This window comes from Panthera uncia, chromosome F1, assembly GCF_023721935.1.
Source record: "Panthera uncia isolate 11264 chromosome F1, Puncia_PCG_1.0, whole genome shotgun sequence".
Lineage (NCBI taxonomy): Eukaryota > Metazoa > Chordata > Mammalia > Carnivora > Felidae > Panthera > Panthera uncia.
Genome location: NC_064813.1, coordinates 36,402,528 through 36,637,420, shown reverse-complemented (window position 1 = coordinate 36,637,420; position 234,893 = coordinate 36,402,528). Strand labels below are relative to the sequence as shown.

At 37.0% G+C, this 234,893-nt stretch overlaps 1 protein-coding gene and 1 non-coding gene across 6 annotated transcripts; both read right to left on the bottom strand.

Annotated features, from left to right (window-relative positions):
- Positions 1–24,882: 24,882 nt before the first annotated feature.
- Positions 24,883–152,962, bottom strand: PTPRC (protein tyrosine phosphatase receptor type C). Of its 5 annotated transcripts, none has more exons than XM_049634314.1 (33): positions 152,853–152,962; positions 152,656–152,771; positions 96,496–96,510; positions 92,637–92,834; positions 89,996–90,130; positions 87,062–87,205; positions 86,247–86,303; positions 84,796–84,822; positions 82,834–83,052; positions 80,698–80,826; positions 79,197–79,337; positions 73,413–73,532; positions 72,862–73,020; positions 70,765–70,976; positions 65,484–65,544; positions 57,008–57,116; positions 56,263–56,297; positions 53,515–53,624; positions 52,977–53,067; positions 52,810–52,886; positions 48,981–49,017; positions 48,787–48,884; positions 47,955–48,080; positions 45,968–46,125; positions 45,612–45,747; positions 43,363–43,512; positions 38,918–39,008; positions 37,532–37,665; positions 36,742–36,876; positions 34,318–34,440; positions 33,917–34,095; positions 32,678–32,813; positions 24,883–31,338 (listed from the first exon to the last, which is right to left on the bottom strand). In XM_049634314.1, exons 2-33 carry the CDS (start codon positions 152,726–152,728, stop codon positions 31,063–31,065), a joined length of 3,891 nt encoding a protein of 1,296 aa, XP_049490271.1. In that variant the 5' UTR covers positions 152,729–152,771; positions 152,853–152,962; the 3' UTR covers positions 24,883–31,062. The 5 variants fall into 5 exon arrangements, with proteins under 5 accessions (XP_049490271.1, XP_049490272.1, XP_049490273.1 ...); XM_049634315.1 differs by having other exon boundaries at positions 72,862–73,017; XM_049634316.1 differs by lacking the exon at positions 87,062–87,205.
- LOC125926064 (U1 spliceosomal RNA) lies at positions 79,526–79,689 on the bottom strand. The gene has a single exon (XR_007458994.1). It is a non-coding gene; the product is annotated as a U1 spliceosomal RNA (small nuclear RNA).
- Positions 152,963–234,893: the final 81,931 nt, after the last annotated feature.

The following is a 234,893-nucleotide window of genomic DNA, read 5'->3' as shown; positions in this document are numbered from 1 at the left end:
TACGTATATGTATATATAATATATATATTATATATACATATACGTATATGTATATGTATATGTATGTACATATACATATACATATATATACACACACACACACTCACACGCACATGTATATACACATTTAGTTCTCACATCAAGCATAAAACTAAGTCTTTTTATTATCAGTATTTTACAAATGGGGAAACTGAGGCCTAGAAAGGCTACATTACTGGCTGAATGTTCCCAAGTGATTGTTACCAGGGGCAAGAGCTGGGATTTAAATCCAGACAGTTTGGGTGCACAGTGTGCTCCCTTCACCTCACCGCCATGTTTGATTTTAAAGGATTGTTGAGAATTCCATTCGCCACCACTGTATCATGGGTGGAGGAGAAGATGCTAGGAGCAAGAACCAGAGCTAAGGGTACCACAAAGCAGTGGAATCACTGATGGGGCCAGGTCTCCAAAGGGAGAGAAATGGATGGGAACAGGATGATGAGTTGACTAGGGATAGGAGAATCTTCTAACCCAAAGAGAGAAGTGGATGAGTGGGTGTGTAAATTAGTGCCTTCTGAAGGGCAGCAGATTAGGCACCGAAGCTGGTTCAGGCATGCTACTCCAGAGTCAGAGCCCTTTATCTCCAGGCTCACGGTTGAAAGAGTGAATGTGGAGGAGGTGTTCCCTTTGTTACTTAAGTCAGTCAGAAGGACTCTGCTCACAGTCTACTGGTAAGAATTGCTCATATGAACTTCAGTTATATGTATGTGGAAGAAGAACACAAAAAAATTTGGAGAGAGCTGATGGTCTCTAACAAACTTGTTAATGTTTTGTAATCCAGAATTAGATTTATTTTTTTTACCAATTTTCCAGCCTCAATTCAGCCAAAGTGGACATCTTTTATTCTCTTATATAAGGCCAGGATTCCACTCTACAGAGGGCCTTGTCACATACTGTAGCTAATTCTTCTGTATTCTTCAGAGTGACATTTAATTCTATCTTCAGGAAAGCTTTCTTGAGCTTCCTTTGCTAGATCAAATCCTAGGACAAGTTCACATAGCATCAGTTACTATTTTTGTTACAGACCAACTTTGTAATTGACCAATTTTTATTCCTCCCTTCTCCCAACTGTAGTTTGAATGAAGGCTCTCTTTTGGTTCATTGTTTTATGTCCCAAGATTTACAGTAACAGGATTTACATTAAATGCTAGTTAGTAGAATGACTGGCTGACCAACTGACTTATTGGCTGAATAAATAAATAGACAATATCTTTAAGAACAATTCTCTGTCACTGGAAGTGTTCAGAGACTGGAAACTCACCTGTTGGGAATACTGAGAAGTGTTGGTATTTTAACTCAATGGATTATTCATTTGTTCATTCCATACATGTACTGGAATCCCATACATATTTCTGATATGTACCAGGGATTATTAGGCACAAGAGCTATCTAGGACTCAGTGAAAATTTCCATGAGTTGATATACACGTCTTGATCTTTGCATACTCTTCCTTTTGACTAGAAAACACCTTTGCTTTACCTTTTTATCTGATAATTCTTAAACATCCTAAGAATCCTGGCTTATTTGTTTATTTTTATTTTTTAAGCTTACCTACTTGCTTTGAGAGAAAGAGGCAGAGACAAAGGGGGACAGAGAGAGAGAGAGAGAGAGAGAGAGAGAGAGAGAGAATCCCAAGCAGTCTCTGCTGTCAGTGCAAGAGCCCAGTGCAGGACTGGAACACACAAACTGTGAAATCATGACCTGATCCAAAACCAAGAGTTAGATGCTTAACTGACTGAGCCACCCAGGTGCCCCAGAATCCGTTCAAATGAGTTTCATTCAGGTAAACTTCCACTGTCCTCAAAGAGTGTGTTAAAGGCATAGATTGCTATACGTCACCTATTATTGTAGCTCTCATGGAGTTTATAGGATGACTCACATGAGGTGTAGCAGAGTACTATTGATCACCCAATCTCCATTCTTTTCCACTCACATACAATAGATTTTTAGCTGCCCCAGAGCCAGAAAGTTATAGATTACATTTACCAGCCCTCTTGCAGCCAGGTGAGACTATGTGGTTACATTCTCATCATTCTCATCAAAGGCATATGAGTAGATGTACGTATGATCCTTTCAGGTCTTTTCCACATACATGATTGTCCACATGGTCTCTCGTCATGAATTCTCCCTTTACATTAACTGAAATATGGCAAAAACTTGGGGCAAACTTCTTGCATCTCTAAGTGTTGAGGGTGTTACTACCAGTCTATGAATAGAAATAAACACTTTCTAATTCATTTCTCTATACTTTGTCTCTTTGTTACAGAAGCTTAGCCTGCACCCTGACAAGTACAAGAGATCATATTTATATAGTTAACCTTTGTATCAGCTTTTTGCACTGGGTCTGTCATATAGCAGGCACTCAATTATTTACTAAATAAATGAATGAGTGAATTGCTATTATCAAAATGAGTGGTATAGTAATTCTGGCTAGGGAATGGCCAGTGAGTTGGTGAATGTCTGAACCAAGAAATAATGATTGGGCTTGTTTATTCCCTAAAGACATATCACCTGGCCATTATATACATAAATATAGATAAATAGATAAATAGATAGGTAGTGATGTATAGACATAACTTGCATAGATCTGTATCTATATTTCCCCCCTAGAGGAAATCAGTTAATTACTTAAGGGCTGAGAGATAAATGGGAATAATTGGAATGAATAGGTCCAAAGTGGGAGCAAGAAACAGAGTTTAGAAAGTCATTGAAGTTTTACTGTTTGGTTATTTTTTTAATATACATAAGCTTGTATTTGGATAAGCTCAATCTGTGAGACTCTTGAGGGTAAACATTGTGGTTTCTTTCTTCTATAGATAATTTGTGTTTTCTTTGCCCCATTTGAGGTTCTTGCCGTAATTTTGGAATCCTGTATTTACCTCCCTAACTTGGCAGCTATACCTTGTATGTTCTTAGACACCCTAGCCTTGAGCCACAATTGGGTATTATCATGTGCACCAAAACAATGCCAATGTCTTTCATTCAATTTTCTTGTATTCATATTTACACTTCATTTTCAACTGGTCTCTATTACTTCCTTCTGAGTCAAGTAATATTTTTACGCATATGCCTGTGTAACCAAGATCTAGTTAATTGTAGTAGAAAGGACCTCCAGAGTTGTCTTACTCTTCAGGCTGCTTTTTATCCTCTAAATACAGTTTATTCATTCTTCAAAATCTATCTTTAGTGGTGGCGTTCTCTCCAATGTTGGTCACTACTACTTCTGTGCAATTACTTGCTTTATCAATCAGTGCACTTGCTCATTTGACAAAAACCTTAGAATGATTATTCAGATCTAGGCAGGGGATCACTGCAAGGTAGTGAATACTAAAATAGAAACATGCACAATTCACTGTAGCTGCTGAGCATGAGGGAAATCCTTACTCTTCCCTGTGAGGTCAGGAAAGGAAGTCTTCCCTGAGGTGGTATTCTTTGAACAGAAGTGAAAGTTGTGAGGTCTCTTGACACCTGGGCTTGGAAATTCCAGAACATGGGTTCTACCACGGGTTATTGGTAGAACCCAGTCGCAAGATAAGTCTTGATTCCAGTGGATAGGAAATGCCCCCACCTCTTGACGTGAGCAGTGGCACGTGCACAGGGAGGGGGTGTGTGGTCGGCATCCATCATAACTATTTACCATGTACCCTGTATCCTACAAATCCCAAAATTGATCTCCCAGTATGTCAGAACTGTGTTTCAATATTCACTCTCTTCCATTTCCCTCTTTATTAACCAAGTTTTTTTTTTATATTGGGCTGCATTATTTTCTGTAAATGTTATGTTTCCCTATTACTTAAATTACTTTAAAATACATGTTGTTTTAACTTTTATTTATTCTCTTAAAATTTCCCCATGTTCCTAATGAGACTTTCAACTTATTTTCCATATTGCTTCTTGATGGCCTTATTTTCCTCCTTTAATCCTTTCTGGCATCTGTCCCTTCCACATTTTAAATGACATTTTTTTTTTCTTCAAGCTCTACTTTATTTTTTTAATTTTTTTTAAAATTTATTTTCAGAGAGAGTGCATATGCAAGAGGGACAGAGAGAGAGAGAGAGAGAGAGAGAGAGAGAGAATCCCAAGCAGGCTCTGCACTGTCGGTGACAGGAGCCTGATGCAGGGACTCAAACTCACAAACCTGTGAGATCATGACCTGAGCTGAAATCAAGAGTCAGATTCTTAACTGACTAAGCCACCCATGTGCCCCTGCAAGCCCTACTTTAAATAAAAGTCTTCCTTGGCTTTTTACAATAATAAACATATTGTAACTTGAAAATATCATAACTCAAAAATACACTTAATACACCTACTTATTGAACATTATAGCTTAGCCTAGGATACCTTAAATGTGTTCAAAACACATTAGCCTATATTTGGGCGAAATCGTCTAATGCAAAGCCTATTTTATAATAAAGTGTTGAATATCTCGTGTAATTTATTGAATAACGTACTGAAAGGGGAAAACAGCATGACTGTATTGGTACAGAACAGTTGTAAGTGTATCAATTGTTTACCTCCCTGATCACATGTCTAACAGAGCTGCGGCTGGCCGTCACTGCCCAGCATGAGAGAGCATCAGATAGCATATTGTGAGCCCTGGGAAAAGATCCAGACTCAAAATTCAACGTGTGATTTGTATTGAATGAGTGTCATTTCCACACCATTGTAAAGTTGAAAAATCATAAGTTGAACGATCATAAATCAGGGGCCAATAGACACTTTACAAATCTCTTTGAGTTACTAGGAAATGTGTTGAAGCTTCATATCCAATTCTTCCTTAGTGGTGATATTTTTTCACATCTGTATTCTTCAATGATTGCTTTCTTTTGCTATTCCTTCAGCTCTTTCTGAGTAATATTTGTGTATGCATACTACATTCCTTCTTTCTGAGTATTTGAAGGCACCATCACTTTTGGGAAGAATATTCTGAGGGCTGCCTGGGTGAGTCAGGTGGTTAAGCGTCCAACTTCGGCTCAGGTCATGAGCTCGAGGTTCATGAGTTTGAGCCCCATGTCAGGCTCTGTGCTGGCAGCTCGGAGCCTGGAGCCTGCTTCTGATTCTGTGTCTCCCTCTCTCTCTGCCCCTCCCCTGCTCATGCTCTGTCTCTCTCTCTGTTTCTCAAAAATAAATAAAAATATTAAAAAAAAAAAAGAAAAATATTCTGGGAGAAGAATCAGAGTATCAGGAAATTTATTTGCCCTCTGGAATGTTCTTCAGTGCAAGCTTTTATGTCTATGTGTATAAAAGGTCACTTAAACTTTTCTTATATTGTCAGCTGACAAACATCAGCAGCTGCTCGTAGCTTATAAATCCCATCTTCTCCATGCTGCTTCTCAGTTGCACAGATGAGACACCTGCACTCCTCCTCTGTCCTCCTAGATGTGTGCTTTCTTTTTTTAATTTTTTAAATGTTTATTTTTGAGATAGGGTGAGAGAGAGAGAGAGAGAGAGAGAGAGAGCATGAGTGGGGCTGGAGGGCAGAGAGAGAGGGAGACACAGAATCCAAAGCAGATTCCAGGCTCCGAGCTGTCAGCGCAGATCCGGACACGGGACTCAAACCCACAAACCGAGCGTGAGATCATGACCCGAACTGAAGTCCAACGCTTAACTGACTGGGCCACCAGGCACCTTAGATATGCACTTTCTGCACACACCCCACTGCAGTCCTTGGTCTCTTTCTCTCTCCTGTCTTCCTCCTCCTCCTCTTTCTCATCTCCCTTCTTTCCCTCAGGCAGAAACATGCTCCAATATCATTTTTCCAAACAGTAAGTCAGTAGTTATATTCCTGAGGACATGCAATACACTCGGTGAAATCTGTGCTTTTCCACTGTTTTCCTGAGTGGTCTATCTTGTTTTTACTTACCCTTGTTTTCTTATATACTGAAGTTCAAATTTCTTTCAGAATCAGTATATCAATACTTTTTAAGAGCTCCAATTACTTCTTCAAATATTGTAGATTACAGCTTGAAAATAATTCTTCTACTCTCATATGTGTTTATGTATTTACATATATATTACATTTACATAGACCATATACACATATTATATATAGTGTAGTATATATATTATATATAGTATCTTATTTAATATATGTGTATGCACACACACACACACACACACATTAAATACATAATGTAAATAAGGGCACCTGGGTGGCTCAGTCGGTTAAGTGTCTGACTCTTCGTTTCAGCTCAGGTCATGAGCTCACAGTTTCGTGAGTTCGAGCTCTGCATTGGGCTCCGCGCTGAGATCATGGAGCCTGCTTGGGATTCTCTCTCTCTTCCTCTCTCTTTGCCCTTCCCCCACTATTTCTGTCTCTCTCAAAATAAATACATATACCTTAAAATTTTTTAAATAAATAAATATATAACATAAAAGAAAGAGGGCACAAAATGCATGAGTTCAACTCCAAGAATCATAAAATAAACACTCAGTACCAACAACCACCTTATGAAATAGAATATCAACAGTACTGTTGAGACCACTGTGTGTTTTCATTGACTGCTTGCTCTTCTCCCCTTTCCAAATATAAGTGTGCCCTGAAGTCTGTATCATTTGTTTGTTTTTATTTAGATACTACATGTCTGTAGACATGAAGAGCTTCACACACATATATATAATCCATAAACTGTTTGTTTTTTACTTTTGTTTCTGGCCTGTACAAAAATTAAATGATTCAGTAAGCACTCTTCTCTAGTTGGTTTTTCTTTTTCTTTTCTTTTTTTTTTTAATTTTTTTTTTAACGTTTATTTATTTTTGAGACAGAGAGAGACAGAGCATGAACGGGGGAGGGTCAGAGAGAGGGAGACACAGAATCTGAAACAGGCTCCAGGCTCTGAGCTGTCAGCACAGAGCCCGATGCGGGGCTCGAACTCACGGACCGCGAGATCGTGACCTGAGCCGAAGTCCGACGCTTAACCGACTGAGCCACCCAGGCGCCCCCCAGTTGGTTTTTCTTTCCTTCTTTTTTAGACCTGCAGCTGCCCTTCACTCGTTTGTATTCATTCTATTATTATGCAAGAGCTTTTCAAGTATCTATAAAATCACTGGGTTATAGAGCACGCACATCTTCCAATTTACGCATTTAAAACTAAGCATTTGCCACAGTGGTTGTAGCAAGGTACATCATAGCAGTGGATGAGAGTCCTCCTTGTTCCTCACCAGTGTTTTGGTCATACCTTTAATTTTTGTTTTCCTTATTACTAATAAGGCTAAATGTTCTCTCATATGTTTAGAAGCCATTTATTTTCCACTCACTGCTATATAAAACCTTCTCAATTTGTTTTTCATTATTTTTTCCCCTTTTCACGGGACTTATAAATATGTGTATGTTTATATATGTGTGCATGTGTGTGTGTGTATTTGCATATTAATTCTGCAATTGTCATATATGTTACAAATCTATACTCCGAGCTTGTGACTTTTCACTCTTAACACAGTATGTTTCAGTGAACAGAAATTCATACTTCTGATTTGTTTTTTTGGTTTTATTTATTTATTTTGAGAGAAAGAGAGAGAGAGAGAGAGCGAGCACACGCATGAGCCCGAGGGGAGAGGGGTGGGTAGAGAGAGAAGAAGAAAGAGGATCCCAAGCAGGTTCCACACTGTCAGCACAAAGCCCAACACAGGGCTCGACCTCACAAACCTTAAGATCATGACTTGGGCTGAAATCGAGAGGCGCTTAACTGACTGAGCCACCCAGGCACCTCTAAAAGTTCATACCTCTAATGCAATGAAAATCTTTCTCTATGTTACCCAAGGAAGTTATGCCCCTATTTGTTTGTCTAAAAGTTTAAATTTCTTCCTTTTGCATTTCAGTCCATATGCTAAATGGAATTAATACTTGTGTATGATATGATATGAGATAGGAATACAATTTCTTCGTCGATGGCTAATTAGTTACCTCATTAGTTTCCCTCATTGATCTGCTTTGCCAGGTCTACCATGAATTATGTCTCCTACATATCCACATATCTGTTCTATTGGTCTAACCTAGTTCACTGCCACACTTTATTAACTGAATGACTCTAGCATGTATGTTTCTATTTGGTGATACAGGTTCTTTTTTGGTCTTTCTGACGATCACCTGTCTCCTTCATCTTTGTGGTCCACCTCCTATTCTACCCCTTTTCCCCAACTTATTCTTCTCTCATCTATTTACCTTTCTCTTCTCTTCTCCTCTCCCCCGTATCCCACCTTTCCCCTTTTCTTCTCTTCCTAGAGTTCATTCTCTTTCCTTTCTGGCCCTCCCTTTTATCCTCCTTGCCTCTTTATTCCCAGATGTCCATTCCATTAATTTATTCTTGAAGTCAGTAAGAATTGGCTCACCACTCAAATAAATTTCAACTGAGTGGGAGATAAAAACACGAGTGAGATTTGAGTTGAGGGAGAAATTACTTCCAAGATGGATAAATCCAAAAGGAAAGGGAAACAGGATCCAGACACAATTCTCATAGTAGAAAGCATTTGAGTTACAGCTTAAAAAGACAGGTCACTTTTGGAGTGTACATCTCCAGAGTCAAAGCCTTCCAAGCATGGGAATGCACTGAAACAAGTTCTATGAACATAAGGGGTACGTGAGAGTATGCAGTGAGTAGACAGTTCGGCTAGTACATAGGATGCAGATAGTAGGGTGTCAAGTCAGCAAAAGAGAGTGACCTTAGTGACCTTCCCTTGTGAGCCATTGGAGAACCACAAAACATAACCATAATGTTATGATCAGAGATGTATTATAAGAGTGTTATTGGACAGCCAAGTGTTAGATAAACCAAAGACGAGAGCAAATGGCATCAAGGAGACCATGAAGTGGTATTGAAATACTCTAGTCAAAGGGTAGTAAGGGCTTCTATGGGGCTTTGGCGGCAAATAACAAAGTGATGGACACCTGCCAGTTCCTTTGCAAAAGGAGAATCAACTAGTTTTGGTGATCATGGGCAGTGAGGGAGAGGAATAAGTCAAAGAAGACACTGAAGCCTTAATTCTGAAACTGGGAAATTTTCAAGTTCATTTCCAAGGCTAAATGGAAATACCCAGTAGTGAATTGAAAATGTAATTTTGGTCCCTCAGAGCAGTAGTTGATATCATACATTTTGGTTTAGAGGCTATATGTGTAAACAAGATACAAATACCACCATGCACAAAGGAAAAAAATAATATATTTCACTACATTAAAAGGAAGAATTTTTGTCCACTGAAATATACCACGTTAAAAGTAACACTATATTGTATAGGACACTAAGGAAAAATTCACCTCCTCATTGAATGTGGTCAAAACTGGTGTCCTCATCCTACAATTAGGAATATGCCAGCAAGACCTATTGTCTCTGGAGAAATCAATGTCCTTCTTCTATGTCCAATGCTCAATGCCAGGCCATGACATTGAAGAAGGAGCATTGGGTTGCTGGTGTCTCTAGGACTAAGTGGGTGGGCATCTGGGGTGGAGGAAACAGTGTGTATAGCATCATCTACTATAGGAGTCATGTAGCATAAAGAGTAAAAGGAATCATTAAATTTGATAATCATGAGATTATCATTAAATTTGGAAAGGCTGGTTTCAGGAGTGGATTTCAGGATAGACGTCAGATTTCAAAGATTTGAAAAGTAGATAACAAACGAAGAAATGTACATAGTTGATTTATGCGGCTATTTTCAGAATTTGGATTTGATCAAGAGGAGGCTACAATGGGCGGAGCTAGAGGGCATGGCAAAATAGACAATCGTTCTTAGAACGGGGGAAAACTTGTTTGTGGTTCAGCAAAAGCAAGGAAGGAAACATCTTTGAAGAAGTAGAGGCTGATGAAGCTGTTGAGGGGCTGTGAGGGCCTGGAACCAAGGACACGGATAAAGGGGCGTCATGTGAAAAAGGACAGAGAAGTAATATCTACTGGAAGAAGGAGGCCAAAGACATTAAGACAGATGGATTCTGTCTTAATTCAGAGGGATCTGTCTTGGATTCAGAGGGATTCTGAGTTAGGAAAAGGCTTGCCAGGGAGACACATGGAATCATCCTGCTCTCAGTGAAGCACAAGGAAGAGTCATCTGCTTCAAGTGGTAAGGAGGTGTGTGGACTTGATCCCGGAGAATCACAAAGGATTGCAAACAATAGCTTTGCAAACTGTGGTAGAGATTTAATCACCGATCTGTGGTGAATCGACAAGAACACATCTATTTCTTTTTTTTTTTTATTACTGCTGTTGATTTGCTGTTATCGTTATATTTTTTCATAATTTCAGAGATTTATATCCTTAATAATACCAACACTGAGTAGTGGACAGAGAGTTCAGTTTTCTGCCTCACTGCTTATAGAATGTGCTAATAGGCAAAAATAGAAATCAAAGCCATCTCTCTCTCTCTCTTTTTTTAAATGTGAAATTACAGAGTCCACGTTTAAAAAACAAGTTTTTCTTTAACTCTAGAAGCAGACCTAAATCTTGAGGGGTATAAAAAAAAAGGTTTCACATGGGAAGCTGGATTTTTAGGCTAATGAATACAACTCTATTTTTGATACTATGCTGTGTGTTTATATAAAATCGAGGAGCATTTTAGGCCAATTAGTGGCTTGCAAACCCTATACTTTTTCCAGCAAGGGCTAAGCTTGTCGAACTTGAGAAGTTAATACAGAAAAGTGTTGGCAGTGAATAATGTGGTTGGCTTGATTCAAGGCAACAAAGCTTTAGCATAAATTAGCTTTTATTTGTTAAAAGAAAAACAAATTCTGTTTGTTTTTGTAATACAGTTTGTTAGTTCTTTTAATTTGGGGGAAAATTTGGGGAATTCCAGTTCTCACAGAAGTGAGAGGCTCAGGCCAGCGTGAGCCAGGCCCCGGCGCACAGGCCCTGTGTAAACACCCACACGCGTCTCCCTCAATACACCTCGGTCAGAGGCAGCAGGGCGGGCCTGTTATGCCTGGACCTCAGCTGAACCGAGAGTGCCAGCCAGGCGATGACTGCTGTGTGATCCACACTAGATTATTCAGACCACCAAAAGGGAGCTTCTGGCACTTTCCCCCTCCCCACCTTTTCGTCTTGACTTTTATGTAGTGGCCATTGAAACCAAGATTTATGGATAGCTATTGCTTCGGTGGAATTTAAAGAGTGAGTCAACCTTCTCTTAGTTTTGGAGATAAGAAACGTGAAGATCAAACACACAGTTCGGTGTAGTCAAAGCAGATTAGTGTAATACTCGACAAAGTCAGTTCCCAAGTGGAAGGCTCTCTGGCATAGACTGGGGCATCAGCAGCCTCCTTTGTTTAGCTGGCCACGTGAAGAGAACAACAGGAAATGAGAGGCTTTTTTAGCTTCAACCCAGAGAAGATGACATACGTGCAAATCAGATGAGTTGCGGCACAGCTAATGGTAAAAACTTCTAAATTCTGAATGCCCGGGATCATTTTGCACTTTGCTTGGCAGCGTAGATCTGGGCCTCGGCTACAATTCCTAGCTGAAGTGAAGTTTGGCGCTCCTGGGGGCAGGCTTGATGGGACTGTTGCTACATTTTACTTATTTTTTTATGAGTTAGTAAAATTTCAAGATATGTGGCGCAAGCGTGTCTTTAGAAGAAGCCTACGATTGGGGCGTCTGGGTGGCTCAGTCGCTTGAGCGTCCGACTTTGGCTCGGGTCATGATCTCATGATTTGTGAGATCGAGCCCCACATCAGGCTCTGTGCTGACAATTCAGATCCTGGAGCCTGCTTTGGATTCCGTGTCTTCTTCTCTCTCTGCCCCTCTCCAACTCCTGCTCTTTCTCTCTCAAGAATAAACATTACAAAAAAAATTTCGAAGAAGTCTGCAACTATACTTAGTTCAGTGCTTTTGCTTAAGGGCCACTAAGCACTCTCACATTTATAATGCACTTGCTGGTCATGGCAACACTGAAGTGCTGTGGCAGAAATTGCTAGTTGTCTCCGATTTCTGGGGTTTTTTCCCCCATGGCAATAGAACTTCTGTATTTGTCAGGGTTCACAAGAGAATCAGAACCAAGGGGTTATAGGTATGGATAAGTACCAGTTTAAATATAGTTATAGGTATAGAAAGATATAGATACAATTATAGATATATGGGTAAGAGAATTGTAGAAATTGGTTCACAAGGTTATGGAAGCAATAAAGTCCCACCGTCTGCTCCCTTCAGGCTGGAGAACTAGAAAGTCAGTGTTATAATTCAGTCTGACTCCAAAGGCTTAGGAGCTAGGAGTTCTGATGTCTGAGGGCAGGAAAAGACAAATATTTTTGTTCCATTTGGGACCTCAAAGGACAGCATGATATCTGCCTACACTGGTGAGAATGGACCTCTTAACTTGGTCAACTGAATCAAATGCTAGTCTCTTCCAGAAACTTCCTCACAGATGACCCCAGAAATAATATTTTACCCACTCATTGGGCATCTCTTAGCTCAGGGAATTTGACACATAAAATTAACAATTCCAATCCCTAATTTTGATATGGACACAGATAAAGACCCCATGTGCTAACCTTTTCTGCAGCTGGGTGTGACCATATAGCTAAGTTCTGACTTGATGGGATAAGAGTGGAGGCAATGAAATGTGGGCATAATTCACGTGTTCTACTTCCTCATTATGCCATGAAAAGGCACACTCTCCTCCCCTTCTCACTTGCACACGAATAGCACCCAGCTTGAGAAACTTTGTTCTAGGTGACTTAGATACATCAGTGAATAATAAACGCAAAAGATTGCTAGAAACGTTAATAACTGTGTGACTTTGGGAACAATTATTTAATCATTCTAAGTTTGTTTCCTCAGTTTAAATTTGAGGTACTCGTTGTTACCGTGAGGGATATAATTCATATGGGAGGGGTTGCATACAAAGTGCCGATCACAGTCAGACTCTTGTTAACAGCAAGCTGAGCCCCTTGTCGTGAGCTGTTCAGTGGGAAGGACTGGATGGGAAAGGTGGAGAGGCTACCGGCGGGTGGGAACAGGTGCCATGGCCGGGGCAGGACGGTTTTCCTCTCTTCTGTGAGACCACTGTGGGGGTTTCCTCAGTGAACAAGACAGGACTCTGTGGTCAGTGCTGGAACTCTTTGTCCTGAATTCACAGTAACAGGAAGAGTGACTCAATATCCAGCCTCAAAGGATGGAGAAGCTGAGTCTGGTTTGGAACTTCCTCCCTCAAGTCAGGATAGGTCTGGAAACCAGAAGGGTGTAGCGGAATGTTAGCATGATTCATACAGAGTAGTGGGCCTCGCTAAAGTAGTGGGGGATGGGAAATAAGGCGAAGGGAGCGAGCGGGTTCTGGCAACAGGGATTTATTAGCCTGGTGGTTTGAGCTAAGTTTTAATAGCCAATGGACCTTAGCTTAAATCCCAGATCTATTACTTAATAACTGTTATTGATACCAGCTTCCACATCTTTAAAATGAAGATAATAACTACCTTTTGAGGACTATTAATAATAACTATTATGTACTGGGTTCTCATTATGAGTCAATCCCTCTTATAAACATTTTTGCACAATTTATCAGGTAATCTTCACAACAACCGTGGGAGGTTAAGATCTCTCGAGATTTCCAGGTTACAGATGAGAAAACGGGCTTGGAGAGTCAAAGAATAGGACCATCACCGAATTCTACTGCCTGGTTGCCTTTCCCATTTAGGATTAAGCATGAAAATAAAGCGCTTAACATACAGCTTAGGTAATTGCCTTGAATAAACGATAATTTTTTTTATCATTGTCCCAATTTCAAACGATGAAACGTGTTGTCCCAATTTCAAAGATGAATAACCCGAAGCTAAGAACAGTTAAGTAACTTTCTCCAAATAGTATACTGGGTTGGTAGAATAAAGCTCAAGCTTTCAGCTGCAAAGACTTAACCTGCCCCCACATTCTGCCTTGCACCTCAAGAGGGTCAAGTTGCCTCGAAAGAAGCCACCTCACCCAGGACTGAGTAGCCATGTTCAAGCAGCTCTCAGAGGTGAAACAGATGCCCGAATTCTTAAGGACACGACCTTACCCTTCTTAGAGAGGATGTTTTTGTTGTTTGATGCATCTCAAACAGCAGCCAAGAGCGGTCTCCATCCCACTGCCCCTGATGCACCCCCCCCCCCCAGATCCAAGCTGCCTGGAGTGCTCCAGTCACATGATCTCTCCTCACTTCTGTTTATGGAGTTTCTCAGCCAAGAGGAAAACCATTAGGTGTCAAATTGCAAGTAGAAAGCATCCAAGAAGCTGCCTATTCCAGCACAAGTTCCTGCCAAAGAACCTTAAATAAACTTGGTGGAGGGAAGATGTCTAAACCTATCCTGTATGCCGTATATTTAGTTCGTGAGATTAATACATAGAACTTGATTTCACTGAATTCATTAATTTGCATTCTAAAAAAGCAGATAAAAACTCTAGGCTTTTTTTTTTTTCTTTCTTTCTGATTCTCTTTGTGGGTTTCTTTTGGGTAAAAAGCTGGTCAATACACTACTTAGGGTAAAAGAAAAATCTATGTAAAGAGTTAAGTAACTCTTTATTTATTTATATTTTTAGTCAAAGATGAGAGGTAAAGTCGAGCAATTTCTCTAAGAATCAATGGCTGTATACAGCAGTAATACAGAGAGAAAAGAAGATTTGAACACATAAGAGGAAAAATCAATATAGTTAAAAAGTAGAATTAAACACTTAAGATGTTTTGTTTGCATTAAAAAAAGAGTCTATTGTTTCTACACAAAGCTGTATGAAGGAATCTGAACAGTTACCCTCTTAAAATATATATATATTTTAAGAGGGTAATATATATTATATATATATATTATATATATATATGTGTGTATATATATATAATATATATATATTAAGGTCAAATTCCCTTATGTTTTATGTGATTTAATGAATTTCATGCTACCTGACTGCTTTCCCTACCCAAAGGTATAATAATGGAAATGACTCTCACTAAGCTGTGGAAGCTAGAGGTAGACACTCCCCTGTCCTCCCGAGCTCCCCATTAGGAAGAAAGGGTGAGCAGGAGCCAGACGAGTGAGTCCTGGTTCCTAAAGCTTAAATGAGGGAGATCTGGCAAGGAAATGGAAGAAAACAGGATATGACATTTTACCTTTAAGCAAAATTTATTTTCTCAGAAGAGAATTCACATGGGAGAGAGAGCAGATTTCCTCTGTACTCGTTTATCTAAATAATCCAGGAATCATTTTTGGAGGAACCTGGGTAGAGTTCAAGATAGACGCTTAGACTTTTTGGAAAACCAGAAAGTAATAAGAGATTATTCAGTAAGGAAGAGTCAGAGACACTAAGAGGAGATGCTCCAAGAAAAGAAGGCAAGAGTTCAAAGTTGCAAGAATCAAGTGCCAAAGAAGTAGAAACTTGGATACCTAAACAGTAAGACGTTAGGGTATATAGTCAAGAGTGAAGCAGTGGACAACTACTTGAGTATAGAGCAGGCAAGGTGTCAGAAGGGCAAAGAAAACCCTAAAATAACGGAGTGGGAAAGTTATAAACACAAAATCAGTGAAAAGTCTAGAATCCAAGCTGTGAAATCAGTTGGTTCAAAGTGCCAGTCATGAATAGTGCATCAAGGAAAACTTAAAGTACTCACAACTGATAAAAAGAATATCCCTCTCGTGAGACAGCAGCATATGAAAAGGAGAAAATGCATTTGTATAAAAAGCAGGTCATTTTGCCTGTGGGCACGAAACCATGGAAAAAGGCGGGATGTTTGCGAAAGAAGAAAAGAAAAACACCTTAAAGAAAATGGTCTCTCTCCCCAGGGCGCGCTCCTACGGGTGGCAATCTTCCTCCTCCCCTGGTCTGAGTGCAGTAGGTACAAATAGTCCTCAGCACAGAGATGAGAGGCCCGAGGCTCTCAAACACAGAGTCTGCATCACTGGGATCTATAAATCGAAAAGGCCACATATATGCAAAAGTGAGTCCAAAATCAATACACTTCCTAAGGACAGACGGATTGATCCTAAGATGCTGGGCCAACCGCAAACACTTGACCCAAGTGATAACCGACCACGTAGCTGAAGAACCACACTTTCTCATAAGGTATTGCTTCCCAAACTTGGCCATCTCATGAGCATAGAGTTAATGGAAGTAGTTAAAAGGCACACCGGAGAAAATAGCAAACTGAAAAAGCCGTAGTTTTTAAATGAGGATTCTTATCCTTGCAGAGGACCAGCCTCCAGATTCTCGCATTTTCAGAACCCTGTGAAAATGATGGAGATCAATATCAAGGTATACTAAGGTGCCCAGCTCTTTTGTTTGGGAAGCTTTGCCTTAGGGGAAAGTTTGAGATCTCCAGAGATAATTACCCTTACAGGCAGATGTCTACACATTAAAAGAAACGGGTAGACACAAACATCAAAGTTAAATAGCAAGCCTTGAAAACTTGTATAGAGCAACTGAGCCCCGTACAGCTTAAAGTGATGTCTCAAGTACAAAATATAGCAAAAGAAGTCACTGTTTCTTTGAATGGAAAGGGAGACCCTCTTCTCCGCCTCTTCTCTTCCTCTTCCTCTTCCTGTTCTGGCTCTTCTTCAGTGCGTGGAACTTACAAAGTATACAAATGCACAGAGGTAGATGAGGAGAAGAACAACCCGGCAGACCAACAAGCAGCAGTTTCATACAATGGAAATGGCATTTGTAAAATGTAATGCCGAGATGGCACATGTTCAGGCTGCTGGTGTGTTTTCTCGTGCCAGAGGCATGTTCTTAAAAATAATAGAATTTGAGTGCTTTTAGGGAGGGTATGTGGTTTTTTTGTGTGTGTGTTTTTGAAGCTGCCACCACTTAATATTTTATCAACCTTTTTCATTCAGCTTTAAAATTTTCTTTTTTCTAACCTTTGAAGATATCTGAGTTTGCACACACCAGCTCTTAAGCAGTTCTGAGAAGATCTTGAAGCCAGCGTTTTTAGAGGAATGACCTCTAAAGATGGTCAGCCCAGCAGAGATAAGTCTGGAACCCAGGGAAAGGAATGTACAAAAATAAGGCGGCAGCTAGGATGAAGACAGAAATGATTTCTAGTAAGGAAATACTGTTATTAAGAGTTATCATAACAGTTTCAATTTTTTTAATAATAAAACAATTTTTTTAATAATAAAATATAAAAATAATAAAATAATAATAAAAATAATAAAATATTATTATTTTAATAATAAAACAGGTTTATACATACGTATTTTTTCTAAAACCTATACTCCTAAAATATATCTGATTTATCATATTTTATTTAATTCTCTTTAATTCTTCTGTTTTAAAAGGTATCCAAAGAGGATGTTGAAGTATCTATACTTACTTGAACTCAATCTACCATCTAATAAATGTCTAATTGTCTTGGCAGAAATGATCCTTGAGTGAGTCTTCCAAGTCGCCCAAAATACACAGTACAAATGGGCTTCGGGGGTATATTTTTATATGTGTTAGATACACGGGTTGTTCCGATTTGGGGAAAAGTAAAATATGAGTCAACCTGGAGCTCCTTATGTTTTTTGACAGAAAGAAGGTAACATGTGGGGTAGCTAAAGGGATATGCTTATAAAGAGTAGAGAGAGGTATGAGGTCTGCACATGGAGGCTCTGGCCTTAAAAGGCACTCACCTCCCAGTGGTTCCCACTGTTAAAGCAGTGAGATAGGATTGGATTTATATAATGGGTAAGTGGAGATATCATACCTGGCCCACGTTGGAATGATTGTATGGAATAAGATCTAGAGAAAAATAATTTTCCACAGAAAAGTACATGATTGATTTATCCCAATAGTACCATTCTCAAGTAAGTGTGAATAAGCTTGATGTTGTAAAATTCCAGCATGCACATGGAAACCTCTAATGCAAACATGTATGAACATAGCATATAGTTTATTGACGTAACACATATATAAGTTGTAGCATTTAGAAGCACCCCTCCCGCCTCCAGCAGAATAAAACCATCGCAATGGTTTTAGCACAACCTGGTGGTCATTCTACATTCTACAATAAGGTGATGAAAAGCATTCAAGTATATCTATGTAAAAACACTTCAGCTTAAGGAAATTACACCAGAAAAAATGCAAATTGCTCCCACAAAATTTACTATTTAGACTAATAAAAAAGTATAAAGTAATTCTATAATTTCTTTGTCTTGTTTTCTGGCCCTAGCACACAAATCCCACTGAATTTATTTATGTTGTATGTGAAGTTCATTAGCCTAAAAAAAAAAAAAAAAAGTTTTCTATTTTATTTCTCATAAAGCAAGGGATAGAATAGCCAGTATGGTTGAGATAAGGATCAGGCTGCCAACGTACAGAAGATTTACTTTCCACAGAGCATTCAGGGACTTATTTCCTCTGACATTTTGTATTATGAAATATTGAGGTCCGAACTGTTTAAGTCTAAGAATTTTGAATCTGCTTTTAAGATGTTTTTTTATAATTTTTGAAAAAATATGTTATTAAGCAAATGTATAAATAAAGCCCAGAATTTCCTCATTGCATTTATTACGAATCCACAACTATACCTCCTTGATGATCTTCACATCTTCTTCAAAGATGGCATGATGTTTAAAGGATTAAATACCAGTTTATTTCCAAATGAGTGAATTCATGTTAAGAATTAGTAGTGAAATATGACTGTTTCAATAATTGAAATATGACTATTTTACTAAAATTAGAGTGGAATATTCTGTATAATGGGCTTGCCCAGTGAAAAAGAATAAAAGTTTCTTTTTTAATACCATAAAGAAATTATACTTTCCCTTGGTTAAAGTCACTTATTTTGGAACTTATTTCTATAAAAGTCAGATATTTCAAACTTATAAATGCTTTATTTATTAAAAATACTTATGAAATAATCACCAATATTTTAAATGCCTATTCAGTAATAAAATCACTTCACCAAGACTCTGTAAAATTCATGAAACATTATGTTATTTGTACTCTATGTTTACTGAAATGGTATTATCTGTGTTTTTGGGTAAAGTGGGATTGTTAAGTATGCATCCAAATGGAAGTTAATCACGTATGTATTTTTGCATATGTGTGATAAAAAAACATGCCAATTGTGACATCTGAGGCATTATATTTTAGTAGTTGCTTCCAAGCAATCCTCATTTCTATTAATTAGTTAATTAATTTATGTATTTATTTATTTATGAGAGGACACATGCAAGAGCATGCACCCACACATGAGTGGATGAGGGGTAGCGGGGGTAGAGAGAGAATCTTAAGCAGACTCCATGCTCAGCACAGAGCTTGACATGGGGCTCAATCCCAAGGACCCTGGAATCATGACCTGAGCCAAAATCAAGAGTCCGTCACTCACTGAACAACCCAGGTGCCTCCTCCCGGCCCATTTATTTTCTTAAAATTTGGTGAGTAGAAGGTGAAATTATTTGTGAGGTAAGAAAAGTAGGCAGAAAGGACCTAGAACCAGATGCTTCCCCGGAGGCATGGAAGGACTAAACTCCTAAAAGAGACAGGCCTCAGAAGGGCAATTCTAAGTGTATTTATCATCTTTCAGTCACTCCTTCAGGTTCCTTTCTGAGTTCCCCTCACTGAACCCTCCCCTTCCTGTCTGAAGGCAGGAAGATGGCCTGAGGCTGCATGCCACAGTGTCTCCTGAGCAGTTAAACTCTGCTCTCTGGATGGGGTTTGTGGCAGACCACAGAGGCCCCCACAAACGTGCTTCCTTCCACTGTATAACCTTTTCTTTAAAATGTCCCTGGAGCCTACCATGTGACAAGTACTTGAAATACAAGGGACAAGCCCACTGAGGCTTGAGCTCTGTTAAGGTGAATCACGATGAAGAAAAGGCCCAGGGGCTGAAGGAGGTGTTGGAAATGATCAGAGGTGGGGAAAAACTAGAGCAGCCAAGAATTCTAGAAGATGGGAGAACACTACTTTTGTTTTACAACTTTTGTTTTAAAACACATTTGTTTTAACACACATTTGTTTTAAAACACTTTTGTTTTAAATGGGGGGTACTTGGTTGAAAACACATGGTGATCAAGTTGAGGATCATCTGTAGTAAATATTTCACTTGAAGTTGATATAAATTTATACTTAAAAAAAGAAGTAATGCAGTGACTGAAATGTAAGGCAACATACAGCTTTTAAAACATGCCTATGGACCATTCCAGTGTTCCTGATACTGCAAGTTTCTACAGAAAGGATACACAGATAGGTTCAGGTATAGTTCCTAGTCTTGAAGAGGTATTTCCTGAGAGAGACACCTGTACAAAAAGTTACAGTGGAATGTGACCTGCACTATGGTAGAGTTATAATCACTGTAGTGTGAGAATCAGATGAAGGGAGCAATAAGTTCTGGCTTGGGTAGTAAGGAGATATTTACAAGTTTAGTGATATTTGGAATCTCTGAACATAAATATTTACCAATCAGTGGAAAGAGCTCAAGTTATCTCACCAAGAAAGAACAAAATTCAGGAGTGGAATAAAGGTAACATAGATGAAAACAAAGCCAATATCTGGAATAGGAAAAAGAATGTGATACATATGCCTAGAGAACTATTCCCATCATAAAGTATAAATATGATTTGATTAAAAATAAAGATTCTGGGAATAAACAAGAATCCTTGTAAATAAAATTATATTTTAGAGGGAATAAGTCAATAAAAGCTAGAATAATAAAGTTGAAGACCGTCAGAGAGGTATCAAAAGGACACTGAGATTAGAAAAATAACACAGTAGGGGCACCTGGGTGGCTCAGTCAGTAGGGCGTTGGACTCTTGATTTCAGCTCAGGTCATGATCCCAGGGCCCTGGGATCAAGCCCCACATCAGGCTCCATGCTGAGTGTGGAGCCTGCTTAAGATTGTCTCTCTCTCTTCCCCTGCCCCTCTTCTCCACTCCTGCTCTCTCTCTCTCTCTCTCTCTCTCTCTCTCTCTCTCAAAGAAAAAAGAAAAATAGCAAAGTAAATGCAAGAAAGTTAGAAAATTTGGAGGTTCTATTTAAGAAGGAAGGTAATCCTCACCCACCCCAACACACAAAAAACAAAAAAGGACCAGAAGAGAGTAGGGAAGAGGAGAGAGAGATCGAGAGTTAGAGAATGGGAAGGAGGAAGGGAAGAAAATAATTTAGGGAAATTGTCCAAGCTGAATGGGCCTGCCAAGTGAGCAAAACCATGAAATGAAACATAAAGCAACAAAATCTTCTCACATCAGATCACCTTGTGAAAATTTAGTTGATGGCGGAGAATGATCCCCAAGATTTTAGGAAAAAAATAAGACAAAAGCAAAATCAGAAATCAGGAATCAGGAATGAAGTGGCCTCAGGAACTTAGTCTCAGAAGCAAAAGTCAATGCTAGAGAAAAAGAGAGGTGCCTTTAAGAAACTGAAAGAATCCAATGGATGTAGAAGGTTGAACAAGATTCCCTGAAGGAAACCAACTATATGGAAAAGAAATTTGAAGATACATTTAAAAAAAACTATGAAAACATTAAAATCTGCATGTAAAGATTGAAAGTATACACTGTGTCTCAGGAAGATGTCATACAGTAGATCAAAGCCAAGATTGGGCTGAATGAGTTTCTGAAATTCAAAGATCAAGAAAGAATCATGAAATTATCCAAGAAGAAGGCACAAGTTAATGCTTAAAAGAAGAACATTTAGGTGGGCACCAACATTCCACTGCATCAAAGACAGAATTCAGTGAAACACAGTCTATAAAATTCTTTGGAATCAAATACCTAATTCCTAAATTTTATACCTCCTGCCCACTGCCCTTCCAGTATAAAGACAACTGTACATATGCTTAAGTACCAGACCAGAAGGAAAGGGCATCATAAAGAATATCTGATAAGACTCGTTTTACAAGAAAATGAAGATAATTTAGAGATGAATCAAATAAGAAATTCAGGAATTTCAAAGTCCTAGCAAGGCTTCTAGCCTCCGGCTCAGTTTAAATGTAAGTCTAATTCAGTACCAGTCAACTTGTATTGTGAAATTAGCAATACAAATAGGATGAATATCAAGAGGTGGAGAGAGACAATGTGGATATGACAATTCTTTGTCTTTAATAGCAGAGAGAGAAATAATGACAAGTAAAGTTAAAACACTTTGAAATTTTTATAAACTCTGCCCATGTTCAATGTAGTCATTTAAATTTAATATATGCTAAATATATGTAAAAAAGAAAATTTAAATATAGGTTAAAATTTACTTTCAACTTATTAAAATCCCATTTTCAATAAGGTCAATTGAATTAAACATAATCCTTTTTTAAAAAATAAAAGGAAAATCTGTGTAGTCAGGTTTTTGTTATCCCAATTTTTTACACATTTTTCTAATCTAAAAAATTCTTATTTATTTTGACCATCTTCTCCCCCTCTTTGCCTCCTTTTGTTCTTCTTTCTTAACATTTATATATATGGGGAAATGACTACAATAATATTCACCAAATTGTAATGATGTTTATATCTGAAAGTACATTTGCGAATTTTAAAATTAAAATGTATTGTTTTTCAAATGGGTAATAAATTCACAGTTTAAAATTCAAAACAGCATGCATGCTAAGATGTACAAGCTCCTACCCACATCAGCACTCCCCACCAGCCCTTACAAGTAAATATATAATATTTCACTGAAAGGTAGGTAGTACCTGAGTTTATTTATCCAGATGACTATAGATGGATGCTTGGGTTGTTTCCAATAATTTCTGATTTCCAAGAAAGAAATATATAATAATTTGTACATGTGACATTTTATAACTTTATAAATATTTTTGAATGGTAAATTACAAGATGTGGGGTTTCTAGGTAAAAGTAGAGATGCATCTGTAAATTTGATAGATATTGCCACATTGCCCGCTATTGGGTTGTTCCTTTGTACTGGTAAAATCATGAGTCCTTATTTCTCACACAACCCTGACAACAGGATACGGACAAGTCTGTATATTGTTCATTATGCACTGGTTATCTCAATGTAGTTTTAATTTGCATTTCTCTTATATGAGTGAGATTGAGCATATGTTTAGGGATTTTTGTAGTTTTTTTTGAACTCTCTAGGATTCTATGATTAATTTTCAATTGGATTTGAATAATTTTTTACACATTATTATTGGTGCTTTTCTGATTGCTTGCTTTTATACAAGAATGTATCAGTTTTACAAAACAATGATTATTCTAAAAAACATAAAGACTCATTGATGAAAAATTTGGTCTGATAAAGTGTAGGGAAACCTAAGAAAGGACAGGGAAAGTGAGTATGGTAAGCATAGGAATATATATTTTAAAATGAATAAGAAGAAAATCAGGTGAGTGGCTTCTATTTTTTTTCTTTTTGTTTTCCTTCTCTCTTTTTTTTTTTTTTCCAGAAAAAGAGTCCATGGAATTTGATGAAAGTAGTAGCCTTGGAGAGGGTCCAAGTGTGGAAAAACACCAAGAAAGAGAGTAGAGGAAATCAATTTTGAACTGAAAATAATCCATACACTGTGGTCCTGAATCAGATTTGGAATCACCCATGTTTGATGATACCAGTAGGAAATTTAAGTGTTTGGTGTCTTTTTTTTTTTTTTTTTTAAATAACAGTAGTTTCAGGCAGGGAAGCTGCAGGAATGGAGGAGAGAACAGAATGGGGGAAACAGGACTTATGCACCCTCAGTTGTCAGTTGGGCAGGAGTGCTTGTGGGCCAAGATGGTTTGCATAAGTATTTGAAGTTAAGGTACAGAAAGGAAAGAATCAGGATGGGAAGAAGGACTAGAGTTCTCCGTGGAGTAACTAGAAATCCCAGACCATACCCAATTCTTACTTCTTTTGTTTTTGTTTTCTCTTGTGGAAATTAATACTAAAACATGTCTTGCACGTGTAATAATTTCAGTGGCTACATAAAATCACCAAACGTAAATCTCAGATGATATTCCCAGAGAGATATCTTATATGTAAATCTCCATAGAATCATGTTAGCTAATGAATAGCCTACAAAGCGTATCATCTTGCAGTGCTACATAAAATAAATCTCTCCCTTTAACATTGTATAAATGTAGGGTTGCTATTATTTCTGAAATTCATATGGGCTCTGAATCGCTACAGGACAGTGAATTGAAACATATTATAAAAATCTGTAGAAATTCAGTGGGTTTTAGTAATATGACTAAACTTGTCATTGATTTGACTGATTTTTGACCTTTTCTAACTTCCTGCAGTTAAATTGTGAATAAATAGTTTGTGACCTCTTGAAAGAACAAATAGAGTTTATTTCCTACTGATTCTCATCAAAGAGAAATTTGACTTCCATGATTTAATGCTACTTTAAACAAAGGGAAAACGGTCAAAGCATGCTTTATTTACAAAAATAACTTGTTTCATTTAAAAAGTCATTTTATAAAACTAAAACAGATTGTGATCCCAGATGAGAAACATTAGTCCATCTTCAGGGAAACCCACATACTTGCACACACACACTGAAAAATCCAGGCCAAAGTTTCCTGCTTTTATATCACTGCTATATATTTACTCACATAACGGACATGACCCTAGATGCTGAAAAAAATGCTTCTTGTATGTTGAACCAAACGTGATTCGCTATGGTGTTCGTGTGTTCTTCAAGAGGGAAGCAGAGTTATTTCGGGTTGCCAGATATTCAAAGATAGTATGGGGATCAAAGTCAAGGTGCAGCGTCTGAGACAAAGATCTCATGGATTATCAAAGACTTGTCACCTAATCAGTGCATCCCTGTGGGAAATGAATAGTGTGGAGGGGGAGGAAAGCATTTGTTTTTTTAAAGATGCTGTCAAAATAATAATTGCTACAGTGTTCTACAGGGTGTTACTTTAAGTAACCTACAGCTCTTTGCTATTGTTTATGAAGGTCCACTCCAAGATGCAACAAATGATGGAAAACTCATTGGCCAAGGCGATTTAAAGTAACTCAAAACAGATAATAGATGACCATTAAGTTTAGTTTTTTATTTCTGTTAATTATGAAAAAAAATCCAAATTTATGGTATTAAATCTTCTGCATATTTACCATCCCTGAAAGCAAACAATTAAATATCAGTGGGAACTCCTTTATAAAAGGATTTACTACCTGTGAATTTCTTATAAATATAATAATTCATTTCTCTCCTTTCTTTTTTATAACTTATAACACATAACAAAATCCATGAAATGTAATTCGTGAGGGATAATACCATCTGAGTTAATGAAATATCTGAATTATTGATTACCAGTAAAAATTCACAGTACACAGTTACCCAAGTATACCACCAGGAAACCCTAGCTTTGAGCCTATGTCAACCAGTGGGACGGACAGGTTCTGTGGGTATCCTGATACTATCCTACTTTTCATTCCAGGTCTTAATAATGGGCAGATTGGTTCCTTTTCTAGTGCCACATTTTGTCCCCCCTTCTTAGGGTATGTATGCAAAAGATTACACAACCATAAGAATTCAAGACAATGCTTATACTTTTTGATGGTTCATCTGCCTCTATAGATCTGATTTGCCTGCTGTATACGAGAATATTAATGAACCCAATAAGTCCTCCTTTCTTGGAAAATTAAATATGTATACCAGAGGTCCCACTTTTATTATGGGAAGAAGGTGTATATGAACCAAGAAAGCACTGGTTTTTCTAGAGGGAAATGCATGTGTGATTTCACATGGAAAATCCATTTCCAGTTACCTGGCATTCTAAGTTTGGGGACAGCTGGGTCAGAAGAACCAAGCTCCCTTGGACTCACTTACCAGAGAGAGTGAATGAGTCATACTCTCCATAAATGTGGTTTGGATTTTATGGTGCCCTGTTAACTTGTTTCAAATACTGATTGATGGGTCCTCTGACAAACACACTGAAATGTGATCCAAACAGTAAGAACTTGTTCTGATTACCAAATCGAAGGACAATGGAACAGTGACATTTGTGATTTATTGTTGTGTTTTATTTCCTGGCACTCACTTTAGCGATGAGGTGATCTTTGTTTATATGTACTATGAGAACAATCCTTTCCCATGGATGTTTAAGAGCGTGTTTATTTTGTATAATAATTTCAATGTTATGAGTTCAGCTAAGCTTACTATGTTGTGAAGTGTTGTTGAGTGTATGTTACACGTGGTTTTGTTTTTGTTTTCATTTTAATCATGGCTAAAGAAAAGACAGAAAATAAATTCAGATTATTTTCTTCACTAATTTTTCAAAACACACAAACCAAGTTGATACTCAGAGCCAGAAGAGCAAAAGGTTATGAACATAGCCTATGGTGCCAGTAAGAGCTGCTTCAAATCCTGGGTCTGTCACTCACTAGATGTGTTACAACAGGCCAGGTACCAAACTTTTCTAAAGTTTAGAAAACTTTTCTAAAGTTTATAGACAGTTTCTTGCCTATAAAATGTAAAATGGAGATACTAAGAGTCTGTGCTCTATAGAATTTTTCTTGGCAAACAAATGAGGGTAAAGCAATTAATAAAATACCAGGCGTGTATTATGCCTCAATAAACATTAGTTATTACAATATTTTTTATTTTTTTGGTTAAAAGTAATGACATAGCATGAATATCCTTTGGGCTAGTAGTGAACCAACCAACCAAACAAAAAAACAAAAAACAAAAACAAAACAAACAAACAAAAAAGCCAATGCATTTGCCAAGAAAATGTAGAGAGGAATGTTAAGAAGTTTACTGAAGAATGATTACAGAAAATGGACCCTTAGCAAAATTAATCTTTTCACCTGAAATTGGAAATGAAAGAGCTGAGTTCTGAATGTGTCTTCTGGAAGAACCTTTCAGATTGTTCCAGTTGTAAAATTTGTATAAGAGAATGAAAGCACAGCCTTTTCTACTTATTTCAACAAATATATGTTTCCTTTGAAGTTGTACATGTGGAAGTCTTCATATCAAGGAATATGTTACAATTAAGCAGGGACAATTACCACCCATTTATTTTGACCTAATATAGTTCAATGAGAACATTTTATAACAAATCTCCAGTGTAAAGTAAAAATTAAGATCAGTCCTAGTTAGTTAAAAGAAATAATAAACTTTATATTTTGTGGTTTTTTAGCAAAATTAGATATGAAAATTTCAAGGGCGCCTGGGTGGCTCAGTCGGTTGAGCGCCGACTTCGGCTCAGGTCATGATCTCGTGGTCCGTGAGTTCGAGCCCCGCATTGGGCCCCTGTGCTGACAGCTCAGAGCCCGGAGCCTGTTTCAGATTCTGTGTCTCCCTCTCTCTGACCCTCCCCCATTCATGCTCTGTCTCTCTCTGTCTCAAAAATAAATAAACGTTAAAAAAAGAAAAAAAAAGATATGAAAATTTCACTGTACATGTATTGGAGTTTTGGGTAGAAGCTTACACTTCTAAAATTACCATTGCAAAGACATTCAGCTAATCACTACACACAGTTTTACAATTTCAAGGGACTATTAAAACGTATATCTCTTGGCTGAAAATATTTATCACTGTAAAACGTTAATAATTTGGGAGCTCAATTTTTTAAAAGATTTTTTTTTGTGTGTTTATTTAATTTAAGAGAAAGAGAGAGAGCACAAGTTGGTAAGAGGCAGAGAGGAAGAGAGAAAATACCAAGCAGGCTCCACGCTGTCAACACAGAGCCTGACACAGGACTCGATATTATGAATGGTGAGATCATGACCTGAGCTGAAATTAAGAGTCGAACACTTAATAGCTGAGCCACCCAGGTGCACCTTGGGAACTGAGTTTTAAGAACAGTAAACGTATCTTTTATTTCCAATGATTCCTGGTACCAGAAATAAAATAAACTTTAAAAGAAACATAACCTAGTCTCTTTTAGCCCAATAAATATAAAACGGGATCCACAGCCCTGTCCCTAAAATGGACCAGATTTTATTAAATTGGAACTTTGCACTCAATTTTTCTAACTAGATCTTGGAATTACTAATGGCAGTACCAAACTTTAGAAAATGAGTCTTTTCTATCTCATGGTAGATTCTCTAGGAACGCAACCGGTAGTCATAGACATGAGTCTATAATTCACACATTATTTTTTTTCAAATAAAAATCATAGACATATAATTCTATGTTCTAATGCAGTGAGCCCTACCTTCTGACTGGTATACATTCTCAAATTTAGTGGGCCTTCTGACCTCCTAGTCTATCTCTCCCTTTACCACAACTTCTCACTTGAAGAAGAAAACAAAAAAGTTTCCAACTCGCTTTTTAAACTAATAGAAACTACCATGGATCTATTTTCTAACTATTTATTTTGTTATCTTCTCAAAAGGATGGACTCAAGTGGAAAATACACATTAAAAATACACAGCATCTACATTTGGAAGATGTCACTTGCAGCTGAAACCTCAGAGGAAAACTTTACCTGTAGACTATTTAAAATTCAGAACTTTTGCTGTTTGTATTTTGAAGCAGCTCACAGATAAATAATCACAGTTAACACCAGTCTACCGCATATTAAAACTGTGAATTTTAACATTATCTAGTAAATGGCAACTGATCACATTTCAGTTGGAGAAACCAAGGTATAAAAGTCTGGGTGATTAATTTTTTTTTTAATTTTTTTTTAACGTTTATTTATTTTTGAGACAGAGAGAGGACAGAGTATGAACGGGGGAGGGTCAGGGAGAGGGAGACACAGAATCGGAAGCAGGCTCCAGGCTCTGAGCTATCAGCACAGAGCCCGACGCGGGGTTCGAACTCACCCACCGCGAGATCATGACCTGAGCTGAAGTCGGCCGCTTAACCGACTGAGCCACCCAGGTGCCCCTCTGGGTGATTGATTAAAGAAGTGAAAGCAAGCTTTATTTCTTTCTGTTGCCCATAATGGATGCTTCTCAACCCCCTTTTCTTATTAATAAGTAAGGAGACAGTAAATAAACTCAGTATAAATTAGAAACTATTGTTTCATTCTAAAATTCACCTCTTCTCATAGTTAACAAGGTACTATCCAATAATGTAAGAATTGATTCCTAATTTCACATGTCCAATAAAAGAATTAGAAAGATGAACATAAGATAAATTGAGTTGAATGGAAAGCAACTGATGATGTATAGTTAAGACACTTAAAATCAGTCAGGAGAGAGAAGATACAGAAAACCGAGCCAACCTAAAGGTAGTGGAATTAATGTAATATGCTGATGCAGAATTCACCAAAAACAGTGTTCTTCATTATTTTTTGAAAAATACCATTTTTCTTAATTTTTTTATAGATCCTAAGCAATTGTTAGACCATGGATCTTTTAAAGCAATTGAGACCTGTGACATTGCTGTACAAATGTTCATTGCATTAAGCTTATATTTTAGTATGTGCTTACATGGTTCATATATGAACATGTAACACAATATGTTACATATAAGAAAATATAATGATTGGATTTTATTATGATTATTGATGTCAATCTCTGGTAAAAGCAGTCTAAGAATTTTTTAAATTTTTATTTACATTCCAGTTAGTTAATATACAGTGTAATATTCGTTTCAGGTGTACAATATAGTGATTCACTTCCATACATCACCCTGTGCTCATCATGACAAGTGCCCTCCTTAATACCCATCACCTATTTAACCCATGCCCACACCCACCTCCCCTCTAGTAACCGTCAGTTTGGTCTCTGTAGCTAAGAGTCTGTTTCTTGCTTTGTCTCTCTCTTTCTCTTTCTCTTTTTTTTTCCCCTCTGCTCATTTGTTTTGCTTCCTAAATTCCACGTATGAGTGAAATCATGGTATTTGTCTTTCTCTGATTGACTTATTTTTCTTAGCATAATACTCTCTAGCTCCACCCAAGTCATTGCAAATGGCAAGATTTCATTCTTTTTTAATGCTGAGTAATGCTCCATTGTGTATATATATCACATATTCTTTATCCATTCATAAATCAATGGACACTTGGGCTCTTTCCATAATTTGGCTATTGTAGTCTAAGCATTTGAGAAATTCAAAGCAAATCACTTCTGTTGTGATGAGCACTGGGTGATGTATGGGATTGTTGAATCACTATATTGTACACCTGAAACTAATACAAGACTATATGTTAACTATACTGGAATTAAAATAAAGTAAAATAGAATGGGTAAAATCAAAGTAAATGTACTTGGGTGAAAGCCAAGGATAAACTTTAGCATGGAAAATATGCATGTGCAATATTACATTTCTCATATCGGGATTGCATTCCATAAAAATAGCTAGATTAGGTTTCAAATGTAAATATTTCACACAAATACATTTGCATAATTCTATTTTTATCCTATGAATATTAATATCTATTGCATTTGTTTAAAGATGTTTATTTAAATTCAACTGCAACACACATAATTTTTGGTCAAAAGTATCAAGCAATGAATTTCACATATTATACAGAGATTACTGCAAAATTATAAACACCATGTGAGTATAACAAGATAGGCTTGCTTGAAAATTTTAAATTAGATTAAATGAGCTTGAAAGATAGGGACTAAATGCCAACATATGGAATGTAAGATTTCCAAATGTTAATATAGTTAACTTTCTTGTAGTAACTACACAAACACACACACACACACACACACACACACACAAACACACTACTTTTATGTCTATTTCTAGAAGTAAAATAGTAAACTATAAGATTTATATGAGTAGAACAAGGAGGACATCTTGAGGTCGTTTCAGAAATGTACATTTTATTCTTAGATCCCACACACAATTTATGATTTAAAAAATAGGTCCTTTAAGCTAAGTTAATATGTTCAACATAAAATGGGTTTTTTCTACAAAAAAAGGCAAGGTTTCTCAAAAGCACTTAAATTCACTTAAAAGCATCCTCTCTCCCTTTCCTGTTGCCATCTCTGTTTCTCTCTGTCTCTGTCTCTGTCTCTGTCTCTCTCTCTCTCTCTCTCTCTCACACACACACACACACACACACACACACAATCTAAGTCTACAAAGACGTTATTTTTTGCTTAATCGTGGGTAAAATTTTAACATATGCAAAAGACTGTACAAAACATTTTAGCAAAACTATCTTAAATATGTTTCTACTGTAGCAAAATAGAAACTTCTCACAAATATTGGTCCAATGCACTTCATTAATCCACTGTTTATCTATTTTGCCATCCTACTCCTAGAAAAATAGAAATCACACAACACAATGAGTCCTGTATACATCTTTTCCTATGCACTTTGAGTTAAACCTGGACTCGCAGGACCATTGGCGGAATGTTCTGGCTCCTCAGGGCTACTTGTGACTTTAGCACCTTCATCTTCTTTATTTCCTTCACTGGCCTTATCAAGGGCATCAGGTGAACTAACACAATTAGCATCCTGTTTTGCTTTGTCCAATTCATTATCAAATTCAATTTTATCTTCTTGATTGTTGCTTTTCTTTATTTGTCCATTCTGGGCAGGATAGGCACTAGCGATGATATCGTATAGGAGTTGGTATTGCTCCTAGTAAAAGAAAGAAGCAAGAAAGATTATGTAATTATTATAAAGGAGGTTTATGTAATTATTTGTATATCAGATGAAAATTAGCAAGAACTATTAATTTACTTGGAAGTCTTGGTCATTCTTACTTGTTCATTCCCCTCACAGGCCACGAGGTGTCTCATTTCCGTGACATGGCCCAAGATGCCACTTTTTGAGGTTAATGCTTCAGGAAGCCTATCCTGATCCCCATAGGTTAAATTAAGTGCCCTCATTTGTGTCCTTCTTATAATCTCTGTCATTTCAACTACTACACTGTTTAATAAATATCTGCCTTTTCCTCATGCTAAATGGTGAGTCTTTTAATGGCAAGAGCACATAACAGGCACTCAGTACACTTTTAAAATCAATATATGCAAGTTTAGTGTCATACATAATTAAAAGCTGCATATATTTGAGTGAGTAGCTAAGTTTATATGGCGACTGGTTATTAATTTCCAGATTGCCCTCTGCCAGCTGCAGAAGATCCATGCTTGATTGATTACCAAACTGCCACACTTATTATCCTCTCTGAATCCACACTTCTTTGCAATGTGACTTTGCAGACCCGTTCGAGAAGAGGCGGGGTCGATCTCCACATTCTTAAAGCTGAGCTGCCCCTGTGACTTGCTTAGATAAGAAAACGCAGAGGACACATTGTGCCAGTACCAAGCCTGAACCTCAAGGGGTCGCGCGCCCTGCCACCCTACCCCTTGGAGATCTACCGCTGTTACGTGAATATGCGTGGGCTTGTCTTTTGGAGACAGAGAGACCTGCATTCTACTCATCCCTGTTGCCAGAGCTAAATGCCAGCGACTGCCAATCTGCTGGTCGTAGAGATCATTTTGGACAAGCCAAGCTTAGTGGACATATCAACAGCAGCAAACCTATGAGTGAGCTTGGTCTAGATTGGCTGAACCTGACGTCATTGGCAGAAAGATTTCATTGTTCCCATATACTATTGAACTATAATAAATGTGTTTTTTTTTTTCTGCCACTAATTTTGGAGTGCTTTGTTACACAGCAATACACATTAATACAGGAGTAAAGATGGGGGAAATTAGGGAATTCATGAGCCCTTGAAGAAATGTCTGACATGAATTGCCATAACAAATTGCTGGCAAGCTCCAGTTAGGTCTCTTATTTATATTAATGATAATTTCATGTGAATTGTCATGTAAAAAAGGAATATAAAAAAGAATAGAACAGTGACTAGAAGACAAGAAAAGGAAAAGAAAGGAGATGATTGGAGAAGAGGGAGAGAGAAGAAAGTGTCAAAATAAAAATGCAAAACACATCAAAAACAGCTATAAGGTCTACTTACAAATGTGGGAACCATTCCTGGTCTAGCTCTGCGCAGAGATTTTACTACTTGAAAAACATCTATCACTTCTTCTGTTTCTGCACTTTCCAAGAGATTTAACAAAGCACAAAACAGTCCTGTTTGCTGAGATCCATCTCTGTAAGAGGGAAAAAAAAGATTTAAAAAGAAAATAATTCTACATTTTATGGAAAAAGTTATATTAGAATAAAAACTGAAAGGGAGAGATAGAATGCATTCTTCACTTCATGTTTATTGTAATTATAGTATTCCAATCTTGTAAGAGCAAAACATTTCTGCTAAATCCATTTTTCGGACAAACTTTTTCAGTTTGAGACTATAATAATCTTATACTTAAAAAAATAATTGTCTTAGGCTTTAAGCATATTTTTTCCTCTGTTTAACACCTTATAGATCACAATGCATTTTTATTTACATCTGAAGTTATTAGGACAACTTTCATAATTCCAATTTGCAGATGAGGACATCGAGATTTAGGAAAAATAAAGACATGACTAGAAATCAATGAAACCAGAAATCCTGGACCCAATATTTTGTACATTATTAGAATGCATGCTTTTCTCCTCTCTTCTGTTTCTCTAATGCTTTTACAAATGTCCACATTTCTGGATCAATCGAAAACTGATGCTTGGTGAAATTTTTCATTAAAAAGAGGACAACTCGATAATTTACCTAACTGTGAGAAGCATGTTACATTATAATAAATATTCAATTTAAAGAATATGTTATTAGCAGGATTTTATTTATTCAAGTCTTTTCAATTAATATACAACTTATAATATGTTTGCTGATGGCAAAGCGTTGATTCTTCTGGATTCTGTTAACACCTAATAGAGTGGATCAGTGCATAGAAGCATAAATAAAATGTAATATCCATCCATCTGTCTGTTCATGCATCCTTCCATTCATTCATTAACTCATGCAGGACATATGACATTCCAGATTCAATGTTAGGCACTGGGACTGAAAGATGATATGACACTGGTAGTAAGAAATTTAGAGACTAAAATGATTACACTATAATCATTTCTATCATATTTCTGTAAGAGCTATGCTGTGGGAGCAAACCTGAGAGAGTGACTGATTCCACAAGAGGCTTTCAGGCTTTCAGTGTGGGCCTGCATTTTATGTATTAGCATAAATAATCTAACGGGAAGTGTGGACCATGAAGTCAAGCATTATGAAGATTTTTTAGAGAATATGCTATCAAATCCCACCCACCCGCAGTGAATGAGGAGAGGCACATTCTTGTGATGCTTAGTTCCTTCAGTGGAATTCTTCTTGGGAAGTTTTTCTTTGAGAATCTGAATCATAGAGATTAATTCTTTGGGTTCTGGAGGAAGCTCATCCACATTCCAGTTATTATACTGGTACTGGTACACAGTCCGAAAATCTTTCCTCTAAAACCAGAAAAGAAGAGAACGTTAACTCACATAAGGTTCAGTCCCTCTAATAACTTGATAGTCACGTTTTCTTCGCAATTACTTTCATTTAACTCATCTTAAAGTTATAATAAAACATAATATACATTTTGCTTTACTTTTATAGAGTAATGTTTATTAGTTCTTCTACCAGACCAATCACCAGATCAAAAATATATACTCCTGAAATTATTTATGTACCTTGGAATGTCTCAGTTCAAATACACGGAGGGTATAAGCTGAAGATTGGTTGGTGTCTTTCATATCAACTTGTATATCTCCATATGTCTGCTTTCCTTCTCCCCAGTACTGAGCACAGACTTCCTAGATAAGAAAGAGCATGATTCAACACCTTCTTCACAAGTGTTCTGTTTGCTTTTTAACACATTGAGATCACCTCTTACTGTCTCCATCTCTCTCCTCTCTCTCTTTCCTCCCATTCTATTAAGTTGAAATTACTAATTGTGTTCTAAAATTAAAAGCTGTACATAAAACTCTACAATCTATCTTAAGTATCTTGGACATCCATTCTACAATACCTGGTGTTTGCTTGTGCAAATCAAGGGAACTGAGAAATACCCAAAGTGGCCAGGACATCACAGGAGTGGCTCTGTCACTGCTAGTGTAGGTCTTTGAGATTTGTATCTCCCTTCCATACCCTTATTATCACCTCTTCAAAATTTATAGATTGAGCTGGTGTTGATCATGACCCCTGCCATAACAAGTCTCACTGTCCCTCCAGTGGTCTTTGAGGAAAGAGATTTCATCCTTTAGTGCTTTGTCGCTGTATCTTGATGACCAACACCATGAGCAGTTTTTTATAAGTTAACTGCAAATCTAAGTAAAGGGTCAGATTGAAGAGTAGGTGGGTCACAAAAGTATGTTCTCTCCCTGCAAATGGCTCTGTACCAACTACAGTCCCACAACTTCTGACAACAATAGGCAGATGCCTAAACTACCATTTCATTTTCCAGTTTTCACAGTTTGATGAAAAATATAATTGCTAGAATACCATGCTGGAATTCCTAACAAGTTATTTAAAAAAAAAAAGTAGGGTGTCTAGGTGGCTCGGTTGGTTGAGCGTCAGATTGTGGCCTGGGTCATAATCTCGTGGTCCATGAGTTTGAGCCCCATGTGGGGCTTGGAGCCCCATGTGGACAGCTTGGAGCCTGTAGCCTGCTTCGGATTCTGTGTCTCCCTCTCTCTCTGCCCCCCCCCCCACTTGCACTCATGTGTGCTCGCTCTCTCTCTGTCTCTCTTTCTCAAAAATAAATTTAAAAAAATAAAAAAATAAATAAAAAGGAAAAGAAAAAAAACCCATAAAATAAAAACAACATTCTATGTCAGGGATAGGGAAACAAAGAGAAGACAGAGAGAAAGAGAAGGCATATAACTGCATACTTATGAGAGTGTTCATTAAATAAGCTTTAACATAGGGGCTCCTGGGTGGCTCAGTTGGTTAAGCGTCCGACTTCAGCTCAGGTCATGATCTCTCGGTTTGTGGGTTCGAGCCCCGCATAGGGCTCTGTACTGACAGCTCGGAGCCTGGAGCCTGCTTTGGATTCTGTGTCTTCCCACCTCTCAGCCCCTCCCATGCTCATGCTCTGTCACTCTCTGTCTTTCAATAATAAATAAATGTAAAAAAAAATTAAATAAGCTTTAACATATGCCATATAATGTGTTAGGTGCTAAAACTAAGTAAAATCTACTAGCAGAGAAATTTAGATAACTCAAGGTATTAAGCGGAAGATCAAATACATGTCATAGGCATTAAGCAGATCAAAATAGACTTTAGGTTCACCTCCAACTATAGAATTTTATAATGCTGAATATTACATGAACATAAAGAAGGCAGGATTTAGATAAATTTTTAAGGAGTTCTATCTAACTAGAAGAAAAGGATCAAAATGGGAATAGAGGGCACATTTAGATATATGAAATGCCAGTAAATTAAGTCTCAGTGATGAAAATGTAGATTGTGTGTTAAGACTCAGTCAGAAAACCTTCTTGTCCAGAATAGAAATTATGGAAAACATAAAAATATGAAGAAAATGGAAAGATATATGAGGGTCTGATTATTGAGGGTCTTCAATATCAAACTGAGGAGTCTGGTTCTCATCTTGAAGAAAATAGGAGGAAAACGTGTCAGTTGCTACTTGTTTGTAGCAAGGAGCGACACAGAGACAGCTGTGCATTAGATGATCCACAGTTGGAGGTGGCTGGGTGGCTCAGTTGGTTAAGTGTCCGACTTTAGCTCAGGTCATAACCTCACGGTCTATGAGTTCAAGCCCCATATGGAGCCACTTCAGATCCTCTGCCCTCCTCCCCCTGCCCCTCCCCCGGCCCCTCTCTCTCTCTCTGTCAAATAAATAAATAAAACACAAAAACAGACAAGCAAAGTTGATCCGCAGATGGTGTGCAGTACTAGACAAGGGCCACATGAGAGATGGTCAGAAACCAGACATGAGTTGCTAGAGGCCAACACTGGGATGGAAGATGGTCAGGAGGAACAAAGGCAACTGTGTGACAGAAGGGTCAAAAACACTTGGGTATATCCAGCGAGTAATCCAAGAATGGCGAATATTTTATGACAGAAAAACAAAAAATATTCTTAAAAGTACAAACCTGGTCTCCATTCTTCAGCCCTGTCAGCATAACAATAACTTTGACTTTTCTTTGGAATATCATCTGCCAAAAGTCACCAATGGTCTCTTTTAGTGGTCCCTGAGCAGCAATCATCACTTCAGGTTTCCAGTAACTCTTTAAAAGAGAGAGAGAGAGAGAGAAAGAGAGAGAGAGAATCTGTTACTCTCGCTCACTGGTGAGAGAGCAGTGGATTCTTAACATAACTATTGGGAAATATTGTCACTTAATTTGATATCCATGCTTTCATATGAAAACATTAAGATTCTTAGGTCCTAGGAACAATGTGGTATCTTTATGTAAAATACTTATTTGGTTTATGACAATACTTAGCTAATAGTATGAAATCAAGTTTAGAACATACACTGTCCTAACAAAACTAACAAGTTTTCCCTTCCAAAAAGTTTTAAAAAGTTAATGTGGTTGAAAAAGAAAATACATAAGCATTTCAAATTTCTTCATCATGTCTCTACCTAATTGATGTATTTTCTCAAACTGTATTATTTTTCAAACTAATATGAAGAGTCATGTTTGTCATAAATTGTAACCAATAAGCATTGTTTTATTTTGTATCAACCCATTAGGTTTGGATACCGTTAAGTCTTTCAGTAAGTTAAAATATAGTATTAAAAATTAACACTTTTTTATCAATCAATATATAGTTATGGCTAAGCTCATAATTCTTTTATAAATTCACTTAATGAATGGCCATAGTAATATAGTAGATTTTTCAAAGGGTTAGATCCTGGGCTTTGGAAATTTAAGTACCTACCATTATAAATGACGCATTGATGTATTTACTTGTTTCCTCTGAGTCACTGTCATCATCAGAAGATTCCTCTGAATCATGCTCACTCTCTTTGCTCATCTCTAGTTCATGTTTAAGTGGCACTCTGTTAAAGTCATCTATGTAAAATAAATTAGTAGTAAGTCTTTCTTTAAAAAATCAAATCTCTGCTTGATTGTCAGGTAGAAATTAGAGAAGTGACAGATTGCATCATGAAAATTTACTAATCTATATGAAATGAGACCCTACATAAAATTCAGTTCTTAGTGATTAACAGATTATAAAAATGCAATCTGAGAAAAAGAAGGTCACCAAAAGTTTCTTGGAAAAACATGGGATAAACCTCTGTGTTAAACAACGGATAGATACCATAATATTCCAATATATCATTCGATCTTTGACACATATACTTTAGTTTCCCATGAAATATCATCATTCTGCTAGATATAAGCCTAAATTCATAAAGAAATTAAAGAAATGCATAGTTTAGGTAAAAACCTAATTTCTTAATTATGTCAATTAACATCAAATTAATAATCTAATAAATATCTCAGATGACTTATTATTTAATCAACAAAATTATTTAGTCCCATAATTTCTCACTTTCTCAATCTCTTTAATATATAATTTCCTAATCAGATGATCTGATTAGCTATATAACCATCAACTCCAGATTTTGAACTAATATTTATAAGGACTTCAGAAATTAACTAGGTCAACCACATATTGATATGATTTATCCAGCTGTCTAGCTTATTAGCTTGGGTTATATTTTCTCCATGCTAATTTTACTTTATGCCAATGAATAAAATTATAGTTTTATCAGACATTACTTACCAATTCTTAAATAACGGAATTCAAGTATGGAAACTGTACATGCATTGATCTGTTAAATTTGATGATTAACAGTTTATAAGGTAGTTTCTACCTACTGTCAATCTCCCAGATAGAAGGAAGGGGTGAAGAGAACACAGAAAGAAAAAAAGAAGTAATTTTTGCTACTGGCAATTACCCTGAAACAAACAACTGAAATCAACTAAAGATGAGAAATAGTAAAGAAGACTAGGCCTTTTTTTCTCCCACCTGCAGAGGATACATCTTTCTGACAACCCATTTCAGAAATAATTGGTAGAATGAAAATACTGAATACAGTCTATCCTCCAAAGTCCAAAATTCTTTGGAATTGGACTTTCAAAGAATTTGTTATAATTCAATATAAACAGACTCTTAGCTATTCTCTACTGTCAATCCAATGTTGAAAATTTGCTTCAACGTAATTTGTGTGTGTGCATCTTACATTAAGCAAGTCCAAAAGAGAGTTTAATTTTATCTAATACCAAAAAAAATAAATAAATAAAATGAACTACATACATGGAATGATGTTAGAATTCCTGTTTTTACTTTTATTTTGTTCTTGATTTCCAATGTGCTGTGTCCTCCAGCTCCTATATGAGGGAAGTCTCTGAGGGTAAAAAATAGAATGGAACACTCCTTTCAAGACGTAAATATTGCTTTTGTTTATTATTGTGACATAAGATGCTCCCTAAAGAAAAGTATTTCATCAAGTTTTGTGAAATTTACATGCATTTCCCATAGTTCACAATTTTTACATTTGCCTCTGAATTGTTCCTTTTAATTGTTCAAGCATTTAATATGTATTTTTTTAATTTTTTAATGTTTTATTTATTTTTTTTGAGAGAGAAACAGAGTGTGAGCAAGGGAGGGGCAGAGTGTGAGGGAGACACAGAATCCGAAGCAGGATCCAGGGTCTGAGCTGTTGGCACAGAGCCCGACACGGGGCTCGAACCCATGAACTGTGAGATCATGACCTGAGCCGAAGTCAGTCGCTTAACCGACTGAGCCACCCAGGCGCCCCAGCATTTAATATTTTTGACATGGAAATTTTGAACTAAATATATACAATTATATAACAAAATATGTTTCCTACTAAAGAGCTGCTGAAAAGCAAAATAGCATGGTTTGTTCTTGTATAAGTTGAAGCACTATGCAGATGTTGATTATTATCCATATTGCAAGAGGTAACGGTAAATTATTTTTAAATGATCATAAATAAACTCTCCAGATACAGCATTCACGGGAGATTTGGCTCATGCTTCAAATAATTGATAATTGATTTGTTTATGCCTTCCCTACTGCTTTTCCTCTCACTCACAGTTGCTAATTAGTCAGCAAGACCTATCATTTCTGCTGGTGAAGCTCTCAAACCCTTTTGTTTTTCTCTCTTTCTACTTAGTACAGTCCACTTTAATTTCTCACTTGAAAATGTCAACAGTTTCTTCACTGGCCTCTTTATCTTCAATCTCATTTGCTCTAATCCTCTTAAAACTTGAAACAGAGTCCACTGAGGCTCCTCAGAGGTCTCCCATCATTGGTAGGAAGTATTCAACCAATCCCTTTACTACTGCACAAAAACCTTAGGGAATGCACTCTTGATTGTCCGTCCCACCTCACCCTTTGATAGGCCCCTTCCACTACAGCCAAACCAACGTCCTCAACTCCCCCTGGGAAGGGGTTGAATTGTCCTGAATCTTAGCAGATTCGCACGTGTGTTTTCTGCTTGGACTGCCCTTTCCCTTGTCACTCTAACTTCTACTTGCCCTTTAGCTATCAGTTTAAGTGTCCTTTCTTCTGAAAGGTCTTTTTGCTTTCAGCCCTTTCTCCCCATTGGTCCTTAAATAAATATTTGTCAAGTGGATGAATAATCTAAACCAAGAGAGCTCATCATGTACAGTTTAGCAGGATTTTATACACATACAAACATATGTGCATGTGGATGTACATGTGAGTGTGTGTGTGTATATATATATATATATATACATATATATACACATATATATATATATATATATATATATTTAAATATGGTTTGCTCTTTCAAACTAAATATGGCACCCTGTTTCAAACCCCATTTATTGCTGTGTAACTGAATGAATGAAAACCTCACCATTGAATACTAGGCCACTTGAACACTTCCATGAACTGCTTGAAAGCTGATGCCTTGGAAAGTATTACAACACTTTTTTTGCTCTTGTCTGAACAGTCACCCAGTGGTCTCTTCCCTCTAGTCAACACCCAGTATTATAGATAAAACTAATGGTTCGCCTTCCTTGAAGACATGGAGGGGTTTTCACACCTCAGCCTGTGCTTGTTTCAGTTGCTACGAGTCTAAGCCTCCCAGGGCATCCATATTCTCTAGAGCTCTACTCCTAAATAATTACCTAAATGATTATTCTAAAATACAACAAACTCAATGTCTTATATCCCATCAACCAATGTCTTCCTCTCTGCCCTCTGGTGCTCATGGTCTGTTGTCAACAAACTGCCATCCATCTTAATGCTTTTCTTTCAATAGTCCCTTCACCTTTTTTCTGGGGAAGGGGCAGGTGCACCAAGTGAAACTTGAGTGCCCCTTGAGAACATCGCCAAAAATGCAGTTCTTTAAAAAAAACAAAACAAACTGAATTCTCCCCTCATACCCCATATACTTCACAGCGTGAAAAGATATGTGCTGTTGGTTTCTACTTGTAAATCATTTCTACTCATTTCTCCTTCCAAATACCCAACTACTTTGATTTTCTTGAAATCACGTTACCTTCCTTTAACCTTTTTTAGACGCTTCAGGTACTGATTACTGGATCACCCCACCTCCTTTAGTTTCAGACTTGTTTAATTTTTCTCCCCAAGTCTGTCATCATTCTTGTTTACTTCTACATTGACAAGCATGATCTAGCCAACACTCTAGTCTCTTCACTTCTTAGCTTCTTTACCTCCTATGACCTTTCCCTCCACTCCTCTGCCATCCACTTTCTCCATTCTACCTTTTTAAGTTTCATTTCAAATATTCATTTAAAAATTACAATTTCAACCATCCCATTATTGAAGATTACCTCTTTTCTTCCCTGTCATTTGTTCTAGTATCTTCAGTTTAGCAACGTGCGAGTCTATCAAAACTTCCCATATACTGTCCTTAACATTTTCTCTATGTGCCCAATGTCCTTCTGTGGCCAGTTTGCTCTTTATCATCCACCACTGTATCATTCATTTGCAAACACCCTCAATTTCTTCACCTGGGACTTTCAAACTGTCACTTTAAGAAATCCTCTGTGGGAGTGGGGGATGGGCTGGGTGGCCCAGTCGGTTGAGCATCCGACTTCAGCTCAGGTCATGACCTCAAAGTTTGTGGGTTCAGGCCCAGCATCAGGTTCTGTGCTGACAGCTCAGACCCTGGAGCCTGCTTCAGATTCTGTGTCTCCTTCTCTCTCTGACCCTCCCCCACTTGCCCTCTGTCTCTCTCAAAAATAAATAATAAACAATTCAAAAAAGAAAAAAGAAATCCTAGATGGGTTTAACTCAACTATCTGCATGCACAGCCCCTGTTTTCAATGTTTCTATAGAAAACAATGAAACAAGATGACTCTCTTTAAATTCATGACCATAAATTTCAACTTTCTACTTTGATATAACTATTTCATATACTTCCCCTTTCTGAAGCATAAGCTCTGCTTTGCCCTTCTTATTCCTGTACCCCTAAAAGTTTAACTGATGATCTCTTGCTTCATACCCTCTTTAGAAAAAGCAGGCAATTGGATGAGAAATGCCTCAACTTCCTATCACCAATTCTACGAACTGACCAACATCTCTACTCTCATCTTCTTTCTACCTTTATGCTTAGATGGAATAATTTCACTGCTCCCATCAGTTATAGTCTCTGGGTTACACTCTCTCACTATGTCTATCTGCAAATCACTTTGACTCTTATGCCCAAAATTGTACAAAGGGAGCAAAATTGTACACAGAGCAAAAACCCAATCATATTTGTTCAGTGAAAGAAGTTCCTCTTTCTTTTAGTGGCTTTACGTAAGAATGTTGAAATGGCATTCATAAGTGTTTCCAAACAGCGTATAGGGGGGCAAGCAGAGTTAGTGTACTGAATACGCTTGATTTATCAGCTGAAAGAGCAAGAAAATAGCAATTAAACATCCTTCCCCTCAAGACTGCTCTGGTAGACTGCTAGTTCTTACACGATAGTACAGGTCTTCTGGTGGATTGTGTTACGTGGAGATTATTATATGCTTCACCTCCACCCCCCACCTCATCCTTACTTTGAGCCAAAACATTAAACAATTCTGCATCCGATTAAAAGCATGTTCCTGGTCTTGTGAAACTCTCCAATTTGACCAGTTTGGCAGTTCACAGACAGTTTCAGTAAACTTGATATCAGTAGTGAAAGAGAAAAGGTACAAAACATTTTGTTTGGACAACTGAGCAATCTGGAGATAACTCCACAAATTCTTGGAATGAGTGAACTACATCCTAGGCTGGCTTTCAGAGTAATTGCCTAATAAATAGGTTAGGACACATGTATTTATCCTTTAGTTTCTGTCTACCAGCTCCAGCCAGTTAAACTTCCTAAGTAGTCATAAACTCCTCTAATTATTTCCTTTACAAACCCAAACCAGATGTAGTTTTAAAAGGTGAGATGCTACATTGCCTTTGGCAGACCAATTTTGTGGGTATTACTATTATTTTGACACTTTATTTTATACCAGCTTAATGAGAAATAGTTAAAAGGGGAGGGCTGGGGACGCATTTCTAGGCTTAAACAAGTCTCCTGCATAACAGCTGTGTGCTTTTAGGTATTTCTCTTAAACTCCCTTTGTCTTAGTTTCCTCATCTGTACTCCATTGGTTACGGTGAGGCCCAAATTCAGGAATCATGCCGAATGCACACCCCCAGAAAATAGCCCTCGTGAAAGTTAACTTTAGTAACTATTATTATTGCTATCACATCATTACCTGGAATTCAGCCTCTAGGGGAGACGGCTCACTGGGGGGATCTCTTTTCTTCATGTTAAGTAGATATGGATGTAATTCAGACAAACTCACTTCTGTTTCCCCAAATTGGTTGTATTCCACCAAGGCCTGGTGGATCAAGATATACTGTGCCTACAATTTCAAAGAAAAATATGGATAATTAATTGCTAACTTCTAGTCTTATGAATCATATTGAAATAAATTATGCATCTCTATAATTGTGCTCAGATTGGGACAATGTTTGTAAAAGAAAACCAATGCCCATAACATTTGAATAGTATGGAATTTGGCTCTCACAATTCTCTGGAATGTGAGCAAATTCCACTTCAGATCATTTTTGCAGAAAAAAAAAATAGCTTGGTAAATAGATTAAACATATACTATGTAGTGCATAACTTTTATTTGATTCCTAAAAATTAGAAAACATTACCTGTTACTTCCTTCAGTGACCATTATTGAGCCAGTGAGTCAAATTACTAATATATAAAACTATAATAAATATCTAAGAGGAAAAAAATCAAATTGATACTCCATACAACACATTATAAAAAAAGCTTTCTAGAATCTTTTAAAATAAAGAAAATTATCAAGAAAAACACAATACTCCAAATCCACATTTAACAACTCCTAACATTTTTATCATATTTGAATCTACTATTTTTAAATAAGTGACAAATTTGTGATAACATTCAAGCCTCTTCAACTACTAATGTTAGTTTCCTGAGTTTGACTATATCCTTTTAGCCCATTTACTTTTTCCACAGGAAATAAGTTTTCCTTTTGTTCCTGGTTGACAATCTATTTTTATTCTTCTATAGTGACACCCATGTATCTGTAAGCATTGTACAAATTTGTGTGCTTTTTAAAAATTGTGTAAATTGGGGCGCCTGGGTGGCTCGGTGGGTTAGGCATCGACTTCAGCTCAGGTCATGATCTCACGGTTCGTGAGTTCAAACCCCGCATCAGGTTCTTTGCTGTTAGTGTAGAGCCCACTTCGGATCCTCTGTCTTTGTCTCTTTCTGCTTCTCCTCTGCTTTTGCTCTCTCTCTCTCTCTCTCTCTTTCTCTCTCTGTCTCTCGAAAATGAATAAACATTTAAAAAAAATAATAAATAAATTAAATAAAATGGTATAAATAATATCTTACATGTTTCATTTGGTGACTTTATTCACTCTTTGTTTTCATCTGAACATGTAACCAGATAGATAGGTACAGACTAAGATTATTTCTTTCACTGTAGCATAGCATGCAATTGTGTGTCCACGTATTGTTTGCCCTTTATCCCATAAAGTGCTTCCTTTTTTTTCCCTTTTGCTGTTCTATCAATACTGAATTTAACATTCTTTTTTTTTTTAAAGTTTATTTACTTATTTTGAGAGAGACAGAGTGTGTGTGTGAGCAGGGGAGGGACAGAGAGAGAAAGGGAGAGAGAATCCCAAGCAGGATCCTAGCTCTGAGCCCAGTGCAGGGCTCAGATTCACAAACCGTGACATGAGCCAAAACCAAAGTTAACCAACTGAGCCACCCGGGTGCCCCCAATGAACATTCTTGCACGTGTTTTAGTTATGCACATTTACAAGTGCTTCCCTTGGGTATAGACATACATGTGGAATTGCTGGGTCAAGTGCGGTATTTTCAATAATAACCATCACTTACAATTACTGGTTACATACTTGTGCCAGAGACTTGCCTATGCATTTTCCTTGGATTACCTTTGTGTCATAGGGTAAATATATCACTGTGTCCATTTTACAGATGACTTAACTGAGGCACAGAAACATTAGAAACTTGTGAAACTGTACATACCATTAAGAATTAACAGCAAGATAGGAACCTTGGAAGTCTACTTCAAAATCTGGGCTATTATTCACTCTACTACTCCGTGTCCCTAGCTCTAATTTTATGAGATGCTATCAAATTAGTTATCAGTGTTTTTGTTTATTTTTTTCCTTTCTAACATGTGTAAATGGTATCTTATTATTAATTGGTGTGCTTGTTTGTTCACATATATTTATAATCATCCTTCTTCTGCAGGACTTTCAGCCACTAACACGAAATGTTCCTAACTATAATTGGTGCTTATCAATTGATTGAGTTTTCATGAAATAAAAAGAAAACTATTTTCACTCAGTTGAGAAGAATTTGGATTTCTTTGAAGATCACCATTCCCGCCACAAAAAGACTTCAGTCAAAAAGCAAAAGGGATAACAGTGATTGAAGGGGAGCACATACCTCCACTTGAACCATCAGGCACCTCTGTCGCCTTAGCTTGACGACATAACCATAAACGTCCACTTTGTTCTCTGCCTCCAGGCCTTCTAGCATGGCGTCAATTCCAATATAAGTGCCTGTGCGTCCAACACCAGCACTGACGAAACAACAAGCAAACAAACAAACAAACAAAGTGAAGGCATGATCATGGCGGGGAAATGAAAAGACAACAGGGGTGAAGCAGAGGAAAGGATAAAAGTCTCTCCTCACAGACTGTTTTCCAAAACAGCAATCGCCAAAGGGAAGGGTGTTCTCTAACAGCCCAAGAGGAAGAGTTGGGACAGCACTGGTGCCGGCCTTGGGAGTTCTCCATGTACCTGCAGTGCACCACAATGGGGCCACTGAAGAAGTTGCTGAAAGCGTTCACTCTCCTTCTCAGCTTGAGGAGCAGGTGAGGATCCTCAGGAACCCCGTGGTCAGGCCAGCTGGTGAACTGAATGTGAGTCACCTCTCTTCCGGTTGCTTTTTCTTTTTTCTAGGGGAGAGATAATTTTTTCTCTGAGATGATTTTCTTGCAAGCAAATTATCTGACATACATAAGTGGGGGCTGGGGGGAATCCAGTATCAAAAACTCCTCGTGCAAAGGTTTTCAGCCATTATTACATGTTTCCTTTCCAATCAATCACCAGGAGTTGAGATGTCATGCAGGGGTGGCATGCACTAACCAGCAAGCAATAACTTACCAGTAAGGTAAGCAAGGTGTGGTAAGTTCGTGGAAACTGCTGGGAACTTTCATGCTGCCATGCCAAAACCAAACAGCAAAAACAAACACACACACCAAAAAATGGGAGTGTGGGTAGGTGGAAAAAGATATGACGTAAAGGCCATTCTCACAGCTCTTTGAAACATTTCCACTTGGTAGGCCAGCAAATTTTCTTCATGTGAAGAAAGTCTGATTAATTGTTCTGTTAATGCTATACTTCTTAGCATTAGAAAGGTCAGCTCAGACTGTAGAGAGACAACTGAGGAAACTCAGCCCCAGACTATAGCTCGTATTTGTCCCAACTTCAAGATAATCACTACAAGATGAGTAATTCATAGTTCTCTGACCTGGTGTGAAGAAGAACCACCTACATTTAGGTAACAGAAGAAACAACAAGACTTGGGTGGTTGTAATTGTCTGATGGGAAATGATTATGTTAATTAAGAATAATGATGAGACTAATCAATGCAACCAGATCTACATATTACCCATAAGTATGGATGGGGTGGGGGTGTCATGCCTAAGTCCATCATGTATTTAACCACAAACTATTGGTGGTGGAACCACTGTTCCATAGCCCTCTGTGGCCCATAGTAGTTAGTAATGCCATGGGAGCCTTAGAAGGCCTTGGAAGAAATATATAATTGAAAGGGGTTGTTTTTGCATCTTTAAACAGCTTTAAGATATATTCACATAGCATAAAATTCATTCATTTAAAGTATAATTTTTTTCATTATATTCCCAGAGTTGTACAATCATCACCACTATCTGATTACAGGACGTTTTCATTACCCACTCCCAAAAGAAACCCTTACTGATTACAGCCATCCCTCTTCCTGCTTCACCTCCCTCAGTTCCAAGCAATCCTAACCAGCTTTCTGACTCCATAAATTCGCCTATTCTGGGGACGCCTGAATGGCTCAGGCGGTTAAGTATCTGACTCTTGATGTCGGTTCATGTCATGATCTCACAATTTGTCCGACATTAAGCTTTGCACTGACAGTGCAGAGACTGCTTGGAACTTTTTCTCTCTCTCTCTCTCTGCCCTCCCCACTCTATCTCTCTCAAAATAAATAAGCTTTTAAAAAATTTGCCTATTCTGGATTTTTCATAAAAACAGTATCCTAGAACACGTGAGGAACTCTGTTTTAACTATTATCTAAAGCCCTACCGACTGTTTTTTTCCAAACTAACATTTTATCTTTACTACATGGTTAGTGCTTTGTATTTCTTACAGTAGTCTTTAATTGTGCCATGTGTATATTCTTTCCATAATGGTAATTAATAGACCCGTAGAGAATAAGGGCCATTCTACCATTCATTCGATAATTCAGTCATTTATTCAACACAGTTAAGGAGCTCTTTTCTTTATATGTCAAGAGTCATAGAATTATAAATACTTTTGATAGGACTTGGACAGACAGATCCTACTTTCACCAGTGATTTAACTTGACCTGCTGGCTTGTGTTCTAACCCAACTCCTCCTCCTGTAGGTTGTTAAAAATAATTTTTCTTAGATATAATTTCTCACATTTAATTCCATAATTGTATTTTTAGACAAACCGTATGAAAATAAAAAATATGTGATGAAACAAACTCACGTTTGTAATGTTCAACTTCTGAATGATATAATCTGGACACCTTTTGTACTCGGTGATCTTTACCACAACATCTCCAAAAGTCCGTGTGCCCTCTTCCATTGACGGCCAGTATTCGGCACACTTGTTCTATATTTTAAAAAACATTAATAATTTTTGTTTTTAATTTAAACAAATGTATGTATTAAGACTCTTTAAAAAACAAAACAAAAATCATCCATCTGAAATTCTCAAAACATTCATGTATTCTCCTTTAAGTACATATACACCTTAAGCTGTGATGCTTGAAATGTATTCCATTTCCCATTAATGGCCCTGATAGATTTCCTTCATACTACGTAGCCAGAGGATGATCTTCCCAGGCTTAGCTGCATATTAAAAGGAGATGTGCTCGGTTGTCAGCAGAAATGATGTGGTTGCATGTGGTTAATTTCAGGCTGGAGGATAGGGAGGCTTTCACGCTTCCTAAAGTCCCATTCCATGAATTACCATGTATCTGCCCAAGGACAGTTTTCTTTCAAGTATTCTCAAGTACTTGTGAAATCATTTCACAGAAATGCACTAAGCTTGTAACAATAGTGCAAAGAAATAGGAGTCAAATGTAAGTCCAGCAATTAAGCAGAAACACTTAAATTTTATTCATATATACATATATTTAGGTATGGACACTATTTTTCTACATGTGTAAAAAGTTCAAATCAAGTGTCATACTGATTAAAATAGAGAACTCTCTGTTTTTGTCATCCAGCACGTGTGTGTGTGTGTGTGTGTGTGTGTTTTGAAATACGATTCAACACTCTTTTCCTAACCCCAACCTTTACCCTATGAATCCTACCCTGTTTCCTTCTTCACATCGAGTGACCATGACAATGACTGTGGCTTTCTGTTCCCAGATCATCCTCCAGAAATCATCAACAGTTTCATCCCTGGGACCTAGGAAGTAAATAAACACAAACTGATAAGAAATATCTTCTTAAAAGCGCTATGAAACAATTTTCAAAAAGAGTGTTAGACTGTCAGATAAATTACCTTGTGCAGCAATGTATTTCCTGGGTTCTTTGAAACCCTGTTCAAAAAACACACAAAGGCATATCATTTACTGAACACTCAATTATTTCTTTATGTGCAAAATCATGAGTTAGAGGAAGTTAATTTAGATCCACCGTCTCTTGGTTGTGGATTTCTCTGGACATTTTCAAATCATAAGAGGGATTTTATTAACTCATGGTCACCCTTTAAACTGTACCAAACATGTTAGCACTTACAAACACCATTCATGACCTTTATGTATCTTTGCTATATATCCGAAACAATTTTGAAAACTGGACTTCATCTTCATCGGGATGATGCAGCAATTTACAAAAGTAATCCAGACATTATCCCCACACATCTACCTTTTAACTAGCGCTGGGATAGACCACCGATTCCCTAGACTCCTTTTCTGCCATTGTAGATAAGAGAAAGAGTGACTTTAATTTCATTACCTACAATGTTTGCTTTTTCCACTCCTATTACCAAGGCAAAGAAGGAGGACAGAGGCAAATAAGATATTGTGCTAGTTTCTTCCAAATTATCTCATATTCCTTAAATTCACCTCAGCAATCAGAGAAGCCCTTCAGAGAGATAACCTTCGCCCATTAGATGAAATATTGTTACATGGGCCAACCTTCTCCCATTAGGTGAAATATTGTTACATGGGCCACAAGAATTCAGGATTAATATTAGTAACTTCTTGAAACTTCTATCTCATGACATGGTATTATTTATACATTAGCTCGTTCAACACTTATTTATTAACGGGCTACAATATGCCAAGTACCTATCTAAAAGCTGAGACACATTTTTCAGGAGCTCCTAGTTCTGCTGGAGACAAATAAGTAAAAGTCGATACCATAATTCCCACATATATTTGAATAGGAAATATAAGGGGTTTTTCTCAGAGATTATCTAAATCCTTATAAAATCTTCTGTCAATTACTTTACTTTGAAAAACAATGTTTGGAAGAAACCCTATATACTAAAATAAAGTTTATCAATGCTAATTGTGAAAGCCTACAGAAGTCACCTGCAGAATCGGTTAAAATAGAGGTCAAAATTATGGCACAGTACTAGTAATTATCTTTAGACAATGACCTCACATTTGTAACTGTTGCTTGTGATTATAAACAACCCTTTGAGGATAATATTAAAAAGGAAATGAAATAAGAAATGGTATAAGAATATCATAAGCACATGTCATTTGTTGCGTGGGATAGAGCTTACAAGGACAACAGCAAGCAAGGATACAAAATTGTCTTGTATCAAACAAAGTCGATGGGAGGCAGGACATTAGTACAGGTTAAAGTGATGTCTTTAGGGACAGAATACTTGAGAAGAAAAGTCCCAGCCCTGCTTCTACTTGTAAAAATGTTTCATAAATGATCTGAATAAAAAAATATTCTTAAATATTTTTTTTTCATTTTACAGAATATGTGTGTAGAGGATCGAATAACATTTTTCAAAACTCATATCTACTCAGAACGTCAGAGTGTGAGTTCATTTGTAAATAAGGTCTTTGTGGAAGATAAGGCTATACCCCTCTGAGGCTGGGCTCTAAATCTAATGACTGGTGTCTTCTTTTTTTTATGTATTTTTTTTACTTATTTTTGAGAGACAGAGAGAGAGAGAGAGAGAGAGAAAGTAGGAGTGGGGAAGGAGCAGGGAGAGAGGGAGACACAGAATCTGAAGCAGGCTCCAGGCTCGAAGCTGTCAGGACAGAGCTTGAGAGGGGGTTTGAACTCACGAACCGTGAGATCATGACCTGAACCGAAGTTGGATGCTTAACCAACTGAGCCACCCAGGAGCCCCAAATGGCTGTTGTCTTTATAAGAGAAAGGAGACACAGTGCTGTAGAATCACACAGGGAAGATCATGTGATCATAGAAGCACATTTGAAGGTGATACAGGCACAAGACTAGGAAGGCCAACGATTGCCAGGAACCACTAGAAGCTAGGAGAGGCAAAGAGCAATTTCCCCCAGACCCTTCAGGGGCAGCATGTCTCTGCTGACACCTTGATTTTGGATTTCTTGTCTCCAGAACTTTGAGAGAATACTTTTATGTTGTTTGAAGCCATCCTGTTTGTAATACTTTGCTATGTCGGCCATAGGAAACTAAGATACCATGTGAATAAATAAATATATAAATAAATAAATAAACAAACAAGCAAATATAATTTGACCATTTTACCTACTCCACTAAAAAATTATATATTCATGTACATCGAAATAAGCAAACCTCAGTTTCAATGTCTTTCTGCAAGAAAAGCTGGTGAATTGCCTTATAGCATAGTATACAATTTGTCTACTATTTGACTGTCAAAAAAACTTTTTTGGCATTCTTCATATATTGCTGGTGGAATGTAAATCGGTATGACCCAGTGGAAGACCATTTGGAAATATCTTTTAAAATTGCAAATGATATTCTCTTTGGCCTAGAAATTCTTCTTTTAGTATTTTATCCTAGATACACTAAAACCCATTGTAAAATAGTAAGTCAAGATTTTTCATTGAACCATTGTTTATAACAGAAGATTCTAAACAGATTTAATGTCCATTAATATAGGCACTTATTGACTAAATCACAATACAGCTATACCATGAATGACTCGTAAAATATAAAAAATGCAGAAATTTTCTATGTCCAGGGTCAGCAAACTACAACTTATGCCTGATTTTGTTAAAAAAAAAAAAAAGTTTGGAACGCATTCACATTGTGTATGGAATTGTGGCCACTAAACTTCAGAGCTAAGTAGTTGTGACAAAAATGGTATGTCCTGGAAAACCCAAAATATTTGTTGCCTGGACTCTTACAGAAAAGATTTGCCAAACCCCGTTCTTGTAATGATATTATTGTAATGTATGGTATTGTAATTATTATAAGGATATATCCATATATATCTTTATTGTATCATTACTATATATATATATATATATATATATACACACAAATCACATAACTTTACAGGTTTATAAAGCATGGCACAGAAAAATGTGAATATTATGTTAACACTTTTGGATAAAGAGAAGATAACAAATGTTAGTGCCTTTGGACTGGATCAATAAGAAACAATATAGAGGTTACCTTGTGTAGTAGGTGGGAGCATTGCACAAATGGTGGATTGGGTGGAAAGAAGCTATTTTTCAGTCTCCCTGTTTTTACACTGCTTATTTTTTTTAACGTGTGATGCATTACTTATTCAGCAATTATATAATAAATAACATTTTAAAATATTTTGGATAAATTAACCATATGCAACATCTATTTTTGGATAAATATGACGAACAAATGATCTGGGACAATGAAGCATATCTCTGCTGAAATGCAATGTTATGTAATTGAAGAACAACAAGTTGGAGTCAGGCTGACCCGGGTTTGAATCCCAGCTCAACTTTTTACTGATTGAATGAGGATAAGGATAACTAATTAACCAGAGTCTCCCAGTCTTCACCTCTACAGTGAGTATGGTGTACGTGGTCGGGGCAAATGTGGGGCTCTTATGAGAAATACATATACAGATCATTTAGTCTAATATCCAGCACAATAGTAGGCACCAGAGTATTTTAATTATTAGTATCACTCTTGGTAGAGAAAAATTTTATAATATACCTAGCATGAATAACAAATAATAAATAACTATTCCTGTAGATATTAATGATTTTGTTGTTTATGTAAGTGACATGAGGAGTTTACTTCAAACTATTTCTAATAATATTTCTAAACTTTTGACATGACAAAGAAAGAACTGAATGGAATGTATAGATACAATGACAAAACAACAAAGACATAAAATAATCTGGCAGTTATGCGTTTTTACTCACGTCAATATAGCTGGCATTTATATAATTTGATCCTGCATCTCCATTTATATCAGAGAGTTCAACACGGTTGTAATCATCTGTTCAAAGAAAAGAAATATAAATAAGTGAAATAATGAATAATAAAGTAGCCTAAACATATAGAAATTCAATTCTCAATGAGTACTTACAAGGAAGGATGTCAACATAACGATTTTTGTTCTGGTTAAAGGGTTTTCGAGCATCCTTGATGGAAAACTTGCTAAATACCCGTGGAATGCTCTGAAAGACATAATCGTCCTTTGGGTCATGGCAGATTCAAGAAAAATAATTTTCCCCTTGCCACTTACCATTTTGAGCAAATGAGACATCCTGGAACGTATTTCTTTTTTGCTGATGAACAAGTTGCATGGAGTAATTGAAATTAACATTATTAGGAATTATGCAAAAAATACTAAAAATGACTGATGGGCTACTTTGAGAATAAAGTTGTGACACAACTTTATAACTAATAATGATAAAATAAAGAATTATTTTGAAATATTTGCCAGTTTCATGACTATGACGATCTCTTCTGGTCTATAAATATCTGCTGATAATATCTGTTTTGACTATGTTGCTAGATTACGTAGAATAAATTATAAAGACAAATCATTATATAATACATTTAAATGGAATTATCCTGATAATAGAGTAAATTTCTCATCACGTATCAAGAAGAGCACACACCTGAAATTCAGCCAGAAACAGTCTTCCTTCATCAGCAATCTTCCTCTTATAAGTTTCCAACAAAATATCTGCATGGATTGGCTCCACACTCATCAGTTGCTTTTCATCATCTTTAAACATATTAAGGATTCATGACTAGGGTTATGTCCATCTTTCACGTGTTCATACAAATTTCATTAAATTTATCGCTTGGATTAATCCTTTGCTTCTTCCCTTCTCACACATACTACCTGGAAAGTCTCAGTCACATACAAAGATTCACCTATGACTTCTAAATGTTGTACTCCAGACCTCTTCTGGGCTTTATTTTAACCTTTCAATCTCCCAGATTTTCCAAAGGGTTATCCCACATGTACATCAAAGTCAAAATGCCCAAAGTAAAAATCATTTTTCCTTTACTCCAGTATTTCAAATCTCAGTAAACAAGATCACCATTCACAAACTAATTTAAGATGGAAACTTCCACAGTTATAGATTTCTCCCTCCCTCTCCATATCCAGTAGGTGACTGGGTACTTTCCATCTCTCTGCCAGTGGTCAGGTGCAGGCAGACCTCCTCATCCATGTAACTACATCTTCCCAAGTCCTCTCCTTGTCTCTAGTTTTTCCCCATACTGATCTGTCTTTTAAACTGCTGCAAATTAGTCTTTCGAAATAAAATAAAAGCATGCAACTTTACTTGTTAAAAAAAAAATCTGACACTCTTATTAGTGTTTCATTGACTAAATGCTAAGGTTTGAACACATAATGTAATATAACAATTACCATACTTATTTATCTATATCATAGTTATTATTTTTTCCTTTCATTATTTCCACGTTTAAGTTATCATGAAATTTTGTAAACAGACAAGTAAGAGAATATGATTAATATCCTTATACTCAAGACTCAGCTAAAAAAAAAAAAAGAGTTTAGAGTGGGAGAGAGCCAAAGCATAAGAGACTGTTAAAAACTGAGAACAAACTGAGGGTTGATCGGGGGTGGGAGGGAGGGGAGGGTGGGTGATGGGTATTGAGGAGGGCACCTTTTGGGATGAGCACTGGGTGTTGTATGGAAACCAATTTGACAATAAACTTCATATATTGAAAAAAAAAAGACTCAGCTTAATTTGCTAATCCCTTTATACTAGGCTATGAACAAGTTGTGTTCATGTGTTAGGCCTCCAGAGTACGAAGCACTTTATATGGTATGCTTGCTTAATAACTTACTAAGGAGTAAGAATACATATTAACCATAAAGAGCTACAATTGTATATGGCTCCTGAAAAGCAAAGTTTCAGAAAATTAAGCGAATATAAACTGCCACTCATGTAAAAAATGTGTTTCTCCTATTCACATCAGTGTTCTCTATCAGATGATGCAAGACGATGTCCATTAAGGTTGCACATTTGTCTTAGTGTCTGCAGAAATTTCCGTCCAAATAGAGCTATCAAATTGGCCGTGTACAGTCACTTCTTTGGGTTGTTGGGAACCTCTGGTATTCATTCGTTCTGAACTCAAGGCCACCTTTGAGGTTTTAGAGGGTTTGGGTAAGTTCTAATGCATGCCAATGGACAATTAGTATGAACTTTGAGATAAAATGCTTCTTTGACCCCCCCTAGTCTGCTCTGACACCTTGAAATCGATTCCCCTTCTCTGCTCAGGTACTTGTTACTCTTGTGCTCTTCATTCTTCCCTCAGGCTTTCAAAACGAATCCTCAGAACATTTCATCTCATTCATCTATGCATTCTTTGACATTTATTGAATTCCATATATTCACATAGATACTCGGGATAGAGCAGTGAAATGAGGGGAAAAAAATCTCACTTTCACATCCCTAGCTTACATTCTAGTCATGGGAGGATAGTTAACAAATAAAATATATAATGCAATATCAAGTAGTGATAGATTTTGCAATGGAAAATAAAGTCAATGAGAGGTTCCAAAGAACCAACACTAAAGCTTTTGTTTACTGATTTGGTATCTGCTCTTGCAGAGGGAAAGCTTTCAGAGATAAGTTAAAACAAGACAGAAGAGTTCTTAAATTTCTCCTGTCTTGACTATGAGGAGACAGATCATTTTATTTATTGTAAACAGTTTCAATCTTTACCTCTATCCCCTTTAATGGATCAAAATCACATTTAAAAAATGAAAGAAATAATGTACAGGTTGAAAAAGAAGGGGAAAAAATGGGATTTCTTTTCCTCTCTTAAGTCAAAATGCATTTTTTGTCATGTCCTTAAATGGGCCTTATGTGGAAACAGCCACCATCCCACCTTTTAACCTTTGCAGAGACTTGAGCACACTTACTATCTCTATCTCTATGTGACTTTTTGTCTACTCTTGGACTCCCTTATTTGTTGGCCTAATGTCTCCCCACAATCTTAGGTGACTCAGATGCCTGCCTTTCCCACTCACAAGCATCTATCTTCTATCTTTCTCTAGAAGCATACACATTCAACCACTATGGCATTTACCAAGTCGTTGTCATATTTGCTGATACTTCTGCCTTCCTCTATTAGATTTTCAACCCTTTAAGAGCAGGGTCTGTGGCTTATCACTACCATATATTCAGCTCTGGCACAATACTTGCCAAATAGTTGGAAATTCATAGTACTTACTAATTGAATAAATAGATAAGTGAATCTAAGTTTCTTCATTGTATCAACAGAGGAAGTCTAGGTTAGATAAAAAATGTTGAATTCTTATTTAAAACGAATAGATTCAAATATGAGGAGGATATTCATCAGTAAAAAATTGGTGTACTTACCCCTTTCAACAAGTTCCTGCTGTTCATCTATATCACTGTGAAAATAAGAAACGTAAGTGTCTGTATTTTTTAAGAAACATAGAATTCAATTGGGATTTGATTTATATTTAATGAATGTATTGAAGGAAGGAGGGAATGGAAGCAGGAAGGATAAAGAAAGAAGAAAGGACAAGAGAAGGGGAGACAGGAGAAGGAAGAGAAGGGAGGGGGAAGGGGATGAGGAAGGAAGGAGCTTAGCAGGGGAAAGAGGAAAGAATGAAGGGGAGGAGAGGAGATGGAGGAGAATGGAGGGAAAGAAAGAAAAAGGAAGGAAGGAAGAAACCAACCAAGGGTTGTCTGCTAAACTCAGGTAAGTGACTAAATTATTTTATTTTAAAATTCTTGTTTTTCATAAAATATGGTTGTTCCTGGCCAAAAGAAATACCTATAGTTCCCTCGATACTTCTTTCTTTTCTTTTTGCCTCTATCATTTCTACATCCCTTTGACCCACTTTTAACTAAAAGAATAAATACCTATTCTCCCCCTTTGTTATTATTAAAAAAAATCTATAACAGTATTACTGTAGAAAATGTTACTCTTTACTACAAACCAACAAGATGTTGTGAAGTTTTTGATCAAAAGTTCATTGATGAACTGGACTTAATGCTGCTTCTCATTCTATACGTAACTGGTTCTAAACTTGCCTCATAGATAGATGTCTTCATCATTATTACTACTATTTTTCATTTTGAAATCAACTCTTACCTGGACCTTCTGTTGCGCAGGTCATAGATTTTGTAGAGAACGAAAAGCAGGGCTAAGAATGTCACAATGATCAGAAATACCAGAAATGCAATCAGTGCTTTAGAATTATCTAGAAATGAAACATAACACATGAAAGGAGATTATTATGTCAAATACATTGCTGGGTTCTTTGAATAATCACATTTAACATACTTTCATTTTTATTATGTCCATGTCTTTTGAGGCTTTCAAACAAATAAATTTTTTAGAATGAGACCAAACACAATAAATTCCTGATATTGTATATTTTGCCCATATTATTCAAAACAAATAAAAACATCTTATATTTTAAGAAAGCAATTAGAATACAGAAGAGAAACTCTCCTTCCACAAAATGCTATTCTTTTATGCAATGCTATCATTTAGACTTAATTCTCTTTCTTTCAGTCACTCCATTTGGAAGGGATTAGAGAGGGAGTCTAGTTATTATAGATCTCAGAGAGAAACTCATTTGGTGTAACTTTATGTGCACAAGTGGATAGCCTCCCACAAAGATCACAAAGGCTTCTGTCCCACACAGATAAACTTTCTTACCATTGAGGTATAAAATCAATTAACCGAAGGACAAATTGTTTCTTTCTACCGTTAGGATTACTTATCCTGATGTAAATGTTCACCAGGGTTTAATGGGAAATCATACCCTCTTCTGGAGAAGGACAGAGAAAAGACAGTGTACTGGAAACATCCGTTGCCCTGGGGGAGTATCTCCTACTTTTCATATACAATGAAAGGGCAGAGAGGAATGCAGTGAAACCAGGGCCTCACTTGGGAGCTAGACTGCTTCAGTTCCAACCCTCGCTGTACCACTTCCTAGGTGGGGCTTTGGCTAGAATCTTCATTATGTTTGTGACTCCATTCCCTAATTCCAAAAATGAGGTTAAATGAATTGATTTACAATAAACACTTGGCACGGTGTCTTGGACATACAAGGACTAATTACTCACTATTCAAAAAGAAAAAAAAGTTTTGAGTCCTACTGTATGCCAAACACTGATTTAGTTACATAAGATATCTCAGAGAACAAAACAAGGATCCGTGTCCTCATGGAAATGACCTACTGACACGACAGACACTTAACAGTGCACATAATAAATAAGCAGATGGTAACGTAGGTTAGAAGATGATAAAGACTGTGAGCAGGTGAGAGAGTTAGCTAAGCAGATATCTGGAGGCTGCCTGTTTGAGGCAAAGGAAGGGTAGGGCAAGAACCCACAGGTAGGAGCATGGCCGGCATGTCCAAGGAATAGCCAGAATGCCAATGTGGCTGGAGTGGAGCCAGTGAAGGGTAGCAACAGGAGCTGCCACGTAAGAGTATGACACGGAGAGGGGAGAGGCAAAGGCCAGATTTGTAGGGCCTGGAAGCCATTTTAATGATACATTAGCTTTTTTGTTACACAGGCAGCACCTGCAGGATTTTGAGCAGAGAAGTGATATACTCTGACTACACATTTTACAGGTTTTTAGGACTACTCGTTGAGAATGCCATAATCCAAGCAAAATATGGCAGTGGTTCATACCAGGTTGGTGGCTCTAGAGTGAGTAGAAATAGTTACATGAAGTTATAATTAATGGCCATCAGGAAGACTGTGGGTGCAGCGGAGAGCAGGAGCTCACTTTTGGATTTGTGAATTTGAAAAATAATTAGACATCCAAGTGGAGATGCCAAATAGGAAGCCTGAACATGCAAATGTGGAACTCTTGTACCATAAATCTTGCAAGAAAGGGTCTGGGGCTGGACATAAATTTGAAAGTTTTCATCATGGAGCTGTTATTTAAAGGTAGAAGATTGAATAATTCACCAGGAAATTAAAATTAGATAGAAAGGAAAGAAATCCCAAGACTAAGTCCTCAGACACTCTAATATTAAAAGTTTGGAGAGGAAAGATAGAACCAGGAAAGGAGACTAACAAGTGAAATAGAAGAAAATCAAGAGCGTGTCCAGGAAGCCAGTTTAAAAGGAAGTCTTTCAAGGAGGAGGGGGTAATCAACTATGACGAATGGTGTTGATAAGTCAAATTCAATGAGGACTGAGAATTGACCTTTTGATGTACTATCAGAGAAGGCATTGTTGGATTTGACAAGAGCGGTTCAGTGGAATAGGCAGACCCAAGAGAAAAATAGGAAAAGAACCAGAGGCAGTCAAAATACAAATCTCTTTCATAGAAGCTTTACTGTTGGGAGGTGGGGGGTGTGGAGATGAAATAAAGGGGTGGCTGAAGAGGAAATAGTGTCAAAAGAAATATTGTGGTTGCTGTTTGTTTTCAACAATTGCATACCGATTAGACTTATCTAGCACAGAAGGGAAATAATGATGCAGGAGAGAGAAAAGAAAGCTGTTGGATGTGGGAATTGGGCGATTCATGGGATCAAGGGATTCAAGAATAATTTCAAGGGTGATCATAATGATTGATTATGAGTTTACATTGTATATGGAGGGATTGGAGGACACCAAAGGGATGTGGAGTGGTGCACCAGTGTTATATATTGCTACTATGGTTTGCTCTGGCTAATGGAGATAGGAAAGGAAATGATGTTCTTACTATTTTAGATGAGGAAATTGAAATTCAGTCATCCTAAATCATGGTTTTTTTTTTTTTTAACTTTTTAACGTTTATTTATTTTTGAGAGACAGAGAAAGAGCACGAGCATGGGAGGGCAGAGAGAGAGAGGGAGACACAGAATCTGAAGCAGGCTCCAGGCTCTGAGCTGTCAGCACAGAGATCGACGGGGGGCTTGAACTCACAAACTGTGAGATCATGACCTAAGCCGAAGCCAGACACCCAACCGACTGAGCCACCCAGGTGCCCCCTAAATCATGTTTTTAAAACAATACAGGAATAATACATTTGAAGCAGTTTGGTAAGACTGAGAAGACTGGGTATGCTGGGTATTTAATCAGCCCTCCTTTCTTTCTTGTGGCAGAGATTGGCTAATGCTGAATCCACCTGTTTTCTTTTCCTTCTGAATCAGCTTTACTTGCTGTTCAGTGTAGCCATGTGACTGAGATAAAGGTAGAAGTGAGATATGTTAGTTCCAGGCCTGGTGCTTAAACCCTCTGGAGAGATGTTACACACTCTCTTCTCCAGGTTGCCGGATGGATGTTGGCAACCATAGCAAAATTAGAAGCTATATATGAAAAATGGAAACCCTATGTCAGCCTAGAGTTTTGAATGAATATGTAGAACCTACCTACACGCACCACCTACACGCACACAAACACCTACCAATTGGTGTAGGGTAAGAAATAAATTTCAATTCTGTTAAGTCACTGGGATTTGGACGTTTATCTGTTAAAGCATCTGTGGTTACATTAATTCATGGGTACCCCTCATTGACCCCATACTTACTGAGAAGTGCTACACTGGGATAGTCTCTAAAGATACAGCAGAATATAAGGCATGAGAAGTTACCAGTTCTAAAGAAATTTTCATTCTTTTGGGGGGAAAAAGTGCTAAACAGGTAAACCAACAAATAAAATAATAATGTATTTTCCTTAGATTTATGAAAGAGTGAGTAGGTGGAAAAAAAGTAAGGGGAACTTATTTTCTACACGTTCAGGAGTGGCCTTGGGCATGAGACTTTCTATAACCTGAAAGATGGAAATGACCCAGCTAAACAGACAGCTGCCAGAGACCATGTGTCTCATGTTCAAAATGTCTATAACTGGAAATTCTTAATAGTAAGAATAAATTAATTTCAAATAGAGACTGGCAGATGTTGGACCTGAGTTTGAATTCTGGCTCCACCACTTCTTTGACTGGAAACAAAAAATAAATTGATTGAATTATCTAAGTTAAAATTTCCTCGTCTATAAAATGGGAACGATTTTATTTTATTTAAAAGGGTTTTGTGAGGATACATGGGTTGTATTGAATATTTTAGAGAAGTTCTTATTGCAATAGACTCCCAAAATGACCCAACGTGTTTTTCTCAAATTCTTTTCACTAAAATTATCAATAAACCTGTGATTACTGGTGTATATATTGATCGACATGATTGTTTCCAGAATTTGTGGATAAAAACCTCATCAGAGGAACAATCATCTAAACTCATCCACCTCAAGGAAATTACTAAAATGAAAGCATGTTACGAGAAAAACAGGACACCTTGAACTGAGATTTTGCAAGAAACTGCCCCAAATGACTATGAGTAAGCGTTTCATTCCATAACAATTAATTAGGGTCCATTCTACAGAAACATTAAGTAACTTCAGACTTGTCTTGATAAACTTATTAATGATAAAACAACCAAGACCTCAGATATATATCATGACCTAAGAACATGTCTCTCTCCCTTCTTTCCAGGAATTCTGCTAATATTAAAGACCTAACAGTGGCATAGATCCATAATGCCAGAAAGAATGGGAGAAGGGAAATTAGAGTTAGAGAGATTTCAGCAAGTTTTGGAAGGTAGAAAACAAAGGAGAGAAAGCCAGCACCAAAATAGCACACTGCATAAGATCCATACCAGTTACCCAGAATGCCTGAGTCTCAAATTTGGAGGCACATAGACAGTGGAAATGAATCATAGGACCAAAAATGGTACAGTTGAATGTCTATTTACAGAGAAACCAAACACCCTTTGAAAAGACACTCCAGGGAGGAGACAGAAGTTTATTCTCTGAGAAAATTGAAAGGAAAAGGTTAAGAGACTCAAGGTAAAATCAGGCTCAGAACAGAGCAGGGATGTGGCCCAGGACTGAGATTAGGAGGGCAAAGCCAGTGTCTGCCTATGAAATGGTTGAACACCTGTCCCTCTGCCCTACTATGGGAAGAACCATTCCCCTACACTGTAACACTACTATAAGAAGTATTACATTGATTAATTTCCAGAGATAATAAATGGCACTGGAGAAAACAAATCATAAATATTACAAGGAATCTCCTCAATCAACAGTCCCTGGAAGGGCTACAGAACTTTTTTTTAATAATTTATTATTTATTTTTTAAATTTACATTCAAGTTAGTTAGCATATAGTGCAACAATGATTTCAGGGGTAGATTCCTTAATGCCCCTTACCCATTTAGCCCATCCCCCCTCCCACAACCCCTGCAGTAACCCTCAGTTTGTTCTCCATATTTATGAGTCTCTTCTGTTTTGTCCCCCTCCCTGTTTTTATATTTTTTTTGTTTCCCTTCCGTTATGTTCATCTGTTTTGTCTCTTAAAGTCCTCATATGAGTGAAGCCATATGATTTTTGTGTTTCTCTGACTGACCAATTTCACTTAGCATAATACCCTCCAGGTCCATCCACGTAGTTGCAAATGGCAAGATTTCATTCTTTTTGATTAGGGCCATAGAACTTCTAATCAACCTTTTCTATGGTCTCCCTGTAACTTTGATCAAACTGCTGATAAGAACCGAACTGTCAAAGAAATCCTCAACAATAAAGGGGGGGTTCCAAAATAATAATTTGACTTACGAGTTCCAAAATGGGACTAACAGGAGCTCCAGAAGGATTACAGGAAAAAAAAAAAAAAAAGTGGAATGAAAAAAAATTTCTCAGAGATAGAAGTCTCCAGGTCACAAAAGCCAACAGTATACAAGAAAAGACTCATGCAAGACAATGAATAAAGAGGAAAGCCTAAAAGTCCCAAAGAGAAAAAAGATATGAGAATACAGAAAAAGAACGAGAAACAGGATGGCATTAGAAAGTAATACTGGATGCAGGAGAACGAAACAGAAATACTTTTTCAATACTAGGTTTTTAAACTCAGAATTCTATGCCAGGTCAACCTATGGATCAAGTGCCAGAGTAGAATTAAAGCATTGCATTTTTATGTGTGCCAGAATTAGAATATTTTCTTCTTACACTAGAGAATATATACCAGTAATTTTTTTTTTAACAAATGAGATTCAGATGTAGCAATTCTGAAACAGGAAACTAATGAAGGAAAATTTTACCACAGTAGCTAAGCTGTATACCTAGGTAGTCCAAATCAGTACAGGAAGAAAGGGCCCCAGGAGCTCTTTCGGGAACATTGTCAACGTGTGGCTAATGAAGTCTTATGCCAGGGAAGCTCAGCAAAACTTTTCTAGGAGGTGCATTCTTGGCAAGTCACAACCCAAGACTTCTCCTGGTGAAGACATTACTATTAAAACCTCATTCTGTCATTTATCTATTACAAAAATGCCATCGTGAGTGAAGTCAATAAAACTTTTTCTGCTTGGTGAGGAAGGGACCATGGGATAACACTCTAGCTCCACGGACATGGAAATCTGATAAAAGCGGAATGTTAGCTGCCTTTCTAGGCAATGTTGCCAATGACGAAAATGATCCCTGGTTGCTCAACTGTACCTGGACAGGAAGATTTATGTGTGAACCACACTGTCCTGGTGCAAGCCCCAGTTTTCGGTCTCCCTGAGTGGAGTAACCCAGGGCACATCTCATTTTTGGGCACAATCCCTGTGGCATGTCTGGAAGCTACTCCCAAGGAACTATTCTAAGAGATACCGATTCCTTTCTTAACAAGGGGCTTCTAAGCAAGGGCAGCCAGCACACCCACACATGTGACCCAATTCTCTCACATCTCACTTGCCTCTGGGAGGGTCAAAGAACAGTTCCAGGGCTGCCATGGGCACTGTGACCACTATCGCTACCCCCCGCTTGCTGGCGCACTGTGTTTTCTGTTCTGTGTCTCCTTGAGTGAAATGGTATCACATCTGGCCTAGTAAAATGTGAGTGAGTGTGAAACGTCCAGTTGAGTCTATGACTCCCAAGAGTAGGTGCTGCAGCTAGAAGTTATCTGCATAGGCAGAAAAAAAAAAAAAAATTCAATGGAGTTGTTTTTATTGTAAGGAATTATAAAAGAAAAGTATTTATATGGAAATAAAATCAAAGCTATCCGGTTGAATTTGGTGGGCATTTAGTATTAGAAGCTTTTATTTAATAAATCAGAGCAAGAAGAATGGAAACTTTACATGGGACCTGGGACAACAGTTTGGAACATGAACTTTTATATCTTTCCTCTTTTCAGAGACTTTGGGAAATAAGGCATTAGTGCTTGCACACCTGCATGTGTGTGTAAGAGAGTAAGACTGAGACATTGCAATGATAGCATCAGAAACTGTCTAGAGTTGGAGTGCCTGGGTGGCTCTGTCAGATAAGCACTTGACTTCAGCTCAGGTCATGATTTCACGGTTCATGGGTTCAAGCCCCGCATTGGGCTCTGTACTGATAGCTCAAGCCTGGAGCCTGCTTCAGATTCTGCGTCTCCCTCTCTCTCTGCCCCTCCCCCACTCTCTCTCTCTCTCTCTCTCTCTCTCTCTCTCTCTCTCTCTTTCAAAAATAAATAAACATTAAAAAAAGTAAAAGAAACTGTCTACAGTTAATAACACAACACAGAAATTTACATCATTTAATTTAATTTACAAACATACAGATGGTGAACAAGCTGAGAAACTTAAAACAGTGTACTGCCTTCTCCCTCCGTAGGATGAAATCCATGGGCAATGTTACTAACTCTAGAAAGAGGAGCAGCTAATATTCTTTACCCCTATAGAGATAACCATAAGAAGAACTGAAAACAGAAATTGTGAAAAGTGGCTGTCTTGGTGAGCAGGACAATGAGTGGGGAGTGGTGACACACAGCTGTTATTGTCATTGTTATAATGACATTTAAGTTTAAGTGATTTTTTTCTATCTGCAACTTTATTTTGATCAAAATATTTAAAATAGCAATGATAAAAAATTAAATCGCCATGTTGTTATTAAGCGATTTTTATCTTAGCTGTAGTTAGGTAAATCCGGACGGATTTGTATCTAATGCCTGCCTCTACCAAGCTCAACTTTGAGGGACAGAATAAGACAAAATAGGTAAGTCTCCAAAACGGTACACAAAACAGTCATGAAAAATGTCATAAGCATACTCATAATTTAAGTCTATACAGATACATCCTCTTACAAATTGTTTTATGAAATCTATCCTTTAATAATGGAATCTCTTAATTGAATTTAAAATACTGTATTTTACAGGGGACGGATTGATGGTTGCCAGAGAGATGAGAGGCGGGGCGGGGGGGGGGGGGAAAATGGGTGAAGAGGAGTGGGAGATACAAGCTGCCAGTTATGGGATGAGTAAGTCACAGGAATAAAAGGCACAGCAGAAAGAATATAGCCAACGATATTGTAATAGTGTTATATGGTCACAGATGGTAAGAACACTTGTGGTGAGCATAGGATAAATTGAAGAGAAGTCAAATGACTCCATTGTACAGCTGAAACTAATGTAGTATTTGTGTCAACTACACTCAAATAAAACATTAAAAATAAAACAATATTGTTTTATTCACCTACACATGTTTTTTTCAGAAAACAAAATATTACCTTGATATAAACATTTAATAATTAAATATAAGCACGAATGTAAAATAATAAAGGTTTGTAATGTTAATATATATTTTAGTATAATATAATAAAGAGCCACAAAATGACTTACAAGATGTTGAATGAAAAACAGATTCTGGAGTTCCATCATGGCGTCCGTTGTTGTAATAGACCTGGATTCCAGTAATAAAACAAAATAGTTTTCTAATGTGAATTTATCTATCATGATGCAACACATACATTATTTCTCATACAATGGTGTCGATTTTAATTTAAAATATACAGGTTAACTTTAATTTAAAAATAGAAACCTCAAGATTATGTCAATGTCTTATTATCAAATAGTTTTTCAAAGAAAATATTTAACAGTGAAAAAGACATAAAGAAATCTTAGCTTATTTGGCAACAACAACACCAACAATAATAATAGTATAATCGGCAAGAGTAAGTGAAACTGAAGGAATAAACTCCAACACATCAAATTCTTCAAAGCTTAAATTTAAAATTCCCTATTGATAGGCTAATATCTATACATTTTATTTAAAAGGGAAACTACCATGTACTGTTTATAAAAGTTACACACAAAATGAACATACAATTTGTAAAAGTAAATAGAAACAATATGACAATCACAGTGTTTATAATAAATTGATATTTAGTTCACAAGGGTTAAAATTATAAGGATTGATACCCCCAAGTGATACAAGGTAAAATCTACAGTATTAACCTAACTAGGAAAACTCCCTGTGTCTCATAATATTGAATACAAATAAAGCCAAAACAATTTAGTTATACAAGGGAAACTGAAAAGAATAAGAGAGCAGTAAGAGGCTTTGGCAAAAAAAAAAAAAAAAAAAAAAATAGGTAAAAACAAATCTGAATAATATCATTAAAAGATAAACATGATACATTTGGACAATATATATCTAAGTTTTTACCCTTTGAAAGATATATAACTTCCTCAGTACTCACAGAATATTTGTAAATATTCATTATATATTTAACTGTAAAAAATACTCCATTAATTCCAAAAAATAGAAATTGTAGGACTTCTGGGTGGTTCAGTTGGTTAAGCGTCTGACTTTGGTCAGGTCATGATCTCGTGGTTTGTGAGTTCGAGCCCGCATCAGGCTCTCTTTTGAGAGCTTAGCATCCTCTGTCCCCCTCTCTCTGTCCCTCCCCTGCTTGCACACATTCTGTTTCTCACTCTCAAAAATAAATAAACGTTTAAAAATAGTAGAAATTATAAAAGCTAATTATCTTTTAAAAGCTAGAAACACTATCTCTTTAAAAAACAGATAAATTAGAAATTCTTTCCAACTGCAATATAAATTCTTGGGAAATAATGATCAGAACATTCTACTCTAAAAATCCACTTGTTAAATTTTATGTCAGTCATTGAAAAATTAATAATAATAGGGGCTCCTGGGTGGCTCAGTCGGTTAAGCATCCGACTTTGGCTCAGGTCATGATCTCACAGTTTGTGGGTTCAAGCCCCGTGTCAGGCTCTGTGCTGACAGCTCAGAGTCTGGAGCCTGCTTCAGATTCTCTGTCTCCCTCTCTCTCTCTGCCTCTCCCCCACTCTCACTTTGTCTCACTCTGTCTCTCAAAAATAAATAAATGTAAAAAAAAATTTTAATAAATAAAAAAAAGAAAAATTAATAATAACACAGGCATGGGATACAGTCAAAATTTTACCAAAGGACAATTCATAGTTTAATTTTTCTTTTTTTGTTGTTTTTTTTAAATAATAAAAAAATAAAGAAATGGACCAAAAATGCTTTCAATCCCAAATTAGCAGAAGAACATAAAAATAAATCTACAAAAAGAAAAGTAATAAATGGAGCAATGATAAAAATTACTTTATTAATCTGTTAACCAGAGATCACAATGATGAATAAAGCTAAAATGATTGATCCCTCGTGATGGCATAAATGGTGTAGTGGAGACAGAAAGAAACATGAAAATGAATTATGGTACATGCAATGAAGAAAACAAGAGACAATCTTTTGAAGGCTGGGGAAAAGAATGAATAACTAAGTAATAATCTACTACTTTGAATTTGAATGTTGTATTTAAAAAAATTTTTTTTAACGTTTATTTATTTTTGAGACAGAGAGAGACAGAGCATGAACGGGGGACGGGCAGAGAGAGAGGGAGACACAGAATCGGAAGCAGGCTCCAGGCTCTGAGCCATCAGCCCAGAGCCCGACGCGGGGCTCGAAGCCACTGACCGCGAGATCGTGACCTGAGCTGAAGTCGGACGCTTAACCTACTGAGCCACCCAGGCGCCCCTGAATGTTGTATTTTAATATGATGTTTACCTATATTTTTCCAGAATAACTTATATTGATGAATGGGAGAAGAAAATTCTAGAAAGAGAGAAGTACATAAGGTAAAGTACCTATGGAGAGCAAATTCTAGGTGCATTTGAGAAACTGAAAATAAATGGAGCTTAATGGGTGCTGGAGAAGTAATGGGAGATGAAGTATAATGTACATGATATGTAATAACAAAATATTTCTTTTATATGGATTATGGGAAAAATATAAATCCACAAAGTGTAAAATGTCTGAAAAGAACAATAATATTGAAAAAAAATGGTTCTGAGAGGATTCCTCTGTGTTAAGAGGATTAAAAAAAATTTTCAGAGAACAAATCATTCCTATACTATTTAAGGTTATAAAAAGGCAAAGAAACAAGAAAATGTGCTATTTATCAGGTTAGCACAACTTTTATAGCAAAGTATACTAAGAATGATTCATGCCCACACCTATACAAATGCCTGTGCCCGTCATCTCTACCCACTTATTGAAGGATTTCATTTATGAATGTCTATTCATAAAGACTTAAAAAATTAAGCCTTTGAATTCAATAATGCTTTCAAAGAATAATACACAGTGACAGAGCAAGACTTTTTTTCTTGGAACGTGACATGGTTTATCATTACAAAACCTATCACTATAATTCACCATATGAACAAATCATATCATGTCATCACAACCATGGCATCATCTAATATAGTACAATAAAAACACAGGAAAAAGTCCAACCTATGTCTGATTAAACAAACAAGAAAGGTTATATATTTATAAATACATATGTTTTTGTATATAAACATATGTATATATAAACATTTCTTTAAGTTATAAAGGATATAAGGTCAATTGTCAACATTATTTTGAATAGTCAACTATTGACTGTTGAAATTTCCATTAAATCAGAAATAAAACTGATAGATCTGACTGAATAAAAATAAAAGGAAAAATTGTGTATGATTTAAAGTGTTATAAATAAAGTTAAAAAGCAAACTACAAGCTGAAAACAAAACTTGCAACTTATATGACAAAGAGTTTAATATCATTAATATCCAAAAACTTCCCCAAATAAAACTGGACAAGGGAGCAGCAACAACAAAAACTGTAGTTATCTTCGACAGTAAATAAAGAAAGCCATTCAAACAAAAAGAGATGTCAATACCATATCTCACCTACTCAACATCAAAGAAAAAGAAGGCCATGCCCAGTGTTGGTGAGATTCTCAAGAGCAATTATTTAATAGACTGTATGGGAAGGGTAATTTGGTAACTTACAGGGAAAAAAATTTATCACAAAAATTCTTAAAATACAAGTAAATTCCTTTTGACCCAATACCTTTATTTCCAGGAATTTATTTAAATAGAAATCATTAAAGACACATTCAAAAATTGTGCTATTTACCAGTAAGTGTGTTAATTGATTGTTGTTTATAACAGATGAAAACTATAGTTAGTAGAATGTTAAAAAGCCATATAATAGAATCTTAGGTGACCGTTAAAAATTGCATTGTAGTGAAATACTTAACATGGAAAAAGTTCATGTTGTAGTGATATATGAAAAATGTAGGTTACTAAACTATGTGTTCAGAATGTTGATAATATATATGATGAATATATATAAATGCACATTACAATATTATGAAAGTTGTGAGATAATGGAAAATACATATTGGTTTCTGCCCTTGGTTCCTGGCACAGAACTCCTGAAACCCTTATAATTTCCCTGGTAATAGGAGTGTTTTTCATTCTAATCAGGTGACTGGGTGGACTCCTGGATGGCTCCTGGATGAGGGCTAGTCATTAGAAAGCCAAAGCTATGATTAGAAGCTTGGAATTTTCACCCCAGCCCCCCATTCTCTTGAGAAGGTAGAAGGGCTGAAAATGAAATTAATGATTGGTCACATCTACATGATGAAGCCTCCTTAAAATACCCCAAAGAAGGTGGCTTGGCGGCTATCAGGTTGGTGAACACATCCATATCATGAAGGTGATGTATCCCAACGTGATGGGGACAGAAGCTCCTGTACTTGGGACCTTCTCAGACATCACCCTATGTATCTCTTCATCTGACTGTTCCTCTGTATCCTTTATCACATATTTCAATAAATTGGTAAACGTAAATAAGTGTTTCCCAGAGTTCTGTGAGACACACTAACAAGCAACTAAGCCTGAGGAGAGGGCCATAGGAACCCCTGATTTATAGCCAAGTCAGACAGAAGTTGAGAGTAACCTAGGGACCAACTACTGGCAGTTAGAGCTGAAGTGGGGTGGAACAGTCTTGTGGGACTGAGTCCTTCACCTGTGGAATCTGCCACTATCTCCAGGTAGATAGTGTCAGATTTGAATTAAATTGCGGGATACCCAGCTGGTGCCACAAAGACTTGCTTGATGTGGAGGAAAACCTCCACACAAATTTGGCGACCAGAAGCATCAGAAGGGTGGCGCTGCACATGAATTGTACAGGAGACTCACAGAAAAGAACACACAAGAGAAGAGGGAACTACGGGTTTTCCCTACAACCAGGGCCAAGACTGAGTTTTTCCATTTCAGAAACACATTCATAAAATATGATCAGTAGACAGTAAGCTTGTAGATGAGTTTTGTTTTTTTTTAATTCTCCATGTTCACTGGTATTTCCTAATATTTATTTCTACTATTTTCTAACCTCAGTGCACCTGTAAAATATTTTGCAATTTAAAAAGTCATGTTAGTAAAGATTAAAAGTCACGGTAAATAAAACATTTTGCAAAGTAATAATCTATTGTGCATAAATTTAAATTAATTTACTGTGTATAAAATGTTGTGCTTCTTGACACAGGCGCAATAATTTTGCTATGAGTAAATTACATTAAAGGTGAAAAATACTCCAACAAAATATTTGCTTGAAACCATTGTTCTTAGAGCTGGGGATAAGAAGTTCGGAGTCAACCATTTAAGACTTTAAAGTATGATTTCATTAGACGAAGAGTTTCTAAAGCTCATGTGAGCATCAATTGGTCTTAGTATTATTGAAGTATGGTGTAATAATCAGTATAATGTACATTAGTACTACAGTTGAGGATAGAAATTATCTTACCTTAAATTCGTATTTTGTTGAATATTGAAGATATAGTACAGGGAAGTGGCAAGTTTTTTGTGACTCATTTTTAACAAAGGCATCTCCAGTTTTGACTTCCATATGGTAGGATCCATTACTGGGGCCTTTAAAGTCCGAAGGAGGATCACACTTCACAAGAATACTATTATCTGATATCCGAGAAGCAAGTAAGCGCCTGACTTTGGTTGGCTCTATCAAAACGAAGGAATATTTGTTACTTTAATCACTTTGTACATGCATATTTAAATCAGTTGGCAATATTTGTGTACATTATAAATTATTATTTTAAAAAATTTTTAATGTTTATTCATTTTTGAGAGACAGAAACAGAGCATGAGCGGGGGGGGGGGGGGGGGCAGAGAGAGAGGGAGACACAGAATCTGAAGCAGGGTCCAGGCTCTGAGCTGTCAGCACAGAGAATAACGTGGGTCTCAAACTCATAAACCGGGAGATCATGAGCTGAGCTGAAGTCGGTCGCCCAACGAACTGAGCCACCCAGGCACCCCCAATATAAATTATTTTCAGCATTAATTTGGAGATTATGGATGAAGAAGCTATAATAGTACATGCATCAAGAAGCTGTACCAAAACATCTAAAAATAAACCCCCCAGTCTTTCAATGAATATTAGCATATGTGTTATACTTGAAGTCATGGGACTTTGTGCCATCCCCTAAGGAGAGTATACACAATTAGAAAATAGAAGGAAAGAGGGGGTAGAGAAGAGGGGAAGAAAGGTGCAGGGGAGAAGAGTGGATGATAGAGGGATTCTGAAGGCCTACATACAGTAGAGTTCTTTGGTTCTTTTTTTTTTTTTTTAAGATTTTATTTTTAAATAATCTCTACATCCAACACGAGGCTTGAACTTGTAACCCTGAGATCAAGAGTTGTATGCTCTACTGTCTGAGCCAGCCAGGCATCCCCAGCTTCTCCGTTCTTGAGGTGCTTACATTATCCTAGTAACTACCTACCTGGCTGCATTCTTTAGGAGGAGCAACAAATTATCTTTGTTTGCTATGACTTCACAGAAATTTAGGAAAATAGCAAAACCATAAAGCTCAAGGATCTGGACTTTTAAAACCAGAATCTAAATTACATTAAATTTCATGAAGAGCATTCTACATCCATCCCTGAATAAGACAATTTTTCTTCATGAACTTGGTGCCAGCTAAGGTCTCTGGAGCTACAGATACTGCCTTACACAGGGGTGTTTCTTCTTTCCTGACTTAATGGAGTTAACATTCACCACGGAGATAGATCTAGCTTTAGGCCTGGAAAATATGGAGACATCATACAGGTAGCAACAGGAAAATACCTTTGAAAGGAAACTTCAAATGGAAAAATGTGCCATAAAATAAAACAAGTAGTTCGATGTAACAAAGAGAAGACAATGCCAGTAAGTTACTGTATTTTATAAGGTAAGCGGGTAAGTAGAGGTTAGCAAGTGAATGCTTTGTGGGTGAGATGTTATTAGGTGTCTCATTGGCAGTTACTAGTTCTAGATAATAAAGAAAACAATAGATAATGCATTTTTATCTATGTTGGTTAGGTACTTAAATTGCCTGAAATCTTAAAATTGTTCCAGTTAATATGGCCTCAAGCTTCATTCTTACAAATCTGTGATGGTCTATGAAGAATACAGAGAACCCAGGGTAACAGTTTAGAACATTATTGTATTTTAAATTATTATAAACCCTAGATGTTAATAAATGTGCCAGGTCAATGTGTTTCCCCAATGAAGCATAAAGAAAGATGGATTGTATACTAAAAAGTTCATACTGGGGTGCCTGGGTGGCTCAGTCGGTTGAACGTCCGACTTCGGCTCAGGTCATAATCTCACAGCTTGTGAGTTCGAGCCCCGCGTGGGGCTCTGTGCTGACAGCTCAGAGCCTGGAGCCTGCTTCGGACTCTGTGTCTCCCTCTCTCTCTGCCCCTAACCCACTAACCCACTCACATTCTGTCTCTGTCTCTCTCAAAAATAAATAAACATTAAAAAAAAAAGAATGGAAAAAGAAAAAAAAGTTCATACCTTGCTTCTTGCCATTCACAGAAAGAAGTATTAAGACTTATAACTTACTATCTTCAAGTGTTCGAAATTCACATGTCACAGCAGGTCCATCACGTTGTACTTTTCCCACGGTGGAAGCCTTTAATGACACACTGTACTGTGTATAAGGTTTCAAATTTTGCAAATTATGTTCGGTCTTCTCTTTACCCAGAACTGTGCAGTTTTCTCCTCAAGAGAAAAAAAAAAAAAAGGAAACATTTAAGTCATTAAAACTCAAGATTGCCACATATTTAACTTGCTGTGTACATTAAATCATTTTGAGCTGACTCTAAACTGAGGGATTAGGCATTTTTTTTTTTTTTGCTTCTTTGTGGGCCTGAATAAGGAGTTCAAACTGTGCAACTCATATAATATTTGGAGGACAATAATAAGGATTATCTTCCTGAGGGTTTCTTTCTCCAGGCTTTAGAGAATAAAGATTGAATTTAGAGTGTAAAGATTGTACCAAATAACAAGGCATCGTATTTCTGTTGTTGCTCACTAGTTCAATCCACATTGCTAGCGCTTCCCACTTCTTGGTTCATCTTTCCTGACATGGAATTAAATCTGACGCAAATTACCTGAAGCATGCAGCAAACAAAAAACATAATTATCAAAATAATCTTCAGGGCTTTCCCAGGTGATCATTGCTTCTGTTGAGTTTGTAGACTTGCATGTAATATTTGGAGGTGCTTTTGGACCTGTTAAAAAATAAGAATGAAATATGAAATATGAAAAATAATACGTGGAAAAACATACTTTGTATTATAATTATGATTATCAACAGTCACATTTTAAATATGAGTTAATTATGAAATTAAAAGAAAGATATCTAGTCTCATTAAATTTGCTTTAGAGGTCGCTTAACATAGGAAATGTCACTCTACAGTGGCACTATGGAGCCCAAGTATTCCACTGACCTAAAATATCTGCGAATATCCTCTTCCTCTCAGATATAGTATTATTGTTCATCTACCTTGGAATTCCTAGATTTCACTGTGCTGAAAATCTGTCACTGGTAGTACTGATAAACTTAACTGTCATTATTTGGAAACTTCCAACTTGAGATGAAGAACGTAATAAATGCTTAAATCAATTTATGAGGTGTAATTTACATTAAGACACACCAATCTGAGGTAAAATTATGACTTCTGACAAGCATATTCATCTACATAACCACCACCACAATCAAGCTCTAGAACATCTCTATCATCCCCCCAAATTTCTTCTGTGTCACTTCCCAGGCAACTCAGCTTCTTTGCCCAACCCCAAGCCCCCTCTGAACTTTTCTCTGTTACTATAGATTCAATTTGTTTCTTTACCCACTTCACATAGAGAAAATCAAATAGTACTTTTGTATGTCTATCATACTGCACTCAATATAGTGTTCTAGAGATTCAATTATGTTGTTGCATGTGTCAGTAGTTAGTCCTTTTACTTCATGAATAGCATTCCATTGTAAGGATCCACCACATTTCATCTATTCGTTTAAGTGTTGATGGGACATTGGGACTGTTTCCAGACTTTCGGCTACTAGGAGTGAATCTGCTGTGAATCTTTGTGTAGGAGTCTTTCTGTAGAGATGTTGTTTTTTTTTCTCTTTGATAAATACTTAGAGTAAAATTTCTGAGTTATTACATTACATTCACAAATAGTATTGTTGGTTATTTTGACGTTAGCCATTTTAGCGGGTGTGTAATGTCATCATCCTCTCATAGTTGTTTGTTTAATTTTTTTTAATGTTTCTTTACTTTTGAGAGAGAGACAGACAGAGTGTGAGCAGGGGAGGGGCAGAGAGAGACAGAGACACAGAATCAGAAGCAAGCTCCCGGCTCCCAGCTGTCAGCTGTCAGCACAAGAGTGTGGAGCCTGCTTAAGTCTCTCTGTCTCTCCTCCACTCCACTTCCCCAGTCACGTGCTCTTTCTCTCTCTCTTTAAAAAAAAAAAAAAAATCCAGTTAGGCTTCTTTGTAGAAATTGACAAGTTGATCCTAAAATTCACATGGAATTCCATGGAAAGTTGAATACTCAAAATAATTTTGAAGAACAAAGTTGAAGGGATCATACTTTCTGATTTCAAAACTTATATCAAGCAGCAGTAACCAACAGTGATCCTAGCATAAAAATAGATATGTAGATCAACAGAATAGAGCTGAGAGGCCAGAAATAAGCTCATTATTATTAATTTTTGACGATGGTGGCAAGACTTTTCAATGGGGAAAAGATGGTCTTTCTAGAAAATGGTGCTAGAACAAGAGAATGACTGCATCAAAAGAATTAAATCAAACTCTGACCTCACATCATATACAAATATTAACTCAAAATGGATCGATAGTGTAAAATTTAGTAGAGAAAATTATCAAATTATTAGAAGAGAACATAGGAATAAATCTTTATGGCTTTGGATTTGGCAATGGTTTTTTTTTATAATTTTTTTTTAACGTTTATTTATTTTTGAGACAGAGAGAGACAGAGCGTGAACAGGGGAGGGGCAGAGAGAGAGGGAGACACAGAATCTGAAACAAGCTCCAGGCTCTGAGCTGTCAGCACAGAGCCCGACGCGGGGCTCGAACCCACGGACCGTGAGATCATGACCTGAGCAGAAGTCGGACACTTAACCGACTGAGCCACCCAGGCGCCCCTCTCACCAGCATCTTAAAAAAATTTTTTTTAACGTTTTATTTATTTTTGAGACAGAGCATTAACGGGGGAGGGGCAGAGAGAGAGAGACAGAGCATGAACGGGGGAGGGGCAGAGAGAGAGGGAGACACAGAGTTAGAAGCAGGCTCCAGGCTCTAAGCCATCAGCCCAGAGCCCGACGCCGGGCTCGAACTCACAGACCACGAGATCTGACCTGAGTTGAAGTCGGATGCTTAACCAACTGAGCCACCCAGGCGCCCCATGGCAATGGGTTTTTAATGTGACACCAAAAGCATAAGCAAAGGAGTAAAAATTGATAAGTTTGACTTCATCAAAATTAAAGTATTATAAATTTCAAAAGTTATCAACAAAGTGAAATGACAATTCACAGAATGGAAAAAGATATTTGCAAATGATATATCTGACAAGACACTTGTGTCTAGAATATATAAAAAAACTCTTCTAACTCAATAAAAATTTTTCTAAGTGGGCAAAGGCTTTGAATAGATAAAAGAACAAATAGCTAAATGAACAAATCAGGAGACTATAGATGCTGGCGAGGGTGTGGAGAAATGGAAACCCTCTTGTGCTGCTGGTGGGAATGCAAACTGGTGCAGCCGCTCTGGAAAACAGTGTGGAGGTTCTTCAAAAAATTAAAAATAGAGCTACCCTATGACCCAGCAATAGTACTGCTAAGAATTTACCCAAGGGATACAGGATTGCTGATGCATAGGGGCACTTTTACCCCAATGTTTATAGCAGCACTCTCAACAATAGCCAAATTATGGAAAGAGCCTAAATGTCCATCAACTGATGAATGGATAAAGAAATTGTGGTTTATATACGCAATGTAATACTACGTGGCCATGAGAAAGAATGAAATGTGGCCTTTTGTAGCAACGTGGATGGAACTGGAGAGTGTGATGCTAAGTGAAATAAGCCATACAGAGAAAGACAGATACCATATGTTTCCACTCTTATGTAGATCCTGAGAAACTTAACAGAAGACTATGGGGGAGGGGAAGGGGAAAAAAAAAAAAAAACAGAGAGGGAGGGAGCCAAACCACAAGAGGCTCTTAAAAACTGAGAATAAACTGAGGGTTGATGGGGGGTGGGAGGGAAGGAAGGGTGGATGATGGGCATGGAGGAGGGCACCTGTTGGGAGGAGCACTGGGTGTTGTATGGAAACCAATTTGACAATCAATTTCATATTAATATAAATAAGTAAACAAACAAACAAACAAATAAAGTGATGCAGCCAGTTTGGAAAACAGATTGGCTGTTCTTCAAAATGCAAAACATAAGGTTGTCATATGATCCCCACATTCTAATCCTAGGTATGAACACAAGAGTAATGAAAACATATGTATACACAAAACTCGTAAATGAATGTTCATAGCAGCATTATTCATAATGGCCAAAAAAGTGGAAAAAACTAATCAACGGATGAACAAACAAAATAAGGTGTATCCATACTATGGACTATTATCAGGCAATAAAAAAATAAACTGAAACATTGATACATTTTGCAACATGGAAGCACCCTGAAAACATTATGCTAAGTGAAAAAAGCCAGTCACTAAAGACAGTATATTATACAATTCCATTTATATGAAATATCCAGAATAGGAAAATCCATTGAAGCAGAAAGTTGATTGGTAACTGCGTAGGTGTGGAAAGCAGGAGAGAAATGAGAACTGCCTGCTAATAGATATGGGGTTTCTTTTTGGTGTGACAAAAATATTCTAAAGTTGATTCTGGTGATGATTGCACAACTCTTAATATGTTAAAAAAAACACTGAATTATATACTTTAAGTGGGTGGGTCATATAGTAGGTGAATTAACAAAGTCCTTTGTCTTGTTTTTAAGAATGTAGCTTCTTGAGGCACCTGGGTGGCTCAGCTGTTTTGAGCGTCCAACTTCGGTTCATGTCATGATCTCATGGTTCGTGGGTTCAAGCCCCGTGTAGACTCTGTGCTGACAGCTCAGAGTCTGGAGCCTGTTTCAGATTCTGTGTCTCCCTGTCTTTCTGCGCCGCCCCCCCGCCACCCCCGCTCATGCCCTGTCTCTGTCTCTCTCTCAAAAATAAATAAACATTAAACAAAAAAAAGAATGTAACTTCTGTTGCAATGGTATTGCAAAAATTCCCCCTTTCCTGAAGTAAATGGTATGTAAAATGGTTTAATTGCTATTTTCTAAGGTTGAAGGATTCTTACATTATTGGGATAAATCTTATTTCATGATTTATGATTATGATTATGATTATTAAAGACCTACTTTTTTAGAGCATTTTTAGGTTCACAGCAAAATTGAGGGGAAGGTAGAGAGATTTCTCATATTCCCCTGCCTTTGCCCATGCATAGTACCCTCATTACCAGCGTCGCCCACCAGGGTTTACAAGTGATGAACCTACACTGACACATCATTATCTGCTAGAGTCTATAGTTCATATTAGGACTCACTCTTTATGTCATGTGTTCTACAGGTTTGAGAAAACGTATCTTATGACATGTAGCCATAATTATGGTACCGTACAGAGTGTTTTTATTGTCTCCCAAATCCTCTGTGCTCTATTTGTTTCACCCTCCCCCACCTCGTCCTGGCAGCCACTGATCGTTTAACTGCTTCCATAGTTTGGCTTTTTCAGAATATCATATAGTTGGAAGCATACAGTATGTAGCTTTTCCAGATTGTCTTCCTTTCACTTAGTAATTAGCATTTAAAGTTCCTTCGTGTCTTTTCATGGCTTGATAGCTCATTTCTTTTTAGTGCTCAATAATATTCCAGTGTCTGGTTCCACCTACTGAAGGGCATCTTGGTTGCCTCCAAGTTTTGGAAAAATTATGAATAAAGGTGCCATAAGCATCCCTGTGCAGGTTTTTGTGTGGACATAAGTACCAAGTAAGTATTTGACATAAGTATTTGAGTAAGTACCAAGGAGCGTGATGGCTAGATTGTAAGGTAAGAGTATGTTTCGTTCTGTTGAAACTACCAAAACATCTTCCAAAGTGGCTGTACTGCCTTGCATTCCTCCTCTCTCTGCTCTTCTTTCTTTGGTGGTTACTCATAAATTGTCATACACATAATTAACATACTTTTCTAGCAGACTCTAGACTGGAATCTCCCTCCTTCCACTGAATAAGAGCGGAATTTTAGGACTTTTCACTTCCTTTCCGCCCCCGCCCCCCATCTCCCAAAAGCTATTATTTTCCAAAATGGATCTTTCTAATTGTCATTAGCTATTATAGTCTTGTTATTATTTATATTGCTTGCATTTTAGTAACACTAATTATCATATCGCCACCAATCCTTAGATGCGCCTCTGTGTTTTCATAGCCATGTGCCCACTTCTATCAAAGGCAGGGTTTGCTAGAGGGGCAGAGGGTGCAGGACGCACCAAGAAAGGAACATGGCTGCAGGAAGAAATGGGAAGTAAGTGAACAAACCATTTCATGTACCTCAGTTTTGTGTCCACCATAAGCTCATGATGGCCTAGAATTTGCAGTTTAAAAAAACAAAACAACCCAACCAACCAAACAAACAAAAAAACTTGTCAAAGGTTTGGATCTTCTATCATCCATTTTTGAAATTCTACTTTAAAAATTGATACATATCCATTTCCTGAAACCCTTTCTCCAAATCTACAACATCATTTTCTTTGATTCTCAAAGAACTGTAAGAACATAAGAAGAAATTTTACATATACATGTAAGTGATATACTCACTTCCAACATCTGTTTCAAAGGTTTCATTTTTGTTCAAAAACTCATTGGCCCCATACGATACTTTTAAATTACAGGAATAATTTTGTTTAGGTGAAAGGGGTTCCAAATAAGTTTCGGTCTTATTAGATGAAGAAAAGTTAGCTGAAAGAAATAAGTATCATGTATCAGTACATGTACGAATACAATAATCATATTTAACTCTCTCTTTAGATTTCATATCTGTAATAAATATCTATTAGATTGAAAACTTTAGCAAATAGGAAATAAGTAAAAGATACTAAAAACTACTATAATAATGCATGATTTTGCCACACTCAATTTTTTTTTTCCAGAGGAAAGCGCAAACTCAGTCCCCCACTACCACAAATTATGCATTCGAGTTACCCACATTTGAGGAAGACGCAGGGGTCAGTGCATCTGGAGTGCAATGGATAAAACTCACCCTGGGAAAACCACCTTCATGATCGTGGTATCTCCCCTGCCAGATAAGTACACCACACTCGATTTTAAAGAAAATATTAAAAAGTCTAACTGAATTTGAGAGTGTCTCTAATTTCACTGATGGAATGAGTTCTCTGTTCAGAAACTAAGAATCCACCTGAGTTAGCCTTTGCCTAAGAGATATTTTAAGTACACCATTACTTTATCATCATTTCATTATAAATCTGTTCTTGCTTTCCTCATACCGTTCGTATCATAGCTATGAAGCTTCTTTACAACACGATGATTGCAATCAGTGTCACACTTCATCCTTTGTGTAGTGTGTGTGTGTGCATGTGTGTGTCTGTTTGCCTTGCCAAATACGGCTTAGCAAATGGCTTTACATCAAGGGAGAGTTTCTACTTTAATAAATTCAAATAAAAAGAAAAAAATTAATTCATTAATTATTAAAAAGAACTGGTATCTCAATTATTGTCCCCCATATGAGCCCAAACCCATATTCCTAGAGGAACTGATTGTGTTTTTCCCACTTTTCTTTCATGTAAATGTTCTTGAGATTGTCCATGAATTTTGTTGATGGAGGGTTGACCACATACATAAACTCTTGAGTCACATGATCTTACGTTTGTTTTTCTTTTTATTCTAACAGTATGTGTGTCTTATTTTTTCTATGGCACCCTTCCCTGACAACCTTTTCAACAATGCCTTGTGTATAACAGTTGCCAAGAAAATTCTTATAAATTAATTGACTTTTGCTATTTCAAAGATTATTTTGGGGGAAAGTATTTGTCTATTTTGTGAATTTGAGTGGTATAGACAATACAATGTTTTGACTCCATAAAACCATAGACCAAAAGGGGGTGAAGGAAGGTAGAGGAAGGGGAACAGTGGGGGGAAGAGGAGAGAGAGAGGGAGAGAAAGAAGGAAGGAAAGCAAGAGGAAGGGAGGGAGGGAGGGAAGGAAGGAAGGAAGGAAGGAAGGAAGGAAGGAAGGAAAGAATAGATAATATCTAGAACAACTTTCTACCATAAAAATATTCCAATCAAAGCTATATTCTTACCACAAGTAAGTACGTGTGTAATCTTTTTTTCCTCACAAGTAAAGTTTTTCTTTTTTTCCAGTCTTAAACAAATAGAAGTATTTGCTTTTGTTGGCTCTGTACAAGTTTTCAAATAGAAACTTTCAGGATCTGTCAAAAAGAAGATATAGAAATAGATGATTAATGATTCATAATGTGTGCCATATGTTCAATTAAAGTCTCTGAAACTATATTCGTGATATAGTCTTTGAGAGCATTTAGTTTTGAAAGTTTTTAAAAACTCCAATAACTCGGGGTTTAACATGCCTCAATTATATAGCTTATTCTTTTTTTAACATCACACATTTTGGAAAGCATTTAATTGGCAGCATTTTATTTAGAATTTATCTTACCTTTAAAAAATGGGACCCAAGCAAATTTCTAGATGAAATTGAATTTTTTTTGCACATTTTAAAACACTCACTTCATTTGTTCTTACTTATATCTTCAACTTTTTAATTTACTCTGTGATTTTTTTTTTATTAAATGACTATTAGAGTATGGGGGTCCTGTCTTGGAGAATACGTTTTTTAAATTGTCATTTTCTGTTTCTAAATGATAATTTATTTCAGTAATATTTGGAGAAAATGAATAAGTTACATGACATTTTTCCAAAAATACCAAAATTTAGCCTACTTTTTAAACTTTTCATTCCAGTTAGTTAACGTACAGTGTAATATTAGTTTCAAGTGTATAATATAGTAGTTCAACACTTCCATACATCACCCTGTGCTCAACACAAGTGAAGTCCTTAATCCCTAACCACCTCTTCAACCCATCTCCCCATCCCCTTCCACTCTGCTAGCCTTTAGTTTGTTCTTTATCGCTAAGAGTCTGTTTCTTGTTCTCTCCCTCTCTCTCTTATTTTTCCCTTTGTTCATTTTGTTTCTCAAATTCCACGTGTGAGTGAAGTCATATGGTATTTAACTATTTCATTTCACTTTATACCCTCTAGCTGTATCCATGCCGTTGCAAATGACATATCTGATGAAGGGTTAGTATCCAAAATATATACAGAACTTATACAAATCAACACCCTACACACAAATAATCCAGTTTAAAAAGGGGCAGAACACTTTAACAGACATTTGTCCAAAGAAAACAGGCAGATGGCCAACAGACACATGAAAAGATGCTCATCATCACTTATCATCAGGGAAATGTGAATCAGAACTACAAGAGCTATCACCTCACACCATCAGAATGGCTAAAATCAACAACCCAAAAAACAACAGGTGTTGGTGGAGAAAAAGGACCCCTCACACACTGTTGGTAGGGATGCAGACACTGTGGAAAACAGTATGACCCTTCCTCAAAAAGTTAACGATAAAACTACCTTATAATCCAGCAATCTCCCGGATGGATATTTCCCCAAACAGTACAAGAACATTAATTCAAAGGGATACGTGCATCCCTGTGTTTAAAGCAGAATTATCTGCAATAGCCAAGATACGGAAGCAAACTTCAACCTATTTAAATGTTAACAAATCAGTGTTCTTGAATTATTATGTGATGTGAAAGAGTAGACAAATGTACACAGTTCCTGAATCCCTTTTCCAAAATGCATTTTGTTATATTCTTTGGTGTAGGGGGCTTGATACCCTTACCCCCTTCCCCTTCTCAGCAATAGGTGAGCCGGCAGAAGTGGCTTGATCACCTTAACATGATTATAACTCTCTTTTTTTGTGTGTGAAAGTAGTTTTGTTCTTTCCACAAACATCAAATCCTTGACTTTGGGGTTTACCCCAATATACTCCAGACACACTTGTATCTAGAAGAATAAATATGTGCACATCTATATCTAATGACTTGAACTAAGTACGGAGGGGGAAGAAAGCTTATGGGTAATCACTTATCCACAGTGGGATAAGTCGTACCTAATCTACTTGAAACACTCTGTAAAAGGAGTCTAGGGAGGGAGTAAGGGGTAAAGAAGGCTTATGAACTCCTAATTTCACTGGGTTAGAAGAACAGAAGGTTCGCCCACTAGCGTCCAGCTGACATCTTTCCCCTCACCCCTGTTCATTTACCAGACAGATTCCTTCACCCGCTAGAATGAAAAACACGTGGAATTGTATTCTTTTGTAAATATACAAATAGAAACCAATTTATACTTACCTGGTGGTACGTCCAATTCTATAATTTTATTTGGAGGATCACAAGAAGTATGACTGATAGTAACATTCTTATTTTCACATGCTGGTAGGTTATGGATCTCATTCATTTCACATATGGCATTTTCACACTTCACATCATCGCTAACATTTAGTTTTGCTATAAATGAATTATTTCCATAGTCATAACGATATTTCACACTGATACCTTTATATTTCTCATCTGAAAGAAAATAAAAATGTGGATTCCCTTTTTAAAAATTTTTCAGAATAAGCTTACATCAAATGCAAACGCTTTAACATAGATTTTCAAAAGTATCAAATATCTAACAAAATGTCCCCAGAAACATAAAAAAAAGAAGAAACACATCAGGTGTGTCCATGATTATTTTTTCAAAATTCCCTTTACATCGACTGCCTATCAAGGACCTCAGCTTTTAAGTTTATACTTGGATGATTAATAGATTAATGTCTTATCTCCGTAACTCGACTATATGTTCTATGACAGCAAAGGCCAGTGTATTTTGAACACCACCATAAACCCAAGTCATTACATAAAACCTGTCATTAGCAGGGGCACACTTGCTTGAATTACTTGTTGAAATGATACACGAATGAAACATCTGATGAATTTCTTCTTGCTTTATCATTTCCCTTACTTCCTAAAATGCAGTTGTTGATTACCTATTTCTCCAAATTTGTGGAACATTAATTCAGGGGCCACAGGCCTCATTATTCCTTTACTTAGGTAGAATTATTGATAACGAACCCTCCTAAGTACCTCCCCTTAGCGCTATGTTGCATTCTCTTCTTTGTTTAAAAAACATTGTTGAATGATAAAAAATATCTTTTCAACAAATACTAATTTGTCCCTTACTTTCAATCCAATGAACATTATTAAGCCCTTATTATGTTTGAGACACTGTCCCAAGCACTAAGAATACAAACCATCGGCTTTTAGAAATGTGGAGCCTAATGTGGAGACCGACATAGACGGGTGGCTGCAGACGAGCAAACCCCTAAAATAAGAATGTGTACAAAGTAATAAGGGAGGAAATTAGGGAGAAATCTAGTCAGAGTGTAAGGATAGGAGAGGCTCTCAGAGGAGGTGGGTGACTCAGTTTGTATTTTGAAATATGAGCAGGACATAGAAAAATAGATAGTGGGAACAGGGGTGCTGGATGAGGATAGAGAGGAATTCTAAGTGGAGAGGAAGAGCAGGAGAGAACACGGACGCATGATGTAAACATTATGTGTTTAAGAAACTGTAAGTAGTTTCATATTAGTTAAGTGAAGAGCGTCAAGAGGCAATAACACAAGAGGAATATGATCATAAAAGACCATATTAATTAAGCAAACATATGAAGGCTGATCTTTACATTATAACGCACGGACAGCTACTGAAGGCAGAGACTTCGGTGGTGAGATTTAGCAATGTGCGGACGGTTAAGCCCTGACCATGAATGACTACTTTCACTGGGAAGAGAGTAGGAACGTGCAAAGAGGGTTGTACAAGCTGTTCTCAAACATCTGCTTTGAGCCAAACCCTGGCAAGACAGAAGGACAGAGAGACAGAGACAAAAACAGATTCTTTTACTTGATAAGCCTTGAAGACATTCTCCACATTTCACATTTATTGTTACAACGCATCCGTAACTCCTGCCACCCCAAAGCAAGTTTGGTATTTTCCACTTCACACACACTCAATCTGAAGTTAAGTGGTTTCACCAAAGTTGTTTAGCTAGTAATTATTAATTCTGGTGCTCAAAACTTATGTCTGAATGTGACATCAAAGTTTCTTGCCTCTGAAGGACACAGGCTCTTAAGATTTGGAGCTAATCATTGAGGGGAAATGGGAGCCAGTGAGTCTAGCTTGTTAGTGGCTCCTGGAGGTTGGAATGAAGAAGCAGATAAGGAAAATGCTATTCTAAAGTGATACATGCTGCCTCCAAATTAACAAACTTACCACATGATTGCTTAGGTGTAGTAGGAACTGTAATAGAAAAAAAAAGAGAGAAAGCAAATTATTAAAATTTCATTTACAACATCTCTGCTATGGTCGTTTGGGGTGAGGAGGTTTACAGTGCTTTCAACTTCATAAATTGGAAAGTCTGTGAGTTAGTTTTAACATACAACACAAGGTTTTGTACAATGTACAACACAGTGCTTGGTATAATGCTTTAATCTCAAAACTTCAAATGTTATAAACTAATGAGCTAGTTCTATAAGACATTTTCATGAGTTTAACCCAATAAACATGAAGATAATAATGATAATAATAATAATAATAATGTTGAGGTTTTTTCCAGCACACATTCGATTATGGCGTGGTGACTTGGCTAACCATTCATGTACCCAAAAACATGTAAAGGTCCTCTTCCCCTCGATTACTCCCAAAATAGATTTATATCTGGGGCGCCTGGGTGGCTCAGTCGGTTGAGCGTCCGACTTCGGGTCAGGTCACGATCTCACGGTCCGTGGCTTCGAGCCCCATGTCGGGCTCTGTGCTGACAGCTCAGAGCCTGGAGCCTGTTTCAGATTCTGTGTCTCCCTCTCTCTCTTCTGCCCCTCCCCTGTTCATGCTCTGTCTCTCTCTGTCTCAAAAATAAATAAACGTTAAAAAAAATAAAAAAAAATAGATTTATATCATTATAACCCCTAGAGAGTTCAGTTGACACTTTCGTTGAAAAAAAAAAATCAGAAAATAGGCAAAGGCGGCTTCACTCTCTAGTTTAACTTGTGTAAGTTCTTTGCACCTATAGTGGATCCAGGGTAGTGAATGGCTCTTTCAACAAATTGAAACATATCGTGGGGGAAGCATATTTGTATTTAACTGAAGAATGGGTGGAAATGTGCCAAGAGATCTTGCCCATCCGGTCTTTGAGTTGGAAGAATTTGGGAGAAGACCATGGGCTTGCCCACTTGCCATGGCCAGCCCACTGGCCGCCACCGCCAATTGCTGGGTCCGTTCAGATCTCTTGCCTTTGCTTGCATGGTCCATGCCACATGACTGGAGCTCTGCACTCAATCTTCTGCCATTCGCCACTTGGAACGGGGAGTCCCATGGATAGGCTTGTTCTTTTTCATGCTAATACCTAAGCCCACTCTTAGAGAAAGAAGTCATAGTATTTTTGATCGTTTTTCTATGCCTTTGCATAAAGCACACAACCCTTGGGGGATGTCATAATGATATGAAAAGATATCACAGTAACATTATGCCCTGATCTCACCAGCTATTGCACAGCTAAAATATGTGTTTTAAGACTAACTGCCATTCCGCAGCCCCCATCATTCGAATACTCAATTGAACTTCTCAAAAAAAACGCCCCCCGAGAGAGCAAATGGAAGACCCTTCTACGAGCACATCCCTGGTACATGGTAGTGGTATGACTGCATGGCTGAGGGTAAGATTGTCACCTGTTTCGGAAGCAGTCATAATGCTTGTTGCGGGTGACGTGGACGTAAGACTCTGATCTGCAAGGAAATGAACAGAGAATAAAAGTTAGTGAGTTTGTCATAATGAAGGGCAAGGGAAAAACTCTTCAGCAACGATACTTTCTTTCTCTCCTAACTGAATCACTGGAATTGACACTTGCTCCTTGTCAAAACAGGAAAGTGAGCCAAAGCCTTATCTACCTACCAATGGCCCTTTAAGATAACCAATAGTTCCAATAATTAGAGCTTGAGATTCAGTAAGTTGAGAGAAACTGTTCATTCGTTGGTGTAATTCTTACCTGATGTGCAATCTTCCTCAAACTACTTTCTCCTTCAATAGCTTCCTTATTTTAATTACTAATAAGGATCCCACTTATTCTTTTTAAATACTCACTGCCTCCCAGGCATTTTACATATTTGGTCCTCACATCCATCCCCTAAAATGAATATTACAATATCTATTTTTACAGAAGGGAAACCATCACACAAAAACTATTAGTAGCTTGTGCTAAAGTCAGCCAGAAAGTTAACCAGACTGGATTGGACCCCAGAGCTATATGACACTAAAGTCTATTTTCTTTCTTCCTTGCCCTGAACTTTCATAATATGAATAACAAAACGAAGCACGCCCAGAAACAAAGCTTACTGGCAAGTTTACTTTGGCTGATTTGATATCGGTACGTGAAACGTCGCTGCAAATAATATTTGGTATGAAATACGTAAAAGAACTGCATTCAGGTCTCAAATTTCCAGTTCATCACCCACAACTCAAAACCCCTAGAGCACCGCGGGCAAACCTGAGGAGTTATCTTTGGTGGTGATGCTGGAGATGAGTGAGGGTAGGGCAGCAGAGCTGCTGAGTGCGGGGCTGAGGGTCGCTACTGGTGTGAAAGCTGTGTCTGCAGGGAAGGTGCTGGGTGGAATCGTCTCTCCTGGAAAACCTGCAATCAGAAAGGCCATCATCACGGTCATCCGTTTTCGCCACAGAAGGGCAACGGCCAGACATTCAGCGTAAACCGAGCATCGAGGCTTAGGCCAAGCAACGATTGAGCACGTAGCTGTCTGTGTTCTGCAAAACTGAATGAAAACCAGCCAGGCCTGCAGAAGTTTCACATTGTGCAACTCAACGCCTAGGCAGCTTTGTAATCAGAGCACCACTTGTAAAATATTTGGCACCTGAGGAGACAGCGGGTTTGCACAAGCCAGGGAGGCCAAGCTTTCCAACCAAGGGATGCCTTAGGTGATGGCGAAAATGCACCCAAGCGACAGAGTGGGGTGCTGGCTTGCGGAGCTCTGGGTGGCAAAGGGTGTGTGAAGGTTGGAAGAAGAGGAAGCACAACGTGCCATGTGCTGGAAACCTTGCCTGGGGGGCACCTCCCTGGGGAGGCCTTTCTGGGTGCAGATGCCTAGCTCTAATTTTCTTACATGAGAGCTGAATGGGCTTCTGCCTTTGCAGCTGCTGAGCTCAGGGTGTTTTCCTTTCCAGGTGGAGGTTACAATTCTACTTTCACTATGTTGATTGCCCTTGCCAGGAAAAAATCAAATTGGTTTAGAACCAAAGAACTTCTGCATCATCCAGACACCATTTCCTTATTTTCCAAGCAAACCTAAGCAAATACGTATAGAATTAGGTGTCGTAGCTGAAGAAACTGCACAGCGTATTTGGTTAGGACTTGTCGTTGCCAAGCTTCAAAGCACCCAAGGCATGCTACATCTTCCTGCAGACATCACACCCAGAATTCCGACACAAGCAATCAGTATGTATTCACTGGATGCCTACTAGAGGACTGGAACTCCGGTAGTTGTCGCGGCAAAAACAAAGGACATGCTAACTAGCCTTTATTTGACCTTGTTTGGTTATTTCCCTGTCATGGTCCCTGGGGTCATCAGTTCAATGATACAAGATTAGTCTTGCATTTGTAAGATTCTCAGGGTTTCGGAAGAATGAAACAGGCATGCACATTCTGGAAACGGTTTCAGGACAAGCATGCAGGCATCGTCCAATTATAAACCGAGCACAGTCCGTAACTTCACATCTACAGCCATTAGCAATGAAAAGGCATCTTCCAAAAATTTGAGTTTAGGTTCTCAGCTCAGTCTTCAAAAGCCACTACCTCCCCTGCATGTAAGTAAACCATAGAGTAGAATGAATAACATAAATATCAGTTCTGCAGTTCTGGATCCCCAGAGAAGGTCTCCAACACAACACAGAGAAGGGTAGGAAGGTTTAATTTTTCTTCTTAAAAAAAAAAAATAGACTCAGAAATGACCTCTGCTGAGCTTTAAAAATCAGTGGGTTTGGGGTGCCTGGGTGGCTCAGTTGGTTAATAGCCCAACTTCAGCTCAGGTTGTGCTCTCGGGGTTCCTGAGTTCAGCCCAACGTCAGGCTCTGTGCTGACAGCTCAGAGCCTGGAGCCTGGATTCTGGTCTCCCTCTCTGTCTCTGCTCCTCCCCCACCTCAAATAAAATTTAAAAACATTAAAATTTTTTTTTTAAAAATCAGCAGGTTTGTCTTTCTCCTTCTTCCACATTCTTTCCTTCTCTTTCACAGGCTTGTTCTCTTTGCCTCCCCTAAGAGTCCCTTGTCCTCATGCTGTTCTAAAGCCCCTGCTTTTTCAATTTTCATCAGGTTAATGAATCCTAATCAGTTTTTAATTAGTGGAATTAGCCACCGTGAGAGGAAGAATTTCTTCATGAGGACACGTAGAGTGGTTTTTGCAACAACCAGCCCCTACAGGCCAGTCCTCTTCAGTTATTTTACAGCTCCTTCTCATCTGTAACTTCTGAATCTGTGGCTTTGCTAAAAGTTCCAGATCGTCTTACTGTAGTTCTCGTGGTAGCTGGAGTGGGCAGAACAAGGCAGGGAAGGGAGGGCAACTCTTTCCCAGGTCACTTTAAGTTTGTGCATTGCCTGTAATGATTTTTGTGCCAACGGAAGACTTTTAATACCTCATAATTATTCTATTTGATATGTTGGACTTCCATATTTGATTCATGTTCCAAGAAAGGCCACTTTAGTGCCTGCTCCACAGGCTTTCCCATTTATATCTTTTTATTTTCAGGCATTGAAGCCATCACATTTTTATATATGTCTGTGTGGATTTTTGTCTTTCAGGATAAAAAAAAAAAAAAAAAGTCAACATGAAGTGACTTAGACCCTGATTTGGAAAGATAAGGGAGGGAGTATTTTGCTTTGTTTTATATACATACAGAGATGCTAAGCTGAATCTTAATGTTTGCATGAGGAAAATGAAGCATCTATTTCCTTTTTCCCATTCTTTTAAAAAAACAAACTGTGGTTGCAACTTCTTAGTGGCTTTCACTGAAAATGGAAGTCATCTACTCTTCAGGATTTTGTTTATTGGTTGGAAGTCTATTGGTAACATTTCATACATACTGTTCTTTATTATTAGCAAAAGTTTTCACTGTGCCGTGGGTCTTGCCCCAATATGAAGAAACGTATAGAGAACACCCTGAGTAACCATTTATTCCGGAACAGGTTTTTCCTTTATTCTGCGAAGTCTCATTCTTTGTTATTTCATCTGTACTGGAAGGACCTTAGGTAGGTGTCCTCATAAACTAAGGATAAACATGAAAGTATGAAATACCAAATTCACCAACTAGCGAGTGCTATACGTTTAACAAGTGGTTGGATTCCCTGACACCGCTCTTAACCACAGGCAGCTGTCAGGCTCTTTCCACAGTTGCACAAATCTAAAAGCCCGGCAAACCTGATGTGTCATTCTTCCCCGGAGCAGGGGTGAGTGCGGGAGGGATAGCAGTGCTGCTAGGTGTCTGCGTGTCAGATCCGGCAGAGGGCGCCTGCGAGTCTGCGTGCGTGGGGAAGGGAGGCGGCTGTGTAACTCCTAGGGTAAGAAAGTGAAATCGTTTCAGTATTTCCCTACTGCAGATGAAACATTTAAATACTAGGACATTATCAGCATCTTTGTTTACCAAACCGTGAAATGACCCAATCTATTAAAATGTGTGTCTGCCTCTATTTAAGTTCGCCTGGCAGGAAGGTGGCACCAGAGTTCTTCATTTACATATTCCCAGAGGCTTCCTGGGGTCCTGTTGAAGTCATAGATGACTCAGGTTTCCAGGTGGCTTTTTTTTTTTTTTTTAACCTCCAAGTCTCTGTGAGCTTTTTGGATTCTCCTTCAACTTTACGAACTGAAAGTTGCGGTGTTTCTTCGTAGGCAGAATCAGTAAAGAATCCCTCAGTATACAATATGCAAATCGTAAAAAAAAAGAAAAATAGAAAAATGGACAAGACATGTAACAGACATCTAATATACGCAATGGCTAAAGAGTGTATGCAAAAGTGCTCATCACTATGAAATTTTTTGATGTTAAAATAAAATATCTTAACTATCATACTGGCAGAGTTTTGAAAGATTAATAATATCTAGTATTGGAAAAGATGTGGGGAAACAGTTGCTCACACACCCACATTCTCTCAGAGAATCACATGTCTAGAGTCTGTAGGATATACCGCCATGGATAAAATGGTATGGTACCTTTAAGGATCAGGATTTGGGAAAATAGTATTTTCAATGTGTATGTGTGTAAATACTTTATATATATACATATATATATGTATATATATAAAGTACATACTTTATGCATATATATATGCATAAAGTATGTACTTTATATATACTTCTATATTGATATTTTGCAACTGCATTAAATATTTTTGTAAAAATAATATCACATAATTAAGTTTAATGTTATGCAAACAGATGCTTACTATAATGATTTTTGAACAATTTTGAAAACGCTTGAAAATATTATACTGTTAGAAGCATGGATTAAGGGATTTTTTTTTACCTATGTATATCGGTAAGCAGGAAAATTGGATTGTATTCCACAATACGAATCAATTGTGAACATAAATTAAATAACACATACGATTTTATCCCAGTAGAGAATTGAAATATCACCGGAGAGCAAAGTTATTTTGTAGGGAGATCAAATGTCTTATTTTATTTGAAAGTGTAAGAAACCTTCCAAGCTAATTTCACCATCAAGTTAGTATTTTACTATTATTCATCCTTATTTCCAATCTTTTCCATTTTAAACATTTTCTCTTCACATTTTGCTTCATAGGGAATATTATATGTGTGTGTGTTTGTGTACGTGAAGCTAAATGTGAAAACTTTAAAATAGAAAACTGTGTGACATCAGTCCGTCAGTAAAAAAGTTTACCCTGGAATGTTCTACCTAACCATTAACACCCTCATCCTCACATTCTTTTTGTTAAAATTTTGGGCAATGAATTCAAATGCCTGCAATGTTTAGCTAGATCCTAGCCATTACTCTGCTAAGGTGGAAGGAGAAAATGGAGGAAAGATTGAATTTACAGTTCTGTAATCAACATAAGGAGGCATTTATCATTTAATTAACTGCTTATTATGGCCAATAAACTTCATCAATATGGTATTCAAAACACGACAATGTACCCCTCCACCAAATTTCTGAGACAGTGTTGAACATACTTGTTTTTCAAACTAAGATTAATGGCACTGTTAAGCAAATAGCTTAGTCTCTAATGTCTATAAACCTGTTTGCCTCAGAAAATGACAACATAGCACATTATTTCAGAAAAGGCATGAACAACCCTCATGATGGTGGATTTATGTGCCAAATACACTGGCAGACCTAGCATCAAATATAGAATGAGCAAACCACAGATTTATTGGGATTCTGAAAAGCATCAGTGGTCTTCACTGGTAAAAAATACCTCCCACATCACTGTTATGAATGTGGTCACATTCCCTTCAATTCCGCCCTAAGGCCCACAACCTTGATTAATTTTTTTAATGCCAATATCCCTGGAGGAAATTCAAACAGCAAAGCTGGATTATTGATCCTCGGTGTGGTTTTTCAAAAATAAATTGTTTATCTCCAGTAATTTCTGGTATTGAGATTGTGGAGTTCAACAAAGAAAAATTCTACTTTGGAATTACAGCCAGGGAGGGCAAGACTGACAAAGTGCTGAAATACCGAGTTCTGACCCGGCTGGCACTGCAGAAAACCCAAGTGAGCAGAACAGTGGCGATGACCCAGCACATGCAGTTCACTGGCTACTGGAGAAACTCCCCTCCCCCTCCCCACCAGCCTTACTTGCTGGGGCTTCCCTCCCTCCCTCCCTGTCCACCGGCTCCTCAACAACTTGCCTTCACTACTTTGGTCAGTCAAAATTGCATGAACACCTGGATGTTCTACACTTTACATGCTTGAATAAAACCACATTTGTAGAAACTGCACACGTATTTTAAAGAAAAACAGTTCTGATAACTTTCAGATTCAAAAAGGAAGACAAGTTCTCCTAAACTCATTTCAGTTAATTAACACCTCTGTGCCGACCTGTCACATTAAGAGTATTAGCATTATCCAAAGAGTTCAGGAAGTCTTCAGTTGAAGGATTGTCTGGACTAAGAGTAGGCGTGGTCTCTGAGGAGTTATATTCTCTTTCAGAGATGCTTGTAAGTGAGAATGCAGTGGTGCGGGCAGGTAAGGGGTCGCTTGGAGCCAGAACACTGGGCTTTTCTGTTGAGTTCAGTCCTATTGTATTCATGGGAGATGGAAAAAGGAAAACAAAATAAATACATGAATCATATCCTGCAACATATACTCATCTGAGTTAACTAACTCCCCAGTCCATTACAGTGTGTATATAAATATATATACATATATGTGTGTAAATGCACACACAACATACAGAGATGATATACGGCGTGTGGTAGTATGTATATTTTACCAAATACATAGATAGATAGATAGATAGATGCATACAGAGGTATATAGACTTAGATATAGTGGCTAAAGATAGAAATGGGGAAATAAAGTTGAAAGCAGCTATTCCCTGCCTACTTCCCTTTGGATTGCTGGTTTCTTAACTGTCCAAAGCAGTTGGGTTCAGAAGGACGTAGCACACACATAAAGAAAATCAATTAACAGAAATTGTAAAAAAAAAAAAGAAAAGAAAAAAAAAAAGAAAAAGACTTATCAATGAGCACTAGAGAAAGATAAAGTTTAAAGGGGATTATTAAAGAGGACTAGTGTTTCTAGGAAAACAAAAAATGCAAAATAAAAGTTCTAGGTACACACTGATTTTTTTTTTTTTTTACAATTTTATTTTTAAGTGGGCTCTGTACCCAACGTGAGTGAGGCTTGAACTTACAACCCCGAGATCAAGAGTTGCAGGCTTTACTGGCTGAGCCAACCAGGCACTCCTGCACTGATTACTTTTTAGCAAATCAGAAAAAAAGCAAAGATTGGACAAAAGACAGGGAAACAAAATTCTCAAACAGATACACAATGCCAAGTCTACAAAACGGTTTCAGCTTTGTGATAATATAAGAAACACAATCTGAGATATCGCAGCGACATTTTCCATGGTTTCAATTTACTTCAGAAGAAAAAATAACAGTGCGACAAGTAGTGCTGAGTTAGGGAACCTGTAGTTGATAGAGGTGTACAACTGATAAAAGCTTCCGCAAGGCACATTAGCACTGTGTATTAAAGGCCTTTAAATTTTTTGTGTTCTCTTACTCAGAAGGTGTATTTCTTTATAGAAGAATGGGGAGAAATACACCGAAATTGTTAAAAAATAATAATAAACCAACACATTGTGATCTCTGGATATTGAGGTTATAAAGATGTGGGGTTTTTTTTTTTCTGGATTTTTCTATGTTTAACATATATTCATTTCTACGAATAGTCAAATGTTATGTTTTTCAGTGTTTAATTAACAACAACGACAACAACGAACGATAGCGCACAAGTACTTTAACAATTCAGTTCAACAAGAGTGAGTAAGAGAAAATGGCCCGAGAGTAAGAGAAAATGGGAGGAGAACGAGAATGGGAGAAACTGGAAAAGATTAGAAGTGATAAGATTTAAGAACTGAAATTGAAAGATTACTGAATGGGGAAGTAAGAAAATGGAAGTAGGAAGGGCACAGAGAAGTCCTAGCTTCATTCATTATTGTTGAAGGTAAAATGAAATCAGTGTTTACCAAATACAAATAAAATACATCCAAGCCTTATTGAACTGCCCCAATGACAAGCACATAAAATAATGTAGAACTCTTCTGTGGTTACTGAAATCCAAAGTAATTTCGGTACATTTGTTACAGTTGTTATTTTCCAAAGAAAATTTCCAATCTCTAGAATTTCATAACCTAATAACACACAAAGCAACGTATTTACTAACAAACCTCTACCCGAGACACACGTCAACATATCTAGCAAAGTGATAGGCAAGTCACCCCTTCCTGTCTTCAGTGTAAAATCCTAAATCCTACTTGACTTATTCTCTCACCTGCTCTTTGTTGAATAAAAGGGACAAGGGTGGAGGCAAAGACAGGAAGAAGACAGATAGGGACAGAGATTGAGAAGATGAAAGGGAGAGGGGGAGGGAGCTTAAAATTATGTGCAATAACATTAATATACTTCCATCATTATAGACGTGAACAATTATTAGTTTGTTGCTTTCAGGTTAACCTATCTTTGGTTTTGGCAGGATTCCAATGATCCCCTGTGCTCTGAGAGAAATGTGATGTTTTCCCTTTATCACCCACTCCCACTTATCTTTTAGATTTGAATTACAAAAAGACTAGAAGGAAAACCACTCCAAATACCTCGCATAATAGTGTTATGCTTTGTTGAAGAGTAGCATTCCTAAAGATTATATATCATCAAGTAAATTCAGTCCAAGGTCTATGAAAAAACGGTATTCAGAAAACTACCCTCCTACCTAGAAGCCTTAATGTTCTTGCACACATCTTAAGCTCACTGCACATCCCCTGGTTCAATAAATAAGACTTTAATTCAGGATGAGAAAAAATGCTCCAATTGCCAATTCTACATTGGCCTTCATCTTCACTTTGGAGATACTACTGGTTTCCACTGATCACATTCTTGTTGATATTTGCAGGAAGCCATTCTCATTGGCATTTGGGGTCACTATTTTGACTTATGTCATCATTTGGATGTGTCATCCATCATTTTATAACAGTGCAAGGATAATGGAAACTCCCTCAATAAGGTGGTAAGTCGTCTGCATTTTAAACATTCACCCCCTATTCTGCCCCATTCCCAATCCCCTCCTGCAACAATAACCAGTTTATATGGTTGGAATGAACTTAATCATTTGTAAAAGGTGGAAATGCTAAAATGGATGAGAGTAGCTGGCATAAACCAATCACAGTTGCTATACCTTAATGACTTTCATGTATTTATAAAGCTTCTCTACCATACTATCCAACCGTAAAATTCCAATATTACATGTTTTAAAAAATAAGAGAATGTGCTTCTTATGCAGATTCAAAAGCATTTTGTTAGTATTCACATGCTTCGTCGTTTCCATAGTTTGGAATGAATTTTCATTTATTTACAAAAATAATTCCTTTAATAACTCAATTTGCAGAACATTTTGAATGTATCTAACTAGAACTGTGCATTAAAATGATTAAGTCAGAATTGTCTTAGTGGCTTTACTTACCTTCTCAATGCATACTTCAACTGTATGATGAATCAGGAAATCAGTAATACATTTTACATAACACTAACATTTAAGTGATATAACTTATTTTTAACCACATGAAATGTACGTTTATCTCTTATTTTTGCATATAATATGTATGAATTTATTTTTAACATCTTCATTGTTTAAATTTAATTGGTCTCAGGATTAGAATACTCATTAAGACTATTAATTCCATTGTGACAATAGAATTTGAACATGATTATTACAAAATATCTTACTACTCTCAAAGCTTTTCTTTTATATATATGTATATACATATATGTATTTGTATATATACATATATAATATGTTTAGAATTCTAATTTCTCAGATAATTCTTTAACCAATTTTTGACTATAAAGTTTTGCGACCTAACTTGAATTATTTGCAATGTTAAAATTTAAAAAGAGATTGGAATCCTGCTATGCAATTTATTGTCAAGTTTAAGAAAAGCTATAACTTATACACAATAATATATTCAAGTAGTTAACAAAATTTATATGTTATAAGCAGGAATATTAAGAACAAGAAAGTGTCAAAAACATTTTCATAATTCAAGAAATAATTCATAATGATAACATTTGTCCTTGTAAAATGATTTTACTAGACAATAATAGAAAACTCTATCAACATTAAATATATAACCTTTGCAACAAAATAATAAAATAAGTAAAATGAAAATATTAATTCTTACCAGGACTTTCTTCTCCTGAAAAAAGGAAAACAAACATCTATTAGAAAACTTCAAATTTCATAATACATATGTAAATATAAGTTAAATTTCCATATATACATCATCTCTGTGTTAGTTAACATTCACAGAGGGGCAATTTTCAGTACCTTTTACCACTGAAACTACATTCCTTCTCTTAAGGTCATGTTTACAATGTCCAAGTGTGTTAAAACTATGGTATTAGTTTTTGACTTCTCAGGTAAAATAAAAAAGTAATAGAATAAAGGAGAGCTATTAGAATTAATCTCAAGCCTATAAAAGACTTTGGACTTTTTCCCCATATGCATTCATTTATTTAGATAATGATTATTTATTGAGTGCCTACTGTGTGCTATATGCCACATACTAGCGATACAATATGACCAAGGTAGAGACATTTCCTGCCCCCAAGGAGCTCAGTTCAGTGTAAGATACAGACCCCCCCCCAAAAAAAGAAAGAAAGAAAGAAAGAAAGAAAGAAAGAAAGAAAGAAAGAAAAAGTCTTACAGCGTAATGACCAATGAGATAGAATGTGCCGTAGCAGCACAGTTTGGATTGGGGCACTTGGGTGGCTTAGTCAGTCAGTTAAGCATTCGACTCCTGATTTCAGCTCAGGTCATGATTCCAGGATCCTGGGATTGAGCCCAACATCGGGGTCTGCACTGAGCATGGAGCCTACTTAAGATTCTCTCTGTCTCTCCCTCTGCCCCTCTCCCCGACTTGCACTCACTGTCTCTCAAATAAATTTTTAAAAATTAAAAAGGAAAAGCTTATAGAGGGATCACCCAATTTAGACTTCCAGGGTTGGTGTCCAACTGGTAGAGAAGGTGACAGAGAGGGTTTCTTGGATACATTTAAGGTGTGACCTAAAGGATTATGGACAGCTAGCTCAGTCCTAGAGGAATAAGAAGTTGAGATTCGTCCTACAGGCTTTAGACAGCCATCAGAAGAAGGTGTTTAAGGGGAGGACTATTGAAGAAGCATTTCAATTTTCGATTGACCTTGTTGTAAAATGGAAAATAGATTATCAGAAGGCAAAGTTGGGGACAGGAACATCAGGAGACTAAAATAAAAGCATATGAGAAAGATGATATTCTACATGAGGAAAATGGTACCAAAAAAAAAAAAAAGCAAGAAAAAAATCTGTGAAACACTTTGGAAGTAGTCATCAAGACTTTGTAAATTGTTAGAAGTAAGAAAGGCAGAGAATGAGTAATACGGAAAGCATTCAGGTTGATAGTTTAACATACTAGGCAATTGTAGTAGGTAGATTGTGGAAGCTTTCACTAAGCTAAAGAAGAAAAGCAGAAGAGACAGGAAAATTTGATATTCTTGAAATTCTATGTAAAAATGTTTAGTAATATTTGGAGGTGGAGGTTGGCAGCTCATGATATCTCTCTGGATTGAGGCTTTGGATCAACATATAGATGGGTATTGTAGCTATGACAGTGAAGGAGGTCCCCCAGTTATACAAAAGGAGTGTTCGGGATAGAATTCTGAAGTTGAGTAAGCATTCAAGGAGAGGGCCTAAGATTAGGTGACCTAATCTTCTATGTAGGAGGGAAAATGAAGTCAACAAGAGTTACCAATAAAGGGTGTTTCAAGAAGAAAATTAATGAAATCAGATAAAATGAGATTTATCACCTGAGCTTGTGGGAATGTTGGAAAAGTCGGTTTTATTGCCATGATGGGAACTAGATTCAGTCTGCAGTGAGTGAGACATGTTTCACTCTTAGTAAATGACCATGAAAAAGATCATAAAATCCTTTCCCAAATTACAGTCAACTGATGTGAAAAAGAATCAAGAATCAGATAAAAGAAAGGGTTGGTTAATATTTAAGACAGCTTCCTGCTTTGAGATTTTATTTTTTGAGGATAAACTGATCTGAAAAACTTGTCTCCCCTCAGAAGGGCCATCAGATGGGTAGGACCCAGTTCCTTCAGTGACATTCTCTGGTTTATTCCTTGATATAAATAGTATTTTTTTATTTTATATTATATTGTATGTATTATATGTAAATATGTAATTATTAAAATATACATTATTAAAACATATACTGCATCAAATATTTTCTTATTTTCTCATTATAGTTCTCTGCTTTTTCTTAATCATTCATACTTAAGTATTGTTTTTAATGTACATGATTTGGATTTTTGTCCCTCCTCTTGTTTAATCAGCTTTCATCTTTCTATCCCATATAAAATCATGTTTTGATTTTTTAATATTATTTTTATTTTCCTGTTAGTAGCTTTCTCTCTTTTCTCATTTATTTTTATTTCCTTCTAAATTAGGTTCTTAGAATTGTGTCAATTTGCAAAAGAAGCAATAGGTAAAATAAAAAACATTACTATAGGAGTGATTAACAGCTCTTGTGTTTTAAGTGAAAGAAGAAATAACTGTCATGATAATTGTTAATAATTTAGCATATTGCCACATTCAAAATATTTGAGTTAGTTCGAGTGTATAAACACATTTCATATAATACACCTCTTTTCTTTATCTAAGAAGTATATAAGTTTTTAAATATCTAAAACTATTTTGGGGGCGCCTGGGTGGCTCAGTTGGTTGCGCGCCTGACTTCGGCTCACGTCATGATCTCGCAGTTTGTGAGGTCGAGCCCTGTGTGGGGCTCTGTGCTGACAGGTCAGAGCCTGGAGCCTGCTTTGGAGTCTGTGTCTCCTTCTCTCTCTCTCTCTCTCTCTCTCTGCCCCTCCCCCACTCACAGTCTGTCTCTCTCTGTCTCTCAAAAATAAATAAACATTAAAAAAAAAATGTAAAACTATTTTGATATGTCCCTTCTCAATATAAACACCTAATTCCTTGGAACTTCAAACAAGTTAACTTGATTTTGTGAAGTTTAAACCTATTTATTGTTTTGCTAACTTGATTTTAGGTGCTGGGTTTGAACATGTAACAGGTATGGTCCTTTGCCCTAGGAAAAATTACAAACTGTAAGATGTATACAGATAGATATCTACATATATATATAGCTCCAATGGTTTGCAAGATAAAGAGAGAGAGAGAGAGAAAGAGAGAGAGAGAGAGAGATCCAGTAGTCTGCAAAGACATTTAAGTCATAGGTGAACTTGATTATGACTAATAATTAAAATTCCTTCCATTGGCGATCAGCAAGAATTACACAATATGAGGAGGAAGCGAAGCAGCTGAAGCTATGTAGCTAAGAGCCTTGCATATAGTAAGTGGTAGATAAGTAATTGTTGAATGGTTTTAAGCATGTGTAAATGCAAGGGAGAAATCAAACAGATCTGATGAAAACACCTTTGGGAGAAGAGCCAAGAGCAAGCCTTATAGGCCACGAAAAGAGATTGAATTTTTTCCTGAGAGTGATGGAAGTCATCAGATCAATAAATATAGAAGAGAAATCAAATAGATTTGATGACAGAAAAAAGAGGAATCTTAATGTTGCCTTTACTAGACCCATCACTAACTCCACAGACCATTATACTCTGTTCTCATTTATTAGTTTGTTACCGCCAAAACATGTAGCATAAATGGTATAGAATATGTTATAAAAAGGAATTGCGATTTGTCACATATTCATTATGGAAATGGAAAGGGAATATTGGGATAATAAGGAACTTTCTTTTTTTAACATAAGAACCATGAATACTAGAGTAAATATGCTAGAAATGTTCCAAACAGTAGACTCTTCATCAGGCCGCATGCATGTTAAATGCCCCAGAGATATTAATTTAATTCTAACTGGTTCAAAAGCAATGAATGTTTTGAAGACGATACGTGGTGTATAGTATTTTAATTCAAGTTTAGAAAATGGTAAATTACCAAAATGGAGAAGACAATTTCTACAGATGTGTCTTTTTAAGAGAATAATTCAGAAATGATACTTTATTGTTATTAATTGCTAATATGTATTGAGTGTTCATGGTGTATGAGGCACTATAGGAAGCCTGTTGCTTGTATTTTCTCTCTTAAGGATCACAACACCCTAAGAAATTAGAAAAGTCAAGTGTCTTGGCTAAGTTCGCAAGGCTGGTATATGCTAGCCCAGACTTGAACCTGAGCCTGTCTGACTCTGCAGACATTGCTGTCAATCCTCAGGCTTCCAGCTTTCCTCATTAATTTATCCTTATAGCTTTTCCTCTACACCTGACCTTTCAACATGAAAATTCTTTTAACCAATGCTTTAGGCTACACAGAGATTGATACTTATTAAAAGCCCATAGGCTAAATAAAAAAACCTCTTAATCAGTATCGGACTACAGAATACATGACTAATAATGTTACAAATGCTAAAATAAACTTGACCCTAAATATAGACATTTGCAGTAAATTATAGTTTTCTGGATAAATGCTCTATGTATGGTATAGACAAATATTGGAGAAAAATCAGAAGTGTGCCGGTTTAATTTACTGAAGAATATTATTTTGACAGGGAAGTCAACCAAACTACAGTAACAGCAAACAAAAGTACTATAACGCACAGACCCCGTGTTTATCTGTGAAGAGACTTCCATAGCTTGGAAACAGAAAAACAACTTATTTCTATATGTGTATCTCCATCTATGTATTTCTGTTCTAATCACGGCCCCATTCAACATTTCCCCAAATCCTTTAATCTTCAATGCAACAAAATTTAACATCCATGGCAAATAACATATATCTAAAAATGGATCACATTTTCCTTTCATGCTTACTTCCCATAAAGTCTTCTTAGATTGAACGTACGTTTTCCATTATACCCCTTTAGCTCAGAATCTGATTCTAAAGTCCTCCACTGAGTGATTTTCAGGCTATTTTGAAATCTTGTAGCTTATTTTAAGGTTTATTTCATTTTCTTTATAGAGTATCACACACACATACACAGTCTTTTATCTCTTTGAAAGAAAATTCCAAGTCCAGCATCACAGTTTAGACTCAATAGAAGACTAAATTTATTCTCATAGTCACAAAATCCCTATAAACAGATTTTCAATCTCTGTAACACTTTCAGTCAACATGATAAATCACATGAAAATTACTTAGGCACTCAATAAATCTTACAGAAGCTCACTAAAATAAAATTTCAAAGATGAAAACCACTTCCAAATTTGAGCTAATGTCCTGAAGAAAATATTCAGGAACTACAGCAGTGCGATTGACATTAATTTCAACAAGCCGTATCTACTAGATTACATAAAATAAAAAATGTTCAATTATTTTTATTTATTTATTAATTTTTTAATGTTTATTTATTTCTGTGTGTGTGAGAGCGAGAGACGTAGAGAAAGAGAGGGCACAGGTGGACGTGCGCTGAGGGAGGGACAGAGAGGGGGACAGAAGATCTGAAGCAGGCACCACGCTGACAGCAGAGATCCTGATGTGGGGCTCAAACCCACGAACAGTGAGATTATTACCTGAGCTGAAGTCGGACACAACTGACTGAACCACCTAGGGGCCCCAATTTTTAAATTTTTTAAAAAATTTTATTTATTTTTGAGAAACAGAGAAAGAGAGAGAGAGCATTGGCAGGGGAAGGGCAGAGAAAGAGGGAGACACAGAAACCAAAGCAGGTTCCAGGCTCTGAGCTGTCAGCACAGAGCCCAATGCAGGCCTGGAACCCACCAACTGTGAGATCATAACCTGAGCAGAAGTCAGACCCTCAACTGACTGAACAACCCAGGTGCCCCTCAATTACTTTTAAAATATCAAAAAACTTAAGTACAAATCTCAAAGTAGGAACATATATAAAGACAACCTACATGAAAGAGCCTAGTTAAAAATCTAATATCTGAAGGACATATCCCCTCCAAAAACCATCTAATGACTTCCATAAATGTAAGCATGCAGTAACAAATACTTCCATGGAGACTATTTCTACATATCAGGATAAATAGGTGAAGCTACTTAAATATTTAGAAGAGACTGCACTATCGAAGATATCTCTATCACATTTTGCAATTCTTCCTAAATTATATGAACAATGACTTCAATTGTCTATTATATTTCCATATGCAGACATTATCAGAACATTACTGAAACACAGGAAGAAGCAACTGTGCTGAAACCTCATGATTAAACAGTCCGACCCTATCAGACTGGTTATATGAAATCTTTAGTTATTTCATGACCTACTCATTCTACTGCAGGTCAAAGACGGATCTGCTTGGCCAATGTGAAGCGAAAGAACTAATGTAGTTATCTCAGCCATTTGGCATAGGCAAACATCCCCATACTCTTTATGCTCTAGTTCACATATAACTTAAAAGCAACCATATACTGTTAGTGGAGTCAGACTTGGAAAAAGCAAATAAACGTCTGCATAAAGTACTTAATAACTAGTGCATAATAAATACCTATTTAATATTAGGAAATTGTATTAATATAAGTACCATTAAAATACATGCAAACATTCTATATGAACAATGCTGGGAGGGTGTGGAAAACAGGTAAAGAAAATAGCAGTGGGGATTAAGAGGGCGTGTGTGACAATAAAGAGAAAGCACTGGTACTTCTAAAAGTATAAACTGCATTGAGCACTTTTGAATTCTATAAACACAGGAGATAAATATAATAAAATAGACCATAGTAATAGACTTAGTATTTCCATATATTATCTTTTGACTTCACTCTTCTGGGATAACATTTTCTGCATTTTTTTTTTTTTTTTTTTTAAAGGGAAGTGCCTGTTTTCATTATTTAGACAAGGGAATATTTAGAAATATTCCAGTAGGTGGCACCATAGCTCCAAAAATCTGTAAATCATGGTACACGCGCTCTTTTCCATGTTAATCCTGTGTGAATTACCAGTGGAATTGACTAAGTACATTAAACAGCTGAACATGCAGATAACAGAGCACTGGATCTTCAAAGCTTCTAACACGTGTATTGTTGCTGAATTTACCTTTCCCAATATGTTTCCTTTACAACTCAAAATGTTTAAGTGATCACAAATCAAAGTTACCTTGAAGTCATGCCCCTAAGTCCCTGTTCAGAAATTTCATCAAAAACCGGGAATCAGTCGAGTGAAAATGACATTTCAAAAGATGTACTTGGGCTTTAAATACCTCCCTTTCCCAACCCCACCGCTGCCCCCACCCCACAAAAAAAAGGAAATGGAATGCCATTTCCAAAGGGATTTAAACATGTCTAATTCAGCAAATCTAAGTACAAGGACAGAAGGGTGAAACAGGATAGATGAAATAAATACGTATTCTCAGCATCTGCCCTAAAAGAACAGTGGCATGTTTTGAAGGCTGAGAATGCATATCTGACCTCTATAAATATAAAGGCCATACAAAAGTGAAATAAGCACACCAAGACAAAAATTAAGGGTCAGCGAAAACAGATATGCCTGGTTTTCCTTGTTTGGTAAGGCGTGATAATAATAAAGCACATAAATAAAAATGAAAGGATTCTACTTTTAGTTACTCTATAAACCTGGTATATGGTTCACAGACAGCAAATCCCACAAATTACATCAAATTAATAAGTTCTATGGAGTAAGCACTCTGAGCAAGGGACAGACAAGGTTTTATCCAGATTTCATAGAAACATGGGAAATAGTCTATCCTCCATTAGCTTATCAGTAAATATAATAATCACAGAGGCAGTTTTACTGAAATGTTATGTATCAGACACCATGTTAACATCTTTGCGTGTTTTTGTATTTACTCATCCAAGCAAAGCCAGTGGATTAGCAATTATTTTTCCTATTTTGTAGAGAATGAAACTAAGACTTGGCATTTAGTAAATTTCTCATAGTCATACACCCAGGAAGTGTTGACTTTGAAGGAGTGTCTGTCTAATCACAATTTTCTTCTGCTTCACTCAGACTTTATGTTAAAACATTGGTTGTATTGTGGAAATGCCTGGAATCTCATGAATGAAACAGCTACTGCTTACCACCAGAAAATAATTTCAGAGATTTCAACTTCTACCGAAACATAGGATGTTAATATCTATTGACATGTAGTTCATTTGATAGATAAGGAAACTAAAACTCGGGAAGCTTAAATGCCTTTCTGATTTCGTGCAATTTAGTAAGACTCGTGATTTCCAAGCTCCACCAATTATCACAGAATTTCAACATACTTTAAATAGAAATGGACCTTCAAGGGGCGCCTGGGTGGCTCTGTCGGTTTGGCATCCGACTTCAGCTCAGGTCATGATCTTGCGGTTTGTGGGTTCCAGCCTGCATTGGGCTCTGTGCTGACAGCTCAGAGTGAGTCGGGAGTCTCCTTCAGATTCTATGCCTCCCTCTCTCTGCCCTCCTTCTCTCTCTCTCTCTCTCAAATAAATAAACATTACTAAAAAAAAAAAAGAAAGAAACGGACATTCAAGAAACAACTAGACCCAAGCCTCTAAGAAGAAAGATAGAAGGCCAAATAAACAGAAGAGAGACTTGGGAGAAACAGAGACAATGCAAGGAGCAGCAGAAACCCTGAAGCGAACAGTCGTTCATATTGTCAGAAATGAGACAACATGGCATCCATGAGCAAAGAACAAGGAGTTATAAAAAGCAACATTTCAAGATCAAGAAAGGAAGCCAATAGTTACTGGATAAAACATTTGAAACGAAAAAGAAAAAAGAAACAGCAGTACAACAGAAAATATCATTTAAATGCCAAAATATCTTGAAGTATTTATGTTTGCTTCTGGAAAGCAGCAATTGAGGACGGGAAGTGGGATGGAGACAAAGGACTGACCTTATGTACTATAAACCTTATAGTACTATCCAGACTTTCAAACTACACATACACACATGCACACACACTTGAATAAAAATACAAATAAAGTTATCAGTATGTAAAATTGAGGATAAAGAGGGCAAATGCATAAGCCCTGGGGTGGAGGAAAATCAGGGAATACATTACTTTAAATATAGCAATCATACCTAGGTGTTTTCTAAAGAACTTGTGTGTGAAACATCACAGATATTCTTGTTTCATTGTGAGCACATACGAGTTTTCAAACACATTCACCTCTAAAACCAGGCATACATTTATATGTCTTTTATATTTGGCTTAAAACATCATATTATCAATTTTAGCCATGCTGATTAAATAAATAACAATATTAATAAATCCAAGATGATCATCTGTAAAAGATTGGTTACTTTGCCTTATTTTTTATCTTAAAATATTTATCTCTATGTCACTGCGGGGCGGGGGGATTTTAGGAATAGCCAGATTATCACTTCCTGTCTAATGATAGTCAACCTGAGATCTTTGATTTAGATTCACAAGTCTTAAAATGTCCCACAGTCAAATTTGTTTCAGAAATATTTTGTGCTACATGTCCCTCAGAGACATTTATTAAGTGTTAACATATTAAGGGCAAAGAGAAATTTATGTAGCTTTGTTTAATCAGAATCTCCCAGAGGTATTTGCCACCGGTCCATTTTTTTCCAAGGACATAATGTACACACTATCATGAAACAAAAGCACTTTGGAACCTCAATGGAACACAGTTTATGATTCTGGTTTGGATTAGTTATATATAACTTCACGTGTATATAAAGAGAAAGAATAAGCAGTGTTATAATCCCGATAAATATAAAATCAGGATTTGTATTTGCACCAGATTAAAAATTCAGATTAAGTTCCGTGAAAAATTCTGAGCTCCACCTCTCCACATGCTGATTCAGTAGGTTTGAGGTATGATTTGGGTTCTAGTAATTTCTCAAAGTTCTGATGGCAATCATGGTGGGGCACATGGCTTAAGAATGATTCATAAAGCTACTTCCCTTATGCACGTATAGTTAACCCTTGAACCACACGGGGTTGAACTACACGGGTCCACTGACACGCAGGTTTTTTACAGTGTGGTACTGTAAATGTATTTTCTTTATAATTTTCTTAAAAGCATTTTCTTTTCTCTAGCTTACTTTATTGTAATAATACAGTATGTACATATAAACATACAAACTATGGGCCAATAGACTGTTTTTGTTACCAGTAAGGCTTCCAGTCGAGAGATGGCTACGAGTAGTTAAGTTTTGGGAGAGTTGAAAGTTGTCCTCTGATTTTCAACTGCAGGGCGGCTGGTACCCCCTTACCCTCCCGTCAGATTTACAGGACATACCTCAGAGATATTGCAGATTCAACTCTAGACTACCACAATAAAGCAAATAGCACCATAAGAGAGTCAAATGAATTTTTTGCTTTTTTTAGTGCATATGTTATGTTTATACTACACTGTAGTCTATTAAGTGTGCAATACCTTGGGTCTAAAAAAATGTACATACTTTAATTTAAAAATACCTTAGTGCTAAAAAATTCTAATCATCTGAGCTTTCAGCAAGTTATAATCACTAATCAAAGTCACCATAACAAATACACTAATAATGAAAAAGTTTGAAATATTGCAAAAACTATCAAAATGTGACAAAGGGCCATGAATTGAGCAAATGCTGTGAGAAAAATGATGCCAACAGACTTGCTGGAAGCAAGATTGTCACAAACCTTCAATTTGTAAAAAAATCCAGTATTTGCAAAGTACAGTAAGACAGTGCAATAAAAGAAGTACACCTGTATTCTCCTGTTAAATGTCTTTTTGTTTCTTATGAAAATGTCTGTTTTATTTCTCTAAATCCAGGCATAAGTATCTAATTTATAAAAAATACCTCAGATAGCAAAAACTTTTTAATTATATTAACAGGGGCACTTGGGTGGCTGAGTCAGTTAAGCATCTGATATCAGCTCAGGTCACGATCTTAGGTCTTGTGGGTTCGAGCCCCACGTCAGGCTTCATGCTGACAGCTCAGAGCCTGGAACCTGCATCAGATTCTGTGTCTCCCTCTCTCTCTCTGCCCCTCCCCCGCTCACACTCATACTCTGTCTCTCTCTATCTCTCTCAAAAATAAACAAACATTAAAAGAAATTAATTATATTAACTCCTTAATGTATGTTTTTGTAGCTTTTGGCTTTCTCTAGGATAGAGTAAGATTGTACGCAAAGATACACAAAGAATCATCAAAGGATGTTGGTACAAGTGGTGAAATTGATTAGTGTCCTTAGTAGTATTGATAATACCATTTAATAATCTACTATTTAATAAGCTACTATGTTGATGACATTCCTCTTTTTGCAGATGAAGTCTCAAAAAATAAATTTGTGCAAGTCTAGAGAACTCAGACCAGAAGAGTTTGATTTCAAATGTACATCTGACACTAAAAGCCTCATGCTTATTCAACCATACTGTGCTCGAAGGGAGAAATATTTATGCTAAATCCAATAATTGTGCGAAAGACCCATCAGAGACCCAAGCATGAGTAAAATATCACGGATGAAGCATTAAAATGGGATTCAGAGTTAAGTCACACATTAAAATGTATTTTTAAAAAGTGCAAATTGCTGAATAATGACCTTAAAAGAGTTAGAAAAAACATTTCTTTAGGGAAAAAAAAGTGAGGGGGGAGGGTGTGGACAGGCATATCACCAAGTAAAACTGGGGTATGGACTTAGCCTTCATTATTTTTACCCACATCTTCAAGAAAGGAAAAATAGAACGTACTTGAAAATGGTTTACGCGTATTACATCTGTGCTTTAAAACAACACAACACAACAAGCTTGTGCAGATCAAACCTATATCTTGTGGAAGTGGGTGCAGGAGTGAATGGGTGGGCGAATGAATGGGGGGTGAATGAGTGGGGGGTGAGTGCATGGAGGGGTGAGGCCCCGCATGGGGAAGAAGTCTGCCAAGAAGAGTGAGCACTGTGTGTTTACTCCAGGTCTGGAGTCAGTGACTTACAACACCACCCACGAACCTCTCTAAATGAACCAGGACTGAACTGTAAATGATAGTAGTGTGTGTGTGTGTGTGTGTGTGTGTGTGAACTAAATACAAGATAATAAGAAATAAACAGAAAATAAATACGAGGCTATGGGGAGTCCGCCTACCAAACTAGACTCTTATCTCACAAACAGAATCCCATGTCCGCTGAAGCTGCACAAAAGCCTTCTCTCCTGAAAGAAAAGGCAATAAAAGCAAAGGCTGATAAATGCACTGCTACCTTCTCATTTCCCCTTAATGAAAACTCTGAACAGAAACCTTTGATTTACTTTCAGAATCATTAAAGGAATCCCAGGCATAACGGGAAAAGCTACACTTTCAAATAGAAAAGGTTTTCAAAATGTTGTTCTCACAAGTGTGCTGTTTGCACAGCTAAAAGCTAACAGCAGTGTCTTGACTGCTCTTGTGGTTTCTTCTCTTCGGTGTACTTCTGTTTTTCTGATTCGAAGTCTTTATAGGAAAGGAAGAGGCACATCTCCTGCGGTTAAGCACACAGCGCTTCCAAATGGTGAAATGGGTTGCCATAGCGCCAGCATAATCAGCCCTATCTCAGGGTTAAACCACAACTTCTCTAGTTGATGTTGAAGCTGTCTGATTATACATTTAACTGCTACCAAAAAAAAAAAAAAAAAAAAACAAACAAAAACCAAACAAACAAAAAACAAAAAACAAAACAAAAAAACCCTGAATTTCAGGTTGATTTGCTTTTGTTTCACTGAAAAGGTATTTCACAGGTAGGCTGATTATTATGATAGTGATGTTTCACTGAGCAAGCACTCCATTTTGAAAAGCATTTGCAAGTGATATTTTAATGAGGAAAAAAAATGGTAGATCCGGTCGTATCTTTCATAACATACAAAGTGACCATCTCTTTGGCCAGCAATTAACGTTGATTAATCAGTCACATAATGAAACTTGAGGAAAACAGATTACAAAAAAAAAAAAAGAGAGAGAGAAGAAGACACAGGTGTTTGTTTATTTGTAAATAGAGTTCACATTCCTTTTACTTCAAGATTATGAGAGGACCGGAGAAAAGGCAAGGATATTTCCCATATCATCACATAGGAGCACAGCTCTCCCACGATGACAGTCTACCTCACATCCCGTGCAGACAAAGGTAAATCAGTCGAGCGACTTCCCTAATGTCGCACTTGAAGCCTTATGAGAGGTGATGCCCAAAAACACAGAAATGGAGAGGAGCATTTTCCTGCCTTGCCGCGTTACCTGGCATACTTCAGCCCTGAGAGGTAAGTGGTAATATCAAGCTGAGTATTTCTACCAATTATCTCACAATCTGACTAAAAACAATTGTTGCATGGTACAGGAAGTATTAAAAAAATATATTAACAGCTCCTGCATTTGCTACTAACTGCATAATGCCACCTCCTAGGAAGAGAGAATTTAGAGCATTCGTTTCACGTCATTCTCTGAACTTTAGAACCTAGTCCTTGACACCTGGGGTCTGTGCTTCCTTTTCCTTTCCACTGTTTGACCCTAGTCCAAGTAGTTCTATTTCACTGACTTTGTGTGTGTGTGTGTGTGTGTGTGTGTGTGAGCTCTATGCCCATTCTGGGGCTCGAACTCACCACCGGAGATCAGTAGTCTCATGCTCCACCAACTGAGCCAGCCAAGTGCCCCTGTCTCCTTGACTTTTACACTCAGTTTCCAAGCTGCAACTTCCTCCCTCCCTTCCCCGTGCATGTTAGAGATTGCCACATCAGTCTACTTTTTAAATGTACTGATATGTTTCCTGTTAAAATATGCTTAATTCCAAAATTTTTACTATCATTGTGGAAAGCCCTTCACACTCCATCTCCAACCTGCCTCTCCAATGATGTTATCGATGTGCTTAAATGAAGTCACTTTTTTCATGTGAAATTTAGTTCAGAGGTAACTTATTGTAACCCAACAAGTTTCAGCACATGGCCCCTCTCTCCCTTTCAGTTTAACATTTCGCCCAGAATACCATTCCTTCTTTTACTGACTCTAAGTCGTAGCCCTTTCAAGACACTGTTCAAATTCCAACTTCATGACCATTGTCCTGGTCTTCTCAGACCACCGAAGTCTCCTAATATTTACAGTAATAACCACGTGTGCCACTCACAGGGATGCATATCATAAATTGACTTATGTGATTAGCTATCTTTCATAGAGCGTTCCAGTTAAGATCATAGACTTTGGAAACCACACACAGAAGTTTGAATCTCTCGGTTGCAGCTCCCTCACTATGTGACCTGGGGAAAAATGACATACTGTCTCTGAGCATCGGTTCCTCATCAGTTAATCTATAATATCTACTCATAGGGTTGTTATAGCTTTTAAATAAGACAAGACAATGTTTGTGAAGTTCCTACTAAGGAAGTAAGCCCTGAGCACTTCCTCACTTAGGAGCCCAACAACTGGTAGCGATCATTGTTATTCATCATCATGATTACCACCTGGAGGCATTTGACTTAACTCGGTTTGGGTTTCTTAAGGGCACTGCTGAAATCAGCATCTCTTGTATCCTACACAATAACTAGTTTATGAAGATGCATAATACATATTCTTGGTTTTAATCTTAATATTGTTTGGGCCTATTGGTCCCATGTTAACAAAACTTTGAGCAATGTAATTTTGAAACTCATTGTAAGATGTGGCATGTGTAATTTCTCATTTCATAAGATGGTATTGCATTTCCTCTTGGCATTTTCATATACTTTCAGATTTTCATATATGTCTATATTTATGTCACACAAGGAAGAGCAAAATGCAAAACTATACCCGGAAAGAGCTGGGCTTTGCACTGTACTCAAACTGAGGTGGGTTTGGATCCTAGCCCAGCCACTTAGGGCCTTGTGTGGGATAAAAGATGTTTGGGAGTTTTATCCTCCTTGTACGTAGAGATAGGATCATTATACTTAGTGGATGTGTAGTTTGATAAGAGGATTCGACGGAGTAATACTTGCAGGGGACTTTACAAAATGGATAGCAGGCACACAGGTGGTGTTAAATAAATGTTCATTACAGTTAACACCAGTCTCTCCCTCTGCCTTCTCCATTGAATGGCCATCAATGGACACTTTTCAAACGACAGTCGGGAATCCAGTGATATCTAAAACTATATTAAGAACGTATCGGGACTGAGCCATCTATTTGTATAAGTGGTACACGAAACTTCATTTTATTTTTAATTATGAGTCAGATAAGAATCTATATGTGCCTACTATCTTGAATTCTAGATTTTTGCATAATGTCTCTATTATTATGCAATTTTTGCTCATCAAGGAAGAAAAGAAAGTGAGTTATATTCCCAGATTATAGTATTTAGTGTGCCCCTTTGCTTGAATATGCTTATTACATTCAATTGCTGTATTTTATCATATTCCTTTTCCACTCTCCCTCATCCTTTGGAAGCTGTCAAAGAAGTTTTATCAAAACCAAGGCTCACTTGGCGATCAAACAGAATGAAATCTTGCCATTTGCAACAACGTGGATGGAACTAGAATGTATTACGCTAAGCGAAATAAGTCAGAGAAAGACAGATATCATATGATTTCACTTATTTGTGGAATTTAAGAAACAAAACAGATGAACATAGGGGAAAGGAAGGGAAAACAAGATACAACAGAGAGGGCAAAATACCATAAGAGACTCTTAAATAAAGAGAACAAACCGAGGGTTACTGGAGGGTGTGAGGTGGGGGGATGGGCTAAATGGGTGATGGACATTAAGAAGCACACTTGTTGGAATGAGCACTGGGTGTTCTATGTGAATGATGAATCGCTAAATTCTACTCCTGAAACCATTATTACACTGTATGTTAACTGACTTGGATTTCAATAATAATAATAAAAAGTCTTTTGAGTCACAATAAAGATCTTGACTTCCAAAAACACATAATTTTCCAATGACCTATCATCTATGATTCTATTTTCATGCCAATAATGGAAATGGCTGTATCCCCCAAGTTCTGAATCCTAGGGTTCCCCTTACAAAGGTGCTCAGGCGGTGTCTGTGCCTTGTAATCTCGGGGGCCAGCTTCCTGCAAGCATCCCCCAAATTACCTCAGAACCCTTTCACGGACTGATAGAGATCTACCATATGTTTCTTACATTTGACAACTATACACAAAAAGTATCTCACAGGTGGATGGAAAAGGATGTGGCCCCTTTTCAGACTCCTACTTAGTTTACGTTTTCTCCTTATTGATGCCCAAAAGTCGAAAGAACACCTTAGGCTTATGGTACGCCTATGTCAAAATAGTCACCATTTAAAATCTGAGGACATGACTCCTCTGGGCTTGGGTCCTCCATAGTGTGTGCGGTGTTAACTTGAGCTTCATACAGCACGTCAATGCTCTGCGTATGAAATTAAAACCGGTTGGACTAGATCAAGTGGTTTAAAAACAACCACAACAATTATAAGTCCCTCAACAACATTTGGAGAATGGGCCTATACTAGCCTAAATCAGATGACTTATTACTGGGTCTGTTTCTTACTCCAACCATTTCTTTTACTTATTTGTATACTTCAGGTGAAATTTTAATCTCATATAGCATCCATAGCCTCAGTTGTGAGGTACAGTCCTTGACTTTGAGGCAGGAATAAGATGCTGGTCATTGGCACAGTTCTGGAATAATGCTTCTAATATTCTCTAGTTCTCCTTGTAAATGGAATCAGCAGTAACAACAGAAATCACCCCACTCATTTCAGATCCAGGAATGTAGCCACTGGTGGATAAAGCTAGACATGAAGGAAGCTGTTTTCCTTTCATAGTATTAAAACCTCCCAAGAAAAAAGGACCCCATATTTTTGAATTGTCAATTCCTTAACATATTTTCATAACTTATATGTAATTTACAGAGATAGAAAAATATGTTTATGCCTGGTCTATGACAAAGATATCTGGTTCTTGATACAATATGTCATTTCATGTCATAAAACAAAGACTAATTTGGATTGAAATAATTTTTATGGGAAATCTTATAAAAAGTTCATAGATTTAGTTTCTTTTTCTCTTTTTCTGTGTGTTATTTTGTCTCTTTATGAGGATCTCTTCCAGTTGATCCTAATGAAGGGGGAGGTGAGGCTAAAATTAAGTAGGTCCTCGTTGTTAGTGGATATTATCAATGACATGTACTTTTTTAAAAGAATAAAAGCTAAATGTTGATAATGAAGTAAAGGTATTTGAGGCACATTTATTGAGAAAGCTTTGGGATTTTTTTGTACTAAAAATACTTTTTTCATAGTCTATTACCTACTTCAACAAAATTATGTTCTCTTGAAATTAAAAAAAAAATTTTAATGTTTATTTAACTTTGAGAGAGAGAGAAAGAGAGACAGACAGAGAGAGAGGAACAGGTGAGGGGCAGAGAAAGAGGGAGACACAGAATCAGAAACAGTCTCCAGGCTCTGAGTTGTCAGCACAGAGCCGGGGCTCAAAGCCACAGACCATGAGATCATGACCTGAGCCGAAGTCTGACGTATAACCGACTGAGCCACCCAGGCACCCCCATTCTCTTGAAAATTTAGGTGTTTGTGACTCACAAAAATTAATTCCATGTCAAAAACTATAATTACTATATTCATAAAGTGAGTAGAACTGAGAGATATTCAGAATTTTCCAAGGATGACTACACAGTTTGTTCAGAGTCATTTTTTCCTTTAAACCCTTGAAATCAGGCCTTCAGATCAAAAATAGGTGAGATTCACATGGTGTATGACCATTCATCACTTGCTTAAAGGGTTGTGCCGACTAATGGTGGCAATGCTCAGTCTCTGTAGGTAGAGTGTGGATTCTCGTGGAGTAGTTTTAGAATATAAGGTATAATAAATTTTTTGGTAAGCAAAATACAGACACTTTGATGCATGCATGGGGAACAAAGTCTAGGAGCATATACATCATTATATTAGCATTAACTATGAAATATTATTAACTATCAACACTATTATCCATGTAACTCACATATTTCTCTGTTTAAATTGTTAATATGCACCGATTGTGTTGGTAATTAGAAAACTAATCCTGATTGTAGGTGTCCAAGAGAAATTTCTTTAAAATTATGTTTAATTGGTTTTGATAAAATGATTGAAAGAAAATAAAAAGAAGGGCACCTGGGTGACCCTTGTCAGTCAAGCGTTCAACTTTTGATTTCAGCTCAGGTCATGATCTCAAGAGCCATGAGACTGAGCCCCACATGGGACTCTGTCCTGGCAGTTCCAGATGGAGCCTGCTTGGGATTCTCTCTCTTCCTCTCTCTCTGTCCCTCCTCTGCTCATGCTCATGCCCTCTCTCTCTCTCTCTCTCTCAAAATATATAAATAAACATTAAAAAAAAAGAAAATAAAAAGAAACAATTTCTTTTAGAAGGTAAGGATCATGTTATTGAGTATCTTTAATTTGTGGATGCTTCAATAATTTGCTGACACATTTGTAATAAGTCAGAACAGTTGCCCTATTGAGTATCAGAGCACAGAGCAACATCCTCTTAAAACGAAGCATATAGGGGCACCCGGGTGGCTCAGTCAAGTAAGCGTTTGACTTCGGCTCAGGTCATGATCTCACGGTTTGTGAGTTCGAGCCCCTCGTCAGGCTCTGTGCTGACAGCTCAGAGCCTGGGGCCTGCTTCGGATTCTGTGTCTTCCTCTCTCTCTGCCTCTCTCCCGCTTGTGCTCTGTCTCTCTCACTCTCAAAAATGAATAAAAATGTAAAACAAAATTTTTAATGAAGCATATAAAATAGCAGGACTGGGAAAATGAGAGAATACTTAAAATCACCTGGAGCTCCACCCTAGTAGCAGAAATAGTGGCAGTAATAATAACAATGACGATGGTGATAATAGCTAATAGGGAGCCCTCACTATGTGCTAATATTACACTGACATGCTTAAACACACTGTCCCTTCGTGAAGCATCATGCCGCTCTCTGCACGTTCCTTGACCAATATTGATCATCTCTCCCACATATGTCCCAACCCTCTCGCTTCAAGATCACTGTTTCTTTAATATATGTCCTGGGAGAGGCAAGGCAGTATATTAAAATTACCATGGACCAGGAGACCATGCACTTTGCCTGTGTGGCCCTCTAGTCCATGGTAATGTGGTAAAAGGTCCTACTTCTTACTACTGCTAGAATTAGTCACGGAGAGTAAGCTTTGCCTTCTTATCTGAAAACTGGGTAGATAATCCCTATCTTGCAGTGGTGTGGTAAAGATTAGAGATATGTAAAGCATCAGATATGTAGTAAGCATTCCCAGTAATAGGCAGAGGTTTTCATTGCAGAAAAACTATAGCAAATTTGGGTTGGAAGTTTCTGTAAGGAAATAGGAATTCACTAATATCTGTGGAAGGGGATCTACGATGTATGCTCAATCGCGTGAATTTCAGAGGGGCGGTGACTGGAATGTCAGTGAGAAAAAACAACTATGCTACTGATACAGCTGAGTAGAAAACATGGGGGCCAGGAGTAACAGATCTCCGAGTCATTGTCATTGAGAAACTCAAATGGTATACTGTTAGTGACAATGCTATAAATTACCCAGTCATAAAAAAATGATAGTTTAATAAAATTCTCTTGAAAATTACTTAAGATTAGCATCTCTGTTGAAGAAAGAACCTCACAATTCATTTCAATTTGGACATCAGGAAAACCCAGATTCAAAGATGTTCTACAAAATATCTGACTAGTAACTCTTCGCAAGTTTTCATGAATAACAGGGAAAGACTAGAAAGTTGTCACAAATCAGAGAAGGCCAAAGAGACAGGAGGAAGAAATCCAAAGTGGAGCTCTAGATTCGCTGAAACAGCATAAAAATGACATTGATGGAAAACTGGGTGAAATCTGAATGATTATTTCTTAGTTTTAACAAATGTTTTGTGAAATTTTTACATTAGAGAAAGTTGAGTAAAAAGTAAATGAGAACTTTCTATTCAAGTTTTCGGTAAATCTGATATTATTCTTAAACTAAAGGTTATTTTTTGTTTCTATAGTTCAGACAAAGATGAAGCAACTTTCGTTTCATTTAAAATAGAATATTTTTGAGATTGGGCATTTTCATTGCACATCTGATAAATGTTTGCAATAGTGACTCCAGTCTTCACACAGTCATAATGTAGATGCCATAAGTAACGATCCTAAAAAGACAATGTTATATATCAAGCCATGTTTAAGGAATCAAAATTTCATGACTGAAAGATATAATAAAGCTGACCTAACCACCTACCGTGAAACTACTTTCTAAAATCCCTACAGAGGGAGTTGGGTGGGGGCATGTGTGAGAGAGATAAAGGGCATTAAGAGGTGCAAACTTCTAGTTATAAAATAAATAAGAGATGAAAAAGTACAGCATAGGGAATATAGTCAGTAATACTGAAGTAAAGCTGTTTGGTGACAGGTGGTGACTATACCTATGGTGGAGAGTACCGAGGAATGTATAGAACTTTCGAATCAGCATATTGTACACCCGAAACTAATGTAACATTGGGTGTTAGTTATCCTCCAATACAAAAAAAAAAAAAAAAAAAAAAAAAAAAAAAAACAAGAAAGAAAAAATCCCTATTCACTAATTTTGAGTTCATTCTTAAACGTCTTTATTGAAAATTCACTCACAACTTTCTGTGGATGTCTGTAGGATTTCATTATCTAAATCCGAAATGGCAATAAACATGAGATGCTGCTCCAGTGCCCGTAAAAAAAAAGGATATGGTCTTTAGGCCAAAGAGGCAATGTCATTTCTACTGTCCAGAAGGAATAAGGAATAGCAGGGGGAAAAGGGTCTTTGGTTTAAGAAGATAAATCCAGATTAGGTTGAAAGTGTTTAAACAAAATTGGTTTCTCAAAAAAAATTTGTTTGCTACCTTATGGTGTACCAAATGAAAACACAGAAGTTTACTGATCTATGAAAGAAGCTTGTTTTTAGGGGTTTTGCGCCCATGTTAATACATGATTTACCCAGAGCACGATTTACCCAGAGCATAAAAATCATTTAATTAAGACAATATGTGGACAGAAGTATATTGTGGGCATCTCATGACTTCAGAATCCTTAAATTTGAGTTTGCCCTTTAAAAAGTACCAGCCAGTAGGGGTGTCTGGCTGGCTCAGTTGGTAGAGCATCCTAATCTTGATGAGTTCAAGCCTCATGTGTGTGAGGCTTTAGAAAGAGAGAAAGAGAGAAAGAGATAAAGGAGAAAGAAAGAAAGAAAGAAAGAAAGAAAGAAAGAAAGGGAAAGAACGAAAGAAAAAATACTAGCAAGTATGTATGTATGTATGTATTTTAAAGTATTCCTGGGGAAATATTTTTTCACTCTGAGAGTATATTATTTGGTAGTCATTCATCATACTTTGTTTATTTTCCCAAAAGATTGCTTGCCTTAATAACAATACTGCAAGAGTGATAAAAATTAACTCTTTCATTTTTGTGAACAAGCTAAGGGTGTGAAAAGGGGTTTTGCCTCCATCATGGAAACAATAAAAAATAATGTCTTTTCATTTATTTAAAACAAACACTTTACTCTTTATTCACTCAATAAATATTTTCAAATCTCTATTACATATAAGATACCATTGTTGAAGCTACTAGACAGATAATCCTTGGCCTCAAACAACTCACAGCCTCACTCACCTCACATTTGGTACACCTAATCCTTGGCCTCAAACAACTCACTTGCTAATAAAAATAGCAAATTATATAGATGCAGTCATAATAACAATTAATGTATACATAGTTCTTATTATGCATCAAACACTATACTAAGTTATCTATAATATCTGTAAATATGTACTATATATATTAGCTTCTTAATCATTGTAATCATATGAGATATGGATAATGGCCATCCTGATTTAAGAGATGAGGAAAGCACAATAAGGCATACCAAATAACTTGTCCAAAATCATTCAGCTTGTGAGTAGCAGAGACAATATGGATCAAAGTCAATTCTTTCAACCACTAGGCTATAACCAACCACACTTGAGATGTTAAGTGCTATGGGAGAGTAAGCATAGTGTGCGATGAAAGCCAAGAGAAAGTGCCCAACCCATTCTTGGGGTAAAAATGGAAGACTCCCTGAAAAAAAAAATGAATGTCTAATTTGAAAAGGAATTAGGCAGGAAGGAAAGATGAATCCTTCAGAGAAAGAGAACAGTGTGGTCCAGAGCTGAAAACCTCATACATTTCAGAGAGTAAAAGTTCTTCTTGGCTAGAAAGCAAGATGCAAGGTAGAAAGGGACTAGAAGTGTTTCTGGAAGGGAAACATGATGCTGCTGCTGAAGGACATCCTATTATATACTAAGAAGTTTGAACATTATCCACAGGCAACAGAAATTACTGTAGAGCAAGGAGTAATCCAACTCATGGTATTCAGGGTAGAGTTTAGACATGCCAGATAAGGATATGGGTTAGGAGGCTGTAAGATGTTTTTAAAATGCTGTTGACATACTTTTGGCCACAATTAACAGAAAAAAAAAAAAAAAGAAGATACTTCAAACAGAATACACACTAAGGAGTTTATTGTTTCACAAAAAGGAATGAATTCAGTGGTTCAATAATGGTTATCAGAGCCTGGGTTTCTTCCATATTTTTCCTCTGACATTCACAGAGTATGGGGCCTAACTGCCCCGAAGATCTCAAAATGACTAGGTGTCACATTTTCATAAAATAACAACCAGAGACAGGAAAGGAACTGTTTTTCCTTTTGTTTCCTTTTAAGACTAAGGAGGGCACTTGGGTGACTCAGGGGGCACCTGGGTGACTCAGTCGGGTTAAGAGTCTGACTCCCGATTTTGGTCCAGCTCATGATCTCACAGTTCATGAGATGGAGTCCTGCACTGGGTTCTGCTTGGGATTCTCTGTCTCCCTCTTTCTCTGCCTCTCTCTCTCTCTCTCTCTCTCTCTCTCAAAAATAAATAAACATTTTTTTTAAAAGCAACTAAGGACAGTTTCCCCCAACCCCCTTTTTGTTTTACTGGTCTAAATTGCATCACTGTCAAAGAGAATATAGTCACCATGATTCATGTTGACCAATCAAGACCTAAGTCGAGGTCACACAGAAATAGCAAAATCTGATTGAACTTCAAGTCACATAGAAAGGCATAAGTAGCTAAGTAATTAAATAAATACAAAATAAGTTTATTTTAAAAAAATGAAGCTTCCATTAGTTAGAAAACACAGAGGTGTGAGGGATAGCAATCTCAGAGGCTACTGTAGGAAGCAAAGTGCTCTGGAGTAAGGCGGTGGCAAAGGAGGTGGACAGAAGTGAATATTTCAAGAGATATGAAGAAATTCAGAGTAAGTCCTAAGTTTCTGGCTTGGGCAATAGTGTAGAAGCTGATAGAATTCACTGGTATAGGAAAAATGAGAATAAAGCAGGTTAATGGAAAAATATTTTGAGTTCAGTTTTGTTAATGTTGTCTTTGAAATACCAATGAGATACCATTGAAAATGCTTAGTACTGAGTTGGACAAATGGGCCTTCAATACAGAAGAGACAGCAAAGGTAAAGATACCCATGTGGAAGTCACCACATAATAGAAGACAAATTAAGCAATGGGAGTGAGTGGTATCACCCAGGAGATACAAATGCCAACATTTAAGGAGCTATCAGAGAGAGAGGAGCCAGAGTACCGAGATGAATAAGAAAACCCAGAAAAGGTGGTTTTAAGTTTTGTGGAAACCAAGGGAGGAAAGAGTTTCAAAAAGAAAGAAATTGTCAATAATTTCCAATGTCTCTGAGAGGTGAAGCAAGTAAACACTCAAGCTTGGCCCATTGGATTTAATGTTTTAGAACCTTGGGAACAGGGACAGTGATACTAGTGTATGCATGTATGTACTTTCAGTGGCATGCTGGGAGAAAAAGCCAGAAAGTAATAGGTTGGTAAGTGAATGGGAAGTGAGAGAGTGTAGACTGTGAGGCTGGAAAAAAAAAGAAAGAAGGAAAGAAAGAAGGAAGGAAAGAGAAAGAAAGAAAGAAAGAAAGAAAGAAAGAAAGAAAGAAAGAAAGAAAAAGAGAAACTTTAAAAGCTCTGTGAAGGAGGGGTGCCAGCTGGCTGGCTCAGTTGGCAGGACACGTGCGACTCTTGATCTCAGGGCCATAAGTTCAAGCCCCATGTTGGGTGAACTTGTACTCATTGCAATTCTCTCAAAATTGTGTTTTGATGGTTCTATTTGTAAATTGTTTTGGAGTCTAAGGAAGTAAAGCTTTAGATCTAACAAATGTAATGTAAAATTAAAACACTTAAAAAAAACTTTAAGGAAATTCCCTGATGTTTTTAGTATGTAATAAATTCATCAGGAAGTTTCTTTACATTTTTTTTTAAGTCTTTGTTTTAATGTTAAGTACTGGATGGGTCCAAAATTATCTTGCATCCTGTTTTCTATGTATTCCTTCAGTGTTGTTTCTTTTTATTGCCAATCTTTCAACTCCAATCTGATCAGGTTTCATATTTAAGAAGCTTTATACCTAGTAGGGTTGTATAACAATAATAAATTATTATAAAAATGTTGTCATGGAGATTTTGTCTTCCACTGTCTTTCCTTTAAAATGCTAAAGAAAATCAACAATAGAAACATTTATATTTAGTATTTAAGGCTGAGTCTGTCATGTGGACTCTAGCTGAGCTATGCCAGGGGTGTATTTCACTCATGACCTAATTTATAAAATGTCTGTATCACTGTCAAAACTTCTGAGATGCATAAAAAAAGTAAATTCAAAGCAGAAGCTAATAATATTACTTCTGAGTTCCTTTAGCATGAAAAAACAGCACTTGTTCTTACAGTTCTGAATTAAGATGCTCATAATAGAAAAATAAAAGGGGAACATATCTTAATTCTTCTTTACTAAGGTCTTTTGAGTGAGGTCAAAGAAATATCCGATTTAAATTTATGCTCTTTTCAAATGTAATTTTCAGGATGATAAGAATGTGAAGAAAGCAGTGAATGATAAGAATGGAGAAGAAGAAAGTATAGTTTGGAAAAAATGACTCTATTGTTCATTGGACTTTTCAGCTCAAAGACTAGCTTATTAGTTCGGTTAAAATACAACTTGAGTTTTAAAAATTCCCCAATTGTATGTCATTGTACAAGATAGGTTTTTCATTTGCTTGGGGCCAAAGGGGACTCTGGAGCCCTGGATTAGAGGCTGGCTCTGTTTCTAACAGAATAGGCAAGTCAAGGATGCACCATATCTTCGGTTTCCATAGGATTCAGCAGTAGGGTGTTTAACAAAAGTTAAAGTTTAAACTTTACAAATGGAGGAGAACATATTTTTTAATGTTTAACCTTTAAATCTAATTACATAATTTCTTTCAAACGCAGTAAGTCAATTTATGTCTCAGACTTTATGATTTGAAAATCTTGATCAAATAACTCCATTACCTTCCCACTTCTACATAAATGAAATCCATAGGTAGTTTCTAAGCCATCAAATTATTTTTTAAAAATTTTTTTTAACGTTTATTTATTTTTGAGACAGAGAGAGACAGAGCATGAATGGGGGAGGGTCAGAGAGAGAGAGGGAGACACAGAATCTGAAACAGCTCCATCTCTGAGCTGTCAGCACAGAGCCCGACACAGGGCTCGAACTCACGGACCACGAGATCATGACCAGAGCCCAAGTCGGACGCTCAACCGACTGAGCCACCCAGGCGCCCCTAGCATGGAATTATTTCTTAGAGAATCAGAGAAGTTAATTTTTTTCCAAGCATATAACAGCTTCTGGTTATGGTTAAAAACAAATGTGATATCATTTTCTCTGTGAGTACACACATACCCACAAGCAATGGGCATCTTCATGAACTAAGAGCAATTCATTTAACAATTCGCTAGATGTATTATTGAAGACTTATGAAAGTGAAGAATGAAGACATGCGAGGCGTCTTAAAAACCTAGTTTTATGAGTCCACAGCCGAGTAGGCAGTAGCAAGCAAGAAAGGCAGAAAAGCATAAAAGGAGGATGTTGGGTGCAGGTGGGTGGGTGTGAGCGCCAGAAAAAGCTGGCAGGCAGCCAATGCGAGCATGACCCGTCAGAGATAAAGAACCTTACATAGGAATCTGGCGGCAGAGGAAACAACGCTAAGAATTAGTCATTTCCAAACATACTCTAAAATCTACCACAATTTGAATTCTGAAAATAAGCATGTTCATTTTGTGTGTGTGTGTGTGTGTGTGGTTACTATGCAAACACTTAGCTATTTCTTTGTAATTTTTGCCCAATGTGATAGTTGTGGGTACTATTTCAACCATGTTATTTGTACAGAAGTCATTCCTTTGAAACTATTCCCATTAGGCTGAACCATATAAAATGGTTTCTTTGTAGGTCACCAGCAATGACCACACATCATCATTTCCACATGTTTCAGACTCTGTCACATGTCACCCAATGAACATTTGAAAATACCTTCTAGCTAAATGTTTCATAGCCTTCCCGTGGTCTTGTTGCCACTCGCATTCTGAATGAATGGCAGGGTTTTGTTAAGTTCTCTTCATCTCCCTTCAGTATAAATCTGTTCACCATAAGGCTCCAATTCTTCCATTAGGAGAAATGGATTCCTCAGTTCTGAAAGGCTAGAACATCTACCTATGCCCTTTGGACCCTGATATCTCTATGACTCCATGTGTATCCAATTTACAGTCTTAGTTTTCTCTGCTCCTCTACTTCTGCTCTTAAACGTATACTTCCCACCTAATCTGGAAGAATCTTTGATTTTTCCTAGAGTACATTTTAGTGCTGCTATGGTGCTCTTTCTTCCCTTTGAGAATCACTTTTCCTGTTACGGAATCTGCCTAATGCCTTCTCACCCATTCTCATCTTAACCTTGATCATTTGTCTTTCCTCCAAACCATGCAATTGGGATTATTATCCTCACTTGGTATTTGCTTACCAAAAGCAAGGGCCCTTTTCTAAGTCCTTAGGTCCCCTTACTTCCTTTTTTCTAAATACTGCCCATTCTTAGTAGTGGTATGGAAGGTGCTTGGCAAAATTGAAGCACTCAGTTTGTATACAAGTTCATACTTCAGATGCCTCAACGACTTCTATTTCTTCAGTGTGTTATGCCCTCCCTTGTCTTCTTTATCTAGCTAATTCCTATATGGTGTTTAAGATCCTAAGTAAAATAAAATAAAATAAAATAAAATAAAATACAAAGTTAGATGACACTGTATTATGGTACCATGTCACTCTATGGATATGTTTATATAAAACTCATCACATTGTGTTTTTACATTTGATTTGGGTACCGGGAATCCTCTTCCCCCAGGTAGTCATATGGCTGCACTCTCTCCATTTCTGTTCTTTGTCCAGTGTCTGCTTCTGTAAGGCCGTGCTGACCATGCCACAATTAATATTTCACTGTTATGAGAGCCCATTTTAATTCTGTTGTCTGTGTCTAGAGTTATCTCCAAGCTAAATCCCTGAGTAATTTTCTAACATTTCTTCCTTTACTCTGCAAGCAAATATAGTACCAGCTCACTCACTCTGTCTTGTGTTTGTTTTTATTACCATATTTTCTCATCCTGTGTACTGCCTAGAATTCTTGTGACACAGCGACTATTTATGCAAATCTTATGATTTAAATTCCATCAATTACTTGAATATTTCTCTGAACATTCCAGTTTTCATTGATATCTTTCTTCTGTATTTCTATGGCATGTTGTGAATTGTTGGTTTGCATACCTGCATGTGTGTGTGTGTGTGTGTGTGTGCGTGTGTGTGTGTTGTCCAACAAATAGAAGAAACATATTTTCAAGGCAGATACTGTGACTTCTCTGTCCTCTTCCCAGTGTCGAGCTCACTGCTTTGCAATTAGTAAGAATTCAATACCACATCTGGAATGACTGAATGAATGGATAAATGCCCCCACCTTCTGTTGTGCATCCATCATTACTGACAGACTCAGTAATGACTGATGACTGACGGAGTCATTACAAGCAAACCAAAATCTTGGCTTTCCAAATTCATTTGGCCGAAGAAGTTGGGATCTTACCTCACCACTAATTGTAAGATAGAACTGTTCCCATCTGAGGCAAGCTTACTGTTGTTCTTTGATCTTTGGGCATTACGAAGCTTGTCTAATAAAATGGCCCTACTATAGATTCAATCACATGCAGTGACCACTAGCTGTAGCAACTAACAGACAACGAGAAATACTCAAAAGCTATTCATAAGCCCATTCTTTTTTGTCTAGTTCTACAACAGAGTCTGGGAAGCTAACATTTTCTTTCTCAATGCTTTGTTCTCACCCTTTATAGCAACGGATGGCCAAATGATGTATTTCTGGCCAATAAGCGTACACAAAGTCTCTGGAAGAAGGTTTTCATCCCTGAATAAAGAGGCAGAAGCTCATTAGGAAAGATATCTTGCCACCTAGTCCTTCTCTTTCTTCTTGCCTGGAATGTAGATGAAAGGTGTGGATGCACAGCAGCCATCAAGAGACACGAGATGGCAAGCATGAGGACAAAAGCCTATACAACAAGATGGTAGAAAAGAAACATGACAAGAGATGGGGTTGCTTAAGTCTTCCTAATACCTTTCTGCCAGCCATGGATTAAATTCTTCTAGATCTCTAGTTGTGTAGCTCCTCTCTGTTTAAACCACTAGTAATTATATTTTATTTTGCTTGTAAAATGAATACAAAGTTGACTGATGCAGTAACCCACAGGATTATGACTGAGTTTTCTTGTAGTCATCCGTTTTTGAGCAACACTGTATTTAACTTTTAAGATAAATAAAAATAAATCTACTATTTTTAAAAGTAGAAATGTTGAGAGTCTACCTTGAAAATAGTATTATGTTAATTGAGATCACTTTTGCTCTTCGAATATATCATGGTGTTAACTTCTGTGTCTGATCTTGCTAAGACTGGATAAAATCTCTCCACTCCCATCTCTGGTACAGACTCTGCATATGTAAAACCTGCTCTTATATCATCTCTCAAACTAAGTTTCTTAGATTAGAATAACTTTTAGTTTTACATTTACTTCAGCATCTAGACATGTTTAGCAAATGCTTTAATTATTTCCTTTTCTTTATAAAATAGAACAGTCCTACTAACAGTTTCGTTAAAAAAAAAATTGGCCCTGAAAAGATCTGCTACATCCAAAGAATCTGTTTTGGGGCCACCATGATCACCAAAAGAGTCTTTTCCCTGTTCCTGACCTCCCTTTCTTACTCAAGCGAAAAAACATACTACTCCAGACACACGTTTGCCTCCTCTTGTCCAAACGTCTGTGAGTAGATGTCCACAACTCTCCCTACATCTTTCAGTGTGAATATTTGAACAGACTGAGGGATAAGGAGCTGCCCTTTGTAGATAAACTAATGGCGATAGAAACACTGCATGTACTGGAGCTTTCTTCCCAGGTCTAGGAAGAGATTCACTCATATGTCTCCATATTCTCATTTTATCCTTCATGTGCCAATCAGAATGCATTTTCCAACACTTCAACACTTTGCCAAATAGGATTCTCAGTCTGTGCCATGGTATTTATTGCCATGCACTACATTGAACATACTTGAACGTTTCTACTGTGTTTATTGATCAGAGGGTAAGGAACCAAGGAAGAGGGACACATGAACCAGGTTCAGAGTTTTCTTATTCTTGGAGACACATAAGTTCTCGGAGAGATGATGAAAATATCATTACAGTCACCCGAGTTACCTTGAGGTGGGAATCTGGGTCAAACTGTCATGAGAGACAGCCACTGCAGAATGTCTCTGCATGTACTTTGGGGACTTGGCTGCTCATTGCATGGCTTACTGTCTTTGCCTCCACCTGGCTCTCACTCTACTCATGACTTATTTGACTACTTGGGCCTATTCTGATGTCAAAACATACCCATCCGAATTATAATAGATAATAGAATGTATTTCCTTATGAAATATATTCAAGGGATTTATTAAACTGCTATGAAAGGCTACAGGAATACTCCAAAATGGTGCCCCTTGTCCTGGCTCTAATTCCATTCAGATTTAAAAGATTCTTTTCCAAATGGGGAGACGTGAATTTTTCATGATAGATCTCCCAGAACATCAGCCTCGAGAGGGTAAAGATCATACTTTTCTTCTAGTTATCATAAACCGCTGTTGATAGGTGAGTATCACAAGGTCAAAAGGAAAGAGCTACTCAACCATCTCATCCAGTGTTAGAAATAGAAGGAACATGAGGAGAGGGGCCAGGGTGGTGGGACGGTAAGTCCTTGACTTGTAATCTGGCAACCCTCAGGGTCAAGTTAGCCTCAGAAGGGAGATTTTGTGTTCTTTTCTGAACAGCCTGTTCCACAGCTTCACATACACAAGCCTGAAATAAACTCCTGAGACAAAGACAGAAAATAGCTCACGGCTTTTCTGAGTTGGAATTTTCTAAACTTTCAAAAAGCATTCACTTAAATATCATTAAAGCCATTCTACTTGATGTTGTCATCGAGTAACATGACTATTAAAAATTCTTCGTTGACAAAGAGAAAAAAGCAGTTGTTTTCTGTAGGGAAATTGTTTCTACAATGAGATAGTTATACGGGTACAAGGAAAGATCATGTGCTCTGAAACCAGTTCTCAGAAATACAGATAGGCACTTGGTTTTTCTACACACATAGCAACTTTAAATCATTTCTTGCCAGCCAAATAATTTTTATTTATTTATTTATTTATTTATTTATTTATTTATTTATTTTCGCTGTCAAAACACTTCATAGCTACAGCAGAATTCATGTCAAACAGCCGCTTTGAAGAAGCATTTTCCCATTTTTATACATTTCCCTTTAAAATGTGGGAAGATGGTCTGTTCCTTATTTCTCACAGAGGCCCACAAGCACTGTCGGAGAGAAACAGAATGAACACCCACACTCGCACTTCAATTTTCCACAGAACAATTTTCTTAAAACATATAAGTTTATCTGGAAGTATGAAAGTTATAGTAGACACTGCCTTAATTAATAGTATTTCCTTCTTCTTCACCCCCATCTAATCTTACTATTTGATATACCACTCTTTAGGTGATCTTAAAGGCATGTGGCGAGGGTTGGGCGGGGGGGGGGGAGGGAGGTTTAGTTCCAAAGCATTGGAAGTGTTTATTGCTGTTATTAACGTTGGAAAGTTATTTTGTTTGTGTTCTCCTATTCTGTTGTAGACATGTAACATGGTGTCATGCAAAAAGGAATAACAATGAAAAGAATGATAGCACAATAAAGCTCATAATAGTTACTGACATATATTTAATACTTTCTATGTGCCGATCATTTATTCTTTAATACCTGTAAAGTAGGTACTCAAAGTACCACCATTTACTGATAGGAAACTGAAGCATAGAGGTTAAACAACTTTCCCAAAGAAATATAATAAGTGGTGGAGCGACAAGTTAACTCCAAGAAGTCTAGTTATTAAAATCCACAATCTTAAAAAAGTAAAAAAATAAAAAATAATATACAAAGACCCACCAGGTCAGTTCTGCGTTTGGAGGAAGGCTACAGGTCTCTGGTGTCCAGGGCTGGGCATTATCTGTTAGACTAAGTAGGCTTCTCTATTGTTTTAATTTTTTTTTTAATTTTTTAAATGTTCTTATTTGTTTTTGAGAGAGAGACAGAGCACAAGCGGGGGAGGGACAGAGAGAGACGGAGGCACAGAAGCTGAAGCAGGCTCCAGGCTCTGAGCTGTCAGCACAGAGCCAGATGCGGGGCTCGAACCCATGAACAGCAAGATCATGAGCTGAGCCGAAGTTAAGCTGGATGCTTAACCGACTGAGCCACCCAGGCGCCCCTATTTTTTAAAAATTTTTAATGTTTTATTTGCTTATGAGAGAGAGAGTGCTGGCAGAGGACAGAGAGAAATGGAGACAGAAGATAAGGAGCGGGGTCCACACTGACAGCAGCAAACCCTATGTGGGGCTCGAACCCAAGAACCCCAAGACCATGACCTGAGCCGAAATCTGACGCTCAATCTACTGAGTTACCCAGGTGCCCCAGACTAAGTAAGCTTCTAAGTGAAGTTTCCATTGACTGATTCCAGAAGGTTGCCAGTACCTCAGATCGTTCCGACCCGGGATTGTTTCCTTCGACTTCCACAAACCTACCTGTGCCCTTTTACACTTCACAAGAAGTTTAAGCTTATTTAATTGGATAGAAGAGCCTTATGGCTAAAAGTGTTCTCAGAATTCTATTTTTTAAAGAAAGATAAAAAGTTAAAGACCATTATTATTCAAATTGTTACCACTCCCAGCTTGGGTTTGCTCCGTTAATGGGCTGAAAAGAATGAAATTCAGCAAGGTGTAGAGGAGAGCAGGTGTACTCAGCAGGGCTCAGGTCTAGGGAATTCAGAATTACATAGAAGAAGTAGTCGTAAATTCCATCCTGCCTGCAGTGCAATTGTGTTGGGAGAATGTCTTCATTCAACAATAGACTGATCACAGACTCAGGAGTCTGTTGCATTTCCTAGGTGCAAAGACCTGGGAAGTAAAACACAGCTGCTTCATTTCTCCTAAGGCAAAGGGGTTCGTGTTCTGGCTAGGACCATGGTAATTCTGCACCCCTCTCTCACATTTGCACAATGGACACAGGGCGTAGTTACAGCAACTGCACAAAGGGAATGTGTAGTCCAGAACGGGAGCCTGCTATATAAAGTACTCAAAGTTAAGGGAGAAACCACAATTTTCATAATTCCTGTGAAAACATCTAGATGAGACAGTTGCAGAGGCAGGTATGTTAAAAGAACACAAATGTAGCTGTCAAATAGCTAAGAATGTCTGTAGTATCTGGAAGGCTGTCCTCAAAAAGGACAGAGTAAAACTGGTCAGTGTGTGGAAAGTTACTGTGGATTTAAAGCCGAAAAAAAAGACAAGAGTATCCGGCATAAAGAGAGAATTAGTTTGGGTTTTTTTCAATCCTCATAATTACTTTTTTCTTTCTTCTCTGTCTCTCCATCCTTTTCCATTTCTCTCATTGCTACCAAATAAACCGCTCCTACGTATGACATCCTAGTTTTAGAATAAATATCGATATTTCTGTTTATACTAACCAAGGCTTATGTTTATATTTTTATATACTTATCTAAACACACGGCTCCCAGAAAATTCCTAATCGAAATGACTCTGGGATTGAGCTGTTTGGGATCAAATCCTGGCTCTGTGTCCTATTAGCTATGTAATCGTAAACAATTTATCTAATTTATCTGTACCTCACATTCTTAATCTGTAAAATGTGGGTAATAAATATATGTACACACAGGATTATTGTAAGATTTAGGTGAGTGATTGAATATATTGCCTTAATCACAACATCTAGCACTTTCCAAATACTGACTATTGTCTGTCTATAATTTTAATTTTTTTTAATGTTCATTTATTTTTGAGACAGAGAAAGAGCACGAGCAGGGGAGGGGCAGAGAGAGAGGGAGACAAAGAATCTGAAACAGGTCCCAAGCTCTGAACTGTCAGCACAAGAGCCTGACGCAGGCCTCGAACCCACCAACCGCGAGATCATGACCTGAGCCAAAGTCGGACGCTTAACCGACTCAGCCACACAGGTACCCCTGTGTGTCTGCAACTTTAATGACTACACTTACTGATATTATTATTAAAATAACCAGTACAGTATGGAGGAAACTTTACTTGAACCTGGTTAGGTTTGACTCTGAGATTGCTAGTGTTTTGTACGATATAAAAAGTTGGCTAACCCGATGGACAGGGTAGCCTCTCCATAGCCATTTTTTGGAATATGTATGTTTGTTGAGTCAAGGTCCCAGGTTCCTGAATTTCTGTGCTCACTCTAGGGTAACACGCATTAAGAATGCAGCTGAATTCCAGAAGTATTCAGAAGAGGTTAACCCGAGGGCAGGAGGTAGGGAGGGACGTCATATAGCATGCCAAATATAGAAAACTGAAATGAAAATGCAGGCTATCTTTTTCTAAGAGGAAATGTGTTAGAATACAAGAAATACATTTGAATACTGAAAATATTATTATATGGAAAAAAGTATATGCAGCTGTGAGGGAAAGAATTTTATCCAATTGGTTTAAGTCACTGGTTCTCAAAGCGTGTTCCGGAGACACAAGGGGGGTCCCCAAGAAGCTTTCAAGGAGCCTTCAGAGTCAAATTATTTTTATAATAATACTAAGATATTATTTGCCTATTTTTTTCTCTTACTAGTAGAAATAGATGCTTTCAGCGGTTATATGGCATATAACATTTCAACAGATAGAGTGTAAAAGCAGATATGGAAATCTGGATACCTTCTACTAAGGCAGACATTAAAGAGATTTGTAAAAAATGTATAACAGTGCCACTATTCTTATTAAATCTTTGTTCTGTAATATGTCATTATCTTTTATAAAAATATGCTATTTATATTAACATGTATTGGCTTTATAATCATTATTAAATTAGCAGTAAATAAATATCTTTACATTTTCAGTTTTAATATTCATTGTGGCAAATATACATATAATCCAAATCAAGAAAATATATTTCTTCACGGCATATAATTATGTTTAAAAGTGGAGCTTATTTTCTTTCTAAGACCATTTAAAGCATACTGAGGTTAAAATGTTTGAGAACCACCAGTATCAGCTATAGGAGATTTAGAAAGCACCAATTTCAAATAATTTGAGTGATTCGCCATTAAACTAGGCTTTTCATTTAAAAAAAGAGGCTTTAGAATATGTTCAAACACTGAGGGTTTGTGGTAAAATGGATTACATACATTGACCTTAATGGCCTCTAAGGTTTCTTTCGATTCAGATTGTACAATGCCCCTCCAAAAGGAATTGAGAAAGGAGCTTACTGAGAACATTGTTCTCATAAGGCTGCTGTGAAAGTTGGTAGATAGGCATGTGGTTAGGGGTGGAAGTTTTGGGGTGAAGCAAAAAAGTGAAGAGTGCAAGATAATGTTCACTTTGAATCGCTGTGCTGCTGGTAGGTTCTTTGAAGAAGATAACGCGGTTCAAAGTCACCCAGAATTTATAACGGGGATCTCCTCCTGGGAGGATGAACACTGATTTCCATGATGGCCCCCCCAAGTATACCTTAAACATTCCAGAAACTAATAGTTAAGTGTTTTTCAGAATGGAAAATAGACAGAAGCACATCCTCCTCTAGATAGGCCACAGCCGACAACCTAGTAACTTCTACTTATGGTCCTGGTTCTAACATTTGCATCAACTCGGAATACATCTATTCCTCTCCTCTTCCATATAAATTGGGATACAAATTTAAACACAGCTGCGTGAAAGATAAGCATGCAAACCATATGAATGCAAGTCACAGAAGAAGCGATGCAAATGATGATATACAGACGAAAAAAATAAGAGAAATCAAATTAAATGCAAAATAGAAATTTTAAGAATTACCAGTTGTACTTATAAAATTAACATATGTTTTCAAATGAGGAAATTAAACTCCAGCAAATGTGTGCAAAAGGAAACTCATACGTTGCCGGGGAGAGCTGAGCAAGAAATTTTTTCTGAAGAGCTGCTTATAAAAATGCACGAAGAGACTTCAAATGTTCCTGGTCTTTGACACAGAAATTCCAGGTCTAGGACCTGATCTTAACCAAATGGTCATATAGCTATAGATAAAGGTTTCTGTATAATCATATGCATTTTCGGGAAAAAACTGCCAAAATAGTCTTCTTTGACTACAAACTAATGAACTAGTTGCACAGAAAAATTAAGTAGAATATCCCTGAGGCCCAATTTGGTTCGGTCGTCAAATATATATTGTCCATTTTTTTCAGATAATCTCCACTTATGGTGGCCTCAGAGGAAGCAAGGGCCCCCTCCATTTCTCCACAATGGAACACCTCCTTCCTCACGGAGAAGGGCACACGTCTTAACCACCTCTTTATATTCTGTGCCCTGGCGTAGAGTGATACATGTGTCGAATACTTGTAGGACAGGTGTCTGTCTTTTCTACAAAATAAGCAAATGATTACGATGGCACAGTACGTATCCAGAGAAAGAAAGAGAACAAGAAAGAGAACAAGGCAGAGGGCAGAATAGGAAGAAGCTGCTACCGTCTTAGAAACTGAGGCCTCGATGTGGATATGACCCTATGCCCAGGGGTCACGGGGCCATCTTAAGCAGCTTCTGAGTTTCTAACCTTCATGAAATATAATGTCACATCTCCAAAAGTGTTTATTTTCCATGAAATAACTTGCTCCTTCATTTTAAGTTCATCATCAAGATTTTTTTAAAATGTTCATTTTGAAACATCTTGTCTGGAAGAAAATTGTTTCTGTCATTTACCACGAAGGCAGATTGCTGCCTGCCAGTGCAGGCATTTGCTACATGCTTCTGTCAGGGACGATTGTGTCATGTACTCAACTTACCAGTCTCCAATGGTTGGACAAAAAGTACTTTTTCTTCTAGAGACTTTTACTCCAAAGGGAAGGGAGAATTGGGTTTCTTTTCTGATTATTATGTGAAACAGCCAGAAAACTGTGCTTGTCTCTCTAAAGTCTTCACAGGAGGCCCTGATTATCATAATTTTCCAGAAACTGGTATAAGTAGAGAAGATAAATTCCATTAAGTCTAGTCGTGTATATATATTTGTGTGTGTGTGTGTGTGTGTGTGTGTCACAGAGAGACAGAGAGATATGTTCCATTTAGTATTCCAAATACTGAAGTGTTAACCACCTTTTTGGGGGTGACAGGGACAGGAAAGGGTGGAAGACACATAGAAAATGTGTTACCTTCATCCGTAAAAGGTCAAGCAAAAAGTTGCATGACATATACCACTTCACACAGAAGAAATTTTTTTTCATATACTAGAGATTCTGTCTCAAAGAAGGAAAATATTTATGTATTGTATTTCTTTCATGAGTACAGCTATCCACATATTGCCTTATTTTATACCCTCCTTATGTAAGAAAGTAACATAGAGGCACCTGGGTGGCTCGGTCTAGCTGTTGATTTCGTCTCAGGTCATGATCTCATGGTTCATGGGATCGAGCCCCATGTCAGGCTCTGTCCTGACAGTGTCCAGTCTGCTTGGGGTTCTCTCTGTCTCAATCTCTCTCTCTCTCTCTCTCCCTTTCTGCCCCTCCCCTGCTCATGTGTGTGCTTATTCCCTCTCTCTCTCAAAATAAATGAACTTTAAAAAAAGAAAGTAACATGATAAAATAATACCCAAATTCAGGAGTTTGCTATTATTCTATCAGAATATCAGTCATCAGTATCAGTCTATCTATTCAAAACAGTCTAAAATATTCCCATGATACCGAGTTATCTCAAAGACTTATAGGGGTCCAACCATTCATTCATTTTTTTATTAATTAATCAAATCTATGTTTAAAGGCTACTGTGCAATGTCAGGCACTGATGATACAGAAGCAAATAAGGAAAAGTTCCTCGTCAGCGGAGATTGCAACATTGTACAGAGAAACTGAAAGGTAAATAAGAAAGGGCTTTCCAGTGAGACAGGGATCTGAAAAATACCCCTGTGGGCATGTGGGATGGCAATCTACGTGACTTCACACCTCTTCTCTGGGAAAGTTAAAAAAAAAAAAAAAACAAACCCAAAAAACAAACAAACAAAACACAACTGTGCTGTTCCACAAAGCTGGTTATGTGGCTACAGCTCAATTTACCACATTCATGGATAACCATAATTAGACTATTTCTGTATAATTATGGAAGAGATGCCACCAATGTATATTTTATGGGGTACAGAGGTAGCCAATGGCAACAAGAAACCTAAAACAATTCACTCAGGATGAGGACTGGGATGTTAAAACACGAGCAACAATTCTGAATGGATAGAGGGCAGCTGAAAAGAGGGAAGTGAAGAAACGCAGTAAAGATACAACACTGACTTGGGCATTTAGCAAAAATGGACTTTCCTCTCAGACTTCTGTTATTTCTATGTGGGTGGAGATTGAAAAAAAAAATAAAGCAAAAATTTTCTCACAATGTTTTGCAACTTCTGCTTCCGGACTCAGAATCCAGAAGTAGCAGCAGGGGTAAAAATGAAAACATTTTTTTTATATTTTTAAGTGAGAATTGATTTTTATCCACAAAACTGACTGTACTTTATTCAGGAATGTTTGAGATTTTAGATGAATATCTATAATGAATCTATTTTGTTTAAAATGAAGTAATAGTTTTTTCGTGACATCCTTTATCTTAGCTTGGGGAAAAGATACAATGGCCACTGTTTGACTCCAATAAAAACAGAAAGTGGTAAAGTTTACAAGAGCTGAATTTCTTTAACGGAAAATAATCTAAAGCACCAGTAATCTGGTGACAGTATTCCGTATCAGAAAAATATTTTTTCCTATTAATCTTTTATCAACTAGTAAAATTGGAAAAATTAAATTTCTGAAATATTAATTATCAACACTGTGATTAGGAAACAAACCCAGCTAATTTCCTCTGCTTTAATAATCAAATATTTGGGGTCTCAGTCTAAATTATGCTTTACTGGAGACAGATAAATCATAATACTTATTCTAGATAATAATGCACATATATACAGTAAGTGTAAAATGATCTTCATTCCCTCATACGATGGTATTAAAGTGTTCAATAAAATGAAGAAAAAGATCTTCCAATTTAAACAAAGTTGATTTTCCCTCTAACTTAATCTCCTTTTCTTCTGCATTTTACTGTTACTTCCGTATAGAAGTCTACCTACTTTAACTATTTCTAGTCACAGGATGTGGCTGCCTCGAGTTTTATCTCCATCTGGCAAAACATAACCAATCTATCTGAGCTCTCAGCTCCCACTTTATAGCACCCAAACTTTCCTTGGGCACCCCCCTCCCCCAGACCACCTCCATGACCTGTGTTTCTCCTAAAACCATAAATCAGTAAACTTCCTTGGGGAATTTGTAGCAATGTATGAAAAGTAACTCTGTGGTGTGCAGAGTGTGGAGTTCATTAGATTAGCTCTCTGGGCTGCTATCAATTGCTAAACACAAATTTCCAGTGTCCCTTTGTAGCTCCTGTGCATGCACTGTCTCTATAGGAGGCTCTCATCCTCTATGGGCAGGTATCTAGATCCACTTGGCCGGGGGGGCGGGGGGGGGGGAGTGTGAATGGAAGAGGGAAGGAAAGGCAAGCAGCAAAATCTTTTAATTGAAAATTGAGGGTAATAAGAGTCAGTCTATTTCTTCTCTGTGCAAAGGATGAAAATATACCTGTGACCGTTTCACTATGAAATACTTAACATTTCTTCTAGAAAACCTTACCAGAAATAACTGTCCTTTACAGTTGAAGTGGTCTTAGAAAGAAACATAAATAGTGGACACCTATGATTTGAAGTGAGTCTCTACTAATCTATGAAACAATGACTAAAGTGTTGCTGTGCCTTTTGGTACAACTGGCAAATACGTAGGTAAATCTTACATGAAAAAATTTGCTAATTACATTGAATAGTCTTAATATCATTTTGTTAAGTCTTCCTAAACCTTTCTAATATTTACTATTTCATTGATACTATAAATATCTTACTTGTGAATATTTCTGATCCTTTAAGTTTCCAAAAATTATATGATGTCCCCTTTGGTTACTATACCAAGTACACAACAAACTTCATGGAATAATGCTTAGCAAGTGCTTTCTAATGAAGCATCTAAGATTTGACCATGTAGTCTGGAATAGCACAATGTTATTGCTGGATAAGTCCCAAAGAAACTATTTCAAGTAAATTAGTGGTTCTAAAGGAAGGTGGCAATTTTGCCTGCAAGGGACATTGATTGCCTGGAGACATTTTGTGGATTGCCTTGACTGTTGGGCAGGGACGGGGGGGAGGTGAGCTACTGTATCTAGTTTGTAAAGGCTAGAGATGCTGAGACACATCCTTCAATACACAAGACAGCTCATTTATCCAAGCCAAAATATCAATCAAGTCGAGGCTGAGAAATTGAACTAAGCAATTCATTTCACTGAAAAGGGAACTGAGGCTTAAATAAGTTAGATAATTTAGCCAACACCACATATCAGAGTGTAAGTCTAGCGAAAAGGATTTAGTGCTAGACTTAGGATTCAAAGTTTGTCCCTGAATATCTACTCTGATATTCATTTCACTATAGCGGGCAAACCTGATAAATGGGAAAAACTTTATGATACATTAGAGGAAGGCTGGACCAAGTTCCTTCATTTTTGGTATAACATGGACAAGTCATTAAATGTTTTAGAGTTTCAGTTTTCCCATTTGTAAAATAGATGAGTTAAACCAGATGATTTCCAGTCTCCCTTTCTCTAAAATTGTATTGTTGTGTAAATAATGAGGGCTTATATTATTGCAATATCCAAATTTCCAAATTCCCTTCCTCTTTCTTTAAAATTTCTTCTCTAGGAATCTGAACTCAAATAAAGGCAGGAAATATTGCTGCCACTTCAATAGAATCCTGTGTCTTGAACAATACTTGACTCTCCGTAAGTAGTGAAGAACATGATAAAATTTAAACTCATTATCTAGGGGCGCCTGGTGACAAAGTCAGTAAAGTGTCCAGCTTCAGCTCAGGTCTGTGGGTTCGACTCCGGCGTTGGGCTCTGTGTTGACAGCTCAGAGCCTGGAGCCTGCTTTGGACTCTGTGTCTCCCTCTCTCTCTGCCCCTACCCCCAACCCCCTCAGACTCTCTCAAAAATAAATAGACGTTAAAAATTTTTTTTAGTGAACTCATTATCTAAAAATAAAAGGCATCTTCATTTTCTACTGTTTTAACGTGAAGACAAGTTCTTCTGGTCCTTTTATATCCTGTGCATGTATTAACTTATTTTGACTATATACCTAGAATACAAAGACCATAAAAATAAAAGAAAATCAGCCATGTGAATAGCAAAGTGTTGTTAATTAATTCATTGAATTGGTTTGACAGATACAACCCATTGATATATTTCCTGAGGTAAAAGTTCCCAAAGTATTTATGGATCTGTAAATTCATTCTTAGCAATTTAAATATCGTAGACAAGAAACATTGATCACTTTTTAAATTTTTCATTCTAATACTCATGTATTTAGAGCCAAAAAAAGACCAAAGTTGCTTGTCATATGTTACATTTTGCAGACTGAAGAGTTCAGTAGATCAATTGCTACGATTGTAAAATAGAACAATAGATAAAAAGAGAAAATGTATACTTGTCCTCTATCACTGAAAACAAAACTAGTATTTGTAATATGTGTGAATAAATTTTGGGCATGCCATATAGCCCCTCACTCCTAATTATTTCAAATCTCCTTTCATTATAACACAAGAGAGTGAAATTTTAGATGTCAGATTGCTTTGTTCTGCTAGCTAGTTTTTCTTTTCAATTGGAAGAAAATAAGGTATCATTTAATTTTTTTTTTCACAAAAAAGAATTTTAATCTTCCCGTGCGCCATCATTATTGTTAACCTTTGGACATTTTAACAACATGTTTATGGATCTTAAATCAATGAACATTATGGAGGAAAACATCTGTGGTTCTAATACTTTAGACTGGCTCTTCATATCATTTTCATACAAATTTTAAAGTGATTTTAAAAACTAGCCATTGAAAATTTTCTAATTCATTGTTAAAACATTAAACATGAAAACTATGTCAATGTTACAGACAAACATGAAGGATGTGTATCTGTTAGAAACGATTATTAGAAAGGCCAATGGAAGGAAATGCTTCCTTACCCATCAAATCCAGATGTTTAGCCCATAAAGTGGAGGCTTAGAGTGAAGGACAAGTTATGGTATCTGATATCCTTCAGAAGTGTCGCCTCAGGGAAAATTCATGGATGAGGAAAGCCAAAATAGATTTTAAAATGAAATATGCTTTACTTTTGTTTTACAGGAATTATAGAAATATATTTTCAATTAAATAAGGAATAGACTAATGGATGAATTAAAATCAAAAGCACATGATTTTTTTCCAGAAACACCATTAGTTACATATTTTTATTTAAAATCTAAAGGTCATAGTTTAGTAAAAAAAAAAAAAAATAGGTCTATGGTAAGCATTTTCTTTCATAAATTGACAAAACATATACCAGAGCAAAGAGTCTACAAAATCATGGCCTTGTGTATGCACTGATTCTTTCTTCTCCTTCATCTATTAGCTCTTTAACAAATACAGACATTTGTAGGATAGCTTACTTACAAACGAGGAATCCACATGGACAGTGGCTTGAACATTTCATATTCCTATACTTTGATTTAGAGATTCATATGCAAACCATTTCTTATTTTTTCAATCAAGGTTTCAACTTGTGTTCCAAGTCTTAAAGTGAGAAAGCAAGAGAAGCTAATTATAATAGTAATCACAGAACTTCTGCACTCCTTTATAGTTTTGCAAACACTTAACGCATGTGACATTTCATTTCATTCTACTTTATGCAGTGATTTCCCACTCATTTGCTAAAGCCACCCTATACTTAGAAACGTAAATATTAAAATTTAGTTTAAGAGAAGGTATTCTATTAAGGACAACACCAAAAAAGACATTTCGGACTCTGAGCATAATACATTCTTTTTTCTTTTGGAAAACTGACTAATTAAGATAGATGAGAAAAATATGTACAATTAGATTGATGTTAACGGAAAATGTCTTTGGTTTTACAGTGCTCTCGAAAAATAAAATGTGACAAAACTGGCACAAATTTTACATTTGACAACTAAAGATATTTTTATTATTTTTGTTTCCTTGTCTTTGAAGTACTCCTTATATTGTATCTGACTTGTTCCACTTCCAGAATTTTGAGGTTCCACTTGTCTTTGATCTCCCCCAAGCCATTCTCAACAGCTCTTTCATCATGCCTCTAGGTGCCCTCAACATAAAACCAACTTCTTTTCTTAGAACAGGGATAATCTTTTATTTCAAAGGCTTTGGTATTTTCTGTTGCAGATCACCCTGAAAATATCTTTAATCCTCCTCTGTTGGGAGCACCTCTCTTCCCTGAACCTGTAGATGGACTGGTGGGTTCCATTTGTTCTAAAGTCACCAGGGGAGACCACAGCTCTTCACACTGAAATGATACTGACTCCTTTTTTTGTTTTGTTTTGTTTTTAGATGGACAGTTATTTCCATCATTCAAACTTTTATCCTTGAAACAGTGGGCAAAACAAAAGTGGTATTTTCTTGCGTAAATGAGGTGACACATCTTAAAATTGATTACTTAAGTTTACTAGGCTTCCCCCCACCCCACTCACTACTTACATACAACTAAATTTTTCTGCTTTACAGTAAATTATGCTTTCTGACTCACTGATGATAGTGCCTACATGTGTGATTATGTTTTGTCCACACACTAAAATATTGTTTGCAAAACACTGATTCGTTTTTTCTCATTCCCTCCCTCTCCCCCATCTCTCTCTCTCTCTCTCTCTCTCTCTCTCTCATTCTTTCCCCATCACTCTCTCTCACACACACTATGAAGCAGATGTGCTTAACTACTGCTTTATATCCCTATGAAAATGAAGCAGGGCAGGAAGAGAAAGCTGCACAACTTTCTCCCGTGATGAGCCTTTTCAATATGATTTCATTTTTGAGATCATAGCAACATCCGACGCGCCCATTTTTCAGCTTAAGCAAAATACTCTAATACAAGAGCAAATATCAATAGTATTTAGATTACTTATTCTTTTGGCTTAGCCACAATTCTGTTCCCCTCTATTCACACTCATGACCAAGGGTTTATCTGAACGTTTATTTAATACACTGACCAATTAGAAACAAAATGTAGAGATATAAGGCTGAATAGGACAGTGCTAGCATCTGTTAGAATGCCAGGCACAGGGAAGGAGCTGATTATTACTTCCCTCTCTTCACTCCTTTCTCAATTTTAGTATTTAAAGTTAGAATAAGAAAAATTAAAAATAGCGATTCCCTTTTAGGATATGATAATCAGTAAATGTTCTAAATATTGGGAAAGAAATTAACAAATTTACTGATGTTAAAGACTAGTATAAGCTAGACTCCATAATGATTTGTATACTTAAGTTAAATGAGATCACATTTATAAAATGTTGAGAACGGTGCCTGGCACATGGTAGCACTAGTTTCTTATTAAGGAACAATTTATCTTATTAACTACCTACACCTGTTAGTATACAAACAAGTTGCTATAAAGCTATATCTCTTTTAAGAAAAACTTCCAAGCCTGAAATTAAAATATTATATATATAATTGTATACATATATATATATATATACATGTATATGTATATAATCTATCAACCTGCGTAAAAAAAAAAAAAAAGGTAATGCCATGCAAGAGATTCAACACAGCATTACCTTTTCAAGGCACTTTCAGTTAAATTTCTAATTTATTATGAAGTCTCGATGTATTTTACATAGTTTTTATTTAAAAAGTTGTTTTAAGTCACAGCTTTCTTTTTTCTAATAGTTAAGCTCCCAAGGAAGATATATCTATCTATACACACACATACATATGAATATATACATGTATACATATACATATATATTTAATTCTTATGAATATTGTGACAAATTATTTTCATACTGTTGCGACAATATTGAAGTCAAATAAGGAAAATTGACATTAGTATGTTCCCAATCACTGTTCAACCAACCTTTCAAGAGACATGATTTTGAACTTTTATGTGAAATTAACTGGATTCTCATTATATGCCAGCAAGCATGGTCAGCCCTTTACAACCATTAGCTCTGTTTCTCAACATCCAAGTCAAAATATTTTTGTTTTCCTTTTCCACTTTGGCTACCCCTTCTCACTTTCTTTTCCTAGGCCCTCCTACTAATTCCACCAAAATATGAAGTGTTCCAGAGCTCGGAATTAGGTCCTCTGTACTCCATCTAAACACTCTTCTTACACTATCACATTCGGTCTCTTCGCTTTAAATTGCATCTGTATACAGTGACCTTCAAAGGTATTACTCCAATCAAGAGCTGATGAGCCCCATACTCTTAACTCCAGTTGAAATCTAGATACCTCTAATTGGATGTCTACTGAGAATTAAAGCATTAATATATATTAATATAGATAAGACAGAACCCTTGATTGCCTACCCCAGCTGGGGTGTTTTTCATCCTAATTGCTCATGAGAAAAAAATGAGTCGTTCTGTATAACTTTATGTTTTCTTCTACCCAGCAACTTCTCTTGATCCTATATACACCTGTCCTTTATTCCCCCTTCCACTGCCAACACTTGGTCCAGATACCATCCCCTTTCTCTTTTCCACCAATCCAAATGACTCCTAACTGGTCTTTAGGCTTTAACTCACTTCTAATCTATTCCCACAGCAGCAAGTGTAGTCCCTTTAATATCGAAATAAGATTAGCTCATTCTCTGCTTAAAACGTCCAAATAGCTTCTTCTGTTTACACTTAAGGTAAAAATCCAAAGTCTTTCTATTTGCAACAAGGTCCCCAAGGAGCTTCCCCTGTGTGTATCTCTCCAACTTCACCACGAACCACTCAGCCTTTATCCACCATAGTGCAAGCACCTGACCTCCTTTCCTTGTCTTGAACCCACCATTTTTTTTTTTGCTTTTTCTGAAGGACCTTTGCACCTGCCAGTTCCTCTTTACATAAATCTTCACATTCTTGTCAGCCAACATTAGTAGCCTAATGACACTACTTCAAAGAGGCCTTCTTTAATCACTGTCTAAAAGGCCATTTTGCTCCCTGATCTGGCCTTCTGTACTATCATACCACACACACTGTTTTATTTCACACACTTATCAATATCTGAAATTTCCTCAATTATTTACTTGGTTTTTGTTACCTCTTTTACTAAGATGTAAGTTTCATGAAATTTGGTACCTTTTCTGTTTCATTTACCACTGTGTCAGCACTTAGAATAGTTCCTACCACATAGTCAGGGTTCTATTTAAAAAATGGCTACATCAGTGAGTAAGTTATCTCGCTTAATAGCTACTGCTATTATTATTATTATTATTATATAGATACAGAAACTGAGGATTTGAAAGGTAATTTCCCTAATGTTTCTAATTGGAAAGGTCAGGATGGAATACAGGCAACATTTCAAAAACTGATTTCTTATGCACACTGAAGGTAGGGCTTGTTTGAATCCAACATTTCTAGCTGGATCTCTTTACGTTATTTTCATCAGCTTCCTGACACTTTTCTTTTGCTTGTCTGCCTCCCACATAGCATCACTCCTTCTCATACTCAATGCTCTGAACTAATATCTTCTGTTTATTTTTTTCTTAGCCATTATATATCTTGAACATACTTAAAGTTTCAATAAGTAAACTCAGGAAAAAATAAAAACGTGGTCACTCAAAAATAGAAAGATTTAGGGCTTATTAGTAAAAATCTTAGTTTAAAAACTAAAACAGGGATTTGGAGACCTAAGTCTAGAATTCAAAGTAGAATACTTGACCTAAATTATTTGACTGACAGCCCACATTTATCATAGTAACCAACATTTTTTCTTTGTTTTCCCTGGAGTTTTAACCGGCTTGTCCATGGAGTAGAAAACTGTAAGGTAGCTCTACCCAATTCATTTCACATACCTCTTGGATAAGTATAAAAAGCTTATCTTGTGTCTACACTTCCTGGAATAAGATGAGAACCTTATGTGTTTTCCATGATCAAAGTGCTTAACAAAGGTCAAGTTACTTCCCTTGCACTTCAAAACCAAAAAAAAATCTAGATACTTTGGTAAATTATTCAATGGCTTTCACTTTATGTAATATCAAAAACAAATTAGGTTGGGGAAAAGCCATTCGTTCCATCATATCACTCACCTCCAGATAGACTCAGTGGTGTACCTTGTAAAGCTCCTTTTCGAGGTGATAGTACCACATTACTTTTGCATTACCAATGTAGCGTCAACATTCATAGTAAATACAAGTCCATTAAAGGTGCCTTTTCCTTTTTATAAAAGACAAAATCTTAGGTGATTGAGATCTTGTTAAACATATGGAGTTTGCTGGGTTCACAACGTTTCACCTTGGTAGCTAAATTAGCTGGATGGGGCTGAAACACATGTTTTACACACATGACCTCTGAGAAACTACCAAGCACCTTTCAGTCTTGGGGTGATTTGCCTGCCATCAAGTACTCATGTCTTCAGTTACCTGGTTATTAGGCTGACCACGAAGAAGGCTGAATAACCCAGGGGAAAAAGAACAGACCTAGAGTCAGACCAACCCAGGATGAAATATCAGCCCTTACTAGCTGATGACCTTGGAAAATTACAATGAAAGCTCACCAAAAAAACTTAAGGGTTTGTTTGTGTGGTGTGTATGTGTGTAGGTTTTAACATGTCTTTCCAAATGAAGCCCTTATTTTCAGTTCAAATCACAAAACAAACAAACCAAAGATAACTGGGACTTTTTGGCTAATTCCTCTTTGCATCTACCACCTTTATTTATTGAGTATCTGATAATAATCTACACAACTCAGGGGCGGCTTCAGAACTTCTATAACTGAAAGCCTACAGAAGCCCAGTTGGAACAGAGGCCTAGATGTTGTCTGGCAAGAACAAAGCTTTTTACTTAGTGTATTATATGTAGATTTAAAAATAATAATTTTTAATCTGTAATTTATGAAAGATTGAGAACTCAAATAATTATCTCTTGCGATGTATATTGTTACTTTGAGGAGAAAGCTTATGGAGAAATTGGAAAATTTTAAACCCCAAGCAGCCACTGCCACAGTAAGATTATAGACTTCCCAAGAATAGGCATAGAATATGGCATTCCCAACTGAAGATACAGGGAAAGCACTCATAAAATATTTGTTCATGAAATGAATTAATGCACAAGTAAACAGATTTCACTAGACTAGAGAAATAAAATATTCAGAAAGTTTTCAGTGTTGATTATTGAGAATTCATGAGATTTTTATTTGCCTATTTATTCATCTCCATGTTTCTCAGCTTGCCTTGATTATCTTAGCTGCATAATGGGATATGCAGCTTTAGACATAGCACATAATCAAAACCGAGATAAAGAACAAGAGAGAAAGAAAAAGTGTAAGCAAGGGTTTTAAGTAACTTCTACTTCCTGAACATTTCATGTAGACACTTTATCATAAATAATTCACTAAAATAACAACAACAAAACGACAGACTTAAAATGGTTTTTATGAGTTGTTAAGCACTTTCTGCATACGGGGTTAGATTCCACTGGCAAACTATCCATTCACTTGACAAGTTCTGAGGACCTACAGGCACTCTCTGGTAAATAAGTAGAAACCCAATGATAATCTACATGAGCTCACCAGCTGCTATGGGAGACAGCCAAATAAAGAAATCTCCAAGAGGATTATTCACAGATCATCGCAGCCAACGATGATCAGGAGCAGAGCAGGAGTGTGCACGAGGGCTGCCCAGAGGAAATGACCATTGAACTCAATCTTGAAGAGCAGTTATAATTTTCCCAGTTAAAAATATATATATATGGAGGGAAGAAGAAACAGCATGGCCAACAGTTTGGACACAAGAAAACATATTTTTGGGAAAATGCAAGTTACAACAGGAGTATACAGTTGACCCCCGAACAGCACAGGTTTGAGCTATGCAGGTCCACTTGTATGCGGATTTTTCTGATAAATACAGAATAGTACTGTAGATGTTTTTCTCTTCTTTATGATTTTCTTAATAACATTTTTTTCTCCAGCTTATTCAAAAGAATACAGTATATAATACATATGACATACAACATATGCATTAATCAACTGTTTATGTTATCAGTAAGTCAACAGTAGGCTATAAGTAGTTAAGTTTTGAGGGAGTCAAAAGTTATACATAGATTTTTGGCTTTGTAAGGAAGGCATCAGTGACCCTAATCCCTATTGTTCAAGGGTCAACTGTAGAGTACATGTCACTAAGTAGTTACAGATAAAGTTGGAAAAATATGCAGGGATTCAATTAAAGCTGTGTACACCATGCTAATAGCCTTTATTTTTCCTAAATGTAGAGACAAAAGTAGAATGATTTGACACTGTATGGTGATCCCACCCACTGATGTACACTGGGGACATTAAACTTATCATCTTGATCCTTCTCTTTAATTTTTGCTGTACCAAGTAGTAAGAAGTTGGCACAAGGTGTATAAGCTACTAAGAATGCCATAGAGGAGCGCCTGGTGGCTCAGTCAGTTAAGCTCTGACTTCAGCTCAGGGCATGATCTCATGGTTCATGGGTCTGAGCCCCACATCAGGCTCTGTGCTGACAGCTCAGAGCCTAGAGCCTGCTTTGGATTCTGTCTCTCCCTCTCTTTCTGCCCCTCCCCTGCTTGCACTCTCTCTCTCTCTCTCTCTCTCAAAAATAAACATTAAAAAGAATACTACACAAATGAACCAGATTTAAAATACAATTCTAAACTGTACAGCAGTCTTGTAAGTATTTCTAATGTTTCCACTGGCTACTTGAGGAGTAACCAAAACTCGTAAAATCTCAAAATGAATCTTGCTGAAAGAGCTCTCAATCACAAAATGATTATTACGATAGAAATAGCAGCACAATATAAATTTGAAAATGTCTAATACTTCCCAATGTAAAATTTGACAAAGGTTAAATAATTGCATTAAATCAATTACATTTTGTACAACATTGAAAGGGAAAAAGAAGGAAAGGAAAGGAAAGGAAGGAGAAAGAAAGAAAGAAAGAAAGAAAGAAAGAGAAAGAGAAAGAAAGAAAAAAGAAAAAAAGAAAGAAAAGCAATGGTATAAACTGAACACAAGTAATGTTGTTTCTGGCTAAAATGGAAGAATTAAGACTTTTTGGGAAATTTAGATCCGTCTTATTTGACAAAAAAAAATAATAATAACACTTAGAAATGTGATAACCATAAAGGAAAATTCCTAGAGGCATAAGTTTATAATCAGTACAATTGGATGTGACTAAAAATTGATTCATGAACTTAACAGTAACTGGAAAAATTGAATGAAAAATAACACTATTTAACACTAGTTCAGTAAAATTCTTTAATGAAAACATTGGTAATGATTTAACCAGACTCTTTAAAAAATACTCAGGGAATTAACTTGGCTTAATAAAGATTTTTTTTCTGTGAAATTTGTTTTCAAGGAAAACTCATAAGTGTAGGTATATTCTAATTAAATTCTTATTTTCTTCAACATCTTTAGGATCACATCATGGGTCAGTGTGTTCTCTATCGAATAGAGAGCCACCAAAGAAAGGATGTACAAAGGTGAGTTTTGCCTTTTACAGGGATTATCCCAGTAGAGGTAGGTATGAGCACACTAGGGACTGAAGAGAGGCAAGATTGCAGGCTATTGTTACAATAAGAAATAATAATAATCTCTAGCAAAGAGTTGGATTTGCAAACTATTTAGGAGGTAGAATCCAGAGTAGCCTGAAAATCCCTAAAACAGGGGATGCAAAGTTAAAAGAACTGAAAGATCTCTAAGGGTTTATAGTTCTGCCACATAGCCTAAACTATATCTCCTCTGAGTCTCTCAAAGGAAGAGATGTGATTTGGAATCAGATGTCAATGATAAAGAACTGAGTGCTGTGATTTTATGGGATCACATGAATAAAACATACAACTTTGCAGGGTATCTCATAGTTTCAAAGCATTTTCACAAATATTATCATTTTTAATGCTTATAACATTTTATAGATGACAAAACTGCATATCAAAGATGGAAAGCCATTTGAATTGAGATCATAAAATTCGTAGAATTAGATTTCTAAAATGCTTCTCAATCCAGATGCCATCTCCAGCTCAGAATGGCACCTGCTTCATTTCCTATGATGCTTAGTATTTCTTTTATCAATAAGCAAATTACTGTTTGTTTGTTTGTTTGTTTGTTTCTTTAAGTGGAGATATTTAAAATACGGTGACCACACTTTATTGCCATGATATAGTACCTTTGCTTTCATCTCTTAACATCATTGTTATTTATAGAGGATTCTCTGTTCTATTTTCATGCCTATAAGGACAATTTATTATTATTATTATTATTATTATTTACAATGCAGAGAGTTTCTTCTTGTATATCAGTGCTCTTTTACACTCACCAGAGTAACTGTTCATTTACTAATACATATGAGTGTGATGCTGAATTGCCCTTAGCTCTTGATTTGTGCTCTGGTATTAACAGATTACCTTTTTGGAGGGCTAATGATATTCCTGTAGTTGTTCATATTTTGGTTGGAAGCAGTTTTTTCTAATATACAAACGGCGATCATTTTCATTTGAATATCATTGCATACAGTTATAATTTTATCACATAGTATATATTAGGAGAAATTGAAGTTTTGGAAAAATAACTTTTTCATTTCAGATATTTGTGTCTCATTTTTAGTAGGAAATAAATGTTTATTTTTTTGTTTTTATTTTTTTAGGAAATAAATGTTTAATCTTTAAACACTGTAGAGCTAAGTACCACAGAAGAATTTCAAGTTCGAGTTGGGTCTTCAGTAAAGAATCTAATAAAAGCATTGATAATCTTGTTCATTACCTTTTCAGAGGTGAATCAATTGAAGATACTATAAATGCACATACAGAGTGCTTATATATTTCCCTAACATTGACTTTATATGTATTTATGCTGCGGTTTTCATTCTTTACCTTTTCTTGTTTTGTTATTATTCCTGAACATTCAATACTCTCTTATAATAGTCATTCCACAGACTCTTGACAGATTGGGTTTGAAGTAGCACATTGACATATAAAAATGAGTGCGTATTAAAAACTTTAGGCAATAATTAGATATTTTCTCATCTAAATATTGGTTATAGCCATGTATACAATATACGTCTATATATTTCAGTATTATGCAGAAATAGATATCACATCATATGGCTAAATGAATCGCTTGCAGTATTCCATTTTTTTCTTCATCCTTTTTTAGAGTATTACGTTTACGTATATAAAAGTTATAGCACTGTCCTTTAGTAATCAGTAAATAGTATGTGGTTGGGTATCTAGTACCAACAAAGCTATTTAAAATAGACTGAAATTAAATTTAAACTGAGATTTAGCTCCATTTCCATTCCAATTTTATCCTGTGTAAATACTCCCATAAATTTATAAGATGACTGAAAAAAAATCAAAGGTCTGTGGGGATAACAAATTCCTTCCTCTGCACCAAAGTGACTTACATTACATGATCTGAACAGAAAACCTTGTCTGTGTTCACACTGTGCTTTCACCAACGAAATTGACCAACCTGACCATAAATCTCGGCTTCGTGCCTATCCAAATTGAGATTTGTTATCACATTATTGAGGAAGAAATGATGCCCAGACTCTCTACAAATTTTCTGTGTGCACACAATGCGATGCCATCTTCCACCTGCCCTTGAAAATAGTCCCCCAGCCCTACCAGTGTCCATGCCTGAATTTGCAAGGACTGGATCTGATTCCATTTGTCTTGTCCCCATTAGATGCGTATGCCCCTGCCCCTGTCTCATTCCTTACTTTTCTTCCTATAGGCATCTGTATCTGAAAAACAAAACTAACCCTCCAAATGAAATGCCACTAGCCAAAAACGTCCAAAGAGTAGGCCAGGGAAAATTTGGGAATAACATTCTTGAACTACAGATTTTTAAGAAGTTAGGATGGTATTTCCAAATAAGAAGGAAAAGAAGGAAATAGCAAAATAATAATCATGAATTAAATTCTTAAGAAGGCAAAGCCTATAAAGATCCAGATCCAAAATCATTTTATTTAATCTTGACGACATTGTCTAACTCTATCTTTCCACTTTGTCGTTGGCTAATTTTTTCATCTCAAGCTTTGTCTCTTCTTCTGTCCTCTCTTTCTGAAATTCTTTGTACTCATCCTCTCTCACCTCCGTCATTATAATCTTCAGTTTTGTCAAAAAACGCCCATTGCTTTGTCAGTGTCTGGTAAATCAGTTACAGATGAGAGTTTCCGCTTTCACACAGGTTACAATAGAAGTAAATGCACTCATTGGTAGATAATAATACTAACACTACCACCAACAACAAATTGAATTAGTATGTGGAAAGTGTCACGGAAAGGTGGTAACAAGTGTCCAGTTTCAGTGGAGATACTTTGTGGTATGAGTGACGGAAGAGAAATAGAACTATCGCGGAGCCTTAGAGGTCCAGAGGAAGTGTAGACGAGCCAAGCGGTGTTGCAACTGGCTACTGCAAGTTCTAGTTTAATGAATCATACAAGAAAAAAAGAAAAAACAATCCCTGCCCAGCTACAGGCCCAGCTCCTAGCTCAGTGGTGGACTCGGTTGTTCTGGCAAGGAGTTGAGCACGTATACCGAAGACAATGAGAAGATACCAGAAGGTGTTTTGTTTTGTTTTGTTTTGTTTTGTTTTGTTTTGTTTTCCCCCTTTTCTTTTTAAGGTGTAGAACAAGGAAAGAAATGAATGAGACTGCAGGTAGATTAGGAAACTATAATAATATTCTAGGTAAAACATGATAAAGGCATAAATTAAGGCAATGTCGATGGAATTGAAGAAGGGGAAAATATTGTAGAGACTGTTAAAAACTAAAATTACAAGACTAGAGGAGGAATTAAATACTTAGGGCAATGAGTCTGGAGATGAGGAATCAGGATCGTCAACACATAGCAGGTCTTTATAAGGAACTCTAATGATAGAAAATAAGAATAAAACTGACCAAAGGTTAAAGCCCATAGAACCCCAATATTTAAAAGCAGACAAATACGAGAACCAGAAGATAGATAGGTAGATATATGTGTGTGTATATTATAAACTCACATATAAAAACTAGAATATATATGTGTGTGTATCTGGATATGTGTATTTATATGAAGAGTGTAGAAAAATCTATATTCCTACACTAGCTAATTGTCACTGGTTGACGTCTATGAAATAGCCCAGAATAGAGAAAAGACTTAGCTCAAGCTAACCACTCTGACCCTCTCTTTAGCTACAGAGAGCAAGAGAGAAAAAGGAAAGACAGATTCCTAAGTCCACCTTACCTTTTCCCTTACAAAATGCCTTTCAAGTTCTGGCAATGATAAGGATCACAGGCAGATTTTTTTAAAGAAAAATATCTATAAAAAGTTCATAAAAGATAAATTGTGGAATATTCAGAACTAACTGATTGCTAATCAAATGTCAATTCATACTTTGTATTGAAAACTTGTGTGATGTTCAAGGCATAGTACATGTTTGTAACACGAAATATTTCTTTAAATGTAGATGGAAAAATGAAGAATTATGACCAGGAAATGACTCTAAAGTGATATGACTCATAACTCACATAACATAACCCATGTACCCTAGCTGGTATGGTATAGAGTGATAGATTTCGCCTGCCATCGCACCTGGTTTAGAGTCAAAGAACATTCATCATTATCTGCATTCTCAAAACCATCATCGTCTCCTAGAATTATTTAGAAATGTTCAACAGAGTTTTGGTTTCCGGCTATCATGGCAAAGAGGCACAGAGTAAAGAGATTGCAAACTTTTGTGTAAAACTCACCCCAGCATGATTGCCATGGCAAAGTTTAACTTTGCCTTTCTGTATTTGTATTTTAGGGATTAAATGACATATCTGAATTGTGCATATATTTGTCCATTAATTGATGTCTGTCTACATTTGGCTCTACTTTTTTATTCCATTAGAGTACACAATATAAATGTGATGCCTAAAAGCCTAATATTTCCTATGATCCCTAAACTCAATTTTAACACAGTAAAATCAAAGATAATGATCAAACTTATTTGTTGCTAATAAAGAAAAATATGTAATTTAAAGCATTAATAACTTCCCAAATCCTACATTGAATCACAAAATGACTCTCAGAACTTTAAAGGATGATAAATGAGATATGCAGACGCAGATGATTATATCTACTTTTTCCAAAAAAAAGTATTGATTCCAGGAAGACTATCAATGCCTTTTAGAAAAATGTTTGCTCTCAATATTTACATAAACAATTGAAGTTAAGCTTGATCCTTCAAAATAAATCTATGTATATCTCTCCATTTATTTAAGTACAAATTGTTTAGCAAAATAGATTCAAAAGTTTCTAGATAATTTTATACTTTCTTATTTTGACCATAAGTTCGAAGATATTTCTCATGGTAAAAATCCTTAATTGACTGAGTTGAAATTTCATAGTGGTTTCCTCTGTGTCCTACAAAATATTTCAGTGTTTCTTTGTGCTCATTTAGAAATGCTTTGCTACCGTTCTTGAATGAGGATTTTTAATGAATATTCATTCCGATTTATGATAATCCACATATTATTACCACCCTGCTAAAATCATTATTCATTACAGTTTGCTTTTGATCATGATAGCTAACTTTACAGGGAAGTTCCCTTGATAGACATTTTCTGTACTAAAACAAAACGCTGTATCCATACAAAAAATTTTAGACCACCTTTGCAGTTAAAAACACAACAGTATCTTCCACTGCTTTCCACTCTCCCTGATTACACAAAATACCAACTGACCACATAACCAGCTCAGGAGGTAGCTACCGCCCTGCCTTTTAGAAGAAGGAAGAATGGTGGAAAGTCGAAAACAGATTTCAATGAATTCCAGTAAGCGAGACTTTTAATTATTTTTCTTTTTTTTAAACTTCTTTGGATTTTCTGCAAAAATGCCACTTTCAATGTCCTTTTCATAGTGAAAAACAACTTTTAGATACTACATCATATGGAGTATATTTAACATAATTCATTAGTTACGTTTAACAATCAACTGAAATGCACTCATGATCCAAACTGAAACTATTCAAGAAATGTCCATTAAATGGATAGCATGTAGCCAAAGATCTCCAGCTTAAATGAGTACTTGAGATCCCCATTACATTTTCCTACAGAAGACAGCATTTGCATGATTCCTATGAGTTTAAGTATTTTTACTGCAACAAGGCTCTAATATTTACCCATCACCCAGGAAGGGCGGTGGCCCCGTAACAATTTCCAAGGCAAATAATCACTAAAACTACTGAGAAGAAACCAAAATCTTGATTTAAAATACATTCTGTGCTAAGAATATGCATAAAATGAAAATTTTATTAAATTCCCAAATGGATTATTTAAACTATCCTATAGATAAGTATTCAATAAAATATTTTAGTAGTAATCAAAATTTGAGGAAGCAGACTCCAGTTCAAAAAGAAAGAGTGGCTTACATGCTACCGAAGCCATATTATGACTCAAAAAAGGCATTTTCTGTTAAAAGGATGAAAATTCACTTATTTTGTCATTAAGATCTCCTCAGATTTTCATAAACTTATGTTTACGCGTTTGAGGGTTAAGTAACAGCATTGCTTTTGTAATATCCTTGAACTGAACACTTTGCAAACAAAGATACAGTCAGACAAGTTTCTTTTAAATTGTGATTTTTTTCCCCCAAACATTTATGCCTTTTTAAACAGAAACAATGTATTCTGTCACATAGCAAGCCAGGTCTCTCTGAGCTCCAATAGCCTTGACCATTTTCTCGTGAGCTTCCTCATTTCCAGTCACCAACACTTAACTTATTTTTATGTCTATTTCAAACCAATATCCCTCCACAAGGAAAAAAAAAATAACTAAGGACATATTAATATACTTGTACTTACCTGTAACAAACACGCCTGTATCCAGAAAGGCAAAGCCAAATGCCAAAAGTTTAAGCCACAAATACATGGTCATATCTGGAAATCAGCTGTATTCCTATGAAACAGCATGCGTCCTTCTGAAAGGCAAAATAATGGTTATCTTTGCAAACGTTTTTCTTTGCGAAACAGAATAAAAAATAAAAGAAATGAGTGCATACTCTCTGCTGTTGTCTTATCAGACAGGGAGCAATTTCCTCCTCTGTTACCCCAAGAACAAACCACTTTGCTAGCTACACAAACTGCTAGGTAGTGATGTCAGATTCGGTTTTACTAACTTCTCCAAAAATACTGTAAAGGATCTTCTTTGCAGGAAGTCAAGAAAGTTGTTCAAAGTCAGTGCAAAAGCATCTTACTTCCTTAATTCAAGTAACTAATTACTTGAATAAGTTTCTAGGCCTTTTAAAAGATTTTTCTCCTTCAAGAAAGATGTTTTTTAAGTATCCAAATAGTACTCCCTTACAATATTCATTACAACTTAAAAGAATAACATCCCCACCCCAAAATAATCAATAATTCTCTTACCTAAGAAGGAATAAAATAGATTCAGGACGGGTATAACAAAATGGGGGTTGGCAAGATGACACAGTGAGTGATTGAATTAGTAGAAAATACCTGTATTTGACTCAAAATGACCAGATGAGTGACCTACCTGGGTTTTTTTGTTTTTTGTGTTTTTTTTGTTTTCTTTTCTTTTTTTTTTTTTTTTTTGCAACCAGGGTCGTTTACCAGGCAGGCATTCAAACTTCACCAATAGGACAGTTTTAGAGGTCAAACCCATTTTCTATGCAAACGCACTCTCTCAGAAAGCTGAACAGGTTTGCCCCAAATCTTTCACAGAGCTCCTCGTGGTGCTAGGAATGGAATCAGAAGGTCACTTCCACAGCAGCAAATCCTGCTTCAAAAAAGGAATGCTGTCCCTGGCTTGAGAGATTCTTGGTGCTGTTGATGAGGGAATCAAGGGCAATGAAATTGAGAACTGGGGGTTTTTTTTTGTTCGTTTTTTTTTTTTAACAGAAGTGAACCTTTTCCCTCCCGCCCCCCTTCAGCAATACTTTCACAATTTTTTTGATTAAAAGACAGCAAATTAACATAGAGCATTTTCCCTGATACTGATGGTGTTTTTAGTAAGTCCATTGATTAGGAAAACGCATACTGGCAAAAAGCTGCTATGAATCCTGTGATACAATTAAACAAACTGGTATCATTATCACAATATCTGGTTCATCTACAAAGACTAGTGCACATGTACACAAGGATTATTATTGGAGCCACACAGGACACCTAAGGGACTTACAGACAAACAGAACTCTTGTGGTAACTTCAATCCTTGGTTAGAAAACACTATTGCAGGCTTCTTGTGTTTAAGTAAATAAAACTTTTTGTATTTACCAACTTACTTGTTTTACTCTTATGTTGACTGCTGGGAACTACAGAGCCAAATTTGCACACCTCCTCTTTGAGCAAATAAAAATAATCCCACATGTGAAATTCTGAGTAATAACATCTCATTATAATCTTATTTTTTTTAAATCTCATTAAAATGAGATTTTTTGGTATGATTTTGCTTTTATTATTAAGTTCATAGCTAACTTTCGGGGGTGTTGCCCTGGCCAGGAATATGCGTAGCACTTTAACTGCATAATCTAATTTGTACAACACTTCAGACAGATAACGTTATTATTCCCCATTTGACCCATAAAGTTCAGAGAGGCTAGGTGATTTGCAGGTTCTCACAGCTAAGAAGTAGACAAAGTAAGTTTTGAACCATCCCCAAATTTCATGTTCTTTTTCTTTCTTGTTTTACTACCCTTCCTTTTTCTCACTTCCTTCCCCAATCTTTTTAACTATGTATTTTTATCATTTTTAACCTCTAAAAAGTAGAACATTGATTTGATAAAAATGATGTTGCCCTCTTTTTGCAAATGTCTTCCTAAATAAAATAGTTGTGACTGTGGGGACTACTCTTCGGTAGGTAAGCCTAATGAAAACTGTGTGCCAGGGGTCACAAACGTAAGTACTCAGCTACAGAGTCTATTTCTTCAAATACATTTGCAATGGAAAACTATCTGGGGGTTAGCTTTAAATATCTTTAAGCCAATACTTGTGTTCTGTTAGCTTGTTATTATGGCCGAATATTTGCCAAAACTAGAGGCCAGGAAGAAAGTGCATGACATTCAAGGGAGTTAAGTATAAGAAATATACTCTATAACAAGCTAAAGATATGAGGGGTTTAGAAGCCTTAAAGAGGTATTTTTAAAAGGGCTTTGAAGATCATGGATTTGAAGAAATAGTAAGAACTTAGGAGATTCAGCTCCGTTTTAGACAAGTGGCCAGAGAGATTCTACCCAAGATATACTGAAATTAATTAACACTACATGAATGGAATTGTATGTGCTTGTTTTAATGTGTTAAAGTTGAGTTTAGTATCTACAGGAAGTATGACTTGGGGTAGCCAAATTTATATTGTATGCTACAAAGTTATAAAGAAATAGAGCCTAGGGGCACCCAGGTGGCTCAGTAGGTTGAGCTTCCGACATCAGCTCAGGTCATGATCTCGCAGTTGACGAGTTCGAGCCCCACATCAGGCTCTGTGCTGACAGCTCAGAGCCTGGAGCCTGCTTCAGATCTGTGTCTCCCTCTCTCTCTGCCTCTCCCCCGCTCATGCTCTGTCTCTCTCTGTCTCAAAAATAAAGATAAACATGAAAAAAAATTTTTTTAAAGAAATAGAGCCTAATGTAGACAGATACCAAAAAATAAATATGTGCTCAATTCAGATGTTTTCAGAATGGAGCAAAGGTGAGCCAGAAGGTTGATATCCTTGAGACACAAACTGTCAGGATGGAGACAAGAAGGAAGACCCTAACAGTTTGCTGGGGGGAAAGATCATAGTTCCCCTGTGACAGCGGACGGTACTAAACTGGATGACCTAGTCAAGAGTTTGGTTAGTAGCTGGCCTTTCCACAGGTCATCTGAAGAAATCCCTGCTTTATCATATATGGGCTTAGCCTCCAGGCCCTAGGCAGGCAGCACCACACTCTCATAGAAATAGGACTATTTGTGGCAAACTGATGTGATCCACTGTCTTGATTCTGAGAGAGAAAGTAGGTAGGCTGCTGATAAATTTACACACACACACACACACACACACACACACACACACATATATAGATATATGGAAGCAACATCAGAACATATATGTAATAAAGAGGGGCACTTGGGTGGCTCAGTCAGTTAAGCATCTAACTCTTGGTTTTGGCTCAGGTCATGATCTCACGGTCTCATGAGTTCAAGCCCTGTGTCGGGCTCTGTGCCAGCAGCACAAAGCTTGTTTGGGATTCTCTGCCTCCTTCCCTCTCTCTCCTTGCGCTGTCTCTGTCTCTGTCTCTTTCAAAATAAATGAATAAAGTTAAAAAAATGTATATGTTGTAAAGAGTATGGTACTTTCTGAGTGGTTGAAATAGGATGTATCCAGAACAATCTCAAAGTTTGATCAGTTAAATTTCAAAATAATCACAGCTGATTCATTTGTAACAGATTTTTAAAGCTGTCATATTAAATAAGTAAATAATATCTTATTTAAATTAATCATCACTTTCCAGATATTTTATCATATAATAATGTTATGTAAGGATAGAAACAGATTACATGAGATTGAGTCCAGAAGCAGACATTATCCATTCATGCATTCAACAAATACATAGTTATTTCCTAACCTATAAGACAGTTATTTTTTGTAATGTGAAGAAAGAATGGTGAACAAGAACAGACACGTTCCCTGCCCTGATGGAATCTACACTCCAGTGAAAGGGACAATAATTAATTAAATAATCACTGTGACAACTTTAGCACACAGGAAGTACTTGATGTTATGATTTAAGTATATAACAGCGTATTTGGTCTAGTAGTGAGGTGAGGTTTGCCTGAAAGAAAAATCAATGAAGGTATACCTGAAAAAATAATGGAAGTTAAGTGGGCGTATGGAGAAAAAAAAAGAGCATTCTGGGCAGAAAGAATCATGTATTTAAAGGATAGTGTGTTCAAGAAACAGAAAAAGGCGTGTGTGGCTGGCATAAACAGAAGCTGAAGCCTGGAATGTTGCAATATGTTAAAGTATCAAATCCACACATTGCACACCTTAAATTTACACAATGTCGTGTAACAATTACATCTCAATTTAAATAAAAAGAAATAGACATGAAAAAGAAAGAAAACAACAACGACAACGACGACGACAACAACAAAACATGAATTGTCAGAGGGAGATGATACCAAACTCTGCTAGGCTTTGTGGTTCTAAGAGATTTAACTTTATCTTAAGAGATATGGAGAGCTATTGAAACTTTTTAAGCATTATTCTTGAATCTTCTTGCCAATGATATCCAATTTGCCAGATCTTATACCATCACTCATTTCTCATCTAATGCGATTTTTCATCAGCATTAAATATGGTTAGCCTCTCCTCCAATCCTTATATTTTGCCAGTTTCAAAACACCATTACCCACTGTTCTTTCTTGACCTTCATTGTCTTATCCTCAGCAGCTGCCATGTTGAGTTCTATTCCTCTATCTGATTTCTAAGTATTGTGATACATTAAAGTTCAGCCCTGGGTCCACTTCTCTCTTTCCGAGTGAACTCTTTCATGCTGATGACTTACAAAACACATACCTCCAGTCAGATCTACAGTTCAGATCTCGGGATTCACATTTGGTAGTGCATTCTTGACAGGTACATTAGATTACCTCACAACCAACTCAGTGGAATGTGAAAGTTTTCTTTAAACCTGCCCTAACTCTCAATCCGTATCTGCAAATGCATCAACAAACATCATATAACTTACGATGGAAGCCTTAGTGTTATTTTTTATTTCTCCTGTTCTGTCATAACTGCATTCAATTTATTACCAGGCCCCTTTTATTCTGTCTCCGCCACCTTTTTTAAAAATTTATTTATATATTTTGAGGGGGCAGGGGGTAGGGGCAGAGAGAGACAGAGAGGGAGAGACAGAATCCCAAGCAGGCTCCATGCTCGATGAGGGGCTCGAAATCATGAACGTGAAGTCATGACTTGAGCTGCAATCAAGAGTCAGACACTTAACCCACTGAGCCACCCAGGCACCCCTCTATCCCCACCATCTTAACTGTGCTGCATTTCCAATCACTTAAGACTAAGCCATCATCACTGCTCACACAGCCTTTTAACTGATCTTCAAGCTTCTATCTTATTTTCCTTCAGTATGTACTCCATGGAGCAACAGATCTGAACTTTTCTAAGTACAAATAAAGTTGTGAGAGATCCTTAAAACCTCAGTGGTTTTTTCCACTTTGCACATTGAATAAAATCCAACTTTGGCTCACATTTCTCAACTCGTTTAATGCCACTTTCCACCTTGTTCACTATATATGCCAGCCACCCTGGTCTTTTTGTTCTTTGAAATGCCAAATTCTTTGCCGTTTCAGGGCCCGTGCCCTTCATTCTGCCAAGAATGCCCTTCCCCCTCCACTCCCACCATGCACTCTTCACGTAGCTTTCTTTAAGGAACAGCTTAAATGTCCCTTTCTCAGTCAAGTTTCCTTGACCATCCATTGTCAAAGAAGCCCTTCTATGTTTTCTGTTTCAAAATCATGTTTTTTTTTCCTCCAAATCTAGGGATATGTTTATTTATTCATAACCACCTTCCCCCTAGAACATTAACTTATGTTCTAGATGGTAAACCATGAGGTCTAAGCGATGCTTAGTACAGTGGTTGCCATAAATGATATTTGTTGAATGAATGAATGGAAAGACATACATATGAAACCATGGTGTGGCCAACATATTGGGAGTTGGCAAGAGTAGAGCCAGCAATAAGCTTGGGAAGATTTGCTATAGTACGGACAAAGAGTGATAGCAGTAGAAATGTTTACCAGTTAAATAAGTGACCAAATTAGTTAACAGCAGCAGTTATAAAATTTGATACATACTGTTATCAATTAACAAAATGTTCTAAGAGCACAAAGGAGGGAATACTTTTACATCTTTATGATATATACATATCATATATATATAAATGTATATGTTCTTATATATATATAAGTTCTTGCAAGTATTGAATCTCTCTTATATGGAGCTAACCATACTACCTCAGTGTTATTTTGAGAATGAAATTAATTAATGTGGCAAATATCCAATTAATAATGTGAGCACACTGAGTTAGAATTAAAAACATATATAATAGAATATACATTGTATTACTCCTTCCAGCCCCAACCAAAAAAAAAGGAGTAACGAAGGGACAGAGAGGAGCTCCCCTCGAACCCTACTGTACCATTTCCCTTCTGCAAATCACATGGGCAAAGCCCTGTGAAGTGAACATGAAGTTAAGAAGTGAAGAAGTTAAGCTGAACATGAGGTGGAAAGGTTTGATTTGCTGGAGCAAACTTTTTTTTTTGCACTCAAAAAATAACTACGAAGTTATGACACCTGCCCTATATATTGTTAAGACATGGAAAAAGGAAATTCTCTATTCAGTTTTCTTTAATGGACTTAAAGGCACTGTCAATTGCAAGATGCATCCTGATTTCAGCGATGTTAAAATATGTTTTATAAGATATGTATCTTCAAATCAATGAGACGTAGCACTATAGCTGACCAGTGGCAAGGAAAACATACGATTATTATATGTTTATATCTCAGTGAGTTCAGACTGTTTAATAAACTGATAATATATGCAAAGAACTATAGGCAATGAATTCTGATACCAGTTTCCAAATCTGCCTCACTAAGAAAGTCTTGTAGCTTTTAACAAACTAAGAGACTATTTCATTCTGGCCTTATCTTCCACGGATTCCATGTCATTCTTGTTCCAAAAGCTCTAAGCTGAGGTGTGTATGTTTCACGTCAGGCCCCACATTACTGATAACAAACCATGTTTAACATTTGTTGATTCCTTTGAAGGCTACAGGAAGCTGAATTCTCTCTTTGGATTTCTTTCGACACTGCCTCCTGGCAACGAATGACTTTCTGGACTGTGATAGTTGCATAGCTAGATGCATGTACAGGATATGTAGCAAATACAGCACTGTAGATGTATTAGCTTCCAAATTTATGTTAAACTATAATATTGGAAAATACAATGGCATATGATAGAAGTCATGACTCCATTTATAATCTATTGTGTATGCTTTAACTATAACATGTTCACTCTAAATCATTTATTGCATGCTTGTTTAATTAGTTAACTTAGTTTCACAACTGCACCCACATAGTATTATTACTTCTTCAACAAGATAGAAAATAAAAAACAAAATATGATGCACGCTTTGCTATAATCTCAACTGTCACGGAGGCCTCCCCCACACCCTGTCTACCCAGATGCTCGGATGTGTGTGCACCTGCGTGCAGTTTTCTGTCACTTGAACAACTCTCAAATTTTTCACCAATTTAGTGTGGAAGCAGTGATTGGTGGTTGCTGCTTTCTTGGTAGCTCTGATTACTTCAAAGTAATGTTAAATGGTTGTCTGTGTTTTACATATTTTTTTCATAAAACATTTCTAAAGGCCCATCTTTGAATCACACAGTGGTCTGGACAGCACAGTGAAATAGCAGCATAATATCAAAAAATAACCAGTGGGCAATGCTGTAAACTAAATAAAGTTGCAAAGTATGCAGTTTTAAGTTAAAATTTTTGAATCCAGCTTGCACTTAGTCCAAAAGGACAATGGAAAAAAAAAAACTTTTTACAAAAAAGCTAACAGCAGATCTCAAAATTTCAAAGAACATAGGTGTGCAGATGTTCCCAGATTGTAATACAGAGTCACAAAGTAAAGAGTGTTAGATGAGCTATGGATTGGACTCTGGTAAATTAAATAAAACTAAATTAAATAAAACAAGGGCCAAACACAGGAGAGTATGTATAAATTTGATGTCATGTGTTCTTAGAACTTCAATCTGTTGCAATTCTTAACAGTCAAGTTCTTGGCATCTTAAAGCCACTGCGCATTGTGTTGGTCAATCACTGCAACACATCGAAAAGACTCATTCTCTACTCTGACTTGTCCCGAGTCTTTAACACATAAGCCCTGGTTGTGCTGGTTTCAGTGAGAGGCAATCTTGAGTTTCTCTTTAGGTTGACAACATGGAATACAGCACGCTATTTCGGGGTGAAAAGTCCTGTATTATTAAAAATCAATTTGGAGAACATAAATTTCTCATTGTGTTTGCTTACGTAAGGCCCACTTGGGGGCCTGGTCATCTGGCCCCTCTCCCGAAAGCCCCTGTGTGCAGAATTATAGTCCTTTTATGCTTGCTGCCACACCAAGATCAAGTGCTTCATGACAAATACTGTGTGGGTTACATTGTCCATGAGGAACAAGGCCAATGCCATGGACGTCTAAGTTCTACATATTCTTTTACAAACCAATGAATGGAGAGTTGCAATTGCTGCAAAACCCGGCCTAACTAAGCATCATAGCTGCTGCTTCTGAGAATAAAAAGGTGAGAAAACCTGCTGCCTGGGCCACTGAGTTGGGCAAAAGTGCGTCTTAGGGTGGTTTCTGAGAAGTTGAACTCCTTTGGAGAGTGAGAAGAGACGTGTGGTGTATAACTTTGTGAGTCACGTGTGTAGGAGACCCACACTCAGCTTTCCCTATGGTCTAGTCTTCTGTGCTTTTTATCTCCTACTCTGACTTTTGTATGTTTTACTCTGTCTACTGTACTTAAAACAAGAGTGTCCCAAGATGTCATGAGAGCATCCAGGAAAATAATTAGAACTCTAGCAGTGTAGCTAGGATTCAAGGGAACTTACAGGCTTAGAAAATGGACCCAGTGGACACACTGGGGCAGGGATTCATTTAGTAATCGTTTTCCCCCAAATATGACTTTATTCTAGTGTTGTCTACCTCAATCTGCGTCACCACCAGCGATCCCATTGTGAAAATAGAAACCTCGGGACTACTCTCAAAACTTAGTTCCTCCAATCCATCACCAGCTTCTCTCCATATTTCTTTCTAACTGTATCACAAATCGAGCAGCTTCTCTCCCTCTACACCACCACCACCACCTTAGTCCAAATTATTAATATCGCTTGAATAAATAGCTAAAATGGCCTTCTAACACTTTGGCCTATATCTGCCCCCAAATGATTTCTCACTCGCCAATCCATTTTCCACCCTTTACTCAGAGAGGTCTCAGTCGGTTGACCTCAGCTCAGCTCATAATCTCACAGTTCAGGAGATTGAGCCCTGCGTCAGGCTCTGTGCTGACAGCGTGGAATCTGCTTGAGATTCTCTCTCTCCCTCTCTCTGCCCCTCCCCCACCCCTCAAAATAAATAAAACTTTTTAAAAAATTAAAAATAAATTTAAAAAATAATAAAACTCTCCTATGTAGCAATATTCTTCCAACCCTATAGATAGGATCTATCATCCTTGTCCATAAGAAGTCTTTCTTTACTTCTGTGATTAGACTAGATAACCTCCCATTCTTCTCCTAGTATTGTTTTCTCATCTTCTTCATGGGACTTGCCATATTGTTTAAGTGATTATTTCGTATCTGTCTTTCTGTTCCACCAAAGCATTTGTTTCATGAGGACTGCTATTCTAGCCCATGGGCAGAGGTGGACTATAATTAATTATTAAATGCATAAATAACTACAGCATCCTTCTTAATGTATTTGGGAAGTCCAAGGTTTACAGAACCACTTTTTGCAACCCTGCCATAGTCCTTCCCTTTCTGGTATAAAATTGACAGAGGTTTAGACCTAGATTGAGTTACAGAAAATGAAGAAGTGGGATGATTTTTGGACACCTGAATTAAGGTTACAAAATTATGTCTTATGTCTGCTATACTTGCTTAGTTGGGTGCCTTTATTCCTCCCGTTTACAAAGACAAATCCATTTTCTGTGCTGTATACAAAAGGAAACAGAATGAACATATCTTTCGAAGATTTAGCTCTGTTTTAATGTAAGTCTCTTTCACTCTAATGAGCTCTCTGTTCATCAGGGCTAATGCTACCTGCTGGAATAAATAGCCCCTCATGTCTATAGAGGCTCCAATACAGAAGGAGCTTATTTCTCAGTTGCAAAACAGACCAAGCTGCTGTTCTGAGGTTGTCCGTTGACCTTCTCCACACAGTGATTCAGGGACCAGATCCTTTCCACTTGGAGACTTCAAGGTTCCCTGGCCTTGCTATTGTGTGTGTTTACTGGCAGGAGGGGAAAGAAAGCCTCGATAAATTACATACAATTCTTAAAAACCTTGGCCTGGAAGTGACACACAATACTTTGCCACCCACGCTGTGGACAATAACTTGTCATATTGTCAGATCCAGATACAAGGGAAGGGGAGTAATGGGAAAATATAGTCTCCGGTTGGGCATCTACTAGCCAGCATACTATGGAAGGGGGGAATAAATATAAGTTTCAGGGGATGGCTAGACATTTCTCCCAAAAATACCCTGACTTTGGATAAGACAAAAATTTCCAAGGAAACTTAGTAGAAACGAGAGAGTGCCAAAACATTCTACTATGTGTAGAGACAATGCATATAAAGTGCATATAAAAATAAGTGAAAATTATCCATGCCTCCTAGGAGTTCAGGTCAGGGAGAAAAATGACAAATGCACAAATATAACATGATATGATATGATATGATGATATGATATGATATGATAGGATAGGATAGGATATAAATGTAGGTGATGTATGTATGAACAAATATATGTTCATGTATGTGTGTATTTGTGTGTGTGTTCAATTTTTTTGATGAATATAAGATGGTTCAAATCTTCAGGATACACTTAGGTCTTAAGAATCATTTTAGTTTAGGGGCACCTGGGTGGCTCAGTCGGTTAGACATCCGACTGCAGGTCAGGTCATGATCTCATGGCGGGTGAGTTAGAGCTCCGCGTCAGGTTCTGTGCTGACAGCTCAGAGCCTGCAGCCTGCTTTGGATTCTGTGTTTCCCTCTCTCTCTGCCCCTCCCTAGCTCGTGCTCTCTGAAAAATAAATAAACATTTCAAAAATTAAAAAAAAATAATTATTTTAGTTTAGTTTTAGTTTTAGTTTAGTTAGTGGGTGGCCTGTCGGTCAAGTGGCCAACTCTTGATTTCAGCTCAGGTCATGATCTCACAGTTGGTGAGTTTGAGCCCTATGTTGGGTTCTGTGCTCACCGAGCAGAGCCTGCTTGAGATCCTCTGTCTCCCTCTTTCTGACCCTCTCCTGCTTTCTCACTCTCAAAAATAAATAAATGTTAAAAAAAAAAACTTTAAAGAATTATTTTAGTTTTCTTTCAGATGATTGTCAAACATTGAAATTTTTTGGTACTGAAGGAGTATTATCTTTAAAAATTTACTTGTTTTGGGGTGCCTGGCTGGCTCAGTCAGCTAAGCGTCCGACTTTGGCTCAGGTCATGATCTCATAGTCTGTGAGTTTGAGCCCTGCGTCAGGCTCTGTGCTGACAGCTTGGAGCCTGCTTCAGATTCGGTGTCTCCCTCTCTCTCTGCCCCTCCCCTGCTCATGCTCTGTCTACCTCTGTCTCAAAAATAAATAAAAACATTAAAAAAAAAATTTTTTAAGTTACTTGTTTTACAGGAGAAGCATAGTATTTGTGATACCTTATTACTTGTCAAGTAGTCCTGACACTTTAGTTTTTATGGATTGCTGATAAATTTAATATGTAAAGTAACAAATTTTCATGGTAAAAAAAAATTAAATAAGCACTCTAACAAGGATACCATAGTGGGTAGTGAACGAAAGTAAAAGGGAAAAATACCATGTTCCTGTACAATTCTATAGGACAAGATTATTATTTAAAGTACCAAAGAGGAAGTTTCAGCTTTAATTAGTTATGTTTTCTCAGATACTGCTGCTACTAACCACAGCATCCTTCTTGGCTGTAGGAGGGGTGGCAGGGTAGAAGTTGTATATTCAGCTTTACTATGTACCAAACACTATACTAAACACTAATGTGAATTTGCCCTCTTCAACACAGCACCTGTATGAAGGAGTAGTATTGTGTCATCATTTTTTCAGGTGAGTCAACAGGCCAGGATTAGTGAAGAAACTTTCCCTAGTTCATTTATGAGAGACAGAACTTAAATTTGAATCCAAGTTCTGAGTTTAAGAATCTGAACCCGACCCCCCTCCCCAAAATTCCGCATTAAGGAACTTTCACTTACAAACAAGTGTAAAGCTAAGTAACTCAAATGGAAACAGAAATAACACAGAATCAGGTAACATGTTAACATCAAACATTTTAATCAAACATTACCAGTCCTTTAGAAGTAATCAACAGCCCTATCAGCAGCTCAGCAGCCCAAAAATTGAAAGCAATTTTTTAGGGGCTTAATTCTTAAGCTCGACTCTCCGCCTTTTAAATTTTATAATTCAAGGCCCTCTTTTTCTTCCACACTTTCTCCCAGGATTATTGTATTGACTCCGATGAACTGAAAAACCATAGATTTCCACGGATTCATATACGCATTCATATTTTCTATGCTCAGCCTAAACCTTACCTCTCTGCCTCTGTTTCCTATTGCATAAAATGTCAGGGCACTTTGGTGTTCCACGGACAACTGTGTCGAATCTGAACTCTTGACTTCGCAGCTCACCACACCTGCTCTGCCCCAGCGTACTCCCCTCCCTTGATGTAGGGTACGGACACCTACCCAGTTACTCTCAAGTCAGATACCTGTAAGTCACCTTGCATCCCCGTTTTCTCATCCTTCTTCTCTATGTAGAGCTACCGAGCCCATCCAGAAACACGTTTTTTCAGTTCTGTGTCCAAGATGGCAACCATGGTATTTTCTTCTTCCTGCTTCTGCTAGTGCCATGTCTATAGGACATGACTTCTCTCCTAGAGGACTGGTACAGCATCCTAACTGGTCTGTTATCTTCCTCTCTTCCTCTCTGCCAGGCGAGAGGACTGGTACAGCCCTAGAGGACTGGTACAGCATCCTAACCAGTCTGTTATCTTCCTCTCTTCCTCTCCGCCAGGCCATTCTCCACACTGCAGCTAGGGAATCCCTTACAATGTAAATAAGTCTGCACTGTGTCCTTGCTTAAAGTCTGTTAATGGATCTCTCTGCAATTCAAATAAAATCCAAACCCCTTATCAGAACCCACAGGGCCCTGTAAATGGCAGCCGAAGCCTGGTTCTCACACTTGACCCTACAGAATTTTGCTCTGTGGTTCTCCCATGTTTGTTTTGGTTCCACTTGGGTCGTTACATATGCTGTTTACTTGAATAATGCTCTTTTCTTCCCACCTCCTAGCATGTCCTTCTCATTTTTATATCATGGCTTAACTATGAGAAAGGTTTTCCCTGACCAGGTTCTAAAGAAGATGACCGATTTTCATTCACTCCTTCATCTCAACCTCTTAATCTTTCCCTTTGTAACATTTTTTTCAATAATTGTGATATTTTATTTGTGCATTTATTTACTAGCCTTCCATCTGTCCATTCCACTTAAATATAAGCTCCATGAGAGAAAGGGGTCTGCTTGTTTTGCCCACCATTGAGTCACTGGTGTCAGAAACAGTGCCTGTCTTCTAGAAGGTGCCCAGTACATGTCTGTTAGTAAAGGAGAGAGTGATGGCATAAATGAACAATAGGTTAATACATGAATACGTGAAAAATGTGTGTTTCTTTTTCCCAGATGAGGAAACTTTAACATACAAATAACTTTGTTAGAGATACAGTTTACACTTTCAAGTCAGTTTTCCTTCCTAAAAATTTAAACGCTGCCACTAAGTTTTGAGACCTTATAAGAAGTTATTTTGTTTCTGCATTTAGTGGCACCTTTTTTCTTAGCCCAGTGTTTTCAATATAGAATAGTATAAAGATAGCATTAGAATGTGAACTAAATGCAATGTCAAGCAACTAACACAATGTCTTATACGTGGAAGGCGTTCAAGAAATGTTAGCTCCTTGGAGAACACACTTGTGATCTAGACGTTGATCCAGGAACCAGAAGACCTTCCTTCTATTCTTGGGTTTCCCACTTACTTGCTCCCTGACCACTTAACCCTTCTTTATCTTATTTCTCTATTTATGGGAAACTATTCACCTCTTCCTACTATAAAATTATCCCTCAGACTTTAGCGTCCTCAGCTAATGATTGGACAATCCATTATTGTCTCAATTGGAAAAGTTTAGGAGAGTTTCTGAGTGAACCTTAATGTTGGCAAAAGGGACAAAATTAAAATGTTAACTTTTTCCAAATAAGATTCTAGTCAATTTTCCAAAATATTCCAACCCATAATTTGTAACCATCTTTAAACATGAGTTCCAAAAATCTACAAGTCCACCCTTTCCAGCCTCTTCCTTAACAATTTAATAACTGAATACAAGCTCTTTAGAATCACTAACCTGAGGGAATCTGCCCCCCAGGTCTTCGGATGACACCTGTGATTTGGTTTCATATATAATCAGTTGCCTCAGATGGACTGTTAGGGGTTTTTTGACCTTTGTTCCTAATTGCTTCATTATGTTTTGGGGAACCGGTCAAAGGAAGCTATGCGCCCACCTTGTAGTCAGCAGACTGGCCAAGAATCATAGATTTCATTGTTCAGTCTGAACACATGAAAGTATTTGTTAATACGTAATAAAATCATATTTCATTGTGATTTGGCACAAACTAGAAAATCCAGGGGATTGCTATTTAATAATCAATAACTTCTTTATTAAAAAAGAATCGGTTATCCTACTTTGGAAACATCTGGATATATTATGGATATATTCTATGGTAAGATCAGAAACAAAATGTTTTAAAGTCTATTAAAATGAGGTCAGAACACTGAGAGAGCCATTAAAATTCTAAAATCTTCAGTTCGACATTTGATCTTCATTTCCAAATTAAAAGTAAAAACAAGATAAAACTAGCTTTTTTGTTTCAAGGTAAAGAAATTTCATCAAGGCAAAAGGATTTCATCACTTTAATAACCGAACAGTAATTACAAAACATTCACTTACTTGGGAAAAAAAATAATTCAACAAATGCCCTCTGCCGTCCCAAATGTTCTTCTTTGGAAAGAGATTATAGGTCAAGTGTGAGAGGTTAAAGATGGACACACATTCTTTGATATTACTTGAAAAATAGAAAAGGCTTTAAGAAAATGGCAGCTTCCATTTCCTGTCTCTTGAAACTGACTCTCAAAGCCTTAAGATTAGCATAGCCATATATAGAAGTCATTTAAAGTAGAAGTCAGGAAATTTTTTTGTTAAGGGTCAGATTATAAATTTTTTAGGTTTTAAGGGATATATGGTTGCAGACAGTAGACAATATTTAAACATATATATGTCTGGCTGTATCCCAATAAAACTTTATTTTTGGACACAAAATGCTCCATACCTCATGGTGCATTATTCTTCTTTAGATTTTTTTAGCATTAAATAATTTTTAAATCTTATCTCATGACTGTACAACAATAGGCTGCAGATTGGGTTTGGCTGAGTGAGATCTTGAGAGAAAAAGAGATTTTCAGCCAGTCTTCTATTCTAGCCCTCAGACATTTGAGTGATCCCAGCTGAGGCCCCAGATAGCAGAGCGAGATAAGTCAGCTGCACTATACTCTATCCAAATTCTTGGTCCCCAGAATCATGAGATACGACAATAATAAATTGTTTTAAACCCTAATTTTTGGAATAGTTTGTTAAGCAATAATAGACAACTAGAATAACTCTTATCACAAACACGATAATTAAAAGCTACATTTAACTTGTTTTTTTTTTTTTTTTTGACAACTGTGTCTATTTCACTAGTCTTATCCCTTACAAACGCCCTCCCCCATGGGCTACATGAATCAACTATCTTGACTGTATTGATCAAAATATTTGGTTTTCTTGGTACCACAAATACAACTCCATTATCAAAATGAACGAAGTTTCCATTTAAAAGATGGACACTGAGTGGTTAAGAGTTACACTAAAATCAAATAGGAGGTGACTTTTCGGATTTTGCCTTTAGCAATTAGGCAACAAATGAAGCTTCCAACTTCCCAAATCTTAGTTTAAAGGAACAAAGTATTTCCTTCATTACTCTATAATTGACCTATTGTTTTTGCCACCCAGCTTTCAAGCTTCCTCCTGCTGGTGACTCTGTTGAGTTTGTCCTCTCCACTGTCAGCCCCTGTGGCCCCAGAGAAGCAGCCTTCATAGGGAGAGCACATGGCTTGGCCCTAACTCCGTCAGAGTAGAACACTCTTCTGGCCAGAGAAGGTGGCTCCACAATGAGCATATAATCCAACCAGGCACATTTAACTGGTATTTCTGGGAAAGAACTTTCACTTTTTTTTGTTTGTTTGTTTGTTTGTCTGCTGGACTGGACTGAAAATTGAAAAAACAAAACAAAACAAAACAAAAAAGTTGGAGTTTGGACATTCTCTTGCTACCATACCATTTCTAAAGCTAAAGCCAAAACAGCAAAAATGCAACTACGGGTGTGAGAACTAAGAGATGTGTGGGAAAATGTGATATTTTCCTATGTTCAATCTAGTGGTTTCTAATCTAGTGATATCCCTAAGTGTTTTACCTTATGTTAGCCAATAATTTACCTCTTTGCCTAAATTAGATTAAGTCAAATTTTGTGACAGTTGCAACAAAAAGTGCTCTGGGTAACCACATGGGGCAAGGCTTTCTTACAGTGGAGTGTTCATTTATTTACTCTTTAACAAATACCTCTGGAATTATATCTAGTACATTCTAGGCATTGGTAATAGGACACAAGAACACAAAAATAAGTAGGAACAAAGTTTATACCCACCAGCAGCTTACTATCCAGTAAGGAAGCAGATTTATAAACAAATAATTAAAATGCAGTGTGATAAAAGTATAATAACATTGTGGCATAAAGGAGGAAGTGATCAACTATGCTTGAATGGTCAGTAGAAGGTGCACAGAGGAGATTGTTGAGCTGGGGTGGGGGGTTGGGGGAAGAGTAGGTACAAATGCACTGCACAGAGGTTTTCAACAAAACACTTTAATTTCACAGAATCATGGTGTACAAACTTGGGTATTTGGACGGACAGGTCATTCTTGGACCAGGAAAGGCCTTGGATATGATACTAGCAGTTCAGATTTCAGCCTGTGGGTAATGAAGAACCAGCCAAACAGCCAAAGTAGGGAAGGAATATAATAAAAATGTATTCCTAAATCTTTTTGTCAATAGCATAGGGTAGATTTGACTGAACGGAGGGACAATAATCATGACACCATGATGAAGAGCAGAACCAAAGAAACAGCCATAGGGCTGATGGTAGAAACCAGAAGTAAAATATATTAAAGATGTCTCATCAATGCATTTGACATTGTCAATTTCAGTGAAATTGAGAACTCTTGAGTATTCACCAGTATTTATACTAGTCAGACTGGTCAGGTAAGGTAGGGTAAATGTGGGTAAAAGTAAAGATCTCACTATTTTCAGGATGCCTGGGAGGCTCAGTTGGTTAAGCATCCAACTCTGGATTTCCACTCAGGTCATAATATCATGGTTCATGGGATCAAGTCCTACACTGAGCCCCAAATCAGGCTCCACATTGACAACAAGGAGCCTGCTTGGGATTCTCTCTCTCCCTCTCCCTCTCTCTCTCTCTCTCTCTCTGCTCCACCCCACTTGTCTCTCAAAATAAATAAAAATAAACTTAAAAAAGAAAGATCCCCCTATTCTCACTCAATCCCAACTTCTCCTGTTTTGTATAGTTTAAACACTTCCTTTTTTTTTGTCTTCACTGCTACGAACTCATTTTCATTTTCTTTCAAAAATGAATGTACAAGTTGGTAACATCCTTTTTTTTAAATGTCATGGCCCTTTTAATAAACTTTTGGTTGATTCTTTCTCCCTTTCCTTTCTTTCTTTCTTTCTTTCTTTCTTTCTTTCTTTCTTTCTTTCTTCTCTTTTCCTCAAGCACTCAACATGTGTCTAGTGACATAAAATCCCAAGATGGAGAGTTTATTTGTGAAGAATGTTACAGGGAAGCAAATGTGACTAAGGAAAGACTTCTCAAAGCCTCAGAACATTTAGAGCTAGGTCCCCCTACGACACTGTGTCCACGTGGTCACCCACTAACACATGGTGTAGGAAGTGGCATCTTGGTCTATAAGATGTAAAACAGCTAATGGAGGGCTCAAATGCTTCTCTCCACAAACTCCTCTGTTGCTTCTGATGTGGGCGGAAATGAGCTCAGCCTAAAATGCTCCACTGGTTTCACTCCTCCTAGCTGGGTGCTGCAGCTGCAAAGTGTGTGCGGTGAAGCTTGTGAGCGAACCCCTGAGAGCTGCAGATCCATGACTTGTGGCCCTAAGTTACAGACATAGAAAACCAGAGGCGTGGTGACTTTAACAATGGGAAGGCGGGCTTTTGTCTCACTACAGAATGCCTTCCTCACCCACAACTCAAAGCTCCTTGGAGCAGCACCTCCAGGGTGCTGAGAGCGCTTCCTTTGTGATGAGCTAAACAGCCTCTACTTTACAGCAGAACGAGGGTAAGACAGGACGGCATGTTCACAGGAAGTCAGTGGTTCCCTTTTTAACCATACCTGCTCACGGTTTAGTCTTCAGTAACTGCCTTCTAAAACTTCTCTGTGTTGTACGGGCAAGAGGAGCTGTACTCTTTGCCCTGCCTTCCTGGGGGACTTCTTTTCAATAGCTGATTAGAGGGGAAGTTGTGGGGCAGGAGGCAACCACCTGAGTGTCACCACACAGGTTTTCGCAAGGGTGAAACAGGGCTCCAGGCTCACAGCTGCAGGAGCTGAGTTCCATGCCCAGGTTAGAGTCCCCTGTGGGGGCGGTAGAGGAGAGCAGCATGAGTGTTCTTCCTTTCTTGTGACAGCAGATCAACACTCCCGTGTCTATTACGTGCACAGTAGGGACGGCAGCTCCTCCTCATCAGGAGAGAGGTCCTTTCCTCCCACATAGAGAACTAACATTTACATCCTAACTCAACACAGGATCCTTCCTTTAAGTAATGTCTGATTGGAGAATAGGTGGAAAATGTCTGCTGTGCCTAGAAATGTACAAGTGAGCAGAGACCCCTTTCCTTGTTACCATGTTGTTGACTGTCTCTGCAATGGACTGAAGAGAAAATAAAAGGATGGGGGTGAATAGGACCACATCAATGACCCAATTGACTTTGTCTCCTCAAGTGTATTATGAAGGAAAGTATCCATTTTGGTCCCAGTCTGCTGACGAATAACTGCTGAAAGAAACCCGTTCTATTAAATTTATCCCTATGATCCCTAGTGGTTCCGTTGAGTAAAATTCTCAGAAGCCAGCTTGTACTTGTTGTCTGTTGCTTCCACCTATGTTTCCCTGCAATTTCAGACCCAGGTCCATGTTTTACTGTGTTCGAAGAGGGGTGACCCACTGCCTGATGTTCTGTGGTAATCGTTTTAAAGGGATGCAAGTGAATCTAGGTTTTCTGAATAGAAGACAGGCTAATTGCACAAACATGTAGTGCTTAAGGACATAAACAGCTATTTTACCTTGAAGCTTACGAATGTTAACACCCGGTGGATTCTCTGTACAAAAAATGAAGTGCCAAGTAAATTGGGTGCAAAATTCACGCCCCCAAATATTCACTTGAAAAATTTTCATCATGAAATAAAAAATATCTTAATAGTCCACATAGGTACACACTGTTATAATATTTGTATTTGTGTTCACTGGGAAATTATATAACACCAAGATAAAATCCATGAGTCAATCATGGTTTAGCGTCAGCTTTTAGAAAACTATTTGTGGGGCTCCTGAGTGGTTCAGTCGGTTGAGCTGCCGACTAAGGCTCAGGTCATGATCTCACAGTCCGTGAGTTTGAGCCCCGCGTCGGGCTCTGTGCAGACAGCTCAGAGCCTGGAGCCTACTTCGGATTCTGTGTCTTCCTCTCTCTCTGCCCCTCCCCTGCTCATGCTCTGTCTCTCTCTGTCTCAAAAATAAATAAAAACATTAAAAAAATTTTTAAAAACTATTTGTATGAAAAGAATCAACCTGGCCAATTGGAATGAAAAGGAATTTTTTTTTCTAACGTTTAGAAGTTGGCTTTCAGACCAAGTCAATTCTCAATATTCAAGCATATTAAAGAATTTGTGGTAATGTTGTCAAAGATGTGATATTGGTATGATAATACGAATGCGAATGAAGATAATTTTCATAATTTTTTGTTGACTCCGGCTGAGATCATTAAAAGCAAAGTGTCATGATGTTTCTCTAATACTTCAGAAAAAAAGTCAAGGAGATTAAATCAAGAGTTTGATAGGCAGACAAAGAAAATACAGTGAAATGCTAACAACTGGTGATTCTAACTGCAGGGATGTGGATGGTCACTGCACAATTCTTTTTCTTTTCCTTTTTGCCTAAATTTTCATAATACAAATCTTAAAAAAGGATAAGAGTAAGAAACATGCAAATTTACCTCACAGGTGGGGCTTCCAGTTAATGGTATCTTATTATAACTATTTGATTTTCACCCTCTGCAATATTATTATTCAGTGTTATATTATTCAGTAGTACTCATTTTGCTACTGTGTTAAAAGCATGTAAAACTGAAGCTCAGTTAAGAAGGAGGTCACTTTTAAGTGCACAGTTGTGATGAATTTATCCATCTTCCTGTGAAATGGGCAAGTTTATTAATGGATGGAAAAAGATTCTGCAAAGCACATTTTGTAAGATTCCATTTATGTGAAAGTGTGTGTGTGTGTGTATGTGTGTGTGTGTGTGAGAGAGAGAGAGAGAGAGCACAAATGTGTGCATAGAGAGATGTCCAGAAGTATGTATCACAAGAGGGAAACACTGATTATCTCTGAACATCAGATTGTTGAGTGATATTATTCTCTTATTTGTACGTTTTAGTCTCATTTAGTTTTTTGGTATGAATGTAATATCCTTTTAAAACACTAAAGTTTTAAAAAAAAATTTGGCACATAAATGGCACATTAACTTTAATCCCATGCTACTTCGAAAATACATAAACTTATTGAACAGCAACATATTCTATGTACATAGCACACATGCATGCTATTGACTTCTTCAAGAAAAACGCAATGACATTAAGCTCTTTTTAAGGCTGTGTTTACACGAACATTTTTTTTCCTTTTTCACTTACGATGGAATTTAAGTGTGTGGTTTGTATTTCAAAGAATTTGAAATTCTAAATAAATAACTACCTTAAAACTGTATTTTCTCCATATCTAAGGAAAGACTTATTCATACACTGTAAGCAGGCTTAATCGTAAGAGAAGTTAAATCAAACTGACTGTTACACTCAGTGAAAATCTCTTTCTACTCTTTTAAAATATCATTAGCTAGGCAAGCCTATATATAACCATAGAGCTGACACTTGACTTTCACTCCCACCTCATGGCATAGCTTACAAATGAATTGCCCATGTACTGTTTTCATGTAGGTATGCCTAATTATGAGATAGAATAAACTCAAAATCACATTATTGTATAGTTTATACTTTCCTTCACCATGTTTATTAAAGTGATGGAATTTGTTCTTAATTTTTAACATCTACAGTCATGTATTTATTAAATGTTCACCATGGCTAGACATGGATCCCACTTACAAAGTAGCACACTTAAATATTTAAAAAATTAGCAACATGCAATGAACAGAATAAGATACCAGTTATTGCTTGAAAAGGACAGAGATAACTTTCTCTACTTTCTTCCTTACTGGATTAGAACGTGTTCGATGTTGCTCATGTGAATGTAGTCAGGGTAGTTCAAACAAAAAACTGTGAGATGACACAGTTACTAGTCCCTTTCTTTCTGGTTTGTTCCACTCGTCTTTCTGAGTAAACCCATTCTCAAGAAAGGATCAGAAAAATTCTTTAATAGTGATATAGTGGATGGAATCCCCAACTGAAAATCAAAGATCTAGAATCCAGTTTTATTCCTCGTATTAATTAGCTGACTGAATGACTTCTACAAACTGGTTATCTTATCTGATTGAGTGCCAACTTCATAACTGGCAAAACAAATGCTTTGGATATGCTAATGTTCAAATCTGGAAAACATTGTAAAAGTGGAAGGGCTGATTTCCCCTGAATAGAGGAACATGATGCACAAGGATAATTCGGCACGACCAGGTTCTGGAGCCGTGTCCAGCCCTAATGGATAAATCAATTTCCTCTGAAGCTGGCAGATCTCTTCAGTATCAGTTCAAGACAACTGAGTTCTAAGCCCCTAACTCAAGGGTCCCCTCTCTTGGTTGGTTGCATCAGATATAGTAGGTAACCTGGCTGAAATCAGAAAGTTAGAATATGACTTCAGTTCCCTTTTGAAGCCATTTTCCTCCCTCCAGCTAAAGAGATTTTTCCATTCTTCTTTGTTTCTGGGGCTCTTGTATTTTCTAACTCGACATCTCCCTCTGGCCATTCCCTCTTCCCTGTGTAACATCGAATACTGTTTGCTAAGATCTAGCACCAGTTCAACTCTCTTGGGTTCCTGTAGTGAAAAGAAGATCACAATGAAACATGGAACTGAAATCTAAAAGTGTTATATATTGGGGGGCCTGGGTGGCTCCGTTGGTTAAGTGACCTACTCTTGATCTCGGTTCAGGTTATGATCTCACAGTTAGTGGATTCAGACCCCATGCTGAGCCTTGCGCTGAAAGTGAGGAGCCTGTTTGAGATTTTCTCTCTCTCTCTCTCTCTCTCTCTGTCCCTACCTCGCTCATGCTCTTTCTCTCTGTCTGTCTCAAAATAAATAAATAAACTTACAAAAAAATAAAAGTGCTATGGCACAAGGTGTCAGAGCAAAGCTGCTGACTGCTTCTAGAGCAATAGGGTATGGAGCCAATAGTTTCTACTGTCATAAGACTTGTGGCCCTTGGCATAGACATTGACAGCCTCAGTAGTGTACATCAGCCGCCTTAATGTGTGTGTCCATGGATTTCAGCAGCAGTGGCAGGTGTCAGTAGCACGGGCACTGTCATCAAGGATTGGAGTGAAGGAGACATGTCATCAGAACCTAAAATAAGGAAGACCAAAGATGGGGAGGACTGGCATAAGTGGATGAGTCAATGGTGGCACATGTGAGATTACCTTCTCCTGCCCTACAGGTGATGCTCATGACTGTTTGAATGGAATATGAAGAAAGCAAGATGGAGTTCACAAACAGTAAAAGGGATATGGTGAACCTATTCTAACCCTCTGCCCAGAATGGAGTGGAAAACACATTTACATGTCTAACAACACACCTATTTAACTCCAGCTGCCAGAAAATGATCTAGAACTAGTCTAAGTCATCTATAATTAGCCTCTAAATTTTCCATGATCTCCAGAATCCTAACATTTTAAAATGTTTATTTATTTGTTTATTTATTTATTTATTTATTTATTTATTGAGAGGGAGGCAGCAGGGGAGGAGCAGAGAGAAAGAGAGAGAGAGAGAGAGAGAGAGAGAGAGAGAACCCAAAGCAGGCTCCAGGCTCTGAGCTATCAGCATGGAGCCTGACGTGGGGGTCCAACCCATGAACCACGAGATCACGACCTGAGCCAATGTGGGACACTTAACCAACTGAGGCACCCAGATGCCTCTCCAGAATCCTAATGTTTAAAAAAATTTTTTTAATGTTTATTTATTCTTGAGACAGAGAGAGACAGAGCATGAACAGGGGAGGGGCAGAGAGAGAGGGAGACACAGAATCTGAAACGGGCTCCAGGCTCTAAGCTGTCAGCACAGAGCCCGACACAGGGCTCAAACTCACAGACTGCAAGATCACGACCTAAGCCTACGTCGGACGCTTAACCGACTGAGCCACCCAGGCACCCCCAGAATCCTAATGTTAATACAATATTCCTTGATATAGTATATGCCATCAAAATATTGTCAAATATGCTGAGGTGAGTGTATAAACATAGGTCATTATTAATCAATCAATTCATGTATATTTAAGCCACAAATTTGTATTGAATATCTACTCTCTGGTAGATGTGATGCCAACATAGTAATGGTGTGCAATTTCAGTGGAAATATCCACCAAAATAAAAGATCGTTCAGATAAATTTTAAGAGGCAGATTATGATTCCAAACAGCACCATATTAATAGCCACCATTTATTAAGCACTTGCTGTACAACAGGCATTTTAATAAACCCCTCAATACATTTCTTCATTTAAGTGTTAAAATCAGTATTGTATAGTGTAGTACTATCTCTGTTATAAAACTGAGAGATGAATTTCCGAGCAAGCACTATAAACTTGTGGCTATTATTATTTTGACCCACATTGTTGTTTTTGTGGTTGTTTTGCTCTGAGCTGCTAGCATTTAAAAGTAAGGAGTATTGGGGCCCCTGCCTGCTTTAGTTGGCAGAAAGCTCGACTCTTTATCTCAGGATCGTGAGTTCAAGCCTCACGTTGGGTGTGGAGCCTGCTTAATAAAAATTAAATAACTGATTAATTAATCTAAAAAATAAAAGGTAAAGTAAGAAGGATTTACTTTAAAAATTTGTATTTTTATTTTCTCTTGAAAAACTAAAAGACTGCGGTATACTAGGGCCTACATTTTTGCCTAACAATCATACGCTAAAGCTGAGTAACTGATGCCTGCTCTAAACAAAGCATCCAACTGCCCACTAATGCAATTCTTAGAAAAATGCAAAAAAACTCACAATCAACTTGATGAATCTTCACAGTTAATACAAGATTAATTTTCAGAAAGGTAAGAAAAGATAAACAGATCATTAACAACATTTGCAACCCCCTGTGCTTATTCCTGCTAATCCCCATCCAAAGGTCACTGCTATCTTAATTTTAACACAATATTTTCGCTTGTCTTTAAATGTTTTTAATGCCTATTTATTTATGAGAGAGAGACAGAGTGCGATCAGGGAGGGGCAAAGGGAGAGAGGAAGACACGCAATCCAAAGCAGGCTTCAGGCTCTGAGCTGTCAGCACAGAGCTCGACAGGGGCTCGAACTTATGGACCTACAAGATAATGACCTGGGGCAAAGTTGGACACTTAACCAACTGAGGCACCCAAGTGCCCCCACTCGTTTTAAAATTTTGCATAAATAATATACAATTTATTTTGTGTGTGTGGCTTCTATCACTCATCATTGTATTTTTGAGATTCACTCACGTTCTATTGTGTCTTTGTGTTCTAGAATTCCATTCATGAGTATATCAGCTATGTCTCTCCATTCAATTCTTGGTAGACACCTGGCTCTTTTCTACATTTTGCCTACTGCAGATCATGCTGCTGTAATATTCTGGTGCATACGTTTTGGTGAACATACACAAAGTTTCTTATGAAAATTAGCCTCAGACCAGAATTTCTGGGCCATATGCTGTGCATGTATTAAGAGTTAGATACTGCCAAAACTATTTCCAAAGTGACCATACCAATTCACTCTCTCATCAGAAGGGTGTGAGCATTGCAACTGCTCCCAGATCTCAACAACACTTGGTGTTGTCTTCCTTTCTTTTTTTCCCTTCTCTTCCTTTCCCTTCCTTTTAGTTATTCCAACAGGAGTGTATAGTGTCACATCATACTTTCGATCTGCACTCACCTGTTGATGAATAAAACTGAGTACTTTTTTTTCTAACGTTTATTATTTTTGAGACAGAGAGAGACAGAGCATGAACAGGGGAGGGGCAGAGAGAGAGGGAGACACAGAATCTGAAACGGGCTCCAGGCTCTGAGCTGTCAGCACAGAGCCCGACGTGGGGCTCGAACTCACAGACCGTGAGATCATGACCTGAGCCGAAGTCAGACGCTTAACAGACTGAGCCACCCAGGTGCCCCAAAACTGAGTACTTTTTATATATCTATTGGCTATTTGCATATTCTCTTTTGTGAGGTGCATTTCAAAGTCTTGTACCTAATTTTTTAAGTGGTCTTTCCCTTCCTGGTTGGTTTGTAAAAATTATTTATATATCCTAAATTTAAGGCTTTGTCAAACATATGATTGCTTCTTGGCCCTTTGGCTAAGATCAAGTGAAGACATTGTCGGGCATATGTATTGCAAATCATTTTCTCCCACTATAAAGCTTGACTTCTTATCCCTTAACAGAGTTTTTTAATGAACCAAATTTTTCCTTCTAATGTAAACCAATTTGCCATTTTTCATTTCATTCCTTTTTCATTCATTCATTCATTCATTCATTCATTTCGTTTATTTTTCCTTCGATTAATTTTTCTGTCCTCTTTATAAAGTTGCCTATCGGAACTTCACAAAGATAGTCTGTTATGTTTTCTTTCTGAATATTCATTACTTAACTTTGACATTCAGATCTACAATGCCTCTGAAGTTGACGTTTATCCATGGTTTTGAGGTATGGGTCAGGATATATTTTTTTTATATGGATGTACAATTGACCCAGCACCATTTATTAAAAAGAATCATCTCTCCCTCCAGTACAAAGGAGTGGCAACTTTGTCATAAATAGTTACATAATAAACCAATGTTTGAGTTTTTTTCTGAATTCTGTTCAGTTCTTTGCATGGTTTATTCTTATACCAATACTACAGTGTCTTAATTACTGTAATTTCATCTGAATAAAATTGATATATGAAAATATCAACCCTCCAGTGTTATTGTATAAGATTGCCTTGACTAACTTTGGTCCTTTGCATTTCCTCATAAATTTTAGAAATAGTTTAGAAATATTTCTCAAGACATATTGTGGGTTTTTGACTTAGATTATATTACCTAGATCAATTTTGAGATAATTTATATCTTTATGTGTCTTCCAAATTATAAATAATATGGTATATGCCTCCATTTATTTAGATTTTCTTTAATTTTCTCAGGAATGTTCTGTTGTTTTCATTGTAGATGACTTGTACATTTTTGTTAGATGTCTTCCTAAAGATTTAATGTTATTTGATACTATTGTAAATTGCATTGTGTTTTTACTTTCAATCTCTATTTGTTTGCTCCTGACATATATAGAAATGTAATGGTTTTTTTATAATGACCTCTTATTCAGCAATTGTGGTTTCCATATTGTTAAATTCACTTCTGAATTTTAGTAATTTGTGGGTTCGTCTGGATTTTCCATATACTTGACCATATTTCTTGCATTCTTAGCCTTACGTCTTTTATTTTATTTTATTTTATTTTATTTTATTTTATTTTATTTTTTGCCTTATTATACTAGGTTGGATCTCCAGTACCTTGTTGAAAAGCAGTGATGATACTGGGCAAGAGTTTCTCAGCTCCAAACTCAGAAGAAAAGCTTTCAATAATGTACAATTAACTATGATATCTGGTGTGGGTTTTTTATAGAAGTTCTATATTTAGATTAAGGAAGTGCTTCTCTCTTCACAGTTCACTGAGTTTTTTGTGTCACAGTGAATTTATTTTTCCTGCATCTGCAGAGATGATTATGGGATCACTCTCTCTTTTTCTCTCTTAATTATGTGGTAAAATATACTGATTGTTTTTTGAATGCTAACCTTCCCTTGCATTCTTAGACTACAGTGTACATAGTTTGGATGTATATTGACCTCTTTATACTTCTTTGTGTTTGCGTGCTAATATTTTATTTAGCATTTTTACATTCTTATGTGCTTTTCCTTTCTTGCAATGCTGGTATAAGCTTTTGATAACAAGATTTTGCTACTGTCTTAAAATTAAATAGAAATAGATTCCTTTTTTCTGTTTTCTGGTAGAGTTTGTGGAAGATTGATATCACAGAAAACATCTTGGCTGGAGGGTATTTGAGGAAAGAGGAGAGTATTTTATTTTATTTTATTTATTTTTTTTTTTTTTAAATTTTTTTTTTCAACATTTTTTATTTATTTTTGGGACAGAGAGAGACAGAGCATGAACGGGGGAGGGGCAGAGAGAGAGGGAGACACAGAATCGGAAACAGGCTCCAGGCTCCGAGCCATCAACCCAGAGCCTGACGCGGGGCTCGAACTCACGGACCGCGAGATCGTGACCTGGCTGAAGTCTGCGCCACCCAGGCGCCCCGAGGAGAGTATTTTAATAATGGAATCAACTTGGTTAAAAAAAAACTTTTAGATTTTCTAATTTTTGTTGAGAAGGTTTTGATAAATTGTGTTTTCAAGATATTGTTTATTTAATGTAAATTGACAACTTTCTTGATACAAAATTGCACTTAATATTCTTTTACTATCTTTTTAAAGTTACTAAGATCTAATTGGTACAGGCTCGATGAAAACCACTAGAAAGTTTCCGCAAAAAAAAATTAAAAATAGAGCTGCTATATAATCCAGCAATTCTACTTGTGGATATATATCTGAAAGAAAAAAAATCACTATCTTTAAGAGGTATCTACACCTCATGTCTATTGCAGCATTATTTACAATAGCCAAGACATGGAAACAACCTAAGTGTCCATCAATGGATGAATGGATAAAGAAAATGTGGTGTCTATACATAGAGTGGAATATTATTCAGCTATATAAAAGAAGGAAATCCAGCCATTTGCAATATCATGAATGAACCTTGAGGGCATTATGATAAGTGAAATAAGCCAGACAGAAAAACGCAAATACCGAATGTGTTATCCAAACACACACACACACACACACACACACACACACACACCCTTGAACTCACAGATATAGAAAAGAGATGGGTGGTTGTCAGAGGTAAGAAGGTGTGGGATTGGGGAGTGGGTCAAATGGGTGAAGGTGGTCAAAAGGTACAAACCTTTGGGGAGCCTGGGTGGCTCCGTTGGTTAAGCGTCCTTCTTCGGCTCAGGTCATGATCTTGCGGGTTGGTGGCTTCAAGCCTCACGATGGGCTCTGTGCTGACAGCTCAGAGCCTGAAGCCTGCTTTGGATTCTGTGTCTCCCTCTCTCTCTGCCCCTCCCTTGCTCCTGCTCTGTCTCTTTCTCTCAAAAATAAATAATAAACATTAAAAAAAAGTTTTAAAAAAAGGTACAAACTTTCTGTTATAAGGTAAAAAATTACAGAGATGTAATGTACAGAATGGTGACTATAGTTAACAATCAGTACTGCGTATTTAAAAGTTGCTACAAGAGTAGATCTTAACAATTTTCCACAAGAAAACCAAATTGTAACTATGTGAGATGATGTATGTCAACTAAACTTGCTGTGGCAATTATTTCACAACATATATATCTATCAAATCATCATGTTGTACACTTTAATAAGATGTTATATGTCAAATTATATCTCAGTGAAACTGGAAAAAAAATGAAATTTTATAAGGTCTGTGGTGACACTGTTTTTTATATTACTGGTTAATATTTTATTTTTATTTTATTGTCTTTTTTCTTGATCAGTTTTACTAAATACATACCAATCTTTTCAAAGAACCAATTTTAGGGGTTTTGTTGATTTTCTCATGTATATTTATTTTATATTTAATTGAGGGTTTTTTGTTCACATATATATTTATAAATGTCAATATATATGTATAGTATATATATAGTACTTTCAACATCTAATATTATCTTATACTGCCAACTTAACTCATTTATATTACCTCCATCTCTGACAGCATTTGAGTTTATAAATCCTTTAAATGTCTCTTAAGGGGTGCCTGGGTGGCTCAGCCGGTTAAACATCTGTCTTTTGGTTTTGGCTCAGGTCACGATCTCATAGTTTTCGTGAGTTCAAACCCCACGTCAGGCTCTGCACTGGCAGCACGGAACCGGCTTACGTATCTCTCTCTCTCTCTCTCTCTCTCTTCCCCCCTCCCTCCCTCTCTTTCTGCCCCTCCCCCACTCATGCTCTTTCTTAAAAAAATAAATAAACTTAAAAAAACTTAAATTGCTCTTAACTTGTTGAAGTCAGTGTGACATGTTTTTAAGTTAATAAGTAACAGAACAAAGATTCAAATCCAGGATGCCTTACTCCTAAGTCCATAGTCTTTCATATTCATATAGGGCTGATCATATAAGCTATTTGGTAAAACAAAATAATAAAAAAGCAAAAGTAAAAGAAAGAACCTTGACTGACACTTCTTGCTGAGTAAAAATCAGCTTCTGGAGGAGATAAAGAAGAGAGGAGAACTGGGTGAGTTGTGTCTAGATACTTTCTTTCTTTCTTTTTTAATGTTTATTTTTGAGAGAAAGGCAGAGAGGCAGAGTGGGGGCGGGAGAAGGGGCAGAGAGAGAGGGAGACACAGAATTTGAAGCAGGCTCCAGGCTCTGAGCTGTCAGCACAGAGCCCAACAGGGACTTGAACCCATGAACCGTGGGATCATGACCTGAGCCCAAGTCAGATGCTTAACTAACTGAGCCACCCAGGTAGGAGCCCCTAAGATACTTTTTTTTTTTAATATATGAAATTTATTGTCAAATTGGTTTCCATACAACACCCAGTGCTCATCCCAACAGGTGCCCTCCTCAATACCCATGACCCACCCTCCCTTCCCTCCCAACCCCATCAGCCCTTAGTTTGTTCTCAGTTTTTAAGAATCTCTTATGCTTTGGCTTTCTCCCACTCTAACCTCTTTTTTTTTTCCCTTCCCCTCCCCCATGGGTTCCTGTTAAGTTTCTCAGGATCCACATAAGAGTGAAAACATATGGTATCTGTCTTTCTCTGTATGGCTTATTTCACTTAGCATCACACTCTCCAGTTCCATCCACGTTGCTACAAAGGGCCATATTTCATTCTTTCTCATTGCTACCTAGTACTCCATTGTGTATATAAACCACAATTTCTTTATCCATTCATCAGTTGATGGACATTTAGGCTCTTTCCACAATTTGGCTATTGTTGAGAGTGCTGCTATAAACATTGGGGTACAAGTGCCCCTATGCATCAGTACTCCTGTATCTCTTGGGTAAATTCCTAGCAGTGCTACTGCTGGGTCATAGGGTAGGTCTATTTTTAATTTTTTGAGGAACCTCCACACTGTTTCCCAGAGCTGCTGCACCAATTTGCATTCCCACCAACAGTGCAAGAGGGTTCCCATTTCTCCACATTCTCTCCAGCATCTATAGTCTCCTGATTTGTTCATTTTGGCCACTCTGACTGGCGTGAGGTGATATCTGAGTGTGGTTTTGATTTGTATTTCCCTGATGAGGAGCGACGTTGAGCATCTTTTCATGGGCCTGTTGGCCATCCGGATGTCTTCTTTAGAGAAGTGTCTATTAATGTTTTCTGCCCATTTCTTCACTGGATTATTTGTTTTTTGGATGTGGAGTTTGGTGAGCTCTTTATACATCTTGGATACTAGCCCTTTGTCTGATATGTCATTTGCAAATATCTTTTCCCATTCCGTTGGTTGCCTTTTAGTTTTGTTGATTGTTTCCTTTGCTGTGCAGAAGCTTTTTATCTTCATGAGGTCCCAATAGTTCATTTTTTCTTTTAATTCCCTTGTCTTTGAGGATAAGATACTTTCTGAGTATGTGAACTTGGATATGACTTTCCATCTTCTCTGGCCACTATTTCCTCATCTCTAACACAAGAAATGGGACTTATTATTTCCAAGGTTCCTCTCCATTCTAACAGCAATGTTTCAAAGAGGAAATCATAATATGAAATGTTATAGAAAGGTAAAAAATATATAGTTTAAGAAAAGAGTGATGCATGTTTTAACCAAGGAGTCATTATATTACTGAAGGTGGGAGCCAAATTACAGCAGTTTTTAGATTAAATTGATGTTATGCCTTTCTCAAGTAGACAGGGAACTCTGTGCAGCAAGATATCTGCAACAGCATTGTATTGTTGGGGAATGTCAGAGCAGAGGTAGGAACTATAAACTTCGTCAGCCAGAGAGTGACACTTGGTTTACTGAGTCCTCTTTTTTCATAGTTACAGAACTACGGAAACACAGAACTATAAACACCGTCCCTGGAAAGAATTGGTATTAAAAAAAATCTAAGAAAAACAACATCTAGATAAGACAAGCTTCAATAGGACAAGCCTTTGCACAAAGATGATTCCTGAGACACTTGTGACAAAATCCTCTCTCACTGACCTAGATTTTTCGTCTATGACATTGTAAGAGCAAATACAAATTAAATATAATGGGCTTAATCTTCCCTGTTGAAACAGAAGACGATGATTTTCTCTCCTTTTTCCTAGAGCATTTACCTTGGAAAACTTGTAATTTTAAGTACTTCTTCCTTAAAATGTATAAACATATCCTTTTGACAACTAAATGAGCCTTTGTTAGCTTTATGACCCAGGAATCTCTGAGGGACCTGGGAGACATCACTTGGAAATATGAACATCAAGGGATATTTCACTTTTATCTTTCAGTTTTTATGGGAGGGTAGAAGCTTAACTGTGATGGGTGCCTTGTTCCAAGTTGCAAAACTACTTCCTGTCATCAAGACATAGAAGTTTGTTTCTCCTCTGAACAAACCAATCAGTTAATATAGATAGTGACTCCAATGAACAAACCAAATCAGTTAATATAGATAGTGACTCCAATTATGCTAAACTTAGGATGAACTATGCATGACTATCAAAGTTCTCCTATTTGAGGACTGGTTATTTTTTACCTTGAATCCTGAAAACACGTATGTAATGGATTGTATCTACAAGGCTATACTAGGGGATGAGATTTCTTTCTAACTTTGCAATCTCTTAGCAGATTGTTTGTGATACACATCACATTCTGGTTTAATGCTTATTCAATGATAAAAGTGTTACTTTTTTTTTCCTTTTATTAAAGAGACTTCCCACCCAGCTAGATTCCTTTGATATCTGTTCTTAACAAAATAAGCCAAGATCACTTGGCTAGATGTGGATTGCCCTGAGAGGGAAAAGGGGGAACAGAAGAGTCATATACAGCCTAGACATCAGGAAGAGAATTTCTTATATCAGAATCCTTTTGCTTATCTCCCAGTAATTTTGTGGAACCAGGTCAGTATACCATACATGAGCATTCTCCCACATGAAAGAAATATAGGCAAGTATTAACTCCAGTGTCCATGAGTTGAGAAACAAAGCAGAAGTGAAATCACGTTGAAACCACTGAAGAGGGTTTCAGGGATCCTGGCCTTTCAATGCCCTAGGAAGGTGTTTGCACGGTTGTATGCTTTAGTAAAATTTGCAAACATAAGATCTTCTGTATTCCTTTTGATAAAGAAGACCCATCAAATCAAAGAAGTTTTAGGCTTCTACTGGGAAAGGCAAAAGAGAAATAAGAAGGGATCAAGAAAAGGTGAGAGGGTAACACCGAATTTATGTATGTTACAAAGACAAGACTTTTGTGAGAAAGTGGGCACTTTCCCAAAATAGCTACTATAATTTTTTAGAAAAAAAATATATTTTTTTAAATTGCTGCCAAATGATAAGATATTCAGTTACCCAAATGACCTGAATTCATCACATCCATCTGAAAAGCCTGTCAGAAAACCATTGACCAACACATCTGCTTTTCTTCCATGTAATTTATGTCATGAATTTAAATAGTGCCAGCTAGGGGCCCTTGGGTGGCTCAGTCTGTTGGACATCCAACTTTAGCTCAAGTCATGATCTCATGGTTCATGAGTTCAAGCCCCACATCAGGGTCTCCTCTCTCAGCACAGAGCCTGCTTCAGATCCTCTGTCTGCCTCTCTCTCTGCCCCTCTGCAGTTCACTCTCTCCTTCTCTCTCTCTGTCAAAAATAAATAAACATTAAAAAAATTTAAGTAGCTCCAGCTAAACATAAAATACTATGAATGTTACAGCAGTACAGTCCTTTGAAAATAGAATGTTTTTTAAAATGGCAAATTTTAGGAGTTTTAATTATGAAAAGCCAAGTGAATATTCTTTTTGTTTTCATACACCAAAAGTCAGCAAAAATGCACCAATCAATATTTACATGCAATTTGTTCATATTATTATAAATATATTAGCTACTTGCAGAAGGCATTGACAACTCTTCCCCAAACACCCTTATTTTTAAAAGACTCCGAATTAAAAAAGACAACATTCATTAAGCACAGCACCAAGTGGGTCCAAGTATAGGGGATGTACAGAAAGAGCAGCCAGCAAAAGCTAATTTACTTGTCTTGTAACGGCACAAATCTCTAATATGAAAAGAACATAAAGGAAATCCTGTGCTGCTGGAATCATGAAGGATCCTGAGATTGAGATCTCTTCCTTTGTGCAGACGTATAGTTTTGCTGAAGGTGGAGGAGTGAGTAGAATTCAGACCCAGAGACTGGAAAGGAATAGATCTGGGAGTTCACAAACATGAACGGGAGACCATGGGCTAGCTAGCTTTCACCCCCACCCCACTCCTCCTCCGCAGGCCTTAAGCTTTTCAAAGACTTACTCTGTGAGACCTATGGGGTTGTTGATGTTGGCTAGAGCTTTAACCTCTGTCTTTCCTTGATTCCAAATTCCCTCTAGATTTCTTTTGCCCTTTACAAAATAAGTGTGCTGCAGAGGCTGGAAAGATCTCTTCCACCCCGTTAGTTTTCGGGCTCACTTGAGAAGGAACTTTGGCCTACCCCCAGTCTGCCACCCGGAATTCCAATGAGTGGTGAGAACAGACAACAGCGAACACTAAAGGTAGATAGAGGTGGGATTCCCTGGAGTACAGACAGCATTCAGACACGGTGTGTGGCTTCACAGTGAGGCAATTCAGGTTAGCTAACAATTCCTCTTGGGCACGTGTTTGCTGGGGGAGAGGTACAGGGAGTTATGAGATGGAGGGAAGGGACTTCAACAAGCCATGTGTTCAATTTTTTATGTCCTTCTGTAAATAAAACAAACCTTAGTGATTAAACACATTTCAATAGTTGTTGCAATAGGAGCTTTTTCCAACCAGAATGATAGATCCTGACAGTCTTTTCCTTTTGATTTGTTTTCCTTTTTGTTTTTGGCTCTTTCTTTCTGTATGACAATGCTGTACAGCAGCAGTGTTATGTTTTATACTAACAAGTAATTCATTGTAAATTAATAATATTATAATAATCATAAGAACTCTTGTTCAAAATCACAAGTGGAGAAAAAGTTCTGTTATGTGCACATTTAATTATGAAGTTATTTTAGGAACCTCAAGTTTAAATACCAAACACATAAATGAGTTGCTTATATTTTATGATTAAAGAAATCCATGTGCTTTTCCTTTATAGAAATGAATACAAATAATGTCTACACTGGCACATATAAAATATTTTCTTGATCTCCTAAAAATGTAACAGAAGCCCTGAAATTTCAAATAGTAACTTAAAATAAAAAACACTAACTAATTTAAGAGCTTTAAGTGTTGAGATGATCTGTTCGTCATCCACTGTGCATAGATATATGACATCAAGAATGGCAATAGTTCACCAAATTTAAAATAACTCTTCCCAAAACTCAACTATTTTGAAAGGATAAGATTTTCTAAGGCATATGCTTAATGAGATGAGTTTACAGCTTCATGAAGCTCTTCTACTTTACATGGGAGGCAACTGAGGCCCAATGATCATACCCCCCACAGGCCAACGGATACTGGATAATTATTGTCAGATGTGGAAGTTGAATCAGATTTCTAAAATGCCATTTCTAGGTGCTATTCAAAATAAAGGTTTTATAATTGTCCTTTTTATTTAATCTGACTTAATTGTAGTGGCCCTTGGCTCTTTAGGGATAATAAGAACATTTAGTGTGGAGATGGTTACAATATTAACCTAGCGGTAAATGGAGACATCCCGTTATCAAAGCTCAGAGGTTGCTCCTAAATTCATTTAATAAAACAATGCATCTTAAAAGAGTTTAATGACAAGATCTATCATAGTGAGAACAATATTAAAAATAGCCCTTCAGTTTTCACAGCAAGTACTGCTGTGTATTTTACATGACATGGCATGTGTTGATTTGACAGACATGAGGATTTCAAATGTTAAGTCATGTGCTTCTACCTGTAGAAATCTGCAAGTTGCTAAGTACATCTCCCATTAGCACAAAGACTTTATTTATACCGTGTAAAAGAAGCCGTTATTTGGGAGCCTGCTAAATTTGGCAGAAAACGTGCCTCGTTTATTTTAGCACTTCCAAATATAAAAGAAAATATAAACATTTAAAGGTCAGAAAATGCCAAGAGCGTGATGAATTACATAAAGTACATAGTTTGAACACCGTGTCGTGTAACCAAGGGCTGACCACCTAAGTGACTGCAACAATAGAACACTTACATAATTCATAACAAATCCAGCCATGTAGGCTGAGTTTTATATTTTACAGGATCAAGACCAACAATTTGGCCCAAGAAAAGCGTGCATGGACCATGACTCAACATGATTTAGAATGAGTATTTTCCTGAATGATTTTCATCTCAAGATTTTTGCTTCTCTGTACTCAATCTTGCAATATGAAAAATGCAAGCAGATAATTAAAAAATAAACAACAAACTTGTGATATTCGCTTGTATTTTTAAGTTAGCATTTATTTTTTTGAGGCTTGACTTAGGTGTCTTGAAATTATAATAGTCTGGGTCTATTTGGAACATGTGAGACTTTTAAGTTTAATATGATAATTATTACATAAAGGGATTTAAATGGGGGACTGCTGACATTATAGTTAAAATGGTCATATCTGATTTACAGGAGCTAACTCATTCATGTATGAACTCCTGTAATCACTTTATATATCAAGTTTATTATTCTAGGGCTTTATTACTCATAACTTATTTATAATAAGACATCTTTTTTTGGACAGAGAGGTGTTCTTGAAGTGGTGTGTCTGAGTATGTGTGAGTTGAAAATGTTTTTCAATTTATTCCGTACTCAAAATCTGCAACATGATTATCTTTGAAAGGCCCAGAAAGTTTGAAGGAAATCTTTTGACTCCCAGCATTATTATTGAGTTTCTTTAATAAGTAGATGGAATATTTAGCACTGAGTTCCATTTATGTCCTTGACATTGGACTAGGTCAGGCTTTCTTAGCCTTGGCACTATGAACACTGTGGCCAGACAATTCTTTGTTGTGAGAGTCTGTTCTGAGCATTGCGCATGTCCAACAGCATTCCTGGCCGCTTTCCCCTAGATGCCAGTAAGACCCCAACTGCAATAACCAAAACTGTCTCCTGGACAATGTCAATTGTCCTGGAGTGGGGTGGAAGGATCAGGGAGGAGGTAAAATTGCCCCCAGTTGAAACCAACGAATTGGGCTAGGAATTTTTTTAAATAAATTAAAGATAATAGAAAGATAACACTATCTTAGCTGGTGCTGCTTTCAAACCATTTTCAATTCACATAGGTAAATGATGTCATTCTTTGTCCTTTTTTTTTTTCCCCATAGCTGTGAAGCGTAGTCATAAGAGAAATGAAGAAGGATGTTGGGTTATCAGGGAAAAGGGGAATGGGACGCTGCTGAATCACACCAGCTAAACCAGGTAGAGAAAACATGCACAGGAATTGTCACTGGGTAGTTCTGTAGCCCAACGAAAATCATCTCTTGCACATATGAATGCAGAAATTGGTAGCTTTTCAAGTGAAAAAGAATAGGCTTTGTATAATCCAAAGTGATTTTCAATGAAACAGAACATTTACATTTGTCCTTGCTACTCTCCCGGGGTGTGCCAGGACAGAATCCTCACACAGGGTGAACCTCCCACTGAGGCCCCATCACACTGGCCCGCCTGTTGTCATTTTTGATGTGGGTTTCCAGAGTCCTGCTCAGAGCTGACTTAGCCCTGGGCTGCTCCTTACAGAAAATGTTAACAAGCGTCGGCATTGAGGAAAGGGCTCTCCTGCAGGGATTCTGACCCGAGGCCACCGTTTTCGGTAGTGAGTTTATAGCTTCATAGCATGTTTTTAATTTAGTCACCTCAAAGATTTGTATTCCTCAGACTTGCAAACTGCCCACCCCCTCCCCTCCCTTGCGTGCCCCCCTCCCCCCATTCCCAACCCCAGAGGAAGTTTCTCTTAAAAAGAACAGAGAGTCCAGTTAGGTAACTAATGAGCTACGTACACTCTGCTTGAGATACAGTTTTTTCCTTCTTCAAAAGGCAGCTCTCAGGGGTGCTTTGTATTTGTGCACTGCCAAAGTCACCACAAATACCCCCTACTCGGTCACCGCCACCAAATTATTCCCTATTTATCAGAGTTGGTCACTCCGAGTAGCTTTAATCTGGATTTTGACAATTGAAAATTTAGATTTCTGTAAAAAAAGAAAAGATTTACTCTTGGAATTAACTTCTTCCACAGAAATTTCACATTCTGATGACTTAAAATGATAGATTTTTCTTCGATCTAATAAGGTCTTCTCCTTATTTACATTTTGGTTGGCTATTCTTTGTTGTGGAGTCTTTCCTGGGCAGAAAGAATGTTCAGCAGGATTCCTGGCCTCTCCCCACTAGGTTCCAGTAGCACCTCCTCCCCTCTGCCTTGAATGTGACAACCAGAATTTTCTCCAGACATTGCCAAATATTCCCATTGCCAAATGGGGGTGAGATTGCCCCTGGTTGAGAACGAATACAGCACACAGTGAGTACTTGTCATTTGATTACGTGCTGGAACTTTAGGACTGTTACACATTTACTACAACGAACAACAATAGGCACAAAATCAGATTTTTTTTCCCAAGAGGAAAATTCTTATAGACTTCATTTTTAAATTTTGCCAAATATCTTGATGCATATGAAATGGAGAGAAACCCATTCAGTAGGAAACCATAGATTTTCATTTTTTGTCTTTAAAGGGTCTTTGGAATATCTTTTCCGTAGAAAAGAAGAAATTATTCAAAGAGGTACGACTATAAATCTTTTATATACTATGATAATAGTAACTTACAATGATTTAAGCGATAAGCAGATTTTTTCACAGCCAAGAGGAATATGACAGTTCTCTCTGGTTGTTACATACTCTATACAAATGGTCCTCCCATTTTCCCTGACCAGGTCCAGGACCTCTGTGTTGCAGAGAGTTCTAGGGAAAAGTGGGGCCATGAGATAAGGTGAACCTGTTGTCAATCACACGTTTGTGATTGGATAATAGGGAACCAAGTGACTTAAGATTTTTTAATAAAAAATATTCTCAAGATAACAACTGTCAAATTATGCCACATAAAATTATTCAAATTAAATTAATTAATGTGGTTCTTACATTGCTAGAAAAGATGATACATTAAAAACATTTTTAACTAAGGGGCGCCCGGGTGACTCAGTCGGTTGAGCATCCAACTTTGGCTCAGGTCATGATCTTACAGTTTGTGGGTTCAAGCCGCGCATCAGGCTCTGTGCTGACAGCTTGCTCAGAGCCTGCAGCCTGCTTCAGATTCTGTGTCTCCTCTCTCTCTCTCTCTGCCCCTCTCCCGCTCATGCTCTTTCTCTCTCTGTCTCTCAAAAATAAATAAATGTTAAAAAATAAAAAAAAAAACATTTTTACCTAAGTGCATTTTGATGTTATCAAATGGAATAAATATCAGTGCAACTGAGTAATTTCTGATTTAATTCAAGGCAAGGATTAAAATAGAGCTTACCTATTGCACTATAAAAGAATGATTCTTGACACCTAAACTTTAAATAAGGGCCATTTGCTATAATTCATAAGAAAAACTATGGTAGAAAGAATAGGGGTTAATATGTAACAAGTAGAATAATCACAAAACTTTAAAAAAGACAGAATCGAAAGAAATAGTGACACTTAAAATATAATATTTTATATTTAATAGCTTTGTATTTTAGAGGACACTAGTTTTTACACATTATAAAAAATTAAATAGTAAGATCCCAGTGAACAAAAAACAGGTAGTTTTTAATTATTGCTACTGTTTCTAGGAGCAGGGGTGGGATATAGAGTATAAACTTTGTCATGCAATAGGTGAAATCAAGTAGGAGGAAGGGCTTCTGAGTAACATTGCAGAGTGTTCCAGGTAAAATCAAAAACGAATGTCCGTCTATGTAAAACTTCTTTTACTGTGCAGCTTTTATATAACAAGGAAAGCAAGCTTGCTTGTAAGCATTATGTAGCTAGCACCTACAATTGGAAGGATTCTATTGCCTGGATCTGTGAGGTGCCAAACATGAACAGAAATGGCAGAACTATAACAGTAGAGTTCAAGGTTAATGAAGGCACTGTACTTTAGATGACTGACTTCGGAGTCAGTGTGGAGAGACAAGGGATCATCTTTAATTAGTGTATGACTTCTGAGGTAAATTACCATCCATGTGAACTGTTTTGGCTTAACACGGGACATAGATCAGAGTAAGGCACAAATGATGAACAGAGATGTCAAGAGAAGAAAATCATCATACAAGGCCAGAAAAAATTTTTTAAATGCATTAATTTCTTCTAAATTTCTCATTAATAGTTTAATGAGAATAAACGGAAACTAATACAAAAACATTGTTGTTAAGCTTTTAGATTACTTATAGATCGTAGATATGTTTATGATTAAATTAAACTGTTTAATATGCTAGTCATATTATCTCGTAGAAGAGGGTATTTTGCTGCCAGGCTAGTTATCTTATTTGCTTTATATAGTCTAACGTAAAAAGAATAGCTTTGAAGTATCATTTTAAGACAGTGAAATGGTGGATCCAACTATTTTTAGACAAAATCTGACACTTAAAGTAGGAAGATCCTATAAAATAACAGAATTCAAAGTACCCTAAGATATAGTATGCCTTCAAATACATTATTTCAGTGTTAACACAGTGTAAGTAATCAATACTATTTTGTCTCATTGGCTATATGATCCCATTATCCAAATGGTAGTGTAAAGGGGTCTTTGGAATATCTTTGCCACAAAAAGGAAGAACTTTTTCAAAGAGTTACTACTATAAATCATTGATATACTATGATAACAGTAACTTACAATTCTATCATTCACTCATTCTTTCATCAAATATACACCTGCGTATATAGTAAGCACTGACTTATTTGCTAAATGTAGAATATGAACAAAACAGCAACAGTACCTCTCCTCAAGAAGGTTGTCAGTCTAGTGGGGTATGGTCCATATTACAGAGTATGAAAGTTACACAATAGGAAGATCATGAAGAGTTTTAAGCAAGGAGCAACACAATTTGACTTACATTTCTAAATCTTCTTTAACTACTCTGCAGAGAAACTCCTATAGAGAACCTAGAACATAAGTAAGGAAATCGACTTGGATGCTATTGCAGTGGTTAAAATGAGAAATGATGATGCCTGGAAATGAGGATGAAAAGAGTGGAAGGAAATGGACAGGTTGCAAATATAATTTTGTGAAATTGCCAGGACTTGACAGCACCATTTTGAACATGACGGGGGGGATGGGGCAGGGATGAAATTTGAAGATAGAAAATTTCAAAATTGGAATGCTCTTTGCAGTGAAATTAAATGTTAATTTCATTTGAATATTAATATAATATGTATTTCATATATATGTGTATGTATACAGAATACAGGCATCAAAAGAAAATATTACAACTGCAAGAAATTTTTGGTAAATTGAATGATAGATTTTTTTGAATTTTTAATTGAAGGATAGTTATAATATTGAAAATGGGTAATGAGGTGAACTTCAAAACTGAACAAATAAACTATTTTTGAATCATTTAATACTGGACTGGAGGCATGTGGCAGTCATAGTTGGCTAAACTATCTAATGTTGGTTTCCTAACTCTTCTCCCATTTTCACCACACGCAACAAATTTTGGAAAAGTACCACCCACCACAGACATGCTTTGGTGGTTCAGTCCAACTTTGGCCCAGGTCATGATCTCACAGTTCGTGGGTTTGAGCCCTGCCTCAGGCTCTGCTCTGATAGCCTGGAGCCTGCTTTGGATTCTGTGTCTGCCTCTCCCTCTCTGCCCTTCCCCCACTTGGGTTCTCCTGCTCTCTCTCTCTCAAAAATAAATAAATAAACAAACTTAACACCACCCACAACAAATTTTGAAAAAGTCCATACTTCCTTGTTCACCTCCCTTGTAGATAAGGATTGCAATGTAGACTTGTTATCATCAATAAGAGGTAAGTGAAAGCATGCTCCTGCTGCATGAAAAAGATGTTTCTTGCTTGAGAAAAGAAAGTCTGAAAAAATCTCTTTCCTCTTCCTCTTCTTTCCCTTGCTCTTCCTTAGATGTCCCTTTGCTTTCTACCCATGTCCTCTGATGTTTGAGCTGTAAACCACTGTCTTTTCAATGATGTGGTTCAGTTGTCTCTACTCAAGCAGTTGCCCTGCCATTACCCTTGCTTGGATCAATGCTTTGTAATTGGAAATGCTGTATTATTTCTAGGTGTTAGCATTAAGAAATCCTGCAGAATTACAAAATACCACCTCAGGATTCTGATGAATTAACATTGATATCACCTACTCCAGACTTCTTGTTAGGAAAACAATAAATATCTTTATGCTTGAAACTATCGTTAGTAGAATTTTCAGTTATGAATTAATTCTTGCTGATAGCAAAATATCCACGAGGCAATTTAGGCAGGAAAATAAGTGGAGAGCAGGTAATTCATGATATGCTTCTAGGAATTCAAATTACCTGAAGTTTTTTTTTTTTTTAATTTTTTTTTTCAACTTTTTTTTTTTTTTTTTTTTTTATTTTATTTTTGGGACAGAGAGAGACAGAGCATGAACTGGGGAGGGGCAGAGAGAGAGGGAGACACAGAATCGGAAACAGGCTCCAGGCTCCGAGCCATCAGCCCAGAGCCTGACGCGGGGCTCGAACTCACGGACCGCGAGATCGTGACCTGGCTGAAGTCGGACGCTTAACCGACTGCGCCACCCAGGCGCCCCAAATTACCTGAAGTTTTAATTGATACATTGTGATGGAATAAACTAGACTTTTTGAAGTTATTCTTAGTTTAGAATCTTTTCTCAATAGACAAGGCAGCTTGCCAAACCTTTTTTTTTACATCTTTTTTTTTTCAAGTTTTTATTTAAATTCTAGTTAGTTAACATATAGTCTAATATTGGTTTCAGGAGTAGAATTTACTGACTCATCACTTATATATAATACCCAGTGCTCATCACAGCAAGTGCCCTCCTTAATACCATCACCCATTTAGCCCTTCCCCTGCCTACCTCCCCTCCAACAACCCTCTGTTTCTTCTCTGTACTTAAGAATCTCTTATGGTTTGCCTCCCTCTCTTTTCCCCACTTCCTCTATGTTCATCTGCTTTGTTTCCACATATGAGTGAAATCATATGGTAATTTGTCTTTCTCTGACTGACTTATTTCACTTAGCATAATACACTAGCTCCATCCACATTGTTGCAAATGGCAAGATTTCGTTCTTTTTGATGGCTGAGTAATATTCCATTGTATAATACATATATGTACTGCTTCTTCTTTATCCATTCATCAGTCGATGGACATTTGGGTTCTTTCCATAATTTGGTTATTGTTGATAATGCTTCTATAAATATAGGAGTGCATGTGCCCCTTCAAATCATTGTTTTTACATCCTTTGGGTAAATACCTAGTAGTACAATTGCTGGGTCATGGGATAGTTCTATTTTTAACTTTTTGAGGAATCTCTGTACTGTTTTCCAGAATGGCTGCACCAGTTTGCATCCCTACCAACAGTATAAGAGGGTTGCCCTTCTCTGCATCTTCACCAACATCTGTTGTTTCCTGTGTTGTTAATTTTAGCCATTCTGACAGGTGTGGGGTGGTATCTCATCATGGTTTTGATTTATATTTTCCTGATGATGAGTGATGTTAAACATCTTTTCATTTGTCTGTTAGCCATTTGGATGTCTTCTTTGGAAAAATGTCTGTTCATGTCTTCTACTCATTTCTTAACTGGCTAATTTGGCTTTTGGGTGTTGAGTTTGATAACTTATTTATAGATTTTGGATACTAACCCTTTACCAGATATGTCATTTGCAAATATCTCCAATTCTGTGAGCTCCATTCTCCAATTCTGTGAGCTATCTTAGTTTTGTTGACTGTTTCTTTCACTGCACAGAAGATCTTTATCTTGATTAAGTCCCAGTAGCTCATTTTTGCTTTTGCTTTCCTTGCCTCCAGAGACAGGTCTTTAAGAAGTTGCTATGGCCAATGTTAAAAAGGTTGCTGCCTGAGTTCTTCTCTAGGATTTTAATGGCCTTGTCACGCATACAGGTCTTTCATCCATTTTGAATTTATTTTTGTATATGATGTAAGAAAGTGATCCAGTTTTATTCTTTTGCATGTAGCTGTCCAGTTTCCCCAACACCATTTGTTGAAGAGACTATTTTTTTCCATTGGATATTCTTTCCTGCTTTATTGAAGATTAATTGACCATATAGTTGTAGGTCCATTCTGGGTATTCTATTCTGTTCCATTGATCTGTGTGTCTGTTTTTGTGCCAGTACCATACTGTCTTGATGACTATGGCTGTGTAATATAGCTTGAAGTCTGGAATCATAATGCCTCCAGCTTTGCTTTTCTGTTTCAGGATTTCTTTGGTTTGGGATCTTTTGTGGTTCCCTACAAATTTTAAGATTGTTTCTTCCAGTTCTGTGGAAAATTATGGTTGTATATGGATAGGGGTTACATTAAATGTGTAGATTGATTTCGGTAGTATAGACATTTTAACAATATTTGTTCTTTACCTTTAAGTTTATTTATTTATTTTGAGAGAGAAAGAGAGGGAGTGAGAGTGTATCTGTGTGCACGTGTGTGCACAAGGGGGGTAGGGGTAGACAGAAAAAGAGAGAGAGAGACAGAGAGAGACAGAGAGAGAATCTCAAGCAGGCTCCACACTGTCAGCACAGAGCTCAATACAGGGCTCAATCCCACAAACCATGAGATCATGACCTGAGCCAAAACCAAAAGTCAGATGCTCAACCAACTGAGCCACCTGACACCCCAACAATATTTGTACTTCCAATCCATGAGCATGGAATGTTTTTCCATTTCTTTGTGTCCTCTTCGGTTACTTTCATAAGTGTTCTATAGTTTTCAGAGTACAGATCTTTTACCTCTTTGGTTAGGTTCATTCCTAGGTATCTTATGGTTTTTGGAGCATAAATGGGATCAATTCCTTGATTTCTCTTTCTCTTTCTTCACTATTAGTGTATAGAAATGCAACAGATTTCTGTATGTTGATTTTATATCCAGCAACTTTGCTGAATTTGTGTATCATTTCCAGCAATTTTTTGGTGGAGCCTTTCGGGTTTTCCACATACAGTGTCGTCGTGTCTGCGAATAGTGAAAGTTTGACATCTTCCTTGCCAATTTGGATGCCCTTTATATCTTTTTATTCACTGATTGCTGAGACTAGGACTTCCAGTACTATGCTAAATAACACTGGTGAGAATGGACATCCCTGTGTGATTCCTGACCATAGAAGAAAAGCTCTCACTTTTTGCACGTTGAGAATGCTATTAGTTGTGGGTCTTTCATATATGGCCTTTATGATGTTGAGGTATGTTCTCTCTATCCCTACTTTGTTGAGGGAAACAAAAAACTTAATATGAAAATCCAGTCCTCTATATTTTAACTTTGAGATTTTGATAAAGTTACCTAACAGTTTTGTGCCTCTGTTTCCTCATCTGTGAATAGTTATCGGATTAACCAACGTTGCTGTGAGAATTAAATGAGATAATCAGTTTAAATATATGTAATGCACAGGGCCTAGAATATGGTAAGCACTCGGTAAACAGTCATGATGTATTCACAGGCTTGATGCAAGAATCACGTGATATAATGCATACCAAATGTCTAGCAGAAAGTTCTCAATAAATATTCATCATTCCATTTCTAGAACAATAGCCACAGCAACTTTATTATGGGAGTGTCTATCGATGATATATATTTTCTTATATAATGAAGTATCTAGTAAAATAAAATGTTTTTGCAATATGGTGAAGTACTTTGAAAAGTGTCAGAATCTACTTAGTCTGAAGTTCTTTGAAGTCAAGATTTGAACCTAAGTATGTGGAGGCTATAAAGAACCAGAAATTCTATGTCCATTGGAATTAACATTCGAATAGGTATCAGGTGGAAGAGGAGATGAACAAAGAAAGCTTCTAGATATCCATTCTAGATACTCTGTAGAGATCCTGCTATCTGCCTCTTCAACCTATTTGTTAAAGCTCAGAAGTTTGAATTTATCCCAGCTAAGTCTCACTTTGGGTTCTCCTTGTCTTTGGAATGCTTTCCTGACCTGTGTTCCTAGCCTTGGATCATTAAACTTGTAGCTATTATAGCCCCAGATATTGGCAGCTGTGTTTCTAACCACGGCCCGGTAACCCTGCCATGAACCCTGAGAACCACCATCTAGTTTAATGATGTGGTTTTGTTGTTCTCTACTCAAGCCTGAATAGTTTCACCATGGTATTTGCTTGGGCCAATAAAATGTGAGTGCAAGTGACGTGACATGTGACTTCTGGGTGGCAGCATTAAGAGCCAGCCATATATGATTCACTGAGCTACGTATTTCCTGCTACATGATTGATGCAGATCCATAGCTGACCTCTGAATGACTACAATGGGCAGAGAGAGAAAAATCCCCTGCCATTCCACATAGTATGAGCAAGAAACAGAACTTTGTTCTATTAAGTCTCTGTAATGCTGAGGTTGTTGGCTTCCACTATCTAGACAAACCTACCCTATCTAGACAAAAATCCTCATTAAAAGAAGTTCTTTTCTCTTAATTTAAGAACTCAGATATACAGATCAGGACTAGCCATCCTGGAAGTGCTCAAGGAAGATCCCCTAAGACATCCAATAACAAGATATGTTTTTTCAGAGGCCATGTTTTAGCCTCATTATTTTATTTGTTAAGCTCAAGAACAAAATGGAGGGTATATTAGTCAGGGGTCCCCAGGAAAACAGAACCAATAGAAAATATATCTACATATCTATATATTTATATCTATATCTATATCTATATCTATATATGCATACATACATATATATGTATGTATATATATTCATATTTATATTCATTTCTCTATATATCTGTCTGCAAACTGAAGACACAGGAATGTCAGTGGTATAATTCAATTTGAGTCCAAAGGCCTGAAAACCAGGGAAGCCAATGATGTAAATCCCAGTCTAAGGTAAAACGTCAATTCAACAGTGGAGCAAAAAGGGAGGAATTTCCTCTTCCTCTGTGTTGTTCTTTTCAGTCTCCCAACAGATTGGATGATGCCCACCCACACTGGGGAGGACAATCGACTGTATTGAATCCACTGATTCAAATGATAATCTCAGCGACAAACATCCTCCCAGACACCCAGAAATAATGTTCAATGTGAGCACCCTATGGCCAGTGAATTTGACAAATATAATTAACAATCACAGAGTGTGAGATTTAAAAAAAAAAATGCTATGGCTCAGAGTACTAACAAAGCAGAGTAGAGGTTCTCTACTTGACTTATTTCTTTCACTCTTGTCTGAGAGAAGCTATGTAGCTCCTGGCTCCCATCACACTTCAGTACAATTTATTTCTATAAAGTTATATGGTTGCAAGTAAGAGGTTTTGTCCCCATTTTCTTCTTGCAATCAGATAACAAGAGTGTTTCCTTTTCAACGTTGGAGGAAGGGCCATCAAGTGGGCGTGATAGCTTCTTGCACCTCCATGAAAGAGTCGCTCTCCTTGGTGAAGAGTGTCAGGGGCAAGACCCTCCTCATGGGGGGAAGAGTGCACATTTACAGCAAACACCCACTTCTACTCTGTTTCTAACCCTTAAAAACTCTCCCAATATGTTTTCCCCAAGGCTACCACCATTTCTGATAAAGTGTTTGCTTTATTTAGAAATATATTACTTATGGATTGTTTAAACCTCCCCAAACGGCATCTAGATAATTAAGTAAACAAAACATGTATTGTGCAGAGTAGAGTCAACTCAGATATAAAGAATGTAGTAGATTAAATGAGGGAACTGCATTTGTAAAGTTAAAATTAAACCAACATGTTGAATCATGCACATAAAATATTGAGAAAATTAATGAGCTTATTAATAGACATTTATTTTAAAATTCCTTTTTTAGTGTTTAAATAAAACATTATCTAAGGTAAAAAACACAAACAGGGTATTAGGTTTTATAGTTAATTATTTTATTTTGAAATTTCATTCTTATATTTTTATTCACAGATGGAGTGAAGTATTTTTAATAGAGTGAAAAGTAGAGTGTATTCTTTATCAAATTATACCTTTGGATTCTTATGGATTACAAGTATCTTTGGGGGTACATATAGAGTATGATAATATTCAAAAATAAACAGAAAAACAAACTTTAAGTGGAATACCGGCTTCTTACATTAGGTCCTGGTCAAGAGAAGTTAACTCTTCCCTAGGCACAAGGTGACCTCATCCTCTACTACGTTACTGCTCATGCTGTTAGAAAGAGTTCCACTAAGCAGTCCTTCCAGCAACATATCATCCCTCAGATGGTGTGGCTCTGGATTCCATATTGAGCTTCAACAACCTAGTGAGTGAAAAGTGGAAAACATGGAGTATCTTAATTTAAACACGGATAATTAAGAAAGGCAAAATTTTCATCCAAACTCAGGAGTAAAAAAAGTGGGTACATCATGAATATTAATTTAATTAAATAAATGGAATGCCTCCAGTATTTGAGGCTTTGTGGAATAATAAAAAAATGAACAATTAGTGAAAACCTGTTCATTGAATAATCCAAAGTCAATTCTCAGTTTTTAACTTATTTGACCTCTTGGTAACAGTTGATACGGTTGATTCCTCCCTATTTCTTGAAATACTTTCTGCACTTGGCTTCCAGGATGCCACACTTTCCCGCTTTTTTTTCCCCCAATTTACTGGCACTTCTTGGTCTTTTGGTCTCTTGCTGATTCAGCCTCAGTTTTCCAGACACTACGTTAAAAAAATTTTTTTTAATGTTTATTTATTATTGAGAGACAGAGAGAGACAGAGCGTGAGCATGGGAGGGGCAGAGAGAGGAGAAGACACAGAATCCAAAGCAGGCTCCAGGCTCTGAGCTGTCAGCACAGAGCCCGACGCAGGACTCAAACTCACAAACCGCGAGATCATGACCTGAGCCGAAGTCAGATGCACAATCAACTGAGCCGCCCAGGCACCCTGTCCAGCCACTGCATTTTAAAATGCACCAGAATTCAGTCTTTAGACTTCTTTAAGCCTCACACTTCCTAGTGATCTTCATTCATTATAAGTATGCTAATGACTAGACTATCTCTAGAATAGTGAATATAGAAGAGTTGAATATCCAACTGCCTACTTGACTTTTCCACTTACATCTCAAACTCAACTTAATTCTCCCCACTAAAACTTTTCTCTTCATTGTTATCTGTAGTAGTAGATGAGACCACAATTTAGGTCAGAATATTGGAACTATATTGTTACACCTTTCTTTTTTTCATACCCCATATTCATACCCTTTTCATTTCACACCCCCTAATCCATTTCATATTCAGCATCTCTTTTAAAGTATTTTAGAATTGAATCAGTTGTTACCACCTCAAATGTTAGTACCCTTGTCTAAATCAGATCATACTCTTGAGCCTTTATAATCTATTTTCTACATACTATCTAGTGTTACCCTTTAAAATGTTAAATCCCTTCCTTTTAAACATACACCCTTGCTAAAAATCCTACAATAGTTTCTCATAGTACTTAGTATGAAATCTGAAGTCCTTCCTTCCTATGAGCCTCGTATTATTTGAATACCTGGCTCTCTCTCCTATCTCATCTTCTCAGTCCTGTTGACTGTCTCAAGCCACATTGATCTCCACAGTGTTCTTTGACAAGTTAGTAATACTCTCATCAGTGTTCTTAAATTTTCTGATCTCTCTGCCTCAAATGTTCTTCTCCAAGGTAGCCTCATGGCTCACTGCTTCAATTCCTTCTGTGTGTCTTCAGATTAACCACTCATAGAGGGTCCTGAGCAGCCCATCCAAATATATTCCATGATGATCTCTACCTCCTACCTTGTTCTATATTTCTTCATAGTCACCAAAACCCAGATTGAGAATATGAAGCAAAATCTTCAAGATGTTGGACACAAGGCAATAAAGATGAGTAATCCCTGAAAGATTAGAGACAAAGAAAGGAAGCTGTACAATTGCCTTGGCTTACCACTTGAATGATACTGCTGGCCATGACCATGGAGCAAGAAAATCCCAAGTTAAGGAGATGGAACTAAGAGCCTTGGAAGACCGACATAGCTAGAGTTTGTGGAACAGAGTACAGAAAAGTAGAAAGCTACACAGAAAAACTCCAGAAGGTCCTCATGAGTATTCATCAGAATACTGATCAGCACATGCATGTGAGTAAATAACAGAGGACCAGAGAAAGGACTACTCAAGAGGATTAGAAAAAACAGTATCTGTTATTCACACATGCTGAGAATAGTGCTTGCTCACATCAATCAGAATGGACAATATTGTAATTCATAGGACTTTGATAGGGTACTCAGAAGGAACTTGCCTCAGAATCAATGGATACTTGAGTTGTTCTATATCTTGGATATTATGAATAATGCTGCAAGAACATGGGAGTGCAGATACCTCTTTGGTATAGTGATTTCATTACCTTTGTATATATAACCAGAAGTGGAATTGTATGATTATATGATAGTTCTATTTTTAATTTTTAAAAGAATCTCCATACTGTTTTCCATCATGGCTATACCAATTTACATTCCCGTTAACAGTGCACAAGGTTCCCTTTTTTCTACCTCCTCACCAATACTTACCTTTTATCTTTTTGTTAATAGTCATTATAATAGTTTTAAGGTGATATCCCATTGTGGTTCTGATTTGCATTTTCATAATAATTAATGATGCTGAACAACTTTTCATGTACTTTGGCTATTTGTATGTCTTTTTTGGAAAAATATTTATTCAAATTCTTTATTCATTTTTTAATCTGATTATTTGTGGTTTTGCTCTTGAATCATATGAGTTGCTTACATAGTTTGGATATTAACCCCTTATCAGATATATGAATAGCAAATGTATTCTTGAAGAACTCCTTTTAACATTTCTTGTTAGCAGGTCTAGTGATGATTAACTCTCAACTTTTGTCTGGTAAAGTCTTATCTCACTTTCATTTCTGAAGATTAACTTTACCAAATAAAATACTCTTGATTGACCTTTTTTCTTTCAGCATGTTTAATATATCATCCTACTCTCCTACTCTTTATGGTTTCTGTTGAGAAATTTGCTGATGGACTTACAGCAGTCCTTTTATAAGTTACAAGATTCTTTTCTCTTGCTGTTTTCAAGATTATTTTGTCTCTGATTTTTGACAGTTTATCATAATATGTCTCAAAAAAATGTCTTTGAGTTTAACTTTTTTGTGGACCTATGAGCTTCATGAACTTGGATTCCAAATATTTCCCTAGTTTGGGGAAGTTCTCAGACATTATTTCTTTAAATAAGTTATCTGCCCTTCTCTCCTTCTTGGGACTCTAAGAATGCATAGATTATTTCTTTTGTTTTTAATGTTTATTGACTTATTTTGAGAGGGGGGAGGGGCAGAGAGAGAGGAAGAAACAGAATCCCAAGCAAGCTCCCTGCTGTCAGCACAGAACCTGACCCAGGGCTTGATCTCACAACCATGAGCTCATGACCTGAGCCAAAATCAAGAGTTGGATGCTTAACCAACTGAGCCACCCAGGCACCCCAGATTGTTTCTTTTAATAACACCATTTAAGTCTTGTAGGCTTTCTTCATTCCTTTTCATTCTTTTTCTTTTGGTCCTCTAACTGGATAATTTCAAAGGATTCATCTTCAAGTTTCACTGATTCTTTCTTCTGGTTGGTCCAGTCTGCTGTTGAAACCATCTGTAGAATTCTTTGGTTCAGCCACTGTATTCTTCAGCTCCTTCTTCATTCCTATCTGTTTTGAACTTCTCATTTTGTTCTTCTATTGTTTTCTTAATTTTGTTAAATTGTTTTTCTGTTTTCACTCACAGGTCTCTGAGCATTTTTAGGACAATTAGTTTGAACATTCTGTCCAGCAATTCATGTATCTCTGTTTTGGGGGATCAGTTTCTAAAGGCTTACTGTAATTAAATGGTGATGTCATGGTTCCTTGATTCTTCACAATTTTTTGTAGCCCTGTGCAAGTATTTGCATATTTGAAGAAGTGGTTTCCTCTGCCAGTCTTTATAGAATAACTTCAGTAAGGAAAAACCGTCATCTGTGGGTAGGGGTACGCTAGAGCATGCTGTGGTCCTGGGTCTAATGTTGCAAGGTGCTAAGTGCAGAGCATGTGGTATGTATGGTGGCTCTGGATTCAAGCTGTGTGATGTCTTGGTAACTCAGGCCACCAGGATCAACAACTGCATGGTTCCTGGCAAGCACTGTAGGGTGGGTCTTCAAGGGCTGCGAGGGTTGCTGGAATCCTCAGGAACACCTCCATGTCCATCAGCTAGGACCAGAGAAAGCAGCAATGGTGGTCTGAGTAGTGGTGTGTACAAACTCAGCTGCAGGGCTGGTTGCAGATCCTGTGTGGTGACAAAGGCCGATTGCAGACATATGTAGTGCTAAGGGCCATGGCCAAAAGCAAGGGCAGTGGTCAACTTCTGCGGCACATCTGTGGGGACCCTGGCTGTCAATGTCTACTCCCATGGCTGCAGGCTACTGCCGGGGTACATGCATAACTGAGATTCAGTAACAGTGAGGTTAGGGGCATGCAGGTGCACAGATGGTTGGGTTAGCTGCAGATGAGCCCAATGGTGCATGCCTGTGACAAGAGACAGGACTGAATCTGTGCCCACAAACAGCTGTGGGAGCTCTGGCTGTTGGTGTGCACTACCATGGTTGCAGGATCTTACCGTGGGTACACACATGACAGTGGAGGCCCGGGATGGGAACCAGGACAATAGAGTGCAGGCATACACCTGGAGAGGTTAGCCCAGACTGTACACACAGCAGTGGCAGTCAGTTGTGAGGTTCCAGGCTGGTATCTTGTACTTGTGCACCAGCAGAGCCCACGGCTGGCTGCCAGTGTGCATCCTGGGCTCCAGATGGGGATGGGAATAGTAAGAGGGAGTGGGGAGGTATTCAAGCATCTGTGAACATGAAACCTATAGGGGAAAAACATCAGCACTAAAGTCTGTAGGGTCCAAAGTGGCAGTGTTGGTTTTGGTTTCTTCAGTGGCACAAGCTCCTGGGATCCCCTGAAAAGCAGGGGATCCCATGGCCACTTCCACTATATGGCTGATACTGGTTGCCTTTGCCCTCTTCCATGTTCCAAGCTGTCTCAATTTGTCTCAGTTTTGCTGACCTTTGGGTGAGGTGAATCTAAAATGGGTTTCTCATGCAATACCCCCACGAGTTTCAGGAAGCTGATCACCCGCCCCATTCTCTCTTTCCTGTCTAGGGAAATTCTTTTGAGCTAGGGAGTTCCCTCTTGGCACTGAACAGTTTCAGCCTGGGGGATGGGATAATGCAAGCAAAATGAAGTTGTTCTTCCTTCCTTCTTTGTGTGGTTATTCTTAGGGTTTTTTTTTTTTTTTGCACCACTGTGTTGCCTAAGTGTCTTAAGTGAACTCCTGAATTCTCCCAGAGCTATTTTTGTTCAAGAGAACTGTATAACTATTTACTTTTGTGAGGGAACAGAGGCTAGGTTCTTCTACTCTGCATTGTGGTGATGTTACTCCCTAATAGGCACTTAATTGGAGTCCTCAGAAAGGCACAGATAGAAAAAACGTTTGAAAAAAAAAGGATGAAAATTTTCCAAACTTAATGAAAACTATAAGCCCACATGTGTTCAAGAAGTTTGATGAAACGTAAGCAAAAATAAGTAAATAAATTGAAGAAAACTATAGCAAGTCTCATCATAGTCAAATTTCTCAAGATCAATGCTACAAAGAAAATATTGAAAACATCCAAAGAAAAACAAAACTTTACATACGTAAGACCAAAGATAATGACCACAAATTCCTCATTGGAAACACTACATATGAGAAAATAGCATTGTTGAAATACTGACATTTAAAGAATAAAACTATTGAGAATGCTCTAGGTAAAGAAAACACCTGTCAAAAATGAAGGCAAAGACTTTTTCAGAAATAGAAGTTGAGGAATTCATTCATCACCAGCAGATCTACACTACAAAATAACAAAAAAATATTAGAGGAAGTACTTCAGCAGAAAAAAAAATGGTACTGCATAAAAATAGTAATGTATACAAAGGAATGAAGATCTTCAACAATGGTAATTAGAAGGATAAATGTTTTCCCTTATTATTTAAACATATCTAGAAGGGAATTGATTATTTGAACAAAAACCAACAAGGTAGTATGGATTTTATGACATACGTAAAACTAAAATGTATGTAACAATATCATGAAGGACAGGAAAGACAAATGAAATATACTACTGTAAAGTTCTTATACTATACACAAGGTGATATAATATCACTAAACGTTCACTAATAAGTTAACTAGGTATACAACCAACTCTAGTCAATCACTAATAAAAGTTAGGATAGCTAATAAGTCAACAAAGATATAATAGAAACAAAAAAATTAATTAATTCAAAAGAAGATAGATAAAAGAAGAAAAAGGAACGAAGAAGAAATTAGACAAATACAAAGCAAAGAGCAAAATAATGTATTTAAATCTATTAACAGCCATACTGAATGTGAAGTCTAAACACACCACCTAAAAGGCAAAGACTGTCATATTGGATATAAAAACGAAACTTAACTATATACTGCTTATAAGAAATGATGTTTAAATACACACAAAGAGTCTAAAAATAATGGATGGAAAAAGATATGCCATGATGACACTAATTGAAAGAAAGCTGGAGTGGTTATATTAAGATCAGACAAATTTGATTTCAGAATAAGAAATATTATCAATGATAAATGTGCTCATTTCATGTTGAAGGAGTGAATTATTCAAGAAATCATAGCAATATTAACTATTTATGCATATGATTACAGAGTTTCGAAATATAGGTAGCAAAAACTGATGTAATTGCAACGAGAAAGAGACCAGTCTACAGTTATACTTAAAGAGTTCAATACTCCTCTGTCAATGATTGATAAAACAAGTGCCTGGGTGGCTCAGTCGGTTGAGCGTCCGACTTCAGCTTAGGTCATGATCTCGCCGTCTGTGAGTTCGAGCCCCGCGTCAAGCTCTATGCTGACTGCTCGGAGCCTGGAGCCTGCTTTGGATTCTGTGTCTCCCTCTCTCTCTGCCCTTCCCCTGCTCTTGCTCTCTCTCTCTCTCTCTCTCTCTGTCAAAAATAAACATTAAAAAAATTAAAAAAAAAAACAAGTAGACATCACGAAGTACATAGAATACTTGAACAACACTATCAATCAAATTGACCTAATTGACCTAATTGACCTATTTGTAGCATACTCCTTCCAACAATAAGAATGATATTCTCAATTGATGCAGAGAATGCATTTGACAAAATTTGATATCCATTCCTGATAAAAATTTTCAGCAACATGAGGAATAAAAGGATAACCTAATAAGGTGCATCTATGAAAATTCTACAGCTAATGTATGCTTAATGTGAAAACTAAATGCTTTTCCCTAAAGACCAGGAATGTGATAGAATGTCCACTTTCACCACATCCTTTTCTTGTGTGAAAGATTCTAGCCATTAAGGCAAGATTAGCTACACAGAAGTAAGCCTTACTGTAAGAAAGAAATATGATTGTCTTTAGTTGAAGACAAGATGATCATCTTCATAAAAAAATCTGATGGACAATATGTTACTGGGGGGAAAAAAGTGAATTTAGAGAGGTTGTAGAATTAAAGATCTCTATATAAGATCAAAATTGTATTTCTATATTAGCAATGAACAATCAGAAATCGACATTTTAAAAAATAATATTTACAGTATAGCATAAAAAATGACTTCGAAGTGAATCTGACAAAAGATGCTCATTCCATGTAAACTGAAAAGGGTAAAACATTGCTAAGAGAAATTCAAGAAAATCTAGGGGTGCCTGGGTGGCTCAGTTGGTTAAGTATCTGACTTTTGATTTTAGCTCAGGTCACAATCTCACAGTGTGAATCTCACTGACAATGTGAAGCTTGCTCGGGATTCTCTCTCTCCCTCTCTGTCTGCCCTCCCCCATTGCACTCTCTCTCTGTCTCTCAAAATAAATAAACAAACTTAAAAAAAGAAAATCTAAATAAATGGAGAAATGTTCTTTATGCAGGCCTCAGAAGACTCAATTTATTTTATATTGATTCTCCTCAAATTGATCTATAGATTCAATGTTGCTCCATTCAAAATTCTAATGGGTTTCTCTGTATAAATTGATAAGTTGATTCTGAGGCCCCTGGGTGGCTCAGTTGGTTAGTCATCCGACTTTGGCCCAAGTCATGATCTCATGGTTTCTGGGTTCAAGCCCCACATGAGGCTCTGTGCTGACAGCTCAGAGCCTGGAGCCTGCTTCAGATTCTGTGTCTCTCTCTCTCTATGCCCCTCCCCTCCTTGTACTTTGTCTCTCTCTGTCTCTCAAAAATAAATAAATGTTAACTTAAAAAAATTGATAAGCTGATTCTAACATTTGGTTCTAAAATTCTCATTAAAATTCAAGAAACCTAGAAAAGCTAAAAAAATTTTGAAACAGATCAAAAGAGGATTAACCCTACCTTACTTCAAGACAAATTATAAGGCTAAAGTAATCAAGACTGTGGTGTTTGTATACAGATAGACAAATAGATCAGTAGAACAAAATAATCAAGAAACAGCCCATACATAGATAGACAGCTAATTTTGGGCAAGGGTGAAAAGACAATTCTGTGGAGAAAAGATAGTCTTTCCATCTATTAGTGCTTGAACAACTAGAAAATAATATGCAAAATATAAACTTTGATCCACACCTGACACTACATGTACTAGTTAACTAAAAAGGATTCTAGACCTAAATGGTAAGCTGAAAACTCTAACATTTCTGGAAGAAAATGGGAGAAAATCTTTGTAATCTTGTGTTAGGCAAAGATTTCTTTGATATGACATTAAGAACATACTTATAAAAGAAAAAAATTGATAAATTATGTTTCACCAAAATTTAAAACTTCAGTTCATCACAAATTACTATCAAATTAATGAAAAGTTGGGGCGCCTGGGTGTCTCATTCGGTTAAGCGCCCGACTGCGGCTCAGGTCATGATCTCAAGGTTCGTGGGTTTGAGCCCCGCTTCGGGCTCTGTGCTGGCAGCTCAGAGCCTGGAGCCTGTTTCGGATTCTGTGTCTCCCTCTCTCTCTGACCCTCCCCTGTTCATGCTCTGTCTCTCTCTGTCTCAAAAATAAATAAACGTTAAAATAATAATAATAACAAAAAAAAAGTCAAATTGAAAGAAAATATGATAGGTATAATAAGGGATTTGTATTCAGAATATATAAAGAACTCTCAAGACTCAAATATAAGGGGAGAAAAGCTCAATTTTTTAAATGGAAAAATATTTGAAGAGTCATTTCAACAAAGAATATATGTGATGACAATGAAGGCCATGAATACATGCTTATTCTATTAGTCATTTGGAAAATTCAAACTAAAGCTCAAGATACCAGCAAACTCCTATTAGAACAGTTAAAATTAAAAATATTAATCACAGTAAGTATTAGCAAGTATGTGAAAACACTGAAATTCTCATATATCAAGGATGGAAATGTAAAGTGGTGCAGTCACTTTGCAAAACTCTTTGACATTTTTAAAAAGAATTAAATGTATGTATATTATATGTTCTAACCGTTCCACTCTGAACAAAGACTTGTGCAAAAGTGTTCATAGAAGCTTTTTATTTTTTCTTTTTGTGATGGCCCCCAATGGCAATCCAAACATCCATCACAGATGAATAAACAAATAAATTTTGGTCTATCCATTTGATGGAATACTACTCAGCAATAAATAGGAATAAACTGCTGTTACATGTAACATGAATGGATCTCAAAGTACGTACACTGTGTGAATGAAGTCAGGCAGTAAAAGAGCACACACTGTGGGATTTTATTAATATAAAACTAGAAGACACAAACTGTAGTATCAGGAAGTAGATAGCTGGTTGCCTCTGAGCAGAACTGGGTGGAAAGGGGCAGGATGGAGTGGTACAAAGGGCGCTCAGGAAACTCTTGGAGGTGGCGGATATGTTTATTGTCTTGAATGTGGTGATAGTTTCACAGATATATACACATGCCAAACTTATCAACTCGTGCACTAAATAAATACGTGCAGCTTATTGCATGGCAATTGTTCCTCAATAAAACCTGCCGTAAAAAAGACAAGTATATATAGAATTCAGACTGTAGCTAGGGAGAGAAGTTTTGTGGCCATCATCTTGACGGCAATAGTTCAGGCGTCCCTTAAAAGAGATTTAGGAGGCCATGATTCTGCTAACAATGTGTGCAGAATTTGCATGCCACTGTATGTTTATAGTCAAACTGCTTGGGTTTAAAACCTAGCCAAGTTCCTTACCCAACCTCATGAGATTGTTGTAAGGATTTAATAGACACATAACAAGTATTCTGCAAATGTTAGCTTAACAAATGTTATCTTCTCACGTGGAAATTTGGGTGAGGGGTTCCTAGCCTTGGTCAGCTGCTCAAAGAGTCCCTTTACTCAGAAAGTCAGCAACTGTGATCACTGAAGCTGTGAAAGGCAGGAGAGATGACTCAAGAAGATTGTGCAGACGCAGATAAGAAAAAATGAGTGCAGGGTCTTTTGGAGGACTATCTGAGCTTAATGGGCAAGTGATAGAGGGGAAACCAGACAAGAAAACTGAGAAGTAATACAAAGGTAAGAGGAAATCAGGAAATGGCGGGTCACAGAAGCTAAAAGAGGAAATATTTTCAAGAAAAAAATAGCAAATACTGCAGCCATATGAAAGAAGGTCAAATCTATGAAACATCTACTGGATTTGACAATAATGAGTTTGTGGTGACTTTTTTTTACTGAGATGTAATTGACATATAACATTATATTAGTTTCAGGTGCACAAATAATGACCTGATATTTGTATATATTGCAAAATGGTCACCACAGTAAGTCCAGTTAACATGTTGACCTTTGAGAGAGCAATTTCACCAGAGAGGTGGGGAAACAAGGCATACAATAGGGGGATATAAATGAATGCTAGAAAGTTAGGCAATTAATCCAGAGAACTTTTCAAGAAATTTAGAAATTAATTTAAAAACAAACAAACAATAAGGCTATAGCTGTAGTTAGTGTTAGGTCAAAGAGAGTATTTCCCATGGTAAGGAGTACCTGAGCATGTTTTCAAGATAACAGGAAGAAACAGGTGATTGGGAATGAAAAAAGACAAACTTAACCCTTTCAAAACCAGGTTTGAGAAGCAATAAAAAAGGACAGGAAATGGCGTATACAGGGATGTCTTAGAAATACCGGAGACCTTACATTTTATGGAAACTAGAAAGAAGAAAGGAAGAGTGAAGACCAGAGACATTTTGAGTTGAAAGGGAGCAAAATTGAGGTCTCTGGTATCGTATGGCTGCAACTTCGTTACAATAATTACCAAGGTCATCATCAAAAAAAGATCAAGTGGCATTGCCAACACAAGCATAATAAGGATAAGTGACTTGAATCACCTAGAGTTTGCTATTACCACATACATGATGTGCCCGATGCATATTTGTTGAAAAATTTAAAGAGATAAAGAGTTTTGCAACCTCATATACCTGACAACACATTCTATCACATATGCAAAGTTTTGTTTTGTTTTTAGTAACTAATTATATTGAGGTCAGAAGCCACAAGCAATAAGCCACAGTATATATACAAGCATGAAATGAAGGACTTGGTTATTAAGTACATTGGTTCATGAACCTATTTAGACCTTGGTTCTAGTTCTGATTCTGCCCCATGACCTTGAATAAGAATCTTTGCCTTGCTGAGCATCAGTGTCCAACTATAAAGTTTGATCCAGGTCACACATGGTAAAATGAAATATTTTTATTTTAATTCCAGAGAGGATATCATTTTTGGTGTAATGTGTCTTGACAAGTTGGTTTTTTTTTCTTTCAATCCAAAACAAAATATGTTATTTTCATCATTAGATGAGAATAAATAAATAAGAAAACCCAAAGTCAACTGTCAAGCCCTGGTACCATGGGAGCTCAAACTTGTTGTAAAGTCATGAAGTAACCCTTAATGTCCAACAGATAAAACAAGAAAAGGCCATTTGTCTGGCTACATAGGCCTCCTCAATCACAGAGGCAGCCATTGTCCTTCTGGCTTCATATGGGTTGTTCTAAACAGAATGCAGAGTTTCACTTTAGGAATAAAATTTTAAGCTATTTATCTTTATGTTTTCCAGAGAACTTGATCTCACATCAAGGAAAAGCAGTTTCCTTATTTCAGAAGGACAAGAATATAGTAACTCAATATGAACTCTCAGGAATGAGAACACCTGAGTTTTAAGTTCTGGCCCCACTGCCTACTAGTAATAGCTTAACCCTTCCAAGTAAAAAATGTCAGTAAGTGCATGCTTAGGATAATATCTGGCACAAAGTAAGCAATAAATATTAATTGTTCTTAATGTAAAGGCACTGCATTGTGGGGAAAATATTTTTTTTTTCAGTGAATATTTCTTCTGTTTGGATAATATTCAATTGGATAAGTTATATCTTTAGCCTGAATATAAATCGATTTTAATAATCTCGAGAAAGGTGTGGTCCAGGGGTGCCTGGGTGTCTCAGTCAATTAAGCATCTGACCCTTGGTTTCAGCACAGGTCCTGATCTCACAGTTCGTGAGTTTGAGCCCTGCATCGGGCTCCACACTAACCTTGGGGAACCTGCTTGGAATTATCTCTCTCCTTCTCTCTCTGCTCCTCTCCTGCTTGCAAGCCTGCTCTCTCTCTCTCTCTCTCTCTCTCGCTCTCGCTCTCTCTCACTGTCTCTCAAAACAAAAATTTAAAGAAATTTAAATTTAAAAAGAGTGTGCAGATGTGGCATTGAATAGAGGGTGGCATTTAGAATATCTTCTGAAGTAAATCTGATTAAATCTTTTCCTCCTTCTTTCTCCTACACACTTGTCTCCACTCTCATGGGAACCAGTCAATGGTCTAGATATTGTTAGCAGAGAAAAATAGAAAGGGGCCTATCAAAAACTGGATATGGCAAGTTGAATAGCTTAGAATTTATGTTTCAAACAATGGAGTGCCTATTCAGAGTTAAACAGAGAGATAAAAAGTTTAAATATGCATGTTAGACGATAATTTGGGGATAACTATAAAACGCAGACTGGCAAACTTTCTCTGTAAATGGTCACCTAGTATTTTCTAACTTTTGCCAGCCTTTGTTAAAATGATTCAATTTTGCTGCTATAGGACAAAAGCAGCCATAGGTAAGATGTAAATTAATGGGTGTGGCTGTATTCTAATAAAACTTTATTTATAAAAGCAAGCAGTGTTAGGAAACAAAATTTGACCTTTCTATAGAAGATGAATTGGACAGTATAAGACTAAACCAGAGTCAGATATTCCAATGAGATACTTAGCACAATTGGCCAAGCAAGACATGAAGAGAATTGAAGAAAGCCATGAGCAGAAGAGGCAGAGAGGAGGGAATATATTTTAAATATACGTAAGAGATAGAAACCACAGTTTCCAATTAGATATAGGTGGAAGTGATAATGAAGATCCAAAGTTTAGATCGGATTTGGAAGATAGTGTGCAAGGGATATTCCCCACTCAGTCCCCTTATGGGCACGGAGCTATCACTGAAGAGAACACAGCACATGGGAAAACTCTGCTCTCTGGCCACAAACCACAGCCCTGACCAACATTCTCACCTCAATGAAGGACCAGCTACACAATTTCCATGACCCATTATAAAATAAATGAACACGTGGGAGCCCTTATTCAAAATGGTTAAGGCTTTCAAAACAAGACAACAGAGCATTAAACCAAGCATGGAGCCATTCTAGGTCCTGGGCTTTGTGCACACAAGGATTCATAGGACCATGAATCTGACCTTGCCCCCATCTCCAGCCTGGCATCCTTCAGGGGTGGGTTAGCTACTGCAATTCCAGAAGCATGCTACATTTACAAAATTGAGCCTCTAGTCATGTTTCTTTTGACTAGTGGATTTCAAGAATGTTTTCCCATAGCATATGGATTTACTATGCCAGTAACTGAGGAACTTTTACTGGGGTCATAACATTTTAGCATGCCGGCACAGCCCATTTTTGTTAGCTTCCCAATCTGTCACATAGAATAAATAGCTGTACTTCAATGGTGGCTTCAAGTTAAAGGAGCTTTTAATTTTTTATTCCCTCAACTCACAGTCAAGAGTACACCAGAATGGCAGTATGCATTCTCCATGACTGACCGAGAGTCTTTTTGAAGATGAGTTTCTCTCTGTGAATCAAATTGATGAGTGTATTTGGGAATCTTCATTGAAAAGGAATACAAGTTCCAAAGTCCTAGGCAGCTTTCCACTTTCCAGCGCAGCTATTTCCTTGAGGGGTCTATATATGTCTATGAAGGCCAAACCCATTAGGAAGCTTGGAGAATAATCTGTGGTCAGTAAAGAAGACTTTCTCTGATCAGAAGTCTAGAAATACATGCTGTCTATCCAACTTAGCCTCCATTGTTTTGTACTCTTAATCAACTCACTTGACGTTACTTAGTACATCTTCCTTATGGTACCACATGAGGTGTGGATCTTCAAGACCTAAAATTCATTTTTTATATTATCTTTGCTCTGATTCCACAAAGTTTTTGAAGACCTACCATGTCAGGAAATTAGTTTATGATTCATAACAAAGGGAAAGAAAAAATTAAAACAGCATCTTAGTCGATTTTGATGTTTATATACATATAGACTTTGTAATCAATTACTTCCCTATTTAACAAGAATTTTTTCTTTCTATTTGGAGAAGGGGAAGCTGGATACCCACATGCTAGAATTCCTGCAGAGTGGTCACCAATGGAGGATTGACAGCTAAAATATAGGACAGTAAGTATTTGCAAATAGTTAGGACATAATTATACTTTAAAATGTGTTGTTTATTTGAAATTACTGGTAAATCTGGCAACTTTACACTTAAACTGAGTGGGAAATAGAAATACATGACTTCTAAAGTCCTGTCTGGCCCTGAGATACTGAATCTAGACATGATTTTACCATTTCCAGTAAACCAAACTAAGACCAAAGACTAGAATTTAAGAGAGGTAAGATAGTAATTCAATAGAAGATGAATCTGTTAATCAAGCAGAACTGTACCCCCAAATGTAATCCATTTAATCCTAACTCTAATCCTAACCCTAACCCTAACCTAGCCTGATGGTCTATAAAGTGGAATGTGCCCACCCCAGAGCAGGAGACATTCAAGGCAGTCCACTTCAGTGAAGGAAGAAAAAATGAGAACATCCAATATTTAAATAAGAACGAAGTTAATGGAAGAATTGAGCCTGGCCCTCTGTCTCCATCAGGACTCGAAGATATCATGACGGATATGTGACAGTTTCACAACACAGGTGGTCAACAGAGAAATACATATATTAGTGACAGATAAAAACGTTTCCAATTTTTGTGCTCTGTTTTGCCACAAAGGACAGGGCATCTTTAAAAATGTATGAGCATGTGGGACACTTGGTTGGCTCAGTTGAGCATCTGACTTAGGCTCAGGTCATGATCTCATGGTTTGTAAGTTCATGCCCCACATCGGGCTCTGTGCTGACAGTTCAGAGCTTGAAGGCTGCTTCAGATTCTGTGTCTCCCTCTTTCCCTGCCTCTCCACTCTGCTTGCATTCTCCCTCCAAAAAATAAATACAAATATTTAAAACATAAAAATAAATGCAAATAAGAATGTATGAGCATAGTTTTTGAAACTTAAATTTTCTTATACAATTTCTGCAGTTTAATTAATTTCAAAAATATAAATTGCAAATTTATTGTGCACCAATATCTCATGGACATCAAAGATGACAGGAACTTGATGGATGAATTTCAACAAAAGATTTTGTTTAGTTAGTGGATGAAATTTAGCACCATAATTTAAAACTCACAGTTAATAATGCATTCCTTTTGTATTTATATATCAATATGACATATTTTTCAATTATGACAACCATTATAACCAAGGATCAGAGTTGCTTTATCATAAATTTTTATAATAATAAATTATTTCCATATTTTTCATGTATGAAAATATTCTTACATGTATTTTTGTGAAAACAAAACAATTTAGACATTTTCTTTTACATGTTAAAACATTTCGGGGAAATTAAAATGTGTTGAATCATTCATAAATAAAATAAAATATAGCTTATTATATTTTTGATCTTTACCTCATCCACTCATTTTTTTAAATTTTGAGGATATTTTGCTATAACAGAGTACATTGGAAATTCATATAATTTTTAAATAAGTAATATTCAGAAATCAGAGATAAATGTTTAAAATTTCTATATTTCATAGCTTTGTATTAAAATATATATTTAGCATCTGCACAAATTATCTATAAGAGATATTTAGGAGACATTCCAAAATGAGCTGGGGATTTACTCTAAACTCTAAGTTTTGTTATTTTTTTTCCACTCTGAGTTTATTATTTTTGACAATTCTAGTTATCCCAGGTAAAACTGGTCTTTATCTTGGAGGAGTATGCAGTCTCCTGTTTTGGCAAAAGAAGAGTGTACTTTGGAGACCCAATTCAGAACTGTTCTTAAACTGCCTTTGCCTCAAAATTTAGAGGAACAAGGATAACTCTTCATCTTTGCATATCATACATAGTTCAGCAGTGCTGTATAATAGCTATTTTAATAATTTCTACTCCACATGAAACCTATTTCTTCTGACAACGATCCAAAAAAATTACTTGTAACTCTGAACTTGAAGATGATTGTCAGGTTCTTTTCTTCAAAAACTGGTTTTGTCATTTCTAATTTGGTAAAGGAGAGTGCAATCCATTCTTTTCTCTCCCTCATTTTGTTAATTGGCCTACTTTTAAAAAATCCATGCACTTGTAAAGAAATTGAATTAAAAAAAAAACAATGATTTTATTTTGTATTTAGGAATAAAGAGTTAACCAACAAATTCAGAAAATATTAGATAGAGCAAAGAATGGATAACTTAGGTCTCCTTAAAATTGCTTTGAATTCTTGGAGAGCTAAAAAGAAATAATGACTAGACTAGAAACTGCAAGAAATTAGGTAAAGGTTGGTAGTATGCATAAATGTGGCATTTTATTTTATTTTATTTTATTTTATTTTATTTTATAAGCTCTAGGCCCATTGTGGGGTTTGAACTCATGACACCAAGATCAAGAGGCACATGCTCTACTGACTGACCCAGCCATTCACCCATAAGTGTAAATTTTTATTAGTGGCAACTCAGTCTCAATAATTTAAAGTTAAAAGTTATCTTTAACTTAGGAATGATATAAACTAACAACTTTAGGACAAATGAAAAATACTTTTAATATTTTGACTAGGTCATATTTTATAGGCAAACTAAGTATAATTGAGGAAAATATTTTAGGAGTCTAAATATATTGTTGCATGCCATTCTTTTATGTAAAAATATGTGGTAGAAATGATATATGTATATATATGTGTGTATATATATATGTGTGTGTGTGTATGTATACACACATATATATATATATTTAAAAACAATACACATACTGATTTTTTTCAGCCTGGTTAAAGTAATTGAGTTTTCTAAAATAATGTTTTGGTGACTTATCAAGAAAACTCCCTAGAAAGTGAAAAGAGAAAAAAACATTTCAAATTGCTCACTAGGTTACATTACACTCACAGCAAATTATGCAAGTAAAATGGGCCATGGACCTGAGTGCTCAGATCTTGTGGGGGAACATTGTGGCTTCTTAGGGTTTCACTTGACTATGGACCTTTATAATATGCTATATTTGAAATATGAGTGTAGTGATAAAGTGTCACCAGCTTTGTGGTTACCAAAACCACCCTGAGAAATACAAAAAAGAATAGGAGGGAAAGAATAAAGAAAGTAAGGGCCCAAATGAACAATTTTAACATAGTAAAAATCCCATTTTTGTGCTTTTTCTGAGATCATAAACCCCTTTGCCAGGATCATCTAAGTTCTTTCCCTCAGGCTAATTCTTACTCATTTTTAAAGGAATATTTGGAAATCTAGCATCTTAATTGAAGCACTGGTTCCCAGCACCTCTTCACCATCCATCTGAAAAACTTATCATTGAAAGCTCAGCTCATTTGCTGCCTCTTTTGTGAAAACATCCGTGATGAATTCAGAATATTTAATGCAATGCTATTTCACTGATTATCATCAATATTTGTTAAATCCTGTCTTGTCTGTTGGAATATGAGCTCTACACGGTAAGGCACACACTTTATTCATCCCCATATACCCAATGCTTACAATAGACCAGCTTAACATTGTCTGACAAATCCAAGGATAGAAAGAAGGAAGAGAGGGAGGGAGGGAGGGAAGGAGGGATGATGGAAGGAAGGAAGAAAGAAAGATTAAATACATGGATAAATGAATGAAGAATGGTTTTTGGAGGAGGTATCGGGTATGTCACAAGTTATTAGAGTTATAGGAGGAGTATAGCATATTTCTTATTTAATATCCTCTGTTAGGCCAGCGTTAGACTCAGCCCTGAGCAATGGATCCAGTGAAAACCCAAGAGTTTGAAGTTAGAGCCAAATGTAGTAGGTAGCAATAAAAAGTTAGTACTAAATCAAAGCTAGGCAGATCATTAAAACAGAGCTGTCAATTAAAAAAGCCTAAGTAAAAAGTCAGAATTCAAATCAAAAGCAAAAGACTAGAAACAAGGAACACTAGATGAAAGAAGAAGAGAAGCAGAACCAAGAGAAATCCCAAAGGCCAAGAAAGTAATTATTACAATTCCTTGTGTACTAGTAATGACCTTCACATTCCATAGTGACTAAGAGTCAGATCCTGCATAGGCTGCTTGAATTCAGCAGAATTCTGTTGCTTACCAGATCCCTTGCTTTTAACATGACACTGTCCTTGTCGTAATTAGAAATGGTAATAATACCTATCCATAGGTTTGGTGTGAGAACTAAATACAACATGTCTGTAAAGCATTTAGTGTAGTTCCTAACACATAATCAGTAATAAATGTTAGCTATTGTTATTAGGAGGTTTTAATTAGAGTTGGACAGATATGTTAGGGTAGATTTTTTTTAAGGTGTGGGGGTGCACCTGGATGGTTCAGTCGGTTAGGTGACAGACTCTTGATTTCGGTTCAGGTCATGATCTCATGGTTTGTGAGTTTGAGCCCCACGTCCAGCTCTGTGCCGTGTGGAGCCTGCTTGGGATTCTTTCTCTCTCCTTCTCTCTCTGCCCCTCACTTACTCTTGCTTTCTCTGTCTCTCTCTCAACAATAAAAATAAATAAAATTTTTTTGAAAAGGTGGAGAGAGTTGGTCCTGGATAGAGTGACAGTATTTATCAATTTGTTTAGACCAAGCCTGATTTAGGTATGTTGTCTTGGTATCTTATATGGCTAGTATGTTCTTTCACTATTATAGAAACTTTAAAAAATAAAATGTGTTAGAATATCTTTTGGATGTCAAGATAGGGAATAATTTTCTGAAACATGAAATAAGAGATACAAATTACGAATAAGTTAAATCAGACTGTCAAAATTTAAAATTTCTGAAAAAAAGACAAAAAAAAATCGCACTAGTAATCAAGAAAATGTAGATAAAATACAATGATGGCTTCACTTCTATAATAACACAAAGATAGCTGTAAAGCAAACCTCCCATAGGGACCAAGAGAAGCTGAACAAACTGCAAAGGATTTAAATCAGACAGATATATTCTTTGATTACATTGCCAGACTAGAAGCCAATAGCAAAAAGATCACTAGAAAATACCTAACTGTTTAGAAATTAAATGATGTATTTCTAAATGACACATTCATCAAATCATTAAATAAAATGTAAAGGATATCTATAAGAATTAAAATATGGCATACAAAAGCATTGGGAAGTAGCTAAAGCCATGCTTAGAGGAAAATTTATAGCATTGATGAATATATTAGAAAAGAAGAAAGGCTGAAAATTAGTGAATAATTTTCATTGATCTAAGTATTCATTTTAAGACACTTGAAAAAAAGAGAAAACTAAAACTAGAGCAAGTGGAAAAAAGGAAACATAAAAACAGAAAGAAATGAAAGGGAAGATGTTTATTAGAGCAAATTAACAAATCCAAGTGTTGTCTCTTTGAAAAGACTTATAAAGGTGGTCTGTCTGGGTGATTCTGTCCGTGGTTAAGGGTCTGACTCCACTCTTGGTTTTGGCTCAGATCATGATCTCATGGTTTCTGAGTTCAAGTACCTGCTTGGGTTCCTCTCTCTCCTTCTCTCTGCCCCTCCCCTGCTCACGGGTTCTCTCTCTCAAAATAAATAAATAAACTTAAAAAAAATATATTGATAAATCCACACCCACCGACAATTTTTTCAAAAGTAAAGATATGTAATACCAGGAATAAAAAAGAAGTCATCACTACAGATAGGCATTTATATTCAAAGACCAAAGTAATTTATCACATTAATGTAATAAAAGGAAACAAGATATGGTATTTTCAATAGATACAGAAAAGGTATTTGATAAAATTCAACATTTATTCAGAACTACATTTACTAAACTGGAAATACTAGGAATTTCACTAATCTGAAATTAAACGCACACACACACACACACACACACACACACACACACAGGGGCGCCTGGGTGGCTCAGGCGGTTAAGCATCTGACTTTGGCTCAGGTCATGATCTCACAGTTTGTGAGTTTGAGCATACTTTGGGTGAGCCCCACTTCTCTCACTGTCCCACTCTCTGCCCCTCACTCAGTTGTGCCCTCCCCCTCTGTCTCAAAAAAATTAATTAATTAAAATATATTTAAAAAATAAAAAAACACACAGTAACTATTCCATTTCATGGAGAGATATTAAAAACTTTTCTCCTTGGATCTCAAATGAGACAAGGATGTTATATCATTTTCCCAAATGAAAGCAGAAAAATCTGAATCACATCAGTGTTAAAAATCCATGCAAATCTTATGCATCTGAACCTGTTTTCTCCCCAGAGTTCTAGAGGAGGCAAGGAGAGGAGGATAAAAAGGGCAGAAGGTAATTAGATCTCTCAGCCTTTTTTCCTTCCTCCCTCCCTTCCTCCCTCCCTTCCTTCCTTCCTTCCTTCCCTCCTTCCTTCCTTTCTCTTTCTTTCTTTCTTTCTTTCTTTCTTTCTTTCTTTCTTTCTCCTTTCTTCCTTCCTTCCTTCCTTCCTTCCTTCCTTCTTTCCTTCCTTCCTCCCTTCTTTCTTCTTCTTCTTCTTCTTCTTCTTCTTCTTCATATGAAAAGCCACTTAAAAGACAGAAAAATGGGGCCTCCTGGGTGGCTCAGTCAGTGTCCAACTTCAGCTCAGGTCATAATCTCATGGCTCCTGGTTCGAACCCCGCCCGTGTCGGGCTCTGTGCTGACAGCTCAGAGCCTGGAGCCTGCTGTGGATTCTGTGTTTCCCTCTCTCTGCCCCTCCCCCGCTCACGCTCTGTCTGTCTCTCTCAAAAATAAATAAACATTAATTTTTTTTTTAAAAAAGACAGAAAAATGTAAGTAGTCCCAGAGGCTAGTATTAACATGTAGATGTTGATGGTTTACAGGAAAGAAGGAAAACATGGCAGAAAGCCAGACTACTCAAGTGATTTACAGAAGCACAGAGGGAAAGAAAGGCTGGGGCCTGGGAAATGAAACACATGAGAGACTGAGGGAGCAGGTTTTTGAATGTCCCTATGTTTTATGTTTTGTTTCTTTTTCACTATTTTATTATGGTGTAATAAGTACTCTTAAATCCTGGTACAAATTAGATTATTTACTTTCCCCTGAGTTGGAAATAGTTGTCTCTTTTTACTAGGAGAAGAAATTATCAAAACAAAGAAATGAAATGGCTTAAGATGATCCTAATTCATTTCAACCTGCCCCCAAAATAAAACCAACTATTTCTATCATCACCCTAAAAAAAGACAGTCAACCACACCCTAAATTTAATAGAAATAGTTGAACACAAACAATAATAACCCAAGGCAGTAGAAAAAGTCTAATAATGACAATTTATAAATTGATGTTTTCATTTATCGCGACACATATTACAATAATCATTAATAAAACTGCTCATTCCAACTAAATTTAATACTAGGACGTCAAGTGAGATGAACATATTACTCTCTGTTGTAGATCTTACAGGTTAGCACAAACAAATGGTTTCCCTTTACAGAACCTGTATTAAAAAAAAAAAATCACTCATACAAGCATACTCCACAGTGCACATTTTTACATGGATGTTGTAATTATGTTCACTTTCTATTTCTGTTAAAGTGGTTGAATATCTTTAAAAAGTAACATCAGAATTGTTAGACACACAAAATAGCCAGTCATACTGCATTTTGCATCCGACCACGTTGGCATGTTACAGACATAGCCAGAAATTCTTGGCAAAATCTAAGGTTCTTAGCTACAACAAGGGTTCGTAGTATAGACTTTGAAATTCTGGATTCAATCACAAATGGGCCATTAAAAGCTAACTTTATAAAAAATAAATAAATAAAACTACCAATCTGTTGGCTGAGTTTTGCCAGTACATCTAGAGCTGAACCTCACCAGTCCACTATACTCAAAACTGTAAACTACCTGTTATTAAATTGTTTTTCCTGTGCTAAGCACACAAAGATACATTGAAGTCAAGCAGGTAACAGCATTAGCTCCTGATTCATTCTCCAGACTTTATGGAGCCAAATTTTGTGTTGCTAATCAATACAGAGCCACACAGTTGTTTTTAAATGTCTTGCCACAGGAATTGGCTCGCAGCCACTGTAGCAGGGTGGTGTAAAGGAAGCTGATATTATAGAGGAAGGGAGTAAATGCTGTTTGCCTCCCTGGAGTCTGTTTATTTGTATATTTTGCTATCCAATCAGTATTTTAAAAGAAAGCTATAAATTTAGATCCCTTAAGTCAGAACTCTTGGAATATGGTTTTAATCTGGAGAGGACAATTCTAACATGCAATTCTTGCTTGAAATCTTGAATCTTCCCATGTGTTCATTCTAAGCCTAAAGGGGTAGAGACCCAAGTAGCAGTGTATTAAATTTTAAACATTTGGTTTACTAATTTTGATTTTTATCATATTCTATAATTTTGGAATTCCGTATACTCTTGCAACTTTCACGTGCTCAATGTCTCTAGCAGAGAGGGATCCAGTTTTTAGATATCCAAGGAAAAAAAAAGATAATTGAAAATAAGACAAATATCAAACGGAATTTAAGTTTGTAGTTTCTGAACTCTGCCTATAGAGCTCACTTTCTTGCCATATATTTTTTGTTTTATGTCCTCACAAGAATACTGTATTTCTGCTATTTTACAATGAGTCTTCAGCAAATAAATCAGAGGTTATTTAAATTTGTTTAATGATAGAAGAAAATTATCGAAAAGGTCATTATGAGTAGCAATAGAAGTTGAGCATTTATGTATGATTATTGCATTTGGAGATAATTGTCTACAGCAGAAAGCCAGATTTTTGAGAATTCTAGCCCCCATAAGTAATCTGCCATAAATAATAGAAGATTTCCTGCCTTTTTTCTGCTGTGTAAAATGGAAATCCCTTGGTAATTCAATCAAAATCTGCATTGATATTTCTCGTATTGCATTTTTTATCATTTTGCTATGACTCAGGCCTCTGAAAGTTTGACCAGGTGTATCTAGGAGTCAAGTAACAAGGAACTTTGTCTTCTCTAGTTACTTTTTCTCATTCTGGGCATATAAGCACTTATTATTTTTTACTCCCTAGGGAACATTATATCCTCCAAATATGCACAATAAATGTCATAGTTATCCACTAAAGGTACATTAGTTGTTCAGATGAAGAGAGGGTGGAATGTGGTTACATATCTGGGAGAATCAAGAAGAGTTTCTTTCAGTCTAAGTTGTAAAGTGTCCAAAATGCATGTTCGATGTTATAGATTCTGATAACTCTTAGAGCTAGGATATTGCCCAACAATATATTTTGCTTAATTGAGTTGGCATTTCTCATCTCATTTACTGATATACACAAATAACAACATTGTCAGGTTCTGCCTTCAACCCACAACTGGGAAAGGCTGTGTGGTACAGCATGTTGTTTCTCCAGTTGGTTTATACCTACTTTTGCTGACATTGATGGGATGCAAGAAGGTCTGGAAAGTCATAGGATGAATATGGGTACTTTCTGAAGTAGCAGTTTTACTTGAGGGGGAAGGAGAGAAAGAGTCAAACCATGTAAAGTAAATTGGTACGTTATTTTAAGAAAACAATATTGAAACAAACATACAATGGGGTAATACACTAAATTTGCACAAACGTTAAGATAAGAGAATTATGTAATATTTCAAAAAATGTAATGTTTCGGTGAGACATGTTCAGTTACCGCATCTCATATCATCCAGGGGTGATGTCTTTTAGAATTTTCTCTGCATTCTGCTTTTAGGACCACTTTGGTGAGGAAACATGAGAAGGATGGTAAAACAACAGTAACACTGAGCTTCTGTTTTTCTCCCTGCTGGTGGTGAAAACCTGGTCAAATCCTGCTCAAAGTACATATAAAATGACCAAAATAATATTACTAAATTCATATCACAACAATTTTTTAGAAGAATCAAATATGGCGGTGCCTGACTGGCTCAGTCAGTAGGGCATGTGACTCGATCTTGGGGTTTTAAGTTTGAGCCCCACATTAGGTTTAGATTACTTAAAAATAAAATCTTAAAAAAAAAGAATCAAATGTGATAATGCAGTTAAAGCTCTTGATGAATTAGAAAAGTAATTTTTTTTTGTTTATTTGTTCTTTTATTTAGCAGGCATTTACTGAAGATTTCCTATGTGACAAAACTCTACTAGGTATTGTTCTTAGGAGCCTAAGAGAAAAGAGACAAATAATCACTTCAGCACAGTGCATAGAAGTCAATGATTGATGTTTTCTCTGCGTTTAGTGACATTTGAGGGAAAACCTGATGGTAAAGGAGTAAGCCACCGAAGATAGCTGAGGAAATGGATTTCTGGGCAGAGGGGACACTCAAAGGCCCAGAATTAGGAGCGCGTTTCATTCATTAGAAGGACAGTATGTTTGAGGTGTCCTTTGAAAGTGCTTTGAGGAATCAACTCAGATGTATGTTTTTCTCCAGCTGTATTTCATGTGGAATTGAAAGGTAGTTCAATTTTTTGAGATTTAAGCCTTTACCAGGTGATTAAAAAGAAAGGGAGTTGAATGTATAAGCAAAGAAGTGATTTTATGGAGGGATCAGTAAATTCAAAGGAGACATGGTTGAAATTACTGAGATAGAAAACGTGGTAAGGTCAATGCACGGATGGGTCTGCATGAGGATGGAGAATTGGCTGAGTGATACATTAAAACACACTGAACAAAAGGATAAAAAACACATAAAACTCAAGGGGGAAAATCAGGTGACAAAGCAACATGTAGAGTATCATCCCAGTTTTGTAAAACTAAATACTTGGAAAACAACAGAATGTTCATGATGGTTATTGCAGGATGATAGAATTATGAGCCAATTTTATTTTATTTTCTTTGTCTTTTATATTTGCCAAATTTTCTTCCTTGAATATATATTGCTTTTGCAGTTGAGAGAAAATTAAAAACAGATGTGGTAGCCCAGAAATATGGGAGTAAAACCAAACAGGTAATTAAAGACAATCATTCCCAGGCCTGAAGAAATGGAGAGTGACATTGGGTACCATAGAAGCATCGCAAACTGATTCTGAGACGGATAGGCATGCCACATTTACTGTGCTTCCTTCACATCTCTGCTCTGCATACATCCTCCCCTTCCTCACCCAGAAACACACATCAAAACTCACACACGCACACACAGTGAGAAACTCACACGCCACACACACACGTACTTCTGCACTTCCTTCTTCTGAAGAAGACAGGAAGCCCTAAATACCATTTACATAGGAAACCACACCCAATGCATCTCTGAACATTTCTGCACGGCTGTGGATAGTTTTGACTATTTCCTTTGGCATCACACAGTAGGCTTTGGCACAGATTAGTGTATTGGGAAGACTAATTTAAGTCAAGAAAATTCCCTATTGAATTATTCCAGTTTCCCTCTTCCACCTCTGTCTGTCCACTTTCACCTTTGCTTCCAATAAAACACATTACTGTGGCACCTGGATGCCTAAGTCAGTTGAGCGTCCTACTCTTGATTTCCACTCAGGTCCTGATCTAAGAGTTTGTGGGATCAAGCCCCACATTGGGCTCTGCACTGACAATTTGGAGCCTACTTGGGATTCTCTCTCTCCCTTTCTTCCTGCCCCTCCCCCAACTCTCTCTCTCTTTTTCTCTCTCAAAATAAATACATAAACTTAAACACACACACACATACACACACACACACACACACAAATACATTTCTAGACATAAATGTATTCCCAGTCCAGTCCTGGAGATGTGGTGTGGCATAAAGACAACAGATGACCCTCAACCTCTAACCATCCCTGTTACTTACAATTCCAGTTCCATGTCCACCACAATATAGCACATGAGAGTAGCTATTTACAATTTTTATTTTACATTCAGTTCAAATAAATAAGAAGAGGTACAAATTAGGTATAGATTACTCAATCTTTGTTAACTTTTTTTTATAGCCTTCCCCTCCTCTAATCCTAGTTCTTGAATCTCTATTGCTTTTTGGCTAGTATATTCCACTCATCCAAGGGCTAAGTCTTTATCTTTAGTCCCACGTTGGTCCTTGGAAAAGCAAATTGTTTTGTTTAATCTGTAGATCCCAATTTCTGTTTCAGTTTGGGCAGGATGTATCTTATACTCAACTGGATGGCGTCTCCTAGTTTTGCTGCACACAGGATTTTCTAACACAACTTTGGGTTTGCTTTCTAAACTCTTCAGATTCAATTCTGTGGTAACTTGCATTACTTATTCTGGAAAATGCAATACACATGATTTTTTAAAAGGACTTTAGATCTTAAGGGAAACTAAGATAGTGTGCACATGGATTCCTCTTAGCTGAACAGTCATCAGCATAAACAGGAATGATCCTGACCTTGACTCAGACAGACCTGTGTTTAAATTCCTCTAGTGCTATTTTTTTTAACAATATGACCTTTACACAATTACTTAACTTATTTGAACACTAATTTTCTTAACTAAAAATGGTTAGTTTTTAATTACCTAGACAGTCGTTTTGACTGTAATTACCTAAGACAGTCGTTTTGAAGTTTGGGAGCTAACGTACACAACGTTTCTAGTAGAGTGACTGGCAATAATATGCAGTAGTTGACTTCCTTCCCTCTGTGCCTTCCATTTGAGAGTATCTTTCCATCTGTCAGATGTCAGCTGTAATGTTAGCATATCTTTAACCTAATGTTAACCCCAAGCACAAAGACATTTTTTAAGACCAAAGACTTCTGAGAGAGAAACATTATCCTGCCTAAAAATTCAGATGAGAATTGTCAAAGGATGGTCTAACATTGCAATTACACCAAAATTTCTTAGTAATAATCTAAAGCCAACTTGAGGAAAGATTGAGTTCAAACACTCATTTGGTCTTAAAATCAACCTGATTTTCTTGAATAAGAGAGAACCTCCTCAGGGGTCCTGGGTGGCTCAGTCGGTTGAGCGTCCCACTCTTGGTTTTGGCTCAGGTCTTGATCTTACAGTTTGTGAGTTGGAGCCCTGCAATGGGCTCTGTGCTGACAGTGGGGAGCCTGCTTCGGATTCTCTCTCTCTCTCCATCTTTCTCTACCCCTTCCCTGCTCATTCTCTCTCCCTCTCAAAATAGATAAATAAACTTGAAGGAAAGAAAGAAAGAAAGAAAGAAAGAAAGAAAGAAAAGAGGAAGGAGGGAGGGAGGAAGAACCTCCCTGGGTCATTTGCAAGCCCAGACCAGCTGAGACTCCTAGGATCATTCTCCCAGCCTGGGTCTGAATCTGAATCTGAATCAGGAGGAGGAGGAGGAGGAGGAGGAGGAGGAGGAGGAGGGAAAGAAAAAGAAAGAAAGAAGGAAAGACAGAAAGAAGGAAAGAAAGAAAGAAGAAAGAAAGAAAGAAAGAAAGAAAGAAAGAGGGAAGGAGGAAGAAAGGAAAGAAGGAAGGAAGGAAGGAAGGAAGGGAGGAAGGAAGGAAGAAAATGAAACAAGAATTAGTTGAATTCTTGGAGGAGAGACCAAAAGAAAAATCTGTTAATACTCACCTTGTGGCATGCTGTAGTTCTGTATTACACATCCAATGAAACCACTAAATTGTAGACACAAATCTCTCCAATAAAATTAATTTTTCTATTAAATTTAGACTTCAATAGTCTTTCAAAGTTATCGAACAAAATTTTCTAATTGAGCTAAAGCACTAGAATCTGTTTTTGATCACATATTTTTTTTAATTTTTTTTTTAAGTTTAATGTTTATTTTTTTGTGAAAGAGAGAGAGACAGAGCATGAACGGGAGAGGAGCAGAGAGAGAGAGGGAGACACAGAATCTGAAGCAGACTCCAGGCTTCAAGCTGTCAGCACACAGCCCAACGCAGGGCTGGAACTCATAAACCACAAGATCATGACGTTGTGAAGGTCATGAGCTGAAGTCCAAGGCTTAACTGACTGAGCCATCCAGGTGCTGTGATTATATATTTTTCAATGTTAACTCTCTCTCGCTCCTCCATGTTATTTTTTTTTTCTCCAGCTCTTCTTTTTCCTAAATTAAGAAAGTAAAACCTCTGTCAGAGAAAATAATCTCAGAAATAGCACACCAGATAGACTCATATGAATAAGAAATCAAAGAGGGATATAAAAAGAAACTAAGAATACAATAATCCTGCCTTTGGATCTGCTGCTCTGACTTGCTGGTTTCGAGGACTCCTCGGTTTCTTTCAGAGCTTAGTTTTTGGATTTGGGCATACTGAATTTTCCAGATTGAGTGATGAGGGGTATCATGGGCTTCGGTTTGTCTCCCTGTTCCTATTGAGATCACAGTAGAGAGAAGAGAAACACAATGAAGGTAAAAAGAAATTAAAGTCCATTCTGGCAACAGGCCCAGAAGTTGCAAAGGACCTAGGTGTGTGAACGCAAAACCACTGATGCATGAACTGCAATCAGGAAATCTGCTTTCTTCTGATTAAATATTTAGCTTTCCTTAATAAAGCTAAATTCTAAAAAGCAATAGATTGCAGAAAGGGCTAAGGTATATTTTTTCGGCCAATCCTAATGCTAGTAATTTCAGGCAGAACAGTCTGGAAACTCTTTCGAGTCAGCTGAGCTTTCCTGAACACTGGAAGCTCGAGGCCAACGGGGAGAGTTCTAAAGCATGGACCCAAATCCCTAAGTCAGTCTTGAGACTACACTGTTTTTATGAATGCTTCAGCTTGTAGACTGGTAGACAGGATCATCTGCATTTCCAATACTCTACATTAGATAGGTGTTTACTGGTCCATAGCAGCAGCCCTGGGAATTGGCTTCCAGAAATGGGAGACAGAGCATCATTCATAGGCTAGTAATCTTACTTAAAACTATACAGTCTTATATTGACAACGATCCTGTTCACTGTTACATTCTTAACATCTAGAATAGTGCTTATCGTGTAGTCGTAGATAGTTGTCAAATGAATGAATGAATGTAGTGCTTGCATTGTGATAGACCCCTAGCTTTACTTTTTGTACATCATTGCATTAAATTTACAACCTTAATGCCCTGCAGGGCATTATTACTGTTCCTATTTTACAAACAAGAAGATGAACTTCAGAAATGTTAGGCAACTTGCCCAAGCTAGACACAGCTGTCTGATTCTAAAACTCCTATAGCAATGCACCACCATCCCATCTCACCTTCAGTCTTACAATCAAGAATAATTGATGAACCATTTGATACTGGCCCTTATGTAAACAAAATAATTACCTTAAATTATTCTAAAGTATCCTTTCAAGAAAGTCAAATTTTCCTATGTTTATTCATGCATTGAGGCAACAAGTATGTGTTAAATACCTACTGCTATATGGCAAAGACATTGCCAGGTTCTGAGGTGGTATAGACAACGAAGCCTTGAGTCCCTGTCCTTGAAGATCTGAAGATATCCGCACATAAGTTGAAAGTCTTGATGCAGAGAGCTGAGCACCATTTTTAAGAGGTGCATAAGGTATTGCCAGCATGCAGAAGAAGGAGATCTATATCCCCCTTCCTTAAAAATATCCCCCCAAAATGACATCAATTAAAGCAGCACAAGGCTGAAAGTACTCTGGTAGATTCTCAGGCAGAGATTTGATTGAGATTATCACATGATAATGCCTGTATCTGTGTGTTACCCTTAATGCCCCAGTCTCATCGGTCATTTCCAATTTTGGTAAATTGTCACTTATCCTTCTTCCAGTTTGAAAACTCTGTGTTATTTTTTTAAGGGTTAAAAACTCTGTGGTAAAATACTCGGTTCTCAGATACTTCGTTTTCTAATCTTTTGATCATGTTTGCTGTTCTCTCTATATCCGTCACATTCATTTTAAATTATGGAGCCAAAACTTAAAATCATTCCCCTAAAAAGCACTGGAGCAATAATACATATCACATAAAAGAGGAACTCTCCTACTATTCTACTCTTGTTTATATATCCCAGGGTTATGTGGATAGATTTCTATTTGTGAAAGCAATTCTTGAATAACATATCATATTCTTGATATCCTATCGAGTCCCTTAAACTACACCAAGCACAATTTTCCTATTTCCTCTTTTCCTTTTTAATCACACTTCTCCAATCCCACCACAACTTTTGGATTTTCCCTGTCTTTAGAAGTGTTCACATGTTGTGGGTTTTAGGTTCACCTCTAAGCAAATTAAAAGTAGGTTAAGAGACGAAACTAGCTAAAGCAATCACACAAATAATCTGAAGATTCTAATTAAACAAGTCACTAATTCCAGTGTAATTTCTTCTTATTTACAGTAAACAACCAAAAACATTTGTTTGTTTATACTAAAATATCCGCCCTACTTGATGGACCTTCCATTGTGTGTTTCCCATCACGATAGTCACAAAGCAAGAATGCGTTATGGGAGCTCACAGTTTTAAAAGACTGGGAAACTATTTTGAAAAATGATTAAATTATGATTATTCCAACTGTCAGTAAAACACTTGAAATGTTTTTCATAGCTATAATAGTTAGCAGAAAATACAGAAATGCATCCCCATTCAACTCTTTCCTTAGGATTCATGTCTAATTTGTAATGTAGTTCACTGAAATGCTAACAAAAAAGAAGATGGAGACAAAGACAAAAAGGAAAATTAAAGAAGAAAAAGAGAGAGAGAATGAGAGAGGGAGAGAAAACCAGAAATAAAACTATGATAAAAGCACTTTGTATTATTTAATGCTTCTGTCACATCCTGTGCTGCACATACAAATACACATTTATTTTAGGTGACAAAGTTAACAGTATGTGATGTGTGATGATAGATGTGTGATGTGATGATAGATGATAGATAGATATATAGGTACATAGAAAGATAGATAGATGCCTAAATTATCTATATCCCAGATATTCTTCCAAAGACTTTTCAGATATCTAGTCATTTCATCTTCATAACTCAATCACTTTACTGTTGAAGAATTGGAGGTACAGAGAAGTTAACTAACTTCCCCAAGGATACACAGCAAATAAATGGCACAATTAGGCTCAAGAGCAGCACTGCCCAATACAAATAAATTATGAGCCACCTATGTAGTTTTAAACTCTCTAGCAGTCACATTCAAAGAAGTAAAAAAGAATGGATGAAATTAGTTTTTATGCATTTTATTTCACTTGGCCCATTCAAGATACTATTTCGACACGCAATTGATAAAAAATGAGATATTTACATTCTTTGATGCATATCAAATTTTCAAAATCCAGTATGTAGCTACATTTGTAGCATATCTCATTTGGGGGTAGAGTCACACTTTAAGATCTCAATAGGCAGGTATGACAAGTAGCTGGCATCTTGCACAAGGAAGTTCTAGAGTCTGGACATTTTTTCACGCATGCTGTTGGCCAGTGTCAGTTTCATTTTGGGTGTGTATATCCAACGTACATAAATATACAGCAGTTCTAAACAGTAATGCAAGTATTTTATGTCTACTTTGACTTGAAAGGTACACAGTGGCCACACACTGAGAATTGAATGTTGCGTACATTTGAAGAGAATGGGAACCCGTTTCATGCAGATGAGCTCAGCCGCTCACGTTTCATCACGTGCCTCAGTTCCGCGCTGCAACGTGAGGCCGCCTTCTTTCTCCTTTTCCCACCATGATCCGTTTCCTTCTGCGTGGGTGTACAGCTTCTGCTCCACGTGGTTCTTCCAACCACCCCTCTTTCTCTGAGCTCTTCTTGGGTTTCAGTTGGTTCTTGTCGGCTCCCTAATAGCTTTGAACTCTCCCGTGGTAATACCCTCTTATGTCTACCGCAGTCAGGAGCTTCTTTGGCCAAGGGGAGATGACATCTTTGGAGCCAGAGTCTCAGAGCTGAGAGTGTCCCAGAATACAGAAAGAGTGCATGGGGACAGAACCTGTCCGGGTGAAAAAAGTGCACTAGGCAGCTCTTTCTCTAGGTTTGGTACTTGGCCCTTTCTCTTTGATACTCCCTTTTGTTGAGGTTTCTGACATTCTCCGGGGTCCCTCGTGAGTGGCTCCATGGGGGTTTCTTCTTTTCCTCTCATGTACCTACAAAGGGGAAACAAGGCTAAAGGAACATTTGGGACAGTCCTAGAAGATTAAAATAAAAGGTCATAAAAGTGCAGCCTCGGGGAAGGTGAAAGGAAAGAGGAACACCCTCCCGCCTCCACATCTCTCTGACAGAAGCTTCTAGTGAGGGAGGTTATGGGCAGATGGTGTGCAAATCAGTGTTGGTTCTCTATAAGACAAGCTGGGAAACACCCTCTTCTCTCCGATCTTATGATGTCCTAAGTCTCCCAGGAGCAATTTTTACCCCAGCCAAGGACTTGGGGACACCAAGGACAGCCTCGTCAATACTTTAACAATGGTTCAACATGAGGTGTCTCAATCCCACTTTACCTCAAAGTACTAGTGTGGAGGCTACTCATTTTCAGACTCCATCTCAAGCTTTTACCTGCAGCTTTCTTCATTTTGGTGAGGGTGGTGAAAGGTAGAGAAGACAACTACAGTGGCTGTTGATGGTGAAAGCTTACAAAATGTTTGGATATACTGCCCTCCTCCAGCCACCTCCAAACAATCCGACTTACCTGTAGAATACTCAGGCTCTTCCAGGCAAATCCATGAGTATTTTTTAAATTCTTAAGTCTCTTAAGAGTAAGATAAAATGTTAAGGAGGAAGAATATTTTTTTTAACGTTTATTTATTTTTGAGGCAGAGAGAGACAGAGCATGAACGGGGGAGGGTGAGAGAGAGGGAGACACAGAATCTGAAACAGGCTCCGAGCTGTCAGCACAGAGCCCGACGCGGGGCTCGAACTCACAGACCGTGAGATCATGACCTGAGCCAAAGTCGGCCGCCCAACCGACTGAGCCACCCAGGCGCCCCTAAGGAGGGAGAATATTAAGAGTCACACTAAATGTCAAATCCTGGTCCTAACTTGACCTTTTAAGAGTCATATGAGTTGAGCAAATTACCTGAATTCCCTCATCTCAGTTTCTTTGTATGTAAAATGGACCAAATTATGCTGGTAAAGCCTGCCTCATGGCACCATTGCAAAATTCAAATGGGGTAAATATATATGAAAGTGCTGAGCAAAGTGTCAAGTATTAGCAGGACTGTGAAATTTGTGGAGATCAAGTCAAATAATTTGTATCACAAAAAGGCTGGATGATATATTGGCTTTCCATAACCTATAACTTCTAGGCTGATCTAAAATATCCCAAATTTTTAAAAATGCATTTTTATGCCGTTTATTTTCCTTTGCTGTAGAGCCATGTCTGAAAGACCAAGGGTGAAGGCTCAATGTAAGTCTACTACATTGACATAAAAACAAACAAACAAACAAAAAACTCTGAATGACTTGCTTTTCCATTATCTTGCTTAATGTTCATAAAACTAAGCAAATCTAATGGCATATGTTATGGTTACAGATTAATAGTACAACCGAGTAAAGCAAACATTCCAGGCCATCAGGAATACTTCCCAATTGTCCAACCTCCCATTCGCCATTAGGCATTTGAGAACTGCCTGAAAGCCAGAAAACTAGAATACCCAGGTACTTTTTTTTTTAATGTTTATTTTATTTATTTCGAGAGAAAGAGCAGGGGAGAGGCACAGAGAGAGGAAGACAGGGAATCCCAAGCAGCCCCGTGCTCTCAGTGCAGAGCCCGACACGGGGCTTGAACTCATGAACCGTGAGATCATGAGCTGAGCCAAAATCAAGTCAGATGCTTAACTGACTGAGCCACCCAGTACCCCTCCCCACCCCCCAGATACTTTTTCTTTTGGTTCTTTCTTTGGTACTAAGTCAGTGGTACTCAAACTTTAGGATGCATGGAATTACTATACATAGTTATGCAAATCTAAGTAA

What these genes read in the sequence shown, in the direction of transcription:
- PTPRC (XM_049634314.1), bottom strand. Translation starts at nt 152,728, where the DNA reads ATGACCATGTATTTGTGGCTTAAACTTTTGGCATTTGGCTTTGCCTTT. An exon ending in TGTTTTTCATTCAACATCTT is followed by an intron (nt 57,117 to 65,483) that starts GTAAGTCATTTT and finishes TTTCATTTCTAG; the next exon opens with ATAATTCTAAAGCACTGATT. An exon ending in TGTTTCTGGCTGAATTTCAG is followed by an intron (nt 53,068 to 53,514) that starts GTGTGTGCTCTT and finishes TATGTCTTTCAG; the next exon opens with AGCATTCCACGGGTATTTAG.